Source organism: Argiope bruennichi, chromosome 4 (assembly GCF_947563725.1).
Source record: "Argiope bruennichi chromosome 4, qqArgBrue1.1, whole genome shotgun sequence".
Taxonomy (NCBI): Eukaryota; Metazoa; Arthropoda; class Arachnida; order Araneae; family Araneidae; genus Argiope; species Argiope bruennichi.
Window position 1 is genome coordinate 96,316,064 of NC_079154.1, and position 266,500 is coordinate 96,582,563.

The following is a 266,500-nucleotide window of genomic DNA, read 5'->3' on the forward strand; positions in this document are numbered from 1 at the left end:
AATAGCAATTTTTAAACAATTTTTTCGAAACAGCATATCACATTCACTAGAATCATAAGGGTAAAAATTGGTGAGTCAAAAATAGGATGAAGTTGGTTTTCTACTTATACATTAAACATGAGACATAAAACATTCCATTTTTTTTTTTTTTTTTTGATTCTATAAATTGTTCAGACGAAGAAACAAAGCATAACTTAATTTGAGATAAATTATTTTCAATGCCATTTTTATTCAGTATCATTTTTTTCCTTGATTTTTATTTCTTGATGACTGATTTTTATTTAATTTTCAAAAATAAAATCCAATTTTTTTATCAAAGCTTTTTCTTACAAAACCATTTCATATTTTGGGGGAAATAATTCAAATTAAAATATTTTGGCATTACTATGTAGGTTTTTCACATCAGAAATATTTGCTTAATATTTATATTGCAGCTCAGCCATGATTTAATTGATAAATGTCGTTATGGAAAAGGGGTACAAATCCTTATAAAGTAGCGTTTTCTCTTTCTCTTTTGCTTTTTTCTAGTGAATGAACGCACATAATATCTTTTCAACATCTGGAAGTAATCGAGTATCATGCTGTTATTTCACTTTCTTTGATATTGCTTTTCCTTTTCTTTTATGTCATTGTAAAATTTTTAGCTTTACTCCTCGCCGACTGTATTTTTTATTTTTTGAGAAATAATTCAGATGAGAATGGAGTAAGTGAGCTTCTACACTTATATTAAACCTTAATGTTTTAAAATTAGATAACTTTTCTACAGTAGATCTATATTTACGTCTTTTTGGAAAGCTAATTTCTTCTCAGAAAGATTTCCAGACTTTTCCCTCGTTTGTTTCCATTCTGAATTAAAATTTTTATTCTTCATCAATTTTTCAGATGTCAAAGTCTACGAATATTTCTTCCTCCGACTTTGTCTCAGAATAAACACAAGAATTGTAAGCAAAGATGCATGAAACATTTGCCTGCTTTCAAAGAAACATCAAGACATAATTTTATAAGACCTATGAGTGGATGGAAATATAAAAAAAATTATCATTCTTAATCTTTGATTTTTTTTTTAAACTGCAGGTTCAGATGCTTTACTCAACCAAAGAATGATAATTAATAAGTTTTATTAACCCCGTTATTGACAAATGCAAAATAGAAGAAATTCTTTTCCAAGTTTTATTTCAATCAGTTTTAATTTTACTAATATTTTAGTACATTTATACAATTGAGAACCAATTACCATTTGATAAATTATAAATTCTATTGCAGACTGCACCGCAAGTGCCGAATTTCTTGTCAAAAATTAAAGTAATTCCAACTCTTTGCACAACAAGCCATTTATAACGCAATAATCAGTTTCTTAAAAGAATTTATGATTTTCTAGTTTGAATAATTGCATTCATTTATCATTCAGTTCTATTTTTTTCCTCTTTGTTTCCAGTAATTTGTTCAAAACATATCAAAAGTACGCCTTTGATGACTGATTTAAACAAAAATAATTCCTAATTATTCTATAAATCGATAATATCGACAATTTCTACCTTTTTTTTTAACTTTTAAAATTTGTTTCATTATTTAATGCTCGATTCTTATAGAAAATATTTAAATGGGGATACCACTTTATTCATGATTATAAATGTGTCAAACAATAATCTGGTGATTCTAAACATTTCATTCTAATCATCAGATTTCATAAAATTTTAGAAGTAAAAGACAAAAGTTCCAATTGAATAAAAGGTTATTGCGACCTAGTTTTTTTTTTTTTTTTTTAAATCATTTTCTACTTTAAAGTTAAATGATCCGGTGGAGAAAAAAATAAGAAGAAACAAGCGTGACTTTTGGAGAATAAAAAGGCACCTTCACAATGGAATTACAATCTATAAACCTTGAATTGTGCATAACAAAATAGCTGCTTATATAGGAATACTGCTGAATTCTGCATCATAAAGAAAGAAAAAATAAAGTGACAATTTTAATTTTAACAGAAAACAAATTAAATGACATTTAATTATTTCGAACTTAATAAATATTTAGAGATACTTTTAATAGTTTCTATATCAAATAGTAGAATGATGCTCTTTATTGTATTTTACAATACTAGCCGCCTTTGGCGACCAGCCGGTTCGCTGATCTTAATGCTCGTTAAAATTTTAATAATAAACTATTTTATGTAATTCTTACTTTAATAGCTTCTTCATTAAAATATTTTAAAACTTCAAATTTCAATTCACTCAGAATATTATAAAGGCCTTCAGTTATAACGTAATCTGTATCTCTCCAATTTTCTGTTAGCTCCCGTAGAATTTATGCTTTAAATTAAAGTGGAAATGGTTAAATTGCAATTAATATAATAATATTTTTTTACTGAAACGAAGCTATATATATATATATATATATATATATATATATATATATATATATATATATATATATATATATATGAGTACTGAAAACAGAGTCACTGAGCATTTAAACCTTATGGGCACTAAAGAATATCTTTCTTAATTTATGTAATATCTCAAGAATTTGTCAACAAAATTTTTTCAGATTCATCTTGAGCAGGTATATTAATTAACAATGTTTAATTTTAAATACATCAAACACTAAGAAAATAAACAGAATCGTTTAAAATAATCGGTCGAAAACAGGTTAAAAAAATTACTTAAAAAACGATTAACTTAAACTAACATAAATACAATTTAATTACAAAAGCATACAACTAACCTAAAAATAATTTAAATCGAGTCCGCTTCCGTTTAAATGTAAACAAGCAGAATACAATGCGCATGCGTGAATTTTCAACGCCAGTTACGGTAACGCAAATGCGTGAATTTTTCTACGCCAGTTGGGATAACGCTATGTAGATTAGAAATTTTTAATTTCCTTTAATCTGTTTTATTTTAATTCAAAAGTACTTCAGAATGAATCTGAAAGATTGATTAGTTAACAATATTTAATTTTAAATGCATAAAACATTAAGAAAATAAACAGAACCGTTTGAAATAATCGGCCGAAAAATGTTAGCCCTAGCCTCATTGCTGTTGGGGGAAAAAAAATTGAAGCTTTACTCATTTGGCGGTGGGGAAAATGAAAGGATTTTTTTGGCGGGAAAGTTAGTTTTTAATTAATAATTAAAATTCTAATTAAAATTTCAAAAAAAGGGACCCCAGGTGCACCTTCCCGACTTCCAAGGTATACACGCACCAAATTTGGTAGCTGTAGGTCAAATGGTCTTTTCTGTAGAGCGCCAACACACACAAACACACTGAGCTTTATATATAAGTATAGATTAAATAATAATAATCTATTTATTCAATGATGCTCTTTATTTTATTCAGTAATATTCAATAGTTATTTATTTATTCAATGATGCTCTTTATTTTAATCAATAATATTCAATAATAATTATTTATTTTTTCAATTTACTCTTTAACTTATTTCATAATAAGTTTCTCCATATGAAGGTAGAAATAATAAGAATATGTTACGCGAAATTTAAATCAGAACAAGAATACAAAGAACAGGATCTCCAATGGCATTGCCCTACCAAAGGGGGGTGGGTAGGCGAGGCAAAAAAATTAGAGATATTTAGGCATTAAATGTGTGATATGTTGTGAATACAGAATATTAATACGTTTATTTCGATTTTTAATTCCAAGTACGATTAAAAATATACTATACTTCGTTATGAAAATACTATGCATAATTTTTCTTTGTTGAACCACTCATGCTATTTATTATATGTCAATATAGCATTTGCTTCATTTTATTGTAAAGTTACTGAAATCATTTCATTCGTTGAGTAAGTCTCAGAATAAATTTCAACTCAACATCATATAATGAAATGAACCAAGGGCAATATTAAAACTAAAGACGATGATAGACTTTGTGCCTATAATAGATTTTGTGAACACTTTCAACTTAAAGCTGAAAATCTGTTCAAGTCTGTGGGGGCTTTATGGTAGAATTCGGAATCGAAGGTTCGTAGGTTCATGCTTCGCATTTACCAATTATGGCTTTAAATTAATTTTTCAAAGTCAAGCATCTTCTTAATAATGGGTTGTATAGAAGTTTGCTTATTGTTGTTGTTTATAATGACACTTGCCATGGACAAGCTCGCTGAGGAAGTCAGCGATTTTAAGCCAAGGGAGCGTCTCTTGTTTTAGTAGCCCCAACTAGGGCGAAGAGTACGTCTTAGCTACTCACGCATCACATTCGCTTGCACAACCCCTTTTTACAGGGCGGCACATTCACACGTCTCACAGATAGAACAGATGAAGAACAATCATGCCCGAACCGGGACACGAACCCAGGACGCCCAGGTCACGGGGAAGATGCGCTACCTCTATGCCAGGACGCCGGCTTGCTTATTGTTGTATTAAGTAACGAGGATATCACTTTAATTAACTATCTTCTAAGTTGCGAGAACCACTCCAAAGTAACCAATAAATTGAATTATACCAATCCATTCATATTCTATCAAATTTTGATTTTTACATTACAATGTTGTTTTTACTTATTTTCAAAAAAAGATCTAATCGAGTTCCTTTGTATTCCGTTGTTATTCAATCCTTTGAATTGCAAGCATCCATTTTAATCATTTTTAACACGATGCAATTTTTATCAATAATTTTTTCCGTCCTTATATGCATAAAAAAAAATTATAAAATTATTTTCCAAATATTATCTCGCAGCTCGGAGTTCATTGATAAGTCAATCACCATGTTTAACGATATCGATAGAGATTAAGACATGTCGAAAGCAATGAGTCGTCTGATAACAATACTTGTAAGATTAGGAAACAGATTCTTGACAATCGCTTAATCCTTTCTATCTCTCCAAAGTTCGCATGTTTCAAAAGATTTCTCCGATAAGATTTGGGTTATCAAAGTTCTCAATTTTTCGAAGCATATTTTTAAAATTATGTCGGTAAAAGTTTCAATAATACTTACTTTGTCAGTTAGCTTGTAGTAAAATGGACCTTAAACAAAACCATCTATCATAGTTCTGAAAATTTTAAAAAGGAGAAGAAACGACTCTTTTTTTTTTTTTTTTTTTTTTTTTTTTTTTTGCATCTCTTATTAACATAATAACGCTGCTGTTTAACTATTTTTTTTAAACCATGGATAAATTTTATCAAGAATCAATGCTATTATTTGGCATCATTATATTAAAACTTTATTTAAAAGGAATGAAACCTATTTCTGATAATGTAAATTCATTAAAAGAGAGAACAAATTTAATTTTGGAATCCCTTGTGCCTTTTGCAGGAGGGGGAGAAAAATGCTTGATGTCACATAATGAGCAATTAGATGCAGCATGAGCAGTTTCATTTGCCATGGAACTGTGATTGTACGTTAATTAATCTCATTACATGTATGCATATCACAGTGAACAAATGCTTGTATGGTCTGTAAAATAATATAGATTACATTCGTTATCAAAATTTGAATTTTTAAGCTGCTTTATAGGTGGGTTCATTAAAATCAAGCTAAATATTAAAAAAATTTTATGAAATTTTTACCATGTGATAATCTTAGCGAATCAACTGGTAGCCAAAAGTAGATAGTACTAAACAAAGAAAAGGTATATTCGTATATAAAAATTATAGAAAGAAAGAATATTAAAAAAAAAAGCTAGTATTGTTATAAACCTGTGAAGCGTCTTGATAAGGACGATAATTTCACGAATATAATAAGGATGCCGCATCAATGTCCTATGGCCTTGGTGATAAATCTGGCGATCATTTAGTGACTTGACGATAAATTTGATAATTTTGGTAACAAAAATGAAACTTCCTGTAACCGCTGGAATTTTGCCGATACATCGTGCAAGAGCAAAAATACAATATCATTCTAGAACATTCTATGCATGTAAGGGTATCAATAAAAGCATTTGCTCAAGCTAGTAGTCGCTTTGGAATAATATCTCCTTTGTCATCTCTCTGAACACTTTATGTTATTACAATTGATATGTGCTGCTGTTTATTGCAAGTGCTGTTTTACGTACGCTTCGTCTGTGTTTTGCTACTGTGAATTTATGCTTTTTAGTTGAATAAAGCGTCTTGATCCGTTATTGAGTCGTCTGGACTTTTCAACAAACAATCCACGGTCAGAATTTGGATTTTTTTTTTTTTTTTTTGTAACATAATTATCCTCATCATGAGCTTAGCAAGATTTCAGACGGAATTTTTCCTCTGAATTTATTTGAGAAAATTCTTTTTATTTGACTGAATAATGCTTCTGCATTTAAATTCCTTTAGCTTATGTAATGTAAACTAATAAATTACATTTGTTTTCAGCATTATGTTATTGTTGTAAGCTTTGGATTTAAACCTTGTTCTCTTGTAAGAATATTTACAAAAAATTTAAATAATGTGGAAATTACAAATAATCTGTTTAAATAATCGCTTTCGAAAAACATACAATATATGAAATTTAAAAAAAAATCAGACAGCAAAAATGAAGAATCTGCCAGTTGCTGTGACGTTTTAAAAAAAGTTTAAAAATTTTACTCATTTAAACATATTTTTATAAATTGTTATCTATTATCAATTTATATAAATTGTTAACAAGAATTTGTATAAATTATCATCTATTATTATAATAAGCTTAATAATAAACTTTATTTTCCGATTGGAAGACGTGGCCACTGAAGAAAATACGTTTTGAATATCCTTATAACGTAGATTCTGAGGAAACAAGCAGGGAACATTTAAATTTTCTTTAACAAGTGTTCATTCATTCTTAAGAAAAGCTGATGAAAAGAACTGTATCAAAAAGTTAAATTTACTTCTAACAAAATCAGTTCAATTCAACCTTGAACCCACCATGCCGAATAAATGCAAGAATTCAAACAATAGTCTATACACTTTTGTTTCCTGTTTTCTCTCAGTTTTATCGTGACGATCTAGTTTCATAAATTACTTTTTGTTCAATGATTTGCTTACAAACATATAACATCTGTTGCATAACAGTTTTTGAAAACGTATAATTTGATTTGGATTGAAAATTAATTCTCCTATAAAAACAATCCTCCATTCTTTCAACTGTAAAATTAAACTCACGTGTATGAATTTAAAGATTTTAGAACATATGTTGCCTTCGCATAGAACAGACAAAAAAAAAAAAAAAAAAAAAAAATAATGTACGAATGTTTTGTAGAAAAAATGTCAAAAATCAATTTAATACTCAGGAAAATGAAATTTTTTTTTAATAAATTTCGATTTTAACGCAAATGCAGTACTTCAAAGCACTAATTTTACAGATAATCATAAGCCATATAAAGAATTTATTCCTAAAATGTTCTTCCATTTTGTGGAATCTCACAATATGGTAGTGAAAACATGATAATAACTAGCCGTAGTTGTCTTCCCAAAACTTTCTCGCATACTATCTAATACGCTTGTCATGCCAAAGAACGCATTACATGGCCATGGCGTACAATAGCTGCTAAATATTAACGTTTGACGTGAATTTAGCATTGTTACTGAATCTATCGTATCATCCTTGGAGAGTAACTTTCAGCATTATATTAATAGCACCTGAAAATCGAATTTGTGTTTTAGACACGTTTTTTCTCAACCGATTGAAACAAAAATTTCATACAAAACTGGAATTGTCTCTTACCAAATTTGACATATTTAAGTTATTGGGTTTTTTGAACTACCACATTTACTTATTTCCTAAAGTACAAACTGACGACAGTCAACTTAATTGGATTTGGCACAAAATCTGACTGATGTCTACACTATATATGTAAAATCTGTGCATAGAATTTTATCTATCTAGTTCTCGTCGTTTTATAATTATCGTATTAATTTAGATTCGAACGGACGGGCAGAAAAACTTCCTCTTAATAGATTTTACTAAAAGTTTGATAAAAATATGCAAATTCGGTGTAAAGATCGTATATCAAATTTCAACCTTGTAGCTGAAAACGTTTTTGAGTTATCTTTGTCACAGACAGACAGACATTTTCCAAAAATGTGCTTATCGAACTCGGGGAACTCTAAAACGTGAAGATTAATCAAAATCTCGAGTTCAAATTTTTTGACGATTACTATACTTTCTCATACTACATATACGAGAAAGTAAGAAAAGATGAAGTTTTAAGATAGCGATGAGTAACACTAGATAATTTTCGATCTAAAATTGAATACCTTAGAATTATGTTCTTTGTTACAAGTAACTTTATTATTTGTACCCCATTAAATAATGGTTCAAGGCTTCTAATTTAAAATCTTCTCACGAAGACCCAGTGTGGAATCTTTTGTCACAAATGCAATATTAATGATAAATAATTGTAAGAAAAAAAAAGATAAACTGTTCGCCCTGCAGTGTTTTATGTCCAGTCGTTAGAATGTTTCAAATCCTTCATGCTTGACCGAAGGCCAAACGATAACCAACAGTTGCCAACCTACGACTTTGATTTAAAAAGCGAAAGTTATTCGGAATGACCGCGATGAAAAAAATCACCTCGGAGGCATCCAAGCCTACCATCCTTACTCCAAAGACGTATCATCCCCCTAAGGGCGTAGCGTTCGAAAACATTTTTGTTCGAATAACGGAACAAAGAAAAATAATAAAAAACAAGCCATACAGCGAAAGCATTTTTAAACTTGACCCAGATTCCAACCGTGTTTCAGGCCTGTTTCGATTGGGAGGGGCACAAGAGGTATATATAAATCCAGATGGCTCGAATAGATCACAATTTCGAGAGCACTTCGATCCCTTTTCACACCTTGGTTTTCTTACTAAGGCGCAATGTTTAAAGCGGTAAGTATTATTTTCATTAGGAATTGTTCTGGCAATTTTCTGAATCGTAAAAAATAAACTTAATTACTTAATGTTATAATCTTTCTTCTTTCTGGAATTGAGAAGCAATTATTTTCTTTTTATTACTATCAACTATCTTCCTGCATTTTTATTTCATAAATTCTTCTTGCTTTAAAATGTACGATTTTTAGTTTCACTTTAATGTAATAATTATTTTTGGAACTTTCGGATGGCATTAAGTAATATTTGGAACTATTCCTAAAGTAATATTTTTTTTATCAGCATAATAGGATTGAAAATCGTTTGCTACTTTTGTTAGCTAAATAGTAAATAGAGGTTGTCATATGTGACTAAAATGAATCGAATTTGATTCTTTCGTCCATCTAAATGTTTTAGTTTCAAATAGAACAAATGTCAAAGATCATATTTCAGTTAAATTTAATTATCTCGCAGAGTTTAAAGATAAGAAAACTATATTAAACAAATATTCATTTAAATAAACTGCATTATTATGATACTTTGTAGAAAATTTGGGCAACGGAAATTTTTATATTAATTTAGTACAAAGAAATAACTGAATTCTTTATTCAGTATCAGGATTTTCAAATCAAATTATTTATATTTGAAACGTTCCAATTAGTTGACACTTGAATTATAAATGCTAGATTTTACTTTTATTAATTTTGAGAGTTCCAAAAAATGTTTCGTTAAAAATCTTATAAATATATACTTATATAATCAATCCGGAAATGAATAATACCAATGTTGGAACTATTTGAGTATTTACTTTATTTTTCCAAAGCTTATAGTGTCTGAAAGCTAAAATAAATCGCAGAGCAACACTTTTAATACCGCCTGCTTAGTATTTTTTTCAAACATTATGTGTATAAATACTGGAAGAAATCAAGGCTTGTAAAGGAGAAAAATCAGTAACAGCTTTTTTTCATTGTTTTAATCAAATATCGAAATTGAATTATGACATCAATGTTTTGTTAATAAAATAAATAAATGAATGATGCTGAAAAAACTCATATATCTCAGTTATTTTATTTGAAATAAAGCTGTAGATTTAACTTTTTACATTAGAACTACTAATTTTTATAATTAATGATTGTAATTGCATTTCTTAGTATCATAAAAATGATAATATCATCTACAAATTTGTTTAAGAAAAATAATTTCAGTTTTGAGATTTATTATTTCGGCAATTTTTTGAAATCGTAACAGAGAAAATAATAAAACATTTAAAATAAAATTTAGATAAATAAATAATCCTTTTCCATATTAAAAACTGTGTCGTTTAGAAGGAAAAAAAACTCGATTTTAACATTTTTCATTAGTATTTCATCGCTTTCATACATTTAAAAAAATTTTCTTTTTAAAATTACTGTAACATATGATTGAATTGTGTACATTAACAAAAAAAAATTAACCTATAGTTTAGTTTAATCTTAATGAAAAACTCGAGTTTTTCATTTTGCTTACTTTCGTTTGTTAGATTTGCCTATTTTAATAAATTATTTTGTTTACATTTTTATTTATTTGAATTTTAGAAATTTACAAGCTACATTTTCTAATAGTGACAATATTGTTGTCGAATATATATCTATTTATAAAATTATTATTATTATTTTTTAAACAATTTATTAAACCCATGACTTTTTTTATACAGACTTTAAATATTAAATAATGTCGGGAGCTTCCGGTAATAAAAAGAGATATAATTATGGCTGAAACCTACTATACATGACTTTTAAATATGAAATAAAATAAACAGAACCTAAGTACTAAATATACAGACAATTTAACTGTTCATTCCTGGGAATAATGGATTTTATAACAAATTATGTTAAGATTTTTTTTATCAATGGAATCGCTCTAACTTCTTATGTGCTTTTAACTTGTAGTCGAAAAGTATAATAATAAAAGTTATTTCATTGTATAGCAAATATTCAATTTAAAAATTTGTTTTTAATTTTTCTTTCAAAAATTTATATACTGAAGAATTGAAATGAAAATTGTCTTCTTTTCACTCATAGATCCTCGCCTGCGCACTGTTCGCTGTGGCTTTAGCCCAGTATCAGCAAGGTAGACCTTATCAATCTCAAAATGAGTTGACCACCCCTTACCCAAGAAATTACCATCCCCCTGCCCCAGTCCATTACGTCAACATCGGTTCTGACCTCGCAGGCGACTACAAATTCGGTTATGACACCGGCAAAGGACCTTTGGGACAAAGCTTTCGAGAAGAGACCCGACTCCCTGACGGCACAGTAAAAGGCGCTTATGGTATCCTCGATGAATCTGGCAAACAAAGAATCATCCGATACACTGCAGGAAAGTCAGGTTTCGTCGCCGAAGGTGATGGTCTTGGACCAGCAGGTGTCGCTCCTGGACCAGCTCCTCAACCTGCTGCTGCCCCTGCTTACCAGGCACCAGCTCAACAATACAACCCCCCTGCTCAACAATACAGTCCCCCTGCTCAGCAATACAATCCTCCCCCTCAGCAATACAGCCCACCAGCTCAACAATACAGACCAGCTCCTCAAGCTGCCTCCAGATACAATGATGGTCAATGGGATCCCAGGAAGGATGACCCTTACTACCAGGATGGCCCAGCTTTTATTGATGTTGAAAGATTGTCCTACAACATTGGTACAGCTCGACACTAAACGATCCTGATGAACTCTTTTTTTTTTTAATTAAATAATAGGCTCTGTTTTTTGTGTATCGTATGAAATTCAGCCTTTAAAATTTTGAATTGTCAGTCCCATGTCAGAATTGAAAATGTTTGCATAGATTTTAGAAAATTGGAGCGGGGCTTTCTATTCGCTTCTTCTTTCATGTCTTGTTGCGAATTCCTTCTAATTTAAAAACCTTTCACTTCAAGCCTCGCTGGGAGTGAGTTCTCTTTGTAGGGGATTTGAAACAGCTCTTGAAAATTCTAGTGGCAACGGTATGAAAAGCAGTTATAACTATGCTTTATTTTTTTTGTGAAAAGTCTTTTAAGTTCATTTCTCCCTCTCTTACTATTACTTTGAAGAAAGCTATTAATTATTGCATGAGAATATGGCTTATTTTTTTTTTAAAATATGCCCATCATTCAATTGAAAGAATAAGATTAATATCTGGGTTATGGTCAAATAGTTTTCTCTCTTCATTCAAGTATCAAAAAAGCTCAGGGTGCATACAAATATCAAAGTAGCTTTGAATAAAACGTAGAAATGAACCATCTTCTTTCATTCGCTATGTGCCAATCCTTTATAACTAAGTCTGTTAGATACAATTGCAAGTTCTATGTTCTGCCAAACTGTCTTGAAACGATCTAAAAATATTAAATGGTTAAGAGAATGAATAATCTCGTAAAAGAAGAATCATTTTGTATTTCTTTGTAACAATCAATTTATTATACAATTTTTTGAGATTATTTTAAGATCTTTAAACATGTAAAAGAACTAAACCTATGTATTGAATATAACTTGAAAACAGCAACAACTACTTGCAGAGTATTTTGATTATTACACTGTGATACAACTTCAATCGATGTTATCTTTTAATTTACAAATATAGCATTTGTGTACTTTTTTTTGTAAATATTTGAATAAAATTTTTTGAAGTTTTACATAAAGTGTCATTTTTTAATATTTCCTAAGTCCACAAAGAAACTTAAAAATCCAATAATATTTGCGGTTACAGTGAAAGATTTTAATATATAAGTAACTTTTCTCAATGTAAATTTTTCTAATAATACCTATTTTAAGTAAAAATTTAGCAGCTTTCTCATGTTAAAACAAATACCTCTTAAGTTTTAAAATGCTAAGTTCTAAAAAAACGCATTTTTTTTTTTTTTTTAGCTCTGAAAAAAAATGCTAGAATGCAAATTGAAGAGATGGGAACCAGAAGTTAAATATAATACAATTTTGAATCTTATATGATATTTATTTCTATTTGTTCCATTGTTTTTCTTATTATTTTCTATTTATTACCTCATTTTGTATTTGTATTACTCTGAGAAAATTTTTTAATTTTCTGTAGTCAAAAAGAACTGCATGGATTATCTCTAATAGTCAAAATGAATAAGAATTTCAAGTACAGATTGCTGACAAATCATTAAAAAAATCAAAGTTAAATATTAAGTTTGCAATTTTTGCTGAAGACGATTCTCTCTCTCTCTCTCTATATATATATATATATAAAACTTTATAAATAATATTTTCATGATGTATTCCCAATCTTCAGAACTTTAAAGTCGCATACTTATTCAAAAAATATCTAATTATAGAATAGGAAATATATATATATAATATGCTGCTTGGTTAAAATAAAAAAAAAAAAAAATCGGTCTTTAGTAATACAAATAAAAACGCCTCATTTTCATGGTGAAACAATATTTCAGAACAAAAAGGATCAAATATATGAAAAGGGAAATAAAAAATGAAACACTTGTTTAAAATTACCATCGTTTGCTCTGGACCTATTTATTTTTTATATATAATATATATTATATATTTATTAAGTAGCCAATCTAAAGTAAGAAATATTTAAAAAAACGAAACTAAAATGAAAACGAAACGAAATAGTTTCGGAATCGCAACTAAAAATTATTTATTATTTAAACTAAAACCAAAAAAGGGACAAGAAAAACTTCATAGTATTTAGAGAGCTCAAATGCAGCTACTTCTAAAACACAGATGAATTGAGACAAAAGTATTAAAATCAAGTTAATAGGAAAATAAATAATAAAAAAAACAAATAAAAAAAAGGAATACGGCCTGAAGACTTTTACAAGGATCACCCTCAGGCAGGGATTCAAAAAAGGGGATTTTTTCTGTGAGGGAATGCAGACAAAAGGTCTAATAATGATTCCTCGTGACCCGAAAATCCCCTGAAATTAGGCCTAATAGATATACCATTTTAATAGAAAGGACAATACAAAGTATTTATTATTTATATATTTATTATGTTTATTTTATATATGTTACGATAAAAGACCGATATCTGGCAAATGTCGATATTTTCCAGTGAATGTCAGCAATCAGTAGTCGCCATTTCAGCAAATGTCAAGATTAACTGGAGTGTATAAATATTGATATAGTAATAGTACTATGACAATAATACTATGACATAGTCATCAGTAATACTATGAGTAGTGATAATGTTGACATTCTCTTATTTGGATATTTTACAATAGCGCATATATTAAATTAATTACTATATGGCAAAGACCAAGAATCGTTCTTGGGGTTAGTGAATTTTTGTTTACACTGTTTCCAACATATAGTCTTTAATTTTGACTGCTTTGCACGTATTCATCTACTTTTATTTTACTTCATTGTTCTATGAAAGAAATTATATAAAATAAATAGTGAAATTGTTTCCACTTTGATTTTTTTTTGTATATATATTTCAGTACGTAAGTGATAAAAGCAATGAAACTAGGATCTTGACTGAAGTGACAGATTTTAACAGAAAAGAGCTAGACACCCAATTATATATTTTGCAATTCAAAAATAATAAAATATAAAAAAAGTATCTTTCTCTCTATAATGCAAACAAAAATTATTAATTTGTCTGTTTATATAAACAGAAAATTGAAACACACGCATTCGCATATTCTTCTAATAGTACTTTATAAAACTAAACGATCTACAAAAACATACATAATTTGATTAAAAATAATTGAAATTCTACTCAATAGCAAAGAAAGCAATTTTTTGCCATTTTAAAGTTTTATTTATTATTTATTTTATATAAAATTTTCTTTCTAATTTTTATCTTCATTAGAATCGGAGTGAGAAAGAAGGTTGAAAAAATTCTACAGATTGATGGAGGCTCACAAATGTGGCAACCAGAGATTTAATAAACTTCCTTAGAGAAAGATGAAGATTTTGCATTTACTGATCACCGACTTGGATTCAGAAAATAAGAAAGTCAACTGACTGATACTTTGGAAAAAACTTTTAAAACTTCAGCTATAATGGGAAGAGGATGAAAGAGTAATACAACTAAGGAATAACGCATCAAAACACTTCACTGTACGCTTTTATATTTAAATCAATAATTTATAAGAAACTGATTTCCCTAAATATTTATAGAAATATACCAGATATTTTACTGATTTGATAAAACTATGGAAAATCTGGAAATAAAAAGTCACATGGCCTTTTATCTCAAATGCAATCAATAAAAATTTTGATATCATGTGATATGTAGATGGATTAAATTTGCTTCTAACAATTTTCGATTTTAAGAAAAAAAATTACACTAAAATCTATATTAAAAAAAACTTTTTTAATTATTAACCATAGAGTCACTTAACTATCAAACTTTAAAATATCTTTTTATTATCACTGAACCAAATTTTTTAAAAAATATATTAAGCCAGTAATTTTAATACTGATTAAAATAATAGACGATCTTTTTAAAACTTCATTTGTGCATATATTTAAAGAATAAATTATCCCAAATTTAAGAATGCCTTTACTCTTTAAAAGATTTAAGTAAAACTAATGAATTAACTATTTTTCAATGAAAAATTTTCGGTTGTTTTTCTCTAATATGGCTGTAATACCAATCTTATGGCACGGAAAAAATTTAAACTCTGTGTTCTTAAGAGCTAATGGGGCCAAGGACTTTTAATCTGAGTCATCAATAACGCGGAAGGATAAATTTATTCTGATTAAAAGGGAGAAACGAGTTACTGGATTTACAGGAAGAATTTATAAAAAGAATACCTGAAATGCAAATTTTGCAATGGAAGGATTACGAATTCTAGAAAAGGAATTCGGTTTAAACAACAAAAACTTATGTAACTGTATACACCCTTATTTAAAGCAATAATTTGGTTGGAATTTTTTTCTAAAAAAAGTGATTAGTTTATTAAAAAAATTTCCTAAGATTCTAACTTATATTACATTTATTTATTATGTAAGAGTTAGAAATGGTATTTAAATTCTTTAAATATAAAATTATATGATTAAATTATAATTGATTATAGATTAAATTATAATTTAGTATTAACTATAGATTAAATTATAATTAATTCTATATATTTAAGAAAGAAAATTGAAATAAATAAATGCATTTTGTTGCTCTTCTTAAATAAACTAAGTTTTATGTTTGTTTCTGTATAAAATTTTAAGTTCTAGTTTGAAATTAATAAAAAGTTTTACAAAATAAATAAAATGAAATTCGATTTATTTGCATTATCAGGTGCTTTTGTTATTATAATTTGAGTTTTTAATAACTAATTTAAGTTTGATTCAATAACTTTTTAAACATTTTTATGTAAAATCAAAACATATTTAAAATAATAGTTGGAGTTTGAAGTTTTGATACTAATATAAGCAATTAATTGTCTTGCTCGATTAATTGTTATTTATAAACTTATGAAATCTATGGATCAGTGCGTAGCTTTTTTAAAGTTTCCCTTTTGTTAAAAACACATTAAAAGTTTTCTGATGCACTAATTATTGATGATTGATGTTTGTTATTGCATTTAGAAGAATCAATTCTTATAAAAACTTATGAATTTAAAGTTTGTTTTTAATCGGCAATTAAAGAATGAATTTATATTGTAAACATTTAAGATTTTATTATTTGTGTTTTGATGCAGTTCACTAATGGTATATTTAAGTGTTTATTTATTTAAATATTAATTGATATACTAAGCATTTCTTGGGACAAAATGTTATCAAATCTTTATAACGTCTTAATAAGTAAACAAATGTTTAACGTTTGTTAATAACGTTTTTTCGCTGCAACATTTTGTTCATTTACACTCGACTTCTGAAATATACATTTGACCTTTTGACTAATAGGTTATACTTGTCTTCTTTTTGTTTCGAATTTTGAATACTGGTATAAGTATAGCGCTCATAGGTCGCTATTTTTCCCTTCCCATCATTGCTATACATATAAAAGAAGTTCCATCATATGACGATTTTTTTGTATTGCCATGTCTAGAAACATGATTCTCTTATTTTTGGTGTTTTTTTTTTTTTTTTTTTTTTCTTTTTTTGTCTCACCGTAAAAATGCCGATATTGTTGTTAGGTTGTAATTTTAAAACACGACAATTTTATTTTTTGTAACAATCCTCGCTATCCTTTTCACTCAGACGGTTTATATCTTAAGTATTAAAGGGTAAAAAAATTTTGAAATTCCTATAACATTACGTTAAGACTGTACTACCTTGGTACAACCTTTAATATATATATATAATATATATATCTAACTTTAAAATAAGCTTGTTGTAATGATTTCTTAAAAACTTGCTTGATCTTAGTTCTTTTTATAGATTTTTTTTTATGCAGAACTGAATTAAATTTTTTGAGGACCCTTTGATAAGCTTTGCCCCATTCCTCCTCCCAAACTTTCAAAAACAGACATTTTTTTTTTTGTTGTTGTTGATTTCAATTTAGCATCTATATATACAACTTTTAAGAAATAATTATTATGAAAAATGAAACAATAAAATATTGTGTAACAGATACCTTAAAAAAACTTAGTTTAGTATGTCAAATATAAAATAACTTCAAATCTAAATTTCAAAATAATTCTAAACAAAATGGTAAAAAAACTAACTCAAGATTTTGATATATTGTAAATACTCAAATACAATGCTTGCTAGGGATGTTGAAATTGTGAATCAATCAATTAATCGCAAATGAAAATAAATAAGCGAAAAAAAAATTTGATAAATCTGTGAATTAAAAAAAGAAGAAAAGAATAGACTACTCAAATCTGCAAGTAAATTGAAAACACGAAAAAAAAAAAAACTTCTAAATAATGATCCAAAATTCAAACGATATTTAATTTTAAATCGATTTTTACACGACCCATATAAATAAAATGAAATAACCTTGAAAGTACCTAAGAAGAAATGAAATTCTTGTCTCCCCTCTTCCGACTTTTATTAGTCTCGTAGAGAACTGTTGTCTTAGTTTGGTTTTACGAATAAGGGACTGGATAATATCCGTGGAAAATCCATTGAGTTTGGGATATTCCACCTGTTCCTACTTTATGAGAAAATCCAACCGGATCAAAATTTATGTTGAAAGATGTAAAGACGTACTTTCAATTACATGAATAAATAAAGCTATAAATCTACCTTTTCAGCTGCTACAAAATAGATTTATTAATTGCAGCCTAATATCTCAAAATAGCGTTAATGATTTTGTAAAATGTTTTTTTTTTTTTTTTTTTTTTTCTATCTTGGCCTCTTAAAAAGATTAATATCCTATAAAAGCATTTGATCACACTCTCATACACAAACAATCAAATGTTTTTATTATTAAAAAAATATTGAAAATGAATTAGAGAATACGAACATTGCAAAATCGATTTAAATTTGGCTCTCGGAGGGAAAGGAAGCCGGGAACCAAATTCATGCATTCTGCTGTAGGTCCGCAGTACCGGAAGTAGTCTACTATCTCATTTAAAATCGGAAAGAAATAAGATATCACTAAAGATCAAAAAATGAAACTTTTCTACAATTTGATGAAACAAATATTTTTATCACTACAAAAACTATTTAGTGAAATATGTCGATGTCTATACGGCTAGTTTCTTGTACTTATTTTGCTTTAACCGTTATCTGAATTTAAAATTCTTTCCATAAAAATTTTCATCCTCAAAATACTTTTTAAATTTAATTTAAAATATTAGACCACTGTAGATAGTGAGTTATAAAAAAAATGCATTTCTATCTATTTTTCATGTGCTTGACTCATAACTGCAACTGCAAATTGCTGTCACTGGATGAAAGTCGAATGTTTGTTATCTTATCTTGTCTGCATAACTGGTGAAGGTTTTCATATGCTGTGAACTCCAGTAAGTACTAGAAGTAAGGGCTGCTGTAAGTACTTGGGTGCATATTTTTGCATAGGTCTTTGGAACAAAAATAAGGATTAAGCAAAATTTTTTTTTTTTTAATAAGAATTAATAAACTGAGAAAATGACGAGTACAAACCAAGGTTTCGATACTGATTGCATGACTTTAACCAGGTATGTTTTGGCCGAGCAGAGAAAGGTACCTCAAGCAACCGGCGACTTGACTCAACTTCTCAATAACATTATGACAGCAATCAAAGCAATTTCTTCTGCTGTTAGGAAAGCTGGAATTGCAAAATTGTATGGCATGGCTGGCGAGACCAATATTCAAGGGGAGGAAGTCAAAAAGTTAGACGTGCTGGCTAATGAGTTATTCATAAATATGTTGAAATCTTCTTATGGAACATGCTTGCTTGTTTCTGAAGAAAACGAGACAGTTATTGAAGTTGAAACAGATCAACGAGGCAAGTACATTGTTTGCTTTGATCCACTTGACGGATCCTCAAACATAGATTGTTTAGTTTCAATAGGATCGATTTTTGCTGTTTACCGTCGTGATTCTAATGATCCACCTTCACCAAAGGATGCATTGCAAAGTGGTAGAAACATCGTTGCTGCAGGGTATGGCCTATATGGTAGTGCGACCATGCTTGTGTTATCTCTTGGTGGGCCAGTTAATGGTTTTATGCTTGATCCATCTATTGGAGAGTTTGTGCTTACTGATCCCAATATTAAAATAAAACCCAGAGGTAAAATTTACAGTTTAAATGAAGGATATGAAAGTTTGTGGGATAAAGCTGTACTTGAGTATGTTCGTAGCAAAAAGTATCCAACTTCTGGAAAACCATATGGGGCTCGTTATATTGGATCAATGGTTGCTGATGTACATCGTACACTGAAGTATGGTGGAATTTTTATGTATCCAGCTACGAAAGATTCACCAAAGGGTAAGCTGCGTTTAATGTATGAATGCAACCCAATGGCCTATTTGATGGAAAAAGCAGGAGGGATTGCTACAACTGGAAAAATGTCAATTTTGGATATAATTCCAGAATCTATTCATCAGAGATCACCAATATTCCTTGGTTCTCCTGAGGATGTAAAAGAAGTTATCGAGCTGTATAAAAAGCACAATCTGTAACATTTCGAAACCATTCCCTTTTCTTTCCCATTCCTTATTGTAGTTGAAGAGATTTTCAATTTTAGACAGTTTCATTCTTAAATACCACTACTATCTTTATGCCATTGGAATGTTTGATTTCTCATATATTTTACTGAAATTGAGTGCCTTTTACAATTTTTATAGTAAATAGAATCATTTTTCTTAGTTTCAAAATTAAGAATTTAAATTTCTTTAAAGAGCTTATCACTAATAATGTTTACAATAAAATTTGCATATTATTTTCATTTAATAATTATGACCTTGCCATATTTAAAGGAGCTTAATGATAAATCTGTAATCTATGCATTTTTTTTATAAGTGAGATTTAAAACTTCAGAAATCTGATACTCATGTTATAAATTTGTTGTATAAAAATGTATTTTATTCTACACACATATATATGGTCTAAACCATGTATTGATATTTTCTTTATTTGGTGTTGAATAACACAACAATTTTTTTAAATGATCAATAAGCAGTTGTGAAATTTTCCATTTTGTTATATTTTAGAAGTGCCTATTTTTCTATGTTTATTTACATTTTCAAAAATACTTTGCTTTCATTTGTACAGATCTAAGTACTATTTTAAATAAAAATAATTAATAATATTTTATTGGATATTAAAATCTATATAAATTTATAAATCAATCAATAATAGTATTTTAGATGTGACTTTTTAAAAGTACAAATAACTGCAGTTTTTATTATCCAAGCTTGTTGTGACTGCAGTATTTTAATTTTACATAATTGTTTGGTTTGATAGAATGAAAATAAATATATATATTTTCCTATCAAAATTGTTGTGTTTAATTGAGACAATTTCATTTTTAAGATACTAAAATTAGAAATAAGCACCTTTGCTTTCCAAGCTAATATAAATTATAATTTAAATGAAGAGATCTTTATATGCTATTGCATGTAAAAGAAAGAATTTTAAAAAATGTATAAAAAAAAATGTGGAAATGTATTTATTATATATTTTTATCCATGCCACAAAGGAGAATTTGTTTCTTTTCATTGCAAGCACTCTTAATGGCTCTGTGGTATTCTATCCCTTGCTCTTAATAGTATTTAATGAAATTCTAAGATAATCTAAGTAGATACTAAGTTGTAAACAGATAATCTAAATTGTAATCTTTCCATCTGGCATTCTCTTGATGATTCTAGCAGAAAAAGATTTAAATTTCAGTGTATCTTTGTCATGATTGGAATGTAAATAGTATTAGGGATATCAAAAAGCAAAGAGTGAATTCAGCCATATTGCAGCTAACATGTAGTATTTAATATAATTATGAATTGTAAATGATGTGCTTTTAAAGATCTGGGAATTCAGGTAATGGGATTTTCTCAGTTCTACTAAATGAATTATATTATTGTTTTGACCTTTACACAGCCACTAATGTTTACATTTATTTCAGTAACTACTAAAAAATATTTTTTTTAAAATGTGTAAGTATGAAATAGAAAGAAATGTATAATATATTTATATGCATAATATTTTTCTATCATAATGCTTAATATTTCTATTATAATACATATATTAATTTTAATGTATTATATTTTTTCTATTTTATTAGAAAAATGATACATGAAAATGTCAGTTCTTTAAGAACTGGAATTTATATGAATTAAAAATTCTTGTCCACTAGCCTGTGTAAAAAAAGGACCCTCACTATAATAGTGTACACACAGTGTATAAATAAAGAGTTAGTGATAATTAATTACTGAAGGTAAAGCTAACAACATTATTTTTCAGAAAGGTAATATAAAGAAAATTTACCTAACATATTGAATGCAAAAGAATGGAAATGGTACTGATATAAGTAAATGCATTTGACATTTTCTCAGATTTCTCTAATTTTTATTTAAAAAAATAATCATAAAAGATATCTTTTTCTACTTTAAAAAAAATTAAAATTATTGAATTTGATCAAAATGATGAGATTGACACTGGCATAGGAAATAAAGAGTGATGCTCAGCTAGACAAGTTATACAACATATATTTTAAATTTTTATTCATGTATATAAGCTGATACATTAAACTAGTTAAATGGAAAAAATGGATTAAAATCAATCTTACTATAAATTGTTTCAATGAATATATATATATAATTTAAAATAAAGCAATATTTAGTTATTATTAGTAATCAATATATATATATATTTATATATATATTTGATGTACGATTGTAAAAATCTTGATTTTATTAAAGAAAATTATTACTATTGAACTAACAGTAAAATAAAGTAATTTAAGATAACATTTATAATTTTTTTAATACAATAATTTTTTAAATGCTTTTTTTTTTATTTCTCTAACATTTTTTTAAACAAAAATACACACTGTTATTTAATATTTGAAAAGAAATTTCTTGTTTACAATCAAAATAATTATCCAAAACGAGTTAGATTTATTAAGGTATATTTTTTCATATATAAGTATGTGTGTGTGTGTGAAAAAAAAGCAAAATTATATAAAAAAAGAAAATTTATTTTTCCTTTACAAAAGTAAAGCATTTAATGCTTGGCAATCAGCATGCAGTCATATGTAATATATACATAATATACAAATTTATAAAGTATTTCTGAAAGTTCATGGAATTTGCCAATTTTCAGTTTGTTTGACTATTTTCTTAACTATTCCTGATCCTAAAATTTCCATGTCTTCTAGAATTCTTTCAACATCTGGAATTAGTCGAATGCCATCCGTGTAAAGTGTCCGATAATTAACAATGGAAACCTATTAATGAAAAAGTTATTTTTAGAAATATTTCATATGTCTGAAAAAATTTAAACAATATATGAAAAATAAATTCTAATACTTCAGATAATTCTACTTACAATATGCAACAAAAAGCTCATTAATTCTATTGTTATATATTATAGAAGCTGAACATAGTATAAATTCTTAATATAAGAGGACAGGTTCAAAATATCACAAATTATAAATAAAACACTTGCATGACTTTTTATAATTTAAGAAAATGTAAAATATAGTAGAATTTCTCATAGTTGACAGTATCAAAATAAGAGTACTTTAACAGCTATAAATTTAAATTCAAAACTCAGTACATGAGATAAAAAAATGAAGTGTTAGAATTGTAAATTTAGATATCATGCACACAATTTTGTTTTTATCTGTATGGTTATTTAGAAAATTATAACTTAAAAAAAATTAGTGTGGTTTCTGACAATATTAATTTATTTGTGGTTGATAGATTGAAAGGGATTTCATATGATACAATTTCTATTGATAGAACATCATATCAAACAGATAAATTACAGAAAAGAAATCAATTTCAATAAGATCTCATATCTACTAATCACGTGATATTCTACTTATGTTCAAAAAAGGTTATTTCACTTTAGATAATTGCAATAATTCCTATATTTTTTCAATAAATATTTCTGGTTTATCAAAATAGGTTTTATACATCATGAATTTTTTTTAAAATCCATTTTCTCTTACTCAATAAAAAAGCCAAACATAAAAAATTGAAACAAATAATATATTCATATACTACAACATTAAATTTTTGCTACTCATACATATATTTTCTATTCATACAACAAAGATAAATACAGAAAGAATTTGCTTATTATTAATCAAAAGAGGAAAGAAATATTTTGTTCTTCTGATTACTAATAAAGTAGGTTTTTTAAAGAAAATTTGTAAAGATAAATTAAAAAAAAAAAGAAAGCAATAACATGGCGACCTGTCGATAGATTATATAGTATTTGAAAAAAACATAAACAGCAAAAAAAAAAAAAAAAAAAAACATAGCATTATAATTATTTTATATTATATACATATATATGAAACTACAAAAAGTTTAAGAATTAAAGTTTGCTAAAACAATAGCAATAGATAATTGAAAATTAAACTGAATATCAAAATATAGTACCTTATCAATATTTATAAAACTTTAATTTATTTGATTAGTATTATTAGGAATACATACTTTAAATTCTTTTGGAACAAAAGCAGATCTTTTCCACACTACTGCTATGAAATCTCCACCATACATATCATGCAAGAAGAAGGCAAATTCTCCAAAATTTCCCTTCAAATAAAAGATTTCTTTGTTTTATTATAACAGTAAGAAAACTTTTAGAGACATATTTAACAATGTTTTCATTTTAACAAATTGCAGGAAAAGCAGTTTTAGTTAAACATGCTACAAAAAGAAACATATTCATGGAACATTGTTTTTCTCAAGAGATAAAGAGAATACAAAATCTATCTCCTTCAAAATGAGATAATTTTAAAAGCACGTTCAGAAACAAAGAATAACTTTTGGAATATAATGGGTTTATCCTAATTTTAATATCGTTCTTTGGTTCTACCTACCTGTGTAAACATGCAATATAATATGATGAATATAATTAAGACAACATATTGCTCCCCTCTCACAGACTACCACTTAGAATCCAGTACAAGATTAAAAGTTAGTAATTATATACCGAGATATTGACAGACGGTATGTAGCCGAAGTCTTCTACTAACTATAAGAATTAACTTCAGATAAAAATTATTTATTTTATAATGTATTTTGAATTTTTTTGATATTAAATGCATTATTTGATATTATAATTGTAATTATGTAAGTAAGCACATATTCCATATTTATTATTAAATGGATAATAATTATTTAATAAAATTAATAATAATTATTTAATAAAATAATTATTTAATAATTACTCTAATAATTATTTAATAAAATATTTAATCAATATGGTAAAATGTACATGTATAAATTAATATGTATGTGAATATTAATTTGCACATAACATATAATGGATAAATCATTTGAAAATGATAATTTAATCAGTAGAAATAATGATTTCTTAATTAACTCTGAACTCTTAAAGAATGTATCTTTATATATAACAAGACTAAAAATATAATAATTTAAATATAGTCAATATGATAAATTAAATCTGAAGATTTTGGTGGATTTGAACATAGTTTAAATGCTATTGTGACTAACTGTCAATTATTATTTCATTTATACAAAATTTCTCTAATAATTATTTAATAAAATATTTAATTTTAATATAACCTATTATTATAATAAAATAATATAAATCATAATAAAATTTATTTTTCAACTGATCAATATGTATTTCTTTTTTAGAAAGTTCAAAACTTACTCTTAGCTCTTCCAAATACATCTGAACAGGATCATATTCCACAACTGGATACAATTCGTTTCTATCTTGTTTATATGGCTCATAAACTGGTAATTTATCAGAAGTATATACATCAACAGCACATCTTAATCTTGGCACTTCATTTCTTTTTAAATAAATAACAACATCATAAGATTCTAAAGGTGGTCTGAATATTGCCTGAAAATATTTAATTATATTAAACACCACAGATTCTTACATAATATTTGAAAACTTGTAAAATAAATAAAAATGATAAAATAACTTACCTTAATATCAGAAGTTAGTGATTTGTTCAAAATGCCTTCTAAAGTTTTTAAACTTGCTTCTGCTAGAATTGCAATTCTCTTCAAGATTAAAGCAATTGGTTTATTCTTAGTCCACATACTCCCTCTTTTATCATAAGGAGTTGCAATTACCATAGGCGGAAGAGTAGATCTTTGAGAAGTAAATGTGGAATATATTTCTTCAATATCTGCTTCTACAAAAAAAAAAAAAAAAAAAAAAAAACCATTGAAAAATATTAAATGAACAAGTCAATCACAAAATGTAAATTTTAATTCTGGATTACTTCTAAAAAATAAATAATAATAATAACTTGAAAGAAAATTATGGATTCACATTTCTTCCTTCAAGTTAATATATCATTATTTAAATATACATGCAAATGAAATTATAAAACGATGTAAAATCTTACTTTTTAATTCATTATTTAAATTTACAACAAGAGGAGCTGTTGCCCAATCATAAGTGACAAGTAAGTTGAGGAATCGTATGAATGCAACTTGAGGAGAACTGCAAAAGAAGGGAAATATACTTAGGCATTTTTGTCTCCAATAACAAATAAATATATATAGCAATTTATTATGTTATTTATTTATACCATGGGCAAGTATAAGGCTCTGGATGAATATAAAGGTTAGCAACAAGTAGCTCTATTGCCATATCATCCATCAATCCATGTTTCAGTTGTGCTGAAATCCACCTTTTAGCAAGTCGGCAGGCAGTACCAAATGTATTATGCTGTTGATGAAGCCTACAAAATTCAGATAGAATTAATGCTCATATTATTTTGAAATGCAATTAGCAACAAGCAAAGCATAATTTATATTAAATTACCAATAACGAATATATAAATAAATAAAAACTTAAAACATATTTACCCATGAAGTATACTGTTTAATTTGGGAAGAATTTCAGTTTGTATCCCTAAATTCCGGGACTGTTGGTTTTCTTGAATTTTAAGAGTTCCATCAGCAGTCTTAACTTGTTTCAATAAATATATTTCTTTATGGCAAGCTACTTCAATACGAAAAACAAAACCATCCTATTAAATGACATTAAAAAAAATCAATATTTATTAAATACCAGATGCAAAATAATAATTATTCAAATTCAAATAGAGAAATATGTAAATTTTAAAGTGCTTACTTTGAAGATATCAGTATGAGTTATGAATGGTACAGCCATGAGAGAAAACTGCGAAGAGACTAATTTTGCAATTTCAATGTGAAATTCAGCTTTTATTCTTTTAAGAGCTTCAACATCATCTGGCCATTTCCCACTACCTTCTAAGGTTATGATGGCTACAACATTATGGGAAAAAATATTCTTTTAATGCTAGCACTATTTATAATGGAGCTACATCAATTGCATCAGTTAACTAATAATAATAACAACAAAAAAGAAATATTTGTACTAACATTATAATATTATACATAAGGAATGAAAAAAAAAAAGTTTTGAGAATTAGGTGTAATTTTTTCATACTACAATACTAAGAGAAGAATAAAATATAATATTTGAATAATATAAAACTTTGAAATATTATTTTTTATTCCAATTTTTATTTTCAAATAAATGATATTAAAATGCAGCATAGCAGTAACCAGCAAACACAATTCTTCCTTTATAATGAAATTTAGAATTAAAATGAAAAATAATTGCTGATTAACACTGTTAAATAAAAACACAAATATATACTCATAATTCAGAATAATTAAAATGAGTAAAAACTTATTCTATTTAAAAACTGCAATATTGTAATATTTCACCAACTAGAATCTTACAAGAGATAATTAATGAAGAAAAAACATTTCTTATTATAATATATATGACAACTCCTGCAGTTATGTACAACAGTTTACTAGTTTTGCAATGAATAATGTGACTTCATATTAAAGATCATTATTATTTTTTAACATTATGTCTACTTAAGACTACTTTAAGATTTTATCAGCTTATATTAATATATTCTGGTGAAAGATAATGATTTTTTTTATTATTCAGGACACCAAGCAATACAAAATTTTATATAACCTAACAGAATTTGTGGTCACAGTTAATACAAAAATAAAATTCTTATTAAAAGGAACATTGAATAATATTATTTTTCATATATCATTAAAAAAAAAAAAACTCTTACAGAAATTCTCAGTTAATGATCTTTTTAATAACTATTTAATGCAATAAACAGCATTGTTTCTGAAAAGTTGATAAGTATAAACTAACCTTTTAAAGCAGGTGTATAAGGGGGAACTCCAATACTACCTTCATGCAGTTTTAAAATATGCCCGTCCACATATGTAACTTTTGGATCATTTTTATGCATTACTGAAAGTGGAGGGAAAACCTAGAAAGAAAAATAATTAAATTCCAAACTAATAATGAAAACTAAATTTAAATATTAACTTTTCACAAGCTTTTCACTTTCTAGTGAAATCAACAAATCAAAAATTCATTTAAGCAAAAATTTTTACTTGTCTAAGCAGTAAGGAAAAATTTCTTTAGTAATAATACGCATTTGTCAAAGAATAAGACTTAAGAACAAAAGGTAAAGGAAAAGAAAACATAAATCTAATATGCCTTGTAATTCTGAAATTCAAAGGCCATACAATTATTTTAATGTACAAAGTTAGCAAGAAATAAGTTTCTTACTTCAAAGGTTTCTAGAATAAGTTCTATTGGTTCAAATGAAATAAAATTTGAACTTTAGATAATTCAAATAATGCTTTTATTGCATAAAATGCCCAATTGCATTGTTATGATAATCTCACAATATTATTCGCCATTCAGAATATTGACTGTGAAAATATCATCTTGTGCTAATATAGAAGCTAATTAATAGACCGTGCAAATTAAATAAAAATTTAATACAAAAGCACCAAAAGATGGCATTATAGCACACATAAAAACATTTAATATTCTTTATAAATGTTAAATAATATAAAAATAGCATTAAAGTAATTACATATATCCCCCTTCTTATTCAATAATGTGTTCTGGCTGCAGAACCAAATTTTTCTACAGCTGACTGGAGTAAGTCAGTCGAAATATCAAGAACATGATATTAAATGCTGTCCTTCGGATCCAGCACAAATGCTGTTTTATGGTAAGTATTTCCCTTAAGGATACCCCACAACCAAAAGTCACAAGGGGTGATATCTGAAAAATGAAAAGGCCATGATATTCAAAAAGGATGATGGATCATTCATGCATTAGTGAAATGCTGTCCTAGAAATGGTTTAACAATGATCAATGTGAAAAGATGTGCCCTTCTGCATGAAAATAATGCCCAGAAAACATCCATTGTTGAAGTTGTGGGATTACAAAATCACTCAGCATATCATGATACTGTTGTCCTGTGATAGTACAAGTTTAGTTTCTATTTGTAACTATCTTTAAAAAAATGGTTTATGATATTATGGTTTACTGATATAGATGCTGTAAAACTACATCATTCTATCATTTTTTCAGGATGCAAGGGTTGTTATGGATAGCATGAGAGTTTTCTGCTGCCAAAATTCGAGAATTATGGGCATTAACTTGTGCATTGAGGTAAAAGTGGGCTTTACCACTCTATAGAATGTTCTATGGCCAAGTGATGTCAACCACCATTCCAGCTAGGAACTGAAATTCAAAAATTTTACAAACTTCTGAATCTTTATCCTGCAATAGATGTATAGACTTGATTTTACAGTGATAAAAATGCAATATCAGCCATAAGATTTTTCATATAGTGGAATATGGCATACAATACAGGGGAAACAATCGGCACACTTACAATACCATGTGGTGACAAATTGCTAATTTCAATGTTCGTTGTATCTACATTTTTGACACAAGCAGACAAAATTTGATTTCTTCCTTTACCTGGAGAAAATGCTAAGTAGCCATATTATTTCAAATTTCTATATTATCTAGTATAAACCTCTAAAGACCTCTTTGTATCCGCTTCATACAATGTAGTTTTTTTACAGTTGCAACAGAGTTCATCTGGTTCTGGCAGAACAATTTTACCAGTAGAGCTTTTTCTTGCAACATAGGCATGATGTAAGTAAGCCGAGAAAAAAGTAAAGTGTGTGTGGAACTTACCTTCTTTTTATCCAAAGATTAGTGTTAATATTTATCTGCTGCAATGCAAATGATTTTTTTACATTTCCAACATATGCAAATAAATATCTTAATAACTTAAAATGTTATGAAATGTTATTACAAAATTTAATTACATGATTGATAAGTTTTTTTTTTTTTTTTTTTTTTTTTTTTAAATAATACAATACAAGAGTGCAAATTCTAAAAACTGAATCTATCTAAAGAACTTCAATTATCTAAAACTAAAGAACATTTTTGTTTTCAAATCTGAGAAAAACCAAAGAAAAAAAAATAAATAAATACTAACTTCTGAAAATCGAAAGGAAGGAGATACACCTTGTACAGAAGCAATAAGCAATGGCAATCCATTCAAATTACGCAGCTGTTTACAGAGTGCATTGAAAGACTGCATGATAGCCATATGTGCTTCTTCTCCAGTTCCATAAGGAGAAAAATCAGATGACAAAATCATGTCTGGAATCTCAAGAATACAATCCACTTCAGAACCATTTACTACAATATGATTTGGATTTGCATTAATGTGCCTAGAAATAATAAAAAAAAATAATATTTATAATAATTCTATTTGAAGTCAATGCATAAAAACATTAACAGAAATAGTCCATTATGTAAAAAGAGCAAACAAAGAAAGGCCAAATGTACATGTCAAAATACAGCATTTTTTAAATACATAAACACATAACCATACAAATTTTAACACCTTCTTTCCTTTATTTAAGAGCCATAGAAATTTCACAATGAAAAAAACAGGAAATTTACTAGCAGTAAAATATATCATTTTAGAAGTACAAGCTACATTCCCAACAATATAAAATTATAATGAGAAGTTTAAAGCTTTAGATATTGGAAATTTCAATAATATAGAGATAATTAATTTTTTTAAAATTAAAAGTAAAACCAGAAATACAAAATAAATAATAGATATGCACTATAATCATTAGAAGAGACAAATTGATCCATATGGCTAATCTAAAAATATTTAAATCAAAAATGGAATATTCTGAATTTTATAGCCACATTTATAACCCAGATACCACAATATTATTTTATTATTTCATAATAATATCTCATTATATTGTTATAGCTTCGTGCTTTTAAATAATGTTTATTTTTCAAATTCATACAACAATTAGATAACACATTTACATATAGTAAATACTATCCAATTTATAAATAATATATTATACATAAAAAAACTAACTACAAAAAAAAATGATGATTAAAAAGTATTCACAACTTTTTTCTGTATAAAAAAGCATTTATAATGAAATAAAAATAGTAAAAATTTATGTAAGAAATGTAATGACTTCAGCTAAACAAGTTTAAGCCATTGAAATAAGGCTGAGAAAGGAAATGCAACCTTTTTGAAACTCAACATAAGACGAAAGAGCAGAAACTATGTAATATAACTATAATTAGAAGTGCGTGATTTTAATTCTTAATGAAGAATTAAAATCACGCACTTCTAATTTTTTGGAAATTAAATTACTTAAATGATTGCCTTCTGAAAAGTAGTTAAAACAATTTCAGATTAGAATATAATTATAAATACTGAAATAAGAATAATTAGTAGTGTTGCATACACAAAAAGTACATACACGGACACAAAAGATAACAATATATAAAATGTAACAGGAATTATTTTAGTAAACTAATTAATTTTAATTTCTAAAGAAAAAAAAACAGATTTTGGTTAATAATGAAACAGTAGCAATCTTAACAAAATAAAAGTATTTTAATTTAGATCATTAATTTAACACAAAAAAAAGTGCCCTATTACATACTAATGTTTATGCAAGTATATTTACCTTGTCAAGATATCTGTTATGATACATGCAAATACTTTTCTTTTCTCAGCAGCTGTAGTAGCAGGCCAAAATACAGCTTCACGGATCGTTCCATCTTGAAATCTTCTCAATTCTGAGCGTTCTCCCCAGAAATCTTGAAACTCTTTGGACTGTTTAATGCAATATTAAAAATTGAAATTAAAACTAAAAGAAATTCTCAAGCATTTGTAGCAAAAAGTTTTACTTCCATATAATATATAAAATTTCATGAAATTATAAAACTATTAAAGTTAAAACAAATGCCCTTTTCATTACTGGCTTCCAACCAATAAAAAAAAATTATACAAATAATCACAATCTAGTAAATAAAATTAATAAGAATAATACTTTTGGGTCATCAGCTATTGGCCCCTTTTCAATGTTATTAAAAGGAACTTCAGGATTCAGAACAAAACCAAGAGTCACTTCACCTTGATTTGGATTAGGTGGATTGTCAGTGACAGACCACTAAAAGAAAATATGCAAATTATTATGAAATAAAATAATGTTACAAAAATAAATAAATTACATTGAAAATTTAATACGAAATAAAAATATATATATAAACAACATATAATTTCTCACATTTGAAGCAACTACTTCAACTCTTCAGGTTACATTACTAGGAATTATAAATAAATAAAATAGATAAATTATCATTTACCATAGCAGCTCTCTAAAGCCTTGAGGATGAGTGTGAAAAGAGAAAGCTTTCAGTAAATGAAACAAACAAGTGAGTAGTTAAATAGATTTTTTTTTCTTTCTTTCTTTCCAAGTGAATAATTAAATATAGTTTCCATTTTCGTATTTAAGAAAGGAAACTATACAGTATTTATTCTTAGCTGAACAATAATACTTATCTAACAACACATTAATACAGATGTAAAAGAAAAATGAATATAATTTTATTTTCTTTGCTTTGATTCCTGCAAATTTATTCATGCCATCCAAATTTAAATTTTCACATTATTTACTTCTATTGAAAATAATATCAGGTTGGATAGTCTTCCTTTTGCCATTATGATTTTAGGTAGTTTTTCATTATTTAAGATTTGAAAAACTACATTTGAACTCAGCACTGTATAATAGAATTGTTAATAAAATTTTAAAGATTATTTGTATTGTTCTAGAGATCATAAACAAAATGTTAGAAAATTATTGAGTCATTTTTTTAAAAAATCATTTGGTAAGCTCTATTTCTCAGCTTTTGTATGGAGGAAAAAAGAAAAAAGATTGAAAAGAACACCTAAAATTGGATAGGTTCAACCTTATTCGTAGCTGGAATATTTCAAATGATAAAATATAGAAAAATAATTTCCTTTATTAAAATTTTTTACTTTTCTAATACAAGTAACTAAAAATTTTTATAATATTTCTTCCAAGTTTTTGAGTGCTTGGGAATACAAGAAATAAATTTGATTATATTCCATAACAATTCCTGATCTTAATGTATGGCATTTCAGAGTGATTCTTCCCTGATTCTTATGGTCCCAGATACGCATTCATTTGAAAGACTTAAGGAATGCTTCAATATAATAGTTTAATGATTAATACAGTATAAAAATTCTATCTCAATTATTCTGTTAAAAATCGACATACATTTTAAAGCTAATAAATGCAAAGAGGCACAAAATGAGAGTACTGTAATTTTACAAAATTTATTTTTAAGATTGGAAATCTAATATAAATGAAACATTTAAAATTTGTTTAAACAATAAAATTTTCTATTAAAACACTAAAAAAATCTATATTACTGAAAATATCATAAAACTATTAATTCATTAGTTTTACTTAAATTATAAATTTTTATTTTAAAGCAAAGAATTACTTACTGGAGAATGAGGCATTTTTATCACATCTATCAAAGATATTCTGTTATTTAAGCCTTTTTTTAAAACATCACAGACTTTAGGAAATAAAGAAGCCACAATATTTTCACCAAAATCTAACTTTTCCTTTTGCAAATTATCTTTTGAAAGAAGTTTCTGCAAATATTTCTTAAATTTCTTAGGGCCTTTCAAGCTGAAACAGAAAGAAAATAGTTTGGACATAAGAATAAGAAAGACGAAAAAAAAAAAAAAAAAAAAAAGAAGGAATACTAAACATTATGAATATTTCAACAAGTAATGAATATACTTACAGAATGTTAGGACAAATTTCTGTTATAAATAAAATTTATATTGGTTAAGAGATGGTTTTAGATTACTGTTTTATTGCACTATATCTGAGATAAACAATTTATTTTAATCTCTACAGGCAATAGTTGACAATATTTTAATGTATGATAAAAAAATCAAGCACATTTATTTAAAATTAATTACAGAAGTATAGTTACTCTTATTAAAAGGAGAGAAAAAAAAGTACCAATTCAATTTGTTGCATGCGATTCTAAGATATATTTTATTTTGAAAAGTAATTTCTATTTAAAGGTTTAGAATCCATTAACAGTTTTATAAAAGAAGAAAACAAGAGCATGAATAAATATCAGTTAGCTTGTATATCTTAAAAATATATATTATTACGAATGCTACAAGTTTCACATATTTGTATGAGAAATTAGGTCTTTCCTATGAGAAGATAATAATTTCTTCACAAAATGTATACCATTTATTTATAATTTCAACATTTTAGATTAATTTTTTTATGTTATTCACAGTCATAAATTTATTTTCCACAAGTAAAACAGTCTAAACAAAAATAGTCTTATGATTTTCAATGTGGTATGTAATTCAAAATGAAGTTTTATTTAGAACAATTTCAATCAATGAATTAAAAAAAAAATTCTCATTTATCTGTTGAAGTAATTTTATAAAATATAATATTCTAGATAAAAAATAATATAAAAATAATAATTTTATAAAAAATATTATGTATAAATATAATATAATATAAAAATTCTAATAAAAACAATTTTAATAAATTATATATAAACATAACATAAAATTTCAGATATAATATTTAATACAAAATATAGTTTTTTAAACTTACTGAAGAAGATACTCAAATTTCCTATTGACAGCAATTTTATTCATAAACAGTAGTGAGAAACTCTCTGGTGTTTCCTTGTCTAAAATTTTCAGTCCAAGCTTAGCTTCATGTTGAACCTGAGAGAATTAATATTAATTAAGAAAAAATTAAAATGGCATATCTTATTTCAAATCTTTTTTTAAAGAAAATCTATGAACTTCCAATATTTAACTTCCCCTTTTATAGAAAACTGGTTTGATAAACAACTGTGATAATCATTTCTTTTTAGAAAGTATTCAGATTATATGATGTAATGCTGTATCATATTTTAAAACTCTTTTAAAATATAAAAATGAAAGTTAAATAATACATTTTTTTAAAACTTTCCCAAATTATAGCATCAAATTCATTAGCAAACTCTGAATAACAGTTAATAAAAACTGGTATTAATCATGAAAAACACCTCTGGACATTAATTTTCTTTCTTTCATTAAAATACAAGTACAAAGCAAATATAACAAACATAATTCCATATAAATTATTCATTCAGTTTTGATTGATCATTTTGCTTCAACATCGATATCTTTAAGAAGCAAGATTACCTTGAAGAGCAAATTAATTAAAAAAACTGCAAATATTGACAATGCTGAGGAATTTTTTTTATACTACAAAAAAGTAAGGCACAGACAATATTTTTTTTTAAACAAAAATTTGTAAAAAATCATATTTCCTACTTATGAATTGGTATCTAACAGTACATGTTCTATTATAAATAATTATTATACACTCTACACTTATTAGTATATTTTAGATATTTGCTTGTATTCAGTTTCTATTTCTCATATATACACTGCATTTTAAAATGTATATTTTTCCTTTAAAGGCAGGGGGGAAGATAAACAGTTCATATTATTTATTTAAATTTAATGCAAATGATTAAAGGTCCATCCCCCATTTAGACAATAATGATAATATTGAAAATAATTTGCATGAGATCAATCAATTAACTTTGGTTTACATTTCCAAAAAGGATAAATAAATTTTTTTTAAAAATGAAAATATTTCTAAATAACAATAATTAATTAGACATAATGTGAATGAAAAATTTGTTTATCAGTCTCAATATACCAGTTTATATTTAAACTTTCTCTGAGAATAGAGAAAATGAGATATCACTAAGTCAAAAAGATCAGTTTGATACAAGGAAGCAAAATGAATATAAGTATGCTAAAGTTTAGTAAAAATTTTAAAAATGATTAATTACAATGTTATAAAAAAGATTCTAACCATTAAAAATGACTGTTCTGTTACATAACAACACAAATTGAAATATCCAGATGGATCAACAAATACAACTTTATAGTGCGTTCTGAAAGTCTCCAGATCTAATTCTTTTTGTAAATCAACTGATGCTACTTCATCACAAAGAGTAATGGCCCGTTCACACCAATTTTCATTTTCTAGAGAAAAAATTAGCATAAAGAAATTGCACTTAATAGAGAAAATAATATTTGTGAAAAAAAAAATTAAAATTGGAAATAATAAGTATTTTGATACTTTAATTATCATAATAAATTATATTATTTAAGCTATTTATTATAAATTTACATTAAGTAAAATCTATGCAAGTATTTATTTTGACTTAAAATTGAATAATCTAACTATAAACTCTTGGTTAGAGATTCATGGAACTTTCATTTGATCTTAACATTTTACAAGAAGTAATGTTACTATTAAAACATAATTATAAATTAACTTACGAAAACCAAGTAAGGCAGATCGAAATACTTGATATGCACTCATTAGAGGTGTAATCTTCTGCTTTTTTAACAAATAGGCAACAAACATACTCAGAATGAAACCATTCAATCTTCCAAAGCCCTAAAACGAATTAAGTGAATGTTAAAATGCAATGCATGCAATCACATTTCAATATATGGCATTAATAGAGTGTACAATAAATTTTTTTTTTATTGATAAATAAGTATTTCAAACATCTCAGGATTTTAAAATCAAATTAAACAAAAACTAAACTCATCTTTGTGGATTTTAACAGTGCTGGTTTAATTAAATATAGTTAAGTTTACTGTGTTTACATTTTGAGAGAAGTTCTATTATAATTTCCTATTTTCTCTTTGAAAATGATATCCAAGTTTCTTTAATTATGAATTCATTATTATTAATTTGTACAAATTCCTTCCAAATATAATAGAATAATTTGCATAATAATATTTTAAATTATAATTCAAGTGAAAGAATCAAAAGTGCACATAAATTGTTTAAAATTATTATTTCCTTCATAGAAAGATTGAAATTAAATATCAGTTATAGGCTAATAATGGTAAAGCATTATAACTGATTTTGCTACAGATAGAAAGAAGAAAGTGCCTCCATTCCTTTTCAAGTCAATTGCAAATACAATTCAAAATTTTGGGACGTTACTTATTCTTGTTAGTAAATATAGCCATTCTCATAAGCATCAGGAATAAAACTGTCTGAATAAGAAGAACAATCTGCTCATACGGGGAAGTTCTTAAGTTTAAATGAAAGTTTACTGCCTGTTTGAAATTAACATGAAGAGTAATTTAATTTATTATTATTATTAACAAATTATTGACAGGATGTTAAAGAAGATTAGTCATGCTAGAACTGAACATATCAAATTAATTAAACTTTGCATACTATAATATATAAATAAAAAAGTAGTATATATAATTTTTATTGCTTTTAAATAGATTTTAAGGGGTCTATTCAAGGAATGAAATATAGGCATTTTATACTTAGAAAAAACAAAAGAAACAATACTAGATATTACTTACACTACATAAACCTCTTTGAGTGCACCATAGTTTAAGCAAAATTATACCATCTTTAATAGACTGGGTATGTAACTTTTCTTTTAAATAATCATTTATATCTGGCAATAATAAATCAAACAGCACAGAAGCATTATAATGTGGAGTTGCAGATGATTCTAGTACTGAATGGTCCATATCTAAAAGTAATTAAAAATGTTAAATTTACAGAAAAATAAAAATTTCTTTGATTTAAAAAAAAGAAAAATTAAAATTATTAATATAATTTTAAGTTTTCAAAGATTTTAACTTGCCTTCAGAATTTTCAAAATACCATGAAGATCTAACATTATTTTTGGATGGAACAAATCGACTTAATTTAAAGGCATTGGAGCTCGGGTATGCTGTAAGACATACTGTGACATTTTCAAAATCTAAAAAATAATAAGTATGAACATAAATCTCTTAATACAAATAATGATAAATGTCTGATAAAAGTTACAATTTTTTTTTTGTTTTTGCACATGATTACCTTTTAAATAATTTCTAACATTTGTTTAAAATATACAGATTAGTTCAACTTTATTTCAAAAATACTTCTATTTTTTTTGTTTCATTTATATTTGTAATTAAAATGCATTTAAGTGTTGGATGTAGTGAAATGAAAATGCATTCAACATTTTAATAATAAGTTCAAATCAGTTTTTGAGAAATGGCAATAGATAACAACTATCATTTAGAGTTCAGTCATCATTAGTTTTATTTATTTACTGGTAAACTCTGAAGATGATATATTTTTTATTTTTAATACACTTGAATTTTGGAATCAATTGTTTCTATTAAAAATTGATGTTTTCTTTATCACTGACTTGTTTTAAAACAGTTATTTGTTTAAATCTACATCTGAATTTCTAAAAATAAAATTTTTGAAATTCAAATTTTTCTATAACAAATTTCTATTCAGATTTTTCTATAAAATAACCATTCATTATGTTCAGAAATTTCAGCAGAAAATCTACTCTAAATTTTAATTTGATATTATTATAAAAAGTACAATAACATTGACTAATGTAAAAATTCAGATTTTATAACAAATAAGATGGCAATTCAAATGGTTGTTAAAATAACTACTTATCACTAAAATTGCAGTTGCATAAACATTTCTGTAACCAGTTCAGACTTTTTTGCACGATTAGAATAATATTAATAATTTATAATGTAATGAAATAAGCATTTAAAATACAATATGTAAGCTGATTATATAAACATATTTATATAATGCATAAAATACTTGCACATCTAAATAATAAATGATTCATACAATGAAGAAGCAGAGTAATAAAAAAATTATGCTCTTCTAACATAATGCAAAGTATCCAAAAAAAAAAAAAAAAAAGTAATCATGTTGGAAGGGAAAAGAAATTACCTTTTGGAATGACAAGTAAAACAGGTTTTAAGTAATCTTCACTTTGATATGTAAATTTTAGATCACTTATCAGATCATTTTCTTGAAGAAGAAAACTAGCAATGTAGGCAAGATACAAGGCTCTTTTCCTGTGATATCTATGATTCAGAAAGTCCATACCAAACCAAAATGTCTATAAATATAAAAATAAAATCATAAAAAGATTTTATATAAATTAAGAATTGAAAATTTTAAAATATGAGATAAATACAACTTTCTCTCAAAGAACTTTAGAAATTCTAAGCAACTATATAAAAAAAATCCATGCTATACATTGCATAATATTAAGTAAGTTTTTCATTATAAAATTCCACTTCATTTCTTGATGAAATTTGGAGATATAGCAATGAATCTATGAAAGGATAGAATTCTAAATAGATCATCTCTAAAAAATCTATATTCTATTAAAATTTGTCAATTATCTTGAAAGACATACATATAATTAATCAAACAAAAACAGACATGTGTATATTATCACAATTGAGACTCGACAAGTTTTAATTACACTTTCATTTGTTTATTTTTAGGACTTTTTCCATAATCTTGTAATATGAAACTTTATTAAATGATGATAATATTAAAACTCAAATGAATAATCAAATGCAATATCATTTAAAAAATATCAACTCCTTTAGCAGTTTAAAATAGACACGCAAAAGTAAAAAAATAATTAAAATAAAGGTACTGAATATTTTCATATAATCTACTGATTCTCTGATTTTTTTAAAAGGCTAAGAATTTCTCAACACAAAAATTAATAAAGAACTAAAGATTTTTGGTTAGCTAGTTTTATCTATCTCTATTTAATATGTTGCTTCATTAAGCCAGCCATTTCAATGCAATAAGCCACCTCATATTAAAATGTGACTTAGTACATCGGACTGCAGAGGCCTAGAGAGCTATTGTTTGGATTAAGAAAATAAGGGAAACTTACTGAAATGGATGCTGTCAATTTCCAAATGACCTTAAATGCAATATTGTTAAGCTTAAGATTTTCTAATAATAAAAAAAAAAAAAAAAAAAAAAAAAACTGATTTTCTGTGATTTATTATTAAAGCCTTAGGATCTTGGAGACATAATGTGCATCTTTCCAGATTGAGGGAAAAAAAAAAAAAAAAAAAAATGTAAACAAAAATAATTTAAATAAAAAAGTTACCTTTGGAATTTCAACAGCAATGTCGATTACTGGCACTGAGGAACACATTGTTCCAAGTGCAAAACTGCCAATTTCTATCATATTGGAAGGAGGAACAAACTTGAAACTTCCCTTAGTATTTTTTGGAATTTGTGGTATTGGTATTTTAACATCATTTTCTAAAGCAAGATCCTCTATCTGAAAATGTAATTTCCAATCACATTAAAAAGATTTTGCTTAAAAAGAGATGTTAGTACACAAATTTTTAGACATTCATAAGAAATTCTGAAAGGTTTACAGATAACATAATGAGATGAGATTAGATTGTAGGTTGAAAATAGTCCCCTCTCTCCACCTAACCCAAAGAAATGATTGCAAACTCAAAAGTGTTATGTGATCTCAAAATAATAATTAATATGATATTAATTGTTTTGAATACACTAATAATCAAAACCATTATTAAAAAGTGAGAGAACTGAATAACTGAAAAACATATTTAAGAAAAAAATAGTTAATAGGCTTTTTAAAACAAAGAATAAACTTTTCTGTTTTTTAGCATCAATATCATTACTTCTGATCTTTACAGGGTTAAATGTAAGAAGGAAGAAATAATAATTTTTTGTCCTAAATTATGAAAAAAAAAAAAAAAAAAATCCTGTTTGAAAGAATATAAATTATTAAAATATACTCATTTAAATAATTATTATGTTTAACATCAGACTTATATTTATTTGATAATAGATTTCTGTATTTTAAATCTAAAATTATTTTAAACAAGCTTTATGGTAGTATGCAGTAGAAAATTGAAGTAGTATTTCAAATGTGTTTTCAATAAAAGTGTAAAAGTGCAATGTGCGGGATTTAGAAACAATGTAGAATTTCTTACTTAAACTCATTTTTATAAATTTGATTTTGAAGAATAAATTATAAGCTTAGTTGAGTACTGATAATATTTTTTTAACTCATAGAATTAATTAAATTACTAATTAACAAAGGATTTTCTAAATACTGTCATATCCTGCTTTAACTGTCCTAATTTAAAAATCTGATTAAATAAAAAAAACTAAGCCAGATTAAAAAAAATTGCTGTTAAAAATCATAGCATTTGTTAATCTACCACATCTATCAAATGCCGAGACAAAAATTTTCCTTTATTTTACATTCATGAAAAAAGCACTGCTAAAAGAAAGAAGGGATAATAGCTAGGATAGATAATACAGTTTTGACAAAAAGGAAAACTTCAAGCAATGGATATGAACTGAAACTTTCAAAACTGCTTAATTTGATACTTCCATTTTATTTTAAAAAGTGAAACGTTTTTTTTTTTTTTTTTTTTCAGCAGGGAGAAAACAGAAAATACATATTGCATAAATATTTAATTCAGTTTAAAAACTGAATAAATTAAATAAGATAAATAAAATTACGAACAAAGTTTAATTTTTTTACTGCATTTTATGGTATAAGAGCCTTATTTAAGTATATGCTAACATAATTTAAAACAAAGAATTTAAATGAAGTGAACTAACCTAAATAATATATTGAATTAATTTGAAAATTAAAAACTTTATACAAATTCATTTTAAGATTTAGAATTATAATCACTGAGTATTATTAATTCTAATATCAATTATATTTTACAAATGTTTCTTTAAAAATTAAAAAAAAAAAACATTAGTAAAAATGATATATCAATGGATTAATCTTATATCAATATATAGATAATTTAGCTGTGCTGATTTGTATTGCCTTACAGATATTTATCGCATCTGTTATTATGTACTAAATATGAGATCCTAATTTTAACATTGATAAGTGTATCTCCACTTGATATTAACAATTACCTTGCTGGAAAGTTATTAAAATCAGTCAATCTTACAACAAGATCCATAATAAAAAGTTTTATATATGTTACTCCAAAATATCAAAATCTTCTCAATCTCTTTTGCAATTCTTGCAAAATAAATAATAAAGAAAATTAAGTAGATTTGATCTTTAAAAAATACATACTGAAACCGGAGAAGTTTCAGGAATATTTCTAAGAAATTCTTTAAAAGTTTCAAGCCATTGATGAATTTTTTCCTTTTCAGGTAAATGTTCTTTCAATTCTTTCATAAGTTCTTCAATCTGGAAAAAATATATATATAAAAAATTAACTAATGATTTACAGATAAAGTAATTACTCAGTATCAAAATTATAAAAAATTCTAATAGTATGCATGTACATAAAATTGACATCCAGAGTATTAATATTTTTAAATTGTAGTTTTATGTAGTGCAGCGGCCAAACAGGCGATAAATGACTGTTTGTTTCGCCAACTGGCGATAAGCATCAATCATACCTTTGGAGATGAACTTTGCTCTCCAACGGATACGAGTGACTCACTTCCTGCCTTCGCCAGCTGGCTTAGAACTTCTGCCTCGTGCTGGTCGATGGAATTACGGCCAATGTATCATGATTTATATTTGTTAATTTAAATTGTAATTAAAATTTATTTTTGTTATTTACATGGCTGGCAGTTTTCATTAAGTAAAAATGTTTTAATACTTTAATTTAAAGTAAATTTGGCAATGCGTGTTAAACCACGCACCAAAGTAGTATGAAATGTTAGAAATACTTTACAGAATTTTATCTTTTTGTTCCACAATAAATGGCTTCCAAAAAACCTTCAAGCAATTATTTCTCTTTAAGTTCTTTAATTGGACTCTAATCAGGAATCAGATGGAACTTGAATTTGGGAATGCAAAAGAAGAAAGTATAGAAATGTGCTCAGAATTTATGTTGCAGGAATTTTACTAAAATTTATGTGATACAGTAGCTACATATTTGATAGTTATAGATATTAAACACTGCAAAACATAGGAAAAGCTAGAAAATATGCAGCTTAGAAAGTCTTTTTAAATTTGAATTTAAGTTGTCGAAAAACAATTAATTAAAAAAATGCAGATAATTTGAATTTATTACAAATGTATATTTCTGATATTTAAGACAGACATATATTTCTTGATGTCTAAGGACAACAAAAATATTATATTGGTAAAATGTTTTTTCCCTACATATGTTTCTCTTTCTTTTACTTTCATTAATAACAATAAAAATAACTTTATCATTAAAATTCTGAAAATAAATATTCAAAACTAACTTACTTCCATTTTTAAAAGATTAGACTGAAACAACGTTTCAGCCTCCCGAAGTTCATTCAATTCCTCAGCAGTAGGGGCATTTAATTTTCTTCTCTTTCTAGAAAAATCTGCTTTCTTTTTTCTCTTAGATTTATTCTGAACTGTTACGGAATCTGAATCATCAAATACATTTGATGAAAGCATGGCTTGGTCTGGCATTTTATGCACCTATGTGCTTGGTTCTCAACTGCAAGATAAAATGATTAAGAAATATAATTTTTCAAATTTCTTAAGATACTCACTGAAGCCAAAAGTAAATGAAACATGTTTGAAAAGTAAAAATACAATGCATACAGGAAGTAAAAGATAATATGTTAGTACATTCATTGGAAATGCTTGGTTAAATGATAGATTATTTACTCTTCTGCTCACCAACTGTTATTTGTCATTCTAGATTGCTATATCTGATCTAAACTAAATATGCTTAAAATTATGGTGTTAATTCAGATTCCTATCAAATGTTTTCTGCCATTCAGTGAGTGCTGAATAGACAACATACCCTCTAATGTTGGTGCCCAATCATCAGTAGCACTTCTTACCAATATATAATACATAACGTAGTATGAACTAATTATTGAAGAATAATATTTTCAAAGAATTTTAATTAATTAAAACAAATATTCTTTAAAATTATTTAAATATTTTTTTTAAAAAAAATCACACTTCACAGTTTTATTGATCAAACAAATTAAAATCATTTGTTAGACATTTACAACTTTTTTTTCATTAAAAAGCAAAAACTTTTTTTTAATTATTATTACTGCTCAGTTTAACATCAAAACAAACTCTCATATATTTTTTGTGCTTTTAAGAGTGACTCTAGTGCTTTTGAATTTAACTTCAATTTATTTTACCATGGGAAACACACTTTGTACAAGGGGACAAGAGGGAGAAGCATCCGTTAGCAACAGAATAAAAGAGCAAAGGGACAGAAATTTTTCCCTTTAGTGGTTTTACTAAGATATTCTGATAAGAATTCCTTTGACACATGTCTACTTAGAAAAGGGAAAAAATGATGAGAGAGAGGGTGTAATGATGAAAGCCGCAGGCATTAGGGATTTTTATCTCTTTGCTCATAGCATAGGAAATTCTAAACTAAATTAGGAAATTAATCAAGATTTAAATTAAATTAAGAGGTATCATTACACATACAAATATATATAAAATCTGGAAACCAAGACAAAGGAAATAAAAATGTGAGGCACAGATAAAAAAAAGCTTTAAATAAATTAGAATTATAATCACATTTGTAATGTATCTTTTCTTGTGTGTGTGTGTGTGTGTGTGTAATGAACATTTAAGGTCCCCCTTCCTTCTTAATTAATTACAAAATTAGAATTAAAAAAATTCTATAAGTCTGAACATCCCTTTAGACTTTTCTTTCAATACATATAAAAAAAAAGCTTAATTTTTTAAAAATATCTATTATTTTTTGACTTTTAATTTGTTTCTTGTGAAATTCATTGTAGCTTAATGAAAAGGTATGAAATACCTAACTCTTAAGGAGGAATTGAATGCTACATAAATTATAATACCAAATTGGCCAGCTTCTTTTAAGTTTTTATTCATAATTCAAACATACATATTTTACTGCAAAGGAGATGATTTTTAATTAATATTTTAAATTTGCAAGAATAAATATTCTATTTTGCATTAACAATATCGCTTTCTTAATTTCTATATATTTTTCTTTTACTAATTATTAATATTTTTATCTTTTACTAATTATTAATGCTTTATTAAATTCTTAATTGAAAATATGAAGTCCAAAAATGATAAAAGAGTGAGATTTTGATAATAATCTAAATTGGAATTTTAATTACATTTATTGTATATTTTAATTTGCAATGAATAACTAAGAGTTCTTTTTTAATGATTACATTATTCTTAATTTCTTTATAATATAGTTAGATTTTCAATTAAAAATGTTACCACTTATTTTTTATCATGCTAATAAAACAATGTTTGAATTCTTTTTAATTTTATTATTTCTTTATAATTCATAATTCCTGGTTACAAACATTATGGAATCTGGAAATGAATATTTGATATTTCTAGATGACATCATCTTTACAAAATCAGTTTTCAGTTTAATTGATTTCTCTTCATTATATTAATTGATAATGAAGAGCTCTAAAATAATTCAAACATTTTAGCTATAGGAAACTAATTAATAACAATAAATTTTAGAATTCTAGTACATAAGGAAATGAACGAAAAATCAGTTATAAAATTCCACCCTTACAAATAGGAAATATGTGAAGTTGGTAAAAACATATAAAAATTAACCATTGTTTCTTTATTTTCTAGAACAGCCCTTGAGACTTCAAACTTTTTAAAAAATCAAATATATATATTAAAGGTGTTAATCTAATTCAAAATGCTATAATTTTGAAACTATTGAGTAATCAACTAAAAAAAATGAATATTATTGGAAGGAGAGTAATATTATTCCTATTAGATATATCTGAAAAGGTAACATATACTTGTTTCACTATTTCAAGATAGTCTGGAAAGTGTAGAACCTCTATCAGTTTCAAATTTTGCAGCATAATGCTAGAATTTCATCGATAGAAAAACTTCATAAAAGAATAGATAATCAAACAAATTTTTGAAAAATGAATGGTTCCCCCCCCCCTGTACAGTATCTTAAAAAGGAGTATATGGTTGCTATATTCTTCTAGAGCATTATTGCAAGCATATATACATCAAATGTCCGAAGCTGGTTCCACCAATAATTGCTGAATAACATTGATGATTTGGTGGTTCAAGGAATGTTGCATCCACGAGCAAAGACAAAAAGTCCCTGAATACAGAGCTTTCTAACTGCTTTATCAGATTTCATAGGGATCTAAATTTGACACTTCAATTCTGGACATATTATTCTCTTGACTTTATTGTTTATGTTTATTTTTTAAAAATTAAAAATGAGAGGCGTTGTTAAGAATTCTCCACAAGACAAATGTTCATACAATCTACACTGATGAGCCCAACAAAAAAAAAAAAAAAAAAAAAAGTATAGCAGGTCGTATGCAAATAACGAAGGTGTTCAACCAATCAGCGTAATACGATGCGGTCGACAGTGCATATATAAGACAACAGGTGTCTGAGGAGCCTATACATTGATTTTTGCTGTTACAATGGCAAGTTATCAAGATTTAAGTGGTTTTCAATAGGGACTAATCATTGGCACATGAGAGTTGGTGTACAGCATTTCCAAAGTAGTGATGAAATTTGGATTTTTGCACACAACCATTTCAAGGGCATGTTGCAAATATCAGGTTTCTGGTAAAACTTCAAATCTCTGATAGTGGTGCAGCCGGAAAAAGATATTGATAGAACGAGATCATTGATGGCTGAAAAGAATCATTACATGAGATAGCCATTCAACACTTTCTCAAATTGCTGCAGATTTGAATGCAGGCCCATCAACAAGAGCTAGCATATGCACTGTGCAATGTACCCTAATTGATATGGGCTTTCGCAGGTGCAGACCATCTTGTGTAGCATTGTTGATCTAGCAGCATAAAGCCCTGCGCCTTGCCTGGGCTAGCCAATACCATCATTGAACTCTTAATTATTGGAAAAACGTCACATTTCCAGCTGTATTGGGTGGATGGCTGTGTACGGTTATGGAAAAAATCCCATGAATGCATAGATCTCTCATGCCTACAAAGAACTGTTCAAGCTGGTGGAGGCTCTGTGATTGTATAGGGTGTGTGCACTTGACATCAAATAGAAACGTTGATATGTTTAGACTCGACTATGACAGTCAGGGGTACATTAACATCCTTTCTGACCACCTGCATCCATTTATATCCTCTTTGCATTCCGACAGACCTGGATAATTTCAGCAGGATAATGCACCACCCCACAAGTCTACAGTAGCTGCCAAGTGACTTGAGGAGCACTATTCTGAATTTCATTCCCTCTCTTGGCCACCTAATTTCCCTGACATGAACATTATGAGTACATCTGGGATGTTTTGCAACATGCAATCCTGATGAGATCTCCCCCACCTCACACTCCCATGGCTTTGTTGGCTGCCTTGCAGGAATCGTGGTGTGAACTGTCTACAGAATATTTTCACAAATTAGTTGAATCCAATCCATAAAGTGTTGGGGCACTTCTGCTTGCTCATGGGGATTCTACATGCTATTAGATTGGTGTACCAGTTTTTCTGGCACTTCAGTGTAGATCTCATGAGTTCAAAACTTATATGACAATCACCATATCCAAGATGACACTGACATGCATTTGCAGGGATCGCATCTTACAGTCATAAGTTAAATCAAAATTTGAATACATTCTGCAATCTATCTCGTATCTCACTTGACTTTTCAAAATTTTGAAATTCGACAAAAACTTTTATTACAATGATAAACGTAATAATTGCATTAATAAGACCATTTGTATTCTCAAAAAGATACTTTTAAAATTGTAGCATGGAATAAATAATTAAAAGATTAAAATGAAAGATTTGTATCAAGGATAAAATCTTCAATCCATATTTAAGATATAAGCAAGCAAAATTTCTTAATGTAAACAGTCATGAAGTCAACAATTACTAACTAAAATCTTAAGCAATTATTAATAAAATAAATGCAGTTGTTGCAAAAGAAAAGAGAAAGAAATAGTATTGATGTATATATCAATAAATAAGAAGATATTTTGTAAAAAACAATGTTGCCAAATTTCAAGAAGCTTATTGTAATAATATAAGCATGCAGAGAGTTTCGAGGGAAAAAAAAAATTAAATCTACATAATATTATGAATAATTTTAAAATAAAATGAAAACTTTTCCCCAAGGAGATCACAAAACTTAACAATAACATCTAAGTAAAAGATAGTATCCAGACGTTCTAATAACATTCGTTCATAAATTTAGAAACATAGCTTATAAAACAAATAAAACAAGTTTCAAAAAAATTACAATGCATACATATTAAAGAAATTTAAATTATATGTAACTAAAAGTATACATTCAATTACTGTTCCTGAAATTTGTTGCAAAGCTATTTTGATTTCAGACAGTTTTAAAATTAAATCGATAAAAAAAGAACTACCTGATGAAAATTAAACTTCCTATGTAAACAACAAATTCGTCACTGTGATAATTTAAAAAATGTTTTTACAAAAATGCCTCATCTCACACGTGTGGCAAATTCGGCGAGAAAATAGACAACGTGCTGCTATGAATTGTATACAATACATTGAGATGTTTAAATCCTACTAAACTCAATCATAATACTAAAAAAAAAAAAATGCTTTCTGACATTTTCTAATATAATTAACTGTTTAAAACAATATCAATTTTAAAATTAATAGTTATTGAATTAAAAATATTAAATCACATTTTTTTAGGTGTTTAATTGTGAACAATATTGGTTCTAAAATGTATTTCAGTTTCAAATATTAACTATAACTGTCAATCAGACAACAAACAACGTAAACAGACCAGACGGATGGTTTTGTTTGGTTGGAATAGATGGAATTTTAAATTGCGTTGGGTATTGAAATGAATGATGTATTTTATGTTGATAATCATAAGTTAGATTTAATACGAAATCTGTGTAAATAAAATGGAAAGGAAAAGCAAAAAAGAGTTATTAAGCGTAATCGAAGATCAAAATCAGAATCTTCTGAAATACAAATCACGTTTGCACGGTTCGTACCTCTTTAATTATTTTTTTTTATATAATACACACACACATATATAAATAGTTTCTTTTATCGTATAAAGCCAAAATTGTTTTGCAGTGTTCAAATTTTTATATATACCCTTATGCTGTTTAAATTGTGTAGATGAATGTCATTTTAAAATCATAAAATTTTATCTGTTCCCCTAATAATGTGCTAAATAAAGGATTTACTTGAAGAAGTTTTATAGGTAGCAACTTTTTATATTAATGTTACAGAGATTAAAAATCTAGATACATTTATTGTTACTTAGAAGAATGTTTCACTAAGTAGCAGTAGATTTTTTCAAGAACATGATGACTTGCATCTTGGAAATACATTAAAATTTTCCGGTTAAGCCTAGAATATTATAACTGTTATATTTGAAGTTCCTTCAGCAATGAAAATGCCTACACTTGTAGTTGTTTGGTGTAATGCCTTTATTGTTAATACAAGGTATAGAGGAACCATTATATGCTTTCTTGAAAAGGAGATAACAAGATTAAGTGGAATGTAAGCTTTTGCACTTTTAATTTAAATTCTATAAAGTATTTGATGGAATGCTTGGACAAATCAACTATTAGTCCTCAGAGATTATCTGGGACATTTGGAAAACCATTAAATATCTGACTAAAAATTTATATTTTCTTGTCAAGCTTGAGTTTTTTTTTAAAACCAATTTTCTGCTAGATGTAATCTTATTGCAACTCAAAAAGCTGTTTATTATTGTATTTTATGGCCTACCAATATAAATTTGATATTTTTGGTAGTTTTGATAAGTTTTTGGAAGCTGGTGTTATCTTGCTTTGTGAGAAATTGGATGCTAATCTTAAGTCTTACTATATTAAGTAATAGCAAGCATTTACAAATTAATATGGTAGTGAATCCATTGAAAAATTCATTCATCAAAAGGGAAATTGTTCACTAGCTGAGTATAATGTGGCCTGGCATTATCATCTGTCAAAATAAGTTCATCCTTGATTTTTCAGCATAATGGAACAATGGATCTGAAGATCTCATCCTTATATTGTTTGGCTGTTAGTTCTCCATTCCCAATGATGTACAGGTTGTCGCAACCATTGATCCCAAACCACACTGTGCATTTATCATATTGTTCATTTTCACACACAAATGCAGGATTATTTCAAGTACTAGGTTTTCTTCAGAAGCAAATCAGCTTATTGAGGGTTGTATACTGTATAATCCACATAATGGAGTTGATTCAAAACTCTGATAACTGAAGTCCTTTGAAGTTATTGCTTATAGTGAAGTTACTTCTGATAATTAATGTTACTCACCAATCCTCATTTGTTGCTGCCCAATCTTCGCTGAATATTATCAGTCTGGGAATGACACTTTGAGAAATTTTTAATGCTTCTGCTACAACGGATTGCATTTGACATGTCTGTAAATGATTGATAACCCACCAGGCCACTGATTCAGCTAAATCATGTTATTAAAACACCATATTCTCTTTTACAAAGTATTAAATGCTTTTCGGTTATTTTTTATTTACTCCTACTGAAAGAATGTTGTAGGTTGCTTTTCACTATTTATCTAAAATGTTTAATTTTCTATATCACAGACATAATTTATGTATTCTTAATCTTGCAAATATTAATTACAGAGTTAGGAAAACATAAATTATGTCTGTAAATATTACATTTACAAAACTCTTCTATTTCATTTTTGTTTAAAAAAATGTTGATTATATAGTTGTTTCTTACTGAAATAATATTCCTTAATTATTTTGAGTAGTGCACATCACTTATTTGGAGCTAGGTTAGGGACAGATTTCCTTTTGGAAATATAAGGCAATGAAAATAGTTATGCTCATAAGTTTAAAGTACCAAAAATTAAAAAAAAAATGATAATTTATTATTTTATGGCAGATTGATAGTTTATAATTAAAGATAGTTGTTAAATTTAAGGCTAGTGAATAATCAATGTAATTGCAGAATACTATTATCAAAACTATAGCAATAAAATATAAGAATTTTTTTGTAAATAGTGAAATTTTTGGTTAGTATGGAGAATGAAGATGATGTGTAAAAATTCTGAAAAAATTTATCAGTATTATTATAGTAAAAATTCAAAATTTGATATTTTGTGAGATCAGTTGGAATGCTTTTTAAAAAATTTATACCATTTAAAATCCACCCTTTTGTGTTATGAACTATCAAAGCTCTGAAATGAATGTTTTAGACAAGAGAGCAATTATTTTATTTTTGATAAATCACTAATTAAATTAGAAGAGGGACCAAAGAAAAAATTATCTCAAAAGTATATTTAAAAATATATATTTTCCAAAGTATATTAAAAATTAGAAAATGGTTGAAAAAAGTTTTACAACTTTTAAGGAATGGGATGAAAGAAAAAAAAAAAATAATATGTAATAATATGCTTAGAATATTAAAATCTAGAAAATACAATCTGGTTTTCAATTTCATTTCTTTATAGCAAAATAAATTAATTTAAGAAATAAAAAAATAGGTATAAAAAGTTGAGTTATTCAAGTATATCTAGTACAAAAAAAAAAAAAAAAAAATACTACATCCAAATATTATTAGTTTAAAATAAGGAAATTTACCATTTTTCAGTGAAATGTAAAACTAAGTAAATATATAATTTTGAAAGTTAAATTACTAAAATTTGAAATTTTAATTTTAAATGGGTAATGATTAAATTTCAACTAATCAAACAACATGCAAGAACATCAAAATACTTGCATCTTCCCACCTTCAAAAGCATATCTATATCAAATTTGGTTGCTGTTGGTCTAATCTAGATACACATATGTTGGTTGCTAACTTACATTACACATCTGCAATGACACACAATCTCCTTTTTTATTATTACAAATATACTAAAATACATTAATGCTGTATTAATTATTTTTATTTTCATTTAGTCAAAGATACGTGTTTATTTTTGCATTGATTTAGTGCATTTTAAAAGCAAAATAGTCTTATTCTGAAAACTCCTCTATCTTTATATATATATATATATATATATATTGCTGCAGAAATATTATTGAAATTTTAAATGTATTGTTTTAAGTTAATTATTTATTACTGATAGGTTCTGCAATTATGTTATTTTTAGATATTGTTGAATCCTACAAAAATCTTTTAAGAGAAAAGGAAACTCTAGAAAATAGTATCAAGACACTAACTGCAGTTAGTGATGCAACCAAACCTGAGAACGAGAATGAAGCATTGTCAACTGATAATGAAAACCAAAATGATGAAAAAGTAAGAAGATATTTGTATTAATCCATTTAGATAAGGTTATTTTAGATATATAGTTAGATGCTTTAATTCCATTTTCAAAACTTTTATAGTTGCTGAGTTATGTTATGAAATACCGGTAAGCAGTAAAAAGAAATGCGGAAAAAGGCTTTATTTATTGAATCTGGGAGCCAAAGGTTTTATCTAAGCTAATGAGTCAGATTGTCATTTATTAACTGTAAAATTCTCTTTTCTTTTAACTCTAAATTTGAACAATTTTTTTAAGTCAAATTTGATTTTAGAAAAAGGAGCTTTTAAAATAAATTAAATTATTAAAATTTAATTTAATTTTGAGAATATTTTATCCATGGAATTTTTAAGAAAATATGATTATAAATATAAATTCTATGATTTTTAATTATGAAAAATATGAGTTGATTACTTGGTGAATTAAATCCTACAATATTTAAAATATGTTGTTTAAATCAAGGACATAAAAATGTTATCTTCCAACGAGCTATTTCTTAATGTGTGAAATTGTTCCGAATCTAATCAACAAAGTGCAAATTATATTTATTTAATTATTTCTGTTCTCTAAAGTGCCGTTGGGAATTAATTTTATTTTGTCTAATTAATTATTGTAAAATATCAAAACTTTGTTCTTTTTTTTAAATTTTGGATTTAATTTGGAGATAATTAAACTTTGGATTGGAGTAATTTGGAGATAATTAACTCTTTGAAATACAATAATTTTTGCTGGGTACTATGGAAAAAAACTTTCAATGCATATTTTCAAAATTAATTATTGTATTAAAAATATTCTGTTGCAATTTATTTGACTTTAGATGAACAGCAGCTTTTAACAATGTTTGATCTGTAAGCAATCAAGAATTTGGTGCATCAAAGATTGATTAAAATAATATTTATATAAACAGTTTTTTAATACATAATATTCAGTTATATATTAACTAGTGTGCAAATATTTAGATTAAGCAAAAAATACCTCTATATTTTACTGATTTTTGCCTTTATTTTCAGTATTTATTCTTACACTATTAATATTACATATTCTTTATGAATATGTGATATAATTTTGTATGCACATACATTAAATTTATTTGATCACTTGATTAATACAACATTGAAAAAATGTAATTTTTGCACAATTAATTTTACAAACAGTAAAGATATGCATTTTCCATCTGTTATACTATTGTAAAAATTCCTATCTTTTGCATTATTTCACTATGAAAATAAAAATTGAGTAGATATATTTGTCAGAATTCTGAACTTAAAAGACCTAATGTTTATCACTTGAATCAATGTGCCGTTTTTGTAATTTCGCTTGATGATACTCAACTAACTATCATCATCAGTATTAAGATGTAAATTGTTTTCTTTCTTAATGAATATTTTACTATGTGCAAGAGGTATTTACAATACAACAGATGTTTTGTAATATAGTTTGATTGCCATTGTAATTCTTTCACACTATTTAATAGTTTTTTCCACTAAAAACATCATTCAGAACATTACTCTTCTCAATAAAAACATCACTGCAGGTATACAGGAAGGAAATATATTTTTATTCAATTATTCCTTTGAAGTAACTGATGAATTAAGAATTTAAATCTATTTAACTGTATGATTTACTTTACTTGTAATATATTTAAACTGTATTATAATATGCTCTAGCTAAATTAGTATGATTTATCATTTTAAAAAAATGTCATATATAAAGCCATAATTGAAAATAATTCATGGAATAGCATGTTTGCATTGGAGTAAAGTCTTGTTCTTGTACCATCTCTTTCATCATAACCAAATCCCTACTTCAACATCTTACAATTCAGATTTCTAATTTTTTATAATGAGAAGCTTGGTTTTCTAGAATTCCTTCTAAAGCTACTTGTTTCGTTATGTTCACATATTGTTGCATAACGAGCAGCTTTACCTGTATCAGTTTCCAAAACTTTGTAAGAGGAAGAAGAAATTAAAATTTTGTTATTCAATAAAGAATATTTCTGATATATATATATATATATATATATATATATATATATATATATATATATATATATATATTTCAGATCAAGCATGAACATGCTTTTAACAGATATTAAAAAAAGTCAGGCTATTTGTTATTATGTGTGAAAAATCCAGTTTTTTTCTTCTTGTTGTAAAATTTGGGAAATTGAACTATGCAGTGTTGATTGTCAAGTATTCTTCATATAAACCTTTTCTTATGCATTCTTCACATTAACCATATACACTTTTCATCTTCATTATAGTTTTTCATGGTATATTCATATTAAAAGTTTGAATTCAAATATCCATCTTAAACATTGATTTCTGTTACATTTCATTAATGAAAAACTTTCTTCTTTAAAATCCAAATTAAAAAAAAAAAAAAATTCTGAAATATTAAATTTTTTACTCAAATGCTTGACTTTTTTGATGTCATTTTTCAAGTAAGGATTAATCTGAATCTTAGAAGATAAGTATTACTCTTAAAATGAAAAGTAACCTTTTATATTTCTTCAACATTATGTGGAATGCAATTTAGAAGGTATTGAAATATTCTAAGTATCATTGATTGCTGTTAAACATTGCAAATATATTGTTTATTTCATAAGTTTGTTGGAATTTTTCTAGAAGTATAATCTAAATTTTTTTTTGCTTGGAATAACCGAAAATAAAAATTATTTGATTTTGAAAGATCTGCATTTATTTGATTTTCCAATTTCATAAAATTGGAAATCGCTGTTGTTATTTTCAATTTCCATCTGTTATTTTGACATTTATGTGTGAGTGCATTTTTTGTTTTTATTCTTCAGATTTCCTTGGAAGAAAGAAATGATCAATATTTGCAACAGTTAAGAAGTAGTTTAGGTGCATTGACTATTGAGAAGTCTCGAATTGAAAATGAATTGAGAGCAGACAGAAAAAAAATTCTGGTAAAATATTTTAAACAATAGTTTCATTGGTATGAGATAATAAGTTATATGTTTATATTATAAATACTAAATTAATGTTTCTGTGTTTTACAATAGCAACAGAAAGAAGAAGTAGAGAAAAGTTTTTTAGAAAGTGAAAATGCATGGGCTATAGAGAAAGACCGATTTGAAAATCAAATTCTTGAAGTAATCTTTTGTATTTTTTAAAATTTAATTAATAACATTTTAATATAAATTGTATTAGAAATAAATTATATATATTTCAGTTTAGAATTATAAATACACTTTGCAATCTTTATAAACAATAAATTTGAAGTATTTGAGTTTTTAGATTATTTACCTAAAAACTCAAATTTTTTCTTTGTTGGGTTAGTAATAGTTCAGTTGTTTAAATGTTTGTATTATGCAATATAATTCTTTCTTGTGTATTTCAAATAAAGTAACAGATATTAATTTATTCTATCACTTTTTATAGCTATAGATACATTCAAAGATTTAGGGCTTTAGGAATCTGAACACACAATTTAATCCCATTTCACTAAAACTTATTTTTCTTCAGAAAATTTAATAATTTATAATTGATAATAAATTTAATAATTTTAAAAGTTGAAATTCTTAATGATTGAACAAGTAAAGGGGGAAAAAAGAGAAAATTTTACTTTTAAAAAGTTGCTTAAATTAATTATATAATATATATAAATTATGATATATTGTTAAGTTTTTTTTTGTATTTTAATTTTTTTTACTCTATCCTTATGTCAAAATTTATTATATTTTTAATATATATTTGCATTATTGTTTTCATGCTTTTTTTTACTAAGAAATCTTGTTAAAAACAAATTTTCTAGTTAAGAAAAAAAGTCAGTGCACAACAACGGGAAAGAGAGAAAGAGCAACAAGATCATGTATTGATGTTAAAAGAACTACAGAATGTTCTTGCTAATGAAAGGGCAATGAAAGAAAAATTAGAAAACCAGGTATATTGCATCCTTTGCCTTTTTATATTTCTTGTTATTCTCTTCAACACTGCGGTTCTTGATTAATTTAGCGCTTCATTGTAAAATAGTAATTCTGGAATGAAAGTTGTTTACTACTGGCTTTATGCAGAATATATGACTTGAAATTTAAGGGATGGCCTTCATTACTTTCCATGGAATAAAAATAAGGTATATTGATCAAAGCAATTTTCTGCCTTTTCTTGCTTCAGCAAATATATATATTTTTTATTTACTTAAAAGTTTGTATCCATTTGATGTCTGTTTCTATGAAATTTTGTAATTGTTTAATTTTTCCCTTCAGATTTATGAAATTTATTTCATAATGATAGATTCAACATTCATATGATAAAATCTATTTTATAATCTTTATTCTTAAGTTTTCTTTTCAATGTGAAAAAAAAAAAATGAATTATTTGACAAACATGAAGGGTGCAAATATAGGGTCATCATCAATCATTTTAATTATAGTGAGTATATATTAATTATATAATTTCCAGTGTTATTTTTATGCAAGTTTTAAAAGAGTGTTGGAGTTAATGTCATCCTATAAATGTACAAAAAGTGCATGAAGCTTAAAAATGAAACTTTTAAGAAATATAAAATATTTCACTTAGTGCTATTAAACATTTTCTCTTATTACTGGAATTAATAATATAATTTGTAAATCTGCATTATAAATTTTATCATTGTCTTTTTTGCCTTTATTTTATATCTGTAATTTAATATATTTTGTGTGGAAATTAAGAACAATCTCTAGACTCATATCATTGGCTATTTTTAAAAATAAGCAATAAATTGTGTTTTTTTTTTTTTTTTTTTTAGATAAGTGAGCTACAGCAAAGATATGGTGGCAGGATTTCTGAGAGGAAAGTTCTTGAATATGAGAAAACTATTGATGAACTTCAAAATAAGCTCATAGTAGCTCAAGATCGATTACGTACTTTTGAAAATGAAGCAAAGAGAAATATGTTATCGTTTCAAAAATTTAAAGAAGAGATGGAAGATATGAAGGCATGTTTTTTAATTATTATTTTTGATTGCAAATGCAAAATTGTTTTAATTTGATTTATTAAACCACATAGTTAATAAGGAATTGAATACTTTGTGATAATTATAATTGTGTGTATATTATAATCATGATTAATTTCTGATTATAATTATGGAGAGCAAGTTTTGGCTATGTGTTTATGTGATTATTATTATTTGCATTACAATGTTTTCCAGACAGGGAGGAAGGCGGGTATTTCAGCTGAGAGGATAAGGAAGTGATGCATAGATAAACAGATTCTCAAAGGTGATGAAATAAATAGTATTTGATTAATCAAAAGTCCTTCTGCTTTATTATTGAGGGTATAGTAATAAATAGTATTTCTATTATTAGTAATTTGGTAAATTTTCAAACAAAATAATATGTTGGCAAATTGCCAGGAAATCTTTAAAGCTTGGAATATAAAATAAAAATTCAAAATTTCAAGACATTTTAAATGATTTTTTTTTTTTAATACTGTGACAAAGTAAAAGAAAACCAATTGTATTCTGAACATAAATAAGTAAGATTCAACTATTTTATAACGAATTATTTCTAAGTATGAATAATTTTCAAATTGAAAACTATTATAAAATATGTAATTAAATACATAATCTATTTTTCAACATATTATGAAAAATAAACATGTAAGAAATACACATGATCAGTACTGTTATCTTCTAACTGTGATTGGATTTTTTTAGGCAATCTCTTTCAGATTCCATGTTTGCTAATTACAATAATTATAATAGTATTCAAATTGTCTTTAATAATTACGATTATTAAAAACTGTTTGAATATTATTCCTCTTATGTTTTCGGTTGAAAATACTTTTTTTTTATAATTTTGCCCCCCCCCCATATTTTTTTGTTTTACTAAAAGCCGATTATGGTAATGTATTTGGTTTTTGTTTTGACCAATATGTTTGCATAGCTACAAGATGTTTTTATTCTTTTTCTGTGTCATATATTTTAATTGCATTGCAATACTGTAGCTACTGTGGTCCAATTAATAACTACAAAAAATTGTATATAACAATGTACATATTACACTGCCTTATCAGTAAAAACAATGCAGAATTGTCAATAATAGTTTTATGATAACATTCACAATGAGCTGATAAATTGATTTACTTGTATTACAGCCCTACCAACTCAATAATGACTGAATTTATTAAATGCATATGTTGTAATGTAGAGTACCGTAATTTCGCATGTATAGTCTGCAGACACGATTTTATATAAAAAAAATTTCAAAAATCGTCAGATGTCCGCACCACCGGATAGTCCGTGGACTATACGTCCGAAATTACGTTATTTTAATACGGCAATATTAATGTATTTTAGAAACAAAGAACTAAGTATAAATAGAAAAAAGTACTTACTTACTAATATACCTTCAGAAATAAAACGCTAAATACAAATAAAAAACAGTGCTTACTAATTAATAATATATTAATTAATCACACATTCTACTACATTAACGAAAACCTTCAAAGTCCGATTCATCGGTATCGGAATTAAACAGTTCTAATATATTTTCGGGAAGAGTGTCCGAAAGTTCATTTTCAGCATCACTATCTTCACTGTCAGTGATTTCCTCGCTTTCACTAACAATTTCGGCTTTTATAAATCCCGATCGGATGGTTGACACTTTAACACTTTTCCAGGATTTATCGACCCATTCGGCAACTTCAGTGTATGAAGCGCGTCTTATATTTCCTCCATTTGTGAAAGTATGTAAACCTTCCGACATCCAGTTCCCCAGATACATTGCAATTGTATCGATACGATACATACGAATGTTTTCTTGGAATGCCGCGCTTTTTTTATATTTGATCATCGGCAGTTCACAACAGCGTGTTTTTTAAATTTCAATGATTTTAACCGTGAACAATCAGCGTATTATCCGCACTGGTGTATAGTCCGCAGCTTCAAAAATTCGCATTTTAAACACAGATAGTCCGCGGACTATACGCGCGAAATTACGGTATTTTGCAGAGGCATACAGTTCTTGCATTTGTGATGTATAACTACTGATTATTCATGTATGTGCAAATATTCTTGTTGGGCATTGTAATTCTTTTGGTTACAATCACAGTGGTTACATTTGCATTCACAGTGTACCTGCCAATTACTTGTTATGATTCTATTTTCTAATTACCATTGAATTACAAACAGGAGTATTTATTTCATTAAAAAAAACTATTTCTATTTTGCTAAAATGGAATTTAGAAATAACAAACAAAACATAGAATTTCCTTCAGTGCTATAATAAACTTGTTTATGTTCTTCAATCTGTCTGTCAATTTTAAATTGTTGTGTTTTTTTGTGTGTATGGTTTTATGTGTGTATATTTTTACGTGTGTATGGTTATTTATTTTTCTTTTTCCATTTTTTAAGGTGTACCAAATATTGTTTTAATGATCCAATATATTTCTTAAAAGTATTGATTTTGTACGTATCTAATGAAATTCCGAATTTTGAAAAAAATTAACCTCCTTTTCCAATATCTAAATTATTCCAGGCGCAGTTAATTACTAAAGCAAATGAAGAAAAAAAGCGAGCTGATATGACCGAAGAGAAATTAAAGTTGTTGACTTTTGTGAAAGAAAAAAGAATTGCAAGTTTGGAAGGTCGATTATCTGAACTTTCTACCATTGTTGGAGATCACGACAAAGTGAGACAACAGGATCAACTGACAATCCAGAAGCTGAAAGTAAATTGTAACAAGAATTGTCTATAAACTTTATTTTACTTTAATTTTTAAGTTTTTTCATATTTTTATTTTGAATTTTATATATATATTTTTAATTTTTAGGCAAGAATTACTCAGTTACAAGTTGAATGTTCCGCTTTTACTCAGATCCCAAGAAAAGATTCCAAGATTTGGGATTTCAATGATGTAAATACTGATATTCAGTACAGGCCAGAAAACTTACAGTTAACACAAAATACATCAGAAGAGACTCATCCTAGATCAGATAACATTTTACATTCTGGTATTTATTATAAAACTTTGATGCTAATATAAAAGATTTATGCAAATTATTCAGATTTTTTTTTATTTTGAAATATTAAGCATAATAATTGAATTGTCAGAAGGAAAAAAGATCCAAAAAGTTAATTTCTTAATTTAAAAAAAAAAAAAAACAGTTATATATATATATATATATATATTCAAATTTTTGCCGAATGTGAACACCATCAATACAAAATGAATGAAATACTTAAAAAGGAAACATGAATATATCATTTACCTTAAAAAATAAATCAAATGCTTAGTTTTGTTTCCATGTTCTAACTCAAGAAAAAAGTGCTTAGTTTTGTTTCCTTTTTTTTTTTTTTTTTTTTTTTTGAAATAAGCAGCAATGAAATTATTTCCAAAATTCATGTTATTCAATATAAGCATTCCTTTAGAACTTGCTTATTTTAGTCCCTTTTTTTTTTGTTAAAAAAGTCGAAAAATATATTTTATTCAATCAAGAATGTTTCCTTTCATTTTAGAATAGTTTTTTTTAGTTTTTTCATATGAAGAATGAAATGTAATCTGAAAAGGAATTATTTTCACTTAATTGTGAGCCATTAATGTTACAAAATAAAATTTAAAAAAATCATCAATGCTTTTATTTATTTATTTTTTAAAAAAGCAAACATAAAATGAAAATGCACTCCCGTCACGAAAAATATAAACACTTAAACTAAACGAAAGAAAGAAAGTTTTATGTTTCTTCAGATTAATATTTTTAGTATACTCTTTTACATCTTGTTCATCAGTCTGTAATTTGGATCAAAATTTCATAGAAAATTGTAAGCTCATCAGATGTTTTTGAAAGGCATAGAAATATGAGAAGACATAAATGCATGATTATCAGAGGAGCATTTTAAACATGATACCATGCTGTTCCAATCTCAAGAAATTGAATTCCCACATAGTCAAGAAATTTAGAATTAAAAAATTTATAACTGTTTTACATCTTCTTTTTCTTTGCATTTATCCAGGAATCTGTCTCCCCACCCCCTCAAACTTAGTTCATTTTCATCTGGTTTTATTATAGAAGTAACAAAATCTCATTTGAGATTGTAATAAATCGTAAGTCCTCTAATGACTCTAGTGATCATAATCAATAAGAATTATAAATACTTTAAATTTTGAAAGAACACTGTAAAATATTTACACAAATTAGAATAGTAATTAAAAAAATATCATTTTTATTATAAGATGGCAAGGGATATATTTTGTTAACATTTTTACTAGCATTTAAATCTAATGCTAAAATTAATGTTGAATTTCTGTCTTGTGATTTAATATTTGTTTGTAGGTAATTTTTTTTAACACTGGCTGCTAAGGCTTTAAATATGTTATAATAAATCCCATAAGCTGTTAAAAAGGTCTTGGATTTGTTTCTTTTTCATAACTTACAACAATTTCAATTCTATTGTCTATTATCCTCTCTCAGTCATGAATTTTTTCTCTACTCCTTGTTATTAATGAAAGAGCTGCATATTTCATAAAAACCAATAAAAGCTCTTTTTTTTTTTTGGCCTTTTCCCCCATAATCAATTTAATTCATATGCTTCTAAAAATTCATAATTTGTTGTGAAAAACTGTTAGATTTTTAAAAACTAATTGTAATTTTTTCTCACCATTTCATTTTTTTGATAGATGCAGAAAAAGATTTTATTTCTGAAAAATCAAATGCATTTTGGCAAGCTGAAATTATGAGAATGAAAGAAGAATTGGAACAATACAAAGCAAAAGCTGAATCGGCTTTAAAAGAGAAATATACTAAAACATCAGCTGCTTTACTTTCGGTGAGATGAAATGTGTAAAAATTCAGTATTAGTATTTTAGTTTAGAAATAGTTTATGATAAATGGGTTTACAGCATTTGTTTGATATCTGTCGATGTGTTTTGTCATAATGAAAACTATGCTATCCCTTTTCCTTCCCCCAAATGTGAGATGATTTCTATAATATAACGAGTTATGAATCTAGTAAAATTTCTGGTTTAATCTTTCTCCATTATTATTCATTTTCAATTGATCTGATATTTTTAAAGGATATGATATAACTTTCTCCTGCAATGGAGTTAAGAACAATGAACAGGCAATTATTTTATTTTGGAAAAAAGAAGTTATGCTATTGTATAAAGAAGAAGCAGAAGCTCTATTTATATCTTTTTTCATATTGCATTTGATAGGAACACAAAGCTTTACTTTAATGTTTAAAAAATTGCACAACTTGACATGTATGTCTAATTATATATTTCCTAAATATTTTTAAGTTGCTTAAAAAATTGCAATTGCAATCTTTTATGCATTTCTCTTTTTTTATGTCACTCTTTCTTATTTTTGGCAGAACTTTAATTATCTTGTTAAAAAAAAAAGACACATGGTAGCATTTTGGCTTTACAATATTTTTCAATATTTTATTGCATTTTTTTGTTGATTATTGTTGATTTTGTTGACTTTTAGTTGTTTATAAGTTCAATCATGAGCAATTTATAATAACGTATGTAAATGCTACTTAGATCTCTTCAACTTTCAAGAATTAAATTGTCTCAAAATGTTTATTAAATTTATATTCTGTTTTGTCTTTTAGGATGCAAAAAGTGGCAAGGAAATTAAAGAATTGAAAAGTAAAATAACACAATTGCAGAATCAGCTTCAAAACTGCAAGTCACAATTGAAATTAAATGAAGAATATCACAATAAAATCACATCAAATTTGGAAAAAACTTGTGAGGATCTCAAACTACAACATAAGCAAGAATTAGCTCAAGTTGAATTATCCCATCGTACTCAGCTGCTGGAACTTGAGCATCAGATACAAAAACAGCGAGAAAGAACACTAGCACTTTTGGAGGAGAAAGACAAGGAAATCGAGCTGTTAAAATCTTCTTTCTTGTCATCATTTATAAAAAAGGTAAAACTTTAAAACTGATTTAAAATTTGAAGTATACAGTGTTCATAATTAAATGATCCTATTTAAAAATTGTCTATAGATGAAATTAGAACTCAGAAAGTTATGAAATATTGTGTCAGATATAATGAAGGGGCGCAAATTTGTTTGAAGAAATAAAAATAAGAAATATTTCTGAATTTTGCCATCAGAGGACATTTAAATAAGTTACACATTTAGGATACATATTAGATAGTTTACAAATTTTTTTACTACAAAACATATTCAAAATAGCAGCTGTCATTTTCAGCTACCATCTGAAATTGTAAGATGTTATTTTCCATGGTTGATTGCTATATTTTCAGGGGAAATGTTATGAACATATCGTCAAATACTGTTGTTAAGGTCTAGTAAAGTTCTTGGATTATCATGACCTACTAAATGTACGAAATCGTATTTTTCTGATTTTAAACTTTCTTCTGAAATAAAAATAATTTTAAAAACTTGAATAATGTTTTTTAAAATATAGATAAGGCAAATCCAATTCCAGCACCTTTTGTATTCTGTGGGATTCTTGGGTTAAATTTTTCTCCCGATAGTGCCAAAACATTTTGTAAATTTTATAAATGTAGAACTGATTTATAACTAAGCAAATCACTGTATTACTAAGTATTTGGCAGAAACTTAGTTGAAAAAAGAATCAAGAGCTCACAATGATAATTGACTATGAACAATGAGAAAATGATACCATTAGTTATTTTTATGTTACACAGCATTGTAAGAAAACAAATCTGCATAAAAGCAGTTATTCCTTCTGCATTATTTCAAAAATTTAATTCATTAGGCCATATAAAAAGCCAACCATTGTAACGAATAAAATTTTCATACTTTTAAATGCTTCTTTTTATTTTTATTTTCTAAACATTTTTATGCCATGGTAATATTTTGCTTGAAAAAAAAAATACTTGCAGAAATAAACATTAAAACTTATTTATTTCTAATTGCAAAATCAAGATAAATTGAATTTAAAATTTGTTATAATAAATGGATCAGTCAAGCAATGATAGAGGTGATGAAATCCTTGAGAAAAGTAGACAAAGATAGAAAACATGAATAATCAATATATGCTGGGAGTTAACCGCATTTTTCTTATAAATATTGACAGTAAAATAGTTTTATCGGAGGGATGTGAATACAAAAAGAACTTTGGTGTTTAGATGCTGTGTAATTTTTGTTTATCAAGAAATTTCATATATTGAATCTCCATTATGGATTTTGCCTAAAATGGAATGGAATCTGTTTTTGTAATGCATATAATATTATTATATATGCCACACACACAAAAAAACGAATAAAGGATATAATGCTAAAGGGGACAAAAAATGTGTATATGATGAGATTGGAAGAGATGTGTAATGTGAAGTGCTATGACTTCTGCAATACAAATTGATGTTTTCAGAAAAAGCTTTTAAAACAAGCATTCAAGTTAGATGATAGAAAAGGCAATATGTTTCATCCTGACTATTCTAGAGAACATATATCTTTGGCAACCCATTAAAAACTGAGTGAACTCAGTAGATGTATTTATTATACAGTCCTGAATTTGGATCCCTAAATTTTATTTATTTCCCTCCTGGGTTCTCTTATGGTATAAACTAACTTTTAAAGGAAAAATTATATTCCTTTTTAAAAAAATTAAAATATGGCAAATAATTGATGCAATTTAACAGTAAAATAAAAATGAACCTTTTTTGTTATCTAATATCTGCATTTCCATATTGTATTAATAATATTAATGATATTTTAATATTGTCATATAGTAGATGATAGAAATAAAAGGAAAACCAAGTGACCAAGTTAGTTTAAAGTAATGTCTGAATTGTTTAACTATTATGGCTATATATAATTGAATTCAAAATGAATGGAATGCTCAAATGTTCACATTCAATAATGTATTAAGGGATGAAAAACTTTATTCAAAAAATGGTGTATTTTTTTCATTTATTTTTCAAAAATAAATGTAATACACAACTTAAATATGTAAAATAAATGTTTTTCTCAGATATAATCTAAGGAGAATCTATTTAAAGTTTTAGTACTGTTATTATTATTATTTTTCCAAATTTTAACATAAAATTCTATTATTTCAGAATAAGACATCTGAAGGTGATACGGATCTTGTGAGCAATATTGAATCTGCAACAGTAGATACAGAAGCAGCAGCTAGTTTGCTTTCAAGTTCATTGATATCCAGTCAAAAAGAAGGTCACATTTTACATTACATACAAGAACTGGCTAGAAAAGATGTTGAAATCTCTAATCTTCGACAGTCTCGCATTCAGACAGAAGCTTCATTACGTAAACTACAGCAAGCATTAGCTGTGATTGAAGAAAAATACAACCATGAAGTAGAAATGCTGAAGTCAAGAATCAAACTTTTAGAGAGCAGTCAAGATGAAGAAGGAACAAATATTGAATATTTAAAAAATGTTGTATTTTGCTTTTTGAAGTGCAATGATCCCCAAAGCAAGAGACATATGGTTAATGCAATTGCAACTGTTCTCCACTTTACTACTAGCGAAATACAGGATATTAAAGCATACATAAAATAGTATAATAATATGGTAAGGAAAATATTGCTGTAGAGCTTGTTGTAAAATATTCATAATCTTTATAGTGAATCTTAAATTCAGATATGTATTTTTTCAATCTTTTTAAAAGAAATTTTCAAATGTCTGGATTACAGTATTCGAGATATTTACTGTGAATGCTACTTACAGAGAATGACTGGAATAATTTGGCTCAATTTCATTCCTTACAAAGTATATGTATATATAAAGATAAGAATGAATTTTGATAGCATATGTTAATGATTAAAAGAATTTTTTTTTTATCTCTATGTGAAATTCAATTTTTTTAAAGATATTAAACATGTTTTCGGAAATATTTAGTTTTTGTATTCTGCTGATCCCATTATAAAATAATCCTTAGATATACATTGATTGAAAATAATTAAGAGCTGGAGAAAATTGTTACTATCTCATTGGCTTTTACATTATTTTAATTGACAAACTGTTAAATGTCAGACTTTTTTATTTATTCTCATCTTTGATGATACTTGTAATTCCTTGTAGCAGAGTGCAAAAGTCCAATAAATATTCAAGGAATACAGATAAGCAGATGTGCTTAGATGTTGCCATTTTCTAGAATGAAATAATTAATATATACATTGTAATTGAACATTTTTTTTCTCTCTCTCTCTATTACAAACACTTGTAATAGAGAGAGAATTCTATGAAATCTCTACGTTTTTCTTCGACATTTGTCTATCATAAATGTTATTTCACTTGAAGAAAATTTTATCAGAAAACAATGAAAAATGTACATAATAATAAAATGTATAGATTTGTAATTTTTATACAGTTAATATATATGCCAAAGATATTATTATATTGATGTGTAAATTTATTGTATTGAATAAAATTTGCAGGCAATCATTGAATGAAGTTAAATTTTTTCATGTATACAGATATTTCAAATGCTAGTATTGAAATTAATTCTAATTACAACATCTTATATATTTTTTCAAACAGTAACTTCATTTTATTTCTTAGTTCATTCCAAAATTAAAATGATATGGCATACTGCTATTTCTAATAACATACAGGGGAACTGAAAAATGCTGATAAAAATTTAAAGAACCGCCAGTGGCATTTTTTAGCAAATTATGCTAATAGATTTTGTTAATAGATTCCACAAAATATTTGATGAAATAGAATAACGAAGTAAAAATTCACAATAACGTTGGCAAAGAATATACAGAATCTTAATCTCTTAGTTTTCAACACTAAAAAGTATTGTTGGAATTATTGCATAAACTTCAGGAAAAATTTACACAGTATGCAAGTTGAAATTATAAAGATAATTTTTTGTATTTTACAATGGTACAAAAATAATATTGGTATAAAAGTTCCAAAATGAAAATACAATGAAAGTTTGGAATATTTCGTTTCCAAATAGGTGGCTCATGTTAGTACTACTGAAGAATATTTCCCAAAACATTTAATATGTAGCATTAGATATGGATGCACATCTAAGAAAAGTATTTTGCAGTTATATTTGTATTAAATTTTGTACATTTCAATCGAATAAAATGTCCACAATTTAGTTCAATTACATTTAAATTAAATTTTCTTTAAAAGAATGACAAGGTATTTTGAATATTTTTTTCTATCCTTTTCTGTTATCAAATCTCAGAATGTATTGTAAGATAATATAAATTCTAGAGAAAAAAAATTTTTTATCTAAATAATTTACAATAGAAAAACAAATTTTTTTTTCATCAACCCACAAGCATTTCCAGTATATCTATATAAAAGTAAATTACCTTAAATGTAAATCCAAGGAATATTAATAGTTAAAAAACTATTAAAAAAATTTTTTTTTTAATTTTTTGCAGTTCGTGGAACAGCGCACCTGCAGCTAAATTCCAACCAAATGCAAGAACGAGTAACCAATCTAAAGTAAGAAAAAGTTTGAAAACGAAACGAAAATGAAAACGAAACAAAACAGCTTCGAAATCGCAACTAAAATTTATTACCTATTTAAACTAAAACCAAAAAGGAACTTCATAGTATTTATATATATATATATAGTCATAGTCATTATATATATATATATATATATTTTAGCCAAAAAATCTTAAACTGAAATTTCCCAGCAAGCAGACGCCTTGAATGTACCTAATATAATTTTGCATTTTCTAAAGAAAATTTTCTATATATTACAAATATAATTATATATTAAAAACGTATAACTAAATTTTCTATACATTACGAAATGGCAGAACATTTTAGAAGTGATTAATAGTTTTAAAATATTAAAATCGCATTTTAAAGTAACAGAGGAAACTTTTAAAATCGGCAAAAAAATTTTGAAATACAATGTCTTGTTTGAATTAGGGCCAAATTCAAATTTCCTACATATTGAAGTGCAGACGACAACCTAGCATTAGGTTAAGCATGTATTACATTAGCAATCAGCAGCTTAAGCAGCATATTGTTACATTCAGTCAATCTCTACTACAAATAAAAGATAAAGTATATGTATAGAATAGAATGTATAGCACAGACTTTTGGATCTAGTTACTGAATTTAGCAGATATAATTTGGAGAGTGAAAAAGCACATTTGGGGGTAATTTGAATTAAAAATTAAGCAAAATATGAAAGTTTTCTACTATAAATGGCAAAAATATTTAAATATAAAAATGTTTTATAGCTTCTTAAAATTGAAATTTTTTGGAATGTTAATACTTTATAATTATATCAAATGTTTGTTTATTTTTAATTAAAAAAATTTTTAAAGCTTATTTAGAAGCAAGATATTTCACTGTTATAAAGAAATTCAAATTTTCATTATTGTTACAAATATCTATTGGGTCCCCCCCTTTAATTGCTGATGAAGATATCCAAGATAAAGAAATTAGATAAATAAATTCATAGCATATTTAACTATTAACATAAAATATGATTTTGTGTTAATTTCTTTAAAATTTATAATTATAGGGTTTAATCTCAACTAAGCAATGATGAAAGGTTTTAAAAAGTGTCTTCTTTTAAACACTGTTACTTTTTCAAGTAATGTTATTAGATGTGTAACATTCTTATACCTTTGAAAATCGCTTTCTTATTATAGTCCAATGAAATTTTTGTTGAATCAAAAAATTTTATTAAATAATCTGATTGATTAAACTTTAATCATTTTTTACTCAAATTAAAGGTGAAATTTTAAGGGCAATGCAGAAAATTAAAGAGATATACAGAAAAATAAACTTAATGGCGTAAGGCTTCTAAAATAGTTCATTGGTCAAAAATTGAAATTTTAAGATACTTTGCCATGGAAGCCATTAAGAGCAAGTTACTTAAAATATTTAATTGAAATATTTTAGCAATTTTTAATTCCTGTGAAATAGCAGGTCAGCTAGAAATAATAAAGTAAAATAAAATAAGATATGAAAATTTGAGTTGGAATACTATTTCAAGAAGATTGTTTATACTATTATTGTTTACTTCTAAATCCTTTTGTTTGAAGGGAATTCTCATTGATTGATAAAATTGAGAATTTATTACCTCCCTGAGAATACTTGTATCTCAGAGAGATAGAGGTTTCATTTTTTCAGAAAGTATTTGAATTCCACAATTTATGTACAGTTGAATCATTCAAGTTTTGTTTGTTTATTTACTAACGAAATTATAAAAAACTGATTTTAATGTTAATAATGTGTCTACTTCTGATAACAATAAAAAAATAAGTGTTGTGAAATTAAAAGAAGAAGCCCTCAATTAAATATATTTTCACACATACTGTATGCACATATATAAATTATATATTTAGGAAAACTATACATATACTATAAAGCTTGTAATTACAAAAAAGTGAAAAAAAGTCTAATTCCTTCGTGTCACAGCAGGAAAACGTGCTCCAACTTTACTGTCATTGGTCAGTATATTCATCTTAAGAAAAGATTCCTTCATTTCTTAAAAAAGCCTGCTGGGGGATCTCTCTTAAGATCTTCTGCAACATCCAAAGGATAAAGACCAAGAAATTTGAACCTTTCACCCATATGATCTGGTCCAAGTAACATATCATAGCTTGCAATAAGATCTTTATGTAATTCAGGTTTAACTGTAGCCAAAATTTTCTGGAAAAATTTTAAAAAATAGAGAATTATTAAACAGATAAAAATCAAAGAACTTAGTGGAAATATATAATGCAGAAAAATAATAAAGTAATTCAAATTATTTGTTTGAAAAACTGACACATATTTACACGGGGTAGATCTGTGAACTGAATCATAAAGTTTGCAGTTATTATAATTTCCTTATTTGAAATTAATACTTATATATATATATATATATATATTCCAGCTAATGTCATTCAGTTAATATAAGCAAAAGCTTTATCACAAAGATATGATAATTAATGACCAGTATAAGAAAATAAATTATGTTTTAACATCTGCACTAAGTAGTTCTATAATCTATTGATAAATTAAAAAATTTGGTAATAAGACAAAATTTCAATTCATAAACATGTCTGCAATGTAGTTAACCTTTAAATTTATGATACTGTCAGTTAAAAATTAATGACGACCTTTTATTATTATGAAAATCTAACAAGTCTTATTTTAAGGAAAGCATAAAAAGTGACTTTAGATTTTTAATTTTATTGAATTCTAAATTTTGATTATTCATCTATCTTCACTTCATTTTTGCATTGCAAAGAATAATTAAACTTTTATTATTAAAAAATGATATTGAAGTTTCATTGTGTTATTTTTCAAATTAATGATTGTTTTCAGAGAACCAATATTTGATTTTCTTACAAACATAACAAGAAATGATAAAAAGTAATCATTTTTTACTCATATATTGTTATCACACGATAAAACTAGTCCAATAAAATTTTATTTATTTCTACACATGAATTTATGATAAATATTATTTAAAATTCAATTAAAATAAGAAAGGATTAAAAAAAAAAAACCACTTGAAAAATATTAATGCTTAACAAAATCAAACAGAAGTGTAAAGAAATTATGATTACAAGAGCAATTTTATATTGATTTGAAAAAGAAAAAATTAGAAGCAGCAAACAGAATATTGACATTTTTTAGCTCTAATAATTTAATTAGAATTAATATTAATTTAGCCCTAAGTAGTAGCACCTACTTATACAGGGGTATAATTTTTTTCATTAAAAATTTGAATAGTACAACTTGTAATAAATAAAATAAAAATTAATAATAAAAATAAATAATTAAAAATTGCTATTATACTATGAATATACTAATTATACTATGAAAGACTTGATAAATAAATATAAGTAGAATATATCAAATAAGGACAAGGACAAAAACTTACTTCAAATTTTGTTTTAATATCCATATTTGTGAGAAACTCCTTTTGGGTTACAGGTCCAAATGTTAAGGCTGCAAGAAATACATACAATTTTTTACTAAAAGAAATTGATATATGGCAAACATTTAGACATTTTAAAATCGTAAAATAAAAATACAGCTAAAAAGGAACTTCGAAAGCAAATTACTCTTTAACATTATTAAATTTTAGAAACAAATAATAAAAATTTGATGAATTCTGCAAAATGAATATAATGCATGTAAATTCTGCTAATTTAGTACTCCACAATTATGTTATGTACTTAAGAGGATGAGTTAATGAAAAAAGATAAACCATAACTTAATGATGAGCTTTTAGGGGCGACAGAAAACAGAAAAACAAAACAATCGTATATTAATATGCAACCAGAAACTCTACATATTTTGATTTAACATAGGAATATGTGAAAAATAAAACAAATAAGAATTAGTGGCCAGAAATCTGAGTACGAACAGCTGGCATATAAACATGCAGAAATGACAAGCCAATAATAAGATGGAAAATTCTTTACTAAGCAATATTTTATACTGAGGTAGTAAATGTATACATTTTTATAAAGGTTTAAAGTTCTTAATATCCACAGTAATACACACTAGAGGGCATTGGTACAGTTGGAATGCAGAACCAGACATTTTAAATTTTGATTATATATGAAGAGTATACAATAATTCATGAATGCAGAGCATTTAGTGACCTATCTTATGGCCACTACAACTGCCCAATTTGTCTAATTTGAATTTCTTCTTGAGGAAAATCTGAAAGCCAAGGTCTACAAGACTGCTATTATCCCTTTACATGGACCTTCTCCAAAGAATTGCTGCAACATATGTCCATAACTATGAAATGTTTAGTCTTTTTTAAAGAATCTAACAATCATTGCACTGCCATTCTGAAGAGTGTATTTAGAACTGCACTGCCATTCTGAAGGGGGTTCTATTAATTACAAAATTTAACACTTACTACCCTAGCCTAAATATGAATTTTTCTATCCAGTATTTGCTTGCCCTTTCTGCATCTTTATCCTCCAGCTCAGTAATTTGGAGTTTCTGGTTATGCAATGCGATTCTGTTTTGTCCTAACTTTACTGAACCTCTGCTTATATGATGAATTTTGAATTGCTTTACATAATAAATTCTATTTTATATTTAAAGCAGAATGAACAAAAAAAGTTAATGTTTCTTATTCATTTTGCTTTAAAGTTAATTTTAGAATAGTGCATTTTTTCAATGCTTATAGAAAGGATAGACTTTAAATAATTTTTTAAATATAAATGACTCAATGATTACATAAATTAATTCAACAGCTTCAAAAAATTATAATATATTTTTAATCCTATTAAAAAACTAAAAGAAAATAGTTTTAGTCAACTTAAAAAAAATTACCTTTTCCTTTGACCATTTTCTTCAAGTAAGAAAAATCTACATCAGCCGTAAGATCAGCAGTTCCTGGTTCACTAAGTGGGTCATGCAAAGCATGTCTTCTAAAAGCCTATATAAAAAATAAAAGAAAATAATATTTCTATTGGTTAAAAAAAATCTATTTTCCGAAATTATTAATACACTTATTTATATGCGATACATAATAAAATTAAAAAAAATAAAACTGTAAGCTCTGATGAGAAGAAATCAAAATATATAAAATATATTTTTTAAAAAGTTTTAGCATATCCAACATGAAAAATTTAATTTCTTGACTAGTTCCATTATTACATATTTCAAAAATTTCAAGATGAATTATTATCAACTTCATATAAAATAGATAAAATACAAAAAGGTAATAATTGCTCACTCTAAATGTGTCTGTTTTTGTCCCATCATGACCATAATCTATCAAAAGTGAATAACCACCTTCTTTTTCTATTCTAGCAGCTATTTCTTGAACCAATACCCCACTTTCAGGACTGACTTCTAAACTAGTTCGTGTTTCATCAGCCTATAATAATTAGAAACAGCATTAATCAAAAGTTGTTGTGCTTAAAATTTTAAAATCAAAAGATCTGAATAAGGTAATGACATAACAATTAAGAAATAATTCAAAAATAAAATATTCATTTAAAAGAAGTGCAACTAACTGCAATAATAATAATAATAAAGCAGATATTATTTTGAATATTTACAATAAATTAATATTTATATCAATTATTAATATTTATGTAAGAATTATATATAGAAACAAACTAAACAACTTTCAAAATCAATGTTTAAGCATTTTTTGTATTAAAATTTTTAATAATTTTTTTTTATTTTAATTAAAAAAGTACTCAATATTGTCCAGCACTAAAAAAAAACCCGAACAATTTTAATTCATCAGAGTAATAATTCTAAAAATACTTTTAAGATCTACTTAAGAGCTACAACATTTATAATGAACAATATGCAGATATCAAAATATCTAAATTGTTTAAAAAGATGATTAGGGATAGACACTTTAAATGTATTCATCAGCAAGTGTTTAAATATTTTTTTTCAAACACTTCAAAAGAATATTCTTTAAATCTCTATAATGAATGTTCAAATATTTTTATAATTAATGTTTAATACTTTCCCTGGAATTCTCATAGAAAAAAGTTATAGCTTGTAAATTAAAGCAAGAATAATTTGAATATATTCAAGAAAATACAGAGACGAATGAGAATAATTTTCTTCTTGCAAATAAGCTTAATTACAGTATAACTCAAATTGAATACAACAGAATTTCCCATATCCATAGCTAACAACTTATATCTAGATATAAGTAAACATTTAATATTTGATATAGTTTTAAAATTATAACAGCAAAATTAAAAGGAAAGAGATAAAAATGAATCATTTTGAATTGATAATGAAGAACCAATGAAAAGTTTAAAGCAATAAATAATGAGGAAAAATAATTCTTAAAGAAGAATTATTCGAGAAAAAATAATGAGAAAAGTGTTTCACCACTGAGCATTCATATCAAATATTATTGAAAAATATTGAACAAATTAAAACATATTGTTCACATACCAAAGAGGGTTTATTTCAATACATCACTTTATTATTACAATTAATGAACAGATAACTCTTGTTTTTTGTAGAAGTATGCAATTATTAAATATTATTGTTTGACACATTTTTTATAAATTTTCAACAATATTTACTTAATTAGACACAACAAACAATTTAAAAATAATATTTTATTAACAAGTTAGTAAGTTTAATTCTATGATACATGATATATATTAATACAAAAATATTAAAATTAATAAGTGAAAAAAAATTAATATTAATGCTTTTTAAAAAGTTCACCAAGACAGACAGAGAGAGAGCTACAAATTAGACAAAGAGGAGAACTTACCAAATTACTGTTAAAAAAGAACCAATTCATATTTGAGGATCATGCCATGAACTATAATATTGTTCAAAAGTAAATACCAACAATAACCAGTCACCAAGCAACCAAACAAAACACTAAAAATTGACTTCAATCCCCATGCAGATTGCATGCATACAATTCCTATTTCTTACAAGTTAAACAGCACTAACATAAAAAACTCACGTCAATGAAAAACTGACTGGCGGGCGTGGGCCCACGTGACACAACATAACGTAGATGATGCTCTCCTTGTCCATCGTCTAAGTCGATCAGGACTTCTCTCCAGCCTTCATTAGTTTTCTTTACAATAATCAATAAAAAGAAATTAATAATGTTTTAGAAAACAGCTTAAAAGCCAATTTGCATATTTTCACTAACTGAAAATGAAGACTTAGAACATTTAAAATTATAAAGAAATTTCGTTTTTTGCACTAAAATCTTTTGTTTAGGGCTAAATTCAAAGATTTACATATGTGAAAAAATCTTCTTTAAGACAAAAGTGACTTATATACTTGTAAATAAATTCAAGTATCAGTATTTATGTACCTTAATTTTTCAAGACATTAACAGAATTGTACTAATAAATAACCCCCAAACTTAATCAAATCACTTATGATAACATTAAAATTTTATTAAAATATACAACAGGAATTTAAATGTGACAATTTTTTTTTTATAGAATTTTGCCAAATTTTTTAATGCATTTTGAAATTTCCATATGCACATAAAAACAAGATAAAACAGCTATATCTTAACAGGCACAAGAATCTAATTTCTGAAATATTTGAAACTGATTTTTAAATTAATACACAGAATGCTAAAGAAATGAATACATATATAAAACTTCAAGATAAAACATTAAACCTTTTAACTTGCCTGTAATTTATGGATAGGAAAAGCATCAAACAATTCATAAGCTATGATGCACGAAAATCCTTGTGGAACATCTTCCAAATTTCTGTACCATGAAACAGGTACACCGTGCTTTGTTATATTATGCTTGTACATTAATTCATCATTATCTTGGTTGGTGTGAAGATGTAAATGCCGTCTTGAATCATCTGCTTCCAAAACATCTTTAACAACACTGACTGTGCCACATAATTTTAATTCCTGAAGCTGGCTCAGATGTGGACTCACTTCAACCAAGTGTAAAGAGACTACTTCTCTTGCATCATTGTTTTGAGAAAACACCTAGTTTTTAATATACTATTCCATTAATTTTTACAACAAAACATTAAAAACAATTCATTATTAATAGATACAAATTAAATTATAATTAACATGAAATGCATTAATTTTAATGTATTGATATTATAATGGAGAAAAAAGAAAAAGAAAGCCTTAAGGAGTTGCTGCTAAACTTCTTGATAAGTCTATGTCTTTTCTTTGTCTTATGTCTTTTTCAGTTATCATTATAATTATAAAGCTATATATATATATTGGGTTGGCAACTAAGTAATTGCGGATTTTTTTAAGAAAATCAAAGAAAATTTTTTCATGGAACTAAATAACTTTATTCTGTAATGTATTGCCTATTTTGATCAATGACCTTTTGCCATCTTTCAGGCAGCATCATAATCCCACGTTCATAAAACTTCTGGTTTTTATTATCAAAAAACTGAATCAGGTACGATTTGACATCGTCATCATTATTGAAATTTTTACCATTCAAGGAGTTTTGTAAAGATCGAAACAAAAAGTAATCAGATGGTGCAAGGTCAGGACTATATGGTGGATGTGGCAAAACATCCCAACCAAGCTCCAATAATTTTTGCCGAGTGACCAAAGATGTGTGTGGCCTTGCATTGTCATGATGGAATACAACACTTTTTCGATTTGTCAATTCGGGCCACTTTTCTTCAACTGCTTTGTTTAATTTCGTTAGTTGTTCAATGTAGACATCAGAATTGATCGTTCGGTTGGGTGGTAAGAGTTCAAAGTAGACAATTTCTTTGTAATCCCACCAAACTGATAACAAAACCTTCTTTTGATGAATATCAGCTTTTGATGTTGTTTGAGTTGGTTCACCTGGCCTGCTCCACGATCTTTTCCGCTTGATATTGTTGTAAACAACCCATTTTTCATCGCCAGTTATCAGCCGTTTTAAAAATCGATCATTTTCATTACGCATCTTTAGCAAATAGCAGCTGTTAATGCGTTGCGTTAAATGCGTTTCTTTCAATTCGTGAGGAACCCATGTATCGAGTTTTTGAACATAGCCAAGTTGTTTTATTTTTAATGCATGTATGTGATACATGAAGCTTCTCTGCAATCTCACATGTTGCACTGTGACAATCCGAATCGATTATTGCTTTGATTAGGTCGTCATCAACTTCAACTGGACGACTAGAGCGTTTTTCATCTTTGAGTGAAAAATCACCAGAACGAAATTTGGCAAACCAATTTTGACACTGCCGTTCTTTTAAGGCTTCGTCACCATAAACAGCACATAACTTTTTATGAGCTTGTGATGCGTTTTTCCCTTTGCGGAAATAAAAAAAGCAAAATAAGAAGAAAATGTTTCTTTTGATTTTCCATTTTTCAACGAACGCCAAACGAAATCTACGCAACCGATCAAAAAACTTTTTTTACTGATTGACAGCTGAATTGCCAACTATCAAATAACAAAATGTGTTTTACATTTGTACTACGTCTGCAAACCTAAAAATTCAACTGAAGCCATCTATGAGTGAAATCTGCAATTACTTAGTTGCCAGCCCAATATATACACTTTTTAAAGGAAACAATGAATGTCTGAGCGTTTATTAATTCTACTGAAAAGTATTTTTCTACAGAAAATTCTATCAATACAATTAAATGCCAAAGAAAGCTAATTCTAATAACTTCAAAAATATTCAAGTTAGATCTTAAATATATTAAAAGTAATAATCTTATAAAAGTTTCTTATCACTGATTATTTAATCAGATTAATCTCACAAAAGGTGGATACAATTTTTTTTTCTTGAAATTTAAGCTAATTAAATCAATATGCCGAAAATTTTATCAAATTTTTAAATGTAAATCAAAAGTATTAAGAAATTTTTTGAAATAATTAACGAAAATTATTTTGGAGAAAATGTTTTCAAATTAAATTTTCTAACAGCTGTCTTTTCACTGAATTTTAAAAATACATTAGAAGTAATAATCTTATAAAATTCAGAGGATTATCAGATCTTATCCTATATTATTCAGAGGATTTATATAATTATGTGTGAATGATACCACTTCATATACATAAATATTTTGAATAATACAGAACACAGAATGAGGATCTAGATTATTTTCAATTTAAGATAAAAATTTAAAACATAATAACTTTAAATATAATATTTGTACTTGGTTTGTCGATACAGAAAAGATCAGAGATAAATATTTTTCTTTATTGTATAATGCTTTTAATTAAAAAAATGCCAACAGTTTATACAGTCCTACCCTCAAGAGTTCATCTGATAAAGCTCCTCTATTGGGCCCTATTTCAACAATATACCAAGGTTTTGGTTTCCCAGCTTTAATCCATTCTTTCAAACACCATTCTGCAATTATCTAAAAAAAATGAAATTTAATTTATAAGATCTGTTGAAAAAAATTAAAAGATAAAGCTATAAAAGTGAAGCCTAATATTTTAGTAATTTTTAACTATACAAAATGCTTATAAAATTGCAAGTTTTTGAAAAGTAATTAATAATGGAAATTTTATGATTTAATAACTAGAAAAACTTTCACATTGCAAGAAAATTGCTGTCAACAATAGAAAATTGTTAAAAATAAATATCGCAAACAATCCGGATGAAATACTGAAAAGGCTAGGAAAAGAATACTTGAAAGCTATGGATTTTATAGATTAAAAAAATATAAATAACTCTACTATACATCCTCAGCTTAAAACAAACAATGCAAGATATATTTCCGTGATGGCTAATAAATTTTGTATTTGAATCAATTTTCATAATACACACACAAAAGAAAAAAGATAATGCTAAGATAATAATTTTCCAAAGCAGATAATTATATTCTTTTGCCAACTTGTAATTTCTGTTTATAAGAAATTATAAAAAAAATTGTAATTACATTTATAAAAACATACTTTAAAAATAAGTAAATTGAGGTAATTTAAATAAAATAAATCATTGAGTAAATTTTATAGATATATTTTGAATCCTAATGAATAGTTTAACTATTTATGCTCATTAAAGAATAAGTACTTTCTCAGAGATTAAAAAATAAGTGAATTCTCAGACATTGAGAAATAAGTGTATTATCAATTTCTTTAAAAACAATTCATTAACTAAAAAATTTTACTGTAACCATACAATTAAAACACTATTTATAAATCTTGTGGCACATTGTAAATGCGATTACCATAAAACTAACGTTTTAAAAGTCATTTATAACCGAAGCAAATTAATTTATTATAATGTACAACAAAAAGACAAAAATTAAAAATTTTAAATAAAATATAGAAAAAAATGCATGAGAAAGTTAAAATATATAAAAATTCATGATTTTTTTTTTAAATGAAAGATTTTAGTACAAAGCAGAATTTTATATATGTATATATATACATCTTAAATTTTCTTTGCTATGGTAACTATAAGGAAGAATGAAACTTTAAATTTAATCATTATTCATTTCAGTATTCCTCATATAAAAAAAGCTTGCTTTGTATTTGGAAGATATGCAGAACACTATTCAAATAATTTTTAATTTATTTTTTATTTAATTTATTTATTTAATTTTAATTTAATTTTAAATATTTATATTTAATTTAATATTTGCTCATTTTTACAGCAAAAGATTTTCTTTTTAAATAAAATGAAGCATGGGCCATAACTGCATCAAAAAGATAGCCTCTCTTACTTTTTTTTTATTAAAATCTTTCACAAAGCTAACAATATTATCCTTTTTATTTCATAATATTAATTTATGTAGAAGCGGTTGTGACAATCTCCCCGAGATGGCGCAGGCGGCGCCAGGGAGAAGGCGCCGCCTGCGCCATCTCGGGGAATTGAATGTGAGGAGAGAGCAGGTGCTGGACTTTGGGTTGAATGGATGTGAACCATGGTAGCACAATGAAGTGCCCACACTGTAAAATATACCAAAACTGTAGATATGTACAATAGAACCTATATTTAATCCTAGACACTGTTTAATAGTGAGTTCTTTCAGAGGACGGACACATTCGTTCCCACATTTATAGTTATCATTTCTGTAATATTGATTACAGAATGCACCAATAATTTTCTTTTCTACTTTTAAGCACATAATTATCAACTGATGAATATTCATAGTTATTGATGATTTAAAAAAAAAAACCTTTGCCACAAGACTATCTTTTTTTATAATGTTTAAAGGCAAATTATATATATTTTAATTGTCGAAAAATTATAGTTTAAAAAGCATTCAGTGGCACCAAATCCGAAATTTCAATTCATAAATAAAGCAGTATTACATCCAAATTTAAACAGCTTTTTTTTAATAAATAGTAACATTTAAATCTTGAACAGATAAAGTACTTGGATGTTAAAATACAAAATGTCTTTATATTTCAGAGTATATATCCATAAGAATCTTTAAATTTTACATAAATTTCTATTCAGATTCATTTTTAATCAAAACAAAATAATGTTTATAAAGTTTACAAAAGTTTAAAAGAAAAAGAAAGAACAACTACAAAAATTAGGAAAGTAATTTCCAAAAAATATAAAAGCAAAGCATTTAAGAATAGTTGAATTCATCACTAAATGATACTTACATCACCATATAACTGTGAAATTTCAGGTGATGTGATAACACCAGAGCTTCCAATTACATCTCGATGCATGTAATATCCCTAAAGATAAAATGTGATGGGAACAATAATGTTTAATTATTAAAAAATCAAAATGATTCAAGAGTAAAAAATATACATATATTTATTAATTTAAGGGATCACGCGTATTACTTTAGAAACATGATAATTAACATTTAGATATGATGAATATAAAGTAAAATTTTCTAAATAATAAATTAATTTAATGGAACTATAAATATATATTCCTTACATTTATATGAATGAACAAATATATGCATATTTAGAGCAACTACTGTGAAAAGATCATACATTTTAAATTTATTATTGTATTGACATCCTAGATTCTTGTATAAAACATAATTAAAATACAGCTTGAAGAATAAGATGCATGCAAGACAGTTTCGATTAAGGACAGAATAAGTTTTCCTCCCTTTTATTAAAAAATTCGTATTTGAAGGGGGGGGGGGGAGAATTCCTTATATAATGGCAAAACAAAATACATTTTTAGTATTCTGTCAACTTAAGTTACTTGAATAAAGGGGGAAATAAATCCCATATGTGAAAGAATAAAATTTTTCATATTCAAAGAGCATGCCCCACTATAATACCATTAGGATCATTTACGAGGTATGGCAGACAAAATAGTAAGTAGCAGAATGAATTTTAATTATTAGAACAATCTTAAGGAAGATTTGTAAAAACATCTTGTTTATTTATTTATTTTCTCAGTAAATTCCAAAACTGGTAATTAATTACATGCAAATATCAGCAATATCATTTTATGCATTCTCAATTTGAAGCCTACATTCAAAAAATCTCAATTTTACAAATAAAATTTATAAATTAAATGTTTATATGTTTCAAACAGCCAATAAAAATAGGTTGTAATATATTACATATATGTCTTGTAAATAGACGTAAATTAAAAGGGAAAAAGAAAAGTGTTAATTCTATTAATTCTCAAGTTGTGTACAAAATAATTAACCTCTAACCTTATTGCCCTTTAATTACCCTATAGTGCTCAATTAGGTTTTTTTCATTTGAGAAGAAAATATGTATCTAGTAGCAAATTATTTAATAAATTCTGAATGAACTTAAAAGTATCTACAGAAAAAAATAATTTCTTTTTATAAGGAAGTAAATATATTCAAACTCTTTTATAGAAATCAAGAATGAAAATTGAATTTAAGTATTTAAGAAACAAAAATCTTGTTTCTTGACACAGAAAAATTTTGTTGTTAATTTGACCTTTGTTAACCTTCAAGTTTGATTGATTTTTCAATAGAATACCGGGCCATTAATTTAGTGAGACAGAAATGTGGGGCTTGGGAAGAGTATAGCTGGAATATAATAATAAGTATTAAACAGGATTACAGAACTGCAAATATATATATATATATCCCTGACCAAACTTGTAACATTTTCCTGATTTACAGCTGCTAATTATATTAGTATTCTGGCTTTCTCTCTACTCAAAATTATTGCATATGTATAATATAAATTATTAAAAATAGTTTTACAACTTACTTAATATAAAAAATATATTTCCTAAAATTTAGTTTAAAAAAAATATTTTTTTAAATGGAATGAATAACTTAAAAACTACTCTTTGAAAAATTCTACTACTCTCTAAAACATGAACTACTCTTTGCAATACAAATAAAAATTATTTTAACAGTAAATATTATTGTGATCTTTGCTCAAAATATTAAAGAATATTTATTAGTTCAACAACTAATGAGTGCTTTTTGCATAAGTACCAGAACTGCATGTTGCATCATAAATATAAAAACAGCACAATTATGTGAATTAATAATATGTATTTAAACAATGATTTAAAAAAAATCCAAATACTACCTTCAATTTATTTTCTTTAACAAATCGTAAGAAATTACTGCCTTTATTCATAAACTTACACTTTTATAAATGAATAAAATTATTTTACTTTCATTACAAATAATACTAGATGTAAAATATTAATTTAAAGATAATAACTGAACTAATTAATACCATATGCTTACCTATTATAATTAAAATGTAAAAAAATTATAAATAATAACCAATTAATTTCAAAATTGAAATATCAATTATTAGAGTACCAATAAAAATATTTGATTTAAAACAACCAGTCATATTTTAAGTAAATTAAAAAGTTTCAATATCTTATTTCTGCAAAATTTTGAGGCTTGCAATTTTTTTCCTCAACTATTAAATTCTTTTTTTTAAGTTCACTGAAGATTTTTTCTTCCTCTTTTAATTCTTAGAGCTAAACTCCATGTCTTTTTTTTTTCTTCTTTCCAAATTTTCACATAATTCCTTCCCTTGTTCTCTTTTCTTTTTACTCTTCCTATTTTGGCTCACAATTTCTTCACACTTAAAATCAATTTTTTTGCAAATTAAAATTATTTATTCCATTATTTGCTTGAATGTCATAAATAATTCTTTTTCTTTTGGCAATGAATGTTTGTTCTTTCATATTCTCCCATTAACAATTTTTATTGATTAAAAATCCTCTCTCAACAATACTGTTACAATGAAAAAGTATCATTATCATCTTTAATAAGATTCAAATTTCAAAATCAAGTTCTACCCTTTCTTCCTTTCATATTTGAACTGGCTCATAGTTTTAAGTAAAGATTTCCAACTCTCTATAGAAACTGCATATTACAAATAATTCATACAACTTTTTTAAACAACACAATTACTATGATAAGAAATCTGAAAGATGGCTTATCAACTTACAAACAATGCTATAAAAGATATTCAAAAACTGACTCTTCTAAATATTAAATTAAAAAAAAAAACCTTTTATGCCAGATTTTATAACTGTGTTTTAATAGCAATTAACAATGAATGAGGAATTTTACAATTTATTTACTATACTTTTCTTACCAGTTAACAAAAATTTGGTACTTAAAACAAAAATTTTCTAATAAATACTATGCTTTTTTCCAGTGAGCAATTCTTATTTGAAGAATTGGAATACTACAGAAACAAATAAGGATTTGCCAGGATATTAAAGTGAAATTATTAAAATTAAATTTTTAAAAATTAGGAAAAGACAAGCAAGAACAGTTAGGACAAATAGATTGTCAGTTAAAAAAATTTTTTTTTCTTGGTATCTAAGTAGGTTTCATATTATTGAAACAGCAACTAACCATTCCTTCTTTATTAATATATCATTTAGATGTTTGTTAACCGAGTTTGTTCAGCAATTCCGAGCTGCTCCTCAGAAAAATAGTAAGTGTTCTTTAATCAAGAAACAATTTTGCAGAATAGTAACCTGTTTTGCACTCAAACTTCAGTTAGAAAGGATAATTAAAAATTAATTTTATCTTTAATTCTATAAGGTCATTAAAATCTTAGTAAATGAATGTCAAAAGTTATGCATGCTTTTTAAATAATTATAATCCTAATGGATATCTCATTACCAAATAAACTGGTGTTCAATAAAACACTAAATTAATAATAATGTGTCTTGAGTAGGGTTGAAATAATAAAGAAACTTACTGACATGGGATTTATGCCAATTTCTTTCATATACTCGGCAACAGTCATAGGGCCTGTTGCAGAAATTCTGGCTTTAAGTTGTTGCACAAGTTTTGTTTCTTTAGTCTTTGTTAATGGTTTAGCAGAAAATGCTCTTTGTTCTGTTTTGAAAATAAAATGTAAATTTTGTAGGCAATTTTCTATATTTAATAACATATTAAATGCAGTTTTAAGAAAACATAAGCACTTAAAAACTAATGAGAATAAAAATAGACGTTTATGTTAAGATAATTTTCATATATGTCTTATTTAAAAATCAAATTATCATAAAAACAAAAATAAATATAATAACATTTTATGCTACAGTATTAAAAAAATAAAAATCTATATATAGATGTCAGAATACAAATGGAAGGTGATTTATGTATACATGAACTTTTATTTAAAAAAAATACACATGTCAAATATTGCAGCATCAAAAAGAAACAATCAGCAGAAAAACTTAGACAGTGGTAAAGAATGTTACGAAATTAGAATTGCGATGTATCGTATTTCAAAAGAGCAATAATTAATCTAATAAAAATACTAGCTATTTTCTTATACTTAAACCTATTCCAAAACTCAAAATTAGACAAGTTAATGTTTCGATCGGCATTTAATACGCAAATTATCAAATACACCACAGAGAATACCATAAACGCAACCCTTTCATTCTTATTCATAAATTAAATTTTTATCACAGATTATATACTTTAAATTTCAACTTCAATATACCGCCAATTCCAATTTAAAAACTTACTAAGTTAAAGTATTTTCAATTGGATATAAAGTAAACTACAACGAAACTCAAGATTCAACCAGATTAAAACATACCACCATTAGATGTCTTTTTTATCTGTAATCCATAATTATTTTTTAAGAACTGTCTTCCATTGACATTTGCATTGTTTATGCTACGAATAATTCTAACTCCCGTACGAGCCAGCATTCTGACAATAAAAATTAACCGAAAAGAAAAGGACTTAAAATTACAAGGATTGTGCAAGGGTATTTAAACGACATCAAAACAAGAAAAAAAAAGATTTGTAAATCTATTGTGTTGCCAAGACATAAAGTTTTCTTCAAAATTACCAATAATAAATTGTCCGATTGTTCATCTTTTATCTATGAATGCGTCAATATTTATTGGCATTAATTAATTAATGCTATTTAAAATCTTTGACACTTACTGTTATTAATGTTTTAAAATAACATTTAAATCGAAACGATAGAGTTATCATAATGAATAATAGTTGGAAATTTAGAAACAAATTTCGAAATTTCTAGAATTTCTTTCCATAGTACTCATAGAATACTTTTGTATCTCTCAAGTGATAATATTTCAACGATATGTATAAAAAAAGAAGCTGAAATTTAATTTTTTCAATTAGCTCTTCCATTGGCTGAGAAGATTTCAAAGGTTAGATTATGTTCTGCCTTTAGCGCCAACATGCTAGTATGCTTGTAAACATTAACACGTGCGATAGAATCGATTTAAGCTGTCCGGAGCCCTGACACATTTGATGAAATTATGGAATTGAAAGTATGTTGCATGTTCTGATTATAGACTTATAGATCCTTCAATTTGCGGCATATATTTTCGAGATTTCTTATTTATTTCAATGTATAGGAATCATTTAAGGCATTTTTCTATATATATATATTTTAAAAATATTTACAATTTTATGACATGACTTTAGATATCAATTTCAACTATTAAAAGGTGATTTTTTTTTATTGCATAAACTATATTTCTTCAAATAATTGATAAATAAGCCCCAAAAAATTTTTTTAAGCTAGATTTTAAAAAAATTTTTAAGCAAGCTTAATTTTTGGTCCATTGATTTCAAACTTTGATGAGCGTTTATAACGTGTTAGGGTTGTAAATGCAAGCCATTAACAAATGCACAAATTAAATAACAGAGAATGAATAAAATAGGAGTTTTAAATTTATTAAAGGAATTTATTTGTTAAACCACTAAATGCTTTAAAATTTTTTGTTTCATTTTTTCATGAGGTTTCAAAAAACAAGCTTAATTCCTTAAATGGTGATTATTTTTTTAAAAAATTAACTACATTTTTTCCAATTAAATGACATTTTGTTCGGTGACTATTAGCTGGAAATTTTAGATAGACATTTGAAATAAGATTTCAATGATGGCGAAATTGGAGAGGAACCATTAGTAATGGTTAGGTTATACTTGAGACTATTTTTTCTATAATGTACTGCTAGTTAATCGGTTAGTAAGAGACAACTCTTTGTTACTACAAAAACAAAAACAGCTAATCACTTAATAATCAATAACATCTCTAATTTTAAATTGGTATATGTATAAAAAATCATATTGAAGTAGAATTATAAGCAGCAACTTTTACATTTGCTTTTGTTTATGATAGTTTCTCTACCTTTAGTAAGAAGTGTATACTTTTTTTGGATCGTTATATAACACATTAATAGTTAGTTCATTTGGCATTTTTTGGTGTTCATGACTTACATTTTAGCCCTTAAAAACTAAATTCCTTCCCTTTTCAAATTTAAATTTAAAAAAAATAACTTAAATTCGGTAAAATGTAAGAATATTTTGCCTTAATAAAAGAGGAATAGAAAAAAATGTAAGAAGTACTGAGTAAATATATAATTTTCCTGATTTATAAATCTAGCATATTATTATAAATAAAATAAAATTTGTTGCATCCTAAATATAACATAAAAATAAATTTCTTACATTAGGAACAACATATATCCAATGTTTTATTGAAATAATTCTTTATTATTAAATAAAAAATTAGAATGACAATACAAAAGATACTTCAGTTATCTCATTAAAATAGAAAGATTCATTTTTAATTTAACAGAAGCTCGATATCTTCTTGAAAAATAATGCGTTTTCTGTAGAACATCTCTTATTCACTACTAGTCGCTTTTTTGTTGGCCAGTTTTTTCGTCTGAAATGTTGTTTGAATTTAATTTAAACTAAATATCTTGTATATAACTAGATGTTCATTGACTCCCTTGACATATAATTTCTAAGCTTCAAAATTGTGTTTGACACTAAAGCTGTGTTTTCCCTCTTTACACATGTTCTGGTTATCGTGTACATGAATCTTTTCAGTAGAATTCATTACATACATCATACAGCGCCATCTATATCAAATTTCAAGTAATGTTATGCGATAATGTAATGTCGCTTCTTCATTCCTCATGTAAACTGCGCGGATTATAAGCAGAAGCTTTGTCTTAGCTTTCAATGAATGAAGAATATCAGGCATTTAAACAATGAAAACGATTCGAATTTCTTTGCACAATAAAACGAAAGTTGAAACATTAAGCGAAATATTTTTTAAACAATAGCCAAATTTCTGAATGAAATTGCACGACAATTAAATTAGTATTATAAAAATAAATTAATATTATAAAAAAGATTTTTTTTTTAAATTTTAATGTTTGTGTAAAAATTAATTTTGTAATATTTTCGTATTTGTATTATAATATTTTCGTAGATTAATATTATAATATTTTCAGGAGTTATAGCTGAAAAAATTCCAATATTTCGCATAATTCAAACTAAAATTTCAAAAATTGCTATAGGGTACACGTTTCCAACCTCCAATATATATTTTTATTAATATTTGTTACTCTAGGATAAACGGTCTGTCCTGTAGAGCAAAAAAGCATGCACGCTTAATCTCCTCTATTAAGAGAATATATATTTTTTACATGGATTCAAATGGGATGTTTCTTTATCCTTATTTTCGTATTTTAATTAAATTTAAAATTTACTTTCATTTTTCTATATAATATGGTGAGAATAATATTTAGATAACATATAGTAACATGTGAACTGATATTTCATGGAAAATGTAATAACTGATAAATGAATTTTGAGCTAATATACTTGAAGCTGAAAGTTTCATTTACCTTTTCTAATTAAGCTAAGATACATCTTTTCTGAATTTCATTGCTTATTTTGATGTAAATTGTGTGTGATTTTTTTTTTTTTTAAATATGAGCTTTAACAAGATAGAAATTTTTGAAAAAATCATTTATTGTCTTGTCTTCGGTTTAACAAGGATACAAGGATTTTCCTCTTTTGGAAAGTTCAGACTGAAATTATTTCACGCGGTAGGTTGGATTTAAAATAATTTATAAGACAGCCGATATTTTTTATTGACTTTCAAATTTTAGAGACGTTTTTGAATTTAATAGCAACAAAAAAAGTTGATAAACCAATTCATGGTACAAAAATAGATACATCTATATTTAAATTGAGTAAAATTAGTTGGTAAAAAGAATTCTAAAAAAAAAAAAGCAAGTTGGGAAAAAAACATAGTTTAAAAACTTTTTAGTATGTGAAATTACTATTTTTAAGTTTTCGGATATTTTAAAATTATGATAAGCAGTGTAACTTATCTGTGCTGGGAGTTAAAATATATTTCTATTCTTTTGCAATAGAAAATAATAAACACATTTTAAATACTTCAATAAATTTCTAATTAAGAGATACAAAGCTCTTGATTTATTTTTCAAATATAAGTTTTCTGTAGTTTGAAAAAAATGGTTGCACATAGTATTTTATTAAATTATTATAATTAGGATGTCCAATCTCTTGATGAAATTGATGATTATATTTAAGAATTCCGTAGTATTAACATTCTGAAATCTAGAATTAATGAACATTTTTAGAGAACTTTCTGAAATATTGTTTAATTAGTCTTAATATAACAATATGGTCTTCGGATTTGAATTTTTTCAAACAATAATTTCCGAAAGTGGTAATCTAGAAAATTAACTTTCCAATTTGACCCTAATACGCCGCTGGGGTTTGAGAGTATTAAAAAAAATATTATCATTTGAAAGGTAGACAAAATGAGTATGACATAACAATCGTAGACTTATAATTTTTTTAGTTAAATATTTCGATAGAAAATTTCAGTGTAAGAACTTATTTCTCTGCTGTTTTCAATTTAAAATTATTTGTTAGAATTTTTTTTTCTAAAACGATGTATGCTTGTGTATTGCACTTTGGTACGTATGATGCTTTAAATAAATCAATAAATCTTACTATCAATACTACTTAAACTATTGATTTTACTATCAATAAATCTTATTTTTTTTAAAAATCTGTGACTATATCATTATTTATTTGGGCATTAATTGAATACTTGTTTTAAACAGCTATATGATTGCTATTTATCATTGTCTCAAAAAAAAAAAAAATTGGAAAAATGCTACTATATTTTCTCATTTGTAGTCATTTTTTGCAATACAGAATTTTTGCTATGCATTGAAATTAGTAGATCAGCTATTTTCAGATTGCATAACCAAGCACGATTAACATTTTTCCGTATCAAATAAAGAAAAACAATTAAAACTAAAATAACTTCGGTTGTTATAAATTGTTATTTGTTCTTTTGTCTGACTAGTATCATTTATTAGGAATATAAAATTAAATTATCTACATACATCTGTTGTCACAGAACTAATTTGTATCTTCTCCGCCTTAAATTGATGTCAAGAATAAGTAAAAGAGAAATAAAGACTTCATTCTGATTTCTCTTATCCTATAACAACCGCCATCAGCTTAGACACTTCGCTGGAAGAGATCTCATGATTATTAAATATCTTTCTTTAAAAAATTGTATAGAAAAGATGAATATCTACTTTCTATACTAAAAGAAAGTTAAGTTTTATTTTAAGATTTGAATTCAGAAAAAATAAAAAATGATAGAGAGAGAACGGATGGAAAGATTCAAGAGCAAGACTTCAAATATTTCGGACATTTGTCATAAATTAACACATCTGTAATATTTCAGTTATACTGTTATGTGATATATAGCAAACGACTTTTTTTCTTTTACTTAATGACAATTGCGCTGTCTCTCTCTCTTGCTAAATAAATTATTTCCGTGAAATAGAAAGCAGAGAAAAGTGACAATATGCTTAAAAAATACATTTAAGATATAAATTCAAATAAACATTGTAGAATATATTGTTGCAGATCTAAGTTTTATTTAAAGGATTGTAAAATAGTATATTTTAGGAATTATAATTCCAAAAGCATTCTGTAAATAAAATAAATCGATAATAAATATCAAAATATAATAATTTTCTATAATATAAATTATATATTAAAAAGTATATATAATTTTAATAATAATAATTATAATTATTATTAAATATGATTTTAATAATGATCATTATTATTAAAATTTTGATATAACTGGATTTAATTGATTTGATAAGGGAAAAAATTTTTTTATCAAGGATTTTTTGGATGATGAAAAACTTGCGATTTTACATCGTGAAAATCATTTCATAGCATTAAACGGTTAATGCTGTGTTTTTTTAAACAAGTAATAATTATTTCAATCATAAAAGCAATGAAGGATATCCCATAGCCAACAAGAAGTATTATAAAAGCTCCAGATAAATCACTAAGTTTCAGAGGATTGATGCTTTCAGCTTCAGAAGTTTCGTTTAATCTGCTCAGCCATATTTTCATGGATTCGTCTTGTAAGATTTTCTGATACATACCCGCGCAATTCAATCGAGAAATGATCAAATTTAACTTTTTTTTCAACCTGAATTTCAAAGGATTTTTTTATTTGATGAAAAACTTCATTACCGCATATTTTTTATTAAAATTTTTTACAGCGATTATTATTACAGGGGTGTTTGTGCTCCGGGGATTTTGAACTTCGATACCCGGAAATTCCGGGGATCGTCGTTCAAAAGGAAGTAGGAATAATAATGAATTATTTATTTTGATCTGGGTAATTTTGTTTGCTTTGAAAGCAGAAAACGCAAGGTCAGTGTGTGTGGTGAAAACTTTTCCTTTCTTTCTCCAAAGGCAGTGATAATGCGTGAAAAGCGGGAAAAAACTTCTTTTTTGTTCTTTCCTTATTGCGAGTTATGACTCATTCCCCCGGTTCTCGGACATTCTCTTCTGGATTCTTTTCGGCAAGTAGGCGCAGCAGAAAAAAAAAAGGGAGAGACCTCTTTCAACCAGATGTGCGATAACGTGACTCTGGGTTCAAAGGTCTTATCTCACCTGGCGTGGCGCCAATAAGTAGAGAAGGGGGATTTTTCGCTGTATTAGCTATTTGTTATTGATCGCTTGGCAACTTTTTTTTCTCCGCTGTGTAAAATTTTCGTTTCATTTATTGATGCACGTGTAAATTTTTCGTTTCGCTTATTGAAATATTTTTTTATTTATGTACGCAAGAAAATTTCACTTTGAAATTTCAGCATATGAAACAGAAATTACCCCTTAAAAATTCATATCTAATTAGTTTTACAGCATTAGATCCAGAGCTAAGAGGTAAAACCAGTACAATATTAGCTTTTGAAAAATTATCATCTTTTATGTCCCATATTTTTAGTGATAATGAAAAGTCAAAAGTAGAAGCTGAAATAAGGTTATACCAGAGTGATATTGATATCACCAAAGAAATGCTCTACACATCTGATGAAAGTGGAAATCAAATCAAGTGTACAATTGATAAATATTGGTCTAAAGTTTTTAATTTAAAAGATGATTTCACAAATGATTATAAGTATCCTACATTGGCTAAATTGGTCAAAGCCTGCCTTAGCTGCTTCCATGGCCCATTAGTGGAAAGTGCATTCAACTTAATGGATACACTTGTCACTGACTATAGAACCTCTCTTAAGATTGATTCCCTAGATGCAGTGCAGACTATTAAATATGATTTAATGGCTTCTAAAGAAACCTCATGTGAAAAATATGGCTCAAAAAATCCAATGACTGATCCAATTCACAAAGATCTCTTACTGAATATGAACAGAAGTTGGAAAACATATCAAGAGGACTTAAAAACATGTATTTCAGATGAGTCACCTATAAAAGTCTCTGAAAAACCTTCTACATTAGCAGAAAAGCAAACTGCTTCTACCTCTGCATGTGCAGTTCTCGAGGAAATTTCTTCAACTGTAAATGAGGAAAATAAAAGTCAACCTTCCTGCAATTATGAAGTTCACCACAAAAGAAAGACAAGCCCACAAACATCAGAAAATAAAAAAAAGCAGCAGAAATTAGATAATTTTTTTTTAAAGAATTAATTCAGGTAATTTAAAATATTTGCATAAAATGTAGTAGTTTATATGTTTGAAAATTTATGGCTATTAATTTTGCAAAAAAAAGTAATTCATTGAACTTTTTTAATTAGGTCATTCAATACTTCATAATTGTAATTTTTCATTTCTCCCCCCCCCCTTCTCGAAACTCCAAAATGCCGGTAGTAAGTCCGTAAAAGTTTCAGGGGATTTTTTGGGGTCCCACAAACACCCCTGTTATTATCAGCTTGTGTAAATCGATTAATAAGCAACATAAATTAAATCTTCTTCAATTGTATTTGAAGTTCCATTATCTTTTAAATATAGTTATATTTATAATTCATATTTTCATTCTTTTTATTATAATCGTATTTAAGAAAAAATGTATTTCAACAAGTTCGTAATATTTTTTAACTTTGCTTTTGCCGTAGTTCTACCTGTAGGATAAACTGCACAGACTGATCTATATTTTTCAGACCTAGTGGCTTTCCTGTTACATATTTTCTAATACTAATGACATTAAGTTCTGAATTTCCGTTAAAGACATATTTGAATGATATGACGCAGGATTTCGACATTCCTAATTTTATCCAGCGTGTTTTCAACGAATTTAACTCTTACTTTTTTGTTAAAGATAAATTTTTCAAATAGTTTTGTTGAAGAAAATTATGATGAGTAAAATGAGCAACAATAAATGGCACTTTTTTCTTTACAGATATTGATTATATTATACTAACCATCTGCTGAAAAAATGAATGGAATTGTTTGCGCATGTTATTCGATAATGGCAAAATTTAAACCATTAGGCAAATAACTAAGACCATTTATCAAATCTTTCATTTCAATTGACGCGGCTCTTTTTTTCTATACACGCATACAAACTGTAGTATAGATTGAAATTCAATACATGTTGCGATGTGTGTTGGTGGATTCATATTATATGGAGTTAATCGAAGTGGTCTCTGAAATAAATTCGATTGGGATAAAAAATTTCAATAAGCCATCTTTTATCATCGGAGAAATCTCATAGAATTCATAGAATACCTCATCGTTTGAGAAACATATTATGAATATAAACCAGCGAGCGTTGTTTCCTTAAATCTTTTTCGAATACAATCTTGTCATGCCAGAGAATGCCTTGCGTGACAATAGCATACAATATTTGCGAAATATTCATTTTTGACGTAAATTTAAAATTTTTGTTATGAATCTATCGTGCGATCCTCGGCAAGATATTTACCGATTAATTCCTGGCATGGGGTTAAAAATATACGAAAATCGAATTTATAATTTAGATATATTTTTCCCAAACAACTGAAACAAAAATTTAACACAAAATTGTACTTGAAGTCACAAAATCCCATACCAAATATGATATATATTCACTGCGTTTTTGAGTTATCGCGTTTATATGTTTCTGAAAGTACAGATTGACAGATGGGCAATCCCTGGTTGGATTTGTCTGTAAATTTGACAGGTGTTTACGCTATTGATGTTAAACATATTTTCCGAATTTTATTTATCTAGCTCTTTTGTTTTGTAGTTATACGGCAACAGACGGCAGACTTCCTCAGAACGGAGTTTACTCAACTTTTGATAGAAATCAGCAAATTTGTAGTAAAGACCTTACACCAAATTTCAACTGCTCTTTTGAGTAATCCTTGTCACAGAAAGACAGATGATCAGTTACCAGAAATGTGTTTTTCTAACTCAGGGAGATCTAAAATGTGAAGATTCGTCAAAATCTCGAGTTTGAATTTTTTGACAATTATTACGCTTTTTTTTCACTACGTATACGAGGAGGTAAAAATTAGGAGTATATCAACACTAGAATATAAAATTCAAAATGGGAAATTAATCGATATGGCTTGTGCATGGCTCAAATAACTGTCAGAATTCTCTAGTCACAAATATGGAGATAATTTGCCCCAATGTTTTCGTCATTCCACAAAAATGTTACAGGATTACATATATTCTATACTAATAATTATAAAATTGTTCTCTAGAATATGAGTTAATATTCTGTTTTCTCCCAAAAGATTTGTTTATAGCAGGAAAAAAAAAGGGGGATGCATTGTTTTGAACGCAATGTTTTGTCCAATTTTCAAGGGAAAAAAAAAAAAAGAACCTCGAGTAAATGCGTTATTTAAAGTCATTCTCGAAGAAAATAACACTACTTAAATTCCGCGAAAGTCAGAATTTTACATTACTTTTGGCCAACAATAATAATATATTGCTGTTTTATGATAGGAAATCTAGTGATAAAATTATCTTTCAAGCATTTGAATATGCAATATAATAGATCACTTAACTGCAATAAAACCAGTTATTACAGCTAATGAAAGATGATGACATGTGCAGATTACTAAAATTATGGACAAAATAACTGTGTACCATAATAAATTCTGCTCTATTTTTTTTAGTTTATGTAATAACTCCTTAATTACTTGTGCAAGATTTTATAAATGAAGCTATTTAAGCCTACAAAGTATGCTCATAAAAGTTTTTTAGAAGTTTATATGAAATCAACTTCTCTTATCAGTTTCTTATCAGAATAAAGTTGCTCTTGTACACAAGTCAGTTTTCTTCATTGGACTTTGTCTACGTCTTAAAAATGAATTGTTCTTCTAAACTTAAAATAGCGACGGTTTTAGTAAATCGTCAAATGGAATTGAAACATCTTCCGGATGGTAAATTAGAATTCGGTGGAAGCGAAGGTAGATTTTTGGAAATTGTGTTGAAAGCTTTGAAATCTTGTTATGAATTCATTTTTCCTGAAGACCAAGAATGGGGCCGGCTACTACCAGATGGAAACTGGACTGGTATGATCGGCAAGGTTCAAACTGGGGAAGCAGATATAGCAATAAATTTTCTTTCACCAACCATGGAGAGGATGCTTGTTGCGGATTTCAGCACACCTTATCTTGGAGATGAGATCAAGTTCGTCATTGGAAAACCTGGCACCGTTTCACCTACTTTAGCTTTCTTATATCCATTTTCCTACCCACTCTGGATCCTTTGTGGAGTCGTACTATTTTTAATGGCTCTAGTTATGTTATTTCTGTTGGACGTGAAATATCCTTTTATATATCTTTTTATACAAACATTTGGGAGCATTTTAAGACAACCCTTGGGTATTAACGATATTTCGGTAAGAAATAGACTTCTTTTGTCAACATGGTGGTTCTTCGCTGTCATCATTTCCTTCAGCTACTCAGCAGTATTGCTGTCTTTTCTTACAGTGCCCATAGAAGAAGAACCAATAAAAACTTTCGAAGAACTTTCTGTAGCAGTATCTAGAGGAACTCATAAATGTTTCACCTCGAAAGGATCTTCAAATTTAAGAATGATGCTGTTCTCTGAAAAAGAATATATGAACACTATAGGAAAAGCGATAGAAGATAATGGATGGTATTTCAAATATAATGAAGTCATCGACAGTAGGTATATTAATCCAACTTCAGCATCATTAGGTCCCAAATCTATGCTTCAGATTAATTCGGGCTCTGAAATGTTTTCTTCTGTACAGTTCTCTACAGATTCTCTTATCTCCTCTTCTATAGTTTTTGCAATGAAAAAGAAATTCAGATTGAAAAAAAAGTTAAATTTGATCATTTCTCGATTGAATTGCGCGGGTATGTACCAGAAAATCTTACAAGACGAATCCATGAAAATATGGCTGAGCAGATTAAACGAAACTTCTGAAGCTGAAAGCATCAATCCTCTGAAACTTAGTGATTTATCTGGAGCTTTTATAATACTTCTTGTTGGCTATGGGATATCCTTCATTGCTTTTATGATTGAAATAATTATTACTTGTTTAAAAAAACACAGCATTAACCGTTTAATGCTATGAAATGATTTTCACGATGTAAAATCGCAATTTTGTTTCATGAAGTACTTTATATTCGCCGCACAATTTATCATTTTGCAATGATGCTCCTTAGCAATTGCACAATTATTTCAATGCTTAATGTAGCCAACAGTTTTGCTTGATCTAAAATGTGATGAAGGCTATATTTTAAATTTGATTTTATATTGATATTCTTAGATATAAAGACTCAAGGGGCGCCTCATCTTCTTTTACCTTTTGTGCGTTCATACTTAATAGTAATTTTTTAGAAATTAATAGTCTCCTTTTCTTAAATTTTGAGCCTGAATGTATGTTATATATGGAGTCTTCAAAAGCTTATAATCATAATTTTCGTTTCTGTTATTTTTAAAAGCTATTTAATTTTTTATTTACTAAACAAAAGGATGCATTTTGAATAAACACCTTAATTATATACAAATGAAACAAAATGACAGAAGTAGAAATAATATACTTAAGTACACAAAATATCGAATATAAATATGCAAAATAACAATTAATATAAGCAATCTTTTTACTTTGTAAAGTTATCACATTTACGAGAACAAAAACAAACAGTTTTTTCTTACCCTTTGTCTTTCATAAGGGGTAATTTGATTACAGTATATAATGAATATATATATATATATATATATATATGTAACATTATTTTATGTGAAGCAGGATGCAGTTTGAAGACAGTGAAGAGATTCCTTTTACATTTTAAAATTCTTTTTAATCCATCGGGAAAGCATAATTATTTACAAGCAGAGACGCGGATAGGAAAAATATTTCTTCATTGTGCTAATATATTAATAAGATTCTGATAGGGATTTCTGACGCATGTCAATCACATGTAAGGGAAACACAGGGATCTTTTAAGAAAGAATGTGCTTACTGGATATTTTTTACCTCTTCACGCCGAGTGTGTGAAAGTGTCGGCGTTTAGCCAATTCAGCAATTTTATAAAACTTCTCTTGAATTAATTAAGTAGAGACAGTGGACTTGGATCACGAAATAAGAGAATGAACTTATTATGAGCTAGATTAAGATAAAACTTTGGAAATTAATTAAATTGAAATTAAGTGTTTAAAATATCATTACATATATATATATATATATATATATATATATATATATATATATATATATATATATATATATATATATATATATAGTTTGTAATCATTTATTTTTAAGTATATTATATGTTCTCCGTTAAATTTCATGTAAAAGATGCTTTGAATAAAAGAAGCTACTAAAACGATGATCCTGAATCCTCCCTTCTCTTTATTTCGTTTGTTACAGCGCACATGAAATTAATTTTTTCTACGTTTTTCAATATGTCAGTAAATAATAGTGTTCAAAACAGTTCTGAATATATTTGCTATTTAAAAATAGCCTTTAAAAGGATTAGAAATATTGTTTGATTATGATCTTTTAACTAATCCTTGAACACCAGAGTGCATTTCTAGCATTGTAGAAAATATTTGTCTCAACAATCACAAATAAACAGGTAATTTAATTAATTTTTTTGGAGTAAAAAGTGCATATTGTTTGAAAATTTGAATTTATTAGTATAATGATAATATTTCAGTTATAGTATTGATTGACACAAAATGAAGATCAAACATTTAAAAGCTGTAATCTTGAATGTATTAAAGGACATATTTAAAATATCTAATTTTACCAAAAAAAACCCCCCTAAATGTTATAAAATTTATGCAACGAAAAATTGTCTTTAAATTTGGCAATCACATTTTCAAATAAGTGATGATTTTGTAGCAAAATTAATAAAGTTAATTTAATCACTACAACCAATCATATGATTGATAGCTTTATGAAGAAAAAAACAGTACACATGAAATATCTCATCGTGATTTTAAATTAGAAATGCTAGAACTATTATGTAGACAAAATGAAAATTTGTCAAGGAAACAAATAAAATGACCTCTGTATAGAAATTAACGCATGAATTAAATCTATAACAGGTTTAGAATTTTAATTTTATTTTTATAGTAATCATGTGCAATGAAATGGAATTAGATCTTCATCAAAATATCGATATGTAATTTATTATCTCTATTATTTCTTTCAGTTTTTTTTAATTTCTATTTTATCTAATATATAATTATAAACATCTATTCTGTAACTATAAATAATTTTTTGATACTTGGAAATTAACAAACTATGTTTCCTTAAATATACAGCTTTCAAAAACAAGATTACCTTTCAGGCGAAAGAAGTTATTGAAGTTGAAGAATTTGAAGTAAGTCAAGTCAATGCCCCAAATGTTCTGAAATTTACTCCAGCTTTAAAAGAAGGAATTGTAGCTACTGAAGTTATATTCTTAATAACAATTTTTTTTTAAATATTTATTTTATATTTATATTTTTGACATTATCCTACTGAGATAAAAATTCCTTAACGTCAATACTTATGCAATTTTCCATCTTGAATTAATTTTAAAATTTATTACATTTATAAATTACTCTTTTGATATTAAGCAACGAAATTTCTGAACATTCTTCTCTGTATAGCTAGTACCTCTTTCCTATTTCTTTAAAGAAAGTATATTTCTATTAATCTGTCCTCCATTATAATTTCAGATACTAAAATTGTTTATATTTTTAGTTGAATATCAAAATCAATTTCGGAACTTTTTTAAATGGTATTTGGATTACATTTTAAATATCATAAAAGAAAGTTGTTTTTTTTGTGTGTATATATACGTCAGCATTATTCTGGGCAAATTATCAAATCTAGAACTATCAAATTCACACTGATAATTTTTAAAAGATGAGAATGTGCCCTTTACTTGAAATATTAATTGGAAACTGAACGAATTTTTCACGTTTTCCGGCCATAACTTACAAAAATATTACTAAACATATTTGATTTTCACATCATTTTAAAATAATTATTTTAAAATAATTCTTACACTATCTTTGTAGTGATACCAATTTTGTTGTCTTGCAAATTTCTTTTCAGAATTTTCACAAATTAAATTTTTTATACATTGTTGCAACGAAATTCAACTTGTTTTTTATTATTGCATCAAATATTTATTGGCCTGATTTTCTTCCATTGTCAGATATGAAGGAGAAATTTTCTACTCATTATATGAATAGTTTATTAGAGTAATTAAAAAGCGAAATTTCGATTCTTCGAAATTTCGAAGACATGAATAGTTTATAAGATTAATTAAAAAGCGAAATTTCGATTCTTTGAAAAGCAATGTACAATTTGAAATAGCTTATCCAGGCACTTATATTTTTACGTCACTATGACGGCATGGGAATCAACTCCCTTTAGAAGGTTCGAGCATATAATAATCAGAACAAGCTATTTGTGAAACTAAGGATATTTATATATATGAAGTAACATATGAGGATTTATATACAGGGTTATCAAGAAATAAGTTACCCACTTCATAAGGCTCTAAAATGCGTTCTATTGGTCCAAATAAGATAAAATTTGAACTACAGATTATTCAGATGATGCGCATTACATTCATTAATTAAAAAATTCAGTACAAAAATTCACCAATAGATGGTAACACAAATGGCATTTATTTGCTTATATTGAAAATGTGAAACATAATTTGCGTTACAGCGCATATATATTATCAACTGTTTTGGATAAAAGGAAGGCGGAATCTGCACGAACATTAGTTTCTTTTCTGCTCGTCATGCCTACGTGGCAAGAAAAAGTGTTGCTGGTGAAATTGTTCTACCAGAGCCAACAAAACTCCGTTGCAGCTCTACAGGAATTTCGTCGTATGAAGCAGATACGAAGAGGTCCAATGTCTCCAGGTGCCCAGAAATGCAGAAATTTGAAAAAACTGGGCATTCTTAAAGGCAAAGAAATAAATAAAAAAAATCCCATCTTCCAGCGTCGAAAATATTGCGACCGCGCTCGTTGAAGCCAGCAGTCAGTTGCCGCATAATAGTGTGAGTTTGCCAGTTGTTTCCCGTGTTCTAGATATGAAGTATTAAACAGTACGAAAAATCATATGGCAGATTTTGCATTTTTATCCATATAAAATCAAATCTGTGCACTGTTGCAGGACGGGAACTTAGAGGTCAATAAAACTTTTGCATTTCAGTTCTTTGCTGGAATGGTGGTTGATACAACTTGGCCATGGAACATTCCGTGGAGTAATGAGGCCCACTTTTGCTTCAGTGGGCAAGTTAACACTCACAACTGTTGAATTTGGGCAGAGGAAAACCCTCACGCTATCCAGGAAAAATTCTTGCATTCTCAAAAAGTGAGAATATGGTGTGGTTTTACAGCTACATTTATCATTGGACCGTGTTTCTTTGAAGAGATAACTTCAAATGGATTCCAAACCTGTTCCGTCACAGGACAATAGTACCATGATATTCTGAGGGATTTTGTAATTACAACTCTTTTACAATGTGGATGCCTTCAACATCATTTCATCATGGTGCATGCAGGATGACATCATTTTCATGCAGGATCTCATATTGATCGTCATGTAAAGCGATTATTTATGCAGCATTTTACAGAAGCACGAGTTATCAGCCGTCATTTCCCTATAGCATTGCATCCTCGCTCCCCGGACCTTACCCCTTGCGACTTTTGGTTCAGGGGTTATTTAAAGAACAATACCTACCGTCAGAGGACATCATCTCTACCAGATCTGAAGGATAAAATTCGACGTCATATTCTTAATATTTCGGCAGACTCACCCCGGTCATCTATAGAAAATATGGTTCTCCGATTAGAGCATATTGTTGAAAATGAAGGAGGACATATTGATCAATTTTAATTTTACTTTACTTAACAATTATAAGCCATATTAAATGGTTTCATGTGTATCACAACGCCACCTAATGGTGAATTTTTGTACTAAATTATATCTCATTTGGATTAATAGAACGCATTTTAGAACCCTCTGAAGTGGGTAACTTATTTCTTGCTAACTCTGTATCTATCACAATTTGATACTCAAAAATAAATTATTGAAGAAATCATGGGCATCAAGTTGTACTTAAAAGATTTAATTGAAATTAAGTAGAACTAAGCTCTACTTAATTTCAATTAAATTAAAAATGTATTCTAATTCTTTAAAACGGTTTATCGGAGTACTAATTTTGTACGGTAAGGTATCAATTAGTAAAAATTAAAAATAATAATGTATAAAAGTGTCATCATGTTGTGTGTATTTAATGAAAATGATTCGCACAATAAAGCTTCAAAGTTACCTTTATTAGTATATCCTTTGCTTTATTAACAAATTTTGCAGATAAGCAACATCATTATCTGGGATCAAGTCAGAACATATATTATAAATTAGATTATAAACCAAGCTGTGTTTGTTGCACGATGCCACTCGATTGTCTAGTTAGTTTATATTTAGAAATTAGTGTTTTCGGTATGTACAACATCACACAGTAGAGAGTAATGTCAAACTGCTAAGATCTATGAAAACTTAAAGATGAGTCTTCTCTACAGAATTAGGTTCCTTTACTACATTTCAGATGTTTGCAATATGAACATAAAACTGGTACTGGTGATTTCTTTCGTAATTCAGTTTTACGAAACATGAATAATTATAAGAGCCTACGCATTGAAGATACTTCATTAACATTAAATTTAAAGAAGATATTGAATTTTAATACATGTGAAACTCGAAACATCAAACGATAATAGCTTTTTGTACTAAATCATTTAATTCAATTATCTATGAAAGAGATCAACTGATGCAGACTTGCACAAAATTCTATTTATTTCATTATTCCATTCAGAAGTTTTGACAAAATCTTTCAAAATAAATAGAATTTGTTAATAAACAGTCGGATTTCTTTTTTTTTTCCTTCGAATTTCATAACTCGCTGTCTGTATATTTCTTGCCTTGTGATGTCGTACAAACTATAGAACACTAATGCGAAATTGTCTAATGAACTCGTATTGAGCAGGTCTACATTCACAGATCAAATGCAGATAAGACGAAAATTACGAACCAGTGCAAGAATGTTATCCCCAATAGCCACCGAAGGACTTCTTTTGCATAAAACAAGGGCTTTTAGCAATTATTAATCACAGACGATACCTTCACTGCAAACCCACAGTTTCGGATGGAAATTATTTTCTTCATACATCTTACTTATAGAAGGAGAAATGTGCAGCAACTGATAATAGAAATTCTTTTATCTCTCAATGGATTGAAATGTTTTCTTACAGTATGCTTAGTATAAACAAATTGGGGGCTGCGATAATAATTACAATAACTATTGGCACTGAAACTGGGTTTTGCTCGTAAAATTCTCACGCATTGCTAAATTTTTTTTGCGTAATATTTTATTCCACGAATCACTATTTTAATGATGGGGTTTATGCTTTAATGAGATAATTATGCAATGAATTAACGTATTATCATAATTTTATTTTGTTTTACCAACAAATAAGGTAACTCACAAAAAAATGTAACCCGATGAAATATTTTATTAGATATAAAACATATTAGCCGAAAAGACTTTATGTTTTAAAACAATATTAACTGAATAAATAGATGTAAATTTCATTAGCAACTGATAATATTCATATTTCGAAATTCTTCGAAGATATTTCGATTGTATTTAGGAAAACGAAATAGAAAAAGTATGAGATGTCATGAGAACAATGAGCGTATAAATAAATGTACTGGATAACTGCTTTATATGTGCTAGGGGGTCGAGAGTACAAAATATTTCCCTCCGAAACTGGGGTTCGATCCTCGTCTACGTTAGCAATTTTTGCTTCCCTTGTTTTTCTTGAGACAGATTTATTCTTCAGTGGCTTTTGAGACAAGCAGCTTTATTAATGAAACTATTATGCACACAGAAGCAGTTATCCATTGTTTTTAATTGAGAGATAAAAGACCTAATCTAGCATATTTATTATCACTTTTGTTTAAGTCTTTAACTTTTTCTTATTAAGTGATCGATAAGAATATTTTTTTGCATATTATGTGTTTTATTATTCCCAAAATCAGTTCCCTTCTGGGACATATTCTACAGTTGCTGCACATATAGGGACATTATGCGAATATTTTGATGCCAAAAAAGAGTTTTAATTAATGTGGCCTTTTGTTTAATATGAGGCATCAAGTTTAAATTTTTTTTTTTTTTTTTTTTTTTTTTTTTGTTTACAGAACGAGTGACTTGGTTTAATGAAGTTTAAAGTACTTTGTTACTAATATTTATGAATCTGGATGAAGGGGATTCACAAACATGCACTGCTATTCTATCGATATCTGCATAGCATTTCATTTAATGTAGTTCGAATGAACTGAATTGAGAAAAAAATCTTTCAGGCAATTTTCTTTTTTAATTTGAAGTTTTCAACCTCTATTAGATTTTCACCAGTCGCATACTAAGTAAAGTTTTCTATTGTCTTGCGCTGTGAGATGAATATCGATAAATTCAGTCTTATATACATTTGTAAGATTCAGTTATGTATTATCATTATCTACTACCAGTTGTATATAATGTATGAATATTAGAGTAAGAAGAAGATTTAACTTTTGAATCTAACGTTGATTGCATTTTCAGAAGGTAATCACTGAGATAAACGTACAACATTAGTTACCATCTGTTTGATAACTATAAATGAAGACTACAAACGCACATAGATATTTATAAGTTGTCACTCCAGTGGCACAACTGAGACAGGCCATTTAGGGAAGGCTTCGATAAAGCTTTTCTAAGTTATTAGAAAAGGTCAGATGGCACTTCCCAGAGGTAGTTGCTAAAGTTGCCTTAGCTGAAATGAACGTTTCTTTTAATCTAATTTCCATTCGCAGAGTAATTTCAAAATTTTTCTGCTTCCAATTTTTTTTATATTGACTTTTTCCCAGATTTTGGAATCTCAAATTGCACCATGAGCCAAAGATGTGCCACCGTGTGTGACAAATTAAGGAAAAGCTGGAGGACACAAACTGGCCAATTAAAGTATTGTCCATTGGCAGAGTCAACATGTTAAAGAACTACACTTATGGCACTAAGAATCAAAGAATGCAAATATCGTTGGTCACTTGTATTTCCAACATGCACCACCGAAAAGGAGAAGGTCTTTGAGCCTCAGTTTTTTTTGTGAAGTGTCCAAGATTTTTTTCTTATATTTAAAGGTTCATTTAAGACTTAAATCTCTATATAACTTTACATAGATATTTTCTACTACTGCATATCGCCATTGTTCTTGGATAGCTGCAACGGAATACACCCGATAGCGCCACCTGAAGGAATGACGACTTATTAAACACAAAAACCTCTGTACACAAGACGATTTCACCCATGTCGTTCTTCGCTGAAGAACAAAGATCCTGTTTTGGTTAAATCAATACTTTTTTTCTTTCTTGTTTTCACTGTAGCGTCCTTGGCAAGGAGCCTTGGCTCAAAATTTTAGAACTTAATAAAATGAACGAATAAAATTTTAATTTTCAGCTAGAAATTTAAAAAAAATGAGTAAAAAATAAACAAAATTAAAAAAAATTAAAGTAAAAAAATGAACAAAGTAAAAGCAGAACAGAAGATAATAACCGCAATGCTTTTGTTAAGCACAACTGTCATAATAATTTTAGAGAACTTTTAAAACTAATTATTTAGACTGACTTCTACAAGCCAAAAATTCAATTCTCTCTTAAACATAATCAGTCAACATTATGCATTTCTGCAAAACAGTCAGCCACTGATGTGATTTTTGAAAAATTCAGGAAAACAAGTTTCCTATTTTGGCGCAACTGTCGTGACTGATGTTTAGGGATGCCACCCCCTAGACAAGAGAGAATTTATATGAAAGAGTAAGGCCCATCCGTCAAGGCGCTACAGTGCAGGAGTCAGGAGTTATCCTCTTTCGGTTCTTCCCCTCGGTTCGGTTTGTATTCAAGGCCAGGATCGAATTGCATCAGCACGAACACCTAAAAGAGAAACAGTACTCAATAAGTTGATATTTATTAAAACTGCTAATCAAGAAGTCTTATCACAGTTCAGTTTGATATTCGAGAGGCTCTTCGAATTAGAAAAGAATATCGTACATTTCTTTTTATGCAATTTTCTGCTGTTATGGAGATTTTTATTTTCAGATATAAAAAAAAAAAAAAATCATCATGTAATGAATGCTGTTTTTTATTAAAATAATAGGCCATTTTTTTTTTTGTTGTTGTCATAGCCATGGAAATGAAAAAAGTGAGGAAAGAAAGTCTCAGATATTGTCAAAGCCGCCAGCTTTGGTGCTTCAGGACTGTAAACGATTTCCGAAGTGGATCCATCAGCAATAACCAGCCAAACTTGAAGATATCTGCGGTAATAGATGGGCATTCGAAGAGGTCATTTTGTTTTAATTGATATGAATGAAAAATAATTGCAGGCATGCTGTGATTCCGCCTGAAGAAATGAACAAATTTATTAATAATAATTTTTTAAAATCTGACTTTGCCTTACAATAAATAAATAATCAAAAGTTATTTATCGTTAAAACAATATGTTATTCTGGTTTTAAAGTTTTAAAATTGTAATGATTGTACATGAAAAACTTAATATATATAAGTGTCATAAAGTAAAAGTTTTAACGCATATTTCAATTATAGGCTTTGTACACCTTATCTGAAACTAGCGGGTTTCTCCAAATCTTTCATGTTTGTTTCTTAATATAAGTGTTTTCATCCTCGTCTTGCATAAAATGGTGCTAAGGCTAATGCTAAGAATGCCTTTCATGGCACAACAATTACGAAGAATTGATCTTCAGCTTCAATTAAGCATTTCTCCTGAATTCTGTCATGGGATCCTTGGTGATTTTTTAGCGACTTGTTCTCGGGCAGCATGACATACAATTCCTCTGAATGGATTTCGTTTAAAATTTGATAGAAATCTCTGCAAATTTTTTTCTGAAGTCCATATCCCAAATTTCAGTTGTCCAGCTCGAAGCGTTTTTGTGTTTAGAGGCAAACAGACAGAGTGACAGACATATATAATGCCAAAAATATGCTTTAGCATTATCAAAGGAAAATCCCGAAACAACATTATGAAAGAAGTCTAAAATTCGTCAAAATCTCGAATTCGATTTTTAAAAATGTTTACAATTCTTTGTCTGTACTTCGGAAAGTAAGAGCCATAAAAAAAATTATTCGATACATTTTATCATTGTTATGTGTTTTGTAAGCATATTATAAGACCTTGGAATTATTACAAAATTGTAATTGCTTACACTGAAAATTATTTAGAAAAAAAAATCTAATGATTGGAGTAAAATCATTTAATTAATAATTAGAATTCTTTTCCTGTGACAGATATTTATTTTATTTTCTGACTAAAAGGCTTTCTTAAATGATAGAAGCATTTGAGAATTTTGGCAGTGCTTCAGAAAGAGTGCAAAGTCTTTTTGACATGTGATAAAAACGTAAATGGTGAGCTATTATTAGCAAGGGGACTAAAAACCTGATTTATGGAAAAAAGTAGAAATTTGAGAATCGCAGGAAGTGAAAACGATTACCCCCCCCCCTAAGGATTAAAAAAAAACCGCTAGCTCTTTTCGTAGATTTTTTTTCATGCTTGAAGAAAGAGATAAACTTATATAAAAATTACACTTATATAATGCATTAATCTAAATTTTGAAAAAAATGAAAGAAATTTTTTTTTTAAGGAGTCTTTTTATTAACTTCTGTTACAGGTATATTTAAAGGTGGATAGTTCACTAATACATATGCCGAACAATTCTTAAAAAAGATTAATAAAAATTATTTAAATTATTTTTCAAAACTATTGAGTGGAAGTTCAGTTTTTAAGTAAGGGAATCTATATTTGGATTATACAGTGTACAAAGATTTCCAGCTTTCGCATATCACCTGCATTTTACAAGCAAGTTTATTATTTACTAGTCTTAAATACTTTAAAAATTTTTCTTGGATTTGCTAAATATGTAATTTATCTCAATGCATAACAAAGTTTTAAATATTTAAATTCAAAACAGTATGTATATACATAATTAAGATAAATATTTGAATAAAAAATTCTTTAAAACTTTTTTATGCATTTAATTGAACTTTATCTCGGGTATTTTTTATTAGTTCGTTTCAGAATGAGGTATGCCCTCACTCATTTTTAATTTTTATTTTAAATAAGAATTTTTAATATAAAACGTGGAAAATAATTTACTGTAATATAGTATAATTTTAAAGCTAATATTGCAATGGAATAATTTGATAACCTGTAGGGTTATTGAAGAGTTATTTTCAAATCGGAATAATTTAAAGGAATTCGATATGAAACGCTAATGTGGTCAGATTTTAGGTAGGTTAATAAGATTTCATTATAAGAGTCAATTGCTTTCCTGGTGCTTAATAAAAGGAGAATCTTAGTTTAGTTATATTAACGTCCTGTTTTAAAGCAATGGTAGGACTATTTTGGGACGGACCTCGCAATTTTGAACCATGGTCAGATAACGAGGATCTGGCACCTCCCTCTCCAACCTTTCACACCTCACCAGAGGAAGAACGTTTGGCTCCAACGGATTTAACGTGCACTAGACCCGCTTACACGACAGTTCTTCTGTGGAATCGGGTCTTGAACCTGAAATCCTCCGGTTCCAAAGCCAAGGCGTTACCACCAGGCCACTGCGGTCCAGTAAAATGAGAAAGAAGTTCAGCAATAATTCATAAAAGAAATGCAAAATTAGGGTATTATGCTTAATGTTGTATAATTTAATTTTAAAAAAAGGAAAATAGCATCGCTTTGTTTTTAATATTTTATAGAATGACGAGTTTTTAATACAGATTCCTTTGTTTTCCCTTGTTGTCAGTTTAAAATATAAATGCTATCAAATGCTCTATGCACATCCATTTTATAATAATTAAATGAATGAATAAAAGACCTGAACAATATTTATCCGTCTGTAGATTCGTAAAGTGAAAATGCTTACCATATCTGTGGGAAGGAGTGGAAAATCTGCTGGAGGGTTCGTGATCACGAAGCGCTTCGAGGAGGCTTCGCACGATGAGCTGGTATCTCTGAACCGGTAGAGCCCGATGCAAAGCATGCCGTAGCTGCGGAGGGCCGATACGAACAGATCGCAGTATTTACCTCCCTCCTGCAAAGCATATACACACATTAGCACTGTTAATCCTTTTCATCAACATTCAGCTGGGATTGGAGATTGCAATTATTTCGGCTTTGTGTTATCAATCCTTTATACAAATTATACTAGATCTGATATTTCCAACTTATGGTACGCATACGCAGGGAGTAAGAAGCAGAGCATTTAGGGTGGTCGAAAGTGATTTAGGTGATGGCAAAAAGCTCAAAATATAAAAGATAAAAAAAAGTTTTGAATTTTGTTTCACCGGTTCGTGTGGACAATGAAAGTGAATATTATTTTGTCCCGAAATAAAGAAAAGACAGGTGTAGATTAAAACTTAGAATTTATTATTAGCTGCTATCATCATTCTCGCCCACGGCCGTCATATTATGCATCATGAATGATTCAACTACATCTTTAGGTTCCAGTGTTCTTTTTTCCTCCATTCTTTACTTTTAGAATCTTTTTTTTTTGTTTGTTATTTTTTGTTTTTTTTTTTACTTTTCAGTAAAATTCCCAATTCTCTCAAAACTTTTTATCTCGAATTTTTTATTGAATATTTATTTTAAAGTAGGCGTGAGTAATTATTATGATTAGAAACTGCTAGCTTTAATCGTAGTTAATGCAAAATTATTCCAATGTTGCTTTCCTTTGTTTTAGTGTCGCTCTTATATTCTTATAAAAACGGAATAAGATGTAGAATTGAAAAAAAAACTATACTTGTTACATTAATTGAGTCGTTTGATTCTAAACTTAATTCTTACTTTTAACTATCAATTAAATTTTCTTTGAATAAAGAGATGGCTGGAAGTAGGGATTGCAATACCGGTATACCGGGATACCGAATACCGGTATTTTGAGCCATTTGCACAATTTTGTAATACCGGTATTCACAAGTTTGAATACCGGTTTTTCGGTATTTACTAGATAATTTTTAAATTGTCTCCACTATATGTTCAGGCATCGCGAACATAGCAATATATTATACGTTTTTGTTTTTATGTCTCCCTAACAGGCGAAATTAATTAGCTAATTAATGGCTTAATTAATTGCTTAAATCTAAATTAGTAAAACATGGATTATCCCTGAAAAAAAATATAGTATCCATAACGACTGATGGAGCAACAATTATGAAAAAAGTTGGAAAGTTGATTGGTGCAAATCAGCAGTTGTGCTATGCACATGGAATTCAATTAGGAGTAATAGATGTATTATACCAAAAATATAAAGAACAGAAGAATCCAAATACTGTGGATAGAGACACTTCGGATTCCAACTTTGAAAAGAGTAAGAGTGATATTGACAATGAAGATAATGACAATGAAATTGTTGAAGAAGATATTGCTAATGAGGATGAAATATTAACCTATCAAGAATTGCTTCCTATAATTTATAAAGTTCGAAAAATAGTTAAAATATTTAAACGTTACCCTATAAAAAGGATATATTACTAAAATATATACTAACTGAAAATGAAACAGAATATATGTTAATATTAGATTCTAAAACACGTTGGAACAGTTTACTCCTAATGATGGAACGGTTTTTGAAATTTAGAAATCTAATCCAAAAAGCAATAATCGACTTAAACCTGCAAATTAATTTTTCAGATAGTGAATTCAACTTAATATCCAGAACTGTATCAACTCTACTTCCAATAAAACTGGCTGTTGAGGCATTATGTCGGCTAGATTCTAATTTATTAACAGCTAATGCTAATACAACAATAAATAAATTTCATGTTGCAGTCACTGAAAGAACAGCACACATCACTATCTGAAGAATTATATATTAGATTTAAAAATGCACAGAAGAAAGGCATACCGAAATAGAAAATGTCTTATGGTATTTACATAATTATAATGATTTTAAAAATGAAAATGAAAAGAAGAAAAGAAAATGACCAATTCAAATCTGATTAAGTTAGAGTAAAGTTTCTTAAATTTTTTTTTTCCCACTAACCTATCCACATTCAGAATTCGGTTCAATTATCGAAGATTATGATGTCACTACTGTCAATAGTGAAAAGGAATTGTCTCTTGAACAAAAATTAGAATTAGCGATAAATAAAAAAATTTCAACGAACCAAAATACAGTACAGAAATCAGCTATATCCAAAACCATCCGACGAGAAATCGATTTATTTGAAGATGAGGGATTTAGAGGTAAATACTTGGAAAAAGTATATCGCGCATTGCTAACAGTACCACCAACTAGCGTAGACGCCGAAAGAGCGTTTTCGACAGCTGGTCATTTTTACACAAAATTTCTTTTCAGACTTAATGACAGTACAATTGATGCCTTATGTTTTTTAGATCATATTTCAAAAATTTGTAATAGTACCAAAAACTGAATAGTGATATTTACACTTTTTTGTGATTTAAATACTTAATTACTTAAATACTTAATAATTACTTTTTTGTGATTATATACTGTTATAATTTATAAGTTACAAATTATTTTTTGTGATATTTACACTCTCTAACAAAACTGGGAAATAAAAAAACGAAACACCTGTGTTTTCTTTCTTTTTCCAATACCGGTATTAAAACCGGTATTAAGATTTAAAAAATACCGAATACCGGTATTGAAATTTTGTTCCGGTAGTGTAATCCCTAGCTGGAAGTATTCAAAAATGAAAGGATTAATTAAGACGTAGGATTGGTTGGAGTGTTTTGGTAAAAGAGGCTACCTTAGCCAAACCCATTATTCACAAAACTTAAAATTAAAGATATTTGTTGGATAACTAAACTGGTGATACATGTAGAACTCAATGAAAAAAGTAAATAGACGAAATTGTTCAACAGGAAAAAATAAAATTCTGATAGAAAACAAAATGAAAAGACATGTTAAACGCAAAAACTTTTAAGAAATTAAAAATATTTGGGTGAAATTTTTGAGCCACCAAAATATGTTGATGGATTAGATGAGATATTGCAATTTTTATTTAAATCGAAATAATTTTTTTAGACTAAAACGAAAAACATTAATGTCGAAGTAATAAAAAGCTATACACGAAGAGACAGTGCATTATCCATAAGTGCGTATATCAGTATAGCACGATAGCAAGTATCTACGGATTTTTATACTGAACTTTTATTACTAGATCCAAGAAATGCTCCATTGATCTCTTTAAAAAATTAAAAAATGCTTAAAAATTCAAATGAGAATAAAGAATTTAATACAGAGAAATATATTTTCATTTATTGGTTCTCGCAAAACGATTAATTTGGAACTTTCGGAATCTTTCGAAGGAATAGTTGAATAAGATGATAGTTTATTTCTTCAATAGTATATATATATATATATATATATATATATATATATATATACAAAAGTATTAAAATCAAGTTAATAATAAAATAAAAAAGAAAACCAAATAAAAATTAAACAAAAAATATATATAAAAAAAGAATCCGGCCTGAAGACTTTTTCAAGGGTCACCCTCAGGCAGGGATTCAAAGAAAGGGATTTTTTCTGTGAAGGAAATGCAGACATTAGTCTAATAATGATTCCTCGTGACCCGAAAATCCCCTGAAATTAGGCCCAAGAGATATACCATTTTAACAGAAAGGAAAATACAAAACAACAAATTAGAAGAATATAACCACTACTAAGTAAAAATACAATAACAAAAATAACAATAAAAACAAAAATAGCACTAAAGGAAAAACGAAAAGGCAAAAACGTATCATCAGCAGTCAAGGAAATTTTAAGCTATCGATTGTGATTCCCGCTTTTTAAAAACGCTAAAGGTAAAAAAGCTAACGGTAAATTAGGTAAAAAATTGTAGGCCCCCAGCGTTATCTATTGAGTGATCTAATATGCAAAGAAAGTTCTATTTTTATTTAAGCCAAAGGATTAATCCCACACCATACCTTGTTTAATTAAAAAATTGACATTAGTCTAATAATGATTCTAATTATAATGACATTATAATTTTAATTAGTCTAATAATAATGAAATTTTTTTTTTCCTTTTCCTTTTTTGGTTTTAGTTTGAATAGGTAATAATTTTTAGTTGTGATTTCGAAACTGTTTTGTTTCGTTTTCATTTTAGTTTCGTTTTCAAACTATTTCTTACTTTAGATTGGTTACTTATATATATATATAAGATATGTTATATCCTGACTTTGATAGATTTTCCAAAAATATCACAATACTTAATTTACAACGATAGAGAGCAATTTGTAGAGAAATTGAAATTATTTTTATTGTTTATGCGAAAGTTAATTGCACGTTTTCTCTCCAAAGTTGAATATTTATTTATACTAATAATAAGGATAAATATATGTGTGTGCGTTGACGCTCTACAGACCAGACCATTTGACCTAGGACTACCAAACTTGGAACATATATATTTTGAAGAATGGAAAAGTGCACTTCAGAGCGATTTATTTTAGTTAGAATTATAATTGATTAAAAATTGAGTAAATTTATGGAGCTTCACAATTTTAAATTCCGAAAATGTTAAAATACAAAAATGATTTTTATATCATCTTAATATAAGAAAAAATTATATTTCCAATGATAGCATTTCTTGTCGTATAAATTAATTTAAAAAATATTTCAAGCATATTTCTGAACAAGGATCATAAGAATTCAGCTTAATTATTAAATGTATCACGAATGATAATACAAAAACATAATAATTCTGGAAGGACGTCAAAGTTATTGATAAAAGTTACTATTAAATTTGCAGGTTTTTAAAATTTTTATTTTACAAGGTGAATTACTATCCTGTTTTTAATGCAAATTATTATTGTCAAAACAGATTTCCGGAAAGCAGATAATATATTTAGTTAATTTTGGAAATAAATCTGAAAAAAAATTACATTTATATTTAAAATACTATTAATTGAAGAAAAAACACCAAATTTTATATTGATTTAGGTTAGAAATTAAGTTATAGTGTTAAAAGTGTATCCATTTTTTCCTAACTTTATTGAAGCTGACAAAGAGTAAGAAAAATACATGATAAAATAACTAATACAAATAATAGTACCAATACTAATAATAAGACTAGTACTAATAATAAAGGTGATTGTGTGTGTGTAGGTGTGTTGGGTTCTACAGGCCAAATCGTTTGACTTTGGCTACCAAATTTGGCACATGTATATCTTGGAGGTCGGAAATGTATAATCTTAAATCTGTAAATAAATCGGAGCATTTTTTTTGAAATTTTAATTAATTGAAACGGAAGCCGAATTTTAATGATTATTCAAGATAAATTCCGAGAATGTTACTGCACAAAAATAGATTTTACACCTTTTAAAATTTAAAATATTGCTCTTTTAATGATATCAATTTAGTAGTCAAGTGAAGTTCTGTTGAATCTTATCAATTTTTCTAAAATATTTTTTTTTTCCTAATTTCCAACAATATATAATATTGTTGTACTGAAATTTAAACACTTCTAATTTTTTTATTAAATAATTAATTGCATGATTTTCTTCCATTATTAAAAGATTAAAAGACATTCTATTTAATATCTCTGTATTTTACAAGACAAATAAAAAAGTGAATTTATAATATCATGAAATTTAGAAAATAGACGAATCAGATATTTACGTTTTTATTAGCCCTATGCTGCCATGGGACTGTCCACATTAGAAAGGCTCATGCAGAAAATAAATAGAATTAAAAAAAGACAATTAAAATAATATAAATTTAATATCAAACAATTTGGCGGATTTATGGAACATGAAGTTATACCTAAACTATTCATCTGGAAACAAATATAATCAATATTGCTGGCGAACCAGTTAGTCATCTGAAGCGATAGGTATTTTGATAAATTTTAATTCCTTTTTTATTTCAACAATTTTGCTGTGAAAATTGTAAACAAACTTCTCTAAGATAGTAAGTATATTAGGAAATATATTCATAAATCCACATATTATGATTATCAGTCTTTAATCATTTTCATTGATGCGTTTAAATTCTGCTAATAGACTGCATACCGTTTTAATACTGATATTAAATGTATATTTTGAGTGAGAAATAAGATAATGTAGTTGACTCCCACTTAATTACATGCAAGTACAAGATAAATGATATGGATAGTTACTTGATTCCGTGAGGGTCGTTGATGTCGGCAATGGGCAGAACAGATGGAAGGCTACTAAAAAATGTTTAAATATATGTATACCACAATTTGATGTTTAAAATTACTTTGTAAAGGGAATATTAAATTATTCACCGAAGATGGTCGGTTTCAAATAAATACCTCTTTGTACAGAAAAAATGAAATAAGATTAGTCATTTCAACTATATATTAAAAATGGTATGGCATTTTTAGATAGCTTTAATCAAAATAACTTTTGAAGGTAGGATATGGCTATATATTCAGATTTTGATGGTTTATATGGTAGTGCACGGCTGTAGAACGTAGAAAAATGTAATTTATGGGAAGGTGTGGATATATCTAAAGATTACTTACCCCAAACTGAGCGAGGGGTCCATCATATAAGGAAATCTGGCCCACGCGACAACGGTCTCTGTTAGCCAGTGACTCTGGAGTGCTGTAGCCACCACGGAGTCCTGCGCCCTCTGCCAGGATCAGTTCCAGCTCCGGTGTTGCTCCCCCGGTAACCAATGATCGGATCAGGGTGAGGGCGTTCGCATTAAAATACGTCTGTTACAAAAAGCGCATATAAATTCATTTTGCACTTCTTATATACTATTTCATTTAAAAACAAATTTTGGCAAATAGAAAGGCACTTATTCAAATATTTAATAAATTTTATTTATTTAAAAATATTTTTTAATTCCCAAAAACCGATTACTTTGAATATTAAACGCAAAAATTTTATACAGGGTGTCCCAAAGCGATTGAAACGTGGTTTAATTCTTAACCCATTAGAGCTAAGTAGATAATGTAAATTACGAAATAGTTCAAAATAAAGTACAAAGTAAGACTACGTTAATAAAAAACATTTTTCCTTTAATTTTTAAAAAGTTACACTTTTTAAATTTTTATTCAATTCCTACAGACAAATTTGGTCAAGAAAAAACCTCCCACATAACTTTATCTTAAAAACCAAATAAATTATGATACAGAAAAAAAAAAATTACAAACTGACTTATGCCATTTTTCATATAACTTAAAACGCTGTTTCTTTGGTAAAAATAGGGACCATATGCAAATTGATATTGGAAATTTTTTAATAATAAATGGTAGTAAATGATCTTATTGGTTGATGAAATCAGATCAGATAGTTGGCAGAAAAATATGCAATAATATACAATCAATTTCTCTCAGAGCCAGGCCTCAGGTGAAATGAATCGGTAATTCTTAATTGTCTCATCATCCAATAAACAAATGCGCATGAAATTTCAATGAAATTCGGCTGTCCAAATTCCTTGGAAGTGTCTTTATTATTTTTATTGCTCATTGAATAAATTATTGTAATTCAAATATCGCCATTTATTAAAATTACCATAATTTACAATCAGTTTTGCAGTGTTCTTAATTTGACAATACGAAACTTAACATTGATGAATGATTTCCAACCTTTATTTTGATATGTACAAAAAAGTTTGGATTACAATTAAATGAAAGAAAATAAATTGTCTGTGAGTTAATTTGTTAGAATGTCGGTTTGAAAAATTATGATAAATTTGACAAGAAATTATTTATTTGCATGTATTTATTTTGTATTTTAATTTTTACAAATAAAAAATGCAAACTGAACATAAAAAATGCCCTTAAGAGAGTGTGAAGGTGTCGCGAATAAGCCTTAAATAGGTAAAATGGATTCTAATATACATATTATTAAAAATTTTATCTTTTTATATTATGTAACAAATTTTATTTCTATTTTAGTATATAGTTCTTATGCAGCGCGTTCAATCAATTAAGTATAGTAGACTCCCGATTATCCGCGGTGCGGATTATCCGCGCCTGCCGCACAAAGTTTTTTTTTTTTTTGACTGATTTTTTCAAAAAGGTGCAGTTTTACAGTTATGCTTTTGTAATTACATAATACATTACAGTATTAAAGCAGTACATATGTATTAATTTTTCTGTGTATCCTTGACGCCTCTCGTAAATACAAAGCATTTTTCTGTTTTCATTAACAAAATGCATTTTAGATTAGTTTTGAGTGATATACTAAAATATTAAGCATTAGTTAAGCATTTCCTGCTGTTTATTTTACGTTTTATTGTACATAAAACGATTTTTCAAAGTTGGAATGACTGTTTTCTTTTTTGCTATACCCGTTTTTAGCTTTTTTCGGATTATCCGCGATTTTTGTTATCCGCGGCGGCCGCGCCACCCAATTCCGCGGATAATCGGGAGTGTACTGTATAACTCATTTAATTGTAAAGATATGAGTATGTGGTTTTTTGCAATGATGTTGGTGCATAAAAATCAAGCTTTCTAATTAATTAAATTTGTCTAGAGGAATCGTATAAAAATTTAAAAATTTTAACTTTTGGAAAATTATCGGAAATTTTCTTTATGAATATGGTTTGATTTCGTACCTTATTTTGAACAACTTTGCAATTTACATTGCCCACTTATCTCTAATAGGTAAAGAATAAAATCATGTTTCAATTTTTTGGGGCACTTTGTATATTAACGCATATTTAACATGTTAACAATAAAATTTTTTAAAGAATTCTTTTTTCTTTCCAATTAATATTATGTCTATTAAACAATCGTTATTTAAGGTAGAATTATTTCATTGCAACATAGCTTCGGAAAACTTGACCAAACCAAATTTTTAACTCTCAACCAAATTTTTAATGATTTTACATTAAGTGAAAAATCTAGAATTCTGTTTCCAACTTGTTCAAAAAATAGAAATACCTTGTAAGAAATGTTTTATTTTTTTGCAGAAATATTCCTTTAATTAAGAATTCAACAATAGATTTTAATTATCACTTTCAGAATTTTCGAAATTTATAAAAAATTACTTTATTTACATTATATAGTTTTGATTTCGCGAATTGGTATAGATAATACAAAAAATAGATAGATCATGAAAATTGGTAATCGAAAACAACACTAACGTATATGATAAATTTTGATCAATGTAAATTGTTTCATTAAAACACAGTAATTCATAAAGGAACATTTCCAAAAAGCAAAATTTGATATGAAAATTCTTTCTGTATATTTAAAAATACCTGACAGCTTTATTTATAAAAGGTAGCTAATTAAAATTAACGGCAAAATGTAAAAAAGTTTCATGGATTTAGCAAAATAACTTTCTTACTGTGCTCATCAAAGAATCCAGGACACTGACAGCAAAGGCAGTGCCACAGGCGAAAGGCTGGGTCAAATAGAGCTCAGTATCAGGATCATCATCATCGTCTTGGTCTAAAAACTGTACATTAGTATCGTTCACTGAAAGAAAACAAAGAATACTTGTTATGCTTCGAAGAAGTCATAAAGTAATATAAAATATGTGCTTAACAATTTTCTTTGTCGCTATTTGTAATTTGTATAAGCATTCATGCGTCTCAATAAAACGGAACTAAAAGTTTTTATAACATTTAAAAATTTCACTTCATACATGAGTCTTTACTACTTTGTTAGTGAATTTTGGACTGTAAATATATATATTTCATTGTATTCCTTTATTTATAGGGCAGACGAATTCGCTAATTGACGATAGAGAAGCGACATTAATTTTTGGATAGACAGCAGAAAAAAAAAAGGGATTGGCTTTTGTTAATACTTCTATATTTTGTTTCATAAAAATTCAATTTTTTTATAAAAATTTATATTGCTAAGAATTTTACTTATTTACAGTAAATCTTTGCTACGTGTTTTTAAAAAAGTGGCAATTGCCATTTCAGATATGATTTTAACTTTTAAAAGACAGATAACAGATATGATGAAAAAAAACCCTAAAGAAACAGGTAACAGGTAATGAAGGAAAATGTACACTTTATTTACACATTATTTATAGTGATTCTGATTCCTTCTTATAAATATTAAGTTTAAAGTTAAATATTAAGATTAAAGTTAAGTATAAAGTTTTTACAGTTTTTTTTTTCTTTTCAAATAAATCATAAAGTGAATCCTACCTAATTCTGTAATCAACGGAACGTTTGTTCCGTACACAGATCCCCTTCTTTGCAACACAATCGGACTACCGAGGGGGGATAAGGCATCTGGACCTCCAGGATCTGTTAGAATAAAGCAAAAGTTTTATACATGACTAGCGACGACAGTAAAATATATGATTTTTAGCTATCTATATCATTATTTGTTAAGATTTACGAGCATTACGTCGAAATTATGAAAATATTTATTAATTACAAATTTGATTTGATAGTTTTAAAGATTATTTAAATTGGGAAGGGTTTTTAAATAATCTTGTGAAACAAAAAAAAAACGACGAATGGAAACATCATGAATAATTATTAGTAATGAGCTAGGAAAAATATCCTTTTACTTTCGGGAAGTTCTGTTAATCAAATTTAAAATAATTTTTAGAAAATTTTCTGTGGTCAAAATAATACTTGAATATTGAAATTGTTTCTAGATCAAATCAATTTGTTTAAAAAATATAGTTAAATGATTTCAATAATTTGATCAGAAAATTTGAGCCAATTTGTTGAATATTTATTTGAATCATTTATAGAATCATTATTACAATTTATTTATTAAATCAATATTACAATGATTTTTTAAGAACTTAAACTTTCATTAAATGTTACTTAATAGTCTATTGGATAAATTTAATAGTTAATTATAATTTAAGTTTACATTTCAAAATTTTAAATAATTTGTAATATACTTTCAGTTTGTTTTATAAAACAAACATAAGACTTTAAAATAATAAAATTTCATTTATAATTTGGAAGTATTTAAATTTAGGGAAAGCCATACAAAAACTGGTCTGTTGAACTGTATTTAATCAGAGGAACAGACATCTACTTACTGTGTGTTAATACTCCTATTGTGTCATCGAATGTCATAGCTTTAATATTCAATGAAGCCAAAATGGCTTCCTTGTCCGCAAGCGTTGGATCATCACTGCTTGGTATTTTTGCAGATAAAATCACACACATATCGCAGAGATTGATGTTAACTGCACGTAGATCTGCTCGACTCAACGGTGAGCCCTGCGTAAAAATAATTTTCATTAAACTCAATCAAAGTGGATTGTAAAAATATCGGTGAAAGGTTTAAATTGATTTTCAGTGTTGGAAAATGTAGAATTTTTATTTATTTCGTTAACATTTATGATTTATTTGCCTATTTCTTTAATTTATAATACATTGTGATGACAAAAAAGATCTAACATTTTAGATTTTAGTGAATTTGGTAGGAGGAATGAAGAAAACGAATATATGTGCATTCGATAAGTACAAGAAAATACTTTTTGCAGAAAAGCAAAAACATAATCACAAAAATGATAGGCTGCTTGGCTGTGAATTATTCAACTTTAAAGTAGCAAATGAATGTGTGATACCGTAACCTTAATAATAATGAATCGATAATAATCAAATTATATTATCTGCGAATATATATATACTAGCTGCCTTTTGCGACCAGCCGGTTCGCCAATCTTAATGCTCGTTAAAATTTTAATAATTAACTATTTTATGTAATTCCTACTTTAATAGCTTCTTCATTAAAATATTTTAAAACTTCAAATTTCAATTCACTCAGAATATTATAAAGGCCTTCAGTTATGACGTAATCTGTATCTCTCCAATTTTCTGTTAGCTCCCGTAGAATTTATGCTTTAAATTAAAGTGGAAATGATTAATCTGCAATTAATATAATAATATTTTTTACTGAAACAAAGCATTTTTTTTTTGTAATATGATTACTGATAATAGAGTCACTGAGCATTTAAACCTTATGGGCCCTAAAGAATATCTTTCTTAATTTATGTAATATTTCAAGAATTTGTCAACAAAATTTTTTCAGATTCATCTTGAGCAGGTATATTAATTAACAATGTTTCATTTTAAATGCATCAAACATTAAGAAAATAAACAGAATCGGTTAAAATAATCGGTCGAAAACAGGTTAAAAAAATTACTTAAAAAACGATGAACTTAAACTAACATAAATACAATTTAATTACAAAAGCATATAACTAATCTGAAAATAATTTAAATCGAGTCCTCTTCCGTTGAAATGTAAACAATCAGAATACAATGCGCATGCGTGAATTTTCAACGCCAGTTACGGTAACGCAAATGCGTGAATTTTTCTACGCCAGTTGGGGTAACGCTATGCAGATTATAAATTTTTAATTTCCTTTATTCTGTGTTATTTTAATTCAAAAGTACTTCAGAATGAATCTGAAACATGGATTAATTAACAATGCCTAATTTTAAATGCATCAAACATTAAGAAAATAAACAGAATCGTTTGAAATAATCGGCCAAAAAATGTTAGCCCTAGCCTCATTGCTGTTTGAAAAAAAAAAAAAAAAAACTGAAGCTTTATTCATTTGGCTGTACAGAAAAACAAGAGCTTAATCTTACATTTAGTACAGAGATTTTGGGTAGATTCTGTAGCATCTTCCACTCTCGGCGAAGATAGTCAACGTTTCCAACGATGACAACATGTTTTAGTTCGTGGTAATGAAAATTGCTGGCGCGAAGCGGCATAACAAGATTCCGAAGTCCAATTAGAGGTGAGTCTGGATCAGCAAAGAGACACACAACAACATGGCCATTCAGAACAGTCATTGCAGCTTGATTACGATCCTGTAATTATTGTAAAGAGTGCATTTAATGTTACATTTTTTTTAAACAGTGCTGTGTAATGAACTAATTTCCAATCAATAAATCTTTTAAAAATGCAAGAATGATAATAATAATAATAATTCTCTCGAATTTGGTTTGAAAATATTATAGCCATAAAAATAATACAACGATCTGTAATATAAGATGCATTTATTAACACCTTTCAAGATTGGAATTCAAAAAAATGAAATAAAAGCAATGTAAAAATTTTACCGAATTGGACATATTGAGACTGAATATATTAGTATCACATATGTTTAATGGAAATTCTATAAAGGCATAACTATATCAACTGTTGCACAGTTACATATTTCTAATGAAGTAGTTTAAAATCCTTATATATATGATTGATGAGAATACCTCGAAGGAAGGAGGAGTTGAGGGGAACACCAGAAAGAGTTTTATAAGTGAGTAGCACGGAAAATATCATTTTTTCAAGTATCGAATTTTAATAGGACTCAAAATTGTGTTTTTGCATATAATCAACAGTAAAATATCGAAAAAAAAATTATACTTTGAATCCTCAATTCATAGAAAAAGTTTAATAGTCGGAAAGAATGAAAAATAACAACAAAAAACAACAACAATACCCCTTTACTTTAAAATCGTACAGAATACAGTTTTAGGTTCCTAACAATGTGAAAACACTTAATTTTAATTGTCTAATGATAAAAACGCTATATTTAAAAAAACATGAATTATATTTTGAATTCGCACATTAAAGCTAAAATGTTCTGATTTTGGTAAAAAAAAAATAAGGGTTTTATGTTATATAAATATACATAATATTTTGTTGAACAATGTACCATATGAAACCTTTCATAGTAACATGGAAAGTATAGTTTGATAAAGAAAAAAAAATATCAAGGAGGGAAAAGTGTTGTAATGTACTAAAAAATATAAAAGTACAGTTTGGTTTTATTTTTGTCATTGCTTCCAAGAATTGTTTCCCTTTTCCCTAACTGAAATTATAAGTATAATTTTTTCAATATTTTTCGCTAATTAATATGAAAAATTGCAACTTTTAAATCCTATTAGAATTCGCAATTCAAAAAAGTAGATTTTTTCCGATCCACTCAATTGTATAATCATCGTTCCCTGTTCGTATTTAAGTTATCTTTTTTTTCTTTCCAATTTTGACAGAAAAGATTGTTTCGTTAATATTGGATATAAAAGTTAACTTATAACTTTAAGTTCTTGAAATGCATGATTTTATATATTCGTTCATGAGTTTAAATATCTTTTAATAGTAACTACCTAGATCTTACCTCGTTTGCTTCTCTCTTGGCCACTCTTCCAACTCTTGATTTCTTTAGAATAATAATCAAGTATCTAACATTTCACCGATTTCGACTTTTACTAAGAAAGGATTACGTATTCACTATACTGTAATATTATTATTTTTTCTATATATGTTAACGAAAACCTTTTGACTTTAACACTTCACTGCAGATTTAGAAAGAGGTACAAATTACGATACGTATCTGATGTACAATTTAATCTCTACGGCAAATAAAAAAAACATTTCATTCCATAGCGAGATAGAAGATTTCATTTTTGCGGAGTTATTCGGCCTCTACGATGTAGTGATTTATATGTATTGTTTATAAGAAAAAACAATTATACAATGAATAAAAATAAACACTTTCTAACATCGCTAATGGAAGATGTTAATAAGACATTCAACCTAAGAATAGTAAAATATAGTCATTTTTCTCTTCGGCAGTTGGTTTAAAAATATATGAAAATATCCAACTTTTTTTTTATTTCAGGATTTTCCCGCCATCTTACACATACATCATTCACCAACTGGCTGTTTTCTATATACAAGAAGATATCTAATAGCTTAATGTAAGAAATTATCATTCAAGTAGATGATGCACCATTGAATATACCTAAAATGTTATGAGGATTTCTTCTTAACATTGAGATGAATAGAGATAAATCAAAACTAATTAGCGAATTATTAAGGTTGTATCATGATGTTTCGTAAGAATGTTTAACAATAATCTATTTCACATTGCATTTCTGTACAGAAGCAGGCAAATCTTACCAAAATACAATCTTCAAGTGATTTTGCCGGACACCAGTGAAACATGCCTGTCGAATCATATTTCATTTCGGTTTTCTCGAAATCGAAATCTTTTGCTTGATCATCTGCAAGTCCAACTGCCAAAGGACCTTCTTGTTTGTTTGATCCATTAGTACCAGCTGCCCTGCTTGTGGGCCTAAACAACAAGAAATCGGAAAGCATTGTAGGTTGGAGACAACTTATCAGTAAAAAGGAAGTGATATATATTTGTTTCGCAAGCAGGTGTACATTTCGAAAAAAAGTGAAATATTTCACTTTCTTCGTTTGGATTTAATATTTTAAAAAAATCCTTTATTTATATATTATTTTTATATGGTTTTAAATTACTTTTTTTATTTAAAATTATACGAAAATTAGTAAAAACAAATTTAGCATGAGAAATTTTTAAAGTACTTTTTATTTATATATTAATAAATCCAATTTAGATTATTTCGACATTTATTCTGTTATATTTTACTTTTTTCTTATCAGCATAAAATATTATTATATCCTAACAATTAATTTTTACACAGATGGAATTAAAATATTAATTTGAAAAAAATAAAATGTTAGCTTTTTAAGAATAGAAATTTAGAAATATTATTAAAATATAAAATTGAAATAAAAATCGTTAATATTAGAATAAGAATAAAGAAGAATCTTGAATAAAGAAAAATAAATAGACAAGCAACAGGCATAAAGTTCAGGTAGGAAAAACCTGCAAATAATATTTCTATCTTTAAATATATAAAAAATAAACTAGATGGCAAGTGAAAATTGAAAATCCTGAGATTAACTCAGGAAAAAACTTTAAATACTATTGGTCTGCAGCTACAAAGCTGTAAAATGTGAATATGAGCAGTATAGTTTCTTCAACATCTACAAAAGAAAATAATGATTTTGTTAAGATTAACTAAAAGAAAATGAGTTTTCTTGATCGTGCATAAGAAATTTGCGTGGAATACCACTAAGCATCAAATACGCTTTTGAATCCAGTGCTTTGGTTATGATAACTAAATGTTTCTCCTATAACTAAAGTCTTAAAAGCTCTAAAATATATAAACGCAAGCAAGCCTATCTAACAATATTTTCGGTGAAGAATAAATAAAGGAATAAAAAAGCATTGTTTGAAATGGCAATTATAGCATAAAATTACTTTTTAAGGCTAATAGATATTAAAATTCTTTTTAAATCTTAAAATATTAGGCGCTGCTTAAGAAAGATTCAAGATCAACTCATTTTCTCTCTTATAGGATGTCTATTAAAATGCATAAATATATATAGAGAGGTAAAACAACCAGGCAAATTGCCAGTCTAACAAACATGCATCATGCAATGCTAGTGCAGCTTACAATCGACATGCGACTACAGAAAGGTGCAGTAAAATATTTAAAAGACAAAGGAAAAAAGCGACGTGAAAGACACTTGCTGAATTAACAAAACATGCACTTCATTCATGCACCAAAATGGAATACGAATCAATAGAAATAGTCCTCTTAAACCAAATGGCAGGAATAATAACTCTCCATTTATATATTATAGACCTAGCTGTATGTCAAATTACTTATTTCATCAGATTTTTTTATGTATATTGTACTGAATTTTTACGCTTGACAGTTATTGTAGCTTTGTAAAATAGAATTCCGTAACTGAATCAACAAATACATACTGAGAATATTTCAAAATAGCGAGTCATAATTGTAAATGCATCATTGAATGCAATTTAAAGTATTTATGATTGTAAATTTATGTATTTATTTCTGATGTTTCCAAATTAATTTTTGTAAAATAAATCATGGATATGGTTTTTAATTTACAGAAATGTTATTTTTTTTTTTTTTCAAATTGTGTAAGAATTTAATGTAGAAAATCTGTGTTATCGATTTCGTGAATTGACTCATTACCAGTTGGTATAAGAGGACTATAATCCAAAAACATACCAAATAAGGAGAAAAAAAAAGGCAGATATAGCCAGAGTAATGAAAAATGAAGTAGAAAGTAGAGGCATACATGAGTTTTTTCACTTCATAGGCTAGGTGTAAGCCAGCAAATGTGTCGTCGGTCCTGGCGCCGTGCGTTGTGTTAGCCAGCGGGCTGGAAAGAAACAGGAGAAAGGGGCCAGAAGTGATAACAGGATGTGCAAAACAACCACACGCACGCGCACACACTAGAAACGCGCATTTCAACGTGGATATTGTGAGGTGCCAGCACAAGAAACAAAAACAAGCAAAGCAACACTTTTCTTTTTCCACAAAAACATGAGAATGAAATTGGAATTTCACGGGGAAGGTAATGTATTCACGAGGTGACGCGCATTTAAAATCCCAATAACATGATGAAATAAACATTAAAAGGAAATTCTGTTTGTTAATGCGATTTTAACTATACTTTTTTTTATTATACTTAAATGTTAAATAATAGTTAGATTAGACTGCCTTTATTTCCTTTATACAAAATATTAATTTAATTATACCAGCAATCAAAGCAAATTATCTTAAAGAATGAAATTACAATTCTTTTGGATTTAAATATAGAATTATTCTATTTTTTTAATAGGAGATTATGAGAAATCTTGCAAATTTTTTGCTTGCTCCAAATTGTAAAAAAGTTATCGGAAACTACGCGAAAAATGGAACAAATGCATGGAGTTTCATTATTTGAAGAGGCATTATTTGGAATTATTGTCGCTTAGCAGGCAACACAAATTCCAAATTTTACAAAAGGACAAATTGTGACTTTAGCAATCAATAACAAATATATTTAACTATTTTGATATCTGTTGTAAGTATGCGGTCTAATTTTCAAATAAAAATTAATAAATAAATAAACGGAAATATTTATCATTTATAGGGAAAAATTTAATTCCCCCCCCCCCCTTGTAATATTTACAGAAGTGAAATATATAGTGTTTGTTAAGCGATGAAGTTTTCTTGTTATTTCATATGATCTTTTGCTTGAATTTTTATATTTATCCGTTACTTTATTTTCTGTTCTCTAACCATTCACTGCTATCAGATTTATAGCCTTATTTATAATTAAACTGAAATGGTTTTTTTTTTTGTGTTGTAGCTCTAATATATGTGAAGATTTATTAGATTCTGTTTTATTTGAAATAATAATAAATTGAATTTTCGTTATACAATCTGAAGGTTTTGTCCAGTATCAATATACCGTATTTATATTGTTAAAATATATTAATTGTCCATCATAACTAACCCAACCTTCTACAAATTTTTTCTGCTGAATGCCATTTTAAACAATTAATGAAATTAATTTTAGGATTTTCTGTGGTCAGGTAGGTTATATTTCTTGAAGTATGGATTATAGAAATAATTACCGAACAGAAAATTATTAGGGCTGGGAAGATTACTGTTTCTTTTCATTCTGGCAACCGAGTTGAATACATCGTCAAATCGTTGCAGGGCATTATGAAACGATTTAATTCCTTAAGTGTTTTATGAGCACCTTACATCTTTAGAATTCTACAAGAAATAGAGAAAAGTATAGATATTTACAAAAGAGGTGCGCTATATTTGTGAAATACAATCAATCTCTAGGGTTGTTTTCATAATGCGGATTATTTTTCAGCTTTAAAATAGTTGAAAGAATGCTTCGCTGAGACTGGGTGTGCATTAAAAAAGTACCTGAGTGTGCATTTGACATTCTTGTAAAAATATTTTTAAAAATCATTCATCATGGAATAATGAAGGTTTTATATAGGGATACTTATAATAATTGGTAATTAATGTGAGAAAACCATTTTTAGCGCCATAATAGCCTACTGATGACTTCATATCTCCACAATTAAGATTAAAGAAACATGCTAAACGGAGAATCTCCATCTGAAATCTGTCAATAATAAAAAACTAATTTTATTATCTTTTCAGATTTTATATCTATATTTATAGGTTAGTTATAGCTAGAATCTGTTTTGTCTCTTTGAATGTTTACTTGTTACAGATATGTAGAGTAGTACTTGGAATTCTCATCAGAATTTAAAAAAAAATTATTGGATTTTTTCGAACAACCAACAGTACGGTTTATTGCTGCTAATTTTTTTTTCTGGAGTATAAAGCTTGATTAAAATAAATACTTTAGTTTTATTACTTGATTTTCCAAGATGCAATTTAGTTTATTTGTTGGATAGACTATCAAAAGGGTCTCTTATTTTAATATGCTAAAAATATGGCTCCTTCTTCAAGTCATAAGAATATGTTTGTAAGAAAAATAAAATACTTTTGCTACTTTTCAGGAATTTTGTGTTTAGATATGTAGAGGTAGAAAAATTCAGTTATGATATAAATATAATATTTTAAAAGTGAAAATCAATTTCAATTGCCTGATTTTACGTAATTTTTTTTTTATAGAAATTGTATTAGCGAAAATTAATGTTCCCACTTTTCTACTTATGCAAACTTATTTCGTGGGTGTTCGAACAATTTTATCATCGGATGATGAAAGATACACATATCTAAAATTTGCCAGACATGTTGCAAGCATCTGCATTCTGACTCTGTTCAACAGGTTATTATGAATTAAAAAAACGTTACTAAGCATCCTATGTAACTGCGAGGAAAGATTTTCTACTCCAACTTACTAATGTCTGCACTTTCTGAATTGTAGTTTTAGTGCGGATTTAACTTTACTATAGTTTTAAAATTTAACTTAAGTTCCCCAGTGAAAATCAATTTCATTTCATATTTCAATTAACTTTTAAGTATATATTTAATGTTATTAACAAAAAGATACAAACACAAAAACTTAGCGATATGTATGCGAACTTTAAGGATCATTACACATTTTCGATGCAAATACTCAAAAGCTATATTTAAATAAGTTACAGACAACGGTTAATTCTTTCTCCAAAGCACACAATTTTTGAACTACATACTAAAAACACGTTGCTGGCACAGGATACAAGCATTTACATTTGCTAAAACACCTGTTGGAGAGAAAATGTCAGTATTTTTGTAGAATACTAATACAATTCTTATTTAAATTTTAAAGGCATCAAACTGGAAAATTTGTAATAAAATAAAATGTATTTTAAAAATATATCTAAAATTTGTAAAAAAATATATCGTTTTAATTGTTTAATATATTTTAGTCAGATTTATATTATTAGATTTCTTGCTTGGAATTAAATGTTCACTTTGCAAATGGAAAATTAATATTAAAACAACCCCAAATCACAAACATATAAGCATTGCATTTTAATTTGTAGTTTTTATACGAAAACTGTAAGAATTGTACAACAGATACTTTAGAGCAGAAGCTAGTTAATATCTAAAAGAAGAATCATTTTACAAATCATACATTAAAAAGTAACATCTTAATTTATTTATTTTTTAATTGGAGGAAATTCTAATTACATTCAGTTATCAAAAGGCAAAGATTGGAAGGGAAAGTTCAAAAATATAAAAGAGATGGTGAGACAGAAACTAATTAGTAATATGTCATTTTTTTTTATTTCTAGAAAATATAAATGCTATTTCAGGAATTCTAATTTGTTCCAATATAATAGTTTTAGCTAAAAGAATTGGTTCATTTTTTTCATTATAAAATATTACTTTTCAACAGATTAATAATGAATTTCTAGATCATATAAACTGATATTTGTAATTGAGGGACATCTCATTTATGCTTATGCATATTTCACAGTTCGAGTGCGTAAATTCCTATTTCATTCGCCATCAATACATCTGGAACAAACACGAAGAGAACAATTCGCGTGTGAAACAAATCAATTACAAACGACAGTCATGCAACACAAGAGTGTTTCAAAATCAAACTGACCTTGGAAATAATCCGGTATTAGTAGCAGGTTGTCCAAGCCCTCCGACGCCGTTTTTTGGAGCCGGCGATGTTAAAAGAGGCGTTGCCGGATTGGCTCCGGGTGCTCTCTGGGGCTTTAAACCTGTCGTAGAATTTCGTTGGCGGGGCGTAGTGCCATGCACAGCAGTAGTTCCTTGACTTCCGTGATGCGTGGCGTTATGACGTCCTCCGATTTGCCCTGCGATGTTGCTGACTGAAGCCAAAGAAAATGTAACAGTAATTATCTAGGTAGCCATTTATTTATACCCATCACTGTTGCAACTTTCACTGGACTTGGCATATCGTTTCAACAGAAAAAAGAAAACAACTTCAAAAGATTTATTAATCTTTCATAAGATGTTGCAAGTTTCTTCAGCATTATTATCAAGAGAAATGAAAACGTACGAAGTTTTTCTCTACAGAAATATATATGGTTTGAAAAATAAGTTTATGGTATTGGGTATTGCATATTTGTAATACAAAAATTTTGATTATAATTAAATGAGAAAATATAAAAGAATCTTATAATGTAGATACTCCTTTTTTATTAACATTTATAGCATCATTTTATTTAAGGAGATATTTAATGAATGAAAATCTATCTTCTATATTATAATATAAGAAACTGGTCACTTTTGCAGATCTGTTTGTTAGCCCAGATTATTCACTTTTTAGGCAGTAAAACGATTAATAAAAATTCAACCTGTTATTTGACGCTACTGCAAGACATGAACTTAATTAAATTAGTCTACTACAAGTTATTAATGATCCTACTTCTAAAGTAATGTCCATTCGGAAGTAATTTTTTTGTCTTAATTTAAGATTGGCAAAAGCATGCACTTAAATATTTTAAAAGGTGAGTTTGAATTTCATCATAACATTATTTCAGATTAAAATAAAAGTAAATTAAAATAATATTAAAAATAAAAAAATGTATGGAAAGGGAATTGATATTAATAAAAATATACTTTTTTGGAATTTAAAACAGTGCAAAAATATTTTTGTGAAACAATAAGTTTGGAAGATATGAAAATCAGCTTCCACAGGTAAGTTATAGGAATTATACATCTGGCAACGGTAAAGCCTACTCTCGCATCCGATTAAAGTTTGTTTCTATCATCTTTTATATATTCTATTTTCAGACTGATTGTAGTTTTTAGCCCACATCCGAGAATTTCTAATAATATTTTAGAGCTCCATCAATTATTTAAACTGTGCTATAAAAAAAGTTATATGAAGTAGTCTGAAATGTTTGAATGACGCTTTGTTTACATTGGATTGTTGCCATTCGATAATAAGTAATAAGAGCGATTTCTGTACTACATACGTTAGTATTTTATACACTGGGTGCCCCAAAAATAACTAATGGATTTTGAAAATCAATAAAAAAAATATTAAATGCGATAGAAATGGATAGTTTGCGGCCTAAACGCTTGAAAGATCAAGGAATTTTATCCCACCAAATTGCAAATTTAGTTAAAATTGTAGCCGAAAGACGACGCTGTAAAATAGGAAACATAAAAACCGGTATGAAAATATTGAAAGGATTATTGTAAAACATTAAACAACGTTATTTTCAATTTAACTCCTATTTATAGTAACAACGTGGTGCTGTCTGAAGCAAAAATTTACAGATTTCATGTACTTCGTTTTAATTATATTTGTGGTTGATTGCCTGCTGCGCCACAAGACGATGTTTGTCTAATTATGATTACAGAGATATCAAGAAAAAGTTTTTCTTTCCCATTAAATACCATTTTATGTATAATAATAATATAAATCTTAAAGATATGTATAATACACTGCAACATTATTTCGTGAAAACAGTTTTTTTTAAAACAATAAATGTTTATTCGATTCATTTTGTATTCCAGGGCAATTGTTTACATGGAAATTATTTATTGATAGATTTTTTTCAAAAATATCGGAACGTGGAAAAATATTCTTATAAAATTATTCATCTATACTATTTAAGCTAAAAATCAATGCTTTGAAAATGTTAGACAATTAAACGTTGAATATCAATTTATTAAGGTTTATTTATTAAAATGAATTATGTATGATGTATAGGGTGTTTTGTGAAATTAGATCATCGATAGTTAACCTTCATTATGGTCATTATTGATGAATGTAACAAAATCTTAGGCATTAAAGGGTAAATAATTCATGAAGGCGCATGCGCATAAAGAAAGGTTTTAGTCATTAGTCCTTAACCTTTTCCATTGGCTGATCATTTCATTAAATGCATGTCAGTTATCTCAGTAATATCATGCCCGCTCCATTCTACTTTTGCTACATCATTGACTAACTAGAGTAATGATGGTTGTAATTTCCTAATTCACATTGAACCAAATATAGCCTCCTTCCAAGTATCCAGGGTTTTTCGAATACAAAGTTGGTTTGCTTTGGTATGCTTCCAATCATTTCAGAATCCTTTCCAATTACTTTATATATTTATAATTCGATTAGCAATTAAAGTTATACAGGATAATATGAATAGTCAAGTTGCTGCAAACTTTATATAATTAATATATAGTACTAACAATACAAAACAAGGTGTATTTATAAATTACTTACATTCGTTTGGATTTTTAGTAGCGTCTGAAATAAAAAAAAAATTAATTAAATTTTTTTTGAAGTTAACTTATAAGAAATCACAAAACATTAAGATAAGTATTGTAAATATATAAAATGTAGTTGTAAATATTAATTTAATTTGGAAAATTAAATAATTTTTTAAGACTACCATAATTTATTGCAAAATATCAGAAATATGTCTAAAAAAATATAAATGGGAAATTTTATTATTTATGAAATAGAATGTAAAATAGAAATAAAATTAAATGTTACTTTAATTTTAGTGGATAGGTTGTTTTTCTTGAGGTCACAAAAAAGAAAAAAAAGGAAACGCAGGTTAAATTGTTACAATAATATCTTTAATACCATAAAAGTAAGCATATTTTTTAATTGTTTTCTTTTGTTTTTTTTCCATCAAAATGGAAATTCAAAGAAATTTCAGTACGAATGAGCTATTTAGAGTTTCGCAAATGGTTTTGATATCTTTCTAGTTCTAAAAGGACTAAACCATAGAAACTTACATCACTATCAAATTTTGAATAAATTATGAATGTTGTACATAAAATAAACAAGATGGTATAGCTGGTAATCACTTTTAACTTAAATTTGTAATGCATTGCTTTTGAAATAAAACTTTTCAAAATATTTTTCGATTATTTAATGATATTTAGCGAATGCTGTGCTCAAGATTTCGGAATTTGGCTATTCTTAATGAGATATCACAGATAAATCTTGTTTATTATTATTAAACTATGACAATTTTATTCAAGTATAATCAACGTTTTCCAGTTTATTTAAATTCATAGAGTCTAGTTTTATTGATTTTAATATCAGAAGCTTTACAAAATTATTAAAGCATTATTTGGATTCCCGAATATTTATTCTGTATTGAACTAAGTTTTACATTCTGTTGATTGATAACAAATAAGTGAAATAATTTCATAATAGAAGTGATAAATATAAAATGACTGCAATTCCCTTTTTTTGGATAGTAATATATGCTCTAAATTTCCAGGTCTTATATAAACTGATGCTATATCGTTTGTGATGGAAATGAAATAGTAAGAAATCAATAATGATGAGGTCTCGAATTTCCACGGATTTTATAATTTAACATCTATTCTAATGCTTTTAAATTCAAAGGCATGAGAAACGTTTCATATATAACGATATTTAAAATGATTGCAATTATTACCTACCTCTTAGTTTCACCCTCTTGGGTATTTCTGGAGGCGTGAAGGTTGGGAATGTAGAGTTGTGTACGCTCTCATCTGGAACGCAATTATATGTAGTATTATCCAGTTCAAATGGATATTTATAAACTCGTAAAAAATATAAAGAACAACCAATAATAATAATTAAAAAAAAATACAAACACTGAAATCAAAAACACCGAAAGGGCAGACAACAACACAGAAACACACATGGCATTCTTTTTTTTTGTAGGGTCTATACAAACATTCATTAAAATGGAATAGAATCATCGCAGCATATCAAAGCATATTAATATGCCGGCCGTGCAGGCATTCATTGCAAGCATTCTTGCTCATGAATAAGCATAATCTGAGGACGTGTGATGGCAGGATTAAAGGATAAAAGAATACAAATATAAAAAAGAAAAGGAATCAAAACGGAAGTAATTCTTCGGAAAAAAAGTGAATGTGATAAAATAGAATATAAAAAAAGCAAAAAGTGTGTAAGATTATTCAAAAGTTTTCGCAATATAATAAGACGCAATTTTTATTACATTTTTATGAGTAATGGGCTCAGTTTTTACTAATTAGCTCGTTTCAAAGTAATGTGGAAAAAAGTTTTTGTATGCCAAAATACGCCCTACAATATGAATACTGAAATTTCGCACTTAGAATATTTATTTTAAAGTTACACTTTTTCTAAAGTGAAAATGAAACATGATATAAGCCATAATAACTATTTTTTAGTAACTTAATTCATTCAAACTCATAATGAAATTTAAAATTCCAAAATCCTCTTTGATTTAATTCTAAGATTTATAATTGTTACCTGACTCATAGACACAAGAAAACGTTCTTTTCCTTTTTTTTTTTAGAAAGTACTGTAACATCAATGTTTTAATTCATGTATAAGGATTCTTTTTTCCCACAAGCAATATTTAAAAGTGTTTATGGATGATGTTAATATCAGATTGTCGATTTTCCAACCATAATAATTACAATTTTTTAAATAACTGAATGCATGCATGTAAGTAAAAAAAAAGAGACAATTAATTTGCATCTTGATATATTATTTGTAATCTAAACACTTAGTTAGAAATTATTTTGAAAGTTTTCCTTTCCATTCATTCTTTTAGCGCAATTTCCTTTTTTAAAATTGAATTTTATACATCAAAAAGTTTTATTTCCTCAGTTGATGGAAAAACGATGCTAGTATTCATATGTATTTTAGAGGGAAAAGAAAAGGAAACAGAATAATAAAAGTGAAGTCTGAAGTTAAATCTAATTTCAGAAAACGAATCTTTTGTTGCAGAACGATTTTCTTAATGGTTAAAAAAATGACTATTATGAAATATTTATTTAAAAATATTTTTGAAAATTATAGAGTAAAATATAGAGTAAAACGGGATTATTATGTTAAATAAGAAATTAATCATTACCTTTAATAAAGAATATTTCGCTTTTGAATCTTTGAATCAGAAACGAAGAATAACAACAACAAAAAAATGAATAAAGCGGAAATTTTTTTTATAAGCAAAACAATAATGATCCTTATTTGTTTTATTTTGTAAGTTTATTTATTTTTCTTTCTTAATAATTCACAATTAAGAAAATATTAATTTTATCTTTTAAAGAGAAAAAAAAACATATTTTACTATTAAAAGCTGTTCTTTGTATCATAAATATTATATAAAAAATGTTTTTTGGAATAGAATATTAAAATAATTACGATTATCATGAAAGGAATTCTTTTGAAATACACTGAACAAAATTTAAAAATAAAGAAAAGGACACATAAAAACCAATTAAAAATGTAACGTAAGTGCTAAGCGTAATTCATTAAAAGAAAAAAAAATTCTTAGAGCCATAAATATATATTCGATAAGCATAGCAAAAATTTAGCTATATTTTATTTTAAGTCCTAAAAATGTGATAAAAAATTCTATGTTTACATAACGTGCAAAAAAGTGATAAAAAAAGGCACCGAAAGGAAAAAAAAATCAATACCATTCCACTTCTTAAATTCCACAATCAACACATAACTTTGGAAAATTTTCCAAAATTTAATGATAACGTAAATGAAATGATAACGTAATTTCAAACGAAACTAAGTTTTTACTATGCTGAAATTAAAAACATATACAGGGTGTCCCCAAAAAATGTATACACATTTTAGCAGCTGATAACTAAGTTATTTCTTCTTTCTTTACATACTGAACCCATTGAACCGAGTGATGGCAGACAGACTTAAATTTGAAGAAAAGAAATTTATTCTAAAATGCTACAGGAAGTATGAAAATGCAGTAGAAGTGCAAAGACAATTTAAGAGGGAGTTTAACAAAGAACCACCTACACGAGTTACCATCACTCGAATTAGAGATAAGTTTGAAGCTGATGGAACTGTTCAGGACGTCCATAAACCTGCAACAGTTGTTCAATTGAGGGCAGCCATTGAACATGAATGTACGAATATCCCAAGGGAATTGTTCCATCATGTGTGCTATTCCATCGCTTCGCGTTGTCAGCAGTGTCTGGAGCAGAACGGACATCAGTTTGAGAACATGCGATAACAAGACAATAGAATGATATTTGTGGAATCTTTTACATCTTGAAAATTATTCGAATTATAATAAACCCCAAATTTACAATTATTTAAAGTGTGTATACATTTTTTTGGGACACCCTGTATATACGTCATTCAAAACAATAGAATGTCCCACTTAAATGTGCAGAAGGAACACACAGATCACAGCGTGCACACGGCAAGCATATGGAAGCGATTTCGAATTGAACCTACTATTATCTGATTCAGATACTTCAGCCTCAATATCAACTGCACTTCCGGTTCTTGAGATAAAATATTCTGTGGAGATTCACAATGATTTTCTTCATTATTGGTACGAATTTTCTTTAATATACATTACATCAATATTCCAGAAACATTTAGAGAGCTTTCAAGCCAAAAAAGCCAGGCAATCAATTAAAAATACAGTAACATTCATTATTTAACGTAATAGCGAAAAATAAGTAAAGGAAAAAAAAAGGCACCATAAAATTTAGCAAGTGCAAGGCATTATATTTTATAAAACGCAAGCAATTAAATATGAATTTAGAATTAGTTTTATATTTCAATTTAAGATAATGCTTAAGTAATTTAATTAAAAAATGCAATTGCATGTATAAGATACTCTTAAAATTTAATGGCGTTAAGCATTCAGCGCCTTAATAATATAAAATAAGTGGCTGCCATACAGAATCATGCCTTTCCGCATCTACCAGCAGCTTTGATTAGCTTCAGGGGGCATTGTGGATTTAATCTCATATGTATCTCCATTAAGTGTTTCGTAGAAAATTATGTCTAGGTAATTGAAACACATATTTTTAATTCTAAATATATATTACATTAGTCTCCGAAAATATCTAGTGATTATAAAACATTTAGTTATTAAACTTTCCCTGTTTGAAAGCTTTTGTAATAAAATCGGATGAACAAAAATTTGATATTGGAAAACTTTTGAAGTTACTTAGAAATGAATTCCACAAAAAAAAAAAAAAAAAAAAAAAAAAAAAAAAAAAAAAATCCTACAGGAAATTTTGCACCTCTAGAATTGAAAGCAATTAATAGATTCATTTAGTTCTGGTAAACTGTATTAGTTAAGTGGGCAAAAAAAATAGAAATCATTTTCACATTTCAAGTGGAAATGTGTTGTATTATGATCGTAATGATTAAAAGAAGAAGCAATTTACTTTTGACGTAATCGAATTCTATGATTTAGCTTAGAGAGAATTACAGAATCGCAAAATCAGTAACCCTTTAATTAGACAGTTTATTTTTGATGCAATGAATGTTCCTCAATATAATTATACTGCGCCCAGTGTATAACATACTTTAAAGCTGAATATAATAAATCGAACGGGATGCCCATTATAGTATATCTGATATTATCTTTCAGGACATTAAAAAAATACAATAGCTATTTCAAATAACCTCAGAGCAAAGTCAAATAAGACAGATCCAATTATAAACAGAATTTATTCATAATACGCTGAGTTATAAAATATTGATGTAAATGGATTTATACTGAACAATGCAAATGAAGCATCCTATTTGAAAATTGTTGAATGCAAGCATTAACTATGTTGCATTTTAAGAATGCAAACTTTTTGTGTGTTTCTCAATAATTCTCTTCTAAAATAAAATAGATTTCAGGGTCTGTAGAAATAGTATATTGAATAATCATGTTTTTGCTATAAAATGTCAAGAGGTTACGCTTGGCGAATACAATAATACTAATAATGCTGTATTATGCAATAATAATGCGAATTTCTGTAGCTATGTCCTTGATCGACCCTTTCAAAAAATGCATTTCAAATTCTCAAATAGTTTTATTTACGTAAGTCATTATCCATCTCCATTTGGATAATAGATAGTAAAACGAAAGTCAAGCAAATATTATAATCTGATGTTCTGGATGTTTTAAAAATGATTTATACATCTAGAAATGATGAATCTTCCATTAGATTCCCTGTCCGTATTATAAAAAAAAACATTGAGTTGGTAATTAATCGATCGCCCTCGTCGCACTGCTCGAAAGTCTCAATCATATTATTATTTGTTTTTGTACTATTTTTCCTTCTTTACCAACTGCTCATGATTTGTTTAATTCAAATTTTTTATCACACCATTCAAAGTTATAAACGGTTGTAATCAAGTTATAAAACTTTTAAGGCGTTTTACTATTTAAGATAAAAATAAAGCAAATTAGGGTAGTAAATACATAGTTGAGCATGATTTGTGAAGAATACACCAAAACTCTTCTAAAACTTTTAAAAAGGAGATTAATGGTGCTGTATGAAGAAATATTAATACATATGATAAAACAAAAATCGCTTATTAATGTTATTGAATAGAATATGTCTCGCATGTCAATCAAAATATTAAATACAGTCATATTGATTTTAGTTACAGGAGCTATCAATCAGGGAAAGTTATTTTATACTATCAAGTTATTTCTCTTTTTTCAGGTAATTTATTTTTTGTATCACATAATTAATTTCGTTATTAATCTACGAAGTAATATTGTATTCTTGTGAAAACTACATTTAAGAACATTGATCATTTTCTATAATCGATAAATTATTCAAAATTATTTTTAAGATTTTTTCCACTTTCAAACTAAATGTATTTGTGAATAAATGCATAGCATCATGATGGTATATTACTGAAATAACATGATCTTATTTAATAAGAATGAATCTTTTTAGCTAGATTTTTTTGAAAATACATGACATGTAAGTTTTTATATATGAATCCATCTATTTAAATTAATTATTTAGAATTTTGTATCAATATGCTATCTATATATATGCAGGAGTTCTTTTTTTTATATGATTGGAAAATTTTTGATAGTAGATAGGCAAAAAAGAACTAGTAATTTAAAATAAAAGAATATTTCTGCAATTCAATTTTGGCATTAAAAATATTTATTTTCAGCATCCCATGGCTGATGTATTTCTATTTATTATTATGTAGCAAATTTGCTTTAATGCAGATAGCTTAAAATTAGTTAATTTTTAATGTATAATTTGAAATAAAAGGAAGGTCAAAGGAAAAGAACTATTTAGAGATTTCGTTGATTATTCAAAGATGAAAAAAGTATAACTTCTATTCTTCCTTGAGCCCTAACAAAAAAAAAATGTTTAATTTTCATTTAATTTTGATGAGTAAAAAATAATTTTTTTTTCACATTTTAATTTTTGATTGAATTGGGATAATACAAGGAATTTATTTGAATCTATTTCGCACAAATTAATATATTCCATCTATTTTAAAATAAGCCTTTTCTTTTAAGGAAAGAAATTTTTAGATAGTAAAATATATTTTTTACAAAATAAATTTATTATTATTTATATAGTTTTTAAATGAATAAAAACTGAAGCTTCTAGTGAACGTTTTTGGCACTTTTCAGATTTTAACGTGTATTATAGAAGACGAAATATGATTACTCTTTACTAAAAGCAGACAATAATCAGTTTCTTTCTATTTTTCTTTATATCAATATAATTAATCATATATTTTTTACAGAAATTAAATATTAATAAAGACATTCAAGATTTTCGCATAATTTATTTGAAAAGCAGAATAAATAAATAAGAGCATAAATATAGAAAAATCTGCATTCTCTCTCTCTCTCAGTTTTTGTAATTGAAAATGTAGTATTTATAGAGTGTTTGATTTAAGTTTCTTTTGCCTAAAAACCATTTTTTAACAAATGAAATAAACTTACATTTATTTTCATATAAAAATAAAACTACAATAAAATATTTTAATGAAAAAATACTTTTGTGTAGTATTAAATCTGGTACCAAAATACATCACCGTCGCTTCCTTTTTCTGCATGCAAAGTTCATGATCATGTTATTTGTTAGGGTTGTTATTGTGCTGGTTCAAAGGGACTACAATGCAGGTTAGGACTTATTGTTTTCACATCGCCACAACACTCACACTTAGAACATTTAATCCAGCATGCATTAAACTAATAATGGAATATGAATTTTAATATGTGATAAAATAATACTTACTCCTCTAAACGAAGAATTATAATTAAAAAGATATGAAGAAACTTATATTAAGACATCGATACGAATATTACAGCCAAGCACACGAAACTAACTACCTAAATAACATTTGACACTGAGTGACAGCATGCGACATCAACGAGTTAGCAGCGGTGGCTAACCCAGTGGTGGCTTAAAACTGAGTTAAATACTAGTTCGTTTAATAATTAAAGAATCATTATTAAGATAAGGTGTACTTAATTTTTAACATGGTAATTGTTATTATTTGAAAACAAGTGTAAAGTTGTTTGATAAATAAGTAATTAACTAAAAAATAAATATGTTTGAAGATTTTTTAAATAATATGCACATAAAATTAAAATAGCTAAGATTAAGAATTGAAGAATTTTTTTATTAAAATTAGTTGTTAATTCGTATTATAATAATTATAATTATATGAAAACAAGTGTAAAGTTATTTGGCAAATATATCATTAACTAAAATATATATATATTTTCTATTTTTTAATAATATACACGTGTTTTAGAAGGTACCCGCTTTGTGTATTAATTAGTTTTGCTCAACATGTTTTAGACATATTACTTAAAAATTAGATTTGAATTAAAATATGTTAGATTTACTGTAATTTTTGTATTTATACAGTGAATCATAATGATTATTTTTTAAATTTCTCTCATATTTTTCAATTATAATTAAAGTCAATTTAAATATTAAAATGCTACTATAACGTGTTTTAACTATCGGACTATCTTTCAAATAAAACGATTATTTCAACCAAACGAATCTCGATTTAACGCCTCTCTCTATAATTACTACAATACATCAAAGATCAAAGTCTAAGATTCAGAAATGATAATACCAAAATGTTAATTATATTATTAAGTTAATAGCAAATAATATTGTATCTCATTACTCGGCGTGTCAATTATACTATTCCATTTGTTTTAAAATTGAAATTATGATAAGAACTAATTTTAAAAAGTGAAAAGCTTTTGAAATTAGCTGATTAAGTGTTAATAAGTAGCTTACGTTATTTTTTGTTCTTAACAAATTACTGAAAAGAAATTATTTGCATTAAACACATTTTTGAAATTGCAGCTGCTTATAATAAATAACTTTACATTTATTTAATGAAATACACATAATGCTTTAATCGGAAATTGTTCGCCATTATAATTTTCTTGCAACATAAAAGTAAATTTAGAAATAAATTTCGTAAGCTAGTTTTTACTTTTTTATTAAAGATATGAAACTGAAAGATGTTAAATGGAATTATTTATTCGATAAATTATGTGTTATGACTAGATTTAGAAATGTTCGCAGTTTTTAAACAATACTTTAAAGTCTTTAGTTATTATGTTTTAAGAAATTGTAAACATTAAAACAACAAGACCAATGATATAAAAAAAATCATAGATGATAATTTGTTTGTTATGGAGGCTTTTCAAAACTCATATATTTGACTGAATTCCTAATTATTCTCCTTATATAGTAGATTTTAATTAAAGATCCTGGAAGTATACCAACAAACTTGTGACAAACATTGAAATATATATTTAAATTTCTTTATAGTATTAATAGAAGTAAGTTGAGGAGAATTTTCTTTACGATTAATTACGATATAATAATTTAGAAATTTAAACATATAATTATCAAAATACATAGTAAAAACTTAAGAAGTTTACAAATTGTTATGCATTATATAATACTTTTTTTTTCTACCGCAGCTTAATTTATGTTATAGTACATGCGAAACTAATAATTTAGCCACCACTGGGTATAAACACATCGGAATTTAATCAAAAACAACTACATCAACAGCTTCATTGCCACGAATAGAACTGAAAAGAGAGGAACGTACTTGCCCGTCCAACAACTTGGACAGCTCTGACACCTTTCTTAAACAGCGCCACTGCAGCAAGAATAACATAGTAACAGTAACCATTAGCATAGAAAAAAAATCAATTTCAAAAGGCTTACCACTGATTAGTTTAGGTTTTTAAAATATAAATGAAGGATTCCAACAGATATTTTTGAATAACTTCTTTTCTCTCTTTTACATTTATCAGGTTATTAAACGGTGATTGTTTAGAAGTTAATATTAGTCACGTTTGCAAACTTCTAATGCAAAATGAATATTCTATTCAAATTATGAAGAGAAATTGAATTTATTTTTCATAAAATAAACAAAAAATTCTTATTATTACTTTAGAATACCTAAAAACTATAGCATAGTTGAAAATACCTTCCGCTTTTGGAACTGTTTAATGTTATAGATGGGTTTTTTTTTGTGATCGTAATTTTAGTTAAATTGATTTAGTTTGGAATTTGGATTTTTGTATTCTGATTTTTAAAATTTTTCATTTAAAAAAAATACAACAGAATGTTGTTTCAACAGTAATGTTTAACTCTTCCACTGATCTACATCTTAAGATAATTTAAATATACTTTTAACGTTACTACAAGTTATTGCTACTGTAATTTAGGTTCAAATTAACGATAATTCTGAGCTTTCTAAAATATTAAAACAAAATATAATCTTTGACATTTAGATTAAAGATCTAGATAGTAAATTTAATTCCCATTTTATTTCTAGTTGTTGAATGATGACAAAAATGTTTGTTTTCTTTAAATGGGATTTATTGTGAAATATTTTTTGAATAATTTATAATTTTTTAATAATTTTCATTTTTTTTTAATAATGAATAATTTTTTTGAATGACAAATAAAATTAGGCCTTATTTAATCAGTAAAAAAAGTTTCATATTTATTTCATATTTTAATAGCTGGTTCATTTTGTTTTACATTTTTTTCTTAACATTAGTTACTTTAAGAATACAATATTAATTTAAATATTTTTAACTAATATAATTTCGTATGAAATAACTTTGAATTTAAAATTACAGCTAAATTATGATTCATTGTTTCAAATAGCTGTTAATTAACCAAAGGTTATATTATTTAATCAGATAGAAATTTGTTCTTTATATGAAATAGATTTTGTTCTTTATATGAAATTGATTTTGTTCTTTATATGATTATTTTCGCAAACTTTAATGACAATATTTTATAGGCTTATGTGTTTTAATTTGATAGAAAAAAAGTCAAATTGAAACTTAATCAAAAATTTAAAAAAGTTGATAAAAAAGCATAAATGTTATATTTTTTACTTATATAATAAGTGCAGTTAATTAAAGTAATAGAACTCGTAAAGAACTAAGTCATTAGATCTACTATCTAACTGATAGATTAATTGATAATTAATCTGTCAATGAAAAATTAAATACATTTATTAACTAATGCATTTAATTTAATTAAATAATACAATACATTTTAATCATTTATATATATAACCCTAAATACAATTTAATCATTTATATATAGAAATAATTAAATTGTATTTAGGGCTTGGAGTTCAGATATTGCTTTTATGTCAACTATCAAGAAAGAGATTTTCAGAAATTACAAATTTCTGGAATTAAAAATGATTCTGAAACATTTTCTCGATTTATTTAGTAAATTACTTTCTTCGCATAAAATAAATAATTCATAATCTCTTTCTGTTGTTGGAATCCTTCGTTATACGATTTCAGAAAAAAATATCTATCATTAGCTCCGCATTTTTACATGACAAATGAGGATGAATGAATGAAATGTTATGATGGAGCTACTGTTAATTTCATACACACTCTTCAGCATTTCACACAAACTCTTTATAATGATCACAATACTGGTGGGATATACAGAAGTAAGGAAAATTATGCATTAATACAGGAAAGGATAATGAATACAATGTCGTATATCAACATTTGAATAACGACATACTAATGGACTGAATATTTTTTTAGGGTTGAAAATCAAAAATCTTTTACATTTTCAAAGGATTTTCTGAAAACTTCTGCCATACAAAACTATCTACTTTTTTGTTTAATTCTAATCCTACATTAGAGGGTCTATCTAAATGTGTATTTCACCTATACACCATTGTAACATTCATTTGGAATGTTTCTGCACTTTAATTTACTTAAAAAATAACAAAGGAAACAGAACTGCAGTATAAAAAGCACTATTCTATCTAAGGATGACGGACTTCACTCTTCAGCGCTTGAGGTTGTTATCAGCACCTATATGAATCAGCCCAAGCAAACAGGTTAAAAAAAGCGCTCAGCATAATTAGAACCAAAATACTAAAGGCCAAGTTGAAGCCATAAATGACTGATAAAAACTCATTTACCTTTCTGTTTTGGATCTTTGGCTGCATGTAGGCATAATATGACAGAACATGATTAGGTCAAAGAAGAATGTGGGAATACAATAAATATACAAGGAACTACACCACGTTAATCGTAAAAATGAGGTAGGTATGCGCGTAGGTTAGTTGATTTCATAGCTTAGCATAGGAGCATAACTATGAGGTCAGGAATAGTAATGAAAAATCACCAAGATGCATGGATGTTCTGAAAATAATTTTTAAATTTGGTACTGAAAATCGTAACAAACATGATATTGTATATAAAACTGGTAAAGAATCTAAATTCAAAATTTCATAAGTTTTTCATAGTCTTGTAATCTATGAAATGATTTCTCTCGTCGACCATTTTTAGAAATTATTCTGAGAATTGCAAAAATTTCTTCTCTTCTAATTTGAATTATCAAAAATAAAATAGTTTGTAATTGAAATTTATTCTGATTTAAAACATAATTCATGAAGTGTTAAGGACATTTTCGAAAAGATACTGATGAAAATAAAATGAAAATTTGTGAAACATTTTAGAAGTATTAGTTTAATTCTATAATAAACTTTATAGTTTTCTCTTTGAAAAGAATGATGATAATGGCGACACTTCTTGCTAGATGCAATATTTTGAAATGAAGAACTTGTCTAATACCTGAAAACTGAAATATAGAAAGTTATCCATGCAACTGCATGATTTTCCTTACTTGTTAGTTTGAATGACTTGCAGAAGTTCTTGCGGGTGATGAACATAGAAACTTATTTAATATATTACAAGTATAAAAATTATTATATTATTGATGATTTATTTTTAATTGAAAAAGTTATATGCTTATCCTTAAAAAAGTTTGGTACTTACGATTTTTACATTTGCATTTCTTGATTAACTTCTCATCTTTGACATCTTCATGACAATGCTTACAGTAGTACCATGCCCTTAAGGAAAAAATAAATATTTTCATGAAGCTCTTCCTGAACATAGATTTGTGTTTATATTGGACGTAATAATTTTTTTGAGAAAAGTACTTTTAATATTTTATTATAATATACGTTTTCATTCCATGAATCCTTACAAATATTACTAAATAGAATATAATTATTAAAACGATAATCTAGATAAAATTATAACTCTTTTCTCTACTTTTGGTTTAGGAGGGCCTTTCATAAGGTTAGATAAAAAATCTGTATTTTTAATTGCTATTTGATTAATGATTGTGTCTGTCAACTCTCATTATAAAACACATGAAAGCTAATTCCTATGAACTTTTGTTAAAATATTTTTACTAAGTACTTTTCAGATTTCTTTAGTTGATTTTATGTTTATTTGTCAGCTTTCCCTTCTCGGTATAGGTAACTATCTTTCATTTTTAGGTTTATAAATCATTAATGTTGATTCTTTTAGTTTTCATAATGTTCTATATTTCATTCAAATTTTCCATTTAGCAGGTTTGTCTTTCAATGAATTGACTTAACAAGCAATCAGATGCTTGTCTTGGAGCCTAGCTTTATTAGAATGTTTTATTTATATAAAAAGCTAAAATTATTTATATTGAAAGCTTTGCCATTGGAATTGAAATTACATTTCGGGTATTTTCAAATCTTGATGAATAGAAGGTATTTTCTCTCTTTTTTTTTATCTTAAAAATATAAATTTATGGCAAAAATATCTTTAATTTACTCATTTAACTCATAACAAACAGTTTGTGTTGCCAAGTACCCTGTGAAAACAAAGGACTGTAAGAAACTATGCATTACCTTTTTACTTCATCAGCTGACTGAGCCATAAAAAATCCTTGCGCATTTGGGCCGATCTTTACTTTTTTCTTTGGGTTGATGGTAATTTTTGTGTCAGAGCTGTCTTCGTTTGGTATCTCGATGGCTAATAAGAGAAGTTTTAGCTTAACGAAGCAGAGCCTGTAAAAAATTTTCATTATTAATACTCTTTTTTTTTGCGAAGGAATACTGAAAAGAATTAAGTAATATATTTAAAAAAAAATTAAGAGCATACTGAAAACTTTTAAATAAATAGCATATTATTGAAGGGAATGAATTTAATATTCAGTTTGAAAGTACTAATGGAAGTAAAAAAAGGAAATGAAATAAAAGAGTTTATGAAATTTATTAATTCTAACTTCATTGTTGAACAATGCAAAATCTTGCAAACATTGTTGGAAGAATTAAAATATCTTTTTGGGTTTTAAGAGCTAGCAGCGACGATTACAAGCATAAAGTATATGATGATCAGCCCCTTCCCTTGACGACAGGTAATATCTTCTACCCATACAGAGCGATGAGCATTTTAAAATGAAATCCATAAAAATCTTCTACCCGACATGAAAGAATCAGAGACCGACAGCCATTTCCTGTAGTAAGTCCCCATCAAAGAAATTAAAACATAAACAAGGAAAAATTGAAATCTGCTATCCCAAATTTCAAGATATCATGTGAGAAAATTATTTTTCTAAGTCACTTGGTATAAATAGGACCAAAAAAAAATACATCATGTTCTCACGGGACTTATATTTGGCAATCACTAACATTTAAAAAAGCGATGGTTTTTGACCATCTCAAAATCAATCCAGATCTAAAAAATTTTTCCAAGGCCAGATTTTTTTTTTTTTAATGTAAAAAACCAGTTTGAAACAATCACTGGACTATGAGATAACGCCGCGTGCGTCGATATCTAGAAAAGCAATGTTGTTTTTTTTCACCTATCTCAAAATCATTCCAAATTCAAACTTTTTCTTTTGGCAGCTAGAAAAATTCTAAATTAAAAAAAAATTATATATATGTATATATATAAAACTTTCGATACCTCGTCTCGCTGATTCGCGTTCATTACCGTTTTCTTCTTTGTCATTTTTCTGGCGATAACTTCATATCACCCTGCCCTTAATTGGCCAAACAGGAGAATCAGTTACATGGCGGACATTCGAGCCAACTTTTAAGTTTTTGTTGGTGATAAGTCACCAAATTGATAACCTTCTTTATCATTTTCTAATAGCTCTAAAAGCGGAAAACTGATGCCTCAAAAGCAATAAATCACCAATTTTCTGCCCGTGCATTTTGAGGTTTTAAAAATCCAAACCCAAACAACATCATGTTCTCACATGATAAAAAGAATGGGACATATTGTGTGGATTTATAAACTACCGTTAACCCATTCATTTTGGCATAGAACAGCATAATATTCCTTATCGAGAATCTTTGGAGATTTCAGCAGGATCAAATATCAAACTGCCGCCATGAAGGACAACAAACACAAGGAGATAACGCTTTTACCACCCTATATAAAATAATTATTTCAAAGCTATGTTATTTGGTTTATGCAAAGCACTTCTACTTATGAAATGATAACGAATTATTTTCTAAAGGAGATAAAATAAAAACATTATTTCTTTGTCATTTTTTTTTGCGATGGCGCTTTGGAAAAAAATGTCATAAACCAAGAACTGCGCTCAAACTTCGGAGTGAGAACTGCGCTCAAACTTCTGTAGAAATACAAATAAAAGCTTTTTATTATTTTCTTAAATAGCAATATATATATATATATATATATATATATATATATATATATATATATATATATATATATATATATATATATATATATATATATATATATATATATATATATATATATATATATATATATATATATATATATCTCTTTAAAATATTCAATGATATAAATATTTATAACTAAAATTGAGTTTTATGCAATTATAAAATATGGATTCTTACTCCGCTGCCTGAGGGAAGGTCATTCCACCAAATGATGGCGATAAATTCTCCGTGTACATTTCCATTCCTGTGCCGCACAAATAATCGTTCTGCCATTCTGGCATGTCTGGTGACTGAAATGGTAGCAAAAATTTAGTGAATAAATTTCAACTACTTATTGTTGTTGTGAATGATAACATTTTTAAAGGCAATAAGACCTATTATAATATGACACAGAAAATAACAAATACACATAACAACTTGTCACTAGTAACAAATATTTTATGACTTTTTTTTTAATTTGAGCATTTTTTATCCAACAATGTTAATACTGAATAGAGTTCGTAGAAAAGTTTCAGTAAAAATTATAAATTATCAAACTGAATGTAAATTAGTTATTTATCATGCTATTTTTTTTATTATTTTTAAAAGTTTTTGTGTTTATTTTTAAGTTATTGTTTAAGTTTCTCAAATCCTTATTATATAAAGTAAGGTCATTTTTAATTAAATGGAATGTTTCTGCTATTAATGAGAATTTAACGACTGTAATATTTTCATAATATTCATTGAAAACTTCTAAAAAGAAAAATAATTTTAAAAAAATTATTTTAAGAGCAATTTTCAATTTATAATAAAATACATGAATATTCTGCTTAAAATTCAATAATAACAAAGGATGTGCTAAAATGTACTAAATACATATTATCTAAAACAAGAATATTGTATTAGTTTCCATAAATCATTTGCTTTTTAAGTAAAATGAATTAATATTTAATTCGATTATAAGATTGTTTATGTAAAAATACTCGCAATCGTTATTTTTGTAATGAATGAATAAAAATAAATCTATTATGTTAGATCAACATTAAGAAAATTGTTACCTGTGTATTTTATTTGATTATATTCATCAGAATAACTGTAATATAAACAAACTGCTCTTCATTTATCCTGAAGTGGGGATTTTCAGAATTCTGAATGAAATTAAATCTGATTGTAAAAGGAAGCGAGAAGGAATATTTTAAAATCCAAGTCGTTAGGACTTACTGTTTTGTATGACCTCATGGCAAACAAATTGGCCATCATTGTTGAGAAGCCAGGTGCGAGACAGCTTTGGGCTATAAAGCCCAGTTTTAGTTCAGATACACAGATGACATCATCGCCACGTTTCCAGTTCCAGCTAGGTATATTTAAAAGATAAGCCTAGAAAAGATAGCTAATATTTAGAATTCTATTTTCATTTTCAAAATAAATTACATCAGCTAAATTGCATTAACAGCTGCATTGTAATGGAGTTTAAAATAGATCATAATTGTAAAATTTAATTTTATATACTTATTTGATTCGCATCATCAAAATTTGCATTCAGTTATTCCATAATATTATCGGACACTAATAATATAATATAATTTAAAAATACATGAAAAATGTGACATTTTACATTAATGAAGCAAAGCTCCTATGAATTCAAAAAAGGTTTTCTGATTTTTAAACATTAAGGGATATTGTTTAACAATGTTGGATGGCTGTTTGTTTCTATACTCTGTATTGATTGGAAATATTTTAAATCTTATTCATAGCCACAAAATTTATTACGTTCCATATGCTGTCAAATAAAATGAATCAAAATTTTAGTTTAAATAACCTCCGTCCAAGAAGGTGATTTTATTACATTAAAAATTCGGTAGTTTCAACATATTACTTGGTAAGGAAGATTAAACCCGATTTCTATTTTTCATTAACAATAAATTTCCGATAAAAAGCCAGTCATCTTTCATTTCAATAATAGTTTAAAAATAACCTAGGAATAATTTTGCATAGATTTGTTGAGCATCAAACTGACGTCAACAAATTTTAATCATTGCTTTTGACGGATCAACGAACTGATGTATGCTCATGCATGAATCTAAACCATAGTTGAAATTGCTGAGATAATTAAAATGTTGATAAGTAAATTTAATTTCAATAACGTAAATAATAAACATTAATACAATAAAACTAGAGAATTATAGATTATTATTTTTGCTTAGCTAAATGTATACAATATTTTAATTGTTTGGTGAAGATGCTTATTTGAATTCACAATTTTATAAATTCTTGAATTGACTAAATATGCTATTTAATTTAGTTGATAACTAACTATGCAAAATTATTTGTTATTAATAAAACATTTATTTACTTTATTATGATATTGCATGAGCTGGATGATGACCCTGATTTCATCTGAATAGTTTTTGATGGAGATGACCCTCATAATGTTGGCAGCATCTTCTGCATCGGGATCTTGACAGTATTTGTTGGCTAGCACCAGGCAAGCATCTGCTTCGTGAACCTACAGGGGTGACATTGATTTTTAGTTTTATTCTTTTCAAATTTTGATTGAAAGTGAATATGAATTTCCTTTCAACAAATACAATTTCTCTTTAAAGAATATGAATTGATATTTACCTTTTAATATATGTATACAGTTTGCACACAGAGTTTAATTTATGCTTCAAAAATTTTACATTTTGTTACAAAGACCGATTTTGTACGTATTCTGTGATGATTAATAATTTAGTCTAATTGTTTTGTATCGTGAACTGTTTACAAACCTTTACTCGCTGGAGGTCAATTGTGTTCATGACGCTGCCTTGAAAAAACTCCACTGTTGTGAAGTGCCTTTTAATTAACCCCTCCAGCTCTAAATCCGGTGGTTTTCTTAAATGAAAAAAATATACAAAGTTGTAAAATTCATATTCAAACTTATTTATAAAAGCTAGTAATATACATAAAATAAAATCATTTTATGCCCACAAAAAATAATCAAATACTTTTGTAACTTAAAAAAATATTTGATGTAATAAATAAAATTAAAACATTGACACATGTAAATCCATTAATAGTTTTCTAATATTTCAATCAGATAGAATGGAAACATTTTCATGTAAAAGATTATTTAAAAAATTAAATTATTCATTAAAAGATTAAAGATTTTCAAAGCAACAAAAATTAAGGGGTATTAAGCATGATTAATAATTGCATAAAATATGCTAATTAAGGTTTTTTTCTTTTCTTGTCAATTCTATATAGTATATGACTTATTGGAAAAGGAAAAAAACGGATAAAAGAGTTTAGAAATTTTGCAATATTTCATAAAGCCTGCATTCCCTGAATATGATGTTATGAAATTTAACTGGTAATTGCCAATTAATAACTACCTAATAAATAAACTTACATTTCAGCATAATAACTGATACGAATATTTTCATTATATCTTGTTTGAAAATACAGCCAATAAACCTCATATTCTATAATTCTTGCAGTAAAATACTGAAATATTTATAAGAATTCTGAATTGGTGTTATAAAACTTTTCTTATTGTGAGCTAAGAAAATTCATATTATAATTGTCAAAGGAATTTCCAAGTTATCTAAGTTTTATGAAAATAGGTCGGGTAAGAAAATTCTCATAAAGATGCTGATGCAATACGTGGAAGCATTTATTAAAGTCTGTTTTTTTTCTCTTCTTCATTTACGCTAAAATAGATATTTAAAGAGTTTTGTTTTTTTAATTTTTGTGAAATAATATAATTGCCATTTGTTTTTTATCACAAGATTCCCAGATTCTATTTGTGATTTTCTTGAATAATATAATAATGAACACTAATAAAAGTTAAAACAAAAATGTATTTATACCTGTGTAAAAACACAACTTCTACATCAACATCTTCACGGTCCTCATGAAGGAAATCCTTAAGAAAGTGAGACACAGACTCGTAGGTAATATGTCCACAAACTACGATATGCCTGAAAAAATATAATCATAAAAAAATTAAAATGCAGGTTTGAATAAGAGGCAATAAAGATTTTAGATGTATCGCATTTATTTTATGTTCGATTATTGTAAAAATTACGATAATACTGATGGTTCCATTCATTATCTATATACATATACGTTGAAAATAAAGTTAACAAGTTTAAGACAGCATAATAAAGATTATATTATAAATAATTAAAATTTTATAGTCTCTAGAAATATTTAAATTGACATTGTAAATAACTATATAAATAAAAACAGAGAATAATTTAGATAATAAAAAATGGAAACTTAGACAATTTTCATCAATGTCTCATTAATAAATTTGAAATGCTATAATACAATTGAAATAATATTCTTATACTTACTGTTCAAATTATTCTTAAATAAATATAGGTAATTTTTTTATAAGCTTATTATTTTAGATAAATAATTGCAAATACAGAAGGAAAATGTGCATTATCAGCAATATCCTTATGTATTTACAATATCGTACGCATTTTATGTAATTAGTTCTAGGAATGTAATTAGACGTTTCAGTTATTTCCTTTTAAATATTTTACTTTTAATATGATATTTATTCATAATTTTATAATATTAATTGACACAAAGGTTAAATATTTTTTTTGGACAAACAGCTCAACATTGAACAAGGATTCACACCAAGAAAGCATCAAAATTAGCCATGCGGTTTTTTTTATATGTATATATATTTTGCATGCTTTTTTTATTTGCAACATGCACATGCCCCAAAGCAATGCTAGCTAATCATGCGGATAAGAGGAATAATGGTTATCATGCTTAATTTGGGATAACATCAGTTCGCTTTCTTTAGCAACCAATGCCTGATATGTAACTTAGAATATTACGATAAAAGGTATTGAATAACATATTTGGCTTTGAAATAAATATAAAGTAGTTGTTCAGTTAAACATTTATTTTAATCCTGAAAAAAGAGAATTTTTTCTTAAAATTTTTTTGGATAGCTAATTTTTTCCAGAGACATATTACGAGAAGTCAAATGACTTAATTTTGAAATAAGTAAATTATAAGATTATCATTTCAGTATCTCTTTTCGACATTGTCTATTAATTCCAATTCCAGAAATCTAAATAGTAACTTAAAAAATAAGATGCTAATCTAATAATATATCATTTTTTCATACAGCATTTGATTATATAATTCAAACACTGTATGATCAATGATACAGCATCAATTTCATTAAAATCTCTGCCTTAATATTGAGAAAGCATATGAAATATAATACGGGTATAAAATGTTTGTTAAATGAAAAACTTAACTATAATATAAAAAACTAGAATAAAAGACTAACAATTTAATTTTAAAGACTAAACTGTAAAGATTAAATTAATAAAAAACTGCTTCATTTTAAATATTACAAAATATAAAAGTGTTTTTTTTTGGAAACATTCGCAATATAATTTATTTCATAATTATATGATGTTTCAAATTATTCCCTTCTTCAAAGCATAAAAATAAAATTCAGATTCTGTGGTTTACGTTAAATTATTGTTTAAAATATAAAGTATTCGCAAACATTTTTTTTAAAAATTTCGGTTAGAATGAAGTTTTTGGATTTTGCTTTCTTTAAGTAATTGTAATAAAATAGACATTATCGTAACTTTAAATTACTCATCAGGCATTTATGGGGACATTTTTATCAACAAGTTCGAGGACGAGGTTCTTTTATTTTGTTTATCTTCCAAGCTGTTATGGCAAAAATGCTTTGTAATTTATAATACTATTTGATGCTTGTTTGTATAAAAGTAAAGGATTTTCAGGAATAAGGGAATTCATAGATACTAAAAATGAACATACCTTCACTTTAAGGGTTTACAGAAAGTCAGTTAGAGGAGAAATAAAACTTCAAAGAGAAAAAAAAAATAAGTTTTTGAACCAAAATTTAGAATTCAACTTTCAACAGAAAATAAAGGTACCATTGATTTGTAAAAACATTGAAAACCAAAATATAATTTTTTAGACATGTAAAGCAGTAAAAAATTATATCAATTTCTCTACCAAATGGTTAACAGGATATAGAATGTGGAATAAAACATAATTTTTAAAACACGAAGTAGTTCAAATTCTGTTTTTATTGCATTTTAAATTTATTTTTAAAATGATGCTTTAAAAACTTTCTTATAATACATTTTAATGAATTTTATGTTTATCATGAAATTTAATTGGAATTTTATCGAGAAATGTTTAAGTGGATTAGTGCAGGCAGTCTACTAAGTGGTTAATTAATAAAAAGATAATGACTTGAATAATATTTAAGATATTAATGGAATCGTGCAAATCAAAGTAAAACATATTTTTAAGATGGAACATCAGTTGGAAAGATAGGAAAGTATGCTGTTTTTAAATAATTAGCAACATTTGCTGCATCAGTTTTTTTAAAACGAGTTCTACCCTTTTCAGTTGTTAAAAAACTAAACCAAAAATAGTAAATAATGAACAAAAAGTTCAATAGTTGTCCGAGATTTAAAAATACATATCTTAAGAAGTTCAAAGAGTTAACTGTAGAATAAAAATCTGATTTTTCAAATTATGTGTTCAAAGATAACAAATTCAATGCAATATAGCTAGTGGTATTTATTGTTACATAGTATATATTTCTTTCATAGACTTTTTAAAAAAGGTTATTTGCTTTTATTATCAATCCACAAATATTTTTTACAAATATTTCTAGTTTCTATTCACGTATTATCATTTCAAATATTATATAACGACTATATCATTTTGAGGCATTTATTCGAATCTATTTATTTTATACTTTTAACAATACTTTACGTGAATTAAATATTTTAACTATCAGGAATTAAATTAGAAAAATTACATTTTATATGAATTACAGAATTTTAATTTTGTTTAGAACAATAATCATTTCACAAAATTGGAGTATTTATTTTGATATGTTGTAAACTAATTGCAGCAGTTTTCATTATTTATTGCAGCAATTTTTTCTAATTATTTAAATTCGATTTTTTTAAAATTATTATTTCCTATAGATGCAAAACTTGAATCAAAGAGATTCTGAGATCAATGTCTGCCTAAACGTCATGATATTAAATCTACTACAATCTATCTTTTGTCCTTAAAAATTAAATAACCTGCTGTATAATTCAACATTTATTTAAAATTCTACTTTTTCAATGCAAAAATTAGTAGTTTTAAAATCATAGAAATAATGTATTCACTGATATATTTAACATTGGACCGTGAAAATAATGCTCATACATATCTGATATAAGTTAAAGTAATGTATGCATTAAACATATCTAAAATTACTTTACATAATATGTAATAATTTAGTCAGCTGATTGTAGCAGACTGGAAAATATCTAAAGTTGTTGAACAATTGTTACAGATCAATCAATATTAAAATTTTTTAATGTTTTCTATAGAATCTACATTTTAAAATCGCAAAAGAAAACTTATTAATATTTTGCGATAAAAATTCTTACATTTATGCATTTAATTTTCCCATCTAATCTTTAACGGTTTTTATATATTTATAATTTTAAATTTTTGTATTGTTTTGATTAATTAAAGCTTCGATTCTAATAACCGTAAATTCTTTGAAAATGACTTAAAAATTGTGGAATATTGCCTGAAAAAAAAATTCAAACGTGTGGATTCAATATATTGGAATGAGGGGCTAAATATATTATTTGTTTTATTGAAATAAAATGTAAGAATGGAACCAAAAATAGTATGCTAAAGAATTCGAATTTTATCTCAAGGCTATCAATAATTTGCCTTTCGTGGCTAAAATTAGCTGTAATATGTTTATTGCAAAGAAAAATTCTTAGCAGAATAAATATTTTGCCTACGTATTGGCCTTTTTCTAGAATAATGTAAAAGTTCGGTTAAGTTATATAAATACGTAAAATTATTATTTCGTAAAAACTATGATAATAACTCATATCAGATTTATGACAATAAAATATTACGCTTATCTATTATTATTTTTTATTTTTTTATTTATGGACTTTGAAGTTTCTGAGGTTCCATCTTAGAAGGGGAAAAAATAATAATAAATAAATGTTGTAAGTGAAAGAAAAAATAAAATCATTAGTTAAAAATCTACTTTCGATGGGATTGAAAAATGTGAACTACTTGAGGTTGAACTACAAGTTCGTATTATCAACCATATTTTTTACCTTCGACCTCGTTCGGACTTGAAGGTCCCCCCGTATTTTGGCCGGGAACCAATCAGATCAATGATCTCCGGAATGCAGCTAGCAAACACCGCCTACCATTGGTCGGGAGAAGACACGTGACGTGCAAGATGAGGAAGCGATGATGACGAGGTGCACACGTGCAGACATAGAGAGGAAAGAATAGAAGGAAAGAGAAAGACAAATTTTTTCTTGGTTTCTCTGGTTTTTAAAGTCTATCACTATTAATATATAAATTTAACAGCTGCTTCAACATATGAACAGCAATAATTTTCATCAAACATGATCTATTACTTAACACTGAAATGCAAATCAGCAGCGGCATCACAGAGAAGGTTTAGGAAAAAGCTTCTATAAAGTCAGACTATGTTAGGATGGTGTCATAAATATTACAAAGCAATTTTGTGCATTGATTGAACAACGAAGATTAACCAAACTGTTTTAGCTCCTAAGAGAATTCTAGAATTGTAAATGATCAGTTTCCATTTTTGAAGAAAAGACTTAATATGTCGCAATACAAATATTCATATATATATATTAGCTGTTGCATGGCCGAATAGCGAAGACACTTTTGAATTTTTAACTTCGATTTATTCCATCCTGAGAGGCATAATTTATGTACAAGAATAAGTGGTAAGAAATACGTCAGTCTACATCTCAACAAAAGAACTTAAGAGTCCGAAATTTGCCCTTCTGTGGTTTTTACAATGATATTTTTGATAGGGATTTCTTTGACATCTGTCGATTTAGGATAGGTAAATTTAAATATCTTTAAAAGAATGTTGCAGGCATTAAGGATTTTTATCCCTTCGTTCGTGAGAAAATGATGAGATAGCAGTTTTATTGAGTGTTTGTAGCATTAATTAAATAAAAAACTCGATTTGGATCAAGAAATAAGGGAACATTTTAGAATGAAGTTAATATGGGCTAAATTAAGATAACAATTCTGAAAAGATTATATGTATATGTATCAGAAGTAATCTGGTGTAAAAAAAAGGAGTGCCAAACACGTATGAAAAAAGAACGGAAGATCTATAAAACAAACGAGAAATGCATGCGCAAAACGCAAGATTTGCAGTAGAACTAAGTCGTAAATCAATAATAAACATTGAAAAAAAATGTAAAACAGAAACTGAAGGAAAGCGAGAGTAGCATTAAGTGTTCATCATAGGTTGAAATTGATATGAATTGCAAAAGTAATAATGGCATTTTCTGCAATATCGAACAATTAAGGAAAAGGATTAAATCTTCACTCCAAAGTGCTGTAGCAGATCAATATGGAAAGACGGAAAAATAATTGAATCCTAAGATACAAAATAAAGGATTTAAAAGAAAAGGGCCTAACAGATCAAGGTAGATTAAATATATATGCACACCTATGATATAAAATGAAGAAATTGAATCAAAACAGTATATATTACAAAAGAAAAAAAAACTGTACGAAAGCCGTACCTCTTTCCATGCTGCACAAAATTATGGGACTTTGACTTATGTTCAGGAGTGTTACCAGGGAAAGGTTAAAAACTGTCAGGTGTATGCGATGAAGATAATGATAGTGAAAATTATATTTGAAATTAAAAGGCATAAATTGGCAAAAAGTTAAAATAAGAATTTTTTTTATATATAAATGGTGGCTGGAATAATTATGAAAGAAAAGTATTATCTTAAAGCCATTAATGAAAGTTTTGAACATAGAAGCGAAGATATCATTAATAGATAAATTTATTTTGTAAGTATTTGATTTTCTAAAATATAAACAAAGGACTGCATATTAAAATGATGCCAGCGCAAATGTAAATTGAGAAATGATTACTGAATTCGAGGTCTATTTTGAACTTCAAAAATACATCTTTGGGCCAGAAAAATAATAACAACTCCTGAATAATATTTTCCCTTCATAATTTTTCCAGCTAACTTTTATATAAATAATTCTGATTTTACTTTCCTTCCAATTTATTTCTTTTTATTTCATATACAATATTTTTTCTATCGTTAACTTCATCATACACATGGCAATTTTTAGCTTTTCCTTAGTAGCATATCTACATAGATTCCCATAGTTTGGCCTGCACGGGTAAGTTATGTCCTTCGCACTGTTCTTTTCTCTATTGTGATATATGTTTTATTTTAATTTCTTCATTTTGCATCTCAAGTGTGTATCCCTGTTTAATTTATCTTAATCTGCTATGCATTTTTTCTTTCATTTATTTATAATGTATCTCAGCTTTGTATTATTTCTTTTATCTTTTCACATTCATCTACCACGCATTGGTGGTGAAGACATATTTTCTCTTGATTTCTCAATTTCATCCCTTGATGATCGCCTTGTTTCACTTTCTGTTTTACATTTTATCTCCTCTTTATTATGGATTTGCGATATATGTACATGTATGTGTGTGTGTGTGTAATAAATCCAATTCATTTGCATTCTTGAAGCTAATTATTTTTCAATCATTAAATTTAAACTGAAAAGTTAAAATTAAGACATAAAAATTAAATAAAAAAACTTTATGTATTTGACGAAAATTTGATGGTTATTTTAACAGAAAAATAAATATCGATTAGTCATACACACATTTCCTTTTTTGCATTTAACTGAAATTTTATATATTTGTGAACTTTACAATTCAGGTCTTCTTTTAGCATTTCGCCATCGCTTTTCTTGATGTGCAGTGTTATACGGCTCTTTAAATCGTAAATTATCCACATTTATAAGGCGTTTACAAACTGTTTTAAACGATCTCACAACTAAAAATCAAAAGGAGTGAGATCAGGAATGGAAATGGAAATGGAGAATGGAAATTCAGATCATATATTCTCTCATTTTTTTTTTTTTTTTTTTTTTTTTTTTTTTTTTGTAAATAGAAAATCTGTGAAGGATTAAAGAATTCATTTATGCTTAAATAAATGCAGAAGTTCTGTTAAACGTTAAAAATTGAAATACAACTGCTCAAAAGTTATATCAGTGGTAAAATACTAGTAAATTTTAGTCGTTCTCTCAGTTTAGCTTTCAGTTGATTCAGTTTTTAATATTTAACAATTTCAGCCTTCAACATTCTTTTTATTCCTGCTGGGTAAAATATGCACTATTATTTTTTCATAAATTGATTTCCTCAAGTCTAAATATGTTTGAGGAACGATGTCGTGTTTTGTCCAGTATTATTTTTGTAATTGTGTTATTAACATTATACTTTAATAAGGATAATCCTGCATGTATATTATTCTATATTTAGGAGAGAATAATGAAAAGAATTGTTTTGAAGAAATTTAAAATATGTAACATCCCTCATATACTTTTATTTAAAAATATTCATTAAATTTTATTTTTATATCATTTTATTTTATTACGTCATATCGGAATGGCAGCAAAAACAGATATCTTAGGTAAAGAGTTTGATATTTTTGTTATTAGAGGGCGAATGAAACTAATCAAAAATTAAATGGGGAGAATCAAAACAACTTAGTCTCTAAGAACTTAATAGTGAAACAACAGAAGCGAGTTTAGTATTGGTTTAACTCCAACTTCAATAAAATTTAGAAAACTAACGCTTCTATGTTAAGGTTTTCAAAGGAACAGAATATAAAAGACAACAATTAAGAAAATAAACTTTTTATAAAATTAAATCAGAATATTCCTAATGGATTAGGTAGTAATAGGAAAATTAATTACTAAGCGAATAAAGTTATTAATTATTAATAACTTAATATTATTAAATAAAATTTTTAAGAAATGAAAATCTTTGTAAGAATCATTTGATTCCTTCAGTGAAGAGAACTTTTAAAACAATATAATAAACTTCGCTAAATTCTTTCTGGAGGATTGGTAACTGATCATGAACAATACTAGGAGCAACAAAAATGCTGTCATTTGATTTTTTTAAAAATAATTTGTAAATGATTTTTAGTTTCATCTTTTTTTAAAAAAATACGAACGATCATTAATTGACCTGAGCAATCGAAAAATGTAATTTTAAAAGGGAGGAAATTAATAGCAGTTATTTATATAATGTTGCCAAACAATGATTTTGAATAAAAATACTAGAGCGAAAATTTAGCCTTTGATTAAAAATTTTCTTTTGCACTAAACCTTCTCTTCACGGAAACCAGTAACCACAGTGGATAGAAAGAAGAAGAAGAGGTGGATAGAGAACAAACAGCCAGCAACAACGGTACAGGCGAAATGCGACGGCAACGTTTGATCTTAGTTCACGATATACCTTTTTCCGTGTTCACGTCTGAATTCTCCACCATACTTAGGTCTAGTTCCCACTAACTCTAGGATCTCTGGAATGCAACTGGCAAAGACGGCCTAGAAAGGGGGGAGACGTCACATACATTCGAATTCACAGATCGTTTTCAATAAGATTAATTTAGATTATGCTTTGCGTAGATATTTGGAAGACGGTAACATTTTTGAATGAATTTCTAATTTCCTTTTCCTTTTTTTTTTTTCACTTGTTATACTGAGTACCATCAACTTAAACTATATATTTTTTATTTTGATTTTTTGGGCATTTAAGTTGAAATTAACAATGTTTTATGGATTTTTTCAATTATGTTTAGTTAAACCATTTAAAAATGTTGCAGGAAAGCTATACGGAAGTATAGAGAAGCAATGAATAAACTATTAATTTCTTTTATTCTGAATACAAATGTTTAAAATACAAGATTCATTTATTCGTTTATTCAAAAAATAAAATTTACTTGATAATAAGGACCTAAGCACCGAATTATCTAAGTAGAATTAGTGACTCCGAATTTAACTGAAAAGAATTTATCAAAATGATTTCCTATGAAGTGATAATTTGATAAAATGGTTTCCTAAATATGAAGATAAATTCATATTTATGTAATTTAGTTATTAAATTTATTTAAATATATTATATATACATGACATACATATCGTTTTAGTTTTTTTTTTTGAATGATCTTAAGAGAAATGAAATTAAAGTTGGAAAAAGGAATCGTTTCTTCGCAGCGTAAAATGACGGATTTACTTACAATCAGCACAAATGCTTAGCATTTCATAGAGTATTAATAGCAAAGCGATTACATGTCATACATGACTTACCCATGCTGGAGAAGTTGATTGAAACAGTCACGCGAGCAACGGTAGAAGAGAATTTTCTATCACATGTATCTCACAATATTAGTAGAGAGATGTCAGCTTGTTTTTTTCCCTACTTTATGACATGATAGGAAACTGTATTGCGATATTGTTGATTTCAAAAATGTATAAATCTGGAAAGTATTCTAACTCTTTTACTTTAACTTCTGCCTTTCAGTTTGCACATCTTGATATATCTAACGACTATAATATTTAATTTTCACTAAAATTTCGTTTGATAGCACTACGGAAAAGAAGTTTGAAATAAGATTTCACAGAAATATTTCTAATAAATTCAACATAAGCTAGAACGATGATACATAATAATAATAAAATATTGATTAATACTATAAAATACGATTTTTTTAATAAAAATTATGAAAAATTCAAAATCTACCTCCAAAATAATTGTAATTTAAAAATTAAAAGTAAACTTTACTACTATAAAATTTTATTTTAAAAATTCAGATTCTTAAAATATAAATTTAATAATATTAGATTTATTTTTGAAAACAAATTACTCTTGTTAGTATGCTATAAATTTTTCAAATTTTAACCGAAATAAAAATAAACGAATGAAGATTTAAATGTTTTTTCTTTATGAGCAAAATTTATTCTTTTCTTTCTACATTTAATGTAAGTTGGATATCATTTTTTGAATACATATTTATTTTTAAAAATTATATTTGAAGTTTCATTAAAATTTTTAAAATTTAGTATCTTTAACAATATTACAATTAAGTTTTCAAATGTAAAACTTAAAAAAAATTTATTATTGATAATTGGAACACTATTTCTACTGAAATACCTTAGATTTAAAAAAAAAATACTTTTATTGAAAATTAACTTTTTAAACTTTTATTGTATGAAAAATCAATGACCATTATATTAACTAGTTTTTGTTTGATTAATATATACAACATAATATTTAAAAAAATCTTTTTACATTTTAACATTTCAAATAATAATTTTCAAATTAATGTTAATCACTGTCATCCATCTGAAATGTTTGTAAACTTTCATTTTAAGGTAAAAATGCATCTCGACAAATATTGATATCTGCTTATAAATAGAACTGAATCATTTTGCAAAAGTATCTTCTTATCTAAAAGTTAAAATTAAAAAATCATTGTAAACAGAAATATATAATACATTTTCTTTTTCAATTGAATATCGATATTTCTTTATATCGACCATCAAATCTTCATATTAATGGTTGTAATGCATTTTTTTTATCTTTTTTTAATTGTAGTTGCATTTCACTCTTCTGGTACGATTCATTTATTAGAATTCTAGATAGTTTTACAAATAATTTCCAATATTTAAATGCATTTTATATTTAATAATAATGTTATGAAATTTGTACCTTATAAAAAATAATAGAAAGATGCAAATTTTTGCAAAAATCTGCAAACCATCAATTTAATGTTATAGATAATTCACACATAAGTTAATACTAATAAATTAGGGATTTTTAAAGCAAAGGACTCACCAAACCGACGAGAATAAAAAACACGATGAAGGCCCGCCCCAAGGACGTTTGACAGTAGATATCTCCGTATCCGACCGTTGACATGGTCACTATCAAGAAATATACGCATTCCCAGTAAGTCAAGCTCTGTGGATTTACAAAATCCAAGGGATCTCCGGAGTTTTCGAGCTGTAAGTTGAAAGATATATAATTACTGTGTAATTCGATTGAAATTATATAATGTTAGTAGTATAAATAAGAAAGACAAAAAATAATATACTTAAGTACTAAAATTTATTGAAGTAGCTATAATAGTGAGAGTAAGAATATACCTAATATTTAATAATAATCTATATAAGTATATTAAATAAGACTTAAATATAATGTAATATAAATAAATAATATTATACTAGTCTTTCTGAACACGAATTTTTTTGCTATTCGTTAAAGAGTTCTCCGAAAAATATTTGCAAACAGATAGCTAACTAAAAATATAGCCAAGGAATAAAAAAATTCAAGTCGGAACTTATAATCGATAATTTTCCATTTGATTATCAGAGCATTGAATGATCAGTGTTTAAGGCATGTAGACTGATATGTTTTTCTTAAGATATAAATATGGGCATCAAGTTAACTTACTAAACGTAAAACATGTTTTGGAAATGAACAGCATTTAGAGTCTTATATATATATTTTATTATTGATTACTAATGGAATTATTAAAATAACATATATTATGTTTTAGACTTAGATTGTGCTAGATTAATATAAACAAACTCCCAAAAAATCTATGAAAGCTTTTTAATCTGTATCAATGGATTGTTGAGACTCAAATTTGTTAAATTCTAAAAAAAATTATATGTAACAAAATTTTTTAATCTCAACAATAGGCTCACCATTAAATGAACTATAATGCAAAATAGTTGAAAAGTTGTGTGACAAACTTTAAGGATAAGTATAATATTAATATTTTCCTTTTTTAAACCATAATTAAAATTGCCGTTTCGTAAGATTTTTCTTCGATTTTTTTTCCAATTAAAGATTTATAGTATTTTGAAGCTTTTATTGTCCAGTAGCTGTTATCGATATTCATTAAATTTAAGCATTCATATGCCAAAGACTTTAATAGATGCGTTAATGTAAATAATAAACAAAATAGGATAACAAATTGCGCCTCCTTTGTCAGAGATTTTAATGCAAACATGTCATTCAAAAGTCTTTCTATTGACTGAAATTCGATTTCCTTTATTTCTTTCACTGTTGCTATAGCAACAGAAAGAATAATAAATAAATTACCTAAATTGCATTTCGCTCATTATTCGCAGGAATAATATCTTCAAGTATTTATTTTATTCAGTTGTATGTAAAAAATCATAAAATTTCATTATAATCCTAAATGGTATATTTGTTCTAGAAACTAAAATAAAAGTAATTTACTTATCTTATTATTCATACCTTTAAAAGGATTCTAATGGGAAAAATTTTGGGTTTCACACAGCAAAACAAAAACAAAAATTTTTGATTTTTTTTTACAAACAAAATCGCTTCGAAATGTTACTTATCTTAATTAACCATTAAAAGATGCTTATTGCACAGTTTTGATAGTAGATGAGCTCAAGAAATATAGATGTCTTAACTTGTTAAATTACTGAATACATAAATAAAGTTTATGAAAAAAGTATATTTCTGCGTTTTATGGTGTTTAAAATACTAAATCAAAATACCGTTCAAATAAAACATGCTTAAGTGGTCATTTTTTACCATTGCTATCAATCATCCTTTTATTATAAAAGGAGAAATAAGGTTTGGAAAGATGTAAATATATAATTAAAATTAAATTCTTTAGTCTGAATCTAGATAATTAAAACGCGAAATAAAAAAAAGTTATGAATAAAAGTTATATTTATTTTCTTTTTTTGAAATTCTAATAAAGGAGGAATAGAAAACGAACGAAAAAAAGCTACAGGAATTAGCACTGAATTTTAGATAAAGTTTGAGAGGTTTTGGCAGCAATTTATTTTTGTTAAGTTGTAATCACTGTTCTTTTAATGGAACGAGTTTTTTTTTGTTTTGTTTCTAATGAAGAAATGTAACCTTTACTTTTGATTGTTGTTTCTAAATACTACGCCAAACTACAATAAAAGTCACAAACTTAAAAGAAATAAAATATGATCAGTTCTTTTAAAATATAAGAAATAATAGAGCAATAAATATTGCAATCAAATATATTGAGTTTTGTGCATAGAAATTAGAAACTATTCGTTATCCATTTCCAATTCTATTATAAAAGAGAATTTGTATTATGGTTATCTCTTCATGTGTTGGCTCTCAACGCAAGAGCATTTAATACAGAGCTATATAATTTGGCACAGATATATTTTAAAGGATGAACACGTAAACTTCGGAGCGAATTTTTTTTTGCAATATTAATTAATTAAAAATTAAACGAGATTTTGGCGTCTTTTGCAGTAGCATGTAAAAATATTGTAGCATAAAAACATTTTTCTACCATTTTAAAATTTGAGTTTTTTTTTCTTTTAAAGGATGTTAGTTTATTTATCGTTTAACTTTTTCCAAAAATATTTCTTTTGCAGAAATTTTAACAATACGTTTCGCCGTAACCCTGAGACTTAAATCGTTTTCATCATTTTATCAATTATTTTATCGTATGATTTTCTTTTATCACTGAATATTAAAGAACGCTAATGTTTATTATTTGCACAGTTTATATGAGGAATAAGTAAGTGAAGTTACACTATCGCGACAGAAAGTGTGCAGTTTAAATGTATATTATCCGAACAGTTACATTTTTAGTGCCGTTGTGAATCCATGGGACTAGATACCATTAGAAATGTTCATTTACACTATATAAAGAACAAGTGCAAGGTTATTATACTAACCAAAAATATTTATTTGAAAGAATAATGAGCCTCAAAGTTATGTATAAGAGATTTAACGGAAATTAGACACAATCAATATTCTTGACAATCTGGTTAATTTGCGGCTAGTATTATAAAATTTTACACAAGTTTTAAATGACATTTTGATTTAGAAATATTATTTTTTCTTTGAGAAAAGAGAACAATATTTTTCAAAAATAAGGACAAATTATGTTTAATATACAGCGATTGTAATGCTCTTATAAAAGTAGAATTTTTATGTTTAGCACACCAATTAATTTTGCTTTAGATGCACAATTTAATAATGCAAGTTATTGTCTGATTAAGAGGCTTGAAGTTGCATTTTGTTTTTGGTGTAACTTTTTGAATTTGTTGTGTTTTTTTCTGAAACATATGCTCGTTAGACATGCTTCAAAATTTTATACACAAAATGTAAATTAAACGTCATTTTAGGAGCAGTTATAATACGAGAGAGAATTTTCTTCTTGATATTTTTTTCTCATTGTTTCATATCAAAATATTTTTTCTTACAAACACGATGTAAAATAATGTTTTCTTTGTAGAAGTAAAGCGAGGCGATACTATTGAAGCAATTGTAAAATTTCAGTTGGATTTCTTTGAGCTTAAAAATCACATTCCCCTATTTTAACCATTTAACACAATCATCTCTAAGAGTGAATCATTTTACCTAGACTTGTTCAATTGTCATATTATCATTACTACCACGTTTCTGCCAATCGATAAAGTCCTTGAATGTTACGAGAACAGAATCATTTAGTTCAAACAGTAGAAACAAGAGTAAATGGAAAAATGATGTACTTATAGCTTTCGGATGTAGAGTTAAGCTGCATTTCGCTTTATCAAAGGCGCAATTTGCGAGACTCAGTTGTACAGATCCACATTTTCACAAAAAATTTGTATTACATTCTACATTTTATAAACTGTTAAAAGATCAATGCAATTTTAACTAATATGTACAAATATTTAATTCGGGTTATGTTCTTAAACGGTTAAAAGAGAATAACGATATATTTTACATATTGAAATGACGGAATCATTGCGTCATATTTAATAAAATTTGGTACTTGCAAATTTATTTTAAATTCTCATGTAACAATCTTTTTGTATTTATGCTCATATTTTAAAGCTTTCTTAGATAAATAAAAAAGTAAACTTAAAATATCTGCATATATATTTTGAAAAAAGAAATGAGAAAGATTTCAGGGAGTCGATTTATGCCATGGACACAATCATGTAACAAAATTAACTGTGCAAAGCATGCCATCTAAATATGTAAGCAAATATTGCTCTGTGTTAAAAATTACACATGTGTTTATTACCTCTTATTTCCTGTTATGATTGTCTTTACATTAAAAAAATATGAACGAATTTTTTTAATTGAAATAACAGAACTCTATTCATTCCTCATAATGAAAAAGAGAAAGTTGGTTACCGAAAAAAATTATTTTTCGCATTCCAATTTAACAATGGTGAATTTTTAGAAACGAAGAATCCGAAGTGAATTGTCAAAAGCAAACAGTATTCGAGGGGATATATTATTCTTACATCATACATTCTTTTAGAGTTATATCATATATTATTTTTATAATTCGTTCATATATTCTATATCTTTCTCAAAAGTTTTTTGAAAACATTGGTTTACTTAGTTACTTATTAAAAAATCCCTATCTAATAAGAAGTTATAATTAAATGTATAATAAACTAAAAAATTGAAAAAAACCCATTTATATTCTTATTCTAACAATACTAATGAATACGAATGATTCAGATAGTAAATAAATCAGACGAATTTTGGAAAATAATTATGAATACAAAATAAAATAAATATTTCTAATATAAAAACTAGAATTATGTTTTCAAAGAAAATTTTAAATAAGAAATATTGCATTAAAAATTATATCATTATCTTACATTTTTTTTTATCAATAAAGTATTTTTCTTAACATTATGAACACCTATTGTATTTTAAATCTGAATTATCACGAGTCACTTCACGTTTTCTGATGAGCATGAAATAACACCGTTTAATACTGAAAAATTAAATGCACGAAATTAATTTTAGATTGAAAGACAATTTTTGTAATGACACACTAATTCTTTAAGTAAATCAATATCTTTAAGTAAGTAAGTTCATTTCAAAAATGTTTAAGGATTTAAATGAGTCAAACTGTTTTAAATATATGAAATTTGGTATATGATTTTGTGATTATAATTAAAGTTCTGTGTCAGATTTTGAAAACAACGTGTCTAAAACACAAATTTGTTTTTTGATGCTTATTCTTATAGGCTAAGGATTAATCCTTAAGTATCACACGATAGATTAGTAAAAATGATAAATTCATTACAAATATCTTTTGTTTCTACTGTACGCCAATTCCATACAAGGCAATCATGACCTTACCCAAGATCTAAAATTTTATGTGGGGGAGGGGTATAACAGCTTTATTAGAGAGAAAACGAAAAAATATTCTGATGACAGCTGGTTTTAGAGTCTCATCCTAAACTATATTTAAATAAAAGTCTTATTTAATCAACATATTTAAAAAAGTGAAATTGGAATTATAAATTTTAATCGATGTTCTCTCTAAAATATATATGTTTTAAAACAATTAAAATAATACATGAATTAAGAAGTTTTGAAATTAACACTATCTTTTGTTTTTTTTAAAAGGCTGACTTTTGGTAATTTGATTAATATTTTAGGTCATTTATAATATAAATAAATAAATACCCGCTAAGCATTAATTTCTTATACTTCCTCGTATATTTAAGTATATACAAAGAGAAAGTATTGTAATCGCCAAAAAATTGGAACTCGAAATAGACGAATTCCTCTTTTCAGATCTCTTTTTGATCCTTCTTTTTTGATGATTTCATAAACGCTTTAAATTTGACGAATGAAATTTGGCAAATTGACTTTACACCGAACTTATAACTTTTTAAAATCAAGTTTTGAACAAATGCATTCATAGGAAGGCTGTCTATCGAAATGTTCGAGTTCAAAGGAACACAATAACTACGAAACGTAAAAAGTTAGATAAATAAAATTTAGTACACAAGTTAAGTATTTCAAATGTAAATCAGTATCAAATTTAGAACCAAATTCGTCTTGAGTTTGAGCCTCGATCGATCAGTACTTTTGCATACAATAATACTGAAACGCAATAATTCAAAAACATAACTTTCATGAATGTAATTTGTTTTACAGTTTTTGAATCTTCAGTGTAACCTTATCAAATTTTGGTTAAACTTTATCTAATGAATAAATGCCTTAGATCTATATTTCTACCTGCATATAAATGCGATAACTCAAAAATTGTAATGACTTAAATAAATGAAATTTGACATGCAAACTTATAACTACATTTTTTGTTCTATGTCTAATTTTGGCTGCTGTCTGCAGGAAAAAAGACATCCAAAATTCATATTCGTTTTTCTGTTACTTGTGTATTAACTTCAAGCCAGTGATTAAATGCCAAAAAAAAAAAAAAATCAAAAGATCGCTGTCTAACAGATATCTTTTATAACTAAAATTCGTCAATGACAATTTTGTTTTCCAATTTCCAAACAAACAGTTCCAGTTTTTTTTACTGAACTACAAAATACTCGATTTTCATATGTAGGACGCAAAAAATAAAAATCTAAAAATTTGCAGATTTTCTCAAGATCCCCAATTTTATGTGGGGAAGGGGACAAAACATTCATATAGTTTCAGGGATCTTAATTGAGAATTGATCTTAATTGAGGATAATTGAGGAAGAGCACATTATTAATATTGTAATTATATCTTATACATAAAAATTATGTAATTAATAAAACTCATTCAATATTCTATTTAATTGCAATTATTGTAAATATTGTAATTTATGTCTCAGGTAGTTATTCTGATTTAATTTTTGTAAGAATACTTATATTAATTATATTATTCTACAATTTCATTATATTATAATCTATTTTAAAGTAATTTGTAGTTAATAATTGATATCAAAATCTAGTTTTGAGTAAGAAAATGAGTAACATTACCAGGTGAATGACACCCGCAGCTGTCAACCAAACGCTGATTACTATCGATACCAGCTGTGCTAGGCGGATCGAACTGCTGGTCTTAAGAACGTTTAAGTATTGTAGAATGTCAGGAACAGACATGAGCCTGAGTGCTCGTAGAAAACGAAGCCCTGAAATAAAAACAAAAAATATCTTGTACTAACAATAAATTATGATCACATTACGTAAAAGAATGTATTGCAAATTAATTCTAAAACTTTAAATTTTCCTTTTTCCTGTTTAAGAAAGTCCAGATTTTTTAAAATTATTCACATAAAAAATTAAATCCTCTTATACCCTTTTATTTATCGAATTAAATAATATAAATTAATCTAAATAAATTCATCAATGGGAATAAAATTAATAATTACAGAATTGTATAAAATATCTCCTAAATTTTTCTTTGCATGGAGAATTCCACATATCTTTTATAGGCAACATAATCTGTGTATTAAAACAACTTTTAACTAACATTATACAGAATTTGTTTTAGGTACTTACGATCTTCCCAGAAAAAAATGTAACTTATTAAAATTTTAAAAACTCCAAAAGAAACTCGAAAATATTTTTTCCAAACGATTTTATTTTTACATAATTAAATTCTTTCTTTAATTTTGCGTATCAATATTTTTGTGAAAACGATTTTCTAATTTATCCTGAAAGATAAAATAATTTTCAAAACATTTAAAGTTTAAAGATCGGATTTTTTTTTAAATTTTACCTTGTGTTTATAAAATTTAAATAAATATAGAAAAAAACTCCTTAATAGATTTATAAGTATTGGTATAATAATTATGATTATACTAAAATCGTTTTTATGATTATTTATTTCTTTTAACTATCCCGATAAAATTCCAATTTCCCACATCTAAACAAAAAAATACCTAAACTCAGAATATGGTGAAAAAACAATTTTACATAATTAAGGCCAAAAAGCCAAATAGTTTTTAAAAAATACAGGAAATATTGAAGTATCTGAAAAAGGAAACAGTGATGTGTCTGAAAGAAAAAAAAAAGTGAAGCTTCTAAAATGAAGTATAATATACCGGTTGAAAGTTAGGAAGGCAGTAGCAGATTTATGTTTTTATCTAGATTTACCTTATCAAATATATATATGTATATATATATAAGACTTTCGTATAAATTATTTCATTAAAAGGAAATTAGGTTTTTGGTATTTAAAATAGAAATTTCATGAGTATGATATATTACAGATTATTGATTAAATCTGAAGTTTAAAAATTGCAGTATTTATCAAATGTGAATATGTTATATGTATATTAACTGAGTTTGGTTTTCAATGTTTCTTTATATTTTCATATAAAAGTAAAAAATTTTTAAAAACATTTTTGAAGAGCAGTTTTACAATTTTTTTGGGGAAAATTAGCAGATCGAATAACTAGATTTGGATGGAGAGATCAAAAATTAAACGGTACAAAGCAACTTTGTAGGTTGAGAATATGTAGAAATCACGCTGCTATTAGTTAATTAATATTTTCTTGCGTCTAGGTATACAATTATGCAACTGGAAACCAACACTTATTTTGTAAACTTTCAATTAATTATTGCAAATTGCAAATATATATTCATAACTAGAATATTGGATAGAAATTATATGGGATAATACAACAAATTACTTATAATAAAATAATATTGAAGTTTGGAAACTGAATTTGTTATTAATTTGGAAATCAAAAGAATTGAACAAAATACTTGTTTAAAATACTTGTTAAACAATAATTTAACTAAGGCAATTTCTAATGACAAAAAGATTACAGATTATCTTCAAAGTTTTTGAAGATAATATTTGTTTATTTATTTATTTTACATTCCTTTCGCGTGAAAAATGAAGGATTTTTATTGGCTATTAATTTAAAAAAAAATGTGTATTTTTTTTTCTGTAACTTTTTTTTGTTTCATTACACAATTTTATTTTTTTAAATCTTCGTATAGTTAATAGAAGTTTCTTTACTTTTTAGGAAGGAATAAAAAGCGAGTAGAACATTTTTTTCTTATAAACTAATAAAATTACTTCTTTTACAAAAATAAATATCAGATTTCTTTTATTTTAAAATAATATTGAAGTTCGTCTACCTGAATTTATTATTCATTCTTCCTCAATGCGTAATTCTGTTTTCAAATATATACATAAATAACGAATTCTTTAATAAAATGTTAAAGTTTCAAATTAAGAATGGCGTTATTTAATAATGTTAATACGTGATTGGGTTTTCGAAAATTTCCAAGGATCCCAATTTTTTTCCTGAAAAATAACTTTAATCCTACAATTTTAAATAATGTAAAAAAAACAACTTACCAATCCAAGTTCTGTCCAGGTATATCGAAACGAAGGACGGTGGAATAGTGAAGTAATCAACGAAAGAATATAACTCCAGCATGAACCACAGCTTGTCACTCGCAGCTATAAACTGAAAAGATATGGTTACAGTTACGGATACATATTACTATGTTTTAGCTTCTCCTATCCACCAGATTTATTGATAACGGATACTCAATTGAAGGCGAATGTTGAAAAAACTATAATAAAAATTTCGCTTGAAATATCAGTCTTAAAATAAAGTTAAAAAATTAGAATTGTATTTAATAGCCTGATAAATAGGACAAATATCTTGATCCTGAATTTGAAAATGAATGAGATTAAAAAAATTAATAAATAACTTTAAGCAAGCTTTTATTACCACATTTTTTTAGTAAAATACTATTCTTCAAATGATTCATAAAATTACAGAATTTAGAAAGACAGTAACTAAAATTCTATGTAATAAATATTTTTAATGTAATTTCTTAAATAAGCAATAACTGCGAAAGAAAATTCTTTTCAATTTTAAATCATTGGTGCGAAAAAAAATATCGTTTGGCACCAAATTCCACAGTGAGCTAAGTTCGTCGAATTGTATACAAAATCTGGTTTGTGTCCGTTATAATAAATGGAAGTTCAATACAATTTCTTCAAAGAACTTTCAACATTTAGGAAAAAAGTGGACATAAAACAACAATAAAGAAACCCTTCAAGTAAGTTGTTTTATTAATTGTTGTAAGTAAATTGTAAATTATTCAAATAAGTTGTAAATTACTAATCGTAGCTTTTCGATCAATTATTTCTATGATCCAAGTATAGTTAATAAATTTTGCTTTCAGAATTCAGTATCGTTAATTAATTTTATTACGTTTTTATGAATTTAAAAATAGATGAAAATAGTAAAATTGTATTTCTAGCAAAAAAACAAACAACAACAACATAATTTAGAACAATAATAAAAATTAGTGATTAAATCATTGAAAAAAATTAAGAACATATTAAAAATATTAATAGAATGTTTCAAAATTTGATTTTGAATAAAGGTTTAAAGGAATTTTATTATTAACTATGTTTAAAAATAAAATTTTTACAAAATTTATTACAAATAATAAAATATTGTGGAATTTTCTTTGATGTCTTTGAAAGACGATACAAACAACAATTTTAAAATTATATTTTACCGAAATTTCTTTCGAATAGAGTATTTCAGTCCACAATAGGACAGACAGACTGAATATACAACGCAAGAAATGTAAAAAAAAATGCGATAAATTTCATATAAAATATTGATTCGTGGAAAAAAACTTATATTATTTTTATTATGTATCTTTACAAAATATACTTAAACGAAATTGAAAAATTTAAATAAATGAATTTAATTGTTTTGAGGTAGAATTCATAACTCAAAAATAGGGACAAACTATAATCGATACCTATTTTGTATTGTTGGAATAGCATTCATCATATTAATACGATCAATTCTGATACTTTCGTTCTTTATTATCTTATTGTATTTTATAAATTCATTTAGGTATTCTGATTCTTGTAATGAACATTTATTATATTTCTCAAAGAATTTGTTCTACATTTTTTTGTACAATTCTCTACATTTATTTGCTCCATATTTTTACAATTTTCTAGCAACTGATTTTATCCCATACATTCTCTGTTTGGTTTATGTTGGATGATTTTAGATATTACTAAAATTATCCCTGAACTTTTAATAGAAGCAATAATTCTAAAAATTGGTGTTATGTATTTGTCATTGTCATGTTCCAACTCCAAGTAAAAATTACTTACACCAAATTCATTATTATCCTGTTAACATATTTAATAATTTGGAAGGAAAGTTTGATTTCATGTCTCAGCTAACATATTATTTTGTTGAAAACGAAAAGTAGTCTCTTAAATAAAATCATAATAATCTAAAAAATTAAAGAATATAGATATATTCGACGATTATGTATAATTAGATATTTCAACATTTCATTCTATGCTTAAAAATGTAAATGAGTAATATGAAGTATTTTAAATATTATACTATAATACAGAGAATTTCTGTAACTATTGTAGTTCTTCCAGAATAATTTCAATAAGAATAATATTTTAAAAACTTAAAAGAATTCTTCTTGTTTTTATTCTTAAATGCATTTTTGTATCTTGTAAAGTATTGAATAAATCCTCCATTATTATGCATTTGGCAGTTATTTTATAATAATGAAAACTATATTCATTTAAAAGTTTGGCATCGCCAATTTGGTAGGTAGTTTCTTGGAGAAATTTTCTCATATTTCTGTTATTACAAGAAAAAAAAAGAAATTTTGCATCAAAGTCAATTTTAGTGAAGTAAAAAAATAATGTTATCATCTTATTGAGGTGCAGATTTCAATAAATGTTTTCTGTCTGAAAATTCTGCGAAAGTTACATAATGGAACACACAAAAAAAATGCTAAATAATATTTGGAACCTTTAAAAAATACAATAACGGTATTAATTATTAATTAGAATTTTTTTCTTTTTTTCGATAGTTTCCTTTGGGAAATCAAAAATATTTATTAATTTTTCAATATTTACTCAAAAATCATAAACAAATTGTTTTTTTGATTAAAATATAAATTGAGTTCTAACTTTGAGTAAATAAAGAAAGAAAGAAAAAAAAGGAGAGAAAGGTGCAATATAAAAGTTATGAGCATGAATCTGAAAGAGTCCATTACTTTAAACTTATCTATGGTTTATTTCAAAAGGATTTTTTATAATGTCATCATTTGTATAGAAGGACAAGAAATTGAAATTAAATTGATTTTAAATTGTAAACGTCAACTTTTAACAATGAATTAGTATAAAAGTCAAATGCAATATATTTGAAAAAAAAATTCAGAAATAGTCATAGTTCTTGATTCATCTGAACATACTGAAATTTCGAATGCTTCTGGCCTAAAAGTTTTCTCAAAATGGTTTAACTGAAAAAAAATTTAGTTTTTTTCAATAAACGAAGTTCATTTTTATGATAAAGTTGAAATTCCATTTAATGTTTGTGCAGGTCGTAATGCACAAATAGTAACAACCAGATACTCCACATAAAGTAAAAATATTTCTCAAAATGAATAAAAAAAAAATCTAATTAAATAACTTGAACATATTTTATTAAATACTAGTCACCTTTCGTGAGCAGTATTTGATAAAATATGGTGGTGGTTCCCCGGGATTAATGCTCTTGAAACATTTTAATTAAATATTTTATGTTACTTGAAATCTTAATACCTTCTCCAGCTAAATATTTTTAAATTTCAAATTTTGATAGATATTTAGCTTATACTAATATTAAGCCGTTCTGTTTATTGCATTCTTTCAGCTCCCATAAAATTTGAACTTTAAGATAAAATGGAAGTGATTAGACCAATTAATACAAAAACATTTTTTGCTTAAACCAAGCAAATTTTTTTTTAAATATGAGTGCAGAAAAAAGAATCTTCCAGCACTGAAGTCATTTATGTGTGCTATGCATTCAGCATTTATGAACACTACAGAATAATTTTCGTAGTTTATGCAACATTTCAAAATAATTGTTCAATAAAAATTTCTCCGATTCTTCGTAAAATTCAGTTTTTAGTTTTACTTCCAAAAGGATTTAAATGGCGTAAATTATAGTATTTTATTTTACTTCAAAAATTATGTAAAGTATATTTAATTAATTAAAATTAATTACATATTCTTCAAAAATTATTGTCTAAATTTTATACAGTCCTTATATACTAAGGACTCATATTCTGCGAAATATTTTTGACATTCTAGCTTTAAAAAAAAACTGTTCCCGTTTTCTGCGATCAAATCAGATTGAACAGATCTGAAATTTTGAATATTACAATTTTAGAACAGTCGATATTTTTTGTATAATCTTAGGCCAATCTGCCTTGGGAAAACTGTGGGTGCTGATTATCGTATCTTCTTTGAGGCGTTCGACGAGTAGTCGGAAATCACACGTTTTTATAAGATAATAATATTCCAATTTTCACAACTTACACAGTTTTAGTCACAATAGAATAGACCTGTCTTTTTATTTAAAATTGTTTGCCTCTAATGAGACATCTAGTCCGCCAGGCCTATTGGTTATACTTGATTTTCTTTAAATCGTGTAGATATAACTTCATACCCATGATTCCGTCATATTATCAGACATTAATACTGTGTTATTTTAACTGTCCCTTACACATACTCTATTTATTGTGTGCATGAGTTTTTCCAATGGAGATCAGTCCCGTGACATCATGTCGCCATTAATAATGCAAATATCCGTTTCATCTATCTTTTAAAATTCAGTGATATTACAGGGCCTTTTTTTAAAAGTCTCATAAACCACACAAATATTAAACAGAAACTTGATCTTTAGCCTTCAACAGGCAGAAAAAAAATCAATCAATCATATAATTGATGAAACATTGAAAATTGTTTGAACATCAGGGCAACAATATTTTTTTGAAAAATACCAACATTCAGCAAAAATTTGTACCATTATTAAATTGATACCATGAAAAAGATATTTTTTTAAATTTTGAAACGTTGTAAAAGTTACATTTTTGAGATAATATTACTTTACTAATAATAATTTACAATCTTCATTATTAATATAGATTTTAGAGTGCATTCATCATCATTACAATCATTAAAAAAATTGTAGTTTTTTTTCCGGATATAATGCCTGATTCATAGGATTTTCACTTATCGATTTTCTTTTGTCTTTAATAATAGTAAAGGATAATATGTCTGTGTCTGTATGTTGGTACTTCACAAGTCAGACCGTCGTTTGACCTAAAATTACTACATGTGACACAGATATATTTTAGAGGATGGTAATTTGCATCTTGAATAGATTCTTTTTGAAATTTTAACTATTTAAAAATTAAGCTAGATTTTAATGTTTTCCAAAATAACTCATGAAAATGTTACTGCACAAAAATTTTCATGCTATTTAAAATTTTTAAAAATGTCTTTCGAATTAAATATAATGAAATTATCTGTAATGCAACATGTTCCTGAAAAATATTTTAAATCATAGAATTCATTGTTGAACTGAAATTCATCAAATTCTTAATCACGTGGATTTTTTTTTCTTCTTTAGATTATTCTGAAGGTTTTTAACAACACTGTGATAAAACTTGACTCTATTTAAATGATTTATTATACTATGAACACAACAGATATAACAGATTAACATAACACAGCTTTGGTATATCAAATTTTGTGACTTAAAGATTTTTTTTGAGGGAATCATGATCATTATTTTATGCTTAAGAGATTAATTCTTAATTTCGAAATTTGATAAAATTTGACATTTCCTATAAACATCGTACACAAACATTTGGAATTCTTTCAAAAGGATTATGAAGCAATGAAAAAAATCTTGTATTTTATTTCTTTTTAATTTAATTTTAGAAATTTTCATTTTTGACTCAGCAATAGAAACGCAACTGGCAAGATATAACCTTGATATTATTGTTTAATTAAATTTTTCTTTTACATTTTTGAAGCATCCTCTAATTTCTTAGGCGTGTTTAAGAAATATGAATTGTATTTGATATTTATAAGGAATTTCTATTATCAGTGAAATATTTCATTAATTGTCATATATATTTTTAGTTTAAAAATATTTAGTTTATTTAAGTCATTTTGAAATGATAGTATCAGCTGATACATCATAATTACCGAAGAATCAAATCTTCGCTCTTAACAATATATACTTACACGTATAAAAAAGTAGACCATAAAAAATATATTTAGCGCTAAGTCTATCTGCTGGGTGGTGTTGGTTGCCCATGATTGGCACATCTCCACTCCATCACTAAAATAAAAAATATTAAATACATGAAGAGCATTTTTGAACATCTTAAAGTCAAATTATTTCTGAGGATAAATTCAGCAAGATGAATGATTTTAGAATGATTGCCATATTTCATATTTGGAGATATTTCAAAATAAACAAGAGTCATTTTAGGAACCACATTTATTAAGATGGAACACACAAAAGGTTATGAGGATAATGGAAATATTGCGACACAATGAACACAAACACGTCATGCAACTTTCACGACACACAGCAGCCCATGAGAAAGTGGAAACAGATTGATTGGGAACATGCTCAATATGTGAATTTCAGTTTTAAAAAATAACAGACAACAGAAAATAATATACATTTTTCAATTCTTCATTGTGGCTTCACTATTAAAATTTTGCAATCGATTTATTTTTATTAATAAAATAGAATTTAGCAATATTTTAAAATGCTATTTTATATAATATAATGTTATATTTGGTTGAAAATATCTTAAGAGATATTCGTAAAAATTAAATTTTTATACTGTATGTTTTATATTGAATATGTTGTTTCTTAAATGAGTTTTTATAAATAGCCAGTTGTTAATACTTTGAAATCTATCATAATCAATTCAGCATTTTAAAAGCAATAATTTTACCTCTAGATTGTAGGCAAGCTTAATAAATTCAGGGCGTTTTAATTATTCATTTAAATATCCACTAATGCATTTTTAAACTTAGATCCTGCCTTCTTTTTAATAATTTATAATCATATGATTAAAATCAAATATAAACACGTTCTGGAAGAGACAATTCTCCCATTCTTTTTATCATTAAACACACTTTATTAGAAGCTTTCAGCTGACAGTAACGTGAAACTACATTAATGATTACTTTCGAATACATTAATCGTTTTCGTCTAAAATTAGTCTTGACGAATGTATATTTTTATTTTTGACGAATCTGTAGTGAACAATCTACTTTTAAATATGACTTTTTAAAATTAAAAAATAAAATAAATTGAAGACATAAATTATGAAAAAATTTCAGAAGACTCATTAATGGAAAGGAATGCTGTTAATGAAATACGTATTTGTCCATAAGATACATATGATGAAATCAACTGCACTGCTTACTTACATATGATGATGCCATAATGAACAGTGCAGATATTTTTCTTTGAATGGATGATTTCTTTTTTCATGTCTAATATTCTACAAACATTTATGAGAAGTAATTAAGTAGAAATAGAATCTTTTCTATAACTACACATAAAGCTATTTCGTATGTATACATCTCGACTAAATCCAAAAGGTCTATTCTAAAATATAAGCATTATAATAATTTAGAAAATTATTTTGAAATAAATAATTTTGAACTCTTTTCAAAAATTTCTTCATCTAGACAACAAATTATTTTATCTGAACTACACAATAAAGTTAACACATAAAATAATCAAAATCGCTGCCACTGGAACTTCACCTGCACAAACATTACTACAACATTCAAACGTTGATCGATAATTATTGTGAAAGGGATACAACAGCATGCAAATACAAGCAGATCTAGCTAACAACTAACATGCATGACACATCAATAGCAGGAAAGTTTTTCTCTGCATTCTATTTGGTATATAATTAAAATTGAAATAACTCATTTTTCTTTATTTAATTACTGTAAAACAATTGCAAGTCTTGTTTTTAAACGAACCTTATTATTTCTTAATATATATATTTATTTTAATTTTATATTTATTAAAAAATTTTATGTCAATAAATGCTTTTAAAAATTTAATAGTCAATTACGAAGTCATTTGTTAAATTATTAATCATTAATAGCGAACGATGCAAGTTTGGAATGCGTTTGCAATATAATGAATCGATACCTTAAATGCAATTTTTACATGCGTAATTGATTTGTTTTTATGTAGCCAAAGGTTATTTTAATTATTCTTTTTTCATTGTTTTGTAATTTTTTAATATCAATAATCCAAACAAAATACAGATGCTTTAATTGTGAATAATGACCAAAAACACTATGTATGTGTGTGCACTCGCGGGCATTTCATTAATAATATCACATAGAAAGTTTTGACTAGAAGAACTATATAAAAATATAGCTTAAAGAATATTAAAATTCTATAGTTGTAAAAAATTAAAAAAAACCAATCAAATACGATATTTTGACATTGTTCCTTTTAATTTGAATAAAATGAAAATTTTTCATTTTTTTAAATAATTATTTTTCTCTCTTTTCTCCTATGAATATAGAGATCTTTTTGACTTTAGAGTATATTGTTCTTTTGCTGCATAAATTCAATAAATTTTTCATTGGGAATATTTAAAAAAAATTTTGCAATTTTTGTTACAATAAAAATAATTTTTTTAAATATTTCCATTACTTAGTATAAATTTTAATATTTATGATAATTAAATTAATTATCAAAACAATAATAAATATTGATAGTTCCTTATAAGTACAAACATAAATGTATTAAACTTTTGAAATTTTACTTTATAATAAATTTTCTAAAACATTTTTAAACAAATAGATTATTTTATTTTGATTAAAATTCTTAGGTTAAATGATAATAATTTAAATACTAAATAGCAAAACTTGCTCTAGAAATTTTATTAAAAAATGAAGAACTATTTTAAGAGATTTTTCTGAGATATTCTTGGATTTCCTCTTTTCCGTCACTCATAAAACGTGTTCGCTAATGGCACGCGTCCAATTTCTGATCTAGCGCTCTTATGAATTCAAAGCAATGTTTATTATTTTGGCTATTTTTATTCCTGCTCAAGCTTTGCATTTATTTTTCTATTCATTAGAAGTGCAAAATCCATTTCTGCAAAAAAATATTTTGCTTCCATAGGAGACACCGAACTAAGTCTAGTTTCTAATACATATTTATTAAAAGAATCATGAAATTAATTTCTAATTATATTTAGAAAACATAGTACTTTTTAAATTTATCTTTTAATTTATGCAAATTTGTAGCATTTTGGAGTCATTTCTTTATGTATAATTAAATTATGTTTTAAGAATTTTAGATTTTATTTTATTATTTATAAGTGAATTAATTTTGTTCGTTCTAGTCAAAAAATATTTAAAAAAATTACTGAACATTTCAGAACTTTTTTATATTTATTTTAGACGAAAAAAAACCCCATGAATTATGATTAAAATTGGAAACTTTATATCATTTATTTCAGAAAAATTTTTCAAGTATGTTAGATTTATGATTTTCTGAAATTTTTTACAACATTTTGCGATTTTGAAACAACAAATAATTTCTTTTGCTTTTTTTTTATTGTAAATAAAACTAAGAAAATTGAGACAGGTTCCAGCAACGATTTATGTAGGATTTTTCAGTCAATTCTTTCCTGTGAAATGTGTTAAATTTACTATGTTTTATGCTCTTATATATACTTACCCATTCCGTATCTTTGATGTATTAGAAGCTTGATTTGAATACAGTATTTTAATGAATGCAATAGTAACATACTTAATGATGCCTGTATAAATATATAATTTTTTAATTTGATTTTTTATTATTAGTGAAGTTATTAATTTTATTATTAATTCTAACTTTTTGATTATTTTATCTTCATTTTGAAATATCTATAAATTAAATTTTTAAAAATTTAAATCATAATCCAAAGGTATTCTTTCGCGTTATACGAATTTAAATGTTGTAACATTGGTTTTCTATATTTAGGTAAAAGGGTTATCTTTCTATTTATAATTTATTTCAGAGTGCTGGGAAATAGAAGTCTCTATTTCCGAAATATTTATCAAATTAATACCCTTCGTTAGAAAAAAAATGTAAATGTTTCATTTTCTTAAGATTTCATGGTAAAATTTTATAATATCTGGAGCAGAATAAATATACTTTAGTAAAGATAGCAGAATAATATCTTTCTCCTCTATTTACAATTTGAAGTGAAGTTAAAATACTTTTCTATCCTAGAATACTATTATTTTCTAAGTATTTAGATTCTTTTTTCTTTTTTTTTCTGTATTCTAAGGAATTAGATTCCTATTTTTTTTTAAATATTATACAGAATCTTATTTCTATTATAATCTTTCTTATCCCAAATAATTTTTCTTGATTCAAATTCGTGTTCACATCAAATATTTCTTAAGTTAAAAATTAATTGCGTTTATATATAAAAAATAAGATATATTATGTTTGTAGTTTTAATTCAACAGAGTCTCAAATATTTATTGGTTTGCGTATTCGCCATAGTAAATACCAAACAATGAAATTTATGCAGAGAAGGTCCAGGATAGGCGAGGAGATTGGGTGACAGGGGGTGTGCAGGTGGTTTGGATAGAGTAAGGTATCGATATTTCTACTCACCCTTTCGTGGAGTGTCCAGTGCTGGGGGAAAACAAAAGGATAAGGTTCAAAATGAAAGATTTAATTTCTTTTAATAACTACAATATAGGGGACTTAAGTGATTTAGCAACAATATTTAGAGTTATAAATACGTATCTTAAATAATATTAAATGCAATTTTATACGAAAATATATAAAAAATATTAGAGAATAAATCCAGGGCTGCAGCAAAAAACCAGTTCTTAAGTATACTTATGATTCATTATTCGAGGAATAGACGAAAATCAATTAGTTAAATATACATATAATACATAATTTTTCTTCTTAATAGATTCTTTGTTGCTAAAAAAATTGAAATCAATAAATTTCATCGAGTAAAACTTATTTGCCTCAATAATGATATAAAAATAAAATAAAATAGGTAATGCTCCCTGGATACCGTAAGATATGCCCTACAATGTTGTTATAATACCTACACGATATTATACGGCATTCAGAATATCGAACACCGTTGTGCAAATGCTGCACAATAACTTGTGCTTGTAAGGACTATTTTTTGTATTGATAACTTAATAAAATTGCAATCAGAGATTTGTAAAAGACTTCATAAATTGTTGTTTCAATAAATTATAAAATTAACAATAATTCCTAAGAATTCTGAAATTAGAATAAGAGATAAGAATTCTGAATTGTTTCAGTAAATTAAAAAAAAATAACAATAATTCCTAAGAATTCTGAAAGCTAAACGAATAAATGAATACCATAAAATGCAATAAAAGAGAAAATTTCATTTATGGCCCATTATTGCATTCTAATTCGCTTGCTTGGGAAATGACATGATCTTAATCAAAAAGTTTTATTTAGAATGAAAATAAAATAAGTAAATTATTCTTAAATCTTCAAAAAGCTTTCATTTTGAAAGCTGTGTTGTTCTTTTAAACTAAATTTTTTATGAAGAAAGTTGATTGCAAATCAAAGCAAAATCATAAAAAAGCAGCCAATTTCATACAAATGAAGAGTTTTATTATTAAATGTATAAAAATGATGTTTTACTTAAATATCATTGACTAAATGTTAAAAAAATTAATTACTGTTTAAATATATATTTTAATATATATATTGATACTTCATTAGTTATCTTAAGTTGAAAACTTTCAAATCAGGTAAAATTAAGAAAATACAAATTTTCGATATAACAATTATCGATATTTCTTTATTAAAATAAAATATTTCAATAAAGAAAAAATTTATTTTTAATAAATATTAATAGAACCATTTTTCTGCTGTAGAAATTGATTGCTCAGAGTTGATTTTTTAAAAATTATTAATTGGTAACAAGATATTACATGAACTAAGCATTTTAATTATATTAGCTATGAAATTAGTTGTATTAACATGAAAATAATTTTTTAAAAGTAAAATGTTGCTATTTCATATGAAATCTTAATGTGATAAGGCAAGCATTAAAAATTTTTTATCAACAATTCAATAAATTTGATTTTAAAAATTATACTACAGCCGCAATTTTTATATTTTATTGAAACATTTTTTAATATTTTTTATATATTTATATTACATTTTTGACTTACAAGATTATTAGTTATTCAAATTATATTTCTAATATGCATATTTTTTTCTTTTTTCGATTGAACAATAATTTCACACTGAAAAATTATTAATTTATATGAATGATATTATAAGATGCGTTTGTTGGACACAAACAAAATTCTTAAATTCTAATATCTGCAATGAAAATGGTGAAAAGAAATTAAATTTTTAAGAAATCTTCTTTTGATTTTACAGTTTTTGTTCCAACTTTTTAACAAATAGTTTCACTCACAAAATTTTATTTTACCATATTATACCCTCGAATAATTATAAAATTCAGTGTTAAATGTTGTACTAATGTTGGGTTGGATAAGAAATTTGGAGAGGAAGAGGTATTACGCTGAGCAAATATAAAGGGATCTAAAAAATCTTCTTCAGAAATTCTTATCAAAATATGTATCTTCATTAATCAGAAGCCATCGTTTTTAAAAGTATTACTTTTATTTACATTAAGTTCAAATATTCATTAAAAAAGCAGAGATTTTATAATATAAATATAATGAAGTATTTACATAGTATAATGAATTTCTTGTCATTATATTTGAGGATTTTAAAATATCAATGAAGATGTTTCATGTATTAAAATTTAAAATTTTTAAATAATAATAATATGCAATAACAGGATTTGTTATGAAGTATTGTTTGGAGAATATCATGAATTTCCAAACGCGCTAGAATGATATTTTAAATACATAATATTATGTCTCTCGAGTTATACTTTTTAGCATGTATTTGTAAAGAGTAATTGAAGTTTTTTGTTTTCAAAAAGAAACTATGATGCAAAGGAACCAATGACAGCTCCTCGTTTTGTTCTCTTTAGATGTAATGGCGTGCTTTCTGTATAAGGAAGAGAAATGCCATTTCTTATTTTGAAGCTTTGCTAAAAGGATATAAAATCTTTTATTTCACATATAAGAAATAACGCCAGGAAAAATATTCATCATATATTTTTAAATGATTATTTCCCAGAGAATTGGATAATATTTGATTGCATTGACAGATTAGTGCATAACTAAAACATTGCAGTTTTTTATTGCAAAATTTAAAAATTATTTGAATTTTTTTTATTTATGAGTGTAATCACATAAATAGTATATTTAAAATGTATTTTAATTTACTTTGTTTATTGTATAATTGGTTGTTTTGTTTAGTAAATTATAATTATTAAAAAACAACTCTTTAAATAAATGGGACATAAAGTTTTCCTTAATGCTCAAATTTATTTAAAACTTTCCAACAGATGGAAATGTTGGTTCTTCTTGATAGCTTCTTTACTATATACTAAGTTCATTAATATACAGGAAATCAAGTTATAATATGATATATGAATCACAGAAAATTTGGTACTGGGGACTTCGGATAAATGTTTATGAGAACATATGATCAATTATTACAAATGCAAAAACTCTTCATCTATTCTACTTCTTTTCAATCTCGGCTATAATATATCTGAGCATAATTTTTAAGCTATAGCGAAATTTTCAGTTCTTCAAAATAAATAATCTTTATGTTGAGATAATAGTAAATAATGAAAATAAAAAGTTCTATCATATTTTGATGTGATTTGAAAAGAAAACACATCATTGATAAACAATTACAATGCTTTCAAATTCAGGGATTATCCTTCGAAAAAAATAACCAGACTTCAATACTTAAAAAATGCAGCAATCATTTATTACTATTGGATCAACAAACTTATTTATTCAACTCTTAAAAATTATAATAAGATACGTTTCTTTTCTGAATCCATGAAATATTATTGAAAAATTCAATATTTTAAAACTGTTATTTTTAATTAGATTGCAAAACTAAATTAAGTATTCAGATTGACTATTTCAGGACTTTCAATGATAAAAACTGCTTGAAAATTTCCAAATATTTCATAGTTTCAAAAAGTTTACGAATGAATCAGAAATTTAAGGCAATGACATTTTTTTGTAATTTAAAATAATTGGTTAAAACATAAATTGAAAGTATTTTGCAAAGTAAAATTATTTGATTTTCTCGCAAAAAGTTAACAGAGGTAGGCAGAAGACTTACCGTGAGGCATCGATGAAGTAGATGATCAATGACGCTATACTAAGTAGGAACACCAGCACCACCTGCAAAAGATGAGTAAATGAATAAAACTGGAAGCAGAAAAAAAATTAAATAAATAGTAATACTTTAAAAGATTATTTGTTATGAAATAGAGGGTGTTCCTCATATTTTGAGCGTTAATATCAATTGCCTATCACAATGGATTTACTTCAAAAAGAAATACTTCTTTTATTTCTTCCTTTTTCTTATTCTAATTCACAAAAGAGATTATAAATTTCTTTCAAAATTTCTGTGAATTATAAGTAATTTATGATAATAATTTGCATGAAAATAGTGACACAAATCTCTTAAAAGGAGTGACGGAAATTTTAATTCTGTATTTGGAAGAGAAAATAAATATTTTTGAATTATAAATGTTAAATTATGCTATATGCTTTAGCATTTGTGACTAACTATCTACGACAATTTGTTGAATTGTGAAGCTTATGTGTAAACATTCTTCTTAGAGATGAACTCATGATTTTTAAATTATTGCCATCATACAAAAATTCTTCTCGTAATGCTAAAAAAATATTAACACAAAGAAGTAAAAAAAGAATCTGTTTTTTATTTTGCAATTGATTTCTACTGGCGTTGATAAAAATCTAAATAAATTCTTTTCCTTTGAATAGTTTTCATCAATCGGTAAGGTAAAGCATAAACTAATAGAGCTCGTATAAGAAATATTTAGTTTATATATATATATAAAAATATGATGTTTAAAAAATACCAAATTGACATCGAATATGATAAATGAATTAATCTGATATAGAAATTAAAAGAAGTCGGTCAGTAATTCGATTTCAGTCATTATAGTTTGAGTATTTGTAAAATCCTAATGATGTAAAAATATGATTTCTTAATGCTGAGATGGTTTTCCAAATTTTAAACATCTCTGAAGTGATTAATGATTAGGATTCCTCATATTAAAACCAATCAATTTATACAATCTTCTAAATTTAGAATGATTTTGAAATCCCCTTATGTTAAAATAATAGACTTCATTTTAATTTATGAAATCTTCAAACGTTAGCATAATTTTGATATATGAAATATTGAATTTAATTTTCAGAGTGACAGGTTATGAGTACAAAATAGTATTTTATAAAATAAAGCAAAATTTCGCAGTTATTTTTTGAATGAAGGTTCTTCAATATGTAACGGGCATTTATGTAATAGATGTAATGAATGAATATTTTTTTATGTAATGAATATTTTTTATTTAAAAAATGAAATAGAAAATTGTTGATATTGCCTATTAAACTTGTTTAAATACGCTTTCAAATATTCGTTAAGTTATATACAGATTAAAGAGCATTCTTTAGTAATTTACTTCTATTATTACAGTGAAAATTGTTTATTCTGCAACAAAAATTGATACTCATTTTTATGTTTTGCAACTTCTAAAACTATGATATATGAAAACTATGATATTTATATTTCAGATGATTTAAATGATTTTTAAAAGTTATTTTTATGAATATTCCTAAAATTCTATATTTTATATATATATATATATATATATATATATATATATATATATATATATATATATATATATATATATATATATATATATATATATATATATATATATATATATATATATATATATATATATATATATTGCTTTTATGCCTTCACTATGCTTACAGTAACTTCTTCAAATGATAATGAATGCTATGTAATTATCCATGTATTCATTCTATCTTTTTTTATTTTAGAATAGTTTAAGCAATAATGTTATTTTGCAGTTCAAGTCTTGTTCAATGAAAAGTTTATTGACTTTCAAACGCTAATAGATATCTATCCTTTATCTTCACGGAAAGCATTTTTCTCTTAAACAAAAATCTTTTTAATTATAACGATATATTTTAGAAAACGAATGTAAATTCTTAAATCAAACGCTAAAGACAATGTGATGCATTTTTAAGCAAACTTTAAAATTAAAACTGTACTAATTTTCATTTAAATATGCTTTTATTCAGATGTTTTTTGTAATGATACATTAGTATAAAATTTTCAGCAATTTCATATTACATTTATTACACTATCTTAGAAAGACCAGAAAACATATCTGCTTCTGTTTTCACCAGAATTTTAGATGTACATCAAATTTAGGAACAAATTTATGAAGGTATTGATTCTTTATGGAGAATTTATTTATACATATTTGAAAATTATGATTCTAGAAAACCCAACTCAACACTATTTCGAACTGCTTTTGTGCCGAAATTGTAGATCTGTATCCAATTTTAGGCAAAATTTAGTGGCAAAAATAAGTTATTTTTCTAAAATCAGCCCCGTTTATTTTTACTATTCAATAAAATTAAACCAAAAGTTTACTATGTTATGGAAGAGTAAACAAAAGCGTGGAAGAAAGTATTTCCGCTGGTTGAGGATTTAAATTTTAATTTGCAAATAGACTCTGTTGAATTTCTTCCATATTATATTTCTATATAGCTGAAAAGATTTAATAGTAAGGGATATTTTACAAACGACTAGAAATATATATAAAACTTTTGACTTTTTGCGTTGATGTAGAAAACAGAGATCCATTTTAAGATGGATATTAATTCTGATAATGAATCATTTTCTGAGATAATAGTTATTATATACTAATCTATACTTATAATAAAGCTCAAAGTGTGTGTGTGTGTTGGCGCTCTACAGGCGAGACCGTTTGACATACAGCTACCAAATTTGGTACATGTATACCTTGGAGGTTGGGAATGTGCACCTGGGGTTTCTTTTTTCGAATTTTTAATTAGAATTTTAATTATTAATTAAAAACTAACTTTCCCGCCAAAAAAATCTTCCATTTTCCCCACCGCCAACTTTTCCGCCAAAAAAATCTTCCATTTTCCCCACCGCCAAACGAGAAAGGCTTCAGTTTTTTTTTCTCCCAACAGTAATGAGGCTAGGGTTAAAATTTTTCGGCGGATTATTTCAATCGATTCTGTTTATTTTCTTAATGTTTGATGCATTTAAAATTAAACATTGTTAATGAATCAATCTTTCAGATTCATTCTGAAGTACTTTTGAATTAAAATAAAACAGAATAAAGGAAATTAAAAATTTCTAATCCGCATAGCGTTACCCCAACTGGCGTAGAAAAAATCAGGTATTTGCGTTACGTAACCGGCGAAGAAAATTCACGCATGCGCATTCTGTTCTGATTGTTGCCATGACAACGTTATCAATGGATGATTTAAATTATTTTTGGGTTAGTTGCATGCCTTTGTAAGTAAATTGTATTTTGTATTTATGTTAGTTATATATTTTTTGTATATGCTTATAGTTTTAAGTACATCGTTTTTTAAGAATTTTTTTTAAAACCTGTTTTCAACCGTTTATTTTAAACGATTCGTTTTATTTTCTTAGTGTTTGATGCATTTAAATTTAAGCATTGTTAATGAATCGATCTGCTCATAATGAATCTAAGAAAATTTTGTTGACCAACTCTTGAGATATTACATAAATTAAAAAAGATATTCTTTAGTGCCCATAAAGTTTAAACGCTGAGTGACTCTATTTTCAGTAATCAGATTATAAAAAAATGCTTTGTTTCAGTAAAAAATATTATTATATTAATTGAAGATAAATTCTTTCCACTTTAATTTAAAGCATAAATTCTACCGTTTTCAACCGTTTATTTTAAACGATTCGTTTTATTTTCTTAGTGTTTGATGCATTTAAATTTAAACATTGTTAATGAATCGATCTGCTCATAACGAATCTAAGAAAATTTTGTTGACCAACTCTTGAGATATTACATAAATTTAAAAAGATATTCTTTAGTGCCCATAAAGTTTAAACGCTGAGTGACTCTATTTTCAGTAATCAGATTATAAAAAAATGCTTTGTTTCAGTAAAAAATATTATTATATTAATTGAAGATAAATTCTTTCCATTTTAATTTAAAGCATAAATTCTACGGGTGCTAACAGAAAATGAGAGAGATACATATTACGTTATTACTGAAGGCCTTTATAATATTATGAATGAATTATATGATAATCAAAATTTGAAGTTTTAAAATATTTTGATGAAGAAGCTATTAAAGTAGAAATTGCATAAAATATTTAATTATTAAAATTTTAACGAACATTAAGATTGGCGAACCGGCTGGTCGCCAAAGGCGGCTAGTAGATAATAAATGTACGATAGTATTATTTCTGATAATTACTATTTCTGAGATCAATGCCTGTGATTGTTACCATATCTCTTATTTCTTATGTAATGAAAGTCGAAAGAGTGGAAATCATAAACCTTTATTTTCGTTTAATGAAATATATTTAAGTTCCCAAAAATAATAATAACTGACGTATATTGCCATGAATTTTGATTATAATTAGCCCATTGGTTGCCATAGAGGATAAACATCTGATTATTTCAATGGCGCCGTGGAAGATCATAAGTGACCTGCAAGTAGAATAATCATTGAATTATCCGTGCTACCATTTCTACTTTCTATGTATTTCTCTACCTAAACCAACATAGCCCTTCTGCATAGTGCTGCAATTTTGCCTGATTTGAAAGAAACAATATATGCTTATATGCAGTGAAATTAATACATTAACATCAATGATTGTACATAAGAAAAATTTTAAATTTTGTTTAAAACATATAAAATTATAAAATATTAATCCTCTGCACTTGGAAAAGTAATTCGAGCCTAATTATTAGCCAAATACAAAGACTTGTATATTGCTCCGAAAAATAAATATATATCATTGTTTTAAGTTAAATTCTCTCCTTTAATTATTTTGAATCTTCTTACTTCTCTGCAGGTATTTTTAGCAATAAAAATTAAATAAGTAAATAAATAAAACGCCAAAATGATGCACCATCTTCAATGGTGAATGAGAATCAGCATGGGGAACAAAGAGGTGTGCAAAAGGGTGTCACCAGTGAAAAGGCGTAAATTTATTTATAAATCTTCACAGAATAAGAAAAAAATGCTATAGACATTTTTCAGTCATTTACACAAAGTTCTATGGAGATTAAATCATATTACTCTCATATCCAAAAGATATAGCTATAATGAGACTGTTTATTCGATTTTAGAAAACAAGGTTGATGCTTTCAAATCTTGAATGAAAAAATTCAAAGATAAAATTATCTCTAAAAAATTTTAGCTCTGCTACCTTTATTTTTTTATGTAAGTCCGGGATGTTAGTCCTTTGCCTTTGAGGGGGAGGGGTTTCAATTGAGTAAGGCTTTGGTTTTTCTTCTTATGAACGAAAATTCCTTCTATAGTATGTTTAGACAAAGCTTTCGTTACTCCTAGAGGGCATGTCTTCTCTAGTGAAACCACAAATTAATCTACTTGTTCCTATTCAGGGGGCATAAGTCATTTACGTAGATTTCCTTGCTAAATATTGCATTCTGATGATGTTATATATTTATAAATGTTAATAATTTAAATGCTGAAAAAATTTCAAGTTAGAATTGATTAATCAAACATTTTTAAAGATTTAAATTTAGTTATTTTATTTTAATACTTTTATATAAAAATCAGTTCATAATTTTATTTCTTTTCCTTGTTTTCTTTCATAAGAACCCATCAGCCTGTTTCTAAAATTAAACTTTGTACTCCACATAAATGCATATTCTTTTCTAAATATGGTTATGTCACATAAAACTATTGTATTCATAAAATGCAAAGGCGAGCTATTATGGTTATGCTCGGTAATAATTTTAAGAGTCTTTCACAGAACATGAGAGAGCTCCTTTTATGGACCTTACAGTAACCTTTATCTTCTTTGGAAAGTATCAGATGCATTTTATATTTTCCACCCTAGAATTTTTTTATGAATGCTATTTATGGAAGATATGACCCAGAAAATTCAAAGAATACGTTTAATGCTCCCTTCGTATAAAATAATTCTTACACCACACGTCTTCAAAACTACAGAAACTTTAGTTGTGACCTATATAGAAACGACAGTTTCCAACAGACTGATGGTTTCACAGAGAACGCATAAATGTTTTTTTCGTAAACGTTAACCATTGTGAGACCTTGTGCCTTTAGGAGATTACAGAAAAAAAGTTTCTTCCAGTAAATGTCTTGTACTATAGCTTGCATGGAGCTTTTATATTGGTTTTCAGGGAGATCTTTTAGATGGGAAAAAATGGAACCTCGAGTTAAACATTCTCTACACAACTTGTAGGCAAAAGATAAATTGCATCTTTGAAAGTGAGAAAAAAGTACATTGAAGAAAAGAAAAAAAAATTCATCTTGAATCGGTTTTTAACTTCTTCACAATCATCCTGCTTCCCACCCCCTTCGAACGTGATGCTCAGACATTTATCTTCTTTTGTATGGTTTTAGAGAAGGAAAATTTAATTTTGCCTGTTCTGAATCAAATCTTGCGATTTGTTGGAAAATATATAATTTGCAAATAAAAATGAAGCAGGAGACATAATCCATAATACTTTCTTAATAGATTTAAAATTGTGATTCGTTGCTGCAGAGATAATAAAAAAACATTTTAAATATTTTTTCAACAAATTTTTGAGCCAGTGCTTTGAAAGCATGGACTTTCAATCTGTATAAATTTTATTATGAAAATACTTTTACAATTAAATTTAAAAAATTATTTATGAATAGACAACTTTTTCGTTCTCATATGTTTTTAATGGATTTAATCTTAGATTTTCAATGAAAAATGTAATATTTTTGATTTTTTACATAAAGACAGAAAATACCGATTCTCAATTCTTAATTATTTAAATGATCAGTTTATTGTATTCACGATGACAATTAGAACTTGGAATAGTTCATTCAGTGCAAAATTATATCTTCCAATTTTTTTTTTTTTTTGCTGGAATATTCTTTTGGATCATTATTTTCATGGAATATTTCAATGTATGAAAACTTAGGTTCTATAGATATTATGCTCTGTAAACGTCATGATTAAAAATTATGAAGTCCCTCCCAAAATAGTTCATGTATTGTTTCTAAATGAGGCGTCAATAGAACTAAACTAAACTTTTGTGATTATGAACAAAATTTCAAATAATACACTACAGATATTCTGCAAATTAATTATATGCCTTGCAAGTCTACTGTATCAGAAAAATGATAAAAAAAAATTAAAAATGCATATTATTTTTAATTGAATAAGAATTATTAAAAAAAGAAAAATTCCCAGCCAGGTTCAAACCCTGACCTTCCGCATACCAGTCTGTTACCTAGACAACCACGCCATTGGGATCATCCGGACGGGAGTCAAGATATCAATATATAAGCTTTACCAAAAGTTTAGGACCATTTTCTCGGAAATTGACTGGCCATTGCATTTTAATATTTTCATGAGTGAACATTCTAAATATATACTATCATTATACTAAATCTCATCCCGATCTCAGATTTCAACCCTGTGCCCTCCCTTTGTGAGATATTTTTAAGTATCAACTTTATAAAAATGAAATAACTGTCACTTACAATACTGGATTAAAACTGTTTCCACCTTAAGGAGAAAAAAAGTATTTTTATGATAAATTCTCATAGAAATTAACAATATTTCATTCTAAATAATCAATATTTTGTTGAACTAATAAATTATTTTAGAATAACAATGTATTATTGGTAATATAAAAATTGTGATGAATTTAAAAGCTAATTTTGGTTATCAAAATGTGAAAATATGAGTAACCTTGTAATTAATAATCATTAATATTTTGAATGAAACATACACTTCTTTTCTTTATTAATTCTTATAAGTTTATTTCGGAATAAAATAATTCACTAATATTGCTGCATTTATAAAGAATTTTTTAATAGAAGTCATTTAAAAACTTAAAAATTGCATTTAAGCTTTTATTTACAGAGTGTTGAAGACTAAAAAATCGCTTCTTAAAAACTTTTACTTCTGTTGAATTTGAATGCATTTTTATTCGTCTATGCATTGATTATTTATCAATTTTCTTATTTAAAATGAGAAATAGTCAAATTAAGATTTTGTGTGGGAGGTTCTGCAAGAGAAGAGAGCATTTTATTATTTTTATTTTATTTCTTGTGAGATATTGTTATGATAAATTAAAAGCTTCTGGACCTTTTTTTTTTTTTTTTGTGAAGGAATCTCATATGCACCAATCAAAGAATTTTTGTCTAGATAAAATATGTATTTCATGTCCATTTAGTTTGCTTACACAATAAAACATGCTAAAATCTCCTATAAATAGCCAAAAGTGACCAAAATCCCTGGCACATCGCAGTCGGCGAATATCGAGCTGCAGATCTTTTCTCGATTCTCATTGGTTCGTAGCGATGCCCCTCGTTTCCATGGCGACAGCCATTAAAGCCTGTTGCTTTTTCCCTGAATGACGTCAATACTGACGTCACGAAACAATCTCGAATGAAAATGTGATAGAGATTGAACAAAAAGCCTTGATAGTGCAAGGATAAGAATTTTTATCTTTACCGATTCTGCTCTATTTCTTGACATTTAGTTCGATTTTTTAACTACGGCTTCCGGATAACTTTTTGGAAAATACGAATGTTCTTCTCATGTCAGAAAGCAATATAAGGATTCATTAATTAAATTTTGTTTGTAGATCGAAGAAAGCTTAATAATGGTCAATTTAATATCAATTTTCCGACCTTTGAATTTGTATGGTATTATAGGAAAAGAAAATTCTTGCTTTACATTTGTTAGTTGCTGTAGTGCTAGATACCACATCAGCGTTTAGAATAAAGTTTATAATCGAAAAGTCTTTAAACTTAATCGAAAAAGTGTGAAATAAAATAAAATAAAACTGATTTATATTCATATGGCACAAGCCCAGGATACATCATTGGACTCTACTGCATAATTTGTAGAAGGGATATGCTACTTATGAATATAAGAGAACGTGGGCTGTTATGTTCGTCGTTCGATTGTCACATGATTTATTTTTCCGCTTTAACAAAGCACATTTTCATTTAAAAAAGGGTACCCAGAAATTAATGCAAAGGGTCATTTATATAATATATGTTCGTTATTATATATATATATATATATATATATATATATATATATATATATATATATATATATATATATATATATATATATATATATATATATATATATGTATATATATATATATATATATATATATATACATATATATATATATATATATATATATATATATATATATATGTAATGATATTTTAAACTTTTAATTTCAATTTAATTAATTTCCAAGATTTTATCTTAATTTAGCCCATAGTAACTTCATTCTAAAATATTCTCTTATTTCGTGATCCAATTCCACTTTCTCTACTTAATTAATTCAAGAGAAGCTTTATAAAATTACTTAGTCAGCTAAAAGCCGATACTTTCACACGCTCGGCATGAAGGGGTAAAAATGTCCAGGAAGCACATTCTTTCTTAAAAGATCCCTGTGTTTCCCTTACATGTGATTGACATGCATCAGAAATCCCTATCAGAATCTTAATAATATGTTAGCACTGTGGACAGATATTTTCCCTATCAAAATCTAAGGTTATATAAGGCGAGGGATAATTTATTTCGGCCCTTTTTTTCCCCACTCTGGCTTTTGCACTGCGCTGTGGCGGACGTCTTGTCCGCGTCTCTGCTTGTAAATAATTATGCTTACCCGATGGATTAAAAAGAATTTAAAAAGATAATAAGTCTCTTCACTGTCTTCAAACTGCATCATGCTTCACAACAAATAATATTACATATTAAAAAGCCGACAGGATTCGAAAAGTATTACATATATATATATATATATATATATATATATATATATATATATATATATATATATATATATATATATATATATATATATATATATATATATATAATAACGAACATAATTAAGAAACGTTATTAAATGAAGAATTATATTCATTGTTATATATTTAAATAAATATTGTTTCCTTATGACTAAATTCAGTGAATGAAATTAATGAGATGCATTTTAAATATTTTTCTCTTTTATAAAGAGGAATAAAAACTGATTCCTTATTAAACCATATTTTGAAACAAAATTTAAAAAAAAAACTACAGAAGTGACAGCCAATAATTAAAAAGTTATTTAAGTGTGCAACTGTTAGGAAAAAAGCAAATTTAACAAATAAAGGTAACACAAAAACGATTTTCTCTTTCTATCTTGGCTTATTGTTTAACGCTTAGTGTGATTTTAATAAATTATGCAATTTCTGAACATTAGGAATTATGAATCTGAAATTCTGTTCTGTCTTTTAATATTTATTATTTAAAATATTATTCTACTTCTACTGAAATGAGCTGAGAAGTTTGCATTTATTCTATTCATGTGTGCAATGCTAGTAGTAGTAGAGAGAGAGAGAGCAATTTGTCTCTTCAACATTTCAAACTCATTAATTTTTTTAAAATTAATAGTCAGAACTAGTGTGGGTGATCTGTCCAAAAGTTTTCCGCATGTTCTCGAATAAAGGTAATTTTCCGCTTCTCCGGCATAACTTTGTGGGCTTTAAATAAGGCCGCGTTTAGTGGACATTAATTATGAAATATCATTGGCGTGAATTTAGAATTTTTACCGAATATATTTTGCGAAACTGTATTTTGGACAACAACTTACCGTCTGATTGAAGCAAAAATTTGATGCGGAGATGCAGGTGTAGTGAATCACAAAATCGAATTTCGAATTTCATTTATGAGATATAGCGTTTACATGCGAAATTACAGCTTAACAAACTTATAACTTTAGAAAGTTTAATTAAAAATTTGATAAGAATACACATTTTAGATGAAAGCCTTACAGAGCTATCGCGTTCATAGACAGATAGACGTGATTCCAAAAAAAGTGTTTTCTGAAGAAGAGAGAAGTGGGAAGTCTGAAACATGGCGATTCATAAAAATTTCAAATTCGATTCTTTAACAATCAGTACTTTCTCTACATTTCGAATATAAAAAGGAAAAAATTAAAACATTTTTAATTTAAGTTTGGGACTATAGAGGCGATAACACTTTATTATATTACAATATTTTACAAAAACTGATTACCGAAGAGAAATTAAGAAGTTAAAATGTCTTTCAGTAGACTGAAAATGGAAACGATTTGCTTTGCATTATCCGATTTTTGAACGAAGCACCCTTTCATAAGTTTTGTTTTCTACTGATCATTTAAATTAAAAAATTAATTTGCTTTTGCATTTAGAAAGTAGATTAAAAAGGTAGAAATTTGGATTCTCACTATAATAAAAAGCAATTTATTATTTTCTCTAATTTATTAATTATTCCAGTTTTTTTTTCCTTTAAAAATTTTAGTGCTTTGTAAAATTCAAAATTAAACTATTATTTATCCAAAGCTTGAAAAATAGTAAAATCGAGGGAGGTATCCAAAAAAAAAAATATGTTTATTTTCCCAATATTTGGAATTAATTCTACAAATACGTTCGACGTCACTTAATGCCTTATTCTATAAAACAATGAAATTCTACATCATTATAAGCATTCCAGAAATTTCAATTTACTGCAGTATATTATATTTTTATCAAAAAAATGTATGCTTCTTTCATTCAATAGAAAAAAATTTAGAAAGCCGAAAAACGGAGAAAGTCTGAGATTGATGTACAGAAATTGTTTACACATTTTTAGAAAGATTTTGGGATTGTTTAATTTATAATGTGAAATGTTTTTTTTAAATGTGAAGACTACTTTCTTAAATAAAATACCCTTTTTTCCTGGACTATAAATCAACATTATGATTTCGATGAACAGGAGGGATTTTCGTAAAATTTCCATTTATCTTCTACTATTTCTTAGAGTTCATCAATCTTAGTGGGTTGATGCTTAGAAACGGCTCATTTCCACAGATTAAGGACACAATAGTTCATAGATGTAGCCTCAAAGAATCTATTGAAAAGGTATAAATGCAATATCTGTATCAATCTTCATTCTTTCAGGAATATTGTCGTACTTGTAGCTTTGTCTTGATAAAGTATCATTCTTAGAAAGTCATTGGGATAAAGAAACGGAATTTCGTCTGTATAATACCGAGCGTAAAACTTTATCTTGAGAGTGCGTTGAATTGATTTCAATATTTTCACCAATTTTTTTTTCTTTTGTTGAAAAACCTCTGGCAATCATAAACCATATACCAAAACCGTCTTCCTTCGAGTTCACAGAAAAAATTTTGAACAATTTTTCTTCCTTGCTTTCTATTGTAAATCGACTTATTTTTATTGCAGTCATTTAGGTAAAGCTTTGCTTCATGAAGTGTCACAATTTATTTTCATTTATCTCCTGTTAAATAATTTTCATACAACTACAAACTGTTTTGTGTTCAGCCACATGCCTTGACAAAAGGTAGCGAAAAAATATGCTTTTTTTTTCTTTTAATTCTTCGCATATTATTTTATTTATTATTAGTACAGATTTATTTAAAGATTACGAAATCGACTTTGGGATTCATCTTGTATTTTTTTTGTTGTTATTGTTGCCAGTGATTTAGAAATATTTGAAATAATACATATCTTTTTCGGGTATTCATTTGGAGTCTTCTTTCTTCTTAGAAATAATGATTGAAGTTCTCCTCTTTCCTAATAATACTGCTACTTATTTTTTCACTTGAAAATTTTAATCCCATGATTTCACAACGTTTTTTGAATTATGGAATAAGAATGTTTCTCTTCGGAAGGCTCAAAAGTATATCCTTCAATCTACAACTTATCTATATGCGATATTTTAAAAGAAGAATAAATTTAAAAATAACAGACAATATTTCTCACCTCAAATAAGTTGTTGAACAAAAAACTTTATTCTAAAACATTTGAATTATCAAATTCTTTATCAGAATCACTCTAAAAATGTGTAAATATTCTCTGTATTTCTTTTCACACCTGAGAGATAGAAGACACAATTTTTTTTACTGAGTTCCTTCCTTTAATATCAACATTTCTTATTTATATATGCCATTATTATTAAAATTTGGAGTAATTATTTTTCTATTAAAAAAGAGAATTTTTACCACAATAAATCTTATCTTGGAAAGAGAGCATTTATTCAGGTAAAAGAGGAATGCTTTATTAAATTGCTGGGAGGGTATTTCAGTTTAATATTACAGAAACATATTTTTTTCCTAAATAAATCCATTACACGTATTAAATTTTTTGGGCATTTTATACGTACGTTCTCTTACTTTTATTTCTGTTTGTGAGCCGATTAATACTGTTCATGGTATTTTAATAATTTAAAATTTCAAGCTCATAAATTTTTGTTATGTATTTTATATCTTTATTACTTTTTTTGATGTAAACAAAGCAAGAGAGAAAAGACAAACACTGCTCATTTATTTAATAATTCAAACGAGATTTCAATCGCTTTCTTTCTCGGATTTTTTTCATAACTGCTGCATTTAAGATAAGCTCATATTAGAACAGTTATTTCCCTTACTTACTTAGCGAAATATTTATTAATTTATATTGTTTCTAATCAAGGATAATGAATATGCTTTAAAGACTGAAGATATTAGCCCGAATTTTTATATAAGAAATTATATGATTAAAATTTGTATAAAGACTACATTTGCGTAATTTTATTATTAATATTATTTTTTTTAATTTCTCTAATTTTTCTTGCATCAGTCAGATATTTTTTAAATGCTCAATATAACTACAATTTAAATTATTATTTTAATAAATTTCATAATTTCAAAAATGAAGTGCTAGAAATTTATTGCATACACATTGGTACTATTTAAAAAATATTAGCAAATTTAAATGTAAGAAATTGGATGTTTATATATTTATCATATAAAACAAAATTTATCAAAAAACACATAAATATAGTATTTATTGCTTAATTTCATTTAACTACTAGGCACCAATGTTTGGCTGACTTTGCAAAATTACAAAGTTGAAATAATTTATAAGGTAAGCCATTGTTTTCTTGCATAATTTTAAAATATTCACATAGACGAATGCGTATTTGCCCATTACAATTAAGAATAATATTTAGCTATTCTTAAAAGATTGTGTTAATTTTATAAAACGGTACTATCAAAATCTTCGATATTAGGCATTAAAATAATAATAATTCATTCTCAATGTGAACGATCTACAGATGAAAGATTTCAAGAATTTTAGAACACGAAGGAAAACTCTTTCAATTACAGAAATATTCAATCAATTTTTCACAGAAACTAAAAACTGTAACTACTATAAGCAATCAAAAGAAAAATAAAAATGATTATTTTAAATTTCAAATGAAAAAAAATTCCATATTCGATGAATTTTTAACTTTTTTTTCATGATTTAATATTTATTAAAAAAATCAAGTTTTATAATTTTAAATACTTCTGTATATTTAGTTAAAACTTGTACATAATAATATTTTTAATATATAAAAGGTTTTGGATATTACAAAATTGTAAGTTTTTTTTTTTTTACTTTTAAAATAATATAAGAGGCTGATAAAATTGTATGATAAAAGAAAATTGATTGCAAAACTTGTGTATGTTTAAGAGGATCGGAATTTAGCATTAGCAATTTATCTTTATTTGGTTAAAATAATACAGACAAGCTTGTAATCATTCATGAAGAAAATATATGTATTCACATACTACAAATGTGGCACACCCATTCAATTTTGAAATCAATTGTGCATCTGCAGCAGGACAGATGACTATATATGAGTAATGAATGTTGCTATAAACAGATGAATAATGTGTGTAACTATGTTTATTTGTGATTATGACATCATATGATGTGACTCTGTATGATATTGATGAAATCTGATGTAGTTTCGTCTGAAAATTGTTATATTTTTGACAATTTTGTTCGCAGCCGAAAAATGATTTTTATTTCCGTATGATTTTTTTGTCTGCATATCTATTACCGAGATTCAAATACATAATGGAAATAAAAATAATAGATTTTTTTATTGCAATTTATTGCAAGAAAGGAGATATTTCGAGTGCATGCACAACAGCTCAATGCAGTTAGTTCTTCGCTACAACTTAATCGACACAAGTTTTCTAACTATTAAACCTTTATTTTCTTATATTACTCGAATTGGGAAATTAAAATGATAGGAAATATCAAAATATTAATAAATGACAAAGTTGCATTTATTCGTAAATATCCAATCGAAAATAATGTATTCATTAATTTCTATTCGAATATCAAATTATTTATATAAATGTAAGATAAAATTTTGCACGTTTATCTAGATTTGAAAATCCTCCCTAAATCAAAATGATGAAACTCCGCCTAAGAAGATGCTTTTATCAATTTTTATTTTTCTATCAAAAGGACATATGTTCGGGGTTCTGGAAAAAAGACAGCATTTTTATCAAAATTTCGGGAAACGGGTCAACTGGTTAGAAAGATTTTGTGAGCAGGTAAAAAACAGAAAGAATTTATCGACAGACTGCATATGATTTAAATGCTTTGTCTTGTGTATGAAATAACAGACGCATCTGCGTTTTGTGTTCCATATGCTCCTAAAATAATTTATATTGGATTGAGAATATTTGATTAAGAATTCATTTAAGATAAGATATATCTCTATTTTCATTCCTTTAGATATAATCTTTTGTAAGTAATTTTCCCTGTAAAACAGTTTATCGTACATGCATTGTCGTATATTAGAGAAAAAAAACACTTACGATATAAGTGAAAAATAAAATTTTGTTGGAGTTTTCAAGAAAATGAGCCTTTTTACAATCAGGAAAGAGTTTGAGAATAATTAAAAACAAACAAACATTGATTATTATATTTTATATGTGGGAAGAAATAGAACATTCACCGTTACTTATCCAAAGTATTTCTCCTCTAATTATAAAAAAGAATGGATATGTGTTTGTTGGCGATCTTTAGGACAAACCACTGGACCTACATATAGCAAATTTAGTGCAATTACTATTTGGATAATGAAAACATGCAGTTATGTTCCCCATAGTGATAAATATAAGCATTTATTTAACAAAAATTATATGACATGTTATATTTTTTGGCAACAATTTTTAAAAATATTCGCAAACAAAAATCTTTTCTATTTCTTAAAAAAAAAAAAAAAATTACTTTGTCAATAATACTAACTTAATTTAATGACCATTTCATTTTTATTAATAGTTAAGTATTATTTTTAAAAATATTTTTAAATATAATTTGCAGCAATTCTTTTAATTAATGTATAATGAAAGTAAGACTAGTTTCACTGATTCATCAAATAGTTAAATCTCGAGGTTTTTTTTTTTCCTATTGAAAAATTATATGAAAATTATTTCCAGTTTCCAAACTGATTGACAAAGATTAAGAAACAAATCTTTTCAATTTTGATATTTTTTTTTCCAATTTTAGTAATTTTTAAAATTCTGTTGATTAAATACTTATTTGTTACATCACCTTCTTTTTGTAACAAAATTCAATTGATTTTACTTGCTTCGCCTTTTTTTCATTCCAGGTAAGTTTTTTTCATTAAAATAATTTAAAATATAGCATTTATGTTGATTAGGTTTACTTTGCATTAGATAGAAAGAAATTTTTAAAATACTGTTCTTTCTTTAGCTTTAACAAATCCCCTATGTATCTATGACCTTCATACATCTTTTCCATCTACTTCAATATAATCTTCTCTGGAAATATTGTTCTTCCTTTTTGTGGTATAATGAACTAAAATATAATTCAAAATCGCATATATATTGTGCCATTGATTAGTGTAACTTTAATAATTAACTTACCAAACATTAAATATAATTACAAAGTATAAGTTCAACATATATAAGTAATATAAGCTCAATATCACAATTTAAAAATTGATTGACGTAACTATATCAATACTTTAAATATGGCAGATGAACTAACTGAAAATTGAAAGTGCTTAGTAAGTTAATAAAACATTTTTGAATTTCACCCATTAAATATGCAGTCAGTGATCAATTATTTAAAGACAATAAGTAAGAAATATAAATGTAATTAATTACGATTAATATAAGTAAAAATGTGAATAGTAAATTAAAAAGAAGTGAAATTAATTATCTATGTGCATAATGCATATTCTTATAACATTTTTTTAAAACATTAATAGCTATAGTGAATATTCAGATGCTAAAAGCGGCAATAAAATTTTGTTAAGATGATAATATTATAGTTCACCTTTTAAGTACAAATTCATAGTTACAGGGTATTGATAGTTATAATGTAATCTTAGATTTATGTAATTAATTGAAATTTATTAATAACTGAACAAAATTCAACATAGACTGAAGACACGCAGGGTTAATTTGTACGTTTAAAAGTATTCAAAAGAAAACTGGAGAAAATATTTTTAATCTGCCAAATTTTTAATTACAATTTCTTTGGAATGTAATTCAAAAATCCGTGATTTTTTGGCAAATCATGGATTCTTTCTTGTTTAAAGTTTAAATTTCTATAAGGACCAAAAAAATTATCGTTTCACTTTTATTTATGTTTTTAAATTTTATTACTTATTTTATGAGCTATTTTTGATTCTAAGTAAAAGAATGTAAAACATAATTGTTAAAATGGATTTATTTCATTAACTGTAAAATTAAGACAAGATACATTGTATCTTAATATATTTTTAGAACATATATTCTCTCATAATATTTTTCATGTAAATTGCAATCCAGCCAATTATAAAGGCTCAAATGCAATATCCGCTAAGGCTAATTTATGCTGCTGAAAATCAAATTTTTCCATTCACATTCTGGTACAAATTGATGTGCTTTTATCCAGGAAATATAAGAGTATGCTTTTAATAGTCGGGCAGTTGATTGAATTACCGATCACGTCACTGCTCCCACATTACGACCCATCTAAATGACACACGCAATGCTCCAATGACCCTGGCGTGCCTTATTAGCAGTCTACACGGCTCTACCTGCTTCAATGGACGATTATTTTTCATAAAAATGAAAGGGTTTTACGCTTTGTAGGTTAGCTGAGCGCCAGGAAAAATAACTGCTCTCAGTTTCATTCATGATTATAGAAATGCTTAGCAAGAGGAGAAAAAAAAAATGTTCCAGTTTCGTGTGAAGCCGAATGTGGCTACATTAAAAGGGTTACTTTGGACGAATTCCAAGGTAGGGCGAAGATATAAGAGAAGAATCAACATATTTTGCTTTCGATTGGATTTAAATTACCTAGGGGTTAAATTTTAAATGACTGAAGAAAAAAAAATATTATAATGATCTACATTAAAGATGCATGAAGGCTTTTTTTTATCTTATGGAGACACTTTAACCTTTAAATTTATTGAATTACTATCCGCTTTTTTTGCGACCAGATTTTTGGCTAGAAATATTGACTATTTATGATTCTTAAATTATTAGTATAGGATATATTTATTTAAAATTTTAACTGGTTGTTTCATAAATAGGAATTCAATGAAATTAGCCTGCTAGAAATTGGTGAGTATGCAAATTAAAATGTGTATTTTTAACGAAATAAAAGAGGATGGAAAAATACTAATACTGTATGTTATTTTCCAAAGAAAGGGAATTTAGCATTTTTCAGAATCTTAAATTGAACATTGGTAAAGCCGGCGTTGAACATTGAACATTGTTTTATGAAACAATGAAATTATTTTGAATTTCAATATCATAATAAAAATATTTTTACAGAATGTGTTTCAAATTAAATATTTAAAAAATAAGGAAATTAGAAATTAGAGGAAAAATTATATGGAAATAAAATTGATATTATTATAAGAGCATTTTTTGGGTTTTAAGATAATGTAAAAATAGTTATTGTGCGACAATATTTTTGAAAAATATAGCTGAGAAACAGCTGAGTTGTTAAATTTTTAATTAACTCATATTTGACTTAACATTTGAATTTCGAAAAATCTAGAGTAACGTTCTTCTTAAAAATAAATGTGCCAAATTTCCTTCAAAATTTCTTCCAAAAATCTAAATTTGTATTAAAGTATTTAAATAAACATTTATACAAACAAATAAAATTGAGTATAGTGTATTAAAATTTTCTAGCCAAAAATATTAGTCTTTTTGACTTTAATATAATCCTCAGAATTTATTTCCAATCTGCTGAAACTAGAAATAACGCCGTTATTTTTAATCTCTAAAAGAGGAATTAGGCAGAGAAGTAAGCTCAAAAATATTTGTTATAGATGGAAAAAATTAATAAATTAATTTTACAACATTGAATTTTATTATTTTATTGGCATTAGATCTTTTCAAATTTAATATTAGCCTACTTTATAATATTTAATTTAAAATTCAAAATGCAATTTAAACATTAAAATGAAAGAAATAAAAATTTAAAAAATAATTTTGTTCATTTTAAAATTTGAAATAAAGACAAAACAAAAACACTCTATCTGTCATTTGAAAGATAAAGGTGATATTAGAAAAACATTCAAAAAAATTAAAACATGTGGATATTCTGGAAATTAAAAAGCGGGTTATTTTGACATAATGCAAACAGTATAGCTTCCCGCTTTTCTTAAATTTTAGTGCGCGTGAATTTAATCAATCATTAAACTAAGAAAAAGAAGCAAGCCTAGTAGTTTATGTTCTTCCAAATGTGGCAATATTATGGAATCGGAAAATCAATTATTCACAGGTTTCTTTTCAAGAAGCGCTAGTCTTATGCCATTAAAATTTAATTAAATCAATCGATTTAATGTCAAATATATTTTTTATGTGGCATATTATATATCAATCCAATTTATGTGCAAATAAAAATAGGTGTTTAATATGCATATAAATTTAATAATATAGAAATTTAACGAGAAAAGAATATATTGCGTCATTTTGAATCGTTTCATGAAAATAATTATCATTTCGCTGCTAGCAGCAGAAATCTCATTGTTAATGATGAACTATGATGTTACTTTACTCACGAAAGTTTTAATAACGCATTCCAGATTCCAATATTAATTTTGTATATGGATTTGAATTCGGAATTTTTGTTATAAGTAGTGTTAAAACTCATTTTTCCACTCATTTTTATTTTTATCCACTCATCATTATCATTATCCACTCATTTTTATTTTTTTACTTCTAAAAAGGATTGAATATCTTTGCAAAACATTTCGTTGAATACTCTTCTTCTATTCATATTTAAAAAGTAAATCTTTTATGATATTATAAAATAAGACTATTTTATAAACTATTATTGGCTAAACCTTGAATATGTTATAGATAATAGTAAAGATTCCAAAAATGATTTTTAAATTTTACAGTGTTTATTATAATTTGTAGTTGGACTAATTTAGATCCTTATTTCCCTATTCTATTTAGTACGTACTGATTTCTACGGAATGAAGAGCACAATTATTGTGAATCAGAAAAGCTATAAGAGGGATTTTGAATTGCTTATTTCGCCTTTTAATATTTTTCTGTTTATGCATTTCTAAGAAAATGAAGAAATAAGTTTCCAAAATTTTAGTCTTGTTCGCATTGCTAGAAAATTTACATTGTACTATATGTAATTTTAAAATGAAATAAATAGGCGAGGAAAACAGAATTTTTTTTTAAGGCATTCAATTATAAATTTGAAATTATTTTAGAAGAGTAAAAGGGAACGTAGGGAACTACCAAATGAAGCAAATTAAAATTAATGAGGGAAATAAAAGTAGAAAATGTTTTAAAATCAAGTTTAGTAAGATAACGACAAGTTGATATATTTGTTTGATTATGTCCTGGTATGAAACTACATTAGGAGTTTAGTGATTTGTCATTGCAATTTCAAAAACCAACTACAGAATGACGGAAACTATATCTGAAATTACATTTAACATCTATTCAATATTACAACTATTACGGACCGGCTTTTATACATAAAAGTATTCACCATGTCGCCTTTGCAATACATAGTATCATTAATAATAAATTATAATTTAGGTTTATTCTAGTATGTTGCTTTTTGAATGAAATACTTATTCGAAATATTTTCTTTCAGAAAGTCGGAGAGTTTATGTGCTATATAAAATCCCTTCTCCAAGTATTATTGAAGAAAATTTTCAGAAGTTACTAAAAATAATATTTTTCATTTCACCTATAAAAATGAATGCAACCTTTGATCTTTGGCCCCTAATATTCAGCAGAAAAGATTCACAAGTGGTTGAATTATGTATTAATTTTATATGCATTTTTAATAAACAATTAAAAACCTTTTTCGCCATAAATAGATTTCACACTGTGCAAACCTTTAAAGATGAAAATTACATTTTTTACACTATTTTATAAAAATATGAAGTATTTAACAAACATGGAATTTGATAGTGAAGAAAGAATAACTTAATTTCAGAAGGAAAGAAATCAGAGTTTCACTTCCTTGGTAAAATAGATATGATATCATATATGGAAAATAAAGGAAATAATTTTCAACATATGAGCGAAAGGGAATTTTGAATTATTTTGCTCTATTCATAAAAGGAAGCAAGTTAAATAATTTGAAATTAATTCAGACAATAAAATTGTAAGCAGTGAAACTCGAGTTAGAATTACTTGAAAAATTTTATTGAAGATACGAAAAGATTTCTTTTACAATATTGCAGATGGTTTTAAATCGCTTTTAGGCTTTCATTTGCAATTCTGAATTTTCCGGTAAATCATTTTTTTATAATAGAATCTAATTTCTGATTCTACTTTTACATGAAATTAAATAGGCTTCATTAATTTCTTTAAGTACAAAGTGCCCATTAATCTAATTGCTGTAGATTATGCAATTCAGCTTTTCTTAATTTTCAAGATATTATATTCAAGGAATTTGATTCGTTCTATTAAAGAATTCTCAAGAATGTTTCCTTCGTAGCAACATTTATTTGTACAGGTTCAAAATTTAAAGCGGTATTTATTGAAACATATATTTTCTTTCCCAAATTAGCTCTTAACATACAGTTTCTAAATGAAATTCTGTAATATTTGCAATTAGAAAAGTTTAAAATTTTGTGAATAGTAATTCTACAAAAAACTTGAAGTAGCGTTGATGGAGACTTTTGAATGCAATGTTACGTCTTTAGATGTTATTTTCCCAAATTCTAATCTTTGATAAAATTTCCTGATAGAAACACCTCATGTATTAACGTTTCATACATATTTACTGTTCAAATTTGATGTAACAATTTTTCAATATGTTTTGCAGTTCCTGAATTAGAGAATAAACAATATATTCATTTAGAAATATTTTATCGTATTTTTATTGCTTCGCAATGTGAAAAAAAAATTGAAAATTTCGTGTTATTTATCAGTAGAACCCTAATATTTAAAAAAATGGATAAAAATATAGCTCATTTTTTTAGTTCTGAAACTAGATCATGTTTTTCTTAAATTATTTGCAAAATTCTCAGCAAATCTTTTGATAAACCTCTAAACTGCAAGATTTCTGCTTTATACCTATTTTTAGTCAAAAAACGTCCATCCTTTTTTCCATTGTTTTAAAAAACTTTTACCAATTACTGGTTTCATAAATGTTCTTTTCAATCTTTTTGATGCAAATATTCAAAAATATAGCTATTTTCGAATTTTTTTTCAAAAAATTCATTTCTAATGTAATCACATATCTTAATCTAACTGGTATTAGAATGATAAATTATACTAGTATTATTATTTTCAATTATTAAACTTTAATTATTCTTGATAATAGAAAAATTTTCGGATCTTATTTTATTATTTACTAAAAGCATATAATTTACTAAATTAATAATCAAAATTATTCTAAAGTTTCATTTTCTCCTTTACATAAGAGCTAAAATCTTTGAAGTAACTTTTCATATATATCCATAATTACGATAAAATTATTTCAATTAAATTTAATAAAAAAATTTAAAAAATGCCAATCATAATATATTTTACAAAGCTCTTTTTCATAATTTCAAATACATACTTTTGAGTATGCATTTGTGAGTATGCTGGCCAGTTGCCTTTTTGCGTAAAATATACATTTATTTAAATATTTTAAACGCAATTTTTCTAGAAAATTTCAAGAATTTTCAAGAAAAATCTCAGAAGAGTGGTTAGTCACTCAAAATAAATATTTAAAAAGATGTGTTTTTGTCTAATTTGTTTTTGAAAACTTTGAAAACATTATTTAAAACGATTTTGATGTATTTAGAAAAGAAATAATCCTTTAAATTTTAATTTATCAGAATTTCATTAAAAGATTGTAAATATTTAACGAGGCATTGTAATAAATAATACAAGCTCAAAACTTAATATTTCCTTTTTAAATGATTGACTATTGTAAATTGACTATTTATTCGAAATGTTTAACATAAAAATACATCATAAAATTCGAAAGCTATGGTAATTTTTAATTTTATTTTGCAAATTTTAGATCTATACGTAAAACATATCTACTCATGTAATTAGGCTAAATGTGAAAATAGATTTTTTTTAAAAACTTGATCATACTCAAACATTGATATTAATAAAAATCTTCCTTAATATAATATATAAATTCATTTAGTAAAAGATTTCCTTCATTCACTAATAAGAGGCATCATCTTTCTCTTTATGGTCTAAATATTTTCAAAAGTAATGTATTCTTTGTACCATTACACAAAATTACATTTTTCTCTTTAGGTACAATCATGATAAAGAAGCATAGTAAGGAATAACTTAATCAATGGAATAGTTTTGATTTTTAAGCTTGTTTTCGGAAATATTTCTATATTGAATATCTTAGTTTATTACTTCTACAATGAATATGAATTGCTTCTATTTTTTTAAAACAGACTTCCGATTTCCATATATTTTTTTATCAACTAAGTATTGAAATAATATCTGAAATATAAAATACACAGATCAAGAATTTCTCATTTGACCTTAAATTTTGAGCTAAAAGATTATCTATTTTTTTTTTAAATTTACATTACCAAATAATGAAAATTCCTCAAATTTCAAATTCATTTGACGACAAATTCACAATTTCATGAAAAAAAAGTAAAAAAAAATTGTAATTTATTTCGACAAAATTTTATTGTATTTCGCTAATTGTAAGACTTAGACTGCGATACTTACCTGCATGGTCTTCCAACAATTTTCTTAATTAATAGCTTATGCTTAGATTGCTTTTTACAGGAAATAAATTCAAGGAATTGCAAATTTTATATCTTTTGTATCAAACAATTGGAAGTTCAATATGATCAAAAAGAAATTTTGAGACAAAAGTAATTTACCACTAAATCTTGAATTATTTATATATTAGAGTCTGAAATATGCATAATAACAGGTATCAGTGATACAATGTAAATAGTTTTTGTAAGTTATCTAGCCAACAAAAAATAATCTTTAAAATGACACAAGGAATTTAAGAGGAGCTTTTCAGAAGAGAAAATTCAGCATGTTTTTTTCATTTAATGACATTATATATATATATATATATTTTTCACAGCATGAAGGTTATGAAGTGTTATTAAAGTATTATGAATAATTATGAAGATCAAAACTATTAAATATTCTGTGATAATATTATTTAAATAATTATTTTCTAAATAAATTATTTGATCTAAAAAAAGATTCCAGGAAATTTATAAGCTATATTCTCCAAATCCGCAATTTTAAATTTTTGAGAAAAAATATTCGAATTTTTAGTATATTTCGGACAGCAATGTCTCTTCGTGAAAAGTTTTTGTGCTATTGAATATTTCAGATGGATAATATATGTAAGAAAAAAAAGATATATAGGAGATATTATAAAACCAACATATGTAAAGTATAAGAAAAAAAAATCTGAAAGTTTAACAAAGATATAACTGAAGATCATTACAATATTATTAGAATTTTAGAAATGTAAATTTTCAGCTGAGTGTTGCAAAATGTGCATTAAAAACCAATAAAATTAACATCATGTATTTTTTTTTGCCTAAAAAAAGTTATCAAGCTAATTAAAAATTTAGATTACAAAATTCATAACTAATCTAATTAAGTATGACTAATTCATATAAAAATATGCCATCTTTCAATTCGAATTTAGGGTTTCGTTGTTTCCTCAAAAAGAGATTTTTTTTTATAATTGCGATTAAAGAATTTTTAATTTATTATTTTTTAAATTCTTAATAATTATTTACTGCATTTTAAAATAAATTTAAAGGTATAAACGAAGGTACTAATACTACTTTATTTCCATCTCTATATAAGCATTCATGCTCTATCGAGGAATCTCATATGAAGACAGAGTAGTGAATTATGAACCATTCATTCCTAGGGTTTAAAGAACAGGATAGGAATTTACTGCCACTAAGAATAACTTGAAAATAGTTGAGAGATTTAAAACTAATGAGAAGAATGTCAAATCATTTGTTGGGAAGATGATTAGTTATTCCAGAAATAGGAACATGCATATGAGTTCGAATAAGGAAACTCATTGGATTAGAAGGACGGATATAAAGAAAAAGATTTCACTTTGGAGTTGTATTTCGTAAGCCTTATTAATACATTATATATGACATGACATTGACTCTTAACTCTTTAGCATTTGAGATCAACTTGGCAGATAAATTTTTGTCTCAATGCCTTATCAGAGATTTTGGCTAAATTTCTCTTTCTTCAAGATAATTTCAAATTTAAATATTGATTACGAAACCTTGTATATTACTTATATGCATTTAACCACTTTCAGATGGCATATTTTATTTTTGTATTCACAGAATATTTCATTGCCTATTTTTGTTTTAATAGCTAGCTCTTCTCAATTTTTTTTCTTTTTATTTCTCAGTATTTTCGTTTTTCACTATGGTTCAAAAGGTTGAGACTCAGTGAAAGAGAAGGATAATGAATTTAGTAAAGAAATTCAGGGAGGTAGTAAATACACAGAATGTTAAGTTAGTAGTAAATTTGTGCAAATTATTTGGAAGGCTATGAATGCCTCCACATTTTGATAATCACTGGATGATGAAGATAGTGAAAAATTTAGTGTGAATGGGACTTACCAATATTCTGCCTGTCGTCGACTGCCCAGAGATGAGCTCCCCGGCCCAGTCTTTCGCTTCGGTCATAAATCCAATCTCATTTCCACCGACTACCGCTCCTCCTCCCTGCACGTTTCCTCTTCCAGGATCCGCCACTTTGACCACTTTCGCACCGGCCCCGGCACCGCTCTTCTCTTTGTTCCGGCAGCAGAGGAAAGCAAATGCGCGCCAAATCAGGATGATGAAGAGTCCCGCCATGAATGTGAACACGCTCGACAGAAGGAAACACCACCACTTGCGCTCCTTCATACACTCCTCGTGAGGACTCAGAGCCCCCGTCACGTTCCATTCGTCGACCCCTCTCAGTGTAGTCTCCTCCATGAGACTCCCGCGGACGATCCGGATACTTCAGGGAACCATCGGGAAGACACAGGAAGAAGGCTTCTTCGATGTCGACTAGCACCCTAGCACCGATTCTCTCAGATTCTAATATTATTTTTTTTCTCTTTTCTTAAAGCACGTTAGGCTATGGGCTGTTCTGCAAGACGTGTTCTTCGATTCGTCTTCTCTCTTCGCCCAATAGGCTGCAACATTCGTCCCTGAACTGTAGTCCGGATGCTGCCGAAAATAATATCAATAACCTTTCCGCGTTTGAAATGGCTTTTATTCCTTCTTTTGATTTTTTTTCCTATTAATTTCCTCGTTAAAACTTCGAGATCGATACTCAAGTGTGTTCACAACTCAAGCGGTTAAGTAAAACGAAAAGCGCGTATATGCCAAATGCTTCCTCGCATTTCGTAAATAATAAGTCCAAATTAAAAGCATGCAGATGTGACAATTCTCTCTTTTCTCTTTTCCTATCAAACCTGCTTTTGGATTCTAAAGAAAAATCAACTCGTCATTGTTTTCTATTAACTTAAATGCTTTTAATACAATATTACGGTATCGGCCTTCTTCTGTATAGAACTCTTAAATCAATATAAGGACAATATATGATGTTTTGTTTCAAGAAGGAAGTTGTTTTGTCAGTTGCAAGAATAAAAGAAATGATTCCAGAAAAAGATGTCTTCCATCTTTTTGTCGAATCTAGCTCTCCGGAAAGGTTAGCTTGAAAATGTCAACTCGGGGAAACAGATCAGATTTGTGTCTCTAACAGTCTGTCGGTTCTACTCCTCCAAATACTAAAACATATATTTGAAAAACCAATAATCTTCGAGTGAGTCTAAAAAGAGTGGTTCTTAGTATTCCTCTTCTTTCGTCTCAAGTGCTGTGCTGGAATGAACTCAACACATTTTCATTTATTCTCTATTAGTGAAATCAACGATTAACAGTTTATCAAGCTGAGAGTGAAATAAAAAGTTTTTGCAGTTAAGTGTTCTACAAGGAAGTGCAGTCTATTTCACTTAAATGTGCAGAATATTCAGAGTCCAAAAATGGCTGCTCTCACCTTTCACTAGACATGTTTTCGATATATTTGTTACCTAATTTATAAAAAACACAGACACAGGAACAAAAACAATTCAAATATTCACATTTAACACCATATCTACCGCAAATGTATCGGAAGAATCACGGACGTAACGTAATATTTACCAGTGCCGGTATAACATATAAATATTAAAAAAATACTTCACTTTTATTCTATATAAACACTTTTAAATAACTAATACATTGAAACATTTATAAAGAAGATTATGCAACACGTGTATGAGATACGAGTTAGAAAATTTTATAGAAAATTGAGTCTATTTGAAATAACACTTTTAATACTGATTACTGAACGCAATACTTTTTAATGACTTTTTGATTTTTCATTATGTTATGGATCAAATGCTAAAATTTGAATATTTAAGGAGGTTTTTTCGTTGTGTTAGAGATTTTCTTCAACCTTCGATGCTCTTTTATTTCTTTGAAAGTAGTCATTAGTGAAAAAATTAAATTCAAAATCTACTAAATAAAAAGTTACTTCTAATTTGTTGAAAGAAAAATATGATTCATCAGTTGCATAGCTGTTAGAATATAATGTTTTCATAAGTCTTATCTTTATATAGATGACGGATTTAGCCAGAAATTAAAATGCAAGATTAAATATAATTATTTTGCTGAATTGGATATATGATGCTTTTTAAAGTAGATATGAATTTTTAATTAAATATAGCACTGGTTGATAAAAACAATCAAATAATTTGAGAATAAAGTTTATGTTACAAAACTTGAAATTTGAAAATACAAAAAACAACTCGCATTCTAATTTTACATTTAAACAAATACTTATACATTTTAAAATTTGGTTTAACAGCAATTTAAAACATTTATCATTTTATAACACAGTTAATTCATAAATACTAAAAAAAATCCGGTATTAGCTATTGAAATTTATATCATTTATTTCTTAAATTTAGATCAAATCCGAAGATTAAAAAACTTGACTCACCTTCTAGAAAATTTTCTAAACTCATTTTTTTTTTTACATCCTCCTTATTCGCATACAAACAATACCGGAGAAGGGAGATAATACTCGCCTGATAAAATTAGGTAACGAAAAATATCGAAAACATGCCTAGGCTGAGTTTTTTAAACACCTATTGCGAGGAAAATGGTGATTTCACAAGGCGAAGAACCTATAGGAAAAAGAAAACGTTTCTAATCTCCGAAATATCCAAACACGTCCACGTATCTCTCTTCGACTACATAACGATTCACCTCATCATCCTGCGACAGCAGTTGCGCCTGCGCAACACCTCTTTCCTAAAGATGGTGGCGGTTTTGAAGATTTTTTCTCTTCTTCACTTCCTTGGTGATAAAAACGGAAGATCGCTTCTGACTTCTCTACTGTGGATTTGACGTTATCTTTTGATTCTTGAAGAACGACAAACGGTAGTGTTTCACTTCTGATCGAGGTTAGTTTCCCTACAGTTGGGGGTTCTCTTTATTCCGAATTTTTCCGATAACTTCCCTACTTACTCGTTTTTCGCAATATCACGATCAGGTGTTTGGCGACGAAGTACTCGCGAAAGAGACGGGTGCTAATTTTTTATGCGGCTGCTACCGCCGAGCAGATAAAATAAAAGGCAGAAAGAGCAAGCTCGTAACTCGCAGCCCCCAGAAATGAAGTTTTAGGGTTACTGGAAGAGTTATTTTGTCGCCAAAGATGCCGAATAGTAGCTCGTGCAGAAACAGGTTCTTTATTACTGTTAATAGACTTTTCATATAATATTTTATGTAGCGTTATTACAATTTTCTTCAAGGAAAAGTTCCATCTGAAGAAATCCCAAGTCTTATTTCTTTAAATAATTTTTTAAATCCTTTTCGGGAATTCCACGTTTGTTGTTGAATTATTATCAAGAATTATTCATAATAATTTTTTTATGATTTTTAAATTAAATAAAAATTTGACCGTGAATTTATCAATAACAATTCTCTTTTTATACGTTAATGAGTTCAGTTGAGGTATATGTATAAAATAATATTATTCTTATTTTTTTTAAATGAAACCTAGAAACATGGAAAATATTGCATGCCTCAAATACAGAGATGCATATTTTGTGATCAATTTTGCTTGTATGTGCACAAAAAGAGGTTTTATCAACTTGTTTATACCAATATTCATTTTGCAATATCAATGTATTAATTCAAAGTACAATTAAGTATATTTTTAAAAACTTGGGTAAATTCTCTCATATATTAAAATGAGCTTATTCATTATCATATCAATAATATAATTAGCTTGTAGTTTAAAAAACAGAAAACAATATAAAAATTTTGCAATACATCATTTTTTACAACTGTTTTACTTATATTTGCACATCTTTAAAAAAAATATGAGATTGTTTTTACCAACTGTTTATAGGTTCCTCTTGATTGTCTATCGTTTTTAATTATTTTTAAAATTCTTTTTTCTTATTCATGTTGGAATAAACAATTAAATAAAATTCATAAAAAATGAATATTGATTAGTAATAGTTGAAAGAACTGCATCTTATTTCTGCTTAAAATTTTCATTTGAACTCGTACGTATGTTTCCCTTTTATTTATTAATGAATAAATCTCAATCTCTTTTTATGCATTTACATATATATTTTATTACTCATAGATCTTTGAATGTTTAATCTAATGTCCCTCTCACTCTTAAAAAAAGACACCTCCCTTTTAAAAGAAGGTCAACTTAACTATCACATTTTCTTTTAATTTATTTCTTATCATCACGAACAGCTAAAAACTCATTAATTTTTCTTAATTTAATCGAGAATCGCAATTTGGAAGACAGATGTAGAGAGATTTTTTCGCCAAAAACTTGGATTTCCTCGCATTCCGAGCCTCCTCCTGGAGGCCAAACGGGGATGCCGCCGATCGATTCATTGAGCATCAGTGACACCTGGTGTCGCTCCCGAGCAGCGATCAACTGCATCGATGGCTTCCTACACCGAGCCCGGATGCCTCCAGCTCACCCCACTCCCAATGACGTCAGCAACAGCCCGAACCTGGATTCTTCTCCAGAGTTAATTCCTTATTCCAGAAATTCTGGGAAAATTAGAGAAAGAGTGAGCTCTCAAGAGCGTGAATTAAGTCCTACGCCGGGGAAAAGCAAGGCGCGTGGTTAAAAAATCATTAGGAAACTGTTATTCAAAGCAGTGGGATCTCATTTTCTCATCTCTCTATTTCTCTTCTTCTTTTTTTAAGCACTTCCACAAACCTACAAACACAAATTCAATTTTAAATATAACAGCTAGCTCGAAAAATTTAAGCATGATTTTGGTACAGAATGTTAGCATTTTAAACTAAAATTAATTGTTTAAAATTTTTATAACAGGATTACATTTGAATTTTACTTTCACGCATGTAAGAGCTTTTTCTTCCCTCAAAGGGGGAAAAATGAATTTTAATTAATAACATTTGAAGCATTGTAGTGTGATAATGTTTTTGTCTTGATAATTCTGTTTTTAATTTATTTTTTAAAAAATATATAATAGGGACACAAAAAAATGTATTTTTGTCTTTGCAAATTATGGGAGTATATAAACAGTAAATAAAATAATGAAAAATGTTATAAAAATATTTTAAAATTTATACCATTGAATTTTAAAGCGGAGTAAAAAGGGTTTCTAAGCAGTAATATGTTATGAAATTATTTTAAAAATATTTAAAATGTTGAATAAATTTTTAATTAAAAATATAATTAAAACTTTGAAAAACTCTTTTTAGTAAGCACCATTTACTCTAGAAGCAACTACATGGCACATTTTGTAGCTCTAGACTCAACTTCTTTCTCTATAAAGCGTTTTGAATGATTTTTACTTTGCATGTCGCAACTTACATATGCACTGCGACAGAATATATTCATTAAGATTTCCAAATACATTTAATAACTTTTTCTAACATAACTTCAGTTTAATGTGCTATATACACATATACAATATTATAACAATAAAATTTGATTTCAACGTATTATAAGTTAGTATGAAACTAAAAACAAAATTGGCATTGTCTCAAAAATTGATTGATAGACAAAAACGACTATAAAATCTAACAAATAGTATTTAAATTAAAATGAGTATGATTTAAAAACCTAAATGTGCATTCATTCTTGTTAAGTAGTTCAAGAATATGAGTTTTCTTTAGAGAAACTAAAGCTTTAATGGTTTGGGGATTGATTTCATACCCCAAACAGTTCCTTTGAGTTCATTTACAGAAGAATATTGTCTACATTACAGTAAATCTTGCAGCACATGATGTCCCAAAGCTTACCTATTAAATTAATATTTGGGATATATGCTGTCCAGTACAGAACTTTCATTTCTGAGAATTAATTTGTTAGACTTTTTTACCACTTATATTCTCAGTGAGAGTCTTCTTGAAATTAAATAAATGACATCGAGTTATCATCCAATGTTTATATAATGTTATGATGCTTGGCGACCACAAGCAAAGTGCAGTAACACTTTCCATTGCAGCAAAAGGTTGCCCAAACCCTCACTGAGCCAATATTTTGTATGCAACTAAAAAAAAGAAAAACACATGGATTTCTTGCTTAAGTAATGGCAGTACTATGCCCAACAATCTGGACCATCCAGATTTTGTTTCATTTTATTTCTAAATATCACTTATTGTTATTTCGATCCATGTGGCATTTAATTTCGAACAAACAACATTTTTTGTTACTTATAATTTGGCTTCACAGCTGCGGGGTTTTTTTTTTTCATTTTACAATGCATTATTGTACGTGTTTCGAAAACTCGTTTATGAACCTTATTCTTTGATACAGAAAGTCATAACGATCTTCGAATTTCATGAATAATCATTTGTTGAATACTAGTCAGTCTTTGAATCTGATGATCACCATGTTTATTTATTACGTGAGGCATACCAGAACTGAATTTTGCTTTATATATGCAACCACTAGATTTTCTTTTCTATGAATTCTTTTTCGCTCTCAGCATCTCTACTATCAAGTATCATCGTTTGCAGAACTTATATAGGAGAAATTTGTGACGTTATCTCTTTTAAATTTGCGTAAACTAACAATAATTCGCAGAATGTGTGATTGTGCATTTTAGCTTTTACAGGCTAGAAGTTTTGTCCAAACTCAGCACATGAACTAAAAAATGCAATTTATTACACATGTTTAGAATCTAAAATAAAGCAATCTAAAATTTTATAAGCAAATTTCGAACCAAATTAATCAAACGGTTGACTATCTGTCGGTGCAATTTCGCATGCATGTAAACGCAATGACTTAAATCAATTGAATTCTGTATGTTATTTTGTTATTACAACTGTAGTTCCAAGCCAAATTTTGGTTTCATTCGATCGGCAAAAACGCGTTCAAAATACTTATTCGCATGACAGATTCAATAAAAATGTTATATTAAGGACAAAGATCTATATCCCATAATTATTCTTCATAAATAATTTGCAAGGCCTTTACGGCTTTACCCCAGGTCCATAATTTTATGTAAGGGAAGAAGAAAGCTCTTAATTGGAGAGTATATGAGAAAGTTCTGGCGATTCAATTTTCTTACCTTTACGGTCTTATAGAAATCAGAAATCAAAAGTAATGAAGTGTCCAGCCTTGAAAATCTTCGAGTAAGAATTATAAATAAATGAATTTGATATTTATTTAATGGAAATTTTTAAAACATCAAAAATATTCAAAACAGTACATTTGAAATATTTTATTCATTAATATTAGCTTTAAAACTCTGTTCCTGTGTTTCATTTTTTCACAAATGAAATTGCGAAGTTCATTTAACAATTTTTATTCAACAATGAAATTTATATTAATTTTTTAAATCCTTTTTATAAATAAACTTTTTATTAGAAATCAGTTTTTATAAAGGATCTGAACTCTACATTATTAAAAATCTAGCATTTGATAAAATTGAAACATTTGAAATAGCTTTCATTAAAAAAAAAAAGAAGCTAAATCAAAAAATTAATAAACTTAAAAAGCACTTTTGATGTATACTTTAATTAGAGGTTTTCTGACTAATTTGACCTTATTTTATTCGCTTATTACAATATTAAAATTGTTTCATCGCCGTTCATTTTCAGAATTTGCTAATTAAATCTACTAAAACGCTTTAAATATACTTTCCATTATGATTTACTTCAGATTGAATAATCAGCACCTGCAGCTGAGAGTGGAGAAAACAATGCTTATGAAGCTTTTTCCGGATTTTCAGACGTAATGTACTGGTATCAGAATATCAGGCTGACACGAGCTTTGAAGAAACCCTTTAAGTAACTTTATCCAACTGTTTACAGAGGGAGGCGGATGTTTTTATTCGTTCTTTTACCTTTCTTCTATATTTTCAATAATAAACATACTGAATATAAACCGATACTTTTATAATTCTTAAAATAATTCAATTATATCAATTTTAATTTTATAATTTAATTAAAATAAATACCTGTTTTGATATCAGAACATCACAATGAAATTTTTAAATATATAATTATAAATTTAGATAGTTATTCCTCCATTAAGAAATAAAACAAATTTTGCTATGTCACTTTTTTAAATTATATACGAATCAATGTATTTTATTTTTTTAAAATATTTGTCAGATGGCAATTCTTATGCATTATATATTATAAAATATAGTAGAAGAAATGGTGTTTACAAAACTTCGATAGAACTCAGAATTTTGGTATCCTAAAAATTTCTTCAGTATCAAGAAAATTAATAATCCATGAAGAAATTTGATGATTTGATTACTTATTTATTTGTTACAGTATTAAAAAGCGAAAATTTACCTAATTTGTTAATCAGTACTTTTAAGATCCAAATGAGTAGTTGGAAATGCATCTAAATGGAAAATTATTGCATATTTTAAAAGGAATATGTATTTGGAACTGATAAAAAAAGCAAGAAAGCTGAATAGTTACATAATTATTATAATTATAGTACGTTATTATAATTATAGTGTAAATCAGATGGGTTTTGTAACATACATTGTGCAAAGAAATAATTCTTTTTGTTTCTATAATGTTGGGCAATTAAAGGAATAAGTAAACAAGAAACATATTAATAATAACCTAGTAACTAATAAGACTACTAACATACATTATAGAAAAATATTATCTGATAACCAGAAGAAAAATTCTTTGGGAAAAAAAAAAATTCATTCTGAAATGTCTTTAAATATACTTACATCCATTTTTTTCATTAGGAGTGGGTGAAAAAACTGTTATTGAATAATCCAAAAATGCAATCTTGTAAATCAATATTTTAATATTATTATCGACTTCCCTGTGGGAATTTGTGCCTTCAAATATGATTAGACTTTATCCAAACACTTTATAATCTCATTTTCAAAACACCACGTGCAAGGAACCTAGAAAAAATTGAATAAAATATGTATCATGGATAATCTGAAATATCGATATTTTGTAACAAAAAATTAAAAGTTTTATGATTTATTTATTTTTTTAAAATTGATTTCCTTAAAATTTTCGATTTTTTAGCATACATTATTCAAAAAAGGCAAAAGTTTTATTTATATTTAGCTATATTTTTGTAAAATTTTATATGAAAATATAAATGAAGTAGCGATCAAACAATAGTTTCATCTTCGAATAAACAGTTATAATAGGCGCATGACAAATATTACACTTTATAGAAGTATGAATGGGAAAAAAGGATCTAAAATATATAGTTCCGCTCTTTGAAAGATGATTCTAAATAAATTGTGCAATTTACCAGTCTCAGGGAAAAAAATCATTAAATCATGAGATTTATTGTGGCTGATTATTAAAAAGTTCTTAACACGCTAAATAATTTTATAATTAATCTTTTAAATTCTCAATCTTTTAAAGAGAATTAAACAGGAAAATTGATTTGGGCATTATTCAAACATGAATGGCTACCTTTAGGAAAAATATAGACATAAATATACATTATACATTCTTTAATGTGGCATATTTGCTCAGTGATCTAATTAAACCATCTTCTATTGCCATTTTAATTTATGTGTGTGTGTGTGTGTGTGTAAGCATATAATTTTCTAATCTGAAGGCAATTTCGAAGACATTGAAGGGACTTTCGATTTTTTGACATTTTATTTCATTCCAGAGAAGCACGCATTATTTATAAGCTGGAGCGACGAACACGCACACAACACAGAAGAACTCAAAGCGAAAAGAGAAAAATGAAGGCCAGCTGAACAGTGTCGACCTTTACAAGAGAAACAGAGGGATCCCTTCACTCGGCACGTGGAACCGCTGACGCAATCATTTTTACAAAGCTCCAGTTGAATTAATTAGAAAGAAAAAGTGGAATAGGATCAGGAGATAAGAGAATATTTTAGAATGACTCTGACATGGGCTGAATTAGGCTAAAAAATTAGGAAATTACTTAGGATTAAATTAAATTTTAAAATATCATATATATATATATATATATATATATATATATATATATATATATATATATATATATATATATATATATATATATATATATATTAATTTCGACTTCTTAAAAGGGCTCTAACAAGAACTTTTAAATTCTGATAACAAGTTTCTACAGTGTGTTTTGGTTCAGTTAATTAGACATAATTACACATTCTATTTGAATTTTACCTAAAAATTACTAACGGGAATTTATTCTATTTTTATTGTAGTCTTTATGTGATCAATGTTTGTTAGCATGATAATATTTATAATATGATACTACATATAAATGGTACATACAGCACCCATCAGTCAAAATAATTTCAAAATAGTTCATTCTTTGCAAGAAAGATTGTTGGGGCCAGAACAACAGAATTTGAATCCAGTCTTTGGATAGTAGTTATTGACTAAAAAAATCTTTTTCAAATTTTTAATTAGATATTTAATTGAAATTGGGTTGAAATTTTACCGATTTTATTTAATAATTACGAATTATATAATGTATTCACAAAATATGTTTTTATCATTTCAAATTTTTGAAAACAAGCTTTTATGTGATACAAATTTATTTGTAAACAATTTCTTTTGTTTAATTTCATTAATGTTTCTAAATACTTTTGAGTATGTTTACCAATTATACCTTTATTGTTTTAATTACTGCATTGAAACACAAACGCATTGCGATGATATTAAACATAATTTTTGTTGTCGCATTATTCTTGCTATAATTAAGAGTTAATTTCTTGAAAAAAAAAACCAGACAAATGTAGCAGTCTAAAACAGTATCATGCAATGATATTTCAGACTAGAGATACAAAGCTCCAGTATTGTTAACCTTTTAAATTTATTTTACTTTACTGTTCTCACAAATTGATCTTTTGAACTGCTAGTTTCTTTAACATATATATGGCGCAGTTTAGCCAAAGAACGGTCTCGTGTCAAAAACCCAAACAAGCAAAACAACCAAGTCCCTGAAAGGTGTCTTAACAGATATAATATAAATTTTATTTAGCGTTAAAGATTCTAGAATGTTGTTTTAGAATCGTTATTTACCTAAAAAATTATTTTCCATAATATGCTGGAAAGATTTAAAAAAAAATTAATTATCATTATTTTTGAATAATCTGGGATTATTAATTTTGAAATCGAGTAGGGAATTCGCTATTGAAATGGAGTATTTGAACTAGCCAAATTTAATTACAATTAACCAGTAAACAAAACATGTACTGGTGTTTAAAATGTATGTTTTTCGATTATGAAGTTCTGCTAATGGGATATTTTCAGTTTGCTTTAGCATTCATTTTAATCTTTTTTTTTTTTAAATATTCTTTCAATCTTTCAACAAAAGAATTAAAAGAAAGTAAATAATCACATATGTGATCTAATTTGATGTTTAAACATACAATTGTCGTCAACACTTCTCTGCTTATATCTGAAAGTAACAGTCTTTACTTTCGCAGAAATTTGCTAAGTAATTGAAAAAAGTTAAGAGGTTTTTATTTTTATATAATTAATCTGAACTTTCTTTCATCTTATTTCCTATTTTGAAATGACAAACAATTTTTCTACTAAGAATATAATACTTGAAATATGTTCTTTTTTAAAGGCTAATTAATGTGATAATTTAACAACAAAATAACGAAGGAAGAGAAAATTTATTGAGATTTTTACTTTTTGTTTACTTAGTAAATGTTTAGAAGAATAGCCAAAAAGTTTCCAAAATGAGATTTTATTTTAAACATCTAGATATCATAATCAATGATTTTTAATAGATTTTTAAAAGAAATGTTCAGGGTAGTGGATATAAAATGAAATTAGAAACTGCATACTGCAAATTATAAACTTAAATAACTCTTCTCTCTTTTGAAAGCCTGATTTTTCTTGTGGCTTCATTGTCTTAAATAATATATGACTGATGTCAATTTTTGATTACGATATTAGTTATTGAATGCATTTGACAGATACAGCCATGAAAAAAAAATCAATTAACATCACTTGTTTAAACGCGGTTTCGGATACATCTTGAAGAATAATTTAATAACACTGATTCTTTATCTGAATCAATCGGATTCATTATCGCCAATAAATTTAATAAATAATACATAACTTAGGACATGACAGCCGACAGGAGCTGAATCGAATCGCCTCCATACATTTCCTTCTTAATATTCTTTCTCAACAATACGCACACAATAATGAATAATTAATAGAAATGTAGAAACAATTAGCGCAATTAGGAATTTAGGAATTAGGATGTAGAGTTCGAGAGAATAAAGGACAAAGATCTAAATTAGTGGTAAATTTATATCCATTTAGTGGAAACAGATCTAACTGAAAGCATGTGGAGGAGATACATTTTTGAAATGTTTCAATTAAAATGAAATAAAAACATCACATTTCAGCCACAGCTGGGTTTTTTTCAGAAATGTTTTATTATTTCAGATGACCTGATGTTGCTTTGCGAACAAAAATTGTTCGTAAAGCTTGTGCAAATTCTTTTAAACTTTAAACTACACCATCCAACTTTAAAAGAAAAAAAGACTGTTCGAAGAGTTTCTGAAAAATATTGAAATCGGCACAGATCGTCAAATGAAACTAGCCGAGCTGAAGGTGTCTGAAGCAATTTCTGTCTATAACATTTGCAGTAACTTGAGGAACATGATAGGTCATTCCATTTCCCCACTCATGAATACTGCCAAAAGTAGTTAAGCCAAAGCATACAAAAATGAGCTTGCAAAGAATTAAATTCTGCTTTCCAGTATTTTTCTTGCTTAAAAGAATATACAGTTCAGAAATTGCTTATTCAACTGTTTTAAAAACGATTGTCACTTTGTCAACTTTAGAAGGTTTGTTTAATATCATCCTCATATTAGATATGTATAAACACTGGCTGTACATTATTAATAGTCATACCATTTAAAATCAAAATCCACTTTCACATTTCTAAATTTATTCATTTGTATTTTTCCTACTTTTCTTAGCTTTGTTCAATGAACGAGTAACAGAATACAGTTTCCAAAAATAATTTGATTAGCGGATTCTTCCTTTATCAGAACTCCTTTTCTTGCTCTTTCCTTGCTGCTGTTGAGTAAGATAAGCGCTTTTCCTTTTTCAGAATGATCGGTGAGCTTATTTCAAATCGATCCAACATTAAGCTTTAAGAAATCAATATGACAGGCAAACCCTTGCAGCGTATGGATTTTTTAATCTGTATCTATAAGTATTTTTAAAACTTTTGGTTCCTTTACAATATTGGATGGATATTTACAAGAAAAGTAAAGAAATATTTCATGTTAATCTCAGCATGAGTAATTCAAGTTTCACGGTGGTAAGAATTTAAAAGAATCCAAGTGAACGACGCTGATATTGATTGCACGTTGAAATGATGCCAAAGATGAGATTTATCTCAATAAACTGACCTTTCAGTATGACAGAGAGTAATTTATGCATATTTATATATAAATATATAACAAAAAAATCTATAACAATGCCTAATAAACAGGAATTATCTAAAAATTAAGAAAGTGCTATCAGTTTTCACTATTCGATTGCCAAGGAATATAACAATTAAACATGTGCAAGTGATATAAAGACATAAAATATCATTTTCTATCAATATTTTTTTATTTCTGCAATTCTATGTACTGGTGAAAAGGTTATTTAAACAGAAATTTTATGTACAAATTTGCGAGCAATAAATTAATCTTAAAATTAGATTTAATTGAAAACTGTCTTTCATTGTTATTAAGATAAGAAATGAAAAAAATATCATAGAGGTTTACTACCTATTTATACATAGTAATACGTATTATTTTGTATGATATCTGTCATGAAATAAGTTATTTGCAATTCTGGGAGGAAATGGTATTATGTGATTATATTTAACTCTCAAGATTGAATGAATGTCTTTCATCTGATTTCAGATATAATTACTAGTTTATTAAGAAGATTGGAAAGTAATTTTCTAGTTACACATTTCAGTATTGGTTATGAGATAGTATCTGTTATTTATTAAGAGATATTTTATGGGTAAAAGTGAAAACTAATCCTTGTCAAATGAGGGAAAAGTTATCAGATAACTTTAATATATTTCAATCAATCATTGAAGAACATTTTGAACAGATCGGTAAAACTAACAGAGAAGAAGTTTGAATTCCATACAATTTACCAGAAGAAAAAAAAAACAGAGCTTATTTTTCATTTGCTTTTTCAATAAAATAATGCAATAGAATTTCTTGATTTTATGATAATTAGAGATAAGAAATGGATTCAATACAAGAATATTCTACTCAAGACAATGGCTTTCTTCCAGTCAAACCTCTCTTTCTTTATTCAAAATTAGAATTACACTCTTAATTAAATCAAAACTGCAGAGCTGCGTTGAATTTGTTGCAAGTAATTAGATCGAACAAACCAAACTTTGGTTGAAAAGCTGATTCCTTATATAGAAGGTATCTTCCTATAATATAACAACCAAAATCAGGCGGAGAATGAAAGATTCAGAATGAAAGTAAAGAATAGCCACATGACGTTATGAATCATCCATACTGTTTGTTTGATATCATATTCTTTTATCACCACTTATTCATGTCAATGCACCTTTCTTAGCTCTCGCTACCCAAATCACCTTGATACATTTGCCCGATCCTGTTTTCCTAATGAAAAAAAAAGACATTTTCATTTTCATCAATCTTACGAGAGAATTTAAATTTCATATTCTGCATTTATATATTGACACAAAATCTTTCACGGTCTTTTATTTTCTTTCTGTTTAATCGCATACAAAAAGGACTATACAAAGAGGAAATATTGTAATCATCAAACAATTCGAACTCGAAATTTTGACGAATCTTCTCATTTCAGAGCTTTCTGAGTCCGAAAAAACATTTTTTAGAATAGTGTCTGTTTATGAAAACGATAACTCAAAATTGCTTTGCGCTAGACAAATGAATTTTGTGACAAATTAACATGCTCTGAACGAAAACCTTTCAGAGGAAGTTTGTATCTCGAGCTTTCCGAATATATGTTAACACGATAACTTCAAAATGACGAGAGTTAGATGGATAAAATTTAACACAATGATTTAACATCTAAAATGTAGATGCGTGTAAAATTTGAAAGAAAATCCGTCAAGGGTATGACCGTCTATTGATTTGTATTTTCAAAAACAGGTATACATGATCTTTTATAAACGCATAAAATATGATATATAATATTGTAATTACAAAATTTATTTGAGATATAAAGGCCGTATTAAATTTATAATATAAAGTCAGCTTACTCTGTTGCAATTGGAAAGTCTACTATTACAACTACAGTAAAACCTGATAAATTCAAATTTTCCAATTTGAGATCAGAATTTCCTTTTAAGAGATTTAAAATATCATCTATAATGAAAATTAATTTTTGTTCCCTCGAAATCGAAGCTAAAAACTAACAAAATATTTGCATTTCTGAATTGTTCCCTTTAGTTAAAGTCTGCACCTTGTGCCTTTAACAATAATGGGATAACAATTTTTAATGCTATTAATTTATTCTTGAACATTATTACTCTATAATATATTCATCGCTCATTGATATATTAATTGTTCTATAAAGCATTCTAACTTTAAAAAAAACAAACCTTGAACACATTAATTGTGAATTGTGCTATTTATTTTGAAGTTCTATTGCAAAAATGTTGATTTCTGATTGCTATATTTGTTATAAATAGCGCGTATTCTAAATACTTTAATACTTTTTTGCTTTAAAGTTTCTTTCTTATTTATTGAAATTATTAAAACTTTAATTCATTATTTAACTTATTAAGATATTTGCTTTTATTTATAAACTATGCATTTAAAAAAAACTGCTGAATAATAAATCCTAGTTTGTAATATTATTTTTGGCTTTAAATTTTTTTTATCAGTTCGTAGTTTATTAAGTAACAGTTTATTTGAAATTCTATGAAAATTAATGGCTTAAATTCACCTATGAAGAATTCTGAATTCTCCTTTTGAAGTTCTTCAATTTGACCAGCATAATATACCAATGGAATATTCAAAAGGAAACCAATAATGAACTAAGAACCAAATAATGTCTAGTGGATTCAGCAATCAATATGGAAGTTTGAGTCAAAGATTCCGATTGCTTGTTACAGATTCCGCATCGAGTCAAAATGATGCTTGCTAGCTAGATAAAAATTGATAGCCTGAAGGAATTTCTTCAATTCTCTAATTGTCCCCCCCCCACCCAAAAAGTTTTTGAAACATAAAGGTCAGTTTACTCTTTTTAATTATCAGTGAAACTTGGCTTATTCATAACAAGTGAACCTCTATAAAAATTCGAATTAAGAAAAACTGGAAATAAAAAGGAGTACAACGTGAAGACCAAAATTTTCAACTTAAAATATGATAATAAAGATTAACTGCCATTTTTTTAAAAACTCATCTGTATTAATAAATAATATATAAGAAACCGGAACAGTCGGAAATTTCAATATATAAAATAATAATAACCATAAATTTTTAAAATTTAACTAATTTTTAAAATAATTATTTAAATAAAAAGTTACTAATTTTTATAAACAAATAGCATATAGTATTTTGAATATAGTAAAACTAGAAAATAAACAATGAAATTAATTTATAATATATTCAAGACTGTTTTTTATTTGAATTTTTTTTTTTGTTTGAACACACTGTACAACAGTAAAGACCTCGAGGGAATAAACAGCTTTAAAGATTATGAATTAGTGAATTAGTGAAAACACAAAGTTTTGACTTGACGAAAAAATGTTTACTTTTCATTTCACATTACATGAAATAATATTCTATTTTTTGATAATATTTTAACTTTATTAATAGAAAATTCAAAAAGGAAAAGAAAAAAAAATCGAATTGCCAACAAATTTGAAAGAAAAGCCTTAAAATCATTCACTGTTACCTTTTGAATCGGAACATCAACATATTATTTCATGTAAAACTTGCATATATCTATAGGTGTTCGTACAAATGTCGAATAATTACTTTTTTTTTTTTAAATTCATGCTCCATTTTAAAGTTAAGCCAACATATTGAAGCATAACTGTACAATTCTGTTCCGTCTCCCGACAACTACTCTCTCAAAAAGGTCATCAACCCTGAAGTCCTCTGTTTTGTTTACTGAAAATAAGAATCATAAATTAAAGAAGGAAGGACACAATTCTATATGTATAGGGAGGGAAAAAGTGCAAGAGAGACGGCAGGATAAAAAGAATGAGTGACACATGTTGAAACAGAAAATTTAACTGATGGTTCATCTATAATAATATTTTACAACAGCATTTTTTAACATACTCATGCAATAAAGCACCAAATTCAAAACAACAGTTTGAGATGCAGCTACTTTCGTAAAATATTCCTGAAAAACTTTCTAATACTACATTTTCCTAAAATTCTTTACGACTTTCTATATATCCTGGTGTATAATCAATAGTATTTGGTTTAGCTTTGATAGATAAGCCGTATACATTAAAGCACATTATAGTTTCAAGTTATAAATCTATAAAATAGTAGTGATTTCTAATGGCATAACTAGGGATTGCAATATCGGACCAAAAGTTCAATACCGGTATTCGGTATTTTTTAGATCTTAATACCAGTTTTAATGCCGGTATTAGAAATTTTTTAAAAAGAAAGAAAACACAAGTGTTTCTTTGTTTTATTTGCCAGTTTTATTAGAGAGTGTAAATATCGCAAATAAATAATTTGTAATTTATAAATTATAACAGTATATAAAGAATTACAAAAAAGTAATGAGCATCTTATTTATTTAAATCACAAAAAAATAAATAAATGTGAATATCACTATTTAGTCTGTGGTACTATTACAAATTTTTGAAATGTGATCTTAAAAAACATAATGCATCAATTGTACTGTCATTAAGCCTGAAAAGTAATTTTGTGTAACACTAGAATCTACGCTAGTTGGTGGTACTGTTAGCAATGCGCGATATACTTTTTCCAAGTATTTACCTCTAAATCCCTCATCTTCAAATAAATCGATTTCTCGTGGGATGGTTTTGGATATAGCTGATTTCTGTATTGTATTTTGGTTCGTTGAATTTTTTTTTATTTATCGCTAATTCTAATTTTTGTTCAAGAGACAATTCCTTTTCACTATCGACATTAGTGTCATCATAATCTTCGATAACTGAATCAAATTCTTCTGAATGTGGATAGGTTTGTTGGTAAAAAATTTTAAGAAAATTTACTCTAAACTTAATCAGATTTGAATTGGCTATTTTCTTTTCTTCTTTTTCTTTTTTCTTTTTAAAATCATTATAATTATGTAAATACCATAAGACATTTTCTATTTCGGTATGCCTTTCTTCTGTGCGATTTTTCAATGTAATATATAATTCTTCAGATAGTGATGTGTACTGTTCTTTCAGTAACTGCAACATGACATTTATTGTTGCATTAGCTGTTAATAAATTGGAAGTAGAGCTGATACAGTTCTGGATATTAAGTTGAATTCACTATCTGAAAAATTAATTTGCAGGTTTTTGTCGATTACTGCTTTTTGGATTGGATTTCTCAGTTTCAAAAATCGTTCTATCATTAGGAGTAAACGGTTCCAACGTGTTTTAGAATCTAATCTTAACATATATTCTGTTTTATTTTCAGTTAGTATATATTTTATTAATATATCATTTTTTTATAGGGAACGTTTAAAAATCTTAACAGTTTTTCGAACTTTATAAATTATAGGAAGCAATTCTTGATGGATTAATATTTCATCCTCATTAGCAATATCTTCCTCAACACTTACATTGTCAATATCATTCTCACTCTTACTCTCTTCAAAGTTGGAATCCGAAGTTTCTATATCCACAGTATTTGGATTCTTCTGCTCTTTATTTTTTTGGTATAATACATCTATTACTCCTAATTGAATTTCATGTGCATAGCACAATTGCTGATTTGCACCAATCAACTTTCCAACTTTTTTCATAACTGTTGCTCCATCAGTCGTTATGGATACAATATCTTCTTTCAGGGATAATCCATGTTTCGTTAATTTAGATTTAAGCAATTAATTAGGCCATTTTAATTAGCTAATTAATTTCGCCCGTTAGGGAGACATAAAAACAAAAACGTATACTATTTTACTATGTTCGCGATCCCTGAACATATAGTGGAGACAATTTTAAAATTTCTAGTAAATACCGAAAAAACGGTATTTAAACTTGTGAATACCAGTATTTGGTATTCCGGAATACCGGTATTGCAATCCCTAGGCATAATAATATATTTTTACATGCAAGAATTTCTGCAACACAAATACCTTCTAGGTAGTTTTTATATTAAATTTATTCAATATGCAATATAAATAAATTTACTCTAAGTGCTGTAATAATTTAAATAATATGGCTCGACTGGTGAAAGAAATAACTACATTTAATGTTTCTAATATTGAATTTAATTGCAAATCGACGATTTCCTGTAATGTAATATTGAAAGACCTTAGTTAATTCATAAAATAGGAAATTAAACTAATGCTTAAAAAATAGTACTTAATACATAGCGTCATCTATATCTTTTTAAATATTTTATATAAACTCTAAGAAAAATTTTATTCAAAGATCCCTACTCTCTACAAAATGCGGCACATTTCTTATTCAGACTTATTAAACTCTTCTCAAGTACTCTTCTTTCTGGGTGTCTAAAACATCGCATTAGACAGCCAAGAGCTATCCTCTACCATGTATATAGATGCTGCATATTTTAGTAGACCAAAGCTTTCTTTAGAAGATTTTGCCGGAGTTATTTCCAGACTTGCTTTCCCTAGTAAAGACCAATAAAGAAAGGCAATCCCACCGGGGTAGTTCCCGTAACGAACTCACTTATAAAGCTGTCACGTGTTGCCTACAGTCCGAAGAGCACTCACCACAGCCAATTCACAAAATGAATACATGCTTTGCACGTACGTGATATGAATCGGAACAGGGGCTGAAAGAGAATTTACGTATCGTAACATACACGTAATACGTTGCGAGCCAAAAAGTATACTTGGTTACTTGTTGTTCTACCACTTCCATGCATAATGCAATGGCTTTTGGTTAAAGTGTGAGAGCATAGTAAAAAATTCAAAAACAACTCTTTTATGACTGCAATGTATTATTTAAACATGATATTAACTTTCTTGCTCTTTATTATAAATTTTGAATTCAAAAACTTTCATTTTTGAAGAAATTATTTTATTTCAGTTTTTACAATTTTTCAGATATACTGTATTCTCACTGTATTCGTATTACTATACAATTTTTGTAGAATCTAGAATTCGATTGCCAAATCTGTGCTTTCAAATTGTTGGAATTTGTAATGTTGCTTCTCAGCGCACTAAATCTCTTGGAAAGGAAAGAATTTTTCAGATTTTTCAAGTCGAACACTGAGTCAGTGGCGAGTCGTCAGTTGAGTTCCACTCAAATGAACAGTCATTGGAGAGTAGCAGACTTTTCAGACAGCTCTGACAAATCCTGCGGACCCTGAATATATGCCGGACAATGATTCACAGGCTTGGCGACAAAATCAAGGATATCAAGAAGCAGAAAGATTCTTGAAGATAGGTTCATTAGAACAAGAGCTATTTCAATTTTTTCAGAATATTTTCTTTTCTCTGTTATGAAAACTCTAAAAAGCTGGGAGATAGAGTTGCGATAGTCGTGACAAACCAATCAATATTGAGTCGAACACTGAGTCAGTAATGAGTCGTCAGTTCAGTTTAGCTCAAGCGAATGGTCAGGAGAGAGTAGTAGACTTTCGAGAGATATGAATGGCTGATTAAATTGTTATAATTTTTATTAACATGCTCAGATTCAGCAAGCATTTTCCCTGACTATTTGAAGTTTAAGCATTTTCAGTTCAAAGGGAAAATTCAAATTTTGAGTTATATGATAGATTATTAGATAGACGAAGCATAGCTAGATAAAACTTTTAAAATAGCACAAGTTACATCAAGCCATCATTACGACTTGTAAATTCATCAAATTATATGGCTGTTAGTGATTTGCTAGAAGCCCGTAGACATGCTAGCGCATAAATACGTTTTATAAATATAAATAAACTACAGTATATAATTATCATATATGGCACCGTATGTTGTCCGTTTCCTTAATATTTACATCCATATATTGATATATAGCTCAACATGTGAGGAACCAGATAAATTCGAATAAATCACTTAGTTACAATTATTTTACATTAGTGAAGTAAAATTTTAAAATTGTTAACCTAGCCTTGCTTTACTTTCTGGTATTCACTTAGATTCAAAATTTATAGTATCGCTTACACATTTTGAATTGTCTTATTTAATAAACTAAAGAATTCTATTTAATATTATAATTCTATTTGATTGAAATCGTCGTTACTAAATTTTAGCAAAACAAGTAATATATAAAAAAAATTTAAGTCAATTCCTACATAGGTCAACAATTTTTTTTATTTTAGTTACTTTTTATTAAATAATTACAATTAATATAAATATGCATATACATATGACAGAATTAAAATATTAAGTGGCAAAATAGAAAGCGAATTTCCTTGCAATCTCAGAGCTTGGCGACGGATTTGGCGACTTTAGCCACCAAATGTGTGTGTGTGTGTGTGTGTGTGTGTGTGTGTGTGTGTGTGTGTGTGTGTGTGTAATATCTCTTAATCTAATTTAAATCCCAATTAATGTCCTAATTTTTATCTTAATTTAGCCATATTTTCATTCTAAAATGATCTCTAATTTCCTGATCTAATTCCACTTTTTATTTAGTTACTTTTAACACGCTCCAAAATCTGACAATAAAATGGTTGAAGGGAAAAATTTCAGTCTCTCTTTTGCTGTTCTGCTCTTGTTTCGCGATGTAAACGGACGTCAGTTTCATCATTGCTTCCTTGACATAATATGCCTTCCGGATGAAGTAAATCAACGTTTTGAAACTTCAAAAGTTTCTTCTATTCCCCCACACAATTGCTAAAATATGTTTACACACACACGCGCACATGATGTCAGAAATAATTCTTAAAATATCTTATGTAAAATTATATAAAGCGGAAAAAAAAAACCCCTGTAAATCTGCGATGATTTATAGATTGTAATATTTTTCTAAAACTTTTAAGCAATTGGATAGAGTGGAATATATTTGATCCGAAAGATCTGAGGAAAAAGTATACTTCCTTTTTCAAGTTGAAAACCTTTAGAAAATAAATTAGAATTATAAAATAGATTCGCGATGAATCCTGATAAAAAAAATAACATTCTCCTGGGTCATTCTTTTCTATGGAAAGTGCTCATCAAATCTATAACAGAAAAAAACGACCAACTTTCTTTTTAGTCGGAAATGCATAAAAATTATTATCACATTAACAAAATTTGGCATGAAGACTGACTATGAATTCAACTGAATCATTCAGAGAATTTCTTTCTTTTTTTAGATAAACGTATTTATGAATGTAATTAAAAAACTCAACTGCATATGATGGTTGTTATTTCATACACGATTCAAAATTATTAGGTTATCATATTCACCACTAATATAATAAATAAAAAGTAAAGTTTCTAAACGAATACGTTTTATATATTTTTAACAAATGCGCTATTGATTTTCAAAACAGGTGGACTTAACTGTGCATTTAGTTACTTGTCAGCTGTCAGCCCGGGAGAAATGTGATGGCACAAGTAGACCATTATCGATCACATTATTCTGAGAAGAGGAATCAATATTTTGAGGATGGACACTTCGCAAATCATACAGTCAACAAACGTTCGTGGAAAACTGAATGTTTGCCTTGTTGCAAATCGATATTTACTTTATTTTCCTTTGTAAAGAAATATCGCATACTCATTCAAGAATAAAGGACGTTAGATAATTAAAACACCGATAATGAAATATATTGTTTAGGAAATAAGTTACAATGGTTTAATATTTATTTTCAATGAGAAAGATATATTGATTAATTATATTCTCTTTCTACAACGTAAAGAACTGTTGCTGACGTTTTGTGATTATAAAAAAGCCATGGTAATACGTGGAGAAAAGAATGAAAATCAATGTGTTTTTTTAAGTAATAATGTTTATAGGTTGGTTATAATACTTGAAAACAACATGATGTGACATGCATACTTCAAAAATCGTACAGCCAGGCTACTGGATTAAGAAGTACCACATATGTCATATTACTACTTCTTGGATAGTTATTACTCATTAATAAGAGTTATTTAAATATTTTATTAAATGTTTAATTAATAATTAATCAGAAATTCGTAGTGTTTCTCAAGATTATTATACTAAGGCAAATTTTAAACTACTTTAAATTAAATAATTAACTTTTCAGTAATAATAATTTATCTTTTTTATTTTTTTCCAATTTTAATGCATTTTAAAAATATCTTTGCGTAAAATAAATAATGATAATTTTTAACAATGCTTTTCACTATTTCAGTTACTGTATTTATACACATGAACATTGTAACCTTATTGGATGCATTTTTTTCGTATACACGTTATCACTGCTATAATTAAAAGAAAACTTTAAAAATAGTATAAAGACAAAACATAATCCTATTACGATGCTTCGGATTAGAAATTCGAATTTCCTTAATCATTTTTATTGATTCTTTTTACTGTTATTGTAATAACTTCAAATGAAAATCTCAAGTATTTTTCTGCTTTCATTTTAATCTAGAATTTTATTTAAAGCAAAAATCTGTTCTTTATATCAAATGAACATATTTGGCATCGTATATTTAATGCTATAAATTTAAATTCAATCATGGACAAAACAAATCTTTTAATGTTTCCTAAACAATAACATATATTTAAAACAACAAATATATTGCAAATTATTTTCTTTTATTCATCTCAGAAATCAATTGTAATTTGTGCAAATCTTTTCTTAATTCAGATAGAATTTTAGCTCAGCCATTTTGCAAGACATTAAACTCTCGTTCTATAGTATTTGAAGTCATATTTTGCTCAACAACACTTTATTCTAATTTTTAATTTCCTCTCTTAATTCCTTGCATTTCTCTCTCTCCCCACCCCCCAAAAAACAATAATTTTACTTTGTTAGAGTTTGGATTAAATAAGTTTCTTAAAGATTATTTCTTATTTCATTAAAGAAAAAAAATGGAATTTATTTCATTTCTCGGCGAAATTTTACTGATATTTAGCTCAAGAAATGTAAGAATTCTCTATAATATTATGCTCGCCTACGCTTGTCGTTAAATAAAAATCTACTACATTATTGTGAATAACTTTTTCATCTTCAGTTCTTTTTTATAATTAGTGTTAATAAATTAATATACATATGGTGTGGATTTAAATAGGTAATTTATATATTTAAATTTATTTCAAAAAACCAAATAGCTAATATATACTTGCAGTATGAGATATTTTTAGTGACTGTTGGGGAAAATTTGATGCTTATGCACTATAAAAAAAAAAGTCGTTAGATCTGCAATAGTGAAGCTCAGATAATTTGTACTATTTAACATTTTTAGGAAAAATGCACGTTATACTAATAAAAATAAACTGTCAAATTTTCTTAATTGTATTATGAGCTATAGTTACTGAGGTACATTTAAAGTAAGTCAAGTCAACCATCTAACTCTCCGACCCGCCCGAAGGCACACGGATATAAACCATAAAACTGAATGACCGGACCGCCGCAACAGCAACATTGGCGGGAACTGTGGTTGAGTCCTAAGGGCCGTCACCGGCCACGGTACAACCCTCCCCGAAGGAAGTACGTCCCGTCATCGATGGGAGGAGCCAGATCCCCCACCTATTAGTGTACCCTCCAGGGTGGCGAGATCCAACCACCATGCCGGAAGCATCTCATCCTCATTTCGAGATGCCCCCCCCGGGGGCAGTACATTTAAAGTAAAAAGATCATCAACATTAACTCAAAATACTGAAATAATAAGTCCAGCATTTCATTAATTAGATTACGAGTTTTAATTTTTTGCTAAACAAAAGAAAAATGCAATGGATTAGATTAGACAAAAATAAAATAAACAATGGAAATTATTTATATTTTATAGTAACAAAAAGATATGTCAGGACAAAACATTATTATAAATGCAAGGCAAAATACGTATGAAAAATATTTACAGGCAACTGCTCTTTTTAAGGCTCTTAACAAAAGAAAGTCAGAGTAAACCCCCAAATCTTCCTAAAATTTCATTTATTGAAATCAAAATTAAATTTTCAGATAATAAATAAATGAAATGAAAATCCTAATCCTCGCATTCCGAAGCATATTCTTGATTCTGATAGCCATAGATTTAATTTTCTCTTCTTTAGAATACTTATATACACATAATGTACATAAATACATAAATGAAATACCCACATTATAAATGAAAATCCCAAATTTGAAGGGCCACTAAAACAAAACAAAATACAAGCTCGTTGTTCATAGGAAATCAAAAATAACTGATGAAACTTTTAAATTCAACTCAGTTATAAATGTTCAATGTGGGCCCTTCCAGAAATACAATAAAGAGGTGGAATGAAAAAAAACTTACACTTTTTCAGTATAATTGGTATGAAGACAAGCATGTATAGTGTTGAATTTTTCTGGTGCTATATCAAACAGCAGGTTTGATATAGCTCCATTGGTTATTGTCTGATGTTGATGAACTTCATATATGCATATCTGCAGCTTTTCAAAGCATCACACCATATATAGTATCGCCTCGATATTGTTTGTATTTTCGGAAGAACTCACATTGAATACTTATAACTGTGTTTAATCAAAAAGTTTCTACAGTTATTTTTGATTTCCAATGAACAACAGAGTTGTACTTAGTTTTTTTTTCCTTACTGGCCCTGCAAGGTTGGGATATTCATTTATAAACACCCTGTACATACAGACACTTTCACTGGTTATTGGTAAAGATTAAAATCATTTCAGTCAAGAAAATTATATAATTCAGATATTAATATACCATTAGGTAACAGACTAGATGGATAAAATTTAGTAAGTACTATTTACACTGAAATTATCTATTGAACTGTCCAATTTGGGGCAAAATATTCAATGAAATTTTTCTACTAATCTATTTATTTTCCTGTAAGCATATAAGCACGGAAACTTCAAAACGCACCGAGCTAGATGAAGGAAAGTTGGCATTTTACTTTACTCTATATCTTATATTTATATACGTTGGATCGATGAACACTAGAATTGTACTTTTTGCAAACGGAAAGTGGTATGTCTCAAAAATCCTTAACAGAAGTTCTTCATTAAATCTATAATGGAAATATTTAGGAATAAAGGAAAGGAAACATTCAAGAATTTATATTGTTCCCTATTTAAATTTAATTTCGCTTTTGTCGTCAAATATTCTATTTTAGTCACTGAAAATTCGCTCGCTTTAATTTGTCAATTGCTGAATTTTGCATTATTGTTATTTCAACAAACCTGAGATCCTTTTAGAAGTTTACAACTTGATTCAACTGAGACAAACAGCTAAATTCACTTGCATGTATTAACGATCCTAAATCGATTTCATACTTAGCTGAAGTTAATTTCTTTTAAGTTAAAAAACTCAATTGAACAAGAGGAATTGTCGGTGTAACAATTCAAATCAAGAAACGAACAGTTATAATAGATTATAAGTGAACAGATTAAGAAGACCATAATAAAGATGCAAGACATTCTAATTATATCTAACGAATAAAATATTATTTTTTAGCTGATTTGATTTCTTTGTGTTTCCTTCTTTTTTAAACTAATCGACATTAAAATATTTTTGATGATTGGAAGAATTTTTTTCCTTCCTAGGATAACATTTTCGATTAAGACTCTAATATTCGGCTGATTAAATTTGAAAAACGTTATTTTCATTCAATCTTTATTAATATCCAGTTTTCAATTCTTCTTTTCAATTACTTTAATGTCTTCGTTTTCTCATTATTTATAGAAGAAGATTCATCCGTATCATCGCCTTATTTATCTATTTTTTACTTTTTGTTATGCAAAGTATTTAAAGAAAAAGTGAAATTTCGTGATATTTGAACTAATGTTCGAACACGTGAATTTGATGAATCTCTACGTTTCTTCCTTGTGTCTCAAAAATATCGTTATATATTTCGTGTCAATATTATGTTTATCTGTGAACGCATTTATTCAAAAACACTTTGTCTATACTCCAAATTTGTTGATCCCGATCAAATTTTGAAAGATGTTTGTTCACAGGAAGTCTGTCTATCCGGCTACACCGACATAAGTTAATAGGATGAAGAAAGCTAAGTGGAAGAAAGCTAAGTGAATATAATTTGGTACATAGATTTAAAATCTAAATTATAGTTTAGTATCAGATTTGGAACCCAACCTATCAAGAGATTGACCATCTGGTAGTCTGAACTTTCATAAACATATAAACACAAAAATTCTAAAACGCAATGATTTAAATAAGTGGAATTTGGTGCGTAATTTTGTGACTATGATTATAGTTCTGAGTAAATTGTGTTTTCAGTCTGCTAGGGAAAAAAAGGACAAAACATTATTCGGTTTTCTGTTGCTTGTGTATTAACCGCATCTTAGCGATTAATTGACCAAAAGAATCAAAGATCGCATACTAATAGGATCTTTCATAACTATTCTTCACCATTGAATATACTTAATCTATACTTATATAAAGCTCAATGTGTGTGTGTGTGTGTGTGTGTGTGTGTGTGTGTGTGTGTGTGTGTGTGTGTGTGTGTGTGTGTGTGTGTGTGTGTGTTGGCGCTCTACAGGCCAGACCGCTTGACCTACAGCTACCAAATTTGTTAAATGTATACCTTGGAGGTCGGGAATGTGCACCTGGGGTTCCTTTTTAATTAGAATTTTAATTATTAATTAAAAACTAACTTTCCCGCCAAAAAAATCTTCATTTTCCCCGCCGCCAAATTAGTAAGGCTTCAGTTTTTTTCCCCAACAATAATGAGGCTAGGCTTAACATTTTTCGGCCGATTATTTCAAACGATTCTGTTTATTTTCTTAATGTTTGATGCATTTAAAATTAAACATTGTTAATGAATCGATCTTTCAAATTCATTCTGAAATACTTTTGAATTAAAATAAAACAGAATAAAGGAAATTAAAAATGTCTAATCTGCATAGCGTTACCTAACTGGCGTAGAAAAATTCACGCATTTGCGTTACCGTAACTGACGTTCAAAATTCAAGCATGAGCATTGTGTTCTGATTGTTGTGACTGATTGCGGACTTGACTTAAATTATTTTTAGGTTAGTTGTAATTAAATTGTATTTATGTTAGTTATATATTTTTTGTATATGCTTATAGTTTTAAGTACATCGTTTTTTAAGTAGTTTTTTTTAAACCTGCTTTCAACCGATTATTCTAAACTATTCGTTTTATTTTCTTAGTGTTTGATGCATTTAAAATTAAACATTGTTAATGAATCTATCTGATCATGATGAATCTGAGAAAATTTTGTTGGCAAATTTTGAAATATTACATAAATTAAGAAAGATATTTTTTAGTGCCCATAAAGTTTAAACGCTCAGTGACTGTTTTCAGTAATCATATTACAAAAAAAAAATTTGTTTCAGTAAAAAATATTATTATATTAATTGCAGATTCATCATTTCCACTTTAATTTAAAGTATAAGTTCTACGGGAGCTAACAGAAAATTAGAGAGACACATATTACGTTATGACTGAAGGCCTTTATAATATTATATGACTATCAAAATTTGAAGTTTTAAAATATTTTGATGAAGAAGCTATTAAAGTAGGAATTGCATAAAATATTTAATTATTAAAATTTTAACGAACATTAAGATTGGCGAACCAGCTGGTCGCCAAAGGCGGCTAATAATAAATAAGTACATTTATTAAAGAATATACAAGACAGTTTCGGGAAGACCAATCCTATTTTATTTATTTATTTATTTGTCATTTTAAGAATATTCAGTAAAAAGATAAAGTTCTTTCTCTTAAATGTTATGTAAATGAAGAGAGAGAGAGAAAATTAGAAATATCATTATTTAAACACGGAGTATGTTTCATTGACTGGTCAATTGATTAAAAACATAATTATAAAACGAATTATATTCTCTTTCTGCTAAGCATTGTTTCTATTTTTAAAAGAACTAAAACCCCCATGAAAAGATTTCAGAATGGAAAACAAATGAATGAGCATTTTATTTTAATCTGTATTTAATTATGAAAAATTAAATCTATTGCACGAAAGATCGGAGCCAACAGAATTTGTCTTATAGAGCTATCTAACTTTAAATATATAATTATACTAGAGTGCTCCACCCGTCTGTCTGTCTGGAACGGCCGAAATGGCATGGGTAAATGCGCATTGGGGTTTGCAACATCTCATCAATTTATAATTTAAAGCACAATAAAATTTGTAAATTCTAACCGTATTGTATTACAGAAAAGATTAAAAAAATGATACCAAACATATTCATATGGGATTCATAATAAATTATTATAATGTTATTTATGATCCATTTCGGTTTATTGTTTATGCACAGAATAAAATATTTTCTGCAAATGTATATGTCCGATGGTTTGCTATTGGATATATTCTTTTACTATTATATTGCTACATATCGTTTCAAAACAGTTATTCCAATGATTTTTAAAATTAGTTTTAAAACGTTAAAAAATTACATTATTCAGTTATCTAGACTTTCATGGATATATATTTTACTTGATCTCTTTTATTAGAAAAATTGTCAAGGTAATTATGCCTATTCTTTATTCATTATTTACTAGTCACCTCGGATAATAAGCTGGTTGCCAGAAATATTAGTTATATTTAATTCCAGATAAATTGTTTGAAAATAACTTCGTGTCCATGATTATGCCATATTGTTTGATATTAAATCCGCATAATTTTAATTATCTTTTTTAAGTTCTGTTTATTGTGGACATTGATTTTCCTAATGGAGATCATCACATAACACCATAGTTTTGTATGAAACGTCAATATATCGTTCATCTACTTTCTAAATTTCACAGTACTGTAATCTCACATATATATATTTATTTTGTAAATCACACGGATATTAAACATAATCCTTCTTTTTTAGCATTAAATAATGGAAGAAAATCAGACGATTAAATATTTGATGAAAAAAACTGAAAACAGTTTGAATCTTATGGGAACAATGTGATATATTGTTGGAAATTAGACAAAAAAAATTTTAATTATTGAAATTAATCAAAACGTCAAAATTCTACATATCATTTAACTATTTAAAATTTTAATTACAATTTCAAAAAGTCATTTCGAGGTGCACATTTCCACTTTTCACGATACATATGTGCCAAATTTAGGTACTGTAGATGAAACGGCCTGACCTATAGTGCGCCAAATACACATATGCATGCATATATTCATCGTTATTACACGTAGAGATTAATTTATTGATTTCTATATTCATGAATTAATTTCTTCTTTGCTATTCTTTTTAATAGAGCATGTGTTGGAAATATGGCATCAGCAATTATTTTTTTAACACAGGAGTGATTTTTCTTAGTGATATATAACTTTTTAGTAATTTGTTGAATTTAATTTTTGTACTTCTTTTTGACATCGCATAACTGACTGTTCATAGGGTGGTACATTATCAATAAATTTTACAATGCTTGATTAAAGTTGCACAAAATACTCTCGGTAGAGATCGTTGGAGAGACAACTATCGAATTTGATAAGTTATTACATCTTAAGTAAGAAAGATAAAAAAAATTCAAAATTGTAATTAGATTTTCAGTTAAAAATTAATTTTACGAATTAAAAATTCGAAATATTAGCTTTTTAGTGATATATTTTGTTTTAATTTCAATAATTTTTTCAAAATATTTTAAAGTATATTCTATAATGACTAATAGATTTCTTTGTTTTAGTAAATACGCTAAAACTCACATTTATTGCAACGATATTATTTTGTGCGTATGTTATCGCTGTTATAATTGAGTAATTTTTTTAAAAATAGTAGAAAAAGGAATAAGAAAATATAAACGAAAACATGTTATGATGCTTCGAAGTAGAGATTTACATCTCCTTTATTTATTTTTTTCCATCTTACCTCGTGAAAAATGACGCAATTCTTATTTCATCTGATGGATGAGAATTTCCTTCACTTTCATTCCCAAAGGGAAACTACTTGCGGGGATTTAATGAAAAGGCCGACTGCTATTTTTAAGATGTAGAGCTATTGCAGTTTCGCCTAAAAAATCGTTCCTCAGAGACTTTCTCTGGCTTTACATTTGGCATAAAATTGATATTCATGAACTTGATTTAGATTTCGCTGGCTGTGTGCAAATGATAGAAACTCAAAATTGGATTTTTTCCCTCAATTCTTCAAATAATAAAAATCAATGTGTGTGTTTGCGCTCGTCTGTTTCTATGTCTGTGGCACGTGTATATACGTGTGTTTCTGCATGTGCAAGAGAGAGTGTATGAAGGAGAGAGAGTTTATTTTGGCGCTCGTCAACCAGATTGTTTGTCTTACAGCTATCATACTTCATAAATATATAAACTGAAAGGTGAAAAAATGCGCCTGGATAATTTTTTTTTGAAACACTTCAATTAAAATATTAATTAATTAAGAATTAAGCGATTTTTGGGAGGGGGTTTCGCAGATGTTACTGTACAAAAATTACTTTTATACTGTTTCAAAATTTTAAAAATTGTAATTTTAATGAAATTAATTTAATAGTTGTGTAATATTTTCTGAATTTGGCAATGTTATAAAGAATTTTTTTGGCTAATTGTTTCAGCAACAAATCATACTGTTACCCCGAAATTGAAATCGAAATCATTTTCATTGTTCCATTAAAATATTTAATCTCGTAATTTTCTTCCATTGTTGAAAATTAAAAAAGAAAAATTCTTTTTAAACTATTCAGTTATTAAATTGGACATATGTAAGACTGTTAAAATAAAAAGGTTTAATTGTCTGATAATATGATACTTAAAATTAGTTTGTTAATGAATCATGGATATGAAATCATGTTTATGAAATTTAATTGAAATTAAATACAACCAATATCCCCGGGGAACCAGCTGCTCGCCAAAGGCGACTAGTCTTCTATTATTACAGTCTCTTTCTCAAATAGAATTCTTTTGATCTTGCAATGATCCAACTTTATTGAATGTTTTTGCTTCTATATCTTCATAATAATTACGCCAAAAAATATAATCCGATATATTTTGCTTCAACTAATATAAATTTATTCGTAGAGAGACTTGAATTTTTCTTTGACAGTAATTTAATAACAATAAACATTAATTAGATCACCAACATCCCTACAAGCTTAAACAATGAAACACAGAGAATTCATTAACATGGATTGGATTTTAACGCTACTTTGTGATGATTTTCTTTTCCATAAGTGATTTTCTTACTTTTTATTTTTGTTTTGAGATATAAGTTCATTTTTTTTCTTTTGTATTTGATTCTATAGGGAATTTCTCTTATTAACCAATTTTATGAAATTAAATTTAACCAATATGCTAACTGCCTTTAGTGACCAATTTTAGTCTTTTGAATTAATGACACTAATTAAATAAGGCTTCAAACAAACTTTGATGAAATAAAAGTTTGATTTTTTTTAAAATCATAAAAAAGAGCATTCTGAATGATTAGCTATCCATGCAAAGTGTCAAAATTAATTGGCTATATCGGATCAGTTGTTCAGGATGAAGAATGTGTCAGGGTTTTATTTTGATATTTCAGGAAATGTAAAGCACAGATGACAAGAGAACATTGATGGCCTGTCTATCATCATTACCTTTCAAATGAAATAAAAATTTATCAAAATACAGTACAGTGACTGGGGTGGGAAAATTCTGTAGTATCTTTTCTTATAGATAATGAATATACATTGAATTAGTGTTTTTGAAATTTCTCACCAAAGTTGAGATGGTGGAAGACAGAGTAATAAACACTTCATTTGAAATAAAAATTCTCAAAATCGATTCAGCGATTGTGTCTGATCAACTATGTCGTGTTTTTTTCTCCACAAAGAATGTACAGTAAAGGCGTGTTTATTTGAAATTTCTTTCAAAAATGAGAATGGGGGAGGGGTGTATAGTAGATGATCATTGATGACACATTTAGGGTAATGACTTTTTACAAAAAATGAAAATTGATTTCTATCGGATCAGTGTCTTTAGCTGGAAAATGGCTTTTTGACATATCTAATTATTTCATTTAATAAACCACCATTTTTCTGGAGATTTCATTTCTTTTTCCCATCAGAAATTTTGTAATTGACTTTATCATTAAGAAATAAATGTTCTTTACAGTTTAGACAGATTGAGAATTGATATGTAAAAACTCTTCGCATTAAGTAGTTTTTCATGCATATTAATTTACAAAAACTGTTTAAAGTATCTTTTTATCTTCTATAATGACTAATAAGACCAAAATGAAAATACATAAGCGATAAATAATGTATTGGGATTAGACTACTTTAAACGCAAACCCTTTTAAATAATGTGAAGCATAAATCAATATTTCCTGCATTTGACCTAGATATGAGGAAAAAGAAAATTGAATTTATAATCTGGCTACATGAACATTTTTGGCTGGTTCTCGCATTTCGCTGAACTAAACTCTACATGGAGATAATTTCCTTGTTTCAATCTATTCTTTCTTTTTGGGGCGAGTCTGCTAAAGTACATTGAGAAATCTATTATACTTTGGATTATTTAATTATATTTAGTCATCACTCAGGAGAATCAACTCAATACTTTGGTTTTACATTATAAATAGCCCTCTCAAAAGGAGAATACTTTCACAGAAAGAATGCCTAAAGGTACATAAAAGTGATAATATTGAAGTAAGAAGAAGAAAAACTATAAAACTGAAGGATTGCAACTATTTTGTTTCAAAAAGTAAAGTTAAAGAATGCTTGAAATGTAACAGAATTTGTTGAATTTAAAATGCATAAAAAAATATAATTAATACAACAAATTTAATAACATAATTTAGAATAAATCATTACAAATAGAAATAAAACTCAACAAAGAATAAATAGATTTTACATGGATTTTGAAAGAGATAAAGGTGTAAATTACTGAATGTGTCAGAAAAAAAATTAAGTGTCAAAAAATGTAAAGAAAACTTATTTGAAATACTAAATGTTTTCTTAAATGTAAACTATGTCAAATATACAAAATTAAAATCCAAATATTAAAATATAGAAAAGAAAAAAAAATAGTTCTTAGAATCAAAATATAAAAAAATTCTGAGTCTATAAATAGGTCACTAGTTGATCAATAGAAAAAAAAATTCTTAGACTTCAAAATGGAATGCAAAAAAGAATTTAAAACATATAAGCCATTCGACATTTGTTTGTTAAAATGACATTACAAAACCCTTTTTTAGTAAAATTTCATAACATAACACAATTTATAACCTTGTGCATATAAATCGAAAAACAGATATTTAGAAAACAAATGTATAACAAAATAAATGAATTAATAAATTTCCTATCTACAAATAAAGTCACCACAAATATATCTTTATATTCAAAATATTCAGCCACTGATTCAAGAGATGAATTTTTATAATTAAAATTTCTTGTCAACTTCTAGAACGCACAATTCGATTATAAATTTGTTTAAAAATTTCAAAAGATTTTCTGATTCATCTAGGAATCTTTTATTATTTATAACATTATTAAACCATACATTTTTATTTTCATTTATCGGTTTTATTAAATGGAATTCAAGAGAACGATATAATCGAAAGTGTAATGAACCGTATCACCAATATTTCCATAGAAATAAAACATAAGGAGGAAGGAAGTCGGAGAAATATGAAATCGATTAAGGTAAGCAATAAGAGACCCCATTTAGTAATAAAACACACGAAGTATTTGCTAAGGGTCAGAAGCTCAATGTCAAGGATTGAGATAGAATATCTTTTTAACTTTCTATTTATCTTCGGACTATTGCCAAATAAGTTCCGAGTTCTGAAAAGGTTCAAATAAAAATAAAAACCAAGAATATTAAGGCACAATTGCTAGGACTGTATCTCTGTATTAATTAGTATCCGGAAATACAATCTAGCTTAAGAAAAAAGATGATTTTTTTTTAAATTAAAAAAATCTAATAGTTTAAAAACTTTCTGTCCTTCTTATCCAAGAAACTATTTCATTGCTATTTTTTTTCCATAATCGCTATTTTGCGAAATAAATTGGACACTATCTGATTAGAGCATCTACAAGGCTTTGTCAGGTATTGCGCTTAGACAAAAAAAAATTCCCGATTTTTAAAATAATTAATGAAACTTTAGCGATAGCCAGAAATTTTAACAATATTCAAAATTACAAATATAATTTTTTTATATTGCATGGTAATCACAAAAAAAAAATCCTTCTTGATTTGAAGACATCTACAATTAAAACTAATAAATGGAATAAAACTATTGTTTTAAAAACTCGATGAAAAACAAGGAAGTAAAAACTCCGTATAAAAGAAAAAAAAATAATAAGTTTATTTGTAAATGGAAAGTCAAAAATGGATTATACGAAATCTCTTCAATGTGAAGCTCACAAAAAATTATCATTCATTAATCAATATAAGGGTTCCCTAATAAACGTGCACTATGCTGACATTTCTTATGTACAAGATATCCCTCAGCAGAGAGCCCCCCCCCCAAATATGGAGTAGTTGATTGTTACCTTCTTGGTGGACAAAGTTAGGATGTGAGGCTGAATTACTCCCTGTAGGTTGCAAGATGTACTTCCTACGGGTGGGGTTGTATCGTGGCTGGTGATGGCCATTAGGATATAATTTTATTTCTGCTTCATTGTTGTTGAAGGACCCAGATTATTCAATCAAATCTGTATACCTTTGCAGGATAGGCGTAGTATACAGATGTGGTATCCAATGTGACTGTGCATAAGATATTTAAGATATTGTATCAGAGACTTTTGGTAGCATTCATTTTGAAAAAATGTGGAATTAATTGCCCAGTGCCCTCTATTGACTGCAAAAGAAGTTTGGTTCCATTTTAATCTTTGAATATTTTCTTGTATACAGAGAGAAAGTATTGTAATTGTCAAAAAAATCTGATTCGATCTTCTGAACAGTCTCCATGTTTCAACTTTCCCGAATTTTAAAAATACATTTTTGGAATTATATCAGCCAGTACATTAAAACATGATTGCTCAAAGACGTTTTGAACTAGAGTGATGAAATTTAGCATATTGTCTTTAGACCAAATTTATAGATTCACAATTATAAAATTATTTTAAAATAATTTATTATTATTATATATATTATTTTACATTTTCTTTTATTGTAATTAAAAGATCCCAGTATCGCGATGGTTATTACTTCTAGGAACAAGAGATTTTTACTTTTAATTACTATAATGAAATTGTTTATATGACGTTACATGTCACACGACAAAGTAAATGCGCATCTTTTTTAATATTTATATACAGGGTGATCAAGAAATAACGTGTGTTTGGAGTTCTGTAGCATATTATGTACTGAACGAAACGCAACACAATTTGGCCACCATTCATATTAAACTTTGCGGTTTCTATTTTTCAAGAAAAAAACATTAGTACCAATAAACGCCGATAGGGGAAATCCTGGCGCTGCGATAAAAAACTTTATTATGTAATTTGCTTATACGGGTACTTTGTGACATGCCATAGAAGATAAAAGGAAGGGTTGAGGGAACTTAAGTGATTCTGCGTTGTCACCACGTAAAGGCGCCTTATTTGTCAAGCTATTTTATCAGCAGGATGAAAATGCCAGTGCTACTCTTCGTGAATACCGACGGTTAAAACAGTTCGCAGAGGACCAATGACCATAACTAACTTATGAAGAATGGTTGAATGATTTGAAACAACATGAATTCTTGATGTGAAGCCAGGCAGAGAACATAAAGTGATGAAGCAGGAACAAGTTGAAGTAGTTGCAACTGCCGTTATGGATCAGGCGATAGCTAATAAGCAGGTTATCAGCAGTGCACGTTCAATATAAAGACAAACAGATACCCCGTTCTCGACGATGCAGAAGATATTGCGTAAGTTCCTGAAATTTTATCCGTATAAGGTAACACCCATTAACTGATTATACTGATCTGAATCTTGGCAATTTCTGGTTGTGAGGCGGTTCTGGTTCACTTGAAAGGCGTTGTGTATCAAGGATATATTCCTGACATTCCTACTTTAAAAGATCAAATAATGTTACATGCCAGACGAATAAATGCCGATATGCTGCGAGCCACCGTCTGAAATCTCATGTATCGCATTGGAACATCAGGCTGGTGGTCACCTTGTGCCAAATTTGAGTTGTTAAAATAAATTTTTCATTAGTATTTGATGTGTTACTATTTACTGTTTCCATTGACATTTATGTATTCTTTTCCCACATATTATGCACTTGCAGCGCCAGAATTTTCCCTATCGGCTTGTTTTGGTACTATTTTTTTTTCTTTTGATAAATCGAAACCACATACTTTAATGCGTATGGTGGCTAAATTTTGTTATATTTCGTCTAGTACATAGCACACAGCGGGATGGATCAGGGCTCTGAACACCTCCTGTTATTTCTTGATCACCTTGTATTTGAATTATCATATTTACGTGTTTCTGAAAATACAGACCAATAGACCGTCATCCCTCTTTTGGATATGACTCAAAACTTGACAGGCGTCTATACTATATATGTTAAATCTGATTACCGAATTTTATCTATCTAGTTGTCTTTGTTTTGCTATTATCATGTTAACTTATATTCGAACGATGACTTCCTCTGAACAAATTTTACTCAAAATTTATTAAATCTGCAAATTTAGGGTAAAAATCGCATACCAAATTTCATTCGTCTAGCTCAAAGGGTTTTCGAGTTATCTTTGTCATAGCCATTCAGACAGACGTTTTTCAAAAATGTGTTTTTAGAACTCAGTGAGTCTGAAACATGGAGACTCATCAAAATCTCGAGTTCGAATTATTTTGTCGATTATTATACTTTCTCTATACTATGCATATGAGAAAGTAAAGATATATTACTAATGAGCGCGCTGTGAGTAATGTTAGAAACTAGGTCTAAAGCATTTCTACGCGAATAAATTTTTCTTAAAATGAAGTTTCGAATTAAATAATAAAGAAGAAAAAGGCAAAAAATAATCACTTATAAATTAATTTGAAAAATTACTGTAGATAAATCGGAATGATACTTTTTTTATTCGGAATAGGATTTTCCCAAAGTTTTTTATTTAGATTTATTGACAAATCTGAATTGAATTACTTTCAAAGCTTCTGCATCACTTATTTTATTCTCTTTGAACTTATTCAAGATCACGAAGAAGAAGCTGTGACTGAGCATAAAACCAGAAAAGGAGAGAAGAAACAATTCTTATAAAATATCAGATATGATAAGTTTAATACCTCGTCTCTTGTTATCCACTCAGAATGAAACATAGGAAATTTGAATAAGTGCAACTCATCAAAGAACATTCAAATTAAAAAAGCACTATTACACAAAAATAAATATAATTTTGTTTAATCGAAATAATAGAAAAATCAACACTCATTCAAAATTTCGAATTTATAGTTTAAATCGGGTGTGGTATTACCAATTTAACTGCGCAACTATTTTATATGAGTACTTTCAAACTATTTTTGGTCATGATTGAAATATGGTGTATATGCTTTTGTTTCTATTTCATACAAAAATAGAAATTCAAAATCTTTAATTTATTTAAAAAATTAATCACTTTTTGAAATATTTTATTTTATGTGGAGCAGCAACTTCAAAACATAAAACAATTAAATTATTTAAAACCAGTTCCTACCTTTTCATGCGCAATATTGTCTTTCCTGGCTGTTATTACATTAATAATGGACAGGCATACTTTTTCAAAATTTCAATTTCTTATTTGATTCGGATTTGACTGAAAATTAAGAATGAAATAAATTCAATTTACTGGAAATTAGGCGCATATAAATTACAAAATGTATGTACTATAAAATAAAAATGGAAAGGGAAATCTTGCTTCAAAAGTAGCGTTTAAAGGAAGACATTTTTTTAAAATCTGAATTTTAATATTGGCAAAAGCATATGATTGAATAATTTTATGGAATAATGAACTTACTTAGAATTTTATCATAGCAACAGAAACACTCTCTCACAGATTTGCGAATAAAAAAAAACATAAAGAAGTGAAATTGCTATCATTGAAAAGGTAATTATTTGAATTTTAAGATAGGGTAAAAATTATTTTTGAAAAAATATTTTTATCTTGCTTAGTTATGAATTAATTTATATTTAATCGTAAATTAAATATAAATTTTAATTAAAGATTTATATTTAATTTATATTTTTATTAAAGATTTATATTTAATTTATATTTTCATTAAAGATTTATATTTAATTCATATTTTTATAAAAGATTTATATTTAACCTATATTTTCATTAAAGATTAATTTATATTTAATCTTGCTTCATTATGAATTAATCTATATTTCAATTTTGAAAAGTTGACAACGAACTTTCCTCTTGTTTTGAAAAGCAAGTGTGTTAAATTTTATCAGAATTTCACAAAGCTTGCAGATTTTTTACTTTCTTGTATGCTTAGTATAGAGAAAGTATAGTAATCGTCAAAAAATTTGAACTCGAGATTTTGACGAATCTCCACCTCTCTGAGTTCGAAAAACACATCTTTGGAAAAAAAGTCTATCTGCCTATAGGTACACATTTTTCACAATCGGTTGCAAAAAATGTCTGCAACCCAAATTTGATTTTTGGAATGCATGCCAGGGAATAATAGCCATGGCTGACACGACAGATTCAGTAAAAATACTAAATTCAGGACAAAAGATAATATTTCATAACTATTATACACTAATGCCATTTAAGGGGTTCTCTGGCATGACAAGTTTATCAGACAGTATGCGAAAATGTTTTGGGGGGGGGATTACACCCACTGGTTTATAAAAGACATGCAAACAAACTGTCATTTTTAAATTAGATTTTTCTGAATTTCGGAATGTGCTTTAATGAACCGAACTAGAATTACTTGACATTTTATTATATATTTTTTTAAATTTTAACTATTACTTTTAATCACATCATTGAATGTTCTTATGTTATATGGCAGTTCGGCTAATATTTTATGTTTAGTTCAGACATAAAATTCCATGGAACATCTATATTTTGTTATTAAATCATGACAGAGTATTTCATGTATTTTAAGTTTAGTTCAGACATGAAATTCCATGGAACATCCATATTTTGTTATGAAATCATGATAAAGTATTTTATGTATATTAAGTTTAGTTGAGACATAAAATTTTATAGAACATCTATATTTTATTATTAAATCATGACAGAGTATTTTATGTGCTATGTTTTTCTATTTGATTAGCCATTTAAAAGTACAAATTTTATTTTTTTATTAATTCAACTTGCATGAGTTGATAGCATTGTGAACAAGAACACGAGAATAAAACAATAAAGAAAACGATATCTTGATCATCTACCCCGTTCATCAATTAATTTAATCTAGAAATCACTAGTACAATGAATGGAAGAATAAAAAGAATCTTTTTTCCCCATTCTCTCACAAAAGTCCGACTCTTAACAAAAGAACAAACCTTCCACTCTCTGATGTATTTTTCAATTCAGTTTTCCGAAACTAATTTCCAAAAAACACTCGTATGTCCTTCAACAGCTCTTAATCGCGTCAGGATGGAGCGCGATAATAAAGCGATTCCTACGACTGGGGTCGCCTCTCGCAAAGAAAAGAAAAAGCTACTCCAAGAAAGGCACCAGCAAGAAGAAAAGAGTTCCATGAAAAAGAGCGGGCATCGATTGGATCAATCGTTCTCCAGAAAAGCCATCAATTCTATCCCCGTGACGTAACTGGAACACCTCCTCTGGGGGACGAAGGGAAAGGCGTCCGTCCTTTCGATCCGTTTTAAGTATTTGTGCAATTTCTGAATGGCTCTTAACTTCCACGCCATCCATTTAGCTTCCCAGAAATCTTCCTCTTTTTTTATTATTCCTTTCCTCTCTTCCACGTTGAATGAACCATAGATCAGTCAAATAGCGCCAAGTTTCTTTCGCCAACTTATTTTACATTGCATCTGCCAGAAATCTCAAAAGGCAACTGTAATAGATGTAGCATACAGCAAATGTGAAAGATTTTTTTTTTTTTAATTTAGGTAAGCTTTTAGCGCCAAGTAATTTCATATATTGAAAACTTTCATGCATCATTTAGGTTTAATTGTATTATAATTCAATATTGGAAAAAAATTTAATTTATATTTTGCAAATTGTGGCTGTGCAAAGAAAAAAACTTGAAGGAAACTGTGACTTTCATACATAATATAAAGCATTTTACTTTTAACAATGCACAACAGAGAAAAAATTTAAGCAAATGAGAAAGAATTTTTCTTTTTTTAAAAATTTTAGGTTAGCTTTTAGCATCAAGTAATCTCATATATTGAAAAATTTTCATGCATCATTTAAGTTTAATTGCATGACAAAGCAATAGTGGAGAACAAAATTTTATCTATATTTCTCAATATGCAACTGTACAAATTAAGAAGGGGAAAAAATATGGAAAATGTAACTGTCATACATAATATAAGACATTTTGCTTTTATATATCTGAAGTAATTTAAGTATGTATTTTGAACCTTTTTTCACATTTGACTGAATAGACGCAAAATTTGCCACAGATTTCTAATTTGGGTGTCAATATCCTATATCAAATTTTATTTCTTCAGCTATCTTTGCTTTGAAGTAATTGTGTTTTCTTTCATACAGACAGACAAACAATTAAACCATTAATGGACTTAGTACCTGTGGTGATATATAATTGTTATTCTGGAATTCATAATTAAAATCGCAGTATTAAAAATTGTTTTATGATTATGTAGTAAATATTATAGCACAAAAAGCTGGATAAATGGGTACTAACTCCTTATTCCATGAATATTCCTGAAAGCATGAAAATATAAGAAACAAGAAGATTTCTACTGTATACAAAATTAATGCATTTGTGGAAATTAAACTTCATATTACTAATTAAATAACACTAACAGCACTAGCTCTTAGTTAATCAGCTAGCTTTGCTCTCTAAACTCCATAGCGATGAACTCACTTGAGAACCTCGAGCATATATAGTTTCTTAACAGAGCATGACGTTACATAAAATTTTTCAGAAGGTTTCTAAGAAAGATAGGAACCTTTATTTATCTGAGAAATTTGTCGCCATATGATTGCTATCTTGACTAAAAAAAATGATAATCATTTACGTGGCATCTATTACGATCCCTTCTAAATCTGTTTTTTCTACTATTAGACTAACATAGCAGGAAAACGATATTAACTATACTAAAATTGCCCGTACATTTTTTTCTTTTGTTTGTTTATCTCTTTCACACATATCCAGGTAGACCGACAATCAACTTTCATATTAACGTTGTCCAAAATTTGATAAGATTCTGCAATTTTTATTTAAAGAACCAGCATACTTAATTTTTCCGTCTAAATTGTTGCTTTCTTAAGGTATCCATAGTAAGACAAAAAAAATAAAAAAATAAAAAAATGCTTCCCTGTTACCAAAAAAGCTTTTTGGGCGGGAGGGGTTCTGAATCACAGAAACTGAATGGATGGTAGGTCCCGGTCTTGATAACAAAAATAAAAGTTCAAAAAAATGAAAATGAAAACTTTGGTGATATCTCGATTAGGAGTGCAGATACGATATCTCTTCCGAAACTTTGTTAGTCTATCACGAAAACTATAAAAAAAGGAGAAATAGTAGTCATTTGAGATGAGCTGAAGCGAGTAGTTCAGCGAATTTTCTTTTTGGAATTTTACGCTTCTTCCGCGACTTCTTCCTGAAAACTTTGTTCTGCTGTGGTTGCTCAGTTGCAAACCGCTGCTTCTGATTCTGCTTTTGTGAATAATAGATATAAATAAGCCATTCAACTGCTGACTGAAACAAGAGCTGGTAATTGATTGGCAGGTCATCCTGCAGCTATTGTTATAAAATAGTGACATTTTCACAAATATGTTCACAATTCGATAAATTTTAATTGCAGACGAGGAAAACTTTTTTGTTTAAAACGTTAGTCTATCAAGAATATTTTATTAAATATGAACTAACAGGATTTTATTTTTAGAGTGTCAGCAATAAATTTATTAATTCAAACAGCATAAAATATAAATGTTTCCGTCATTTATTTTTTGAATTAGACTACTTTATTACTTTTTACTAAGTAAAAATTACTTTCATGAAATAATATTTTCTTAAGTTATTGCTGAAAAGCGTTAAGATGTATCCTAATTTTTAATGAATTAAAATTAAAATTTCCCTCTCTAATATTTAAGTTACAAATTTCAAACTTTCAAGGTTTAATTGTGTCAAATTTTGTAGCTCACAAACGGGTTGACTTGCGAACAGATAAACAAATAAACATGCACATTCATTTAGTGTTAATAGAAACTGACAAAGTGTCACACACGTAGAATATGCTAATTTAAGTTTTTCTAACAATTTTCGCTGATAATTACATAAAAATTTTCTTTCGAAATTTCTTAATTTACAAATAAAATAATAAAGTTATGTTTCTCGTTAAAGCCAGCACAAGCAATTTTGTAAGTTTCATTTTTATTTACTATGATGAATAATTGCACCATATAAGTAAAACCCTATTTAATTGAAATTATTCTGTGATTGGAAATGCCTCTAAACTTGACAAAAATTGCAAAAAAATTCCCGGAGTGCGAGGCAGAAGAATGGATTGTCACTGACGATTTGAAAAATATTATGGACCAAGAAAATGTAGAAATTACAATCAAATCCTACTTGTTCGAAGAACCAGATCTATAGAACGATAATGACAGTCGATAGTTTTAGAGCAGCAGATGTGAGCCAAAGTTGTTTTATTGTTTAAAGGCATATTACACTATTTTAAATCCTTGCTTTTTGCATTCTCAAATATGAAATGTATAAAAGGAAAGTATTATATTTGCCAGAAAATTCGAACTTAAGATTTTGTCGAACCTGCACGTTTTAGACCGCTATGAGTTCGAAAAATCATATTTTTGGCGTTATGTCAATCTATCTGTCTTTTCAATAATTCAAAAACGTTTTGGGCTAGATAAATGAACTTTGGTTTATAGATTTTAGGCCGAATTTGTAGATTCCTATCAAAATTTAAACGGGATTCATTTTGGTGAAGTTTATCTATCCGTATGTTTATAAATGAGCTGGATACTACAAAGCATAAGTAACTAGATAAATAAACTTTAATATACAGATTTAGAAACTAAAATGTCAATATTTATAGAATTTTAAACCAAATCTCTCAAGTTTAGTTTAGTTATATTAACGTCCCGTTGTAAAGCAATACAAGGGCTATTTTGGGATGGACCTCGTCATTTTGAACCACGGTCAGATGACGAGGATAACATCTGAGCTGGCACCCCCCTCTCCACTCTACACCACACCAAAGGGAGGACGTTTGGCATGACGGATTTAACGTGCAACAGACCCCCTTACACGACGTTTCTTCAGTGGAATCGGGTCTCGAACATGAAACTCTACGGTTCACAAACCGAGACCTTACCACCAGGCCACACCAAATCTCTCAAAGGGTTGACCATCTATCTGAACTTTCTCATGTATATAAAAGCATTTACTAAAAAATGCAATTACTTAAATAAACGAAGTTTGATATGTCATCTTGTGACTACGATTGTAGTTCTATTTGAAATTTTGATTTCAACGGGTTGGGAAAGAGATGAATAAAAACACATACTATTTTTGTGAAATACTATATTTGAATACACATACTATATTTGAATAAAAACACATACTATTTTTAGTTAACATGCGTTTTAACTTAATACCAAAGATTGCACGATAAATTCAGTAAAATTTGCGCCAAAGATCTGCATTTCATAGCTATTTTTTTTTCAATGCCACGCAAAGTATTCGAGATCTTACTCATCGTCTCCAGTTTTATGCGGAGGGGACAATAAAAAGATTTATTAGAAAATATGCGAGAAAGGTTTAGGGAGATCATTTCCACATTTTTCAATGTGGAAATTAAAAATGACTATTGAACCAGTTGTAATCTATTGTATACTGTATACTAACAATTTTTATTTTAAAGCAACGTAGAAATTAGAAATTAAAGTATGCGCTTTGTTATTATTTTAGATTGTATTAAGATGTGTGGATTAGCTCGATAAGTCCATGCCAGCTGATAACCATCTAATGAATAAAATGGTGCAAGATATTGCTGCTCAAAAACGTTGGAAAAGCCAAAAGAAACAAATAAAAGTTTTGTGAGATTTTGAAAGAACATTTCAGCTATAATAAATTATCACTAAGTATATATTATTATATATATCTATTATAACTTTAAAATTGTAATTTTAAATTTTATAAACAAATTAAACCAACAAAAATAATTTGGAATATGCTTTGCATTCAAAACGTTTCAGAATTACATATTCTGTAATTAGATTCAATGTAGTAATAAATGTTTATAATTTATGCGGAAATAAAAATCTTTATCCAAAATGGCTATCCTTACTCCCTTTTATTTCGGTCAAAGGGATTGCACCGTATTTTAAAAATGGAAAGTGACAGGCTTTTGTAAGTGAATTGGTCATGAAGACTTTCTACATTATTGCTCAAATTAAAATGATAAATATTTTCTACCATAACTTAATATTTGCGGAAAAATTTATATATGTATTATTAACAAAGGGTTAGGTTGATATAGAAAAGAAAACGATAAATTATTTATACATTGCAGGACAAAATAGGATTGAAAATTCGTACAACATTATGATAATGTGTTCATTCCATTATCTTTTTAAATGAGAATGCGGATTAATTCAATTTCTTTAATTGTTTTTCATTCTTTATTATCTCGAGTAGATGTGTATTGTAGCATTGTTGAAAAATTTAATATGTTCTCTAATGCAATTTTAGAAAATTCACTAAGTGCCCAAAAGTCTGCTTTTCAAAATATTATAAATAAAAATGCGCCTGCTTTAAGAAACTATATAAATTTGGATTGGGTGCAACTAAACATTTAGGACTCTAAAACAAGGATATCCAGATATAATCACCCTTTTTTACGAAAAAAAAATACAGAAAAATTATAATGATGCATTTTTTATGCACTTAATTATATTTTAGAAAGACTGTGGGGCAATGGATATGAAAATATTCTAGTTTGCTAATTAAATTTTGCTTTTAAGTATAGGTTACAGTAAATGAAATCAAATTCTGTGAAATACTAGGTGATTTTTTTATTCTTTTGCCGCCTTCATTTGTTGTCATATCGAGAAAGGTTAATAGTGTGTATTAGGATAGGTCGAAAAGAAGTCAAACTTTGTGGTTCAAATCATGCTTAGGAGAAGAGTTGTAATTTGATAAAATATAAAAAAGGACAAAAAGTAATAGAATTGATTGATATCTTCTGATCCCTTTTGAGCTTTAAATATCTTAAAATGAAGAAATCAATCGAATTTCATTATTTTTTGAATTTCAAAATTTCTAGCTATTTACAGTATAAGACAGAATAACAGAAATATTTGCAAAAGAATGAACATTTTCATATATAGGTAATTAGTTATCCTTCCACATATTACAACTTTCAACCGAAAAGTAATTGATTAAATAAATGTAGTGCACAAAGTTCAAGGGAATTTGCTGTCATTTTTTTTCAAAGCTGTCTCAAATTCAGGTAATATGTGTGGAAAAGGAAACCGAAAATGGATTATGTTTATCATGTCCCTTTAGTATCACAGATCAGTCATGCACCACTTCATCATTACCTTCATCTAATTAATGTTTGAACACGGTGAATTTCATAGGGGCGTTGTCGTCTTGGAATAGAAGACGCTCTCCGGGCAATCAAATCCGAATCAGGGGAATTGATTTGCAAGAATACTAAAATAATGTTTGACTGCGATCTTCCTTTTCAAGACTACAACTGGCCTCAAGTCACGTAAAGATGTCGTGTCCCACGCCATCATAAAATGCCATTCCATGCTTCATCAAAGGAATAAGATAGTCCACATGAAATGCTTCTATTGGTTGTTTGACGAACATACATCCAGCAGTTTGGAGTTTAGTTTAGTTTAGTTATATTAACGTCCCGTTTTAAAGCAACTCTAGGGCTATTTTGGGGCGGATCTCGTAATTTTGAACCACGGTCAGATGACGAGGATGGCACGTGAGTTGGCACCCTCCTCTCCACACCACACCACCCCAACGGCAGGACGTTTGGCCATGACGGATTTAACGTACACCAGACCCCTTACACGGCGGTTCATCGGTAGCCTGAACCCTATAGCTCACGAGCCGAGACCTCATCACCGAGGCCACTGTGACCGTCCAGCAGTTTGGAATAATTTAAATGATAATTTATCAGAATAGCGTAGTTGTTTCCGTTGCTGTTGTGTTCGGTTTGTGGTTGTTTCTGCATTGTTGCCATCGTTTCATAGCTTTTCGAAGTGATGTAATTATCTCTGGGATGGACATTTTGCCATGAATGGTCATAGCTCCTACTGAATATTTTTGAGGGATGCGGGATTTTGGACAGTTGTTCATCTCGGAGGTTATCTGTGGCATTGTAGTCTTATGTTTTTGATGACAATTCTCTTCAAAACTCATCTATCTCGGTCGAAGAATTACGAATTCATCTTATTTTTTCTGTGCCACAGATGATGATACCTTTCCCAGCTTTGTGTAGATTATTATAATCCTTGACACAATGGTCCTTAAAACATTCATAAAGTTGGCTGTATCAGATATGGACACTATAAAGAAACGAGCTCCAATGATCATGCCGTTTAATTGGTCGACATGTCGGACATAATAATACTTTATTATGAACATAATTTTCTTTTATGACTCTCACACTAACAAATGTTCGAATGATTCCATTTTGTAGACACAAACTGTTGCTATAAATGGAAGATTATTGCTGCATGTGGACTGTTCAAATACGGCACATTTCGAAATGAATATTCTTCTGCAGTTTTAATTTTTAAGCAATCAAATTCTTGAAAGCAGTAAAAAATTATAAAATCAATTTCAACTTTCCAGTTCTTTATTTTCTCTAAAGTTGACAAAAGGGAAATTCTTTAATTGAAAAAAGACAAAAATATGCAATACCATTTACATTGGCAAAAAAAAGGTTACGATTAGATATGCTGATATTTGGAAAGTTTCAGTGCTAAAATGTTCGACACGCTGTTCTCTAATTTTGCACAAAATATTTTCTATGTTATTTGGGAAAAATCGGGAATATTTAAAAATATTTTTTGTGTAACATTCTTAAATATTCAAATGGTTACAAACACGTCATATATCTTTAATAAAAATGGACAAAAAGTGGAAAATAAATAAAGTTCCTTTTTAATAAAAAATATAATACTTTATACTATAATACATTCCAGAATTTATAATATCGTTTTCTTATGCAGCAGTTTTATATCCTATATGGATTCCAGATCAATGATCTTTGGCGACCATTTAGCGACAAATTCGGTGATTTTGGTGACAAAATGGAAGTTCCAGAAACTGCTGGAATTTTTGACGATAAATGGATTAAGAGCTAAGATATGATATCGTTCTCGGAGTCTCTTTGTCTTGTCGTAGAATCTATAAATTGCCGAGAAACAAATCTGGAATATTCGGTATTGATAATCAATTAGAAAAATAAGTAGTCATAAGACGAGCCGAGAATAATTAAATGAAATCTCTCTGAACGCTTTACGCTGTGATGGTTGTTAATAACCAATTTGCTGCTTGTGTGCTTCTGTTTACTGCACTTACTATTTTTGTAGACATTCTATTGTGTTTATCGACCGTACACTTGTGCTTACATGTAGAATAATGCTTTATTATTTGTTATCAAGCCTATTGGACTTTTCATCGTGGAACATAGTACGCCATAGTAGGAGATCTTCCGTACTAATACGATTAATTGAGGGAATATTTATGATAAAAAGTGTTAGATCTAAATGATAGATTACAGAATATAGACAATGGTTACAAAATACTACATAATTAATACAAAAATTGCACTTGACTAGCGTGGGAGTAATTATCACACTCTAATGAAACAATAAATATTGGATGCATTTGACCTTAACAAAAAAATAGACATATTTATGGTGATCCTCTTTATCTAGTTCCAATCACTATTATGATCTTCAGACAACAACCTGTTAATGAATAACTGCAATTCCATGCATATATATATATACTAGCCGCTTTGGCGACCAGCCGGTTCGCCAATCTTAATGTTCGTTAAAATTTTAATAATTAAATATTTTATGCAATTCCAACTTTAATAGATTCTTCAGCAAAATATTTTAAAACTTCAAATTTTGATAGTCATATAATTCACTCATAATATTATAAAGGCCTTCAGTCATAACGTGATATGTATCTCTCTAATTTTCTGTTACCCCTCGTAGAATTTATGCTTTAAATTAAAGTGTAAATGATTCATCTGCAATTAATATAATAATATTTTTTACTGAAACAAAGCATTTTTTTTAATAATATGATTACTGATAATAGAGTCACTGAGCGTTTAAACTTTATGGGCACTAAAGAATATCTTTCTTAATTTATGTAATATCTCAAGAATTTGTCAACAAAATTTTCGCAGATTCATCATGAACAGATCGATTCATTAACAATGTTTACTTTTAAATGCATCAAACACTAAGAAAATGAAACGAATCGTTTAAAATAGACGGTTTAAAACAGGTTTTAAAAAAACTACTTAAAAAACGATGCACTTAAAACTATAAGCATATACAAAAAATATATAACTAACATAAATACATTTTAATTACAAAAACATGCAACGAACCTAAAAAAAATTTAAATCCAGTCCGCATCGGTTAATAATAATTCGTCAACACAATGCGAAATTCAGAACACAAAGCGCATGCGTGAATTTTCAACGCCAGTTACGTAACGCAAATACGTGATTTTTTTTCTACGCCAGTTGGGGTAACGCTATGCGGATTAGAAATTTTTAATTTCCTTTATTCTGTTTTATTTTTATTCAAAAGTTCTTCAGAATGAATCTGAAGGATCGATTAATTAACAATGTTTAATTTTAAATGCATCAAACATTAAGAAAATAAACAGAATCGTTTGAAATAATCCGCCGAAAAATACTAACCCTAGCCTCATTACTGTTGGGAGAAAAAAAACCCGGAAGCCTTACTCATTTGGCGATGGCGAAAATGGAAGATTTTTTTGGCGGAAAAGTTGGCGGTGGGGAAAATGAAAGATTTTTTTGGCGGGAAAGTTAGTTTTTAATTAATAATTAAAATTCTAATTAAAATTTCAAAAAAAGGGACCCCAGGTGCACATTCCCGACCTCTAAGGTATATATGTACCAAATTTGATAGCTGTATGTCAAACGGTCTGGCCTGTAGAGCGCCAACACACACACACACACACACACACACACACATTGAGCTTTATTATAAGTATAGATAGCAAAAGGTATTTAGTATAAAAATATCATCTTCATCTATTTACTTAGTGAATGGTCACTCATCACAAAACAAAACATCAAAATAACAATATTGTTTGTTAGATAAGAACAAATGGCGAAAATACAGAAAGCAACAATTTCCTTGTTTGGGTCATGTAATGAAAACTCCACATTCAAATTGTCCAGATATTGACATCATTTTCAAATTCTGTTATTGGTATTTACTTTTCTTTTAATTTTATTTTGTGGCATCAACAATCTCCCTTATTTCATATTATTTTTCTTTCATGGTTAAGATATGTTAAATATACTTCCCTTAAAATAATTTTTGCTTGAATTTTTAGATAATTAATTTTTTTTTTCCTTCCCTGCAAAAGCAGATCTTATTTACTCACTGATGCTCGCGTTTTATTTCATAAGACAACGGCAATCAAAATATTTAATAGGAGACATTTATTTATTATAAATTATCGTTATATGCAGCAGATATTTCAAGCTTTGTACTAATTAATTCATGAGGTTATATGAAAATTCATTTAATAAAAGAATGTGAGTATTCTGACAAAACTATAATCAAAATTTTGAAAAGAAGTCAGATAATCTTTTTAAATGTAAACTAATTTTATTTTAAAAAGGAGCAGTAATTAATACTTCAGAAATCAGAGCTGAAAGTATGAAGAACTGGGAATTATTAACAGAGTTGCAAGCTATTTTGAAAATATATTTTGAATGCATTCATCAAAACGTTTCGTTCATATTTTGATCTCTAGATGGCGCCACAATGTGTTCAACAAAATTAGCTTTCGATACATTTTTAATCCTCAATTATATCAAAATTAATATTTTAAGGAATTTTTAAGGAATAAGCCGATTATTGTATATAGCAGAAAATTCGTTACATAAAAAGTTATTGTGTGGGCCTTAATTAAATGCGAAATAAACGAAATTGTAAAATAAAATTCCAGATATATTTTATCATTCATGTAATAAATACCAAGGAAGATTTTACTTAAAGAAAATAATATAATTGAGGAAAATACACGATTTTTTTATACAAGTTATAAGCACTTTTTTCTTATTACTCTTGATATTTAAATACTACTGGACTCAAAAATTGTTGCTTTTTTCCATATTTAAATCCCTTTTTAAATTAAGTATCTATACGTAACAATTGTAAGTAAAATTATTGAATTTTAAAACGTTGACTGAGATTCTATTCAAAGAAATATATATTCAAAATTTCATTATGCGTTAAACGTTTTAGTTCATATTTAAGATGATGGTGTGCAAATTAAAATAATAATAATAATTAATGGCTGGTGCATTATTTGTAAACTGCGTCATTTGATATACGAGATGGAAAAAGAAAGAGAAGGAAACGTTCAAAATACTGTTTGAACCTAGGATTAAAAAATTTGACACGTACGTATATCTTGAGTAAGAGGTACTCACTAAAAATGTTTTCGCAGTTTTTAATAGTTTTTAAATTAAAAATTAATTAAAATATCAACATTCTTCTGTTATAGCAGAGCATATTATAGTATAAATCTATTTTATATCACTTTAAAATTATATATAAAAAAAACTTTTTTTTTTCAATTTTTTTCACACATTACTTTTTTTTACTGATTTTAAATTATTTTTTCATGTTGCAAATGTATTTTAGTATACATTTCATTGTTTTTATTGCATTTTTTTTTTTTTTTTTTGCGTCGCCTCGATATTCATTAGATCATTTTGGGTGTACATTATTGCTGTTATGTAATTTTGCTAAGTAAATTTGAAGTTTAAAGCAGAGACAAGATGAAACAAATCTAATTAAAGCATTATCATGTTGCGGCATTTGAAAATGGAAATTCCAATATCTTTAATTTTTTTTCTCCTGTTGGTTTCAGACTACAATCTTGTAGTTTACTATAAATATGAAATATCCCGATGTTTTAAAGCTTTTAATTATTGCAAAACTTTTATGCATGCTTTTATAGTTTAATGTGAAATGTATCTTCCCACAACGGTTTTTCTTATGCTTATATATCAGACTTAATTTTCATGTAAATTTATTTTATAATTAAAAATAGATTTTTCTTTTGATTCATTTTCCTCCTAAAGCACTTACCAGAAAGGTGAGAAGAAAATTAAAAATTCAACAATACTTATGATGACTGAAACAAGTGAATTTCGTGATGAAATTGTTAAGAAAATTTAACTTTTATTAGTATACAAGTAAATAAACTGCATGCCTTTATTAACGAAAGCTCCAATGATAACCACCAGCAACTACTATATAGCGCCTGTATTACAAATATCTGCGCTTTATTTTTAACCTAGTTTTGGCGGCTGCTTCGTAAGAATATTTGGACTGTTGGATCTGCTGCAGCCACTGGTTCGTAATAGTAAGATGTATTCAATCAAGATAATCATTATCAATAATTGATAAAAATTTAATTGAAGTTCGATCAAATGATTTTTATTCAACATACTATCCACTTAAATGAAAAGCACCAAACAAGGTATTAGAATTTTCAAACTCCTTTAATTTGAAGGAGTTTAAATGTTGTACATTTATTTCCGTTCGATTATTTCAACATTGTTAAAAACACTTGTATAATAAATTTCAGTTTATAACCATTCCGTAAGTTTCAATGCTATGCAACATTTCCAGATATGAAAGAAATACAATAAAAATGGGACAATTTTTTTTTTAATTTGGGACGAATTTTAATTGAGAAAATTTACGAAAATCTAGTCCTCAGTTCTTTCTAAAAGAGCATTTACGGAAGAGAATTTCATCCTATGCTGGTACAGCAGTTTATAGTACGCCACTTTAGCTTTCTGGTTCTCATCATAATTGTGCTGAACCTGCTTAGCTGCTTACAATGAAGACATGAATTTTTTTTAAAAATATACAAGGAATAGTATTAAAAATGCCTATATTTAATCCTGAAGTATAACTGGATTAGTAAACTTACAACTTGAAACAAAATCAATTTTAAATTCAAAAGTACTTGAAAAATGACTTTATCGTATATAAATAACAATAAATTAAATATTTTAATCGTAATTCAGTATAGTATTTGGTTTTATATATTCACAGAGAGTAGTAGCCGAGTTTAAATCAAAATTAGAAAGATGCAAAATACGATGTCCTATCCCTCAAAAGTTCTGCTGCTACTCTATCGAGGGGGGGTGTTCCTTGGTGGAATGGAAGAAATATGTCAGGAATGTACACTCCTGGTAGGGTCACCCGAGACTTGAAGGCCATTCTACTTTTCCTTACTTCTACATGAATAGGCATATGGGGCTAAGTTGGTCCCTCACTCTGGTACTGTTTTTAGGCCTATTTCTTTCTACTACCATGAATTTAATTCATCGACTTTTTGTAGGTTTTCAGATTCGTAAGATAATTTAGCCAGCTAGAAAATCTGGAGTTAGTAACAACAACGAACATGTATTTGATGTCTAAAATAGGTTATTTCAATAATTCTTTAATCATTGTATTTCTAATCCATATTGGATTATAGCTTTTTAAACTTATAAACTGAAATTAAATCATTCAAAGACGCTACAATTTTAATATAAACAGTACATGTAGTTCACAAGTCTTCAAATATTTTGTGATTTCATAATTAAATCATTAAGACATCCCATTTCTAAAACGGGAGATATTATCTAATTAGTAAAACAATATAGCAATTAAGGGGTTAAATTGAGCTACGAAATCAGTGGTCTAATAAACGGAATGTTAAGAGGGTTGGAACAGATGCTCTCGATGCCATGTATGTATACCGTGAGTCTCGCTCATAAAGGGATTATGTATAAAAAAAGTTTTAACTAGCTTGAAACTACTTTAGATGGACTTAAAGATAAAAGAAACTTTACCTGAACTTAAAGATAAAAGAAAATCATATATGGTTTCTGGTAAATAAAAAAAATCATAAATGTTTCAAGGTGATATATAAAATAAAAGTTTATAGGTGATATATAAAAAAATTTTTAAGCTTATAATGAAAAACTAAAACTTGGATGAGTGTATTGGGTTTTTAACGAATTGAACGAATTTGAAATGAAGTATTGTTATAGAGATTGTTATCAAATTAACAAAAAACAAGACTTGTGTAACAATTTTTCATTTGAGAAAGTTATTTTATATTCTATTTCAATGTTATCTGGAGAATGGTGAAAACGAAATACTATTATTTTTTGAATTAAATGCATTAAAGAGTTGTAAGAATTCTTCTGAAAAAATAGCTTTATGGAATTTTTGACTTTATGGAATATTTACAAAGAAATTTAAATACAAATCAAAAATAGATATTTTTCTATTCGCAAAAATTAATTAATTTTGAAAAAGAAAATAAATGATGAAATTTAAATTGATCGAAGCGAAATGCTAATTTAACACTAGATTTTTTTTTCTTTTTACTGATAAGTAATCAACCGCATGTTAAAAATAACAAAAGTTTATTTATTAGAATCCTTGTGGAAGTTTAATATAACCGAACGCACTTTCTTTGCAACATTAATTATATAGAAATTAGATTTAATCGACTACGTTTTTAATTCAAATTACTATGATATGTGAAAGATAATATTTGTATCATCAGTAATTATTTCACTGTTTCGAAGTGTGCAAAAATTTTATAAAAAAATCAGATATTGTTAAGTTTACGGCTGTTATATTTATTTCCCTTCAAATTTGTTGATTTGAAGCACAAACATTTATATAAAAAGTTCGCCGCTATTGATGTAAAACGAAACTTTTAGCAATCAATGCGACCTCAAAAAAGTTGAATGGATACATATTTCCAAGAGGGATCGGAAACCACAAATCCTCTAAAAAAAGAAATGAAAACTATTTTTTTTTCTCCCTACTGAAACAAAAAAGCACCAAAATTCTGTCTGCCAATCTCTTACAGATGTAGCACCAAAAAGTAAAACAAACTTTGTGTTACGTATACTTTTCTTTCTTTTTTTTTTTTTTTTTTCTTTTTTCCTTTTCTTCTATCCCCTTCTCAATTGGCAAGTTTAAAAAGAACGAAACTTAAACCAGATGAGTGGAACGAGAACGAATGTTTTATTCTCCAAGGCACGTATTGCATTGTTTCGAAAAGAAAGTGATAAAAATACTTTTCAAACTTTTCTTTTTGTTTCAGGAGGGCGTCCAAAGTTCTTAATTCGGGGGAAAAAAATAGTTGTTATAACTTCTCAGACATCTTTCCTTTCATAACTGCAAAATGACATTCTTATGTCACGATTTTACGTTGTTTGACGATCAAAAGTTTAACTAAACTTCACTATTGCGAATAACATGGCTCTTTTTATATGCTCATTAGCTCTGCACTTATTATTTATTTCTATAAATATGTCATTTGATGATTAATTTATTGTTTTGAAAGTTTATTTCCTTTCATTTCCTTTTAGTTATTTCACAAAAAATAATTTTACTTATTTTTTAAAAATATTTTTATAAAAATAACTTTACAATATAATTTTTTAAAAAATTTTTTGGCAGATTTATTTTTGAAGAGAAAGGGGGGGATCCTCTGCTAATATTTATACTGACATACTAACAAAAGTTTAAAAACAAAAAAATAATTTAAAATCATGGGAACGGTACACACCTTTTCGAGTATTCCTATAGTCTTCTTTCCATGTATAAGTAATTATTGACGGTCTTCTCTTTTGCTATTAATTAAGTTGCTTATTTTGCACTTAGAAATTTTAATATCATGCATTTCATTACGTTCTTGAATAATGAGATATGAATATTCCTCTTCGGAAACATATTCTTCATTTCGCAAACTGTTTACATATGCTATTTCGAAAAAAGAATCAATTTAAAAGAGGCAGACAATATTTCTTATTTCAGCTGTTGCCAGAATTGTTTATTCCAAAGCATTTGATTTTTTTTAAATTTCTTTATCGAAATCATTCTAGAAATGTGTAAAGACATTTTTTACCTAAATGTTATGAAAACAGGTCAATTGATATTATTACTAGAAGAGAAAAAAAAATGTTTCCAAGCAATTTTTTTTTTCTTCTTCTTTTTCAAAGAACCAATTCTTATTTTTGCCATTAACAAAACAAAATCCTCACAACTATTTACGAATGGATAATATAATTATTAACGGGCAACAATTTCATGCATTTTAAGAGAACTAATATTTTAAAATCTGAAGAATGGCAATGTTTCAATGTAATGTATTGCTTGCCATTTTTTTAATCAAAAAATGTTCGTTTGTAAAAATTGGAACAAAAGAATTTACACATTGAATTAAGGGATGTAGTTGAAATAGACAAACTTGAAGTGTTCTTTAATAAACGTTATTAACTACAAAATTAATACATATATTCGCTTCTAATAACTTTAAAGAAACACTGTCACACTGAGTTAATATTCGTCCCTCTATTGTTTGATTATTATCATTCTCTTAGTTTTTATATCAAATTAAATACATTTCCATGAAAAAAATATTTTC

At 27.0% G+C, this 266,500-nt stretch overlaps 6 protein-coding genes across 7 annotated transcripts; 3 read left to right on the top strand and 3 right to left on the bottom strand.

Annotated features, from left to right (window-relative positions):
• The first annotated feature begins 8,612 nt into the window (after positions 1 to 8,612).
• LOC129965942 (cuticle protein 8-like) lies at positions 8,613 to 11,854 on the top strand. Its single transcript, XM_056080245.1, has 2 exons — positions 8,613 to 8,771; positions 10,811 to 11,854. The coding sequence occupies exons 1-2, from the start codon at positions 8,760 to 8,762 to the stop codon at positions 11,441 to 11,443; spliced, it is 645 nt and encodes a 214-aa protein (XP_055936220.1). The 5' UTR covers positions 8,613 to 8,759; the 3' UTR covers positions 11,444 to 11,854.
• Positions 11,855 to 18,524: 6,670 nt separating this feature from the next.
• LOC129966839 (fructose-1,6-bisphosphatase 1-like) lies at positions 18,525 to 20,297 on the top strand. The gene has a single exon (XM_056081427.1). It carries the CDS (start codon positions 18,728 to 18,730, stop codon positions 19,742 to 19,744), a length of 1,017 nt encoding a protein of 338 aa, XP_055937402.1. The 5' UTR covers positions 18,525 to 18,727; the 3' UTR covers positions 19,745 to 20,297.
• Positions 20,298 to 22,262: 1,965 nt separating this feature from the next.
• Positions 22,263 to 47,905, bottom strand: LOC129966374 (nucleolar protein 6-like). The gene is made up of 23 exons (XM_056080797.1): positions 47,769 to 47,905; positions 42,666 to 42,888; positions 41,529 to 41,645; positions 39,543 to 39,719; positions 38,348 to 38,519; positions 37,236 to 37,355; positions 36,946 to 37,121; positions 35,887 to 36,007; positions 35,414 to 35,586; positions 34,148 to 34,263; positions 32,992 to 33,181; positions 31,508 to 31,627; positions 31,142 to 31,290; positions 29,620 to 29,857; positions 27,450 to 27,570; positions 26,370 to 26,524; positions 26,102 to 26,265; positions 25,822 to 25,974; positions 25,636 to 25,733; positions 25,208 to 25,419; positions 24,921 to 25,118; positions 23,729 to 23,830; positions 22,263 to 22,506 (listed from the first exon to the last, which is right to left on the bottom strand). The coding sequence occupies exons 2-23, from the start codon at positions 42,858 to 42,860 to the stop codon at positions 22,360 to 22,362; spliced, it is 3,414 nt and encodes a 1,137-aa protein (XP_055936772.1). The 5' UTR covers positions 42,861 to 42,888; positions 47,769 to 47,905; the 3' UTR covers positions 22,263 to 22,359.
• Positions 47,906 to 48,146: 241 nt separating this feature from the next.
• On the top strand, positions 48,147 to 65,982 carry LOC129965495 (GRIP and coiled-coil domain-containing protein 1-like). Its single transcript, XM_056079437.1, has 11 exons — positions 48,147 to 48,369; positions 51,487 to 51,635; positions 54,449 to 54,568; positions 54,665 to 54,754; positions 55,417 to 55,545; positions 56,389 to 56,577; positions 59,120 to 59,311; positions 59,414 to 59,594; positions 61,259 to 61,407; positions 62,197 to 62,520; positions 64,647 to 65,982. Exons 1-11 carry the CDS (start codon positions 48,285 to 48,287, stop codon positions 65,106 to 65,108), a joined length of 2,070 nt encoding a protein of 689 aa, XP_055935412.1. The 5' UTR covers positions 48,147 to 48,284; the 3' UTR covers positions 65,109 to 65,982.
• A 2,861-nt stretch (positions 65,983 to 68,843) lies between these two features.
• On the bottom strand, positions 68,844 to 84,156 carry LOC129965496 (protein arginine methyltransferase NDUFAF7, mitochondrial-like). Of its 2 annotated transcripts, XM_056079438.1 has the most exons (10): positions 83,945 to 84,155; positions 83,093 to 83,232; positions 79,544 to 79,621; positions 77,224 to 77,334; positions 74,665 to 74,982; positions 73,972 to 74,088; positions 72,244 to 72,387; positions 71,838 to 71,943; positions 70,420 to 70,487; positions 68,844 to 69,197 (listed from the first exon to the last, which is right to left on the bottom strand). In XM_056079438.1, exons 1-10 carry the CDS (start codon positions 84,057 to 84,059, stop codon positions 69,027 to 69,029), a joined length of 1,368 nt encoding a protein of 455 aa, XP_055935413.1. In that variant the 5' UTR covers positions 84,060 to 84,155; the 3' UTR covers positions 68,844 to 69,026. The 2 variants fall into 2 exon arrangements, with proteins under 2 accessions (XP_055935413.1, XP_055935414.1); XM_056079439.1 differs by lacking the exon at positions 73,972 to 74,088 and having other exon boundaries at positions 83,945 to 84,156.
• A 16,095-nt stretch (positions 84,157 to 100,251) lies between these two features.
• On the bottom strand, positions 100,252 to 212,693 carry LOC129967157 (calcium-activated potassium channel slowpoke-like). Its single transcript, XM_056081856.1, has 30 exons — positions 209,609 to 212,693; positions 183,699 to 183,760; positions 180,072 to 180,092; positions 175,637 to 175,733; positions 169,895 to 170,006; positions 167,557 to 167,708; positions 160,634 to 160,801; positions 154,017 to 154,108; positions 149,709 to 149,819; positions 148,626 to 148,731; positions 148,211 to 148,363; positions 147,079 to 147,234; positions 146,056 to 146,168; positions 144,067 to 144,225; positions 143,171 to 143,247; positions 142,312 to 142,332; positions 139,939 to 139,989; positions 134,296 to 134,361; positions 131,505 to 131,576; positions 130,306 to 130,329; positions 127,711 to 127,942; positions 123,925 to 124,008; positions 121,897 to 122,071; positions 119,580 to 119,804; positions 118,016 to 118,199; positions 117,156 to 117,257; positions 116,339 to 116,469; positions 113,554 to 113,748; positions 106,957 to 107,124; positions 100,252 to 103,960 (listed from the first exon to the last, which is right to left on the bottom strand). The coding sequence occupies exons 1-30, from the start codon at positions 209,966 to 209,968 to the stop codon at positions 103,880 to 103,882; spliced, it is 3,750 nt and encodes a 1,249-aa protein (XP_055937831.1). The 5' UTR covers positions 209,969 to 212,693; the 3' UTR covers positions 100,252 to 103,879.
• Between the last annotated feature and the right edge of the window lie 53,807 nt (positions 212,694 to 266,500).

What these genes read in the sequence shown, in the direction of transcription:
- LOC129966839 (XM_056081427.1), top strand. Translation starts at nt 18,728, where the DNA reads ATGACGAGTACAAACCAAGGTTTCGATACTGATTGCATGACTTTAACC.
- LOC129966374 (XM_056080797.1), bottom strand. Translation starts at nt 42,860, where the DNA reads ATGCCAGACCAAGCCATGCTTTCATCAAATGTATTTGATGATTCAGAT. An exon ending in CTTCCTTTCGATTTTCAGAA is followed by an intron (nt 27,571 to 29,619) that starts GTTAGTATTTAT and finishes TTTTCTTTCTAG; the next exon opens with GTTTTCCCTCCACTTTCAGT. An exon ending in TTTAAATAATGAATTAAAAA is followed by an intron (nt 25,420 to 25,635) that starts GTAAGATTTTAC and finishes TTTTTTTTGTAG; the next exon opens with AAGCAGATATTGAAGAAATA.
- LOC129965495 (XM_056079437.1), top strand. Translation starts at nt 48,285, where the DNA reads ATGGAAAGGAAAAGCAAAAAAGAGTTATTAAGCGTAATCGAAGATCAA. An exon ending in AAAACCAAAATGATGAAAAA is followed by an intron (nt 51,636 to 54,448) that starts GTAAGAAGATAT and finishes TTTATTCTTCAG; the next exon opens with ATTTCCTTGGAAGAAAGAAA. An exon ending in AAGAGATGGAAGATATGAAG is followed by an intron (nt 56,578 to 59,119) that starts GCATGTTTTTTA and finishes AAATTATTCCAG; the next exon opens with GCGCAGTTAATTACTAAAGC.
- LOC129965496 (XM_056079438.1), bottom strand. Translation starts at nt 84,059, where the DNA reads ATGCTGGCTCGTACGGGAGTTAGAATTATTCGTAGCATAAACAATGCA. An exon ending in AAAAAAGACATCTAATGGTG is followed by an intron (nt 83,233 to 83,944) that starts GTATGTTTTAAT and finishes TTTTCAAAACAG; the next exon opens with AACAAAGAGCATTTTCTGCT. An exon ending in TTGGCATAAATCCCATGTCA is followed by an intron (nt 79,622 to 83,092) that starts GTAAGTTTCTTT and finishes TTTTATCTTTAG; the next exon opens with GGATATTACATGCATCGAGA.
- LOC129967157 (XM_056081856.1), bottom strand. Translation starts at nt 209,968, where the DNA reads ATGGAGGAGACTACACTGAGAGGGGTCGACGAATGGAACGTGACGGGG. An exon ending in CCATGAGGTCATACAAAACA is followed by an intron (nt 146,169 to 147,078) that starts GTAAGTCCTAAC and finishes CTACCATTTCAG; the next exon opens with TCACCAGACATGCCAGAATG. An exon ending in AATACCGGATTATTTCCAAG is followed by an intron (nt 124,009 to 127,710) that starts GTCAGTTTGATT and finishes GTTTCTTTCCAG; the next exon opens with CCCGCTGGCTAACACAACGC.